The 251,367-nt window shown below is 36.4% G+C and overlaps 17 protein-coding genes and 1 long non-coding RNA gene across 20 annotated transcripts; 16 read left to right on the forward strand and 2 right to left on the reverse strand.

Moving 5' to 3' along the window:
• The first annotated feature begins 1,913 nt into the window (after positions 1 to 1,913).
• Positions 1,914 to 4,130, forward strand: LOC146163734 (GPI-anchor transamidase component PIGS-like). Its single transcript, XM_083381701.1, has one exon. It carries the CDS (start codon positions 1,944 to 1,946, stop codon positions 3,567 to 3,569), a length of 1,626 nt encoding a protein of 541 aa, XP_083237827.1. The 5' UTR covers positions 1,914 to 1,943; the 3' UTR covers positions 3,570 to 4,130.
• A 17-nt stretch (positions 4,131 to 4,147) lies between these two features.
• LOC146163735 (uncharacterized) lies at positions 4,148 to 8,688 on the forward strand. The gene is made up of 8 exons (XM_083381702.1): positions 4,148 to 4,221; positions 4,715 to 4,866; positions 5,236 to 5,399; positions 5,752 to 5,861; positions 6,189 to 6,274; positions 6,349 to 6,477; positions 6,786 to 6,893; positions 7,601 to 8,688. Exons 1-8 carry the CDS (start codon positions 4,156 to 4,158, stop codon positions 8,019 to 8,021), a joined length of 1,236 nt encoding a protein of 411 aa, XP_083237828.1. The 5' UTR covers positions 4,148 to 4,155; the 3' UTR covers positions 8,022 to 8,688.
• Positions 8,689 to 11,351: 2,663 nt separating this feature from the next.
• Positions 11,352 to 25,624, forward strand: LOC146163736 (solute carrier organic anion transporter family member 2A1-like). The gene is made up of 10 exons (XM_083382025.1): positions 11,352 to 12,126; positions 12,889 to 12,987; positions 13,326 to 13,466; positions 15,056 to 15,189; positions 16,902 to 17,058; positions 20,204 to 20,368; positions 22,727 to 22,919; positions 23,825 to 23,993; positions 24,323 to 24,554; positions 24,959 to 25,624. The coding sequence occupies exons 1-10, from the start codon at positions 11,373 to 11,375 to the stop codon at positions 25,240 to 25,242; spliced, it is 2,328 nt and encodes a 775-aa protein (XP_083238151.1). The 5' UTR covers positions 11,352 to 11,372; the 3' UTR covers positions 25,243 to 25,624.
• A 13,800-nt stretch (positions 25,625 to 39,424) lies between these two features.
• LOC146163737 (alpha-1,3-mannosyl-glycoprotein 4-beta-N-acetylglucosaminyltransferase A-like) lies at positions 39,425 to 48,722 on the forward strand. Its single transcript, XM_083381027.1, has 10 exons — positions 39,425 to 39,560; positions 40,162 to 40,332; positions 41,064 to 41,183; positions 41,467 to 41,681; positions 41,772 to 42,005; positions 42,077 to 42,196; positions 42,409 to 42,572; positions 44,610 to 44,710; positions 46,614 to 46,804; positions 47,533 to 48,722. Exons 1-10 carry the CDS (start codon positions 39,504 to 39,506, stop codon positions 47,726 to 47,728), a joined length of 1,569 nt encoding a protein of 522 aa, XP_083237153.1. The 5' UTR covers positions 39,425 to 39,503; the 3' UTR covers positions 47,729 to 48,722.
• Positions 48,670 to 50,863, reverse strand: LOC146163738 (uncharacterized). Its single transcript, XM_083381029.1, has 6 exons — positions 50,708 to 50,863; positions 50,509 to 50,602; positions 50,266 to 50,408; positions 49,957 to 50,145; positions 49,715 to 49,860; positions 48,670 to 49,514 (listed from the first exon to the last, which is right to left on the reverse strand). The coding sequence occupies exons 1-6, from the start codon at positions 50,780 to 50,782 to the stop codon at positions 49,412 to 49,414; spliced, it is 750 nt and encodes a 249-aa protein (XP_083237155.1). The 5' UTR covers positions 50,783 to 50,863; the 3' UTR covers positions 48,670 to 49,411.
• A 1,861-nt stretch (positions 50,864 to 52,724) lies between these two features.
• LOC146163739 (deleted in lung and esophageal cancer protein 1-like) lies at positions 52,725 to 100,511 on the forward strand. The gene is made up of 35 exons (XM_083383265.1): positions 52,725 to 52,854; positions 52,985 to 53,125; positions 53,869 to 53,931; positions 54,145 to 54,241; positions 54,519 to 54,629; positions 54,746 to 54,855; positions 55,179 to 55,378; positions 55,544 to 55,666; positions 56,066 to 56,150; positions 56,859 to 56,946; positions 57,271 to 57,444; positions 57,527 to 57,660; positions 58,100 to 58,283; positions 58,968 to 59,133; positions 59,836 to 60,040; positions 60,626 to 60,853; positions 62,006 to 62,178; positions 62,966 to 63,195; positions 63,715 to 63,838; positions 64,387 to 64,561; positions 66,279 to 66,482; positions 67,191 to 67,336; positions 67,820 to 67,943; positions 68,685 to 68,811; positions 69,536 to 69,694; positions 70,438 to 70,605; positions 71,041 to 71,216; positions 71,781 to 71,922; positions 72,460 to 72,605; positions 73,316 to 73,471; positions 73,812 to 73,976; positions 96,570 to 96,678; positions 98,555 to 98,782; positions 99,820 to 99,925; positions 100,292 to 100,511. The coding sequence occupies exons 1-35, from the start codon at positions 52,735 to 52,737 to the stop codon at positions 100,404 to 100,406; spliced, it is 5,202 nt and encodes a 1,733-aa protein (XP_083239391.1). The 5' UTR covers positions 52,725 to 52,734; the 3' UTR covers positions 100,407 to 100,511.
• Positions 75,910 to 78,630, forward strand: LOC146163740 (uncharacterized). Its single transcript, XM_083382627.1, has one exon. The coding sequence runs from the start codon at positions 75,923 to 75,925 to the stop codon at positions 77,987 to 77,989; it is 2,067 nt and encodes a 688-aa protein (XP_083238753.1). The 5' UTR covers positions 75,910 to 75,922; the 3' UTR covers positions 77,990 to 78,630.
• On the forward strand, positions 84,883 to 88,768 carry LOC146163741 (uncharacterized). 2 transcript variants are annotated; one of them, XR_014494615.1, is made up of 3 exons: positions 84,883 to 85,380; positions 85,836 to 87,912; positions 87,960 to 88,768. XR_014494615.1 is itself a non-coding variant. In XM_083383266.1 (2 exons), the coding sequence occupies exons 1-2, from the start codon at positions 84,986 to 84,988 to the stop codon at positions 87,832 to 87,834; spliced, it is 2,394 nt and encodes a 797-aa protein (XP_083239392.1). In that variant the 5' UTR covers positions 84,883 to 84,985; the 3' UTR covers positions 87,835 to 88,768. The 2 variants fall into 2 exon arrangements, 1 of the variants encoding a protein (XP_083239392.1); XM_083383266.1 differs by having other exon boundaries at positions 85,836 to 88,768.
• A 1,594-nt stretch (positions 100,512 to 102,105) lies between the features above and the next one.
• Positions 102,106 to 141,267, forward strand: LOC146163742 (transmembrane protease serine 9-like). The gene is made up of 33 exons (XM_083380581.1): positions 102,106 to 102,246; positions 102,538 to 102,665; positions 103,362 to 103,451; positions 103,591 to 103,723; positions 104,469 to 104,579; positions 105,032 to 105,093; positions 105,211 to 105,365; positions 106,131 to 106,232; positions 124,297 to 124,451; positions 124,562 to 124,707; positions 129,841 to 129,856; positions 130,072 to 130,199; positions 130,542 to 130,631; positions 130,809 to 130,941; positions 131,584 to 131,694; positions 132,152 to 132,213; positions 132,553 to 132,704; positions 133,216 to 133,326; positions 133,859 to 134,010; positions 134,528 to 134,673; positions 135,253 to 135,400; positions 135,617 to 135,640; positions 135,710 to 135,837; positions 135,914 to 136,003; positions 136,155 to 136,287; positions 136,822 to 136,932; positions 137,018 to 137,079; positions 137,606 to 137,757; positions 138,505 to 138,615; positions 138,832 to 138,983; positions 139,673 to 139,815; positions 140,295 to 140,442; positions 141,104 to 141,267. Exons 1-33 carry the CDS (start codon positions 102,180 to 102,182, stop codon positions 141,256 to 141,258), a joined length of 3,807 nt encoding a protein of 1,268 aa, XP_083236707.1. The 5' UTR covers positions 102,106 to 102,179; the 3' UTR covers positions 141,259 to 141,267.
• On the forward strand, positions 110,830 to 117,885 carry LOC146163743 (chymotrypsin-like protease CTRL-1). Its single transcript, XM_083382934.1, has 8 exons — positions 110,830 to 110,954; positions 111,138 to 111,199; positions 111,539 to 111,711; positions 112,435 to 112,539; positions 113,167 to 113,312; positions 113,554 to 113,699; positions 117,406 to 117,550; positions 117,752 to 117,885. The coding sequence occupies exons 1-8, from the start codon at positions 110,945 to 110,947 to the stop codon at positions 117,865 to 117,867; spliced, it is 903 nt and encodes a 300-aa protein (XP_083239060.1). The 5' UTR covers positions 110,830 to 110,944; the 3' UTR covers positions 117,868 to 117,885.
• A 797-nt stretch (positions 141,268 to 142,064) lies between the features above and the next one.
• Positions 142,065 to 148,191, forward strand: LOC146163744 (bone morphogenetic protein 1-like). Its single transcript, XM_083382935.1, has 5 exons — positions 142,065 to 142,213; positions 142,359 to 142,448; positions 146,407 to 146,539; positions 147,140 to 147,253; positions 148,018 to 148,191. Exons 2-5 carry the CDS (start codon positions 142,365 to 142,367, stop codon positions 148,125 to 148,127), a joined length of 441 nt encoding a protein of 146 aa, XP_083239061.1. The 5' UTR covers positions 142,065 to 142,213; positions 142,359 to 142,364; the 3' UTR covers positions 148,128 to 148,191.
• On the reverse strand, positions 142,915 to 145,134 carry LOC146163745 (uncharacterized). Of its 2 annotated transcripts, none has more exons than XR_014494597.1 (4): positions 145,012 to 145,134; positions 144,838 to 144,905; positions 144,480 to 144,566; positions 142,915 to 143,548 (listed from the first exon to the last, which is right to left on the reverse strand). It is a non-coding gene; the product is annotated as an uncharacterized LOC146163745 (long non-coding RNA). The 2 variants fall into 2 exon arrangements; XR_014494598.1 differs by having other exon boundaries at positions 144,830 to 144,905.
• A 441-nt stretch (positions 148,192 to 148,632) lies between the features above and the next one.
• On the forward strand, positions 148,633 to 151,976 carry LOC146163746 (plasma kallikrein-like; the record flags this gene model as incomplete). Its single annotated transcript, XM_083380582.1, has 6 exons — positions 148,633 to 148,829; positions 149,603 to 149,704; positions 150,117 to 150,262; positions 150,450 to 150,601; positions 151,157 to 151,301; positions 151,843 to 151,976. Coding segments are annotated over 6 exons (876 nt in total), but the record flags the coding sequence as incomplete, so codon positions are not given.
• A 5,464-nt stretch (positions 151,977 to 157,440) lies between these two features.
• LOC146163747 (transmembrane protease serine 9-like) lies at positions 157,441 to 207,516 on the forward strand. The gene is made up of 31 exons (XM_083380583.1): positions 157,441 to 157,554; positions 157,762 to 157,889; positions 158,607 to 158,696; positions 158,871 to 159,003; positions 159,635 to 159,745; positions 160,210 to 160,271; positions 160,831 to 160,982; positions 161,359 to 161,469; positions 161,975 to 162,126; positions 191,643 to 191,788; positions 192,365 to 192,512; positions 192,728 to 192,751; positions 192,821 to 192,948; positions 193,025 to 193,114; positions 193,270 to 193,402; positions 193,938 to 194,048; positions 194,134 to 194,195; positions 194,843 to 194,994; positions 195,360 to 195,470; positions 195,696 to 195,798; positions 196,523 to 196,629; positions 197,932 to 198,045; positions 200,047 to 200,153; positions 200,239 to 200,300; positions 201,433 to 201,584; positions 202,258 to 202,368; positions 202,583 to 202,734; positions 203,414 to 203,556; positions 204,055 to 204,202; positions 204,864 to 204,986; positions 207,314 to 207,516. Exons 1-31 carry the CDS (start codon positions 157,500 to 157,502, stop codon positions 207,514 to 207,516), a joined length of 3,624 nt encoding a protein of 1,207 aa, XP_083236709.1. The 5' UTR covers positions 157,441 to 157,499.
• On the forward strand, positions 162,525 to 164,792 carry LOC146163748 (CUB and peptidase domain-containing protein 1-like). Its single transcript, XM_083382634.1, has 6 exons — positions 162,525 to 162,656; positions 163,238 to 163,385; positions 163,733 to 163,756; positions 163,826 to 163,953; positions 164,030 to 164,119; positions 164,688 to 164,792. The coding sequence occupies exons 1-6, from the start codon at positions 162,525 to 162,527 to the stop codon at positions 164,790 to 164,792; spliced, it is 627 nt and encodes a 208-aa protein (XP_083238760.1).
• On the forward strand, positions 166,116 to 172,505 carry LOC146163749 (chymotrypsinogen A-like). Its single transcript, XM_083382635.1, has 7 exons — positions 166,116 to 166,300; positions 167,044 to 167,154; positions 167,369 to 167,520; positions 168,200 to 168,342; positions 168,830 to 168,977; positions 169,639 to 169,761; positions 172,303 to 172,505. The coding sequence occupies exons 1-7, from the start codon at positions 166,116 to 166,118 to the stop codon at positions 172,503 to 172,505; spliced, it is 1,065 nt and encodes a 354-aa protein (XP_083238761.1).
• Positions 207,517 to 210,818: 3,302 nt separating the features above from the next.
• Positions 210,819 to 214,027, forward strand: LOC146163750 (transmembrane protease serine 3-like). Its single transcript, XM_083380584.1, has 5 exons — positions 210,819 to 210,824; positions 211,675 to 211,764; positions 212,942 to 213,096; positions 213,360 to 213,461; positions 213,874 to 214,027. The coding sequence occupies exons 1-5, from the start codon at positions 210,819 to 210,821 to the stop codon at positions 214,025 to 214,027; spliced, it is 507 nt and encodes a 168-aa protein (XP_083236710.1).
• Positions 214,028 to 230,074: 16,047 nt separating this feature from the next.
• On the forward strand, positions 230,075 to 247,944 carry LOC146163751 (ovochymase-like). Its single transcript, XM_083382931.1, has 26 exons — positions 230,075 to 230,160; positions 232,047 to 232,174; positions 232,487 to 232,576; positions 232,752 to 232,884; positions 233,526 to 233,636; positions 234,096 to 234,157; positions 234,512 to 234,663; positions 235,192 to 235,302; positions 235,844 to 235,995; positions 236,381 to 236,526; positions 237,105 to 237,252; positions 237,590 to 237,613; positions 237,683 to 237,810; positions 237,887 to 237,976; positions 238,142 to 238,274; positions 238,548 to 238,658; positions 238,743 to 238,804; positions 239,924 to 240,075; positions 240,819 to 240,929; positions 241,144 to 241,295; positions 241,985 to 242,127; positions 242,617 to 242,764; positions 243,425 to 243,547; positions 246,077 to 246,271; positions 246,680 to 246,751; positions 247,358 to 247,944. Exons 1-26 carry the CDS (start codon positions 230,106 to 230,108, stop codon positions 247,450 to 247,452), a joined length of 3,027 nt encoding a protein of 1,008 aa, XP_083239057.1. The 5' UTR covers positions 230,075 to 230,105; the 3' UTR covers positions 247,453 to 247,944.
• The last annotated feature ends 3,423 nt before the right edge of the window (positions 247,945 to 251,367 follow it).

The raw sequence follows: 251,367 nt of genomic DNA on the forward strand, positions 1-251,367 counted from the left end.
CCTTCTTACCATAATTGCGTATAATCTGTTTTACAATATATTTTGTTGCCGCTACCACTTTGCACAGCCAGGTGGCCTCAAGTAATTTCAGCTATTTATACCATTCGGTCAGTCCACCAAACCTATAATATTATTAAATTGCTAATATTTTGAAATTTTTGCTTATGTAGCCTACGTATCTCGATACTGCAATGTTATCATAATTAGAATAGAAACAAATATAGTAAAGAAACGGTTTCGCCATTTGTAAAACGTTTGAGCTGCAATATTTAGTTGTTTAACACAAAATAATTTAATCCTAGATGCCTGAAATGAAGTGTAAGGGTTTATCTATTTTCAGTGCCATTTTGTTATAGCCCTAATATCCTCGCGAGATAATAAACTATTTAAAAATGGTTCTTATAAGCTGCGGTTACTTTAGAAGAGATCGGTCACAAACACTCTCACGGGTGAGTTGTGGTCAAGCTTTTGTTAAAAGTCGCATACAAAATCAATAGATGCGTTTCAAAAGACAAACACCAACCAAACCTTTAAAAGAAGATAAAAAATGTATGCTATTTTGTATTTCGTGAATACAGTTCATGTGATTTTGGTGCAGCCATTTAGCTGTGGAACAGTTTCAGTTATACATAAAAAAATAAAATCGGACCTAAAACAAATTTTATATTTCATTTGAAACTATTATTATAAAACTGGAGTAACCTAAACCTTTGTTCAGCGTAAAGCTATTAAAAGTGTATAAATATACCAGAATTTCTACGCTAAAGTGCTTATGTCATGCTTAACTGCACACTTCAAGAAACGGCGCCGGTTGAACGCTAACCCGTTTGTGTGTTTATGTTCTCGTTCTTTGTTGTTCATCGAACGCCACCTTAACGTTGGCGCCAGTGTAGTGTTTCCCAATCAGAACTTATGAGCATGGTCACATGCGTGACTTAGATACAGCACAAGCATAAATCTTGACTTTCCTTATCGGTGCTGCTGTGCTTTTATAGACCCTGCACGGCCGCAATCGTCTGGAATCCTAAACGGCAATACATTAATAAAAAAAATTATAAACTTTTTTGTTTACAAACAGAATCCGTTATTTAGTCAAATAATATGCTTAAAAAACAGCTTTACTACTGTATTGTACAACTTTTTGCTCTACAATATATGCCACAAATGCAATTTTTATTGTAACACTGAAATTTCTTGCTAAATTATGTCACTGACGTAGTTTTGGGCTAGTCTGTAATCTGTGGCCAGGTGCACATTTAAATGTTTTTCTAAACATACATTGGTGTGCACACCTGAGCTGCGCACTTGAATTTAATACAGAAAATTTGGTTCTGTACACCCAAAGTCTCGTTGTGAAGTGGCATCAAATGCAGACTGGGCAAAGAATAAAGGCTAAACGTCTTTGGCAGGAAGGCATTGGAATTGAATCAGGCCCAACACATATTTTGTCTATTGCTTTTAAAATGGAATGTTGCTCTTCCTAATGTATTTAGTTAAATAGTAAAATATTTGGCATTACAATTAACTACTCATCCACTAACATTTGATTGCCCCCCAATTATTTCACCAATGTGATTTGAATGGGTACTAAAGGATATATATATAAGTTTTAAATATCATCTGTGGCGGTGTTTCTTAAATATATTTTTGTTTCAGAACTCATTATCAATTCACATTTTGTGTAAACATTTTGGTTGCACATATCAGGGGTTGCTTATTTTTGCAAGCACTTTATAACCGCACTAGAGTTCAGATACAGAACAGAATTAATGTGCTATACAATTGTAAAATAGAAATGGTGCACGCTTTTAAGCCTTTTAATCTACAACATAAGCTGTTGCTAAACGCTTCATTTTTTTATTGGTAATGAAGTTATGATATGACATAAATATATTTTTATTGTACAGGGCTAACAATAGTAGTCTGAACTTGGCACTTTGAAAATGGATGCAGTAAGGGCAAGGTCATTTTTAAGTAATGACTTCAACAGCAAGAAATCACAAACATTGGCGGCACTTTGCATGGGTTTCTTTATGATTTGCATTGGTATTCCTATTTGGTGGAAAACTACTGTAGTGTACAGGGCTCCGCTGCCATTTGATGAGATATCCGCTCTCAATATGGACAACGCTGTTGACATTAAAGTAAGGATTGAAGTTGAGTGTGACAAGAATGATGATGGTTGCTCAAAAATATTGGAAGATTTTACAGGAAAATTAAGGAGTCACTTAAGCCAAACAAATGCGAACCCTAAAAATCATGTTACTTTTACCTATGAAATATTTGAACTTGGTGGTCTTGAAGGACTTGAAAAGGGTAATGTAATAAAGGTCCGACTTTTAATCGACCCAACCAAACCAGGTGGTATTGTTGTATCAAATAAAGGAATTATCACTTGTTTTTTCCACAACGCAAACAAAATTGATATAAATGCTGGTTATGTAGCTGATACTATAAAATTTAAATTGGTCAACGAACGTTTGGTTGAACAGATGGCGGAAAATATATACAGGTCTGATCAAAAAGAAAGGCACAATATTGATTTAATAAAAATGGTTCAAACCAATCCGAAATTTGAGCTCCTGTTCTCTCTGATTAACCCAGAACCAGATGTCCAGTTGGCTACTTGGGATATGGAATCTTTCACAAGGGAATATCTTGATCCAATGCTCGAAAAACTTAAGCCAGTTTATAATTTTCATGTGGGCTCCCAGATTTTGTACTTTACAAAAATTCCATATCGTCCAAAACTACAACAGGATGCAGATAACAATGTTTTGTATCGCTATTTAACTTCGCAACAACTTTCACTGGCAATAAATCCGATCGAAGGGCGACTTGGTTCCCAGGTGTCAACTGACCCTACTTTAAACTTTGTGGTCTATGTCACAGAGAAAAAATTTAAACCCCTTTTTATCAAAAAAGATGATGGTCAGTTGTCAAAAACAAATGCATTTTTGGTACCCAGATGGGGTTCCATGCAGCTTTACAATCTTGGAAACAACAGCAAGCCAAAAGAAGTTGCACAAATCGACCCAGCCAAGATAATGCTCCCCTTTGTTGCACATCTAAGGGTTTTGTTAGGTCTACACAATATTGAACAATTAAACTCGCAAGTTGTTTTAGAGCTTCCTAGTCAAGACGGAATTGCTGATTGGGAACTCAACTATCTTATGAGATTGCGTACAGTTGAGAACATTGCTACTGCAACACATACCCTTAACTCATTATCGCAACTTCTTAATGAAATAAGCAATATTGTGATCAATGATAATATTGCAACTGAAGTATATGCTGCAGTCAAGTCCATTGTAAGTGCCAAAAAGCACTTGGCTAATGGAAATCTTCTAACTGCATTGTCAGATTCCAAAAAGGCATTTGTGTCTTCTGAAACTGCATTTTTTGATCCAACATTGTTGGAATTGCTGTATTTTCCTGAGGATCAGAAGTTTGCCATTTATATTCCCTTGTTTTTACCAATTAGTTTGCCTATTTTAGTTTCTTTAATTCAGGCAATCAAGCGTATTAGAAAGGGTGATTTTGATAAAGAAAAAGACAAAAGTGACTAGTACGTCTACCGTGGGGCTTGTTTTAAAGTATCTTTTTCACTGTATTTACTGTTTAGTGTGTCTTGCTAAGCAAAATTGTTATGTTGGATAATAAGGATTTCAAATCTGGTATAAATCTATGTGATTGACACCCAGTATAGTTTTAGAAATAGCTCAAATGAACATTATTTTAATTTTTTTTGAAACAATAATATTATTCGGTAAATAAGATAAACAATAAATATTTTGCTTTTAATTTATGTTTTGGAATTCTGAAAGTCTGTTATTGTAGTCAAGTTTCTAGTTCCTACAAAAATAGTAACACTTATATTTAGTAATCGGACTTCATATTCTTTATTCCTAATTTAAGATTGGAAACCTACTATCGTGGAATAGCTAGTTACACGTTCCCTATTTATGAGTTTTGTTATTTTAATTACGTATAAATTAAATTTCTTTTTATCTAAGAAAATTAGAGTTTTTTTTCTCTACAGCGTTGTATTTTTGACTCTTTTTGTAGTTCGATTTTTGTTTTGTTGAATACAAAATAGATTTTACTTACCATATTTGTTATGCAAAGTTTGTTGTTGTCAGTAATGTTAAGGTAATGATTTGTAAAGTGTGTAAGAATGGAGACCTTATTGAAGATTCCCAGGGCCATGAAACCAACTTGGTAAGATAACACTATTTTCTGAAATTTAAATGACTTCAATCACTTATTATGGATTCAGATTGGTAAAAGTCAAATACTGTTTGTTGTTTAAATATTTGGAGTCACATTTAGTATCATCTTAGCATAATTAATATCATCTTTAGAAGCACAATTTTTTAATTTTTATTTAATGCTAAAATGTATTATCGTGTACAAAATTTCATAAATAAGGGTATTTGGGGTTTAACAGTTTTATCTTTTAACAGAATATTATTCCCGAATAAATTAAGTTGCATGTGGTATTGTCCTGCTTGTCAAGCCTTTTTAAGGGGGGAATACGTGTTACTCTTGGGGATAGTGCCTTTTAGTTTGTCAAAGAGCATGTAAAAGTATATTCAGTTCCAGAATCTTTCTAGTTTCTTTACATTATAAACAAATAGTGAATAAATTCTGCTTCTTGATAAAAGTGGTATAAACGTATGTATGTTTGTAAACATATGTGCTTTTTTACAAGGTATGTGTTAGTTGTGGAAGCATTGATCAAGATTCAAGTTCCTTCAACAGTCAAATAGTTGCAGAAAGTGATCCTGTTGGACGTGGAAATGCAACTAGTGTAACACTCCTGGAATCAAAATACAGGTTTAACTGCCAGATTGCTGGAGCCAGGTGAGCAACAAAACTAGTTGTTTTTTAACAGTTTTTTATACAAGACTATTCAGTTAAAGCCTTTGTTTGCAGTGATTCAGTTGCCTTAACGACTTTAACATTTAATTGTAACTTTTCATGAGAAATGTAAGGTTAAATTTAATTTTGTTGCCTATTTTATGTAAATAAGATTTAGTAAAATTTAATTGAATTATTAAAAACAGAAAAAATCATAATTTTTGATTAATTGGACACCACAATTTATAATAACTTACTTATAATATACATAATAACTTACTTATAATATAATATTCATAATAACTTACTTATTATAATGCTATTGCCAAATAAAGCTAAATTATTTTTACTATTAATGAGTGATTTTAACAGTTTCTCACAACGTTGTACAAAGTATCATGCTGCAATTGAAAGAGCTTGTGAGCAGATTACAAGTAACCACAAAACCATTTCACAAAGTGCAATTGAAATATTTGACTCCTTGGCAAGAAAACTTACGCTAAACAAAAAGGACCGGTTCAAGAAACAATTTGCAGGTGTCAACATTTAATCTTTTTTTGCTCATATTACTGTACCGAATAAAAGATAATAGTATAATATACTTTTATCTTCTTTATCAAATTTGCTCCCAGGTCACAAAAATTCAGTTTCATGCTGACAATAGTGTACAAAATTGCTGTTTGGGAAATAATATTTAATATTTTTAGACTTGCATCGATATAGAAGTTACTGTTATTTAATGTTGAATTCAATTATAATTAACATGTAAAATTACAAATGTTATAAAATAAGTATTTTTCTGGTTGAGTTTAGAATGTAGAGAATAACGCCACAATGTAACATATTCAATCCATCTCCTATATTACATAAATTGTTCATTGTTTGCAGCCAGTTGTCTTTACGTCGCTTTGCAGCAGCACAACATTATGGTTACGTTGGATTGTGTTGGAAAAGCAATGCAGACACCAATGCTTGGAATTGTTAAGATGGCTGCAATGGTAAGCCTTAGTTTTTGCTTTAACTACCCAGTGATTTATAATGTATTGTCAATTGTTGTTGTTTTTATTTTATAACATGACTTAAATATATTCCCTTAAAATATTGCATCTTCTTTTTAACAATCAGCAGTTTGTTTGTCTTTTCTTAATGTATGTAATAATAGCCAATAATAAAAGTCATTCTACTTTAATTAAAAATTTCAAAAATGGACAATTTATAAATTTAAAGGGCAAGTTGAAATAAATAAATAAATAAATTTAGGCAACTTTCACTAAAAACAATTTTGAAAAAAGAAATAATTTTGGTTTGTTTTTTCGGTTCACCAGCTTAAGAAAGAAGTAAACTTCCAGCCAGCACAAGTTAAAAATGTCATGGAGACATCCATATCTTCTCTGAACACAATGAAAAACAGGTGGGAACACCGTAATTACAAGGACTTTGGCATGTAAAGCCTATTTTGAAGTGAGAACTATTTTATTTTTGTAGGCCCGAACTTGTATCGAAAGCAATGAAAGTCGTTTACCTGTTTGAAAAGATGAATGTTATTTCTGGCAGAAGTAGGGAAGGGATTGGGTACTTAGCCGCTTATGTTGCCACAATATCAAATGAAAAACAGTAAGTAAAATTAAATGCTCTTTGGTGTAAACTAATTATATGTTCTTCTGTAATAATTATTAACTAATTCAGTAGTGTTGTAAATTGCAGTTTGCGCTATAGCTTGTTTTGGACTTGGGTTTGTGCTGCAGAGACAAGGTCAAAACTGAGATTTGATTATAACTGTGTAAAAAAATAAGACGCGGTTGTTGCTATATCAATTAAAAAAAACGCTTGTTTCTTTCTTGATAATTACGATAGTTGTACAACAACAACTCCATACAACTGCTCAGTTTTCCAAACTGTAATTTAATCAAAAATTTTTTTAGTTTGCCCCGTTGCACTAAACCTTCCGAATTCTGCAAATTGAACGAAATCAAAGTGTTCAAAAAAGACATGATGTCGTTTCGACAGCGCCTGTTTCTTCTTGTTAAGAGGTACGCCATGTAAAATAGTATAGTTGTATATTTGTTTGTTTTTCAAAACTGTATGTATTTGTTTGTTTACCACTGGCTGAACGCTCCCTTTACCATTGAGATACATTGATCGGTTTACCGATAGTATCGACTATATCCACTCCTACATAACATTTTTTGCAGATGTTTTACTATAAAATTAGCAACCATTTTATTACAAACCAATTCCCAATGTTTAAAGTTTCTGAAATTTGTTAGTCTTTATTTCTATGGCTGAATAATTTAGGAATTTTTCGGTTTGATGTTTTTAGCATCCAGTATACAAACTAAATTTGTATATGATGAACTGAGCGTAATTTGAACTATAGATTAAATTAATTAAAATTTTACAATAAATAAATAAAATAAATCGGTTATTGGTTGGCTTAAACTAAAAAAAACGATTATCTTTATTACGAAAAATGGGTATGAATCGATCTCATATGTATAACGTTTTCAATTATAATTTTAATGCTTTTTTTACGAATATTAGTTGAGGTAGACCGCGGCCAGATTTTAGCACGCCAGATTTACGTCTTCTGTGCGAACGAATAGTAATATGTTGTATCCTGTGCGCCGCAGTCTTCGACATAGCGTTCAGATTCTTACACACAAACAAGCTCATTATAAAGTTATTCTTCAAAATGCTCGTGTACACATTCGAATCGTTTTTGTCTTGCCTTACGCAGGCTGCCTTGGATTACCGCGTCCCAGGTTCGAATCACCCAGTACCACTGCTACATCGACGATCTTCTCACGCACGCCGACGCCCTCTTCGCCCTGCCGCCGGAGGAGGCGCCCAAGAGAGGCGAGCGTGCGTCAGAGGCGGCGAGGGAGTTCCCCGCGCACGAGTGTATGCAGCGGCTGGAGAAGGACCTGGACGAGAACCGAATGACTGAGAGCGAGTACCTGGACGTTCCCGCTTCGTACGCTAAGCGAAGGAAGGTGGAAGACGACCGTCCGCCGTCCAAGACCTACCCCGAGGCGTCGCTCTCGGAAACCCTGGACGAAAATGACCTGCCCGACTCCGAGCTGGGCGAGTATTTGCGAAGCAACGACGAAATCGACAGCGTTCTAAAAATACAATCCTTAATTGCAAAGGATAGCTGAAGCATTTTATATTGTAGGGACGAACTATATAAGGTCATTCTGCTGGCATTTAAACTACAACCGAGGATGCTGCGAAAAATGATGATTATCGTAAATAACATTATTCAACATTTCGCTTTACGCTTCCACTACAAAAAGTGTGCATACATTTGCGGCTGCTTGCCTTCTGATTTCATTTGCTCAGGAAGTTTCTCAAATTTGTCTTTTATTTGAAGCGTAATCCGTTGATTGTTCCAGTACTTTGATAATGCCAGTCAGTTGTCAGCATCATATTCTTATTACCCCACTATCAAGCTCTTAGTTTATCGCACAGCAATTGTTTGCTTAATATCCTTGCAAAGATACTTCATCTATAGATTTTTTTCTACAGAGTTTAGCTCTTTAACAGCCATTTCGGGATTTATACTACCTTTGAAATAAAAAAAATACATTATGACATTCACTATATCCGCAGAGCGTGTATATCGTAAACCTTTTCGTGGAGATTTACGAAGCATTTTTGTTTCAGTTGTTACTCATTGCGTATGAACGCGTTGATTTTTTACACGTTTGATTTCTTCAGCTGTTATTACGTTTGTTTGTTTTACACTTAAGTTTCGTTAAATGTCTTTCGTTGTTGTGCCACTTTGTTTCGCACTGTGTTACTTATGCGTGGACGATACATACACTGCCGTTTACACGCACAAAAAACATTTGTCGTTGAGCAAATTTAAACGAGCAGAAACAAGCATCTCGATTTTTGCGCATGTAAATGTTGAAACGAATGTCGATTCGTTGAAAAGTCTTAAATTGCTAATGAGTGCGTCAATTTCATGGGTGACCTGTTTCAATTCGCAGGCAGAAATTTAGTCAAAACATAACCTCATGGAAACAATGAGAAACTCAAAATTAAACGTTTCAAGCGGTAAAAATCTTACTGCAACTAAAAATTTCATTATTAACTCCTGAAGGAACATATCCATCACAAGTGTATGGAAAGGTGTTTAAGATTGATTTTGACTCGACCCAATTTATTCCTTGCAAAAATCACCGGATTTTTGTTGCTTTTCTAATTCTCCAGTTGGGTCTTAAGTACGGCCTGAATATTTGACAGGCTGGTGTTTAATTTAAGAAAAACCGATAGCTCTTGTTATACTTGCAAAAACTCCGCGATCTGCAGCCTATATTCAAAAGAGCCGGAAATATTTTACATAAAAGTATTATGTACAGTGTGTGTATTAAAGTGCTTCGACAAACAGGTAGGCTAGATCACCCAACTGATAAAGTAGGCTACTACTGTAGTAAAAGCGCTACCTGTTGTTTTGTCAGTGTTTGCAATTCTAAAATTAAAAAAAAGACAGTTGTTCTATTGCTTTTAAAAGTAAAATATGCAATGACACATGTTGCCAAGTTTAATGTTTTGTAACTTTTAGTTGTATGTGATAAAATTTGCTTCATATTCTGCCAAATTTTAAAGCTTCTACGAAAATCTCGACTATATTTGTTCAACAATATTTGCGCATTTTATTGTCACGCCACACCAATGGACCTACAATCACCCGAGCGACCAGTAAGGCTGTGAGCATACGTTGGTGATGGATTAAATAGGCTGTTCAGGCTTCCGTTCTTTTAGTTTTGGCTGCTTGACTCCGCGAAGTTGCCACCAACTGGCTTGTTGACGTTTTTTGTTGGCCGACTGCGACAGTTGCAGCCAGCAATAGTTCAGCACGTGTTTTTGACACGTTTCTGGTACTTCTGTCCCGCAGCCGTAATACTACCAAAACAACTGTATTAATGGACTGTTATTCGCTAGTTAACCTTTCTATCTTGGGGTTAGGAGTAAAGCAAAATATAAGTGATTGATTACGCAGTCCGCTGTTAGATATGTGAGCTCAAATTATAGAAGGAAGGCAACTGTAGAGAGCGATATCCCTACTGGATTTCAAAGTGAGGACATTTAAATAGCTGAAAACTTAAATAAGTTAAATGAGTTGATGATATATTGTTGAATAAATAAACTTTTAAAATAGAAAGTATTTCTTAACAAACAACATTAGTAGACTAGTCATTGTATGACTTTAGGATCACTTCAGATGACATCATTGAGCTGAAGTTATACAGGACAAGAAATATCAGCAATAGCGGATGAGTTGTTTTGTAGGTTATACTTTTTCACTCAACAAAAAAGTGTTCAAGTTTCGGATTATTAAAGCTATGTCAAAATATTGTTAATTTCACGAAATTAACAGTTTTAAAAACGGCGCGAATAAGAATTAGTTCGTCTTGCAGCGGCAGCCCCAGTTGTTTCCATTATTGGCGTTAGCTATTACAAAAACGCTAAATGCTATATTTTAAATATATGAAACCCTTTATCTATAGATTAGTATCGTTTTATTATGTTCAAAAACGCATAACAATCTCAGATTCAAAAACACGTCAGCATATTAGTGGGTGTACTAATGGATATGTTTTTCAACATTGTTTTGGTCCATAGCTGAGTACAGTCAGGCGCCTATTTGTTTAGGTCGACAGTTTTCATTAATTTTCTAGCTGGTAGCGTATGGAACTCGGGGTATGCGGAAATGCCCAGCGCGCAATGTTGCCTGGATTTAAGTTTGTTTACGTTTACGAAATAATAACCAATTGGCAAATGGAATGTCTACCTTACTGTACGTGCTTTTTGTTTAGAAGGGAACTAACTCTAGCGTTGTTTAACGGCAAAACTATTTTAGTTATAGACTTTTGTTTAATAATTTGTGTGTTTTTAGACTTCGATAAAAAGCTTAAATATAATACTGTGATTTTGGAAAAGCTTGTATGTTACACGAGAGCAAGTTTTGGTGCTTTATGAATGGGAAGCTTTCTTTAGTTGAATTGCTGTTAATTTTATAATGTTGGAGCATTGTCAAAGCATGTCTGAACAATGTTAGCTTGTCTTTGCGTATGTAGGCATACACGTTTATAAACGCGACTACCTTCATGAGTGAAAAAATAATATTGCTTTCTTTGTGTTTTTACAAAACTCTATTACGAATTTGTCAAAAGACAAGCCGTGTGTGTCACTGTAGGTAACATTTCATGTCCTGATTACTGCCGATACTCTTTTACACGTATTGGTGTTTATATTTATGCAGGAAATGCCCTGCGCTCGAGTTATCTTATATTTAGTGAGTATAGGACACAAGTTTCGCTCCGAATGTTGTAGGTAAGTCGACAGTCGTGCATCGGTTTATGTAGGCCAGTCGTGCTTGGCCATATGCGCCAGCATAAACAAACTAAAATCATATGACGTTTTTTATTGTTAACCAGATTGAAGTTCTTGTTAGTCTTACTAATGTAGTCTAATTTCCATCGGTCTCCAAAGCGGTCACAATGAATCCGGCCGATCCGCTATTACATGGGGAACACCGGCGAAACCCGCCCACTTACTACAGCACCGAGGGCAGGCTACCTGACAGGCGCGACAGAGGACAGAGTCTCACAGAGCGAAGAGACAGAGGATTGAGTGGCACCGAAAGAAGAGACAGGGGCCATAGCGTCACATTGATGCTTACTCCAAGCCCGAGGCCTCGACAGGACTCGATGATGGAGCGCGGCAGGGCCAGGACTGTGTCCTCCATCGCACCGATGCCTACCTCGTGCTACACGATCAACATGTTCCTTTTCTTCCTCACCTGCTTCCAGCTAATGAACCTACTGACGCTGACGTACACCGACAGCGTGCTCAACTTCATTTCGAAGCGCTTCCACATTCCCAACACGATGGCGTCGTTCATTCCGAGCGGCTACCAGATCGGCAACATGATCGTCATCATCCCGGTTTCGTTCTGGGGCAGCAAGTTCAACAGACCGCGCGTAATCGCCTGTGGAGTGCTGCTCATGGTCGTTGGCCTGGCCTGCTGTGTGCTGCCGCACTTCATCCTGCCCACCCCGCACATAGGAAACGGCACGGCAAAGGATATTTGCGTCGCACCCGTGAGGACTAACCTGACTGCTTCCCGCAAGCACCACCACGCGTCCTACGTTTCGCTGAGCGGCTTTCAGAATGACATCATGGCCTCTTCCACCAGTGTGCCGTGCAACGCGAACGCCACCACCTACAACCCGGCCGTGCTGCTTATTATCGGTAGGTAAAACTACGTAACGTTCTGGTTGAGGTGATATCAGAAAGATTGTATTGAAAAAAATGTGTAAAATTCCTGGTATAATAAAGCAGATATAGTTTGATCTTTAACCTACTCCATTTTCGACCTTCTAAATCAGTGGTCGGCAAACTTTTCTAAATGCTCTTTTTAGAGCTATTGAAGGACAACTAGGTGAAACGAATGACGTTACAAAGTTACGTCATAAAACCATTAATCTTAAACAGTTTTGCGTGTAGTGCGAAAAATGTTTTTTTAAGTATATTTTTTTGAAGGTGCATAGCACGATGACCCTATATAAGCTATAGCCTTAGATTAATAACTATAATGCTTTTTTTTTTTTTTTTTTTTTTTTTTTTTTTGCTTCGGAAGTTTAACGCCTAAGAACAAACCTTTGTTTTTTTAACAACAATCCAATCGATGGTGTGATCGCTTTTCTCGGTTTACAAAATGTTTTAGGCGTTGCAAAGTAAATAAATGCATGTAATCCTTCGCCGCATATTTGATTGAGCATGTATACTGGTAATTTGTCGTTGGAGTTGCAACTTATTGTTACTAGTATAGGCTACTGTTGGCTTATCCATTAATATATGTAAATATAGCCGTTTGCGAATCGGTGGTGTGGTCGTTTATAAAAAAAATACTTCAAATGGAATTTCACTGACCTTTGAAGTCTGCGTCAATACGTGGGCCAGATCTGAATCATTATTTCACCACCTAAACTTTGCACTTTGTTCGGAATGTAGGCCACGCTCTTATTGGAGCAGGTTCGGCTCCGCTATGGCCGTTGGGTGTTTCCTATCTCGATGATCATGTTGTGCTGAGGAAGCTTCCAGTGTACTTGGGTATGTATAATAGGTGAAACGTTTTTGTTGCCAATATGAGTATAAAATGCTAGTTTGCTTGATCCAAATAAGCCACGTCTGATAAGACTCTGGTAGATTTAGGGTGATATTTTCTTAGAAACTTGCGAAACGGATTTATTGTGTTTGTTAACGGCATTCGACGAATCCACCAACTAATTCTTTATGTTAAAGTAAAACAATCAATTTCCGGTCCATTAAACTAAAACTAAAGGGTATCAAAAAAACGTGCCAAGATCTTCGGAAAAAGTAGGTCATTTGCTTAAAAAAAAGCACTATATTTTGAATAGGGCAATTTCCTAATTATTATATTAAAACAGGAATTTTTATCGGAACGACGTTGACCGGTCCCGTGTTCGGTTTTCTGCTGGGCAGTGTGACGTCATCCATTTACGTCACGTTAAGTAACGCACAAAATGTTGAGCCGAACAACCCACAGTGGATTGGAGCCTGGTGGCTTGGTACGTGTTGTTTGAGATCTATTTTAGAAACTCGCGCCAAGTTTCGCAGGAACATGAGTTGGCAAAATGGATTACGTAACAAATATAGCAAAGGCTTGAGTTGCAAATGCATATACACTACAGTCGATATAAGTATTGTATTATACTCATGACATTACATGCACCTAATGTATAAAAACTATTTGCTATTTTCTTGATAATAACATTAACCCATGTGTATTTGTGTTATATATCTAACAAAAGTTTTTTGGATATTTATATATTTAATGGAGCGGTTAGAAAATTGGTAGGGGTTAGAAATTGGTTTAGGGTTTAAATTATTAAGGGATGTACTTAGGGATGTTAGCGATGTACTTAGGAATGGGGTTTGGTGTTATACGTAAAAAGTTGTTATGGACATTTAGGTCTTATTCCGATTGATTTTGAGCTTAATTCGATTTAAACGTTATTTCTACTTTTAGATATTAGTCCTATTTTGGTCTTATTCCAAACTTCTTATATGTTGTTTTCATTTCAGTTTTATGGTCTGAGTCCGTTGCCAGGTGATAAACATTCGCTGCTTACAATTACAAGAGAGATTTGGACTTAAAATCAATGCGTAACATTACACCAGGCTGCGTAGCTTAACCCTAGCAAAGCGTTTTATATTGAAGATTGTGTCACATAAAAAAAATATTTAAATCTTCTTTATTAAGACTTTTTGTGAGGTGAAGAAGTTTTAATAGTAAGAAAACGACACGAACCCTCTCCAACTGCAAAACTGCTTTGCACATTTATTGGCAGGTTAAACCTTTTTTGCATTGACACCCAACCGAGGCAGGCGCAAGTGAATTTTACGGTTTCCTTTAAATTGTTTGAAAACAGCGCCCCGAAAGTGCACTCTGATTGCAACAAAATTCGCAGAAAAAGGTCGGTTGTGCCAGAGAGTACGATATTTGCCAGCCAGCTGGTGCCATTAACAAGCTTTTAACCCTTTTCGCTAGCCGGGTAACATCATTAACAAACTTTTCAGCTGATGTCACAGCTTTTCTGTGGACCTTTACTAGACTAGAGATTAGTACACTCGATAAACTTTTCTTCAGCTGGTTAGAATTTGTGATTTAATCTGTAAAAGTAAATCTATTGGACTCGGTGCTAGTTCAACAGTTAAATACATTGTTAATTTTAAAATCCGTAGGCCTACTGAAAAAGTATTATTCTAACTGGACATGTTGTTTAGAAAAAAATCGTGATCGTGTATCACTTTGACTAATTATACAAACAGTATGTACGTCGCCTAATTAAAACTCGTCGAGATAACTTTTTCACAAGTGCGATACAACTAAACTAATTAATTGTATGGATGGACAACGTCAATAGGAATTTCGTTAATAATTTATTTAACATTTTGTTTTGTTGGTGCCGCGCAAATCACAGGTGTCATGTAAAACTTTTTTTAAATCACCAAAGTTTGTTCATGTTTCAATTATGTTGCCGTAAGAGCCGGGGTGTATTGATAAATACCAAGGTTATATCAACAGCATGCAACGTCAATGCGCGGTGCACCACTTCCTTCCCTCCAAAATAACCAGCAGGATGTTTATTTTCAGGCTACCTGATTGCTGGCTTAATCCTGGTTCTTCTTCTGTTCCCTTTTGCTTTTTATCCCGCCTTTCTGCCGGTTTCCGCTCAAAAACTTGCCGAAATCGCCGAGATTGAAGTTCTTATTGATCGGCGAGCCATGGTAACCTATTGTTTTTACTATAGGATTTAATAGTCCGGATTATTTTTGATGAATAAAACATAGTCGGCAACTAAAGCTTGTTTCCCTGGGTCAGTTTTGTAATGACTCAAGTTTATGCAGTTACTTAAGTCACTCTTTTCAAATGACGTGACTTGACTGAAGTGTTTGGGTCAAAATACCTTTAATTGACCTAAATCTATTGAAGTAATGACTTGACTTAGACTTTGAGTCAACTTGGGTTAAAAAAATCCATTGAATAAAATGATTTGGGTTAAAATTAAGTGTTTTAATTTATAAATTGTTTTGATTTGGGTTATATTTCGACTGTTCGACCTAAAACAATGTTTACTGTATGTTACATTTTTGTTGTTTTTTATTTGAGTTATTGTTTATAATCTGTCGATTCTATCAATTTAAATTCTTTAACGTTATATTTTTATATCAATGAAATGACTTAATGGCTTGTTGTTTTACGGAATTGACTAGTTGTTTTTTCCAAAGATTTAGCTTGATCTGAAGTAAATTCACAAATCACTTGATTGGGACTTAAGTCATTTCAAACTTCTTTATAACACTGCCCTGGACACATGTAGGCCCGCGAAAAGTGTCGTATACGTTAACCTATATTTCAAACATTTGCAAAACCGAGACTAGTGTTATAATAAATCCAGTCAAATATTCTAAAGACTTAATCGTGTACGAGCTGTTTTTTTAATCAGGATGTCTTTGCGAATATTTTTAAACAATTTTGTTGAAAAGTTTCCTAATTTTGTATATGTAAAATAGTATCATATCTTTATTGTTAGTATTTTTGTATTTGCTTTGCGGAATATTGCTCATGATGATGGATTAGGTATTTTCAATACTTTTCGGAGCCAATTTTATAAATATCTCTTACACATTTAACGACCAATAACAATCCATGTCTTGAAGTCTACGTGACCTATTGTTCTATCCTAATGTATAGTGCCTGATTAATAACTTTCGCGGTGTCAAATACTTGATTAATGTACAAGTGTACGTGCAAGGTACTCGTCGCACTTTCAATCGAAGTACGCCTTCTTAGCACCTGTCGGTCTTAACTCTTATTTCTCATAATAAAATATGTACTAACGGTTTTACGTAAGGAGGTAAATCTTAAACCATAAAAACTAAAACATTGAACTAATTTTGTTTATTTCAAGTTAGGTTTAAAGGGCTTTGAGCTTATTTCGGAGCCCTTGAAAACCGCAATGCTTTTTCAAATTTAGTAGGTCGTGTTTCTATTTTTTATAGGTTATGTGCACACTTAAAGGTTCGTTAAATATTTTTCTTTACGTTGTTTTTATGACAATTTTAATGACTGTTTTGCAATAGTTATTTGGTCGAAACCGAGATCCGCTGTCAGTTATCTGCTATAGACTCCCATTTTTAAACTAGGTCAGAAAGTAAAACAAAACTAATTTGAGTGTGAGACAATAAACTATAAATAAATTTTAACGATGTCCAAAAAACAAAAGAGAACGATTAAAAAATAACTATGTACGTTTTACGAAGAAAAATATGCATTTCTGTTTATCTTAAAAAAATGAAATGATTGCTGGAAATTGTTACTATACAATAAATCTTAGGATTAAAGTAAATATTCAATCCGAAAAAGAGGAGGTCCGTACGGCAGCTTAGCTTTGCCCCTATATCGTCGACTCTGTATTCAATAAAACTTGTTGTTGTAGTCGCGAACCCAGTCGATGATGGAGCAAAGCGCCCAAGCGGAAGTTGAAAGTGGTTTGTCGCAATCGGAGACGAGCAGCGTCGCCGGGTGCGCTGGATCCAGGAGGTTACGAGAGTGCGACGATACGGTGCTAGCCCGGGTGCTTGCTGAACTTGCAGGTGAGTTTTTCGAAACATGTTTCCTTCAAGTTGGGCCTGTGTATTTGTTAAGTTTTACAAACCAAGTCTTTGCACAACCCTTACTCAAGGGTCTGCATTTACTATTTGATACGAGAACTTGTTGCGCTGGTGAAACTTTTTGTCGGCAGGATTGTTTGCGTAGCGTATAACGCTGTATAGAAAACTATGATCGGTGTTTATTGGTTTAACAACGCCTAAAACTATAGACGGCAACACGAGCTGCGGGAACATAGGCTTCTCATTGGTAGCGTCCTTAGCAGGGATAAAAGTAAAATGATTTTCTAACCGAAAATCGTGAAAATTTCAAGATGGCGTCACAAAGTTTTGTCATAGCAATATGTTTAAAATAAGTAACCTCACAAGGAAACGTGAGCTTGTTGTTCAATATATTGCACAAAAATGCAACTAATATATTAGATGAGTGGTTCCCAACCTTTTTTGCTACATTCCTCCCTTTGCTCATTTTTGAACTCTTCGTTCCATCCCATAAGACGAAAAACAAATATAACGCAAAAAATTGTGGCAATTTGAAATATCAATTTATTTTACATTACAACTCATTGGGAAATTTGCTCTTGTTTGCGCCCTAAAAGTAGTTGTATACGCGGCAACGCAAGTCATCCTCAACACCAAGTTTATATTTGGTTTGCTCTTAATCTGTTCCAAGTGAACCGACTCTAAATTATAATGGACCGTGTTCATCTTGGTTATATTGTAGTTTAGTTTTATAAAGTATAACTAACTATTTACCATATAATGTGCTTATTCGGCAAGAATTAGAATTTGTACCAACAGTCTAAATCAGTGGTTCTCAACCTTTTTTAGCTTACGGACCGCTAAAATTTCAAAAAAAGTTTTGCGGACCGATGGACCTTCAAAAATCAAAATCAACTCAAAATGTAATTACGACAAAAGTATATGCAACTTAAAGCAAATAAGGGAAACGTCAAAAAAGCAATTTGCTTCGGTCTTTTTGATATCACAGGCGTTTTACGTACAACACTTGCACCATTGTGACAAACATTCCTAAGTAGACTATTAACGTTATGTTGCGCCACAAAGCAGTTATTTTAAGGGCAACATGTTAATTTTGTAATTTAAAGGTGCTCCATAGATATCCAACCTACAATGAGGAATTTATAAACTCAAACTGTTGATTGATTTCGATTGCTCATGTGTGTCATCGTGAATAATGTGAGAACCACTGATTAGAACAAAAAATGTAATTTAAATAGGTCAGTTATTGTCCCGTTTTCATTCCTAATAAGGATATGTGAAACAGAAAAAGATAGTTGAAAAAACACTGGCCTAGCCCATGAGGCAAATAAATATTGACATGCCTATATTTTACATGATAGGAAGTTATCTGTGGCCAACATAATGGACATCCCTAACGTATATACAAAAATATTCTAAACACATTTCCAACGTAATTTTTTTTACTGTATTTATGAAATTCCTCCCCTGAACTCATAAAATTCCTCCCTAGGGAGAAATTCCTCCCCGGTTGGGAACCACTGTATTAGATTAAGTACATTTAAGAAGTTTGCGAAATATTCTGGTAAAAAAAAACTTTTTTTGTTTTTTACTGGTCCGGCGTTAAACGCCATTCCGGACCGTTAAGGACCGTTCCGGCTAACTTTTTTAGAGTAATTATTTTGTAGTAGTAAATATATTTTTTTTTTGTAGTAGTAAATTATTTTTGTTATAAAAAAAACAGAAGAAGTTTTAATTAATTCGAAGATGCAAATTGGTCAGCCAGGGTAAAAAGTTTCAATTGTCTAATTTAGGAACATATAACTAGTTGTAGCTAAGCTAGGCTCACAGATACAAAATGAAAAATATTCTCCGGTCACTATGGTTTATTATACTTCAAAGTTCAGTTCTTTTTTACATTTTCCCATATTTTTGCAAATTTCTAGGAAATTTGTATTTGCTGATTATTACTATATTTTTTAACAAATTGAACACGCAGTCCAACACTCTAATTGCTGGATGCAGGTTTGCCAGTTAGAGAGACTTGTTGTCAAACTCCTTAAATTTACCTTACTACAGTTATACCTACTCCCACAGTTAGTTTCCCCGTGTACTAACGAGTAGGGAAGGGGTCGGCAGCCTTTTGTACTCAGTGTGCCAGTTTATGAATACTGTCAAAATATCAACAACTCGCGTGCCAAGCATTTTTCTATATTTAGTTTTGCACTGGCAACCAAGGCTACAGTTTCTGCTTTATCAGTTTTAAAATTTTGTCGTGCGCATGCGCACACGCCGGATTCAAGTCCAGGGTCCGACTCTGCAGCTTTGTGATCTGACATATAATTTACTTATAGTAACGACAGAAGTAAGCAACTTAAAAGCAAATAACTGAAACCAATGTAATGAGCAATTTGCTGCAGTATTTTTGATATCATACGTGTTTTACGTGGTTCGATTGAAGTTTTCACATACAAGTGGTCTTAAACTTTAAGACTTAAACGACCTGTAGCCTAATTTTAAACAGTTTGGCACAACTCTTGCAGCATTGTGACGTACAATAAAGTCCATTAACTCTATGTTACGTCACAATGCTGTAAATTACGGAACTGGCGAAGTTCTAAATTTAATGAACAAGCAGGAAGCAGCCTTCAACGTCTTGCATTTTGCAAGTAATATATAAAATTGTAATATATTTGACGGACAGGGAAAGTTGACGCGGACCGGCGGTTGAGAACCACTGATGTAGAATGCCCTACATTAACCCAGTGAATGTCACGCCACTTTTGGGGTATTGTGACGTTTACGAACGGTTAGTCGTAAACAACAAGTTTAACGCACACAAAAAATATTGTTAAATACAGCAGTTAAGACACATATTCGTGACACGAACTGGAAATGTGATCAACCATTTAGTTAACGCTAGTGTTAGTGATGTAATAATAATGTTAATAATGTGGGAGTGATGTAATGGTTGTACTTTCGTAAGGTGATATAACATGAGCGCTGTCAATTGGCGTGCCATGAAAAATCATCTCACAAGTGGCACGCGTGCCAGGGATTGCCGACCCCTGGAGTAGGGTCTAACAAAAACGGGGAACGCCATCCCGAAAACCCAAAGTTTCTGCAATGTTGTTTAATATTTGCGCAGAGATGGTATGTGCGGTAAAGCGCACTCTTGCCACTACACTTGTCCCGACGGCGATTATCGCCTACATAGCGATGGCCAACCTTCTGTCCGGAGTATCAACTTTTGGGTCGACCTATCTGCAAAGGTCTTTCAACGTCATGAGGACCACTTCAGATATGCTAATTGGTAAATAATTTAAAGAGCATAAGCCTATATTAAATAATAAATAATATATAGAAAAGCACACATATATATATATATATATATATATATATATTAATATAACAGAAGATTTGTCTGTCTGTCTGTAAAATGTTCGCAGGACCGGCGAATCCCCGTCGTGTTCTTGCCTCTCCCCGGGCGCGCGCGTGACATATCGTAAACCTCTTAACGCAACCGCGCAAAACCTTTTTGCAAGCGCAATTACCTGCGCTGACTTGAAAAATCAAATTTTCAACGGGTTACGGGTTTGTCTGACGTTGGACGCAACTTAATTTGGCGTTTAGTGCAGACGTAACAAGCACTGTATACTACACATACTTTAAAAAAACATTAAGAAACCTACAAAGTTTATAATTTTTTGTTTAGTAGCTTTTTATAGTTTTCTAACCACGTAAAAGATAGTCCAAGTTTAACGTATCCGCGCAAAATTTTTTTTAAGCGCAATTACCTGCCTGGACAAAGAAAATCGAATTAAGTATATTGCCTTTGCTTAACCACGTAAATTTCCTTAATAAAGTAAGATTTTAATGTTTCCAACTAAAGACGATTATGTTCAGGAACTTGTTCATGTCTGTTACCGCGTAAAATTTAGATTAAAAGATGTTTGACGTGTTTAGCCGTTGGGTATTTAGTCCTGGCAGCGGTTTTAATAATAGCCAATTTTTAGTTTTAGGCGAGATTTTATGTTTGACGTGCTTAGCCGTTGGGTATTTAGTCCTTACAGCGGTTTTAATAGTAGCCAATTTTTAGTTTTAGGCGAGATTTTACTTGCGTTCGAAGAAGTATGGTACCGGGATTACGTAAAAAGCACATCACATGTTATAATTCATGTTAACGAACGTATGCAATTATCTAAGTAAAGACTTAAGTTTAACAATACCAAATTTAGGCAGAGTTCGCAAAATGTCGAGTTTGTTGTCGCAGTTTGAACAGTAAGCAATTTATATTTTTCAACGGGTTAAGGGTTTGTCTGACGTTGGACGCACCTTCATTTGGCGTTTAGTGCAAAGGTTTAGCAATTTTCACTTTTATAAACATACTTTGAATAAACATCAGTATACCTACACGGTATCGTACAAGAAACCTTCCCAACAATATTGTGACAGTGATTGAGGCCTAAGCTTAATGGCACGTTGCAATATGTGGTTTGATGTTAAATGTATTTTTTTAAATTATCAGCTATAACATGTGGCCTCAGAAAGAAGATTATACAATGCTGGTAACACGTGATTAGTAATTAAATGGTCAGAGCGCGTTCGCGCCTTACCTTTAGTGACTTATTTTAGACACAAAACCGCTTTTTATACGTTAATTTTACACTGTCTTAACAAAATGCATAAATTAATGGGAATTTACGGAGACCAAGAATTAGATCTCTAGAGCCACGCAAATAAGTCACTTAATAAAACACGACGTTTATTAATGCCGCTTTCACACAGGCTGTGGGGTGTTACTCTGAATGTGGGGAAACATTAGGTTAACCTTTTTTCAGACACACGAAATGACATGATTTGAAACACTTCACATTATTTAAAATTTCTATTTAGTGACACGCAGTGCAAACGTTTAGGAATAAGCAAATTTGTTATGACATTACAAAAATATGTTTGCATTTATGCCTCTTCCTAAGTTCTTACGCTATCCGTAACATTACTTTTTGGGTATATTCTGATTACCACATTTATCTTCCATATCCATGGTATATATAACATGGGACCAGCAGTTTTTCCAGACAAAATTCAGGTAGACTTCGTACATTACGGTGATTGTTGTGGTGTAATTACCTTTTAACCAGTTAAAATAAGTGGTATATATTCTATTTAACCTGGGCAACGCCGGGTATTTCGTCTAGTATATTATATAATATATATATAATGAAAAGTGCACCTCATAGCTAATACTAATAGTGGAGTAGCATGAAGTTTATGTACAAGGCAACATGCAAAAGTACGTCTGCTAAAATCGATTTACGTTTTGTGTCAGGCTACTGTAAAGCTTAAGCTCAACAAGATAAATCCAAATGCGACATTTTTCTATTAATTAAAAGCAATAAAAACGCTTTACAATTCTGTACAATTTTAAGCAACTTAACTCAATTAAGCAAAAAGCAACTTAACTGAATTTAAGCCAAAAGCAAAAGTATTAAATACTTCACCTGAATTTTGAATGACTGTTCGTGAGTGTACTTTTATACGGTATTTTTTCGATGTTAAAAATTGTTTCTTTTTGATTACCGAGACCGACACTGTTTTAAAAAAAGATTGCAATTAGCCTATTTTTTCGTAATGCGAAGTATCGGGCACTTTTACAAACATCCACCAGGTGGAGTATGCATTCCGCTTGGCATCTTGGGAACGTTCGGCGGCGGCTACATCATGAAGAAGTACGACTTCGACATCCGCCAGACCCTCATCTACACTGTGACCTTGTCAGCCATTGCTGCCGCCTTTCTAACCTTTCTTTTTGCGTTCGGATGCGAGGGGCAACACGTGGCTGGTATTACCTTGCCTTACAGGTGAAAAGAATAAAATAAGGGGTTGGTGCAGACATTCGCATTTCTCTTGGGTTTATCTTCCCCTGACAACTTGTTTGTCAGTACCTTATCGCAAGCAGGGCTGCGGAGTCGGCTAAAATAATCCGAGTCCGACTCCCGAGTCTGACTCCGGTCAAATGTGCGATTCCGTCGAGTCCCGAGTCCGGCCCTTACTCTACAGCCTGTTTTCCGCCAATTTACTTAACTAAAATAACGTGGATATTCAGAAATTCACTTATAGGGGTGTCGTATAATTCATTCACTCACAATACATGGTGGAAAATATTCCATATGCTATTCCACCTTTACAATTTCCAGTTGGCGGCCATGTCAGTTTTAAAATTTGGTACTGAGCATGCGCATGTCGGACTCGGGACTCGGGTAGTTATACGTGGTTTTACTCAATTCCTGAGTGCCGAGTCAGACTCCAGCAAAACAAACCGACTCCTTAAGTCCCGAGTCCCGACTCCGACTCCGACTCCGCAGCCCTGATCGCAAGTATTAAAGGCGGCACGGCGAACGTTTAAACGTTTCGCATAACAGTTAAGTATATAGTACAAAAATAATAAATCTCTAGCGTATTTAACTGTGGTTGTAGAAAGGCAATTCGTATTTCACGAATTGCTTAGCTCTTTCAAAAGTGTCTTTCTCTTTCAATTCACGATTTCAAAGATGTATTGTCTTTAAGGCAGTTCCGCTTATTTTGTAGATCGACACGGGGAGACAAATGTTTCAAAATAGCCGGTACTACACATTTTGGGTGGGGTGATTGACCAATGTTTATTTAAATATATAAAACTGTTTTGCTGGTGATTATTAAAAATAAGCCTAGTTTCGCCGATACCAAGACCGGTAAATATTTCTTTAATTTAATATTTTTCGCACAGTGACAGCAATTGGATCAACATAACTGACACGTGCAATGTGGATTGCCGATGTCCGAAAGGTCAGTTCATGATGGTTTGCGGATCGGACCGAATCAACTACCTTTCTCCGTGCTACGCCGGTTGCCAAACTTCGACAACTTTAGACTCAAACCCGTTTAAAAAGAAGGCGGTAGGTATATCTAATTTTACGAGTTTAAATTTATCACATGGTTGTTTATATGGGATGTTAAAAAACAAGCGCTTAAATTAAAACTCAAAATGAAGCTCCACCTTAAATCTATGGGCATATTTAGTCGATTCTATGAGCCCCTAACAATTAATGTTGGTGACGAATTAATAATTTGAAATGTTTTACCGATTTCGGTTATACCAAAAAGGATTCCCAAATGGGGAAAACCTATTGAGGGTTGAAACACTACAATCGCATGTTAAAAAACAAAAAGCGACCCTGAAACGCCGTTGTTTAACACAAAAAATTCGAACTTACCCCAAATCCAGGTCTACAAGGACTGTTCGTGCGTGCGCGACAACCACAAGAGAGCGGTTAGCGGGGCTTGTCGGACTTCTCACTGCACCGGGATGTTGGCTGCTTTCATGATAATGGCAGGCCTCGGTGTTATGTGCCTCTGCTTCTGCCAGGCGCCCGTTTATGTTGTACTTCTCCGCGTTCTCGAGTCCAAGGACAAGGCGCTGGGAATCGGGCTCATGGCTTTCCTGTCGAGACTGCTGGGTACGTTTGCACTATAAGCTATACGACGTTCGTGAAGCGAAAGAAATGTTTTAAACGCCAGCATCTTTGCCTTTGTTGTCTGATTGAACATATGCGTTATACGTTTAATATTGGTCTTGCAAAGCTAATTAATTCTAACAGTAGGCTATGTAACGACTTCAAGAATAACCGGGTTACCACACAACTTTATGACAAATATTCGAAGACATTTAAAGACTTTCGAAAGAAAATTAGTAGTTTTTTGTAAGGCCTAAATATTCTTTTTTTGTAAGGCCTGAAAAACACTTGTGGTAACCGTTTAGCACAAACATCCCATTGGCAGACGTGTACTAAATGGGGCGTGTGGGGCGACAAATTAAACCTTACACCGTTATGAGTCTGTGATGTATTTTCCACTTTTATAGGCTACATTCCCGGACCGATATGGTTCGGGCTGATCCTCGACCGAAGCTGTATCTACTGGGGCACGAAGTGTCTCGGCAAGGCATCGTGCCTATTGTACGGCAACACCGGGCTGCGGTACAGCTACATCGGTCTGTGTGTGGCCTGCGCCATCGCCTACTTTGCCGTTTTCGTGTGCTCCTTCGTTTGGATGGAGTACCACAAGGATAAGTACGAGAAAGAGATTCCAGTTCCCCAGCACGACCAGCAAAATTCCGAGCAGGACAACACCGATTGGTGGAGATGATTTTTGGTGCGACTTATCACGTAGCCGTTATGCCTCTATTTCAACGTTGTACTATGACGATTTATGATTAAGGCTGTTGTAGGTTCTCGATGAATTTTAATTTTTTCAAAAAGGCTACTGAGGCTACATTGAGGTCGCATTTCGCTACGCGTTTTGATGATGTTGGAAAGCTAACTGAACCTCGTTGTTTTATTCACGGCTTACACTTCGTGTCCTTTGTTTTATTTCGCAGTTTTTTTCGAATGCTTTTTTTATCGCTGGCGTCAAACTTGCGTGGTTTCTGTACAAAACTCTCATATTTCTTTCTTGGTACGACCATCCGGATTCGAGTTTTAGAAAGGATGAGTAATTATTTAGAGAAAAGCTTTTATTTTTATTTGCCTCCTTACCACCCAACGTTATTTTTATGTTGTTGTTGATGCTGTATATTTAACTTGTGTTTTGAATATACCTGTATACGTTTTACAATCTGCCATTTGTTGAGGCATTTTGAGGTCGGGGGCATAATGCTAGTCTGCCATTTGTTGCCATGTTTAAACTGGTTAATATAAATCGAAGTTAAATGTTTTGCCAAATTAAACTATATAAGCCACAAATTTAACCAGGGGTTTCAAAAATATGTAATTATTCGCGTGGTTTGTTAAGGCTTATAGCAGGGGTGGCCAACCAGTCAGACAACAATAGACGCATTTATCACTTGGTTAACCGCAAAGAGCCACACCTCACACATGGAAAGAAAAGAATAGCCTATCACTATATTTCTTGCTCACTTCCATAAAGCGATCGCAACGAAACGTGAAAAAAGTGCCTTTATTCGGTTATATGGACAAATATTTAATTTAGAAGGAGACTCGGCGCATTGGTTGAAAAAATGCACATTTATCGATATAATGTCATTTATCAAGATGATTCGAACAAATAACCTGTGAATCATTGACTCACGGTTTTATGGCTGTTTTGCGAAGTGCAAAAATCACACTTTTTGCGTTTATCATGTTTTAAAAGTGCTACTAACATCTAACAATACTTGGCCTTTAGGCAAACAGCCTGAGTTTGACCAAACAAATAAAAATATCTTTGCCTAACGAAATCGACACATTCAAACATATCAGAATTGTGCAACATGGACGTAAGAGCCGCACAAAACTTGGTGAAGAGCGCGTATTGGCCACTCCTTCTTTACAGAATGGTCATTGCATCGTGAGTATCTAAGTTCTATTTAAAATAAAAGTTTTCTACTTCAAATAGTTAAATGCGTCTTGACCGGGATCCCGGACGAATAGCGACTGTTGGAAAGGCGACCGCCAGTAGAGCGACTTCACGATAACCATTCATTAAAAGCAGCGACTGTCAATAAAGCGACTGTCTGGTCTGAATGTAATATGCTGGCAAGGTCGCAGACTTATGTTTTAGTTGTTGGTGTTAGGGTTAGGGAACTACAATTAGATTTAAAAAAACAACAGAATGTCTATTTTGGTTTAAACTGAGGGCTTAGTACGAAGTGTTTAGTGTGCGTTCGCCTGGCCAGTTTTTTGTTGTTGGATTTAACGGGATTTTGGCTAAAATTGTTAGATGAACAGTAGAAAAAGTAGGCCAATAGTGATGTCGCTGTTGTGGCTGTCGCTGTTTTAAATAAAACGCTACCGTGAGGTCGCTGGTCGCGTTTTTAAGTGTCGCTATTCGGAGCCCAAGTCGTTTTGACCATAGTTGTCGACAATCAGTTAGACCAGCGTTTTCCAAACTTTTCTAGAAATTTTGCCTGGTCGACCCTTGACCCCTGTTTCTTGTAGTACACTAGTGCAGTCACGATTCTTTGGACTCTAACAACTTTCTAACCAATACGAACGATTCGCTGATAGCAGGTAGTACAGCATAACATATGCTTTATGATAAGACACACGAGACATCATGAAGCACACAATATTATCGAGTAATAAATCATAACGAAAGACTGGTAATTATGACAGATAATAATGTTCCAAACATAGACTAATATTTAAAAACATTCTTTAAAGCCTAATGTTTAAAAACTTGAAGACTAATTCTCGTTGAGGACCGTCTGAAAAGCTGTAGCCTACGGACACTATAGTTCAGTGGTTCCCAAACTGTGGTACGCGTACCACCAGTGGTACGCGAGAGTCTTTCAGGTGGTACGTGACTAACTTTAGCATACATGTAAATTTGCGAAAACCTTCAACTTTTAAAACTTTTAGATTGGGTAATTTGTCATGTCGTTTTAGTAATTTTGGTTTTGTACATTTATGACGTAACACTTATCTGTTCGAGATAATAAAACGCTAATTGTTAGCTGGTTTAATCAGGGTTGCCAGTTTGGATTTTTTAAAGCCAAATTTGAAAATATAGGCTTTTTTTAAACCTCTTGGGATTTTTTCTTTTAAAAAAAAATCCAAATGAAATTTGGCTTTTTCAGGCCTTTTTTTTGTTTAATTCCAAAATTTCATGAGTTTTATGTTAAGAAGAGATCAAACTATCACAACAAGAGAAAAATTGCCACAAAAAAATGTACAAAAGAGATAAAATACCAATAAAATTTTACAAAATGCGCCAAAAAATTGGCACAATACGAGAAATTCAATGTACAAGCATGATCATTTATTGTATTTTTATTAATTTAGGGAAAAACATAGGCTTGTTAGAGTTTGTAGTAGTTTTGGCTTTTTTTGGCTTTTTTTTTAGGTGAGTTTGGCTTTTTTTATTTTTTCCACTGGCAACCCTGGGTTTAATATGTATATAATGTACTAATAATGAATCCAACTGATAGCAACAGTGTAGTATTGTCCTCTGTATATTGGTATTTAAATCATATTATTATTGAACTACTATAATTTCTTCTAAAATAGAGGAATAGCGAGAGAACTAAATTTTGTTAAAATTTAGGAACATGTCTAAATGAAAGTACAGTCAGGGTCACATAAAGTACGGGTTTATAGCTATTGAACACAATGGAGAAGCTCTTTCACAATGTGTGTTTGTATAAAAATGTTATCATGCTTTAACCGAGTGATCAAACTAGTAATTTTCGTCAAAACATCTGCCCTTAATACTCGGTTGTTTAAACGTCTTTGTGAGAATCTCAGTTCCAATTACACCTGTTTGCTCTATTACACGGAGGTGCGCTGGCTCTAACATCCATCGCATTAAAACTATTTGCTGTATTTTGTATAATTTATGGCTTTTATGTCTTCATGACATTTGTTAAACTTTAATACAGCCACATACTCATTTTCTTATCTATTTGCTAAAATAGTTATAGTTTGAGATATTCTAGTCAGTTGTAACTTAGGTGGTACGTGAATACTGTGCAAAAGCTCAAAATGGTACGCGAGAAAAAAAGTTTGGGAATCACTGCAGTATAGTTGGACCGCGGACCCCAATTTGGAAACCGCTGGTTTAGACGTTTTAACAATTGGACTCTTAAAGTGATTCTAAAAGTTTAGAATAGAATTTAGATACCAGTACAATTATAAACATAGGCTCAAGACGATACTGTCTTTGAAAAAAAAAAAACGTTTAATAAAACAAAAATGACGAACAAAATGTTGGCCACATCCACTAAAAAAGTTTTACTATGGTGGTTAGCTTCTCCAAATGTTTCAGGAAAAGCTTAAGTCTAGCCGCTATGTTATGCTTAACCGATACGTGACGTTAGTTTACCCTAACTTTTTATCACATTTAGTCATAGCGAAAAGCCGCATGTACGCGGAAGAGGGGGAAATCGGTTTATGACGCACGACACGGAAAGTCATAGGGCGTACAACATGCTTCTTTAACTCTGCTGTAAAAACGTGTTTGCTTTTAGGGCTTATGTTCGCTACAACAATCTGCCACAATGGCACAGGCTGATAATTTAAAAGGGAATATTATTGTTCATTAGTTAACTGTGTTTACTTGCAACTGACCGCGCAGAGTGCAACATTATAGCACAACCTTCGAAAGTAAATAGGATCTTTGTTAATTCAGCTATCAGGTTGCAGAAATACTTGCCATTCTTAGCACGACAATTTTAAAGTCTATTAAATTTCATAATGCAAGCAAAATAGCGTAAACAGTTGAGTCATCAGCCAAAGCAAAGGAAAAGAAGCTTTTGCGTTTGATGTATTTTGAGTCAAAACAGTCCTATAGAAAGTATACGTTGCATAAACACATTACAGATTGATTTGTAGTGGCTTTGATCCAATTCCTACAGATGTATACGTTTTGACTAAGATAATTTTATTAGGACTAGGTAGTATCATTGTTGTAATTGCGTACTATAACTGCAGAAAGATATCAAACCGCGCATTCGAAATTTATTTCGAAAGAAGCATTGCCAAGTATCTCACTAACATAAAAAACAGGATTTTTTAAGCCTTGAGCTATGACACTTGTTTGTTATCCGCGGGTCATAAGGCACAGAACAATTACAAACGAGATGCCTAATGCAATAAGGTTGAAAACCGCCGAAATTGTTGTGGTTTACTTTTGGTTTTCTTGCCTTGTGTTTTTTTGAGGGGGCTATAGTCCATATTGTGCTGTAAACACACATTTTTGGCTTTGCTAGGTAATGCGGACAGGCAGGGCCGGATTTAGACCATGAGAGGCCCTAGGACTAGGCTATTCCATTTGTGAGGCCTCTCCCTAATTTTGAGCTCAGAATTTCTCTCTAAACAGCATTAAAAAAAAAATATGAGTGCATTAAACTCTTCGTTCTTTTTACGCTCTTCGAGTGGAAATTTTTAATTAAAAGCGGTTCAAAAAATTATGATAAGATTATTGCTTGATCTAAACCAGGGGTCGGCAGCCTTTTTGTAGTCGCGGGCCAAACCAAACTTAGAAAGGTCTCTGCGGGCCGCACAAAATGATAACTGAGAATTGTGTTATTAAAATGTTAGAACAACTGTCAATCAGGCGGGCCTCGGATATTTTTTGCACTTAAACGTGTTTAATTACATTTAAGGAGGCAGTGAAGTGTTAGCTCAAATCGCGAAAAAAAGCGTTTGTTTGTTTTTTATACTTTTTCCCATTTTGCGCTACATTGAAAAGGCAGCATCAAGACGTAAACAACCTGCAAATATAATGAACATTCTTCAAATTTTTGCAATAACGTTGTTATAATAGTCAGAAAGTATGTATAATAGACTTGTGTCGAATTTGTCAAAGAAGCGGTGGGCCGGATGAATTACATCGGCGGGCAGGATCCGGCCCGCGGGCCGTAGGTTGCCGACCGCTGATCTAAACGCAGGTTAGCAATACCTTATAAAAAGATAAGTCTATAACATTGGTAAATTTCAATCAGCAACATGTCAACTACGGATACTGTTTTTGCAGAGAAGACTACGGTACTTTAACATAGAAGCTTTCAGTAAAATGCGCGTAATAATTGCCTTTATTATAATACAATTAACGACGTAGTAATGACTTTTTACAACGTGGTTGAAACCAGTTGTGTATAGAATTTTCTACTCTGAAAAGCTTTATATAATACATTTTAGGTAGGGTTTAAACTTTTCAAGTTTTTAAAAGAATTGCAAACTTCGAAACCGAACTTCGAGGACCCTGGACGTTGAGGCCCTAGGCTTCAGCCTGCGCCTAGCCTATTGGTAAATCCGGCCCTGTGGGCTTGAGTTAATTTGTTTGCAATCCATTGTTAATTCGATATAAGGGCGCTCTCGTTGACGCCTTTTTCTGACTCTGTATAGAGAGCGAGCATCCGTTTTTGTTATTTTAACGTGTTCGTTTTATGTGTTATTAAAAAAGTCCATGTAAAAACGTTTTGGTACATTTCCGTTTCCTTTTCCCGTGCAACCTGCGCGTTGATTGACCAGTTAATCCCTAATGGCACGCCTTACTGGCGAGATGTGTATTTACTGCGCTGCAAGATATTTTATTGAGAGCGAGCTATATGCTGAATTTTTTGATTGTTGAATATATGTAAAAGCGACCTGACAGTATGCACTTTGAAATGCAATGGCGGTTTGATTTAGTGGAGTTTAGATAGCACGATGGCCAATGTCTCCCCTTTTGAAATATACAACTCGAGCTCGTGTTTCAATGCTTACAAAACGTATTAGTAGGCTACGTGAGTCAACAATGCAAGGTTTATTGTGAGCCCCGTTAAAAGAATGCTTGTGAAACTTGACATTTGTGATTTCAACGATTAGAACGAACAGTAACCCTTAACAATGTGGAATATCTACAATGAGACAAAATATATTTATTACGGTAAATAATATTTGAATCACAAAAATCGATACTTACACTGTCCGCATTTGCGAAATAATCAATATTTACGTCGTCGAACGGAACGCACCCGACTCAAAAATATATATACAGAACGACGACTGCTTAGTTTCGACGAAAAATTCATGTACTTACACGACCACATCAGGAAACAATTCTAAATCATTTTTTTGTTGTTACCAGCATACGCTTCAAAAGATTACAAAGTTACAGACCAGGGTGACCAGCCTTTTGACGGCCAAAGACTAGGAATTTCTCCTTTTTAGAATGCGTTTGGCTGTATATTTTTTTATTTGTCCTTTTGGCGTTTTTTGACCTTAGAAATAAATTAGCAATACATGCAGGCATTTCTAGTAAAAAATATTACCATTTTATTAGGCTACTGTAATTTCTGCTAAAAGTGTGTGCGCTGGATTGCAGAAGCAAGTTCGGGGTATGGGTGGAAATTTTAGATTTCTAACGTAAACATTAAATGCTGTTTAGGGACCATGAATTCGAAGGACATATGTTGCATATTGCACCTAAAGTATAAGCTTTTATATTGAATAATAACAGCCTACCCCGATTGATATTTACTACAAGCGATGACCCTTTTTGCACTATCGAGCCCAGCGCAATTTTGTTTACGCAACGTTAATATAAAAAAAAAAAAAACGGCGGGCCCGTGCAACTTGCACCATATGGTCTGGACAAAACCTGTTCATTCTGTGTAGGCTACAGTTTGTCCGGCTCTATCACTCATGTTGTCAGTTAACTTCCTGCCGCGTGTGCAATTTCGTTCGTCGAATGCCTGTCGATGTATTATACAAAACCAGCTTCTTAGTAGGCTACTGTTCACTTATGGAGTTGTGTACGTTTACGGAGGTAAAATTATTGAACGTAAGTGTCCTAAACATGTAAGTACTGATTTGCCGTTTGTCATTCGTCTTAATTAGTATTTCATTGTGGTTTGCACCCACAGTTTCAAATCTCGGTGGTAGATTTTAGAAATTGACTAAGCAGTAGATTCTCATATTATAGACTGTAGGTATGACCATAGAGCACTAATACTAGAGAGGTAACTGATTGTTCACTCAAGCGTGAAATCAATCATAACTTTTCTTGTTTAGCAAAAAATACATATTTTTTAAAACAATAAGGTAATAAACAACTTTATTCTTTGGAATAAAGTTTTAGTTTTGCAAAAATTAAACAAATAAAGAATCGCGACACCTTTTTATTCGACCAGCCTCTGCAGATTGGTCACGCTTGGATGAAGCGTTGCCACGTGACCATTTTTACTTGATTTTGCTGGTAATTGCATAGGACGTTTTAAAATTTTCTCAAAGTTTTCTCTAATAAATAAAAAGCAACCCCCGGTAATTATTTTTTTGGATACAAAACATACCTTAAGATGAATACAGAAGAAGTAACGTGCCTAGAGAAGGAAATTGACCTGATTGTCATCGAAATTGATCAAGAGATTGGGGCTAACAGTGCAAAATGTTTAGGTCATCCTGGTGCTACCACAACTGATGTATCACCTCAAGAAGTGGAAAAAATTTATTCTATAGCTGCAAAAATGGCTAAAAATGTAATGATAGATGTACCAGACGTATGTACTGATGTCCGCAGATTGTATATCCAATCAACTATAGAGGAATTTATACTTAACCCCAAACCAGAATTGCTGTACAAAAAATATGCGCAAGTTTGCAAAAATGCATGCGACTTTCTAGGAATGCAACAAGTTGTTGCAGCTCAGTTCTTGATCAAAATCTTCGATGCCATTATTGTAAATCAAGAAGAAAAGGCAAAGCACGCGGTGGCAGGTGTTACTACACGTGAAACAGGTAAAGTTGTATGGTTTTTTGCACATGTGTTATTATCTGTAGATGCTAAAATTGTACAAATTTATTTCAGAAATTTTGGAGTATGTTGGTAGATACGTAATGCGAAAAGCTTTTGTTAAATATGGAAAAGCAGTCCCTGATCTTCTGAATGGATTTTGCCAAGATGCACCTCAGGGAGTGTTTTCCATGTCAATGCAAAAACCTGGATGTATGTTACTCTACCCTTCTACCAGAATGTTAGGACTACTTTTGAGAGTCTACTACTTGCACAATAGAGAAATAGCTAATAAAGTGAAAGATATTAATTTTTTTAACATTTATAAACAACTGAACAGTGACCCATTTTACAATCGATTTGTTGAAACACAAAGTACCAAATTCGACACTTGTCAAACAAAAACAGAGGAAGTAGTAAGATATATAATGCATCTTTTTATTAAAGTCCTTGGACATAATTTTGCTAAACACTTACTTCAAAAGTACACGAAACAGTCAGCAAAACTTACACGTGGCTTAAGAGGGGACCTTAAAGTTCCCAAAAAATAAAGCATTTGTTTCAACATTGTACGTTTTATGTGTTAGTAACTCGAATATAATAAATGCAGCAATATTTTATTTATTTTCTAATCTCTGGTGTTTGGGAAGAGGTTCATCACATACTGATGTCCAAGCATTGAGTTTACCATAAGTAGTGTTCCCACCCTTGATTTTTTTAACACACTTGCGTTGCGAAAGCGCAGATACTCCATATCCAACTTGGGAAATGTCAGGGTTGGTATTGCGCCGCATGTAAGCCCTCTACAAAAAATTGCATCGTTTATTATATATTTTAATTGTACACACAATTACCTACCAAATTTCCAAAAAAAGCTTCAAGAACATCTTGAGTCAACATGCACAAGCACACATAATCCATTCCATTGCATAACAACCTTTTAGTCAAAAAAATAATATTTTTTGTAGTAAAAAATAGACCCTCAAGAGTAGGTTTGGCCAAAATTCTCTTGTGTTCCCCAGGATGTTTGTTATTAACTTCATCCTACAAAAAGTACCTAATGTTATTAGAAGTACTGTATCATTATACTCAATAACTAAGTGGAGTACAAACTTTCCAATCTAATAGATATTTTAAAAAAACGTCTTGGAGCCAAACAAGTCTGGAATCTGCAACTGTACGGATTGGATCCCTTGCATTGCATGTCACTATTTGAAACCACCTGTAAAAAAACATTTAATAATACTGTCAACCACAAATCATTACACAAAGTAAATACTCACTTGTCAAATAGTAAAACAAATTCTGATGTTCCTTCGGATATTTTAACATCCTGAAGAAGTGCCTGGCCAACTGACCAACTCAAAACCTCTTTAGCAAATGAAACTCGCATCTAAAAGGATACAACCTCTTTAGCGCAACATAAATAAAATTAAAATTGATCTTCAGCCTAATTTTAAAAACAAACCTTATTATAAGAATTTAAATTCATATTTGTTTCTGATAGTTTAGTTTTATGCAAAGGGCGACTCTTTTCAATTTTGTGTAGCAATTGTATATGTGTCCACAGTATGTCATGTCCATTTTTGTGCATATACTTTCTCCCACCTGCTTTTGAGGCATACAGCGAGTTGCGTGCAGTCTAAACAAAAATAGTTGTATTTTAGCTGCAATTTAACATACTCATTGCTTTTGGCATTTGTTACATACCTTTAGGAGATGGCTTGTATCACTGCAAAGAAGTATTGGCTCATCATTGTAGGGATTTGGAGCTGAATATATGCTATTGTGTTCAGGTTGTCGTCCACTAATCAATTCAAAAAATTTCCGGTTAATGCTTGCCCCATCTGCTACTACTGCATGAACATGAACATTTTCTTTTTCACATATTCCAACTGCTTCCCAAAACATTGACACTAGTTGGAATGCTGGAGTTGTTGTTGTAGGCCACCAAGAAAGTGGCATTGAAATTTCCTTTTTAAAAGAGCGCACATAGAACACTAAATAATAATAAAAAACATGTTATTCACTAATTCATAATGACAAAAAAATATTCTAAATATTTACTGCAGATATGTGATGCTATAGTTTCTTCACAAGCTCTGTGACCATAATCTGTAAATCCAACCAATTTTCCATACTGGTAAACCAAATTTTCCTTTACTGCATGCCAAAATGAGTAAAAATTAGCTTTTTAAGATTTAAAAAACTCAAAACTTAGAAAAGTACTTTTCATTTCATCAATAGTAATGAATGCATCAACAGGTCTAGATAGCTTTGCTAGTTCCAAAAATATTTGTTTGTTTATACCAGCTGAACCCGTTCCAGAGATCCTAAAATAATAAACCAATTATGGTATCTACTATACAGTTTAATTTTTGAAAAAATACCTATAATGGCGTAAAGTCTTTGCTGATGGAAGTACAAGTACTCCAGTCGTTGATAGATGTCTGTACGCAGCTGGAGATCGAGCATAAAGTTCAATTGCCCATCTGATAACATCAGGGTGATATCGATGACCATTTATTGTTCGGTTTGCATTGTTGTGTTGGTTTTCAAAAAACATTTTTTGCCATGCATTCATTTCTCTCACTTCTTTTTTAATTAAGTCCTAACAAATCATTTAACGTTTGATTTCATGCTTTTATAAATCTTAATGATACAGATCATTTTAGGAAACACAGAAGTGTTTTACCCCTATATCAGCATGAAGATCTTCAGTCACTACTACACCATTCTCGTAACTTTCATCTGGCACATCTGTTTTTGTTGCATATTTGCGGTTATATGCTGTCTTTACATCATACCTCATACAGTTAATGCAGTTTTCCCCGAATTTTACTACATAAATACATTCTAAAAATATTTACAGTGTAAGAAGAACACAACAAATGTTTTACCGTAAACATCACAGTTTGGAGATCTAATAATCTTTTCTGATGCCAAGTGGTTTTCTTCCCACCATTGAAGTACTTGTATAGATGTATTTTTTGTTGCCTGATTTACACCTTTGCATATGCTCATTTCTTCAAGCTTAACTGTACAAGTTGTAACATTGTTGTTTGCAAATAAGTGTCATTCAAAACTTTAGTTATTTTAAGATAATACGCTGTTAAATGTCATACCCAGGAAAGAATTTAGGGTGGAATATTTAATGTCCAGCTTGGGAGAAACCAATCTCCACCCATGATATGCAATCCAATTTACTTCAATTGATGGTGATATACAGACACTGAACAAAATCATTAAAATAAATTAAGTATGCGGTGAAGTAATATACAATTACAAATTCAGTGGACCTCACAAACCTAACACTGGGATGAATGTAAGTTTTTTCATGAAGTTCAATAAAAAAACATTCCTGTCGTGTTGTAAAAGACCATTTACCTAAAATAATACTGCAAATAAACTTATATATTTGGGAGGTTTAAATTTACCTACCTCTAAATGCTTTTCCAATTTTTTTGCTTGCTAATTCTAAGTCATTTAAATTGGAGTGCCTAATCTTAGCTGAAGAAGGCTGTCTGTCTGTTGGTGGTTTTCTGGCTGACTAAGATTAATAAAAAATTAAAAGTTATAGACTACAACATTCAGATGCACTTACAAAATATATTTCGTTATAAAACTTACCTTTTCTTTATTGCAATGAGATTTTGTAGGCAGGAGCAATGTTGGAAGTGCTCCAATCGCTAATCGTTTTCTTGTTGCATGTGCAATAATTTTCTCTTTTTCAAAATGGGCTTCACAAATCGCCGCCCTGAATATATTATCATTTTCTTAAAACGAGCACTTATATACAGAAAAAACAGCAACCTACGTTTCCTTATGTAACATGTGTTTAATTTTGTCATTTTGGCAAGGATCTCTAAACTGCAAAATGAAATGACGCAAGCTTGTCCTGTGCGCTTTTTCCTCTTCATGTTTTGCCAAATCTGGTCTTCCTATGGCAAACAAAGACCTAACAAACTTTGATCGGTTTGTATAATTACACCCCGGAATGCAACAGTGTGTCATGTTCCTTTTTTTATCCACTGCTGTATCAAGCGACATTGGAAATAGTCGAATCTTACCCGGTTCATCCAAGCGTGACCGATCTGCCGATATTTACGAGTGTCGCCTCTAGTATCTAAGTGCTCTATGGTATGACCAAGTTATGTTTGATTACGATCGGCTGGCTTTGTTTTAAAACCTCATGATCGAGCACCTCGATAGTAAGTCACGGGAACAAACCCGAAACCAGGGAGACGAACTGAACCCGAACCGGAATTTTATGGACCGGCTTTGAGCCAATTTTTCCTCAACCGTAACTCAACGTGAACCGTTTTTCTTAAGATTTTAAGAAGCCGACTCGGACTAAAACCGAATATTTTGAAATAACCTCAACCTTAACCGAACCCGAACCTTTCAAAAAAGCAGTTCACTTTAACATGACGCTATAACCGTATCGTATTTTAGTCAAGTTATGCTATTTTCGTAATTAATGAAAAAAACAATATTCAGTGAATAAAACATTCCGGGTACGGTATTGAAGATTAAATTTTCACCAACTTCAAAGCCAGCGATTAGGTTAAATTTGTTACGTCATGATTCGCTTCATTAGGCCACATTGTTTATTTAGTTTAAATGTCTTTGCCCAGTCATAACACAACAGTAGGCGCTCGTCTAGAACCCTACCACAATGCACATTATTCGGGTTAGCGCTTGAGACAGGGTTGGTTAATGAATACAATAACACTAGACCCATCCAAACGCTAACTTTTTAACTGTGTTTGGACTCTATAGACCAGCGCCATAACGTTTACTGAAAATAACTTTATTTATTCTCAATATATTTGACAAAATGACTAAGTCCAAGTCAAGTCATTTGTCCAAAAGACTTGGGTCAAGCCAAGTCATTTTTGTCGAAAGACTAGAGTTAAGTCACTTAAAATCAGTGACTTTAGTCAGGTCAATTACTTAAGTCATTACAACACTGCAACGCAAGTCATCAATTTAAATTTCCATAAGTATGTGCGACAGATGCTGTAAAGACATGACACATATTTATCACATAACTCAGTGGATCAATATAATAAAACATATTGCTACCTTAAGCTAGTACACTATTGTGGGGATTTTTGTTTGGTTATTGCTCATACTTCGTGGAGTATACCAGATTTATGTTTATTTTTATGTTAATGGCTCATCTCGAAGTGGACTTTGTCTAAAATTATCTTGATTGCGACTTTGATGACTCTGATTATTTGTAACGCTTAATATTTTGCCCAGTTCCAATAAAATTTTAGTGCATTTGCATAAATCATCAGTGTGATTAAGTGCATATTTTATCTTTCACCTTGTTTTATGAGACTGATCATAAAGGCATATCATTTATTTAATCTTAAATGCGAAATTGATTAAATATATTAATTTTTTTTAGGGTTTTGAAATAAAGTTTGCTTAGGTGTTGGGGAGCTTTTTTATCATTAGTTTAAAATGAAATTTTTTTTTTAGTAAATTACCTTTTAAAGTAAAAAAATCTCTGCTAGCTCAAAAAATGGAACCTGTGTTGATCACAAAACGACAAATGCACAAGCCATATAATACTACTAGCAAACCTAGTCACAAATACAGTTTTATGTCACATAAGATAATACCCAGTACAAAGTATATACTTAGGAGCATAATGGTTGAAGTTTGTAGTAAGACGTAAAAAGAATATCAAAGCCCATACAGAAGTAGGTATCATTTTGAACGTTTCGAATAACTCTATTCAGTGTTGTTTTTAAGGTGTTTTGGGGGACCGAAACGGTCTCCCAAATTTCTCCAGCGGTTTCCCAAACTTTGGACTTGCAACTTTTTGGTATTTAAATGAAACACTCGCGGTCTCTTAAAACTACTTAGCGGTCACCCAAACCAAACCTTAAAAAAAACCCTGACTCTATTCATTTTCAACATCCAAATTATATACTGTTTAAAGAAGTTTTAGGACATAAAATCATCAAAGTGATGACCTTATATCTTTTTTTTACTTTTTAACATTTTCTATTGGTTAAATGTCAGTAGCTTTTTGTTGTACTGTTTACATTTACTTTATGCGTCCAAATAACCACATTCTGTCAACATTCTAGAAATTTCTAAGGCCCAATTTTTAAGTGATTTGTACAAACATCTGGTAATGTAAAAAACAACTTAGATTGTATTCATCTTCTTTTATGGGATTTGCTTCGATCGTGGTGTTTCATCAGATGGCAGCGATTTCACAGATGAAGGTATGCCTTTTAATAATACTTTAGCTTGGAGTAAAATATTCTGAAGATTCCCTGTTGATATTAGTAGGAAAATGTTTGAGCATAGGAAGCTATTTTTAATATAAGTTTTAAATTTGTGTTCTTCAGGCATACCTTTCAGGGACCTTCATATTGAGAAAAAAAATGCCTTTGCCAATGGGGGTAACTAGCACTGATCAGGAAATAAATAACACTTGTCAAATGTATCAGCAAAATTTCTCGTCCCACCCTGTTTTCTTTAGTGATTGGACCAGCCTTTTTATTTCATTTCGTTTCAATAGTTCTTTACTAACCATTGAATACGAAGGACTTTTTACCCTTTCTCATGCCCTTGTAAAATTCTGATGTTGCAAAAGCGTGTATTGTTAGTGATTTAGGCAAATCTTAATCTTAAAACCTTGCCAGTTGCATTTGGTTTTCCAACATAATGATGGCCATAGAGTGTAAATAATGATAGGACACATAGAAGCATTTTTTTATAACAAATAATTTAATTGCCTCATAATGGTAACTTTGGGTATGAAACATTTGTAATATTTTAAGATTTAAAACAAACCCTTAATTTTCCAATATTTTTATTCAGTTGATATTTCTTGGATTGTGTTCGTTAACTTTGGTATCATTGGTGATTAACACAAACATTGCATTCACTGTACGAGAAGCTGTAAAACCCAATAAACTTGCTATGGTTGTCCATGATGAGGTGCAGCATGTTTTCAGTCAGTTCAAAGGACTACACAAAGATTTCAATCTGGTTTGTGTTCTTGAATTTGTAACCCATCTTTAGAACTTGCAAATAGTTTTTCAGTTCATACAAAATTTTATATTTGTTTGCAAAAAGTAAAAAAAACAACAATAGAGTTATGTTGACTTTACAATGGAAGGTGGTTTGCTATAATATAAATTAAGAGTTACACACCTAGTTGGAAGTCTATACCACTGGTCAGCAAACTGTGGGCTGCGGCCTAAATGTGTAGCTTTTTATCAATTTTTGGTGGGCTGAGAGCTATTTAAAATTAGTTCAGTTTTATGATGTTCTGTGACTAGGAGTTTTTATGTTTGCTCATTGTTGCACTACAGTGAGACCACCATGTCATACCTCCGGGCCTAAACTATACATTTAGCTAAATTTAACTGTCTAACAACCTTTTTTTTGCTTTAGTAAAACTTTTATCTGTTTTAAAGAAATTTCTTTCGCCAAAGGCTCTATGCTACTTTGACATGCTGTGTCTTGTGACTCATAAACTCTATCCAATTTGGGGTTAAATTGAACTGTAACAGCAATTGTTGTGATGTCATTGTGGTTTCATCAAGGGTGCCTTCTTCAATAGCTCTTATAGGAATATTTTGGGCCTAGACAAAAAAGTTTGCTGATCACTGGTCCACAATATTGATAAATATGTTTGATTTTCAAACTAACTTGAATGTTATTCAGCTGTTACATGCGAAACCTAAAAATGGATTTATTATTTACATACTCTACAGAGTTTTATGAATAAAAGCCTTCCTGCTGGTGCCACTTATAGATCGTTTGATAAAACAAAACATTCTGGTTCATATCCACAAAAATTGGACAACATGGATGAAAGTCCATTTCTATTTCATGTAAGTATTGAGGGGGAATTGGTCATGTTTTGATTCAAAGGGTTATTGGGCTTTAAAATCTTAATATATTCCATCTATTATGCAAAGATTCATTAGTTATGCAATAGCAATACATGGATATGCAATTGTATTTAATTCTGTTTTGAACCATTTTGTATTTTTTTTCCACTTGTTCGGCCCATAAAGAATTATCAGAGGACACAACTTTAAAAAAACATCAATATATAAAACAACATTTTAAGCTTTGATGAACAAAATTTTCCACAATTGTTTTGCTTTGCAGAAAAACTTTACACCCAGTTTTGTTCTTGGAGAAGGGCGAAGGAAACCTGTTAATATAGTGATTGGTATACCCTCTGTTAAACGAGAAGCTGCTGACTATTTAATTGAAACACTACAAAGCCTTTTCAGCCAAGTATATCCTGTGAATGAGGACCAAATTGCAATTGTCGTTTTTATTGCAGAGAGTGACAGAAATTACACCGAACATCGGTTACAGTAGGTGTTTAACAACATGTACTATATGAAACAATGTCGTGTATATTTTGTTGCTTTGTTTTTTAATTGACTTTTAAAAATTATTACCAGAAAACTGTACAAAGCATTTACTAGTGAAGTTGATAGCGGTTTATTGCAAGCGATTACTCCTCCTGAAAACTTTTATCCTGCGTTTGATGCTCTTCCTGAAACACTTGGGGACTCGCAAGATCGAACAAAATGGAGATCAAAAGAGGTTCTGGATACAGCCTATCTCATGTTCATATGCAGAAACATGGCTAAATATTACCTAATGTTGGAAGATGATGTTCTTGCCTTGAAAGGGTAGATAAAAGCTGTTTGCAAATTTATATTCCAATGCTTTACTGTCGTTAATTGAGACTGTTTTTTGGAAGGTATTTTGAGTCAGTGAAAAGTTTTTCCACAGTCAAAGAAAACGATGACTATGTTTTTCTCTCATTGTCTATGTTTAATTCCATTGGAAAACTTTTTCGTTCTTCCACCATTCCCAAATGGTTAGTAGAAAATACTGCGTAGTGATATTATTTTTGTGTCTTTTTACTTTGTTAGTAATTTTTTTGTGTTCTGTTTCTCACAAAGATTAACTGTGCTTATTTTAAAATCAAGAATAAAAATTACTTATTTTAAAATCAAGAATAAAAACACCAATACTGATGGAATCGTCTAAACTCTTGAGCTAGGCCCTTTTTATGTCACTTTTCTACAGGACTTCATATCTCATGACTTTCTTTGGAGAAAAGCCAATTGATTGGCTCATGTTTGATTATATACGCTTGGTTTCTTGTAACCCAAGTATGAATGTGGATACTTGTGACAGAGTAGTGGCGGAAATGAGACCACAGTATCGATTGGGATTATTTCAGCATATTGGTAAGACAACAATATTTTCTATTATAATTATATTGATGAAGGAAGCAGCCAATCTATCAATCTCCAATGCAGTGGTTCTCAACCTTTTTTCTTTAGTGGCCCATTTTCGTTGCACAAAAATTCTGTGGTTCAATAAATTTTATGAAAAGAAGGTTAGGAATAAAATGGACACCACCCATGAAAAAAATTCTCATTATTGATTAACATAAAAATGCTTTCCATTAGATCACTAAATTTACATCCTCATTTTACATGGAATTGCATAGCTTAAGGTCTACGACCTTCTTAACTGATTTGCTTTGGCGTCCTGGTGCTCCATCAAAGGTTGCCATTGCGCCAAACGTAATCTCACTCATGAAAAGTTACAATTTTAAAGGGTTCCTTTTATATTCCGGTTTATATCATTGGGCATGCTGTTTTATAAAGATAAGGCAACATACAACACCCATGTAATAAAAAATTGTGGAGTTACAGCCTAATGTTGGTATGGCCAATAAACTCGCTTGTTAAGTCTTCAAGCATGTCACAAGGAAAAAAGGTGAACCCTGCTCTAGTCTATGACTTTGTCAGCAAGATTTATGTTGTCACAATTGCCTATTGAGAATAAATAATCGTATTTGGAAAGTTTTTTGTTTAGCGACAGACATTTCTTTATTATGAGCATAGTAGATTGCCACTATCTTGTCATTTTTTTGCCAGAACAAATGGGCATAAACTTTACTAGAAGAACAATTTGTTAGGACGAAATTTATGTCTAAGCAAAAAATCATTTTATCAATGGACATTAATGTTGTTGGTGTTATAAGTAAGCATTTTGAAAGTTTGGTGCCTATGGTTACAATGTAGGATTCTATCATACAATGCGCAAAGTATGCTACAGGATTCAAGATCAACTTTAGGCCAATATTAAGCAAGTATACACCACAGCATAATTGCTAGGTAACGGTAACACAGTACTGGCAGTGGTCTCTTTGTATTCCTGGCAATATAATGTTTTGACTGCTTCAACAGATCAGTTTGTAGAAGTAAAACTAAAACACAACTATGTCTGATGAACCCACTGAATTTGTGAAACTGCACTTATTTATATGGGCATAAAAGTTTGATCAACAACCTGGTGTGAATATTATGTTTTATGTTTTGTTTTTTTGCGGTTATGCAAAACGATTTAAACAACTTCTTCAAATGGAAGTAGTTAAGAAAAGTTAATTATTTGTAAGATTATCTTTCGATAACATTATACATGTTAGTAAATGGCTTTGCGATTAGTTGCTGTTTTGTCACTAAGGCGCATATTTTGAATAATCCCTACAAAAAATAAAAGTCAAATAATTAAATAAAAAAATCATTAGGATTCAATATTCGGGATTCATTATTCTAGATTAGAAACCTACTATTCTAGAATACCTTGGGATTCTACTTTAAGCATCCCTAGTGTTACGATTATTGCAGCATCTGTACTTTACGCTTTGAATGAGGTAAAACACAATTTTGTCTATAGCATACAAAACATGTGATAAAAATGTGCTTATAGAGAATAGTTTTGTGCGGTGTAACTATCATTTCATAAAAAGGAATACCCTAAAATGCTCACAACAGTTAAACTTCAACCACTTTTTGAGAGAACAATTTTAATGCAGACAGCCTAACTCAGTAGATAAAAAAGTGGTGCACAATTGCATTTCTTAAGAGTAAGAAGTTTTAAATTAGTGGTGTGAATTGTGTATTTTGTTATTCTGTACACATTAACACAAAAGAAAAAACCTCAAACTACAGAGAAAAATACCCTGGGTCTTAACCCAGGTGCAAACAAGAGACAAAATATAGCGGTTTGGTTTCATGTTAGCTCAAGGTGCATGATCCTATTACATTGAGAAACTTTACAGCTTTGCACCTGTATAGCTCAATTTGTGTAGTGACTGTTTCGGCAAGCCTTTCGGGAGACATCGGGTGCATACTTAAATGATACAGCATTTTGTCCTTAAACATGCAAATATGTTCCTTGGTGAGATCAGTCTTTTATCTTGTTTAATTAAGGTAAAAGGTCCTCATTAACTGGAAAGGCTCAGTTGATTGAAGACCAAAAGTTTTCCTTTCAATCGCCACTTTCAAATCCTCATCATAATGTAGATGCCCAGGTTTGTAAACAATACTTGCTTGTTGATATCCACAGTTGTGCCACGTTTAAGTTTAAACAAACAAGGGTTTTGATTTGGCCTAATTATTATTGGCTAAAACTTTAAATAGATCAAACAGCACCATCATCATAAAGTATATGATTTAACCCAGTGTTTCTCAACGTTTTTTACTTGGGGGCGCACCTAGAGACATATGAAAACGTGGTGGCGCACCTTGCGAGTGCGAAATTTGTGAGGTGTACCGGTATTTGTTTTAAATTGCTTGCAATTTTTCATTATATAGGCTTTTTAGTTGCAAATTTTTAAAGGGACTCCAGCCTTTAGACCAAAATTGGAACAATATTAACTTCGGAATAAAAGACAGTTAGGAATAAGGCGTAAATAGGACTAATACCTAATAGTCTTAATAATGACGAAATGGAAATCAGACCTAAATGGCCCAAATAAGGCCTATACAACCTTTTGTTTAATCCCAAATCCAACCCATAACTATTACTAACTTTTCTAATATTTTCTACCCTAACCAAATTGCTAACATCACCCATAAGCCAAAACAGGTGCAAAAAACCGTGACAAAATAGCGGCGCCCAATTATCGACAGCAAACGGCCAATTTCAGACAGGTGGCCCCCAATCATCCTATACCCTTTCCCTACAGCAGTGCTTCTCAACCTTTTTTCGCAGCGACCCAAATTATAAGCGTAAGTATGACAATTAAGCTTTGGCGACCAAATTGTTTTATCTTGTAAGCAAAATAAAAACTATAGCTTCTTGTAAGCGAACAAAAAATATGCATTAGCATAAAAAATTTCGAATTTTAAAAAATATTTTAAGACATTATTTGTATTGCTTCCTTAATTTCCAAATTGAAAAATCTTTCTCAGAACCAATCTTAGTTGATATAAACATGTGAGCTACTGCGGTCGGCGACTCAACCAAATCAAACAACCCTTAGGTTGAGAAGCACTGCCCTACAGTCTTAGGCTTTATTTTGTTTATTTAAGTCTTATTCAGATTAATTTTGGACTTATTTCGACATGTTTAGGCCTTATCTAAACTATTTAAGATATTATTCTGTTGTGGTTATTACTGGAAATTTGGCGTTATTATGTTGGTGGTCTTATTACTATGGTATCATAGATTATCTGATTTAGATATTGCTGCTTTGTAATTCTTATTATGTTTTCTACTTTAAGTACTGTGAAATTAATGAGCTAAGCTTAATACAAAAGTAAAAAATATATATATACGTTTTATTTATTAATTTTTTTTCATTTTGCTAGCGGCGCACCTGTTACCTTCCATGGCGCACCAGTGCGCCACACTGGTTGAGAAGCGCTGATTTAACCAATAAGAAGTATAGTTGATAAATATTTTCCTCCAACTAATACTTTTAAGAGTATATTTAAAATTTATAGTTCTGGGTTTTAATAGTGTGATTAGATTTTGACTAATATTACTTTTTGAATCAATGCCGCAAACTGTGTTTTATGTTTTTGCCAACTATTACCTAATACCAATATTGATTTTGTTATATACCCATCGTAATAATTTAAATGAATTATCTTTATCTACCTGTTTAATCATGCAACTCTATGAACAAATATATGAAAGTTAAAAAAAAAGGTCAAATATGAAAGTTAAAAAATTAGCAGCCAATCTATCTAGAAATTTGTTTGCTTTAAGAAAACACTATATAATGTTCCAAATTTATTAATACTGAAATACAAGTACAAGCGGCATATTAGTCTATCTGAAATTTTAATTATTATTATGAACCAAATGTTAAATTAAAACAGAATTTGCTCTAGGCTTTACTGCAACCTAATATTATTATGACAGTATTCCTGTTTTTAAAAAAGATTTTTTATAAACTGCAGCAATGCTATAGCCTGCTTTTATAGGTTAGCACAACTTTTAAAGCAGAGGATAACAGCAACGCTGAACTACTTTACAAAGACAGTGGAGGCATGAACAGCCACTTTCTTGTTTCTCAATCTTCTTTAAATGACCATCTTTCCATTCAATTTGAAAAGTTAGTTGATGTTGAAAAGATTCTTGTTAAAACCGGAAATGGATTTACGGATAAAAGAAGGTATGAAATATTTTTGTTTAATTTTTGGTTATTTGAATTAAAATTTGATCAAAACTTGTATGGTAAACTTTTTATGTGTTTTTTATTTTATTGTCAGAAGCATTTTAATACAATTGATATCCTACTGATTTTATGCAAGCCATTTGATAGAACTTTAATATAATAAAACATCACTGAAACTTAGTATACCAGATGGCTTCAGAACAGCTAATACATGGGTGTCCAACAAGCGGCTGGCATGCGACCTAGTAAAAAATGGGACACAAGCCCTCCCAAAAAAATACTAAAATTGTTATTTAGCCAATTGCCAAAAAAGCTCAATTTGTTATTTAGCCAATTGCCATTGTTAGTTCACAATATACTTTTGATATAGTAACATTATACTGTCTGGAGGCTAGCATTCACATAATATTATATAGCTTGGTGTGAAGAAACAAAAGTCAGCTCACCGAGAGACACTTTGATGTAGTGGTGCGCATTTCTACTAGATATTTTTGTTTCAAGTTTAAATAAACGTTCTTATTTTTGGTAAAAAAGCGATTTTATGATTAAAAAGAACCGGTTCGGTTACGAAACTTTGGCACGGGAAGAAGTTATAAGATAAAAATTGGCACGCCGGCATGTTTGAGTTGGACACGCCTGAGCTAATACTTTTATGGCTTACCAGTCTAATGGATTTGTAGATAGTACATCATATCTTAGCAACTATTTATATATTGTGTTTCTAGGTATTGCAAATCTTGTGCAGTTTTAGAGACTCAAGCTAACCACACTTCAAGTTATTTTCTATGCACCAGTGCAGATTCTCAAGGAAACCTTGAATGCCATCCACAGCATAAAATCTCCGGTTTTAGGATTCGCAACAAAGTTGCAATGGAATCACCGGTTTGGTTTCATGTGTTGTTTGTTAAAACTAGGTATTAGCTTTAAGACTACTTTATCATTTTTTTGTTATGGTGTATCCTTCTCACCAATCATGTATTATCTAGATCAAATGTTGCCATTTATTAATCTTACTTTAGGAAAACTGACAACGTGTTTAAAGTGTTTAGTTTTGCAAACAGGTTGCAGTATTTTAGTATGTTTTGTTTTTACAGATTAAGCTCACATGCATTGGTTTAGATGTTCATAGTCATTTTCTTTTAAATATGTAACTAGGCCCTTTATTTTTTAGCATACATTTACATGTGTAAAACATATGATCATAGTGTTGTAATTTTTTGCTGTAAAACATAGTATTTCATGTTTTTTATAGTTAATTGTGCTGAAGACTCGTGTTTCGTTGTTTTTTAAGTGTGATGCTAATTTATATTGGTAAAAGCTCAAAATACTGCTAAGTTTATGTTCATCTAAAAACTGTGAAAAATTTGGGCCTTTGTTTGTTAAGTAAGGTTTTGTAGCAGAGAAGTGTCTATTTTCCACAGTTATGCCTGCATTTTTTTTAAAGTCAGTGTTTTTTAGTCTTTGCAACTTATGGTTAACCTGTAATCTAAAAGGATAACAGGAGTACTGACAAAACCTTTTTATGTGCTGAATTCCTGTTGTCAAATTGTTATTGTGCGTACTAAACGTTACGTTGTACACCTGTGCTGTGTTATACAACACCTTTTTTATCGGCTGAATTCCTGTAGTCTAATTGTTACTGTCGATACGAAATGTTTTGCACATTCCAGTTTTCAAGACAGTTCACCCAAACAGCATTTGTACTGTTGCTATGTGATTTAAATTTAGTGAAACTTGTTTGTTATATTTGTGCATTTCAATGTTTACATGCAAATACTCCTTTTAGGGTTAATGGTTGCAATCTCTATATACATTTTATTTTAATTTTTGATTTGTTGTATTCTGTGATACCATAGTCAGTGCAATGTGAAAGTTTATATTTGAATTACATTCCTCATAAAATAACATAATAATTTATGCTGTTCATTATTTTATATGAAGGATGGCCACTCAATACTTTTTAGTTACACAAAAGTAGAAAATTAAATCCAGTTTTAGTTTATAGTTTAGCTATAAGCTTTAAGTACACCTTAAAATAAACAAGTTTCTTTTTGCCTTCTACAAACCACGATAAGGTGTACGGCGATATTGTTATTACAACAAACAACAAAGCAGTGTGTAAAAATGATTAGATATTGTGATCTCTATGATATTGCAATACAAACTGCTATAGAATTAAATTACAAAATATCAACAACACTATTCTGCATGTCCCTTACAGCAGGGGTAGCCAACACGTCTATATATGTGTTACATCATTACAGTAGCAGTTGCAAACAAGTGGAACGTTAAAATGACTAATTTTTGTCTGAACAAGCCTAATAAAGCATTTGTTGATGTAACCAATTAACCTCCATCGCTGGCTTGGAATGTAATTAACGCTTAAAATGTTTAATAGGTGGTTTGTGTGACTTTTTACCGAACCAATTGATTGAGAGTCTCTAAAAAATATTTCAGTCGATCCTAATCAAACATAAGTTGGCTACACCTGCCATACATAAACATCAATAATTGTTCTCCTAATATACATAACATAGTTAACAGAACTTTTAAAAAGTGATAATTGAATTGTTCTTATGTGATAAAAATTCTAGAGTGTTGTGGTCAGGCAATTGTACATGATTCGCTTTGAAATAACTCGGGATGATCATCACCTGTTAATGGAATGCCATCCAAGTACTCAAGGTTGGGGAATCTTGAAAAAGTCCTGAAAACAAAGAGACATGTCGCTTTCACTACAACATTAATTTTTCCGCTGTTGTTGTATGTGTCTTTGAAAACAAGTTTTCGCCAAAATTGTAGGTGTTACTTGATTTAACTAAACACTATACTAAATAACTGTACTGTGATTTTCAAGTATTTTGGAACAAATAAAAATGAAATAAATATATAATGTCAATTTCAAACCTGCTTCGATAATCAGCTGTAAACTGAATTGGATTCAGTGACAAATGTAAAGTTTTAAGATTTGTAAACCGTTCAGCACCTTCTAGTGTGGATATTTTGTTTTCACTAAGGTTCAAATGTAAAACTTCAGACGCGTTCGGAAGATTCTAAACATTGCAAACCAAATAATAAGAATAAATTATGCAACAAACAACTATTAAAAAAAATAAATAACAAACCCTAAAAGGACAAAATAAACAAACCTTAAAAGTCTTGAAGTGGTTCTTTCCCAAGTTGAGCATGTGGCACTTAGGTAGGTTAACAGATTTTAAATTACTCAGAGAATTGTCAAATAGATGTAGTTGAACACAGTTCTTCAGCAATCGAAGAACTCGTGTAAAATTCTTAACCTGATAATCATGACCGAGATCTTGATACGAAAAGTTTACAATCTGCAATTATGTATAACATTTTTTTTTGATTATTTTTTTAATACAATATATATGTATTTTTATTTAGCAAATGTCCAATATAAAAATTGATGAGCATAAAATAGTTTCATAATTTTTAACCTTTGCTTCAGACCAATTCTCTTTTTTGTTTTTATAATCATGTCTGATTTTTGGTTTTCCATGTTTCCTTCCTTTTTCAGCATCACTGTCACTGCTACTTGAACTGCTGCTGCTACTACTGCTGCTACTAGATATATCAGGACCTAAACACAAATATGCTTAGATAAGTATCAAAAAGGTAAACTTGGCACTATAGCTTGGTTTGTTGTTATCAAACATACTATCCATATTCTGCTTTTTTACCCTTGCGAATTCGAGGAGAATGCAGCTCATTTCCTTTGATTTTGTTTTTATGAAGCTGGTGCCATATTGCAAATCTAAAATGATTTCCAGGAAGCTGTATAAAAAATACTTTTTATCATACCACATGTTGTATTTGCCTTGGGATGGAACATTTCTGTACAGTGTTTAACCAAAATATTGAAATTACAATAAATCTTACCTTATCTGGAGGAATAAATGATGAACTGTCTGTTGGCTGTGTTACTACTAATGCTGGGGTAGTTGCAGTTTTCATTGTATATTTACGAAAATCACTAAAGTAAAGTCAGAAATTAAATTTGTTTAATGTTAGGTAACTGTAAAATATATGTGCTAATTAGTAAAAGTCGATAGACTACACAGGATGGCAGTATTACATATCCCGCTTTTATCAAAAGTTTTATGTAATATTAACTATCATGTTTTTAACAGTACCATATAAAATATGGAGTCTGCAGAGGAGGCCTTGCCAATTAAAAAAAATACTGTTCACACAAGAGCAAACTATTTGAAAGTTTGTTGTTCACCTGTTTTATACCTCTCATACCAAAAAATTGGTTATATTAACAATTTTGTTTTGTAAGTGTAGTCAAGTTAAGTCAACAACAACCGGGCCATTGTTACCTGTATTGACATTGTTAAACAGCTTTCTGTTTAATTTAAAAACAATATCTTAAGTCTGGTGTTATACTTCTAATGACCTATTTTAATGGCGTAATACCTGCAATGATAAATTAATATCTGTTTGGTTTCCTTAGCGTCAGATTCTAGTCTCAACTTTGTGCTTGTTCAATAATTATCAACACGCATTACACCATAGCGTAGTAAATATGCTTGGTAGGCCATATTTTAAGTTGATAAGATAGTCCTAAGATAAAAGCACTTGGGGTTTTACGCATTGATAAAAACAGTGGCATTTTACCTTTCGTTATTATATAACCAAATACCTTTCTCTTAAAGCTACTGTTTCAATAACAAAGATGGCGTCCATTGTTGGTATAGCAACATGTCTAAATATTTGATAATATACGGCATTTATAAAAAGTAAGGGAGTTAAGTAAAAAAAAAACTGTTCGATGTTGCCAAATGTACTTTGAAGTAATATAATATTTGATTTAATTCAAATATATTGTTTTTATTGAAGATTTGGTATTTTCGGCACGGCCGATTACCAGCGTTTCCAATATCAACTACAGAAGCTTGTCGTAAGGAGTTGGAACGTCAGAAACTTAAGGTAAATATTAGTAATAGAATTAATACCGTTTAAAATCGTTTTTAGCTTGAAAAGTTAGGTAATGTGTAAAAAATTAAGTTTAGTATAGTACATTGGTAAGCAAATTTCGGTTTCCGACATTTTTTGTGGTTTACTTCTAAAATTATCCAAATTTATAGAGAGGTAATATACAAAAAAAAATGCATGTTTGGCGCTGGTCTAGAATCCTACCACAACAAACATTATTTGGGTTAGGGCGCGGGTTAGCGTTTGGGTTAGGGTGGGTCAAGTAATAGTATTAAATAAAGAATATTATAATACTTCACCCACCCACACCCAAACGCTAACTCGCACCCTAACTCAAATTCTGTGCCTTGATTTCATAACTGTGGTAGGATTCTAGACCAGCGCCATAATACGTACTCTGGCATGCATAGTTGCATAAAACCAATAACATTTTTTCCACTATATGCTACTCTTTGTTAAATTACTGAAATTGAAATTTAGCTCACAACCCAAAATGTTTAGGCCTACCTTACTTTGCGGTAGTAAGAGGTTCTTTAAAATGAATTAAATTTACGACAAACATCTCTATTTTTATAATCATATTTGACATTCCAATTTCGCACAACAGACATATTTAATGATAAATGTTTTGTTTATTAAACCTAAAGAAGTTTAGGCATGTTAACTTAACTTTTTAACTGTCTCAAAGTCTGTTATAAATGCCATTTACTTGTTTTTCTGGGACAACTTTCAAAATATATTTTGAATAATGTACATATACAACACTAATTTTAAAGTGTAAAAGCATGAAATTTATTACCTTCAAATTCGTAATTTACAACGCCAGACGTACACAACCTGTTGTTTATTTGCAACCACATTGAATTTGTTTTTTATTTCTGTTACTATATTATGGAAACTTTATTAATAGTTGTTCTTTCTACATCTCTTCAGCTGTTTAGACTACTTTGAACGAACTTAAAACCACCATGGAAGCTGCTATTCATGAGGTGATGCCTCCTGGAACACCAAAGCGACTACTTTCCCCTGACATATCACAACATGAACCACCTATGTTTATTCCCAGGCCTTCTTCTGAACGCTCTCAGGTGTGACCAGAAACTTTACAAGTTCTACATCTGTTTTAATTGTTAATTTGATGCTTATCTGAAACCTTAAAGTTCGATTAAAAATAGTGTTCAATATTTTCATTATTTTACTAGTAGTTTTTTATTCAAGGATGTATCCCACATCTTGGCAAGCGTCTTCAAAGACCTCTACACAAGGGATGTCATGTCCAAAGAAACGGTACAAAATCTAACAAGGTCAAGTGAGGGAAGCACTCAATTCCACAAAAAGTGTATGAAGCAATTAGCAAAGGTTATATTATAATTTTTGGCAAAATAGATTTCCATAGATTGCAAACTTTAGATATTGCATGGGTAATACAGCTTGAAATTTCAATCCTGTAATGAGTTTACTGCTAAAATTTGTTAGCTGTAATAAATGTATTTCTAATTTGGCCTGAGGATAATAAGTACTATATTTTAAATTGTAAGTGATGCTAAAATATTGCAGTTTTAATAATTTTTTTAGCTGGTATCTTTTTATGATGAATATCCATGTAGCATCTCATAGCGTGATTGCGAGAGGCCAAACTTTTTTTTAGATATTTGTGAAACCCATGTTGTTTTATAACCTTTCTTGATTAGGTCAAGAGCATGATGATTGCTGGGGGTGTAATGTCAAAAAATAAAAACTTGAGTCCAACTCCGGCCAAAAAAATAAACCCGAGTCTGATTCGAAGGAGAATGTGCGATTTCGTGAAGTCCACAGTCCAGCCCTAACTCTACAGCCTGTATTCCGCCAATTTACGTAACTAAAATAACATGAAGATTCATCAATCAACATAGGGGTGTCGTATAATTAATTCACTCACAATACATGGTTGGAAAATATTCCACCATATGCTATTCCACCTTTACAATTTCCGGTTGGCAGCCATAACAGTTTTAAAAATTGGTACTACACATGCGCATGTCGCACTCGGGACTTGGTTTTTAGTTTTTTTTTACATGGTCTTACCTGACAGCCCTTTAAGAGTTATCAAAATCTCTTTTTAGGTACATGCAGATCATGAGTCAAAACTTCAGGAATACAACGACGTAGAGAAACACATTATTCAGGTTGATTTTCCAAGTCATTTTAACATTCACAAATTATAATAATTTTTTGAATGGCAATATTTTACATTTTTTCTTTGTTTTTCATACCAAAGTATGTAATAGACAATGTGTGCCTGTTGTTGGCTTGATGCTAAAGATTTATATATTTCACTTTGTTTTCTACCTTAATGGGTCTGTCTGGCTAAATCTTACTAACCATCATTTTGCTAATAGGCCAGAGCTCGAGCTGCCACTGCTGACGAGAAAGCAATGTCCCATGTTGCTGGTGATATCGGGTCAGATGAATACGGACGACTTGGATTACCACCAGGTTATATTATTGCATAAATTTTCTTAAATGTTCAATTTTTTTAAATACTGCAATCTTTTTTTTTAATTACAACCATGTTTAAGTTTAGTTAATCTACAAACAATGTAAATTTGCCTATCACCACAAAGCTACTATCTATAACACTTTATGATGTATGTTTTATAATTTTTTATGTTTGTTGTTAGTGTTTAAACTTTTTATTCTAAACACTTGGCTAAAATTAAAAAAAAAATGTTAATATGTAAAGCAAGCATTATATTATTATTATTCATTACAGTTCAATCTCATTTTCGCTGGTGTGTTGAAGAAGAAAAGTTAAAGTCTCACCAATTAATCATCCCAAGTAAAATTTTTACAGAGGATCATCAACTTTTAAATGGACCAAAAAGTAAGAAAAACGTGGTAGCCACAATATTGTTACTGTAGTAAATATATTTTTTAAATATTTAAAGATAAGTAGTAGTTTGAATTGCTTTTCTAAAAATATTTTGTGTGTTTTTTCAGAATCACACCAACCACATTTTGCACTCCATACCATATCGTCATCGCTTCACTTTTCCAAAGAAAAGCTTGATGATGGTTATTATGACGATGATGAAGTTGAACCATTAAAGGTAGGACTTGTAAATTTACATTTAGGAAAACTTTATTAAAACGCAAATTTTTACGAAACTAATAGTTTGTTGTATTTAAATTGAAATCTTTGTGACAATATTTCTAGCCGAAAGCTTTTAGTTTGGTAGTTTTCATTTGGTAACATTTTGGTAAAGTTTATGTCTCAGTATGGCCGAGGTCATAAGTATGACTATTATTGCAGGCTAGATTTTTATAGCCTTCCTTACAGTGTATTATGTGTTTTTGGTTAGCCTTTTTTAAGCTACAGTACGACTTTTTAAAGAATTTGAAAGATCTCCAATTAAAAAGGGCTTTATTTTAGGAGGTGCAGTTTATCTCTCAAGATGATGACGGATCATTAACAACGTTGTCCAGTAATTCAGTGGATCTGATAAGTGTGCCACCGCGCAGTTCCATTAAACCCAAGCCAAAGGGTCAAACAGCAAAGAACAGGTGGCGGGAGAATATGAGCCATGAAACAAGAATCGTGGACAGAGCACTTCTGGCTCGACTAGAAGAAAGGTAACTAAAAGAATAAATAAAGGTATGCTGCGGTATTTGTCCTGTAATTACGGTATTAAATCTTGTGAGCTTTAATTTGACCTTTGTTCTGGTTTACCTATATATATTTCTGTCTATACTTTCTAAGTTAGCCTACAATGTCCTAAAATATTTTTTGTTTTAAAGACACAATTTTCTGAAGAACCCCAGGTTTCTTCCTATGAGTGAACCAAAAGCTTCTAAGCTTTTAACTAAACAGCAACCAAAGAAGATGGTCCTAAAAGCAGGAAGAGAAGTTGCTGAGGAAGTGTAAGTTTATTTGTAATTTGAAGAAGTTTTATTGTAGTTTTTTTCTACTTACGAATTACGCAATAAAATTAATAGGGGCCTCACAACCTTGTCTTGTGAGGTAATATGATTTTTTAAGAATTTCAACCTCGTTATATTGTTAAATGTGCTTTGTTGAATAAATCTTTATCAATTATTAAGTGAACTCGAGAAAATATTTTTACAATAACATGTTATCTTTTTAGTTTTGTATTTTTTCCAAAATTTTTACTCAGTAAACAGTAAATTTTCAATTAGGTCCCAGGTTCTACCCCTTCCCCTAGTCTAAATCATTTTACTGCTGATGAACTAATTTTCCAATCTTTTTGTTGTTGATCGCTGTATGTGTCACGGTAAAGTATGTATAGAGTTTGTGTACAGGGCTGCTAATGAAGAAGTGCAAGTGTTTTCTTCTATTCCCGGAACTGTCAAATTCACAGAATGGACCGTTGGTCGCGTATACGAGGTTAGATTTTCGTCACGAACTGTTAAAGGAATGCTGGTCTATTTGAAGGTTTATTTATTGGCCCGTTTCAGGAAACCTCACTTATTTGGTCTGTTTTTCAAAGAATCAGTGAAGGTTGTTATTGGCCTAACGAATGTGAAGCACAAGTCATTGAATAAAAAAATCTAATTATTTTATACTTAAAGCGGATTGCGGACCGCATAAAATGTTCACACGGGCCCCATGATGGCCGCGGGCCGTGTGCTTAAGGCCCCTGCTCTAGAACAACAGGTGTTTTTAGGAATAGTTGTGCCATGTTATGACCTAACTTTGTGACCTCATTCTTAAAAAAATGTCATGCCTCCCTAACATTAAAAAAAACTCTCCTGGTAAATAGTGAAACAGCTGATTGCCAAGTTAGACAGATGGTCACGAGGAGATTCATAATCGTTAGCTCGACTATTCTGGGTTCGTTGCTCTACCGATTGGGCTACGTAGGGAGTAATCGGAGAAACATGCATGGTATCCCTGCCTGCTGCGTCTTGTAATCGTAAAAAGACAACTCATTTAAATGGATTTATGGTCAGTTCACTATCGGTAACTGATTCGAGAATGATTTTGGAAATCCGGTGTTGTAATGGTACGGATCTGGTAGCGTTAGCCATTGATCCAAGTTAAGATGCACAGGTATATTACGTTCAAGTAACTGAATCTTGTTTTTCTTCGCAGGCAACTTTGGCATTGCGGAACACAAGCACGGTCAGTCGCCAGCTAAGAGTCCTTCCTCCCAAATCGCCTTTCTTTTCGCTTGGTTTAGGTAGTGTTCAATATCTTTAACAATATATAAAAGGGCATATCTTTATGGAAACCAAAACTATTGGCAGCAGGTTTCTGCTTGTCGGTCACTATTCCGCTGACGCGTATATGAACAATAAACCAAAAGTTTAAAAACCTGAGTAAAAGCAGGATCAGACATTTTTTTCAAGGAATATATATTTCACCTATTCTTGCATCGTCAAGTCCTATCAGTAAAGTAAAATACATACACATAGCAAAGTAATAATAAAACTGTGTGTATCGTTAACAAGGTTTGATTTTAACCGTTGTAGTGAAGATAACATGTAGGAATATTTTAATACAGGGAAGTATCCTGGATCAGATGGTTTCGTAGCCCCTGGTATGAGTGCGCAATACTGCATCCGCTTTATGCCCGATTCACTCTCTGACTATTTTGACGAAGTTGAAATCGTCTCACAATCTGTCAGCCCCCTAGTGGTAAAAATACAGGCTAGAAGGGAGCCACCTATTCTGACAAGTGAGGAACTTAACATAGCGTAGTAATAGTGTGTAGGTTGATATAACGAAAACCAACTATTTTTGTATTCGTTCGGTCGCAGTGCCCGAAAATGTGAAATGCGGTTATTGCTTGGTCGGTGGTATAAAGATGACTGAACTCACACTAAAGAACATGGGTGGAAATGGAAGGTTTTGCATTCTCAAAAAGTCGTCCTGGCCGGCTGCAAACTTCAAGGTAAAGTCACGTTTGAAATTTTGAGTTTAATTTCAAATACACAGTTGTTTTAATTATGACCATAAATCAACAGAATTATATGCACATATCCGTCTTCAATTACTTATCATGTTGCGCCGTTGTTTCTGTTAGGTTACATTTGTGCCACATTTTAGCACTATTTTTTTTGAAGTCGTGGTAAAATACCAAACTCCTAATAAGAATCTCGCTGTAAAATATATTATTGTAAAATTTTTACATTTATATTTATCGGAAACGCTTTATGTATGGTGAACGTTCGTGCTTTTATTTGCTTCAAGAATTTTTATACAGTCCTCTTTGAACAAAATCCTTTCTACTTGTTACTGTAATACCACAAACAAACTTCGACAATCAGCAGTCGGCAAACGAGACAATATTGCCTCATGTTAAACAGGCCGGACAATGTTTTTACTTCTAGACTCTCGTGAACCCGGGCTGTTTGGACCTGGGCACTTTCCAGATCCGTCCTTCCGTGTTCGAGGTGTTGGCCGGTCAGTCGGTCACCATCGAGCTGTTCTTTTCACCCAGCGGTACCGATCGCTACAGGGAGGAGCTGGTAATCATATGCGACAACTGTCAGGTCAAGCACTTCACCATCGAAGGTGCGTACCGTTTGCATACTTCATTGATCAAAACTATAGATAAATAATAATCTATAGAATTGTCATGCCACTGCGGCCAAAGTTTAAATCCAAGTTAAGTCACTGGCAAATAAATAAGCAAAGTTCTAAACGAATCGAAAAACAGTTAAAGGTCATCGTAGAAAGTCAAGTTATTGACCATACCTAAAACTGACAATTTTTTTACAAGCATTACGCAATGCTTCACAACTAAATGCACAGCAAGAAAACTTATTCTGGTAGTTAACATAGTCAATCTTAGCCTACCAATTTTGATTTCCATTTAATTTGCATCAATGACTAAATATCAAAATATCAAGGCGAATGCATTACCTTTGGTGTTTTGCAAGTAAGCCAGGCAGAGGCGTAGCCAGGGTATTTTTAGCCCGGGGGCAAATATAAAATTGACACCCCCTCCTCCATGTTTAATAACAATTTCTACTACATTAAGATAATTAAAATATACCTTACTTTATAAGACAAAACAATCCAAATTTTAATAGAACATTGTATTTAAAACAGCAGCCTCATTTTGGCATTTTTGAGCCTCGTTTTAGCGCCCTGTATCTTGACACCCGGGGAAATATGTACCCCACCACCTCACCCTTGGCTACGCCTCTGAATCCAGGCTATTAAAACGTTTACAGTTGTTTCTGTACCGTTTAGGTGAGGGCCAGTCTGCGGCAGTCGAGCTGGTCAGCGTTTCTGATGGCGGAGAAGAAGAGCCGAAAGTCGGAGAGGTTGTCGATCTTACTGCCGATCACCTTGTGCGTTTCCCTCCCCTCAACCCGCACTCCTTCTATATGCGACAAATCATCGTACACAACTCAACGTAAGGAATGACAGTCCTCGAAATAGGACGCGTATAGTTTTTTGTTGGTCGGTTGTTAACAAAGAAATTAGATTTTCCGGGCTGCAGTTGAACTGTAGGCGTATCTGTAATGCAGTCGATCTACTGAATCACGCGAAAAAATTCAACCCTGGGAAGTATTTGAATCGTTAGAGCTGTATTGAACCCTTAGCATATATAAATGCTTTCTCCAGGTTTATTTTCATAATTTTAATTAGGACAAAAATCTGTTTGCATTTTCAGAAAAACTAGTCCCAATAAAAACAAGAATAAATGTAGTACTAAAATATTGAAATAAAATTAAAATCGATAAGAGTAGACCCTATTCAATGTCAGACGCCGTTGTAAGACCCCTTTTACGACTTACCCAACGTAAACAATGTTTTCAAATAAGCACATTTCTTAGAACTAGGCTTAAGCAAGCATGACATATCTGGAACATATATTTCCTTTAATTATTTAAATTACCAACTTACTATTAGTCAGCTTGTATCTTTTGATTTATGTTTAGACAAGTTGTGGTCGATTTGTTTCTTGCTTTTTGTCATTTTTTTCAAACAAACTCGAAGTAAGCTCTCACTTCTACCTAAAAAAGCCTAGTTCAAGCCTTATGTGATTCTTTTTACCTTATGATTTGTTTTATGGCCTTAAAAACGATTTTACATTTCTCGTTTTCGTTCGTAGCAACGTGGAAATGCCGTTCACTTGGCACATACTCAAACCGAACCTCACCCCAGCCCTGGAAGCGATCTCGGGCGGAAAGGACAGCAAGTGGGAAAAGTTTGATTTCTATCCGGACAACGAGTCGTCCTTCTACGTCGAACCAAGGGTGGGAGTGCTGCAGCCCAACGGTATTCACGAATTCGTCGCAACCTTTGCCCCACAACAGGTGTGAATTGCCTTCAGTGTGTGCTGTAATATGCACTCGCGTTTTTACGGCGTGTTAATGACCTTTATGGTATACATATTTGCCTCGTAAATTTTGTTATAGTGCAAGGCGGCGCCTGCCCCGGTGTTTTATTACGCACGTTTTACCTTACCGATGCTAAATATTCGCTTTATATGTCATGCTGTTGTTTGGCACTGATATGCAATTTTTTATTTTCCATGATTTGCCTATTCATCTTTCTCCATATAAGCAGGCACTATTATTTATATACCTACTGTTATACTTGGAAACAGTTCATGACTGATTTCCTCTTCAAATATATGTGATTCAAAGGACTCGTGGAGTTCTACTATTTGTTTCTATTTTTGTTTTGCAACCGTTACATTTTTGCTGATTTGTTTGATTTTTTATTTTATTTTGCAAACGCCCATTCCAAGCTTTACCAAAATTAGTAAGTTTTATCGGTTCGCGTTGCAGAAAAAATTTATCGGTACGCATTGTAGCGCCCAAAGGTGTTTTACCACCAACGCGACTAGAGTACATACGTTCAACTTTAAGTCAATCAAAGTTTTTCACCGCCAACAGGTTGGCGAATTTCACAACGTCTTTCATCTGGTCCTGAGCAACATTCCCGACCCGAAACGCGACGTGGCCAAGCAAAAGTCCCCCTTTGTCAAGTCCGCAGCTCCACCTTCTGTGAACGGAGCTCCTACCACGCACCACGCCCAATCGCCTTTGGACAAGCAGCAGCAACAGCAGCAAGGTTGCGATGAGTCTGCCCCGCGTCTGTCTAGATCTGGGTCCACGGTACAGGTGTGTTACGTAGCTATGTGGTATACTGTGATCCACTGCTCCAACTTAAAAGGTAAAAACCCCTGGACCCGTTCGCCCCTCTTATCAGGTTTTGTTACTACGTATTTTGTCGTGAATTCAATTAATAGGTGTCAAACAGAAGTACAGACAAGGTATTTACTTTCTGTTGTGGCAAAGTTAGATTTCTCCTTATACCCACGATTCACAGTTTTATTTCCTAGCAAATTGTATTAAATAAAAAGTGACTGACAAAAAGTTTAATCACGGATTTACAAAGTAGTACTTCGACCAACTTATAACACGCTAAATGCAGTGTTTGCATGACTAACATCGGTAAATCACATACCGACATTCCTCGTTCAGTGCTAAATGTACAAGATAGAATGTTACACTTCGGTTTAAAAAAAATTTGCAACACGAAATGTTATTTAATGAAATCCCGATAAAAATCGCACCGACCGCCATAACGGCGCAGTTGGAGGGTTGTGTCTCTATTTATTGACTACTATTTTTTAATAAATTTCACTTTCAAGGCAGAAATTGCTGCATTATATGCCAAATCACGGCTAAAAAAACTATATTGTTGTAGTATAGCAGCGGTCGGCAAACTTTTTTTGTTGTGACCCAAAGTAATCTTTTTAGAGCTACTGAAGGCCCATTACGTTAAACCACTACGAAACAGTTGCGGATTGAGGATATTTAATTTGAAGGTTAAATATTACACGGCGCCTTGATGCCCAAAACAGTTTTATGTCATAACATTCTATAAAAGAAAGGTTATACGCGCGAAGCTCGAAATTTTTTTAGTTTATTTATAGTTAAAGTTGACAAAAAATATAGTTCGGCTCTCAGGGCCACATTTGGCACGTAGGGCTTTCCAAGCTGAGCCAATTTAAATATTCTATACCGCACCAACTTTTAAAATAAAGTGCAATCAATGTACGGCTATCACGGGGCCCACAACTACATTATAACACTAAACTATTCAAAAGTAACTCGCGGCTCAATAAAAATGGCTCTGCAGTTCACATTTGGGCCGCGGCCCACAGTTTGCCGACCATTGTAGTATAGGATCGGCCACTGCGAAGACATGTAGATTGTTGTAAACGTTGTGAAGCGCATATTTCTGATATTTATCCTTCCTTGAAATAGTCTGCTTCGTCCACGCGAGCTCCTCCCCTGCGCGAGGTCATTGCCCTCGAGGTAGAGGTCAAAGGTCACAGCGTGCCGTACTCGGTCGTGGTGCACCCTCCAGCGGTCGTTGTACCCGGGAACCTGCTCGTGGGCGCCACCGCGCGGCGACCGATGCGCATGGCCAACTACAGGTGAGCTGTAAAGAGGTTTTCGCCTGACACCTTTGTTTGCTGTCACGGTGTTAAAAATTACGTGTGCTAATTGACCTTCAAAATGACGCTCGTAAATCCTGCTATATGTACCAGTTTACCTTTATCCAAGTTTAAACAGCCTTTTGCGAGATATAGGCTGACTTTGAAAAAGGATAGCTCAAATAGCGCCAAATTATTTTGGTCTTGTTGAATAATAGCATATTTTTATCTAAACAATTGTGCCTTAAGACCATAAAGAAAGGAATGCTGTGTGTCGCCTTAGACATGTAAAATTTTTTGCTATTTCTTTTTTGCAGAATCGCTTGCGCACTATAAACATTTATTCCCGAGCGTAGTAAAACATACTAGAGTCGTGCGTCATTTCGTCTCTGTCTTGTTTTAATATATAACCGCCGTATGGTAAAGGCAAAGATAATATATTTTACGTGCCGCTCTACACGTGAATTTGATTTGACGTTTGCGCTCTTTTAAGCTATGCTTTTACAGCGATTACCATAGCCACTTATATCAAACTCTTTGGTTACATAAGTGTGTTCTACAATTTTTTCCTTTTAATCTCGTAAATTTCCTATCTGATAAAAACGTTCCTCATGAAAACTTACAATGGACATAACTAGTAAAACGATCTTCACAAAACGTTTTTAAAAGATTTCGAACGTGTTTGTTGAGGATTTTAACGCTTTTGAATGCTCTGCCAAACACAGCTGTTCTATTAAATTTAAATATTTACCCTATTTACAGCGCTTTAAATATTACCCTATTACAGCATGGCCCCGATCGAATTTCAGTGGAGTAGCGAAACCAACCCCAACATCGTTGAGGTCGAGCCCCCTATGGGGCTAATTAACCCCGGTGACGTGGCCGAACTCGAGGTGACGATCACCGGATCCAAACCCGGCCCCCTTTCCTGTCTGCTCGAGTGCAAGATCGAACACCAGGCGGAGCCATTGAGCATGCAAGTTACGGCCAGCATCGGCGGGCCTAATGTTGTGATGGGTAGGCTGAACTTTTTTTTAACATACCTTTTTTATAATAAAACGACCAAAGGCAAAAAAACTAATCAGAAACAAACAAAGAGTTCGAGAACGAACAAAATAAGTTACTGCAGACATATACCCACCCCACGCCAAGCCGGCATGGGGCGTCGAAGTCATTATGCGTGCATTGTTAGGGTAGTGACAAACCAAAAAAAAACAAGAAAGGTAAAGAATAACCGCAAGTTTAAATTGCTATAAAGTAAAACTACCCAATGCCAAACAGGCATGGGGCGGCGAGATTTTTATGTATGGATTGTTAGGGTTGTGAGCGCCGCACTTAGAATATGGAAAATGGTAAAGCATGTACTAATTGTAATTACTGAAATACTAGCGTTGCTTTATCGTAACTATCAAGATTTTACCCAGTAGTGCAACGTTTCTAAATATTAGAAATTAAAAACCGCTGTTTAAAGGCCTTTCAAATTTAATTCAATTTTGTTCCGCATTCGTGTTTAAAACTTAAATTTTTTGTATGCAGACAATATGTCCATCAATTTTGGTCTGATAAAAGTCGGCTCGTCTGCTTGCGAGAAGCTGTTCGTAAGAAATACGACCCAGCTGAACGCGCAGTGGACGCTTTCCAGGACTGATCAACGAGAGAGGTAGCCTTATAAAAAAGTTAACGGCATTTCTACCATCTTTGGTTTTGAACTAAATACCGAAACATGTTCCCGAACGTTTCTTTAACCGCTTTTAAAATTAAGTTCGACAAATAATAACAGAATGAAATTCGATTCAATGCAGCATAGATCAAGAAATAATACTGCTATTATTTTTACTGTTATATTCTGATCTTAACCCGTTCCAATACTGCCAGTAGTTCTTTCATCCATGTCATAAAATCAAAAAGAACCACAAAGGGGTAAAATTGATCTAAACACAAAAGTTGAAAAAGACCTAAAACAACACCTTGTAGTTGTATAAAAGACGCACACACATATGTGTTTAATACTGCGATGACTTTCGATGTACTTGTGGTTGTATTGCTGTTTTAGATCTCCTTGTAGTTGTTTTTTGTCTTTTTTAACCTTAGTGGTTCTAATGAATCAGCATAGACCATGAATTAAAGAGGTTTGCATACGTAAAAGTGTTATTATCAAAATACAATAACGACCAACAGCGTTTTTTTTTCAACTGTTTACTTTTGCAGCGGCGACCTTTATATGTGGCCATCCAGTGGCACGCTTCCGCCTCTCGGTCAGCAAGAAGTCAAGATTCATTTCAGACCAACTTTTGCCATGACCTTGAACACTGTGTTTAACCTTGACGTGGTTGGAGGCCTGGGTTCGTCCATAACCGTGAAAGGAGACGTCCAAACGCAACAGGTTTGTCACATATGGCTAGCTGGTATTTGTGGCAAGATTGATAATACCACCTGACACTACGTGTCTAAATCGCTTTTTTTAATTTTGTTCTTGCTAACTTTCTTGTACAATAAAGTGACCAATATGGGTTGGGCCAACAAACCGTTTTGATGTTATTATTTTGCCGCTTTCTTGGTGTCAATTTTTCTAAATATTTATTTAGTGTGGATTTTTTTCACTAATTGCGTTAAATAAGCGATAAGTTTTCTTTCCACATACACTCAATTTATTTGTATATACATGTACGTAAAATTATTTACAAGATGTGTTTGTACTGTATATTACGTTTCATGTGTAAGTTGTTCTCGTGTAAAGGCGGACTGCTCACATGTTCCTTGCGTGTAAGACCTTTTCGGAAACCGAATATCTCTTATTTCCCAATCTTTAATACAGCACATTTTACGCCACTGGAATAACGACATCTTTTTTAATTGTTCGTATAAACTGGAAAATACATTTAAAACGAACCGCAAGTATTATGTAAAGTAAATTAGACGTGTTATTCAAATTTTTTCTAGCCTGCCCTGCCTGCATTATTGATCGACAGATTCGGTGAGTCTGCGATGGCTTTCGGTGTACTAATGATACGTAAGTGGTAATCGTTGGTAGGGATGTTCAAAGTAGAATATCGAATCCTTGTCCCATCTGGATTCGAATCCAATTCTGCCGTTTATTTCGGGTAATTGGAACCGATATAATTTAATGTTTTACCGCGGATTGTTGCGCCTAATTGCACAAACGCGTGTGGTAAGTTGGCCTGTCGCTGCGGCGACCAATTTACAGGGCTTGCTTTAGATGTAACCTGGTAGTGCCGTGTCAGCGTTTTTTCGGGCGACCAATTACCGCGTCTCGCGATAACGTTCGTCTATAATTAGGTGTAAATCAAGCGTTATTGGGCGAGCGATCAACGTGTAATGTCTGGTGTGGAGTTCGCAATTTCCCTAAAGGCGTTAAGTTGCAAAAATAACATTACGTTGTAAAATGTTCTGGCCGTCCACAAAATGCGCTATAGGGTTACTTAAGGTCAACTTTAGGCCAATATTCAGCGAGGTTATGCAGTTATGCGCAGTGTAATTGTCAAGAATTCGTTAAGTCAATAGTAACTTTGTATTCTTTGCAGTACAATATTTGACTGCATAACAGATCACGTTAGTAAAAAAATAAGCTCTAAGACCCAACAATGCTTAGAAAAACAGGACCGAATAGCTTAAAACTTCTGTGTGCAGTGTTGCATTGTACTCACTATTGGCAAAAATATAAGTTTTGGTAACAAACTGGACAGTTGACATATTATAGTCTACACAACTGCTTCAAATGGCAGTTGTTAATAATGTGAAACATATGGGAGATTTTTTTTATTATAATGTACACATGTTAGAAAATTGTTTGGGCGATTTATTGCTGTGATTGTCGGCCCTGTAGGGTAGATTAAGATTAATCCCTTCCCAAACAAAATCGAGGTTAAATAATTTAATAAAAATATACTGGTATTCGCTATTCTGGATTCGTTATTCTAGATTCGAAACCTATTATTCTAGAATACCTTGGGATTCTACTTTGAACATCCCTAATCGTTGGTCAAAAGGCAGCTTCAGAAGGGCCAGATCACAGTTAAAAACACACATATGTGTGTGCAACTGTTCATGTTTCATTGTTATTCAAAACTGACAAATTGCAGGTTTGTTTCGCCGAGTGCACGCTGGTTCTAAAGGAGACCTTCGTCTCGGTGCCGAAGCTGGTCATTGCGACCATCATCAACCAGACCCTGTTCCCGACCGAATTCGAGTTCAGGGCGCCCCTGGGCGAGCAGTCGCCATTTTGTGACGTCACCATTTACCCCGAACGAGGGGTGCTCAGGCCGCGAGAGGAGAAGGCAATTCAGGTTAGCGACGTTATCCATAAACTTTTGATTACTATTTACGGAGTATAATTTCGGTCTTCTGTTTTTTCTGTTTTATAGGTAGAGTGACAAGCTAGCCAGAAAACTTACAGACATTATGTCATTATCCGTTTATAATTTAAATTTTGTTTACTGTAGAAATCCGATACCTAATTGCGTTAAACGAGACCCATTTATTATCTTGAAAAATACGAATAAAATATAGAAGCATAGATATTTTAACGGTTTACCAGAGTCGTAATAGTTTTTTTTTAAACTGGGGTCCATGGACCCCTTGGGGGTCCGTCAACTAGTTTTAGGGGGGTCTATGAAGACCAAATTGTTCAATAATTTTTTAAAAGAAAAAGAGTTCAATTAAAAATTAAACATTTTACCACTGAATATATTTAGACTCGATTTCACTTTCGCATTTTTTGAACCGAAATCAGGATGTTTTTGAAGTCTGTTTGTATTGTGACGTAAATTTATAAAGTTTTTAAAAAAATTGTCTACCGTGGTTCACGCGAAGGCAAAAAAAAATTGAGGGATCCGCGGTTAAAAAAGTTTAAGAACCCCTGATTAACATGTTATGTACAATGGTTATATAAGACGTAATCGCGCTGTCTGTATCCATATTTCCTTTCACGAAGAACCATATATTATCCTAAAAAGTCGTTAAACTGCCCTGTTATAACCTTTTTGCGACCGCAGGTTACCTTTGCAAGTCACACCACCGGCGAGGTTACCCAGGTGTACATCCCGTGCAAGATCGAGGGAATGAAAAACCCGATCGTTCTTGGCTTCTACGCGTCGATAAACGATCTGTCGGTGGACTTTGCTACACCTGGAACAGAGGGGTGGGTCAAATTACATGCTTACCATTGACGTCTTGTTTCTTACAAATCAAAACACTGGGACATGTAGGAAACTGGGAGCCTTTAAAACCGAAATTAAGATTTTTCAATCATTGAGATTTTCATGGAAGCAAGCCAGGCTAATAAATTAAGCCAACGTTGAGATTCGAACTCACGACGTCGGTAATACTGTCAGTACGACTTCTTTAAGGGTAGCTCACAGTTGTTCACACCTGTGTAAGAATGTTTAAGTAACATGCAAAAAATTACTAGCGTTTTATTTTATAAACGCAATACAAGAACTAATTACGACGAAACTGTCGATTTACAACTACCGATGATTTATATATAACCCTACCTTGTCGTCCCATACTTTGACGAACAGTTCATTTCAACTAGAAAGTTTGACGAACAGTTCATTTCAACTAGATTTTTGTAAATTTCGATAAATATTTTTTCTATTTATCGGTACGTTTTCGTTTACAGCAAGGATCTGAGAGTTCAGTTCGACGGTTCTTTGAAGGTTGGCAGCACATCGACTTCCAAAGTGGTCATCACCAACCTAACTGCGATTAGAGCCCCCTGGTCGGCTGAGGTTGCTAACTTTCCGGTAAGTCTACTTAAATTTCCTTTTTTTTATTACACCAGCATGTAAAAATGTGATTTGTTAGAGCGCAAACTTAGCCTTGAAGGGCAATTACGGTAAGGCAAGACATTTTTGCTAAAATATCGGGAAAACGTTTTACCACTTATAGGGTAAACAAACAGTTCGATTCTTGCCTCGTTATACGTTTAAAATCACCTTTAATTAACATTTTTGGTGCATTTTATTAGACCTAATAAAAAACCTAACAAACAGCGTCCCCTAATTTTAGGGTCCTACTGGGTTTATTAACCTTTACCAAATATGCAAGCAAAGGGTAAACTTACAAAAACATGTGCTTGTCCTTTTTTAATTTTACGATCTCACTATACCAGGATTCTTAAACTGAAGTCCATGGACTCCTTGGTGGTACGTCAACTAGTTTCAGGGGGTCCATGAAGCCTTAATAGAAATATTAGTGTATAATCATTCTTTTTCAAAGAAAAGTGTTGAATTAAAATTAAACATTTTTTAGCCTGAATGTATATTTAGATTCCATTGGACTTTCATCTTTTTCTGACCGGAAACGGCAGATTTTTGAAGTCTATTTGTATTGTGACATATAATTATGACGTCATCTCTAAAAATGCTTGCCTACACTGGTCCACGCGAAGCAAAAATATTATTTAGGGGTCAAAAAAAGTGAACCTCTGCGCTGTACCGTGTATATGTTGCTTAAGTTTAGTTTTCTTACGTTATAATCTCTAGTGCAACACGCCGCAAGTGAAGCAACACACGATGGATTTTAAAAGCTACAGGACGCGTAGGATGCTGTTGGGGAGAACCCCTAACCTGGCCGACCCGCTCTCGAAGACTGCCCGACAAGCTTTCGCTGGTGAGTTAGTGGCCTTTTTTGTTGTTGCAAAACTTATCTGATGTCCCCATTGGCAAGTAGTTCATGAAAGCTGCTTTTCCGCGTGCCAACCTTTAACCCCTTGCATAACCGTGTTTCAATACCAGTATTGAGAAATGTGTACGCTAGGTATAATTCGAAATAAACTCAGTTTGAGCAGAACCTACTAAATAACGCGATGGCTTTTCCAGGTGGATTTATATCTTAACAATATAGAAAAGCACACACACCGAACAAAGTGTTAGTATGGCATTTCAAAATCGGAACATCCATCCTGACCCTATGTTATACAGCAGTGTTTCCCAACCGAGTGCCGTCGCACCCTGAGTTGCTCATTCTAACGTTCAAGGGTGCCGATAGATGTTTCAAATTATTTTGGATTCCAAGTTTTGTTTTATTAATAAGCTTCTTAATGCAATTTCTTGTGTACGATTGGAGTGCATCAAATCAAGAAAGGTAATTTCAACCTTGTAAACGGTGGATGTGTGCTGTTTCAATTTCGTTTATTGTGACGTTACAGTGAACCACTTAGCGAAAATACCAGTAAGACTGCCGCAAACTGTTTATAATTCCTGTAGGATGCCGCAAGCCAAACAAGGTTGGAAGCCATTGTTGTACAGTAACTCCATAATCAACCCTAAAGATCAATTTCAATAAAATGGTTCAATAATTCCTTATCAACCCTAATCAAAATTAACTTACTTAGATCACGCGAAGCTTATGTTGGACGCCGGGAAGGGCGCTGCCTTCCTTGTGAGTCCTGAGCGCGGATTCCTGGAACCCTACCAAGCTCAGGAGATTAGCGTAACAGCTTACACCGACATGTGGGGCAAGTACGTCGACAACCTCTCCTGTCGCATCGAAGGTGAGTGTTTTTGCAAAGTAGTAGTGAGAATCCGTGTTTTGTCGTATGTGGAGTATTTTTTGCGATTTGTATAGTTCAGACTTGCTGAGAGTGTTGCATTAAAACTATGAGGCTTGCTGGAAAACAACGAATTGTTTCTATACTAAATACGCCTTTAACTACGTTTGAGGTAGTAACACCAGCTGAAGTAAGGGAAAGTACAAAATACCGTGTGTTAACAAGTAAAACTCATAGTTAAAAACATGAGTAAAAACAGGATCAGACGTTTTGTTTAAAGGAAAATATATTTCGCCAAAGTGGCATCATCAGTTCCTGTAAGAGTACAAATAAATAAAATATGTGTTAAAAACCTTTTAACCACAGCGTTAGCGATAAATGAAAAGTCTTCGCAATGTGTATCTTATATTTTGCTGGTGTTTTTATTACAATATAAAATTACGTGTTTTTTACTATCACCTATCTCAGCGTACATTCTAAAGCGGTAGTCGTTATCGATGCGTGCAGTGGAAGACAATAAGAACGTGGTATAATATACATGCTATATTTTTGTGATAAAAAGTTACTGCTGTTTTAATAAAACCGCTGCTGAGTAAGTCTAGCTGTCTTTCGGGAGTCTTACTGTTCTTTGAACTATTTTATTATTAATATTTTTTTGTTAACTTCTTCTATTGTCATTTGCTTCTAGAAAGTGCAGCGCCAAATTATAAGTTGTGCAATTTTTACGAAACCGCTTTTTTGCGCAGGTTTAGACGTCAAGATGATACCGATAGAGCTGGAGGTAGTGGGCTGTCCCTTGTCGTACCAAGTTGCCAGCCAACCGGAAAAGGACGCAGTTGTACGCTTCGGTACACACCTCGACGGTGGAGCCCCCGTTGCACGAAAGCTGCGGATCAACAATTCAAGCTCATGTGGTAAGGAGGTTGAAAGAATATGAAGTAATTTTGTTTCTACTCTCCACTCACCAAGGTAAACAGCTTGAGGCTTCATAATTTCAAGATAAGCCGGTAATAACGTTGGTTAACAATTATAGTTACCATATGAGCTATTTTTAAGTAATAAACAACCCCCAAACTTCAGTTTACCTTACCGCGGATAACTGTTGCCACTTTTGCAAGTTTACAATGTTATGCACCAGTATGGTTTATACCCAGGCCTGTGGATAAAAGGGGCACGTTACATAATTTTTTGTGGCAAACCGAATATAAGTTTAGTTCCATTTTGGGGGTTTAGAACGGTCATTCGCAGTTTATTGTGTGAGCCCTACGATCAATTTGTAAATAACCTTATGGCCCCAAATACTGAGCATCGTGGACCACCACGTTATACGAATGTCTCTTTGCTTTTAGACATCCGCTTGGACTTTCGCACGTACAACTATCCCGAACTCGACGACAAGAAAATAGTCGACCTCAACATTTGGTTCGGCGACATATTTCCGCTGCAGGTCGCCAAAGGGCACTCGCGAAGCCGTGTGAATGTCTACAGTTCGCACAATAACGTTGCCCGAAAAGCACAAAAAGAGGTAATACGATTTTGGGTTAAGGCCATAGCGGGGAAAGCCTTAGACCAGAAAATATAATGCCTCAAAAATAATGAATAGATTTTAGGGACCCGACTGAAATTTTCGTTATTTACCGAAATGAGTATTTTACTGAAATGTCACTAAAAATGGATCTAGAACAACACAATCAACTTAAAACATGTAGGAAAATGTCATTTGATAGAATGGTCCCTAATCGTATACAAATAGTTGTATCAAAAAGCTTTCCAATTGAGCAAAAATCAGTTTCCTGAAAAAAATGTCCAAATACCTGTCGGCACCCTTTAGCGTAAGAAATGGCACACCAGGGCGCCGCGGCAACCCTGTTGAGAACCACTACCTTAGACTTAGAACCAGGTTTAAATATTCCCTTTTTAGTTTCCATATTTTCTCCTTTCTGATACTATTATGACAACAAAAAATATTTATTCACCACATTGCTTCATTTAGAAAGCTTCTTTTTTATAATCAATAGGCTAATATTTTTCTTGTTCAAATACTATGTTTAATTCGTGTCTTGCGTAATACTCTCGACTTTACGAACAGGCTCATTCCGGTTCAAGAGGTGAATCGACCTCTGGTTTGTCACAAGAGCTTTCGAAGCTGGTAACCGTTCAAATCGAACCCCACCTCGGTCAGAAATCGGAGCGTCCGTTTCGCATGGATCCTGCCCAAATGATTGTGCCTGGTAGGTTTACTTAAAAGTTTCCCTGGTCAGCATTGATTTGCCGTTTCCTGTTTTAAATGGTGATGAAAACTCTATAATCGTAGTAAGACTATCAAACCCACGCGGAAGAAGGTATCATTTTCAACGTTTCGAATAACTCTTTATTTATTTTTAACGTCAAAAAAAAGTTATTCAAACATTCTAAATGATACCTACTTCTGTATGGGCTTTGATATTTTTACTACAACCTCCGACTATTATGTTGAAAATGAATAAAGAGTTATTCGAAACGTTCAAAATGATACACACTTCTGTTTACGTCCATTATGCTCCTAAGTATTTATAGCGTTTCAGTTGAAGGCATTTAAAAAAAAAAAACTGACAATCTCTATGGATTATTTCCATGGTAATATTGTAGTTAAGTTAGTCGCTTGCTGCAAAGTGAATAACCCAAAAAATATTTACGATAATTATGTGGTTCGACGCACACTCACATCCCATTAACCCTTAAAATGCCAGTTTATGTTGGCAACTTCAACGCCCAATCATCTTTCACAGCGCACGGTCACGTGATGGTGACGTCAGTGTTCCAGCCGATGATTGACAGGCCGAGCGAGGGCAGGAATGGCAAGGAATGGCGTGCCTTCACACGCGGTTTTATGACTCTCGACGATCCGAACGCAAAAAGTTGGAGCGAGGAAAAGGTAGGGAAATCCCCTTTGAAAAAAAAGGCAAATCGCAAATGTTATTTTAATATTATCAACTCGAAACCCTGATGCAACATTGCGCTGTCATAATGACGCCTTTTAAAGTTTGCGGGTACTTCAAACATATTATAAGCTGAAACTAGGAAGCTGTCCGACATATTTGTAAAATCGTGGTTCGCTGCAAAACGTAACATTTAAAATAATAGAAAAAATTGAAATTCTATAAGACAAACGTTTCTGCTTTTCCGAAGCATGTATTACGTCGCTGTTATTCAACGTTTCTAGCATAGCTCTAAGAGTTACAGTCGTAATCCTTTTTGACTTTACCCAACAATTGGGTTAAAGACCACAGAAAAGTTTTGTGTTGTACTTATCGTTACTCTTAACGTCTCGATTTGTGTGCTTTCATATATGTTATCCTGATACCTAAATTGGGTGTTTAACTTATCACCTGGCAAACTTTGCTTCCACGGAATAATGGAGGACCATAGTGTTAAAGCAAATAAAAATACGGTTATTATTACTCATATCAATTACCTACTGTACCCAAGCTGACAAGCAATTTATTTATTAGATAGTACGAAGTATGTGCTACTGCTACCCAATAAAGGAGTAAGATGTTGCGCGGACCTCTCGAAACTTCCCCCAACCTCCTTTATTCCGCGGACACCAGTTTTACAAAAAAATAAAATACACTTTCCCCTTAGTTGACTCGGGTGGACGGCTTATTGAAAGAACCACTCCGACTCGAGCTGACCGCCTTCGTCCAAGCCGGGATGCTGCGGATCGAGACGATCGAGGATGATGACGAGGGATCCCACTTCCACCTTCCTCTCAGTGACGTCATCAACAAGGACACCATGGTGAGGCGAGAGCATAATCTTTGCTCGTACCTTAAACCTTCTGTTGTCTGAATCTAAAGTTCTTTAAACTGTCCAGTTTTTTATTATATTTAAAAAATACTAATTATTTGAAATATCATAAGGCTTTTTTAAATGTTTTGCCCAAAATGTGTGGAAAAAGTCACTTTAGTCATTTTAAGGTAAAGTTACAATCGACTAGAAAGGTTTTCATTATAGCCCAAAACTAGATTTTATTTTGTTACCTTTTTTTATTTACTAATTTAAAAATGTGAATTTTTTACACGATTCTGTCTATATTAATATGCACTTGGAAACGCCAAGCATTTTTTTTATCGTATAGGAGTTCCGCGAAAGTGTCCAGATCCAAGCGCTTACTCTGAGCAATCCGACGGAGACCTCCCTTTCCTTCAACCTCCTCCTCAACCACCCCTTCTTCTTTCCATCCTCTACCGGGAAGTCTCGCTCGCTCCCAAGAAACCTCCTCAAGCCGCAATCGAACCTAAAGGTACGAATCCACGCACGCTTCAGTTGCACTAAAGTACTTGTTTCGAATACTGCGCTGGGCTTATTGTTCAGTGAACTTGAACCTGCAATTGCGTCAAAAAAACAACAAACTAACTTACATATGTTGTTTAAAAGTTTAGTAGCCTACGGTTTGTTCTGTGGTACACGGCAGCAGCCTACTTCGAATGACTCAGCGATGCATTAAACATTCACAGGATACAGTAGGCAACTGTGCAATGGTTGTTGTCGACCAACGCCTACGTAGTCGTTAGAGTGACTGTGCTAATTGGGCCAAGGTTGTGAGTTGAAGCCTCACTGAAGCCTACAGTCATGACTAGGCAACTGATTTCAGTACTAGCTTGTCTAAAGGCATCCAGTACGTTTTAACATTTAACTTATGTTTTCAAGGAATATTAGGACTGATGCTTTTCGCAGGTGAAAGATTTCAATTGTCGCATTGACGTATAGTTTGACTTTTATTGAGTGTGTTAGATGAATAAAATTTCTACACTTTAGAGTCAGTATTGACAAAACGATCGCGGTAATTGTTGTACAGAGTTCTCAAGGTAGAACAGAATTGTTGTGCAATCCTTTTAGGTGTTCTGCAATAGATGTATTTTGCTAGAGCTACCATATTTTCATCGCCCAGAGTATAAAAACACAATGTAAATAGAGTATTACTTTTCAAAAATTACCCCTTTTTGAATATTTATACCCATATAAAGCAAAAGTAACAACAAAAAGTACATAGAAACTAGTCTAATTTGTATGGCAGATTCACGCCCTCTTATTTAAAGGTTCCAAAATTTTCAATAGGAAACCTTGATAGGGTCTCATGCCGAAAAGTCATATGAAAAAAAGTATTAAAAAATGCAAAATGCAAAAAATAGGACATTTGAACCTTTTCCAGTGTCCTTAAACTGCATTTTACAGGGTTTTGTTGACTGGGTTTTGTTTGACAGGAATACAGGTTGGAGTGGTTCACCATAAACGGTTGATTTGACAGGCTGACGTAGAAAGCAATTGTAGAATCCTGTATTTAGTTGGAAACCTTGTTTCCTTCAAACTATATCGGTTAAAAATAGTTGGGTATCAATTAGTTGTGATTATAATAAACTACATCCGTCTCTGTGAGGCAGTATGTCTTGCAGCTAAATATACCGCAATTTGTGCCAAATCAAGACGTATGACATTTATTGCGTTCCGTTCAAAACTCCTCGGCTATTCAACTTTCCATGCTCGCCTACGAGTGGCAGTGTAGGCCAACCATTTTTCCATCTAAGGTCGCAATACCACGCATACGCATACTGGTTGTCACACTGTTGTGATTAAGCCCAGAAGAAACAAACTACAGTGCACTCCCAGGTAGCGCTGTGAATCACAGACCTGACACAAAGCGCCGAGTCATAGGTGGATTACTTTTAGGTCGGGACAGGGTCAATCAGTGAAACGGGAACACCTGGTCGTACGTCACCGATTGGAACTTTCGCCAAACGCCATTTGTAACTTTGTGTTGCTCATGGCGTGTGCTGGTTGCTTTTTATCGGTCGGATAGTTGCGAATTAGCTTTCCCAGAACGAGTTTTAGCTTAGATTTAATAGTTTATATCAGTAGTTATATTTGAAAGGTATTCAGTAAAATGTTTCCTAAAATGGTGATATTTGTTTGTATTTAAAAAAAAAAGGGTTGTATTATTTGAAATTTGAAACCATCTGTTTGTCTATTACTGCTCGGGGTCGCGTTTGTAAACAAGTAATACTCAAGTGAATTGCAAGATCATACGCTGGATAAATATACTATATTATTTTGACACAAGCGTCGGGTTCTGCAATTCAGTCGAGTTTTTAAACTTGGTATTTTACTTTTATTTTTATTAAATGCTTCTCATGTAAAGACTTGCATTTGGCTGCTTTGTAGAAATACACCCAAAAAAATTTAGCGAAGATAATGTCAATCGTAAGTTGCGCTGTGCTGCTGCTGACTGTTACGTTAACATTGGCTTGCCCGGAGAAATGCAAGTGCGCCGATCGTACTGTGGATTGCAGCGGCCAAAACCTCTCCTCGTTTCCCTCCTCCGTTCCCCTTACGACCATCGAGCTGAATCTGCGTAACAACAACATCTCGGAAATCAGCTCCGAGCAAGTTGGTCTTCTGGTCGACTTGGAAATTCTCGATCTCGGTTACAACAAGTTTGCCATGCTCGAATCTTTCCTCTTCGAGAGCTCGAAAATTCGGATTTTACGGCTCGACCACAACGTCTTGCAGTTCGACATCAACCAGGTCGGATACATTCTCGACGGAATGGATTACCTGAGCTACCTGGACCTTTCCGACAACCTGCTCTTTGAGGAAGTGGCGTACGGTTGCTTTTCCTATCTCCACAGCCTAACCTATCTGGACCTTAGCAACAACCCGATCACCGGTTTGCGCGCCGGGGCTTTACCGGACAGCTTGGAAAACCTCAATTGTAGCTCGACCTGGATAAATCGAGTCACCAGCAGCGCCTTTTCCAAAACCGTGAAGTTGTTGAGCCTGGACCTCAGCAACACGCTCCTGCCAAGTCCGACCAAATCGCTCCAATATAGGAACCTGAAGGAACTTAAGGAGTTGCGATTAGGCTCAATCAACATTCAGAGTCTCCCCGACGATGTTTTCCGTGGTGTGTCGTCTCTTGAGCGACTTCAAATCACGGGAACCAGCATCCGGCTGCTGCCGGACACGCTCTTCGACTACACTCCTAACCTTGTCACTTTGGATCTTTCCAACAATTTCCTTTACTTGTTCGACGCGAACCTCGAAAAGCACCTCTCGCTTAAGACGATTAACCTGGACGGCAACGCCTTGTCGCAGATCGACGGCGCGAAGCTGCCCAACATCACCGCCTTGTCTCTCGCCTCGAACAACTTCACAGGTTTCCCCAAGGACGCGGTTACCGCGCTGCAGACTTTGAAGAACTTGAATCTGAGCTCGAATCAGATTAGCACAGTCACGACAGGCGGGGTTTCGCCAAGCGTCGAAATGCTCAACCTGTCGTCCAACCCCCTCGTTTCGATCGCGTCCGACGCCTTCGTGTCGTATGCGCGCTTGACCTCTCTGGACCTGACCGGCACGAACCTGACCGCCAGAGCGTCGGCGCAAGTGAGCAACGGCCGGCTGCAAGTGATAGCCGACTGCGACTGTGAGCTGGCTCAGAGCGACGTTGACACGTCGGGCATCAGATGCAGTAGGCCCTCGTCGGCTAGCATTCCTATCGAGGAGTTTGCTCGCGGGTGTGACGCCGCCACCACAGTTGGCTCAAAAGGCGGCGCTATCGGCGGAAGCGACAGCGCTGTCATCGTTGCAGTGGTCGTCTTGCTGGTTCTGCTCGTGCTGCTCGCCGTGCTTGTCATCTTCGTGGCGCGTCGCGGCGGCAAAGAAGCGGTGGCGTCATTTTTCCGTAAGCGAGGCGAGAGCTCGGTCGCCATCACTGCTCCCAGCCAGATGGACGCCAACGTGTACCAGGACCCGAGCCTGGCGAGGTCCTTGTCTACCGGAACCGAGCACGTGTACGGCACCATAGAACCGGCACCCTACGTCATGGCCACAGGCGGCGCCAGAGACACTCCCGCCTATGCTATGGCGTCGTCTGAAGCCACCACCCAGTATTTTATGGCTAACGCGCCGGCCGTGGAGTACGCTGCTGCCAATGACCTGAGCCCAACTGAAGTTGGCCAGTACGCGACAGCTGGTGAATCGGCACCGTCTGTGGTAACCAAGGCCAAGGCTGGAAACGAATACCAGCTGCCCAGCAAAACAGCGTCGATGTGCAACCCGTACATTATGCCCGAGACTTTCCCCACGGAAAATGCGGTGGCGCCAATGTCGCCCAGATCCGACGCCAATCCGTACCTGGCCCCGATGCCCGACGCCTACGCCCAGACCGCTGTGTCCAACTACATAGACCTCAATCAGCTTTCCAGCGCCGCTGAACACGTATACGAAGCCGGGAGCGTGCGCAACGAATACGAGATGTGAGCCCGAACGTTCGCTCGAGTTTGCGACATTTCATGAAGAATGTCCTGACCGAAGTGAAACCTATAGGTTATGACCGAAGAAAAAGGTCGCACTAAAGCATAGAATTACGCGCGTCGCAACTAAACGGATTTATTTCGGACGATGCGCAGACAACCCACTTTTTGTTCCGATACATAAAACTGTGTGAAAAACTACTATTGAAAACGTATCATTCTGTACATGTTTTATATTGGTTGGAATTCTTTGCGCTTTGCACGCTATCATATTCAACCAACAGTATTGTGTAATTTTAACTTGCTGTGTAAAACTTGCAACTAAATGTCGTGTAATATCGACATGTTTAATAGTTGCGCTATTAATTTCGAAATTGCTCGTTGACTGTATTTATAAATCAAATGTTATGCCAATCTAACGTTCAGGTGGATTACTTATTTAAACAGATTTAAAAAATAGTTTGTTAATCTTTAAAATCGCATAATCCGTATGTCTATAATTGTATCGGTGTGGGTATAATTGTGTATAATAGTATCGGTGTGGCGTTTTTTGTTTGATGAGAGTACATATTTCCATTTGTAAGGAAGTTACATTCGTGTTGAAATTATAAATCAACAGTTTCTTTATATTGAATTGCAAAGCCAAAAAGGTCGAGTAGATAGACATCTTAATTAAGACGTAAAGTCGTAAAGTCTTAATTAAGACGTAAAGCTACATTACAGATCCGTGCATAGTGTACCCAACAGTTGCTTTATGTCAGTATTAGATATTTTGGGTTGTTAGTTTTTTTTTTTTTTTCATTAAAGAGGATTACCTTTTTATCAAAGAAATTACCTTTTTAAACTTCGTGCCGCTGAAGTGGAAACATGTTTTTCGGCGAAAAACGTCCCTTGCGCCATATCACGAATGACGCAATCTTTTGTAATGCCACTTCAATTATATGCAAGCCCGAAGGTCGCACGTTTTTCTCGAAAGTCGTGCTTTCGGCCAAAGTACAGCAGCATTGAATTATAAGTCATTTGCTTCAAAATAGACCGAAGAGAAGTCTACTAAAACGACTACAGCATAAATCGTGATTTGGTACTTTTTGCAAAACATAAAATAGGAATTCTTTTAGAGCCGTTCCTTGGAAAAGTTCATTGACACCAACAGAAAGTAGCTCTAAGCCAAGTTGCCCGTATATGTGCTGTTTATCAACGGACCGAAATGGGATTTTCTGTGTCGCATAATTCAGAAGTGAAGGATCAAAATGCGTTTGCAGAAGCAGAAAAAGACGCTTCAGAATCCCTAAACGAGAGCGAAAGGGCCCGCTGTTCGACCAACGCTCATGCAATTAGGTTTACGGTAGGTGTGGCTGTGCTGATAGCCACCACGGCAGTTGCGCTACATATAACCGGGGACGGAAGCGCAATCAAGATTTTTCTCCCTGCTGTTTGCGCCACGTTGTTGTTTGCAGCCGTCGTACTTTTCACCTGCCGTTCAAAAGCCTGGACGAAAGCGTCGAGCGACGATTTTGAGGGAAAGTGCCTCGAAAAAGACGATGCCAATGACGACGATGCACGTTCAGTCGTGGTCACCTGGGAATCCAATTTGCCTGACAAAAGAAGTAGAGGAGGAAAACTTGTCCAAAAGGGTGGAAAAGGCGCGAGTACGAGCAAACCTGTTTAGGAATAGCCTCGACTCGTATAAGCCGTTTATTTTTTGAAAAAACGTTGTTTGTTAACTTAAAGAGAAGTGTAACAGCGAAATGGTTTAATTTATAAAAAGTTCAACATTTTTGCAGCACCTTATATCACGTGTGTTGTATTGTTATGGCAAGTTTAGCCGTTTTTCCTACACGGATATTTTGGCAAGGTATACTGACTGTCAGTGTTTTATTAACTTTAGTTTCCGAACTAACATTGAATTTAAACGCATTGGTGTAGTTTTTTTTCAGTTTCTTGTACTTGTATATTCATGAAGCGTACTGTTCGATTTTTGTTCTCGGATTGGTTTCAATCTAGTCTTGTAGTACTTTCATCCGGCGAGAATATTTTGGCAGCCATAGAAGTTTAAATGTATTAGTGTGGTTATCCTGCTGTACATTTTCGTGTCTTGCAAATCTCGTTGCATCATACTCCCCCAGACTGTATTTTTGGCTATTATAACTAGATGAATATTTTTATCGCGCTGCTGCCAATCATAATTCTGTTTTAAGTATATCTTGGCCCATTTTGATAAAAATTGTCTTATCCCGAACGCGACGTGCGTCTAATCGCACCTTCGAAAATAAATGTTTTGGCAACTTTAACAATATATCGTTTATTTTTGCTTTTCGTGAATCAAAGGCATCCTTGTTTAAATGTATTAGTGTGGTTATCCTGCTGTACATTTTCGTGTCTTGCAAATCTCGTTGCTTTCGCCAAATAAATCTGCAATTAAAAATGTCTTTTGATTTGTTCTATTCCCGGAGATGACTTGTCCTTTTTGCTGTATAACGTTTTGCGTGACGTTTTGAATCATCTATATGAGCGGCCAATTAACAGGGATCACGATTGCACTTTTCATGACTTACGCTGGGTTGTGCGAGGGTTGCAAACTGCACAGTGCAACACGTTTCGTTAGCAAATAGCTACTTGAGCTTGGGGGAATTACATCATTAGTCAAAATAGGGATGAATCGGGCATTATTAGTCAAAATAGGGATGAATCTATTCCACGCCGCAACTGCCCTGTCGAACTGCTTTTTGACAGACCAAAATAAAATATGTTTTTGCGCCTTGTTTTATTAGTAGGGCCGAAGTATGACGTAGGTTCATTTTCTCCTACAAATGATATTTCTTAAACATATAAAAAAGGGGGTTTTGTTTAGATATTGGCAAATATTATATCGAAAGTTTTAAATACTTTTGTTGCCTATAATAGTAAACTAAACACAGTAAACCTGTGCGAGGTTGATCGCTTAGGTTGTATACGCACGCTTAAACGCAATTTGAATGCAATGCTTCGTGCACGCGTGGCCTATACTGTTCCCCCGAAGAACCCTTCGCGGAACTTTGAAATACCGGCATAGATGGCTGCGTTTACTTAACCGCGAGTTTCCGCCGTAAGCTTTCAGTTGTTCTTTCGAATTTTACCCGAAAGATAGGCGATTTCATCAGGGTACAGAATTATGGATAATACGTTAGAGACCGTCGAAAGCGGCGAATCCAAGAGCAAAAAGTGCAAGATCATGGGCAAACGCGTGTGCTCGACGCGTCTTCGCTTCGTGGCAGTGCTGGTCTGCCTCACAGTTGCCAGCCTCACTCCGTTCATGGTGACCCATAACCCCCTGATGCTGCTGGTCATTCTACCGGTGATGGTGGCCGGTATCGTTTTGATGACCGCTGCACTTTGCCCGGCAGTTCGCCCGGAATCGAACACCTACCATCTTCGCAACTGGTCGTCGCCCTGTCGCTTAAGGAACCACGGCCCTCTGCTACCCGGCCCTGATTTTTGTTACGTGGTAAAGGAACCTGAGGGTCTAAGTACGGAAAATGTTTCTCGCAAAGCTCCAACGATAACTCCCTGCGCCAAGCTGGGCGTACCGGCGGACTTGGATCGCGCCAAACTCGGAATTACAACTGTGCCACTGGACTACGACCAAGGGCTGAGATATCCCTCTGTGAAACTGATTCACGAGTCGGCCAAACACGACCACCTGCCTTCGGTTGTGTAGACTACCTTGGTTTGATATTGCCGCCTTGTGTGGTCATATTTCGTTGTTTTCATGCTATCCTGCGTGAGACAATATCAACCGTGACGTTACCTCTGATAGTGAATTAAGTCTATGCATTGTGTAGGGTGGTTGTCATTATTTAGTGGAATCCATGCGGTAAGGTACCTAAAACGTGTGTGTTTTGATTGTATGCTTAGTTGGCCTTCTGTTTACTCAGAAGACTGATATTAGCAAACTTTGTCTCGTTTACAACAACGGTTATTCCCCAAAATACTTCGTAACGTTTCTTGGCGGGTTTAGGCTTTTTCGTGTTTGTTTCTGCTTCGCCTTTTTATTCGTGCTTGACATTCAGCAAGATATTAAATTTCACAAGGTCTCAGTTTTCTGGTTATGCATTATGACCTCTACCACAAAATTGTTTTATATTATACTTGTTTCTGTTTTTTTACAGTTTTCACATTTTCGTAGGCGGTTAGCAAAGATTGTTTTTACGTGTAATGTTACAAAATATATTGTTTCGGAAAAGTATAGAAGCTCATTTGTGCTTTAGTAATTTGAAGGGTATAATACCACCGCAAAACTATTGCAGTGCTTTTATATAGTTGTATAAAATATCGCGCAATGTGCAAAAAATGTCGCACTCGGAAAATGTGACTGCTTTGAATTACAAACGCAGAAAAAATTGCCCGACAATGACAAAAGTAAACTCACTATGTTAATTGCATTAAGCTGTGAGTCGAAAAACTTGGTTCATAGATAAAGAGCGAAAACATGACATTAAAAGCAGTGTTTTATTCCGATACCGATAGCCGATATTTTGGACTAAAAGTATCTCAAATCCCATCTAATGTGACGCCACTACTAAGCTCAAACAAGCAAAATAGATGAAGTTAGAACAATAAAACCTACTTTTATTCCAGCTTTTTAGGTCACGCTTTGCTTTAGTGTTAAGAAGTTCAGTTAAATCTAGTTTTAACCTATACTATTTAAAAAAATTATCGTTCCGTTTAATTGCAAATTATGTCTGAAAATGTTATATTAATTTAATGTCGGATCGGCACCGATACCACCCTAGTACCGGCGATTACAGTTACTACCACTTAGCATCTGATTTTCGCTGCGTTCTAAAATTAGAAGGCGGTTTTCTCCGAACCAGTGGTTCCTACACCTTGTGTTATGTTGCACCACTGTCCGGTGAGAGATCTTGCAACATTTTGTATGTTTGCACAATAATGTGGTACTATCACTAAAATAAATTCAAACAAGCCCTCTTAAATGCACACGATCTTTTGCATTTTGCATCAATGATGGAATGACGCCTTACTGTGTATAAAGCGTATCACGAAAATGTTATTTTAGTAGTGTGCTACAAGCTGATTTTGTTTGAGAACCGCTACACGCGGCTCAAGGAGCAAAGCAAGCGTAATTGTGAACTTAATTTATGTTTGAAAACACTTTTTGTCCAAAGAAAAACAAATAGGAACATACGAGTAGAACACACAGTAACTCAATTGGCTTCGAATGAATTCATAAATTTTGATATATTGTTTTAGTCATTTGTCTATCCTGCTTGTTTATAACTTAACGTTTTAGGCGCATTTGCATTTTACCCTGACCATATCAAGACCATTAACTATTGGATCGGTTCAGGGACGTATACAGAAATCTAAAAAAGGAGGGTGTTCCAAATGGAATTACCCCAATTTTCGTCTGAAGTTAATGACGTCATAAAATAGGGAAAGACTCTAATCGAGAAGAGCCATCTAACGTCCAGTGAAAGCGAACCATTAAACGCAAAGTGAACACGTGTGTCGTTGACACTCGCTAGGCGCCAGCTGCGAAAAAAATACTTCAATCCACCGGGCTATATGCTAAATTACGAGCACGCCTTTTGCCACCTGCAATACAAAGTTGAACCCTGACAAAAACAATATTAGCACTTACGAAAAAAGGGTCCCGAATTGGTTTCAGACCCACAAAACCCACCCTGGATAGGCCAAAGGATTGTGATATTTTGTTCCTACAATTCCAAACCTCTTTTAATATATCTATTTAAATGCGTTAAAACCTGTTGCCTATCTTACTTTTTTGCGATTATATTACGCTATTACATACATTAATAGGGTTGGCAATCGTAGCCGAACATCTATAAACCTTCGTTTGGGGCCTCGTGTTTCATATAGACTCGACATATATACAACAATTTGCCGCGGATATGACGTCATTGCTTCCTCATCGCGCGTAAAAATGTTTGTAGTTTGCGGTTAGAACCTATCGAACCATACTTCCTGTTTGTAATCCCTATTACAATGAGGTATTTGCTCTTGTATTGCGTTTTTAAACCTCAGTGAAGCAGTGTCCTAAGTGTTTTTATCTGTGGGTCAAAATGTGCATGACGGCTACCTTTTTTTTAAGTTTTCAGGCAGTATTTTTATTAGAACCTGTTGGATGGTCACCTGATGTCATGCTTTCTACTTAGACTTTCTATTGTTCTCATCGTCGTATAAATTCCCAAATGATTTCCCCATTCGTTTGCAATTCTGTTGTACCGGAGGTGTGTGTTACATTATAAGTGTGCTGGCGTGTCCTGTGCACATCAACGTCATAGCACCCTATGACTCACATCGTAGAGAGACGCTGTAAGTAAGGCTTTGTAATTTTCCCTGGATCTCAGAACAATTTGCGTCAGCTGTATTCGCTTACTGTTATCTCGTAACCAGTGGTATAGTGGTCTTGCGTTATTAACGATTTGTAATTGGTGGCATGATAATTTGTGATCATACTTATGTGCCATCGGCTATTTGGTTTTTAGTACGAAATCGCCGCGCTGTCAGAAGTCAGAACTGTTTTAGGTAGCTGTTGTTTATTGCTTATAAATTAAAAATGAGTCGACATGCGTATATGGAAATGAAAATATATATTTTTTGCCGAGTTGCTATGTCATGCCCTCGATAAAGATTTCCGGTACGGGTTAGCGAAACGTCGGTACATTTATTAAAAATTATTGTCGAAAGAAAAACTGTACAATTGATACAAAGCCTGGCAGCAGCAATATATTCATGTATATATTTATTTAGACAAAATTTGTTATTCTGTATATGTTGGTGCTGTTAGGTGCCAGGATAGATATAAATAGCTAACATCATAGTAGAAAGTTGCTTGGTTGTATTTACTTTATCAATTTCTGAATTTTTTTAGCATAATGTCGACAATTTGTCAGTTACCGTGGACGCCCTGACTGGCGTGTTTATAATACTATCATCTCGGCCGAAGTCACAGGAAGTTATCGACGTCAGTACCGCAATAATGACGACATTCATCTATCAATGGACGTTTTTTGTGTGCTGTTTGTATTTGGTGTGTACAACAGAAGTTAAAGCTTTGCCCGACAACTCGACAAATTTGCCTCCAGAAACTACACCCAGCCTAGTAGAGAGCCCATCTTCAGTTCTATCGGTCGCCAACGTTTCTGTAGCTGTAAACTTGACTGTGGAACCGGTTGTCGCTTCCACGGCTGGTGCTGTGTTAAAGGTTACATCCTCGACAAAACAAAGCACCACAAAACCGACCTTGGCACCGGCAAAATGCCCATCCAGGTGCAAATGCGTTTCCATCTGGGTTTACTGCAACAACTCCGGACTGACGGATGTCGAAGGGGAATTTCCAATCGGCACCAGGGCGGCTTTACTCAACCACAACAAGTAAGCATGCACCTTAAAATAAATTGCACTTTAAATAACAAATTCGTAAAATAGAATAGAAGAACTGCAAGGTTTGAGCGGTTTCAAAATATTCCTATTTTAAAAATTATTTTAATGTCCAAGTAGTATTAAATCAACAAAAAATGCAAAAAATCCCTAAACAAATTAAAATCCTTTGAAATCATTTGCGTTTACATTTCTATGTATATTGTTGTGTATTTACCAATGCTGTTGAAATACAAGACGTTTCGCACGTTCTTAGAATGTTTTTTTAAATATATGTTTACAGCGAAAACGTAATACCTTCCAAGTCATACATTCAATTTTGTAACAAAATTTGTTTTCAGCCTTACACACGTTCCACCGTTCCTATACTTTTTATGAATGCAACATCGCACGTTTTTTTTCAGTTTTACTTGTTCACAAGTTTACGAAATTTATTCTTTACACTTTAGGTTAACTGGACTTCCAAAATCAACTTTTCAAAAAGTCGCGGATTCTCTGGTTTACATTGACTTCTCTTACAATCAACTTGCTACGCTGAAACTCGACATTTTATTCTACGCAACGAAGCTGCTTGCTTTGGATTTGCGCCATAACCAGATCGTCATGACCATTGGCAGACTTCTGTTTATACCAAGTTTTTCCAATCTAAAGGATTTGGAATACCTGAATCTTGCGCATAACAAACTACTCTTTACCACAACGCAAACTTTCCAATCCTTGTCAAAGCTGAGGACACTTATTTTAGATAACAACCAGCTGAGGTCTTCGTCTTTGCTCGACTACCGATTCGCTGTGAGTCTCCAGTACCTTTCACTGGCTGGAAATAAGTTTCAAGAATTGAAGTTTCATATAGAGACCACGGCAACGAGACTTGACGTCCGTGATAACTTGTTCGCTTTCAACGACACGTCCCAGCCCTTTCTTTTATTAAAGTCCTTATTGGATCTTAAAATCGGACATCCTGGTGTGGAGTATTTTCCGAAAACCTTCACTGGTTTAAGTTCTCTGAAGGAAATTTACTTTGAAAAGCTCTCGCAGGCGGTATTGGATAACAAAATCTTAGCACCGATCATACCCTCGCTTAAAAACTTTACGGTAATCGGAGGAAATGTTTCCACCATTTCGTTGTTCAACTTTAGAAGTTTAGCTAACGTTAACTTGTTTAACCTCAGTCGCCTTGAAACGCTGCAATTGAGAAGTATGCCCATTGGTGACCTTCCGAAAATAAAGCTGGGCAATGTTACCAGTTTAAAGTATGTCAAGTTTGTAAGACTTGGTTTCACAACCTTCAAGGTAGATTCCCAGTTTCCAGCTGGCGTGAAAAATCTCTCACTGAACAGCAACAAGCTGAAATCTTTGAGTGCAAACAACCTCGATGGTTTTTCAAACTTGCATCACGTGGATCTGGGATATAACCGGATAGCCAACGTAGACAACCAAACTTTTTTCGGCCTTGCTTATATTCAAGTTGTTATCCTTTCTGGTAACTTACTTGACAGGATTGACTCCTTTTTTCTAGAAAGTCCCACGCTTAAACGCCTTGATTTATCGCGCAATTTCATAAGCTTCATATCTTCGAAGGCATTTGCCAAACTTCCGGCAATCGAAGCGATCGACTTGTCCCACAACGAAATTCAAAGCTTGCCCAGAATTAGTCTCTCCTCTATTGCCGCTCCCCAGCTAGTTGTCCAGGGAAACACCTGGAACTGCACCTGTGAGTTATACAGGCAAGTCAAGGAATCGAACAACTATAGCGTGTTTTGCAACTCCGATTTGGCAACCATGGACTGCTTTGTTTGCTCAAGCCCATCAAACCTATTCAACAAAGCACTGAGCAGTCTTGAAAGCGTCTGCAAAACGAAGCCTCGTCCAACGCCAACCCCAACCCCTTTAAATACCAATTTTGTTATACCCCTGGTTTGTGTTTTAAGCGTGTTGATAATAATCATTTTCGCAATTCTAGTATGGAGGTTTAGGTGTAAGCAACCAAGAAAGGCAACTGTCAGGGCGCCGCAGCTGGTGTTCAAACAAGATGCCACCTACGAGGCTGTGCTGTACACCGCCCCACCACTAAAGGCAGGTCACGCCGCCAACACTCGTCTGACAAACCCGTATGTTTTCGGAAATGAAGCTGATGACAAAGCGAATGCGGAAATGCACAACGCCTACGTTCTTGCGAGTGAAACGCACCAAGGCAAGCTTCAAAGTGGCGACGATTCCAGTTTACCCGGGAACCTTTACATCACTGCAAACGACGCCAAGACAGAGAATGTCATAGATCAAAAGATACCCCACGATCCATATTCGGTGGCCAAAGACCCTGCTAATAGCACTGGACAACCCATGGCTGCGCAGAATCCGTACGTAATGGCCAGTACCAAGGCGGATAATCCATACGAACTGCCCATAGCACAACCCAAGGTGGAATACTTGACGTTTGATGGGTAAAGGGACATGACATGCCATTTGAAACACACATTTCTGTAAACGCACCTCGAACGTAAAACAAAGTAATTATAAAATTAACTGGATGCTATTTAAGAGGATGCTATTTATACTCTATTAAAGCTAACCTTCCAAGACATGTCCTTCTTCATAAATAAGTTTTTTCTAAAGAAGCACTTTATGTTATTTTCAAACTTTACCAAAATCCTTTTTTTATTTTTCATTATTTGTATTTCGGATGACATTCAATATTCTAGGAACACAATCTAAGTTTTATTTTCGAACTTGTAGAATGACACTATCATCCATATTTTATAGTGAATCAACTCACCTTACTTGTGTTTGATACGTTAAGTGTTAACAATGAATAAAGAGATATTCGAACAAGATGCTGCCCACTTCCATATGAGCTTTGCTTTAGAACTACGTAAAGTGTTTTACTAAATGTTTTTTGCAGTTGGAATATTGTAAGACTTAGATTAGTCACTTATATAATCTATTACAATGTTGTAGTTGTTTACCGGAGGGCGCCACACGGAAGTTTTGTTATTACTTATTAAATTGTGGTTTGTCACAAAAGGCAATTCCTTATTCGAACGACCTGTGTTTTGTATTTTCTCTGTGGTGCGTCACGGAATTTCAACTTTGGAAGCTATTCGATTTTTATTTGTTTTGCGCAATTTCTTACGCCACGGTACACTGTTAGTGGTATATTATCACTGTTTTCTCTTATAAATAGTTACTTTTTAGTTTTTAATTAATAATTATTGTTGCTTCCATAAAAAACGTACTATTAATGTATATTTCAAATAAATGTTGATTAATCCAGCGACTGTACTTAATTTAGTATTAATAACTCTTATTTACCCAAAAATAATTTTCTTATGTTGCTTTTTATAATCATATCGAGTACGTTTTCTTCAATAAAATAATTTCATAATGATTTTTTGCTTATATTGTCTGTAGTATTTGTTAGCAATTTTTGTATACCAAGTTTCTAAACTTCTATGTAATATTTCAACAACAGTAGCATACATGCGTAAGACGCAGCCAATCCAGACAAGAAATATCGGGTCCAAACCTCTTATATCACTTCCGGTAATCACCAATACAACGCGACGATCTATTACGTGTTTTGGGGCATCGTCATTGGCTGAGTTCGCCTCACACTTGTGAGAATGTGATAGAACATTACGGCGTTGCACTCCAAAAGATTGCTGCAGAGCAACTTGTTCCGTAGCAACTATTCTTTGATACAATTGATAAATTATCGTTTTTTAACTGTTTTACTGGCAATTGCATATTGCTCTCAATTCAAATTTCAAGGGTTTCTTGTTTTATTAAAAATGACTGCTGTTTATAAAACGGCGTTTTTTCCTATATTTCAAAGGCGAAAAACGTACACAGTTACAGAACAAAAGTTTATCTTTCCGAGTTACGGTAACAAACTGGTGATAACACCCGTACTTTATCATTATTTGTAGAAAGTATCAAACTAATGATTTGAAAAAATATACAGGGTAAACAGTGCTAAAAGTTTAAATTATATAAACCCCGGCAAGCAAACATGGTTTACTCGTTAAGTTCGATTCCTCCAGGCAAACCCGGGCTGACATTTTTCGTCCGGCACTTGCGGTACAAAAATATTGAAGCAAGTACAATTAGCACAAAGCCCGCGCCACATCCAACGGCAAGGCCAATGTACATGATTACACGATGCTCACTTTTCTTCGTTTCCCGTTCGGTCATCTTAGTTGATTGCGAAGTATTTTCTGCAGTAAAAAACTTTTCTGTCCTAACTACAACACGTATATTGGGTGATGGTCTAGTGCTGGAAAGTGGATTTACACTAGATGGCATTTTTTGTTCGGATAAAATGCAGGTCACTTTAGACTTTGGAGGTTCAACTTGATTTGCACCATTAGCAGGACAAAGGCACGCGCTTTGGTTTTTAACTCGAAACGCCAGGCTGCATTGTAGTACCAGTCGTACATTTTGCCTCACCACCTCACTTTCAGCGTCGCAGTTCCACGGATTAAAGCTGACGTCGACTCTGAGTGATGGCGATGTAATAGCCAGTAAACTGCTGGCCTTTTGAATCTTGTTTCTGGACAGATTTAATTGACGTAAAGAAGGAAACAGCTCCGCGCCGACCGACGGTAGAACACTTAAATCGTTTCCTTGTATATTTAATTCCTTTAGCTCTGTGTATTTTTGCAAAGTTGGAGGAATTTCGCGCAATTTGTTGTGCGACAAGTCTAATGCTTCCAGGCTTAGCGGGTTCATTCCGCAGTTGTCGAAAGAAAGGATGGTCGCCAAATTGTTGTAGCTGAGATCGATGCTCTTTATTTTTGGCGTCGTGACAAAGAAGTAGCGCTTTATGGCGGAAATATTGTTATGACTCAGGTTGATGTGAGTTACCGTTATGCCAAATGGTGGCGCCAAAAACGGACAGACACCTTCGTTGATGCAAACACCTGCTCCTCGGTTTGCTGCCAAGGCGCTTTGACTGACGTGCACGTTTTTAATCTTAAACTTACGATCGATCGTAACGTTACGACCAAATGGTTCGTCAAGATTCCGACAATTGATTACGGTAAAGTTTACCAGAGTCGATGGCGTGTTGAGGATTCTCACTATCGGTAAGTTTTCCAGCCAAATGCTCTCTGCATTCGGCGGAAGGGCAAGATTTCGAACATCTTGCCCGTCAATCAACTTTAGAGCTTTGAGATTGACTTTTGCCGCGAAAGCTTCTCCTAAAAAGCGAAAGGTAAACGTAAAGTTAAAAATTTCGAGGTTCTCTAAATTTGGGACGTTGTCCAGATCGAGAATTACTGATTTCATGTCAGCACTACCGAAACGAAGTGTTTTCAACGTGGTGGAGTTAAAGAAACCCACAAAAAATATTAGGTTGTTGCGTATATCTAGGTAATCGATTTGCGGAAACTGAGAACTGACTTCGAAGGCGGGTAGGCTTATCTTGTTTGAATTCAGGGTTAACGTTCGAAGTGCAGGTAATACTCCTAGTTGTTTTGTGTCGTTTAGCGCATTGTAATCGAGATACAAGTCGGTAAGAAGATCCATTCCGGTGAAATTATCGTGGTCGTCATGCAACTGATTACTTCTTAAAGAAAGTCCTCTCAGGCGCCCGGATAAACTTCCCAGGCTCGGCTTGGCGACAAATAAGTTGTGACTTAAATCAATATATTGCAGCCTTTTGAAGTGATCGAAAATTCGGGCGGGTATTTCGCTCAGAAGATTCTTCGAAAGATCGAGGTTGGTCAACTTGTTTGCAGTCCAGTTGGGAAATAACGATGACGAGATATATCGAAATCTAAAAATCAAAAATCAAAAAACAAATACTTTCCCGTATAATCGCCATTCTTAATTTGCGTAATTTATTTTGGAGTTATGAGACGTATATGTCATAGGATTTTTGTAACCGATCAGTAGCCGTTATTTAAATGCCCCAACACGTCAATATTTTAAGTTATTCAACGTAATACTAACGATACCACGTATTTCTATTCTGTAAAAGCATCTCACCTATTGTTGGCAAGTAGCAAAGTATCGACAATGTCGAAGGAACCCACATCCGGGATCGTTACGTTGCGTCGGTCGCTGCAATCTAAAACGTTCTGCCACAATCGACATTCATCGCAAGCAACTGCTAACTTGCTTCGCAGCGGAATTTTTGAAATGGGTAGCTGGGGGATTTCGAATTGCGCCAATATTCCAACGACTTGTAACGCTATTAAAATCTGCCGCATTTTCGGTTTTAATATCTGTCAACGCTGATAACACGAATACGAAAGCAACTGGCGTTCTGGCCTTTTATAGCAGTGTGTCGTGATATTACATACAACCGGTAGGCGAACTAGCATCCTGTGCGTCCGTCTGGAGTCGTTGAAATTTAGATTTGTGATAGACTTAATAAGCTCTTTTCCCTGTTAAACTGTTGAACCGTCTACTTTCTTTTTACAAGTGTCACGTTTTTCAGGGGTGGTTGTATTTGCATTTAAACATATTGCATTTGCATGCAAAATTTAATATATAATTGCTAGTTAATTACTCTACTCCCAAACTACATTTCAAATCAGACTCTTCATACTTGGCGTCTAAGTAACCAAAACATGAATACCTTTTGTTTGAAAACTCTATAGATTTGCCTGGTAAAAAATATGACCGAAGTCTAATAATAAAACAACTTTCTTTCGTCTTTAAATCATGAAAAACATTTTATCATAGTATTCCGACACTACTGGTTAGAACTATATCCTATAATAGATGTGTTTTATACATTATTCTGCTATCAAGACTTTCCTAAATTAAATTATATTTTTGTCAACATTTTAGGCTTTAGAAAGTGTACAAGTATCCAACTTTAGGTACAATATCAGGTAAAAGCACAAACAGGAAAATGCACTATGACGAAAACACAGAACACAAAAAAGGTAAAAACAACAAAAACACTATAAAACTGCATACTGTTGATCGATAATTTCACGCTTAAGTGATGGTACGTGAAATGCGTTTCGTTGACCAGGCGGGGTCTCGGTATTAGCTGTGCGACATCGCCCTCCAGACGCTAAATCTCTTTAGCGTCGTTCTCGTAAATCCACTTGTGGTTGCCCGGTTCGTCTTCATCGTCGTCGTCCGTCGTGTTCATGTAAGTTGGCTGCGCTTCAAACACGCTCTGCATCAAGTCGCCAAACGCCATGGTCGTACGCGGCTTGCTGTTCGGCCGCGACGTCCTTACTTCCAGGTACCCATCGCCGTCGGTGGTTCCCCTCAACTCGGCCACCCTGGGTGCGACCTCGGCCCCGGGAATCGACTGGCCCGCCGGTGCGACGATGTAGTCACCGTCGTATACGCTACCGCCTTTGCCTTCAGTTGCAGTTTTGGTGTTTGTCTTATCAGTCTTTATAGCGTGATGCGAGTCCGACCGGCTTCCTATTGAGCCTTTGTTGCCTTCTGGTATCGACTGACCCGCGGGCATGACAATGTAGTCGCCGTCGTAAATGCTTGCGCCCTTTTCGCCGATTGCCGGTGCGGTGTCCACTGCTGTGTCGTCATATTCAGGCTGGGGTGGCGCCGACAGCTCCGGATGCTGAGAGTTTATGGCCTTATCGCTTATGGTTTTCCCGCCTTTTATTTCATCGTTTCGGGTTTCCATGTACGGCGATATCCTGTCGTTGCCTTCGAACGGCGGGTTCACGTTTTCGATTTCCTGCTTTCTCCTTCTCGGGAAAATTGACTTGGGTCGATGTGAGGGTATGATGCTGGCCCTTCTGAACTTCCGGTGTGTTTTTCGGTAGACCACAAAGCACACGAGTAGCGCGATAAGCAAGAATGCGAAAGCAGACGAAACGCCGACGATGATGTACGTTTGCTCCTGGTTCTGGGCTCCCTGGACGCTCGTTGTGAAGATTGCTGTACCGTTGGTTGGCTTATATGTGTTGGTGGCAGTGTCAAGCTCAGTAGTTGGGTCGGACGTGAAAGTCGTCGCTGTAGTTACCTGGCTTAGATCGTCGCAAGTGATGTTGCCAATTAACCGTCCTGCGACTCTTTGGGGACTCTGGCATATGACGCACGGCGTCACAGAGATACCTGAGCTACTTGCGCAAATGAACGAAATCGCCTTGGGTAGGGCACGAAAGGAATTGATGTCGGGGCAGTTGCACGACCACGGGTTCGAGCTGGAGACCACCTTCAGCGACGGCGAACTCGCGTTGATAAACGCCGTGAAGTTGCTGATCAAATTTGCGGAGAGATCGAGGACGGTGAGCGCCCGAAGACCCAGTAGATAGCTCGGATCGATGAGTATGATGCGGTTGCCGGCGAGGTTTAGGTGTGTCGGTTTGTCAGCTGACAAATCTGCCACGATGACGGTTTCAATCAGGTTGAAAGACGCGTCGATGTGTGTCAATCTTCCGTTTAATCGAAAACGGGACAGGCTAAAGACCGTCAGTTTGTTATAGCTGATAGTAAGGTTCGTCAAGGAAGCTAAATACTGGACCTGCGCAGTTGTTATATCGGCGATTGCATTACCCTTGAGATCCAAAGTTTTCACATTATCCATATTGTGTGGAATGTAACGACTGGCTTCAAATTGCGTTAAATTGGCGTACTGGACTATTACTGTGGTAATAGTTGGGCCCTTAAACAGAGCGCCGCTTTTACTGGAAAAGTCCGTCACTACCGAATTTGCAAGATTTACCGTTTCTAGCAAAGGCAGGTTCGAAAAATACGAGAAACTAATCGATAGTAGAGGACAGTTGGCAATTCTCACCGACTTGATACTAACCGGAAGACCAGGGAAAGTTTTAAAATGCTGAAGATTATCCAAATCTAGCGTGGCCAGGCTGGCAGGGAGAGTTATCTTGGTCAAAGTGGAACTGTTGGTAATATGCAGGGATGTTAGCTTATCCGCCAAGGTGTAGATATTCGGGTAGGTGGCGGTTCCAAGGTTCTTCAGCTCGAGGGATGTGAGAGAAGAACAGCCGAGCAAAATTTGAGTGTCCATCACTAAAGCAGGCTGCCCCAAAATCAGCGTTTTCAGTTGACTTAACCTGCTGAAAGGCGACGATATGGAGGAAAACAGTCCGCCGCTCACGTCAAGGTAAATGAGGCCTGCAGGCAGCTCGATGATTTTTGAAGCCAGCTTGTTGTCGTTCAAAGTGAGCTGCATGATTGATGTCAATGACGCGATTGCCGTCGGCACGGCCGTCAACTGGTTGTTATCCAAGAACAAGCTTACCAGTTTCGTGAACTGGAAAAAGTCCGCGTCGATGCTCGCCAACTGGTTGTACCGGAGGGATAGCCTAACCAACAAAGGGAGTGTCGTAAAGACTTTTTTGGGAAGAGTTTCCAATTGGTTGTTGCTCAGGTCTAGATTGAAGAGTCTCGTCATTTCGTTGAAAGCACCTTCAGATATTGCTTTCATCCCGTTGTTTGAAAGATCGATCGATGATAGATTAAACGACTTCCATGCTGCCAAACTTTCGAGTGTTGTAATTCTGAAAATGCACCAGGTGACATCAATTTAGCAAAATTAGTAAATTTGTTAAGCCAAGTTTAATTTTTTTTAGCGTTACCCGTCTATACGTTGTTTAAAATACTCTTACGTTTTTTAATGTGTTTGGGTTTATTAGTTTCATGTGGGGCAACGAAGTTTGCTAAAACGGTTACAGCTTATTTTACATTAGGGCACAGCTGGATTAAATCACACTGTTACGGACCCTATACCACACATTGTGACTTGAACGCAAAAACCAAAGGCGATTACAGTGTCAAACCACGACAACCACCCTACCTAATTATTTTTTTATTAGCCTGGTTCAAGGGTGGGGTGTTTTTCAACTAAATCCTTACTTGTTGTGATTCAGTAGAAGCGTGGTTTGCCCGGTTGCGTTAGGCACCGGGACGCTTGTGAAGACGTTCCAACTACAGTCGGCGATTGACAAGATGTAGCGACAAGCTTGGTCTGTCCGAGGCACAAACACTGTCCATGGTCGGTAGATCCCCACTGTTGGAACTGGCAAAGCGCCGAAGGCAAATTTCGACGCAATTAGCAAAAGCACTGCTATATTTATCATCTTTGTTAACGGTCTGCGTTAAAAGAAAAATGAATTTAGGTTTTTACCTTCAATTGTACTTAAGTTTATTATCCACTTATTTACTGCAAACTGAAACATTAGAAAACCTCTCACTTGGAAGCGCTTCTTAACCTTTAATGGGTTGTGAGCCTCTTCTATGGGCCCTCGATAAAATTTGTGCTCTACCTGGGGGGTGAAAACCCTGCTTTTCTATTTTTCATGCATTTTTTACTTACCACAACCCCTAAGCAGTTTTCATAAACCCAAAACAGAAATATACTGTTATTGCTACAAACTTTCAACCACATTGTTTCGATTATATATATTCAATTTTAACTAAGCCAGCAATTCCACCTCCTAAAGTGAAAAGTGGACAGGATTTTACTAAATAAACTATCGCCTATTTCTTACTTTCCAAACAACAAACAAGAAACGTATAGTGTCCTGCTATCAAGCTGTGAGGATAGCTTAGATTTCTTACAGGATGAATTACACGTAATCTAACGATGTCGTGAGCCCATAGGAAATGATACGTCAGTGCATTGGTTGGAAGGTTGTTTGTTAAACAAGAAAATATTGTTCTATTACGCCAATATGACTAATTCGGCGACTCTAGGAGTTACGTGGGCGTGTTGTGCACTAAATTTAAGAAACTGGCGTAACGACAATTGCGTATGCCGAACCTGTTCAAACCAAAATGACAAATATCATATGATATTGTTTATTTATAGTCAATTTATTTTTAAATTCCTGACAACTATTGTATTTTTCGTTCAATTTTAGTTGCGTTTCATGGTGTGTTGTCAGGCAAACTGTATATAGCCAGTTTAACACACATGGAATAATTTGAAAGTTTTAATGCGTCAATTGTTTTTATTTCATGATTGATTTTATTTCTATGCAGTTTTTTTACAGTATGTAATGAGGAGATTAGTCAGCCTTCCGTGAGCATTTGTGGAACTTAAAATCGATTGCTTTACGATAATTTTGATTTTCTTACGTGATTTCTAAGCATAGACTAAAAAGCAAAGATCTTCTGAACTCAACAGTAAAAAAGGTCACCCTATCGATAGACTGTATTGGTTTTCGCCTGTGTATTCTAAAACCGCCTTGCATGACAGTTGTTACTGATTTCTGTAGGTGCACATCGGCTTTCATGTCAACAAAGACACGCTGATGACGATCGAAACCCTAAAGCACGGTGGTGAGTCGGGCAGCAACGCGACGCTTGAACAAGCTGAATCATTGGGTGAGCATCAGCCCGCGTCAGTGATTTAGTTATTTGTTGGTCTCAAATTTCTCAACCTTGTTTAGCAGCGACCCAAGTACTAAGCGTAAGTTCAACTGCGAAGCTTTGGCCAACCAATTCTCTTCACTGAAATTTTGTGTGCTTTTAATTTGCGCTGTGTAAGTTACCACAAATACCACTATGATCATAGACTCAATAAATCCCCCAAAAATTAATCTAGTCCATGTTTTTGAATTGCTTCCGCAATTTCTCAAATTTAGAAATCTTGCGCTCATAATCAATCTTAATAAACCTTAGCATGTGTACTACTGCAGTCGGCGATCCAACCGAATCAAACGGCGACCCATGTTTGGGTCGCGAATCATAGGTCAGGAAACACTGCCCTATCGCAACTTTTCCATGTTCGCCACCACAAAACCCAATTTTGATGTTTGGACTGAATCTCAGCCCTGCAAATCAAGCGTGGTAATTACCCATGTTTAAAGTACCACTTCGAATGTTGTGTTTATTATAACGAAAGCAACTTTAGCATTTTTAGCCAAAGATCGGTCAGATCATGGTTTCTCAACCGTGGCCCTCGGCCCCCCTGGGGCGCCACGGAGCGGTGATTGGGGGGCTACGGGCAAAACTCTCAACCTAAGTCATGGTATTACAAAACTTCTTCAGTTTATATGGATTAATTAAAAACGATATAATTTATTCGTTTTATTGCGGAAAATTCGGATTAACGCAACCTATCGCTGTGACGAAACAATCACTGTGCTGCAGCTTCAAATGCAGCCATATATGCGGCGTTGACGTTTTTTCCGGCGACTAATTACTGGTCGATAACCTTCGCCGTCAAATGCAGTTGGGCGAGCAACTAACGTGTAATGACAGGTACAGACATTTCCTTAAACGGCGTTAAGTTGCAAAAGAAGCATTCCATTTTAAAACGAGAAGTAGAACAAGTGAAAACACGTTAAGTACAAAGCTAGGCATTTTTATGAGCAGGAGGGCCACGAGAGTTAAGAGCCTATCAAAGGGGGCCACGAAGCATAAAAGGTTGAGAACCACTGGGTTAGATGTTTTAAGAAAATCGCAGCGGTATTATTTGTCAAAAGTAGTTTTTGACATGTCAGCCCAGCAATTGTAAAAACCCTTTAAGACAAGTGTAATTCCATTGCGGTTTGTGTCTAACATAATCTTAAAGCGCCAACATTTTTTTTTGCTTGTTTAACGTATTTTGCACTTCGAGCCCCGGACTCTGGGCGCTTTGAGCTTCATCATGCTGTTGTTTTGCGCATTACCCAGTGATGATAAACGCCTTGATATATGCCATAGATTTTCAATACAGAGATATAATGGCTAAAATTGCGGATAAAATGTTGCGAGTCTGATCTTTGGTATAGTTTACACCGCAAGACGAAAAGTATAGTCAATTATAAATTGCGTGCTGGCGTAAATACTGTATTACCTGTTCGTCATCACGGGCTGACGATCTATGTACTTATGGTTGTACAGCTTGTGATGTTTCAGTTTTCTTGTTTAGCAAGCTACGCCGTTGTATAATATAACTGTATGCGGTATTTTGGAAAGATTCTGGTGCTGGGGCAGAGCGAGAGAGAAACGTGAACGCCTGGTTTATATGTAAATGTATACATTTACATGGTAAACTATTTTTTGTTGTTATTTGTCCGTACATTGCGCGTTAACACAGTTTAGCAGCGCGTCCTCTTGATTTTTTCTATTGAAAATTTTTTTATTTCAATATTTGTACAACTCAGGCCCTTACCGCAGCGCATAAACTCACCAGTATAGAATTACTTGATGATATATCAATCAAACCCTAATCGAGTATCCTAACAGTAAACCGAAACTCCGTCTGTTCCTGTAGGTTCGTGCAAGCTGCTTTACCGCGACGAGCTGGTGGTCCGCTACAGCAACGGTGTGTCGCAGAACCACGCGCTCGCCGCCTCGGTTCCGTGCCCGGCCTTCCGCGTTTCCGCCGAGCACCTCGACTTCGGAACCTGCTTCGTCGGGCAGCGCCAGTCGCGCCAGGTTTGCGTCCACAACCCGAGCGCCTCCGACACTTGGTGGAAGGTCCAGTGCACAGGTAACACCAGTGTTGTGATAACTTACGTCAATGACTTGACTTAGTGCACTTTTGTCATTGGGACAAATGACATGGGTTAAAATAAATTGCTTTCATTATTCAAAATGGTTTTCATTATTTATCTTAATCTTTGTCCATAAAACAATTTGCTTGCTGTATGTTGCATTTATGTTATTTGTTACTTGAGTTATTGCTCATAATCAAAGGAGTTTGCCAGTTTTAAAATGGTTCAATGTTTTATTTTTGTGGCAAGGCCTTGTGACATAAAGTTGACTTGCTCTAAATATGACTGACTTGCTATTTCAAAATGGCTTGTTTTCAACACTGGGTAACGCGCGTATATGGAGCGGGTATGATGTGTGAAGATTAAGAGCTGATACCCGACGCCAAAGTGGTAGTTTTGGTACTTCTACGTTACTAGGGTGTTATCGGTGTCTATCCAATTGCAAATTAATACAAAAATTAAAGCCAAGATTTGCTGTCAAACGCGGCTATTCTGCTTGAAAGGTAAATTTATCCACAAAAAAATAGGTGAACTACTTTAGCTAACTGATTTTTTAAACACTTAAGATAATTTTTGCCTGATAACGCCCTAAAAAGTTTTAGCTTTTTTAATTTGTACTATTTTGCTTGTTTTAGTATAGAAACAAAAAAAAAACATATGTACTTTAAACACTCCCATATGTACTTTGAACACTATTTTTGGTAGTATTTGATTGGCTTTTAGTTTATATTTTCTAAAAAAATTAGAATTCTAAAAAATCAACAAAAACTTATATATGAATCTATGACTTAAATCGGAAAGAAATACCCTGTTATGCAAAAATGTTAAAAATCAAACATTTTTGTTACTTTTGCTGTCGAGGCTCAATAATCAAGTAAAGGGAATAGTGACAACCTAAAGATATCAAATACTGAATTATATGTTATTTAAAAAAAAGAAATTTAGTTAATTTACGAGATATTTTTACAAAGTGTACGTTGGGCGTATCTTACACACACAGGTTTCATGTTATTTATATAACTCTGTATAGCTTTGCCACCAGTGGGCAGTGGAGAGTTCAGCATCGAGCCTGAATCCGGTTTCCTGGAGGCCTTTGTGACGCATCATGCACGTAACAAAGCATTCATTACGGTCTTCTTTACTCCGTTGTAAGTATTAGTTGCAGCTGTTTTGAGTTTATGTATTATTTGAGGTTGCATTTACAAAGACTTCGAAAGTAATAAGAGACTCCGTTAAGAAACTTACTGTTCTGAGTGGCGTAACATGGATATTTATTTGGCAGTTGGTTTGTTTCACTTTTATGCTCTCTTCAAGGCTCTCATCACATACCCAAATCTATGTAATACACATTTCTTAGTTATAACTTACCCTAACTTTGTAAACAAAGCAAGCATTTTATCATCAAAAAAGTAGCCAACCCCAAGCACTGACAAAATCTCTGATATGATGTGTTAGACGTAAGTTTACCCAAATGTGTTTCCAGTTAAAAATGCTTGTACTTTGTTTTCCGTTAGGAGGGAAACTACAAGCGAGGCTATGTTCCAGTTTAGCGGACACCTTGGGGAAGAAAGTCACGTGATAAAAGTCACCGGAACAGGATCTTATGACGGAAAATACGAGCTAAAGTAAAATCCACCCTTCTTTTCACGATGCTGTGTTTTTTATGCCCTTTTTTTTACCTTTTTAATAGATTTTATATAATGCATTTTTGGTGTACAAAAAGGTTAACGCCATTTTCGCCGCATTGAAGTTTCAGAATTCTACGTTTCTGCTTGTGTAATAAACAGAAAAAAAACAGAACTTTGTGGAATATTCCTAAAAACATTGAGGCATTAGTTGCTAATATAATTTAGGTATATATTAAACTGCATATAACTTACAAAAATACAAGTTAAGTCGATTTGAGACTAAATTAAAAACGAGAAGACGGTAATATACCCCCGAAGGGAACATTTGATGTTACACAATTTGAAAAGTTATGCTTGACTTATTGATATCAATTAATAACCATTACGTCTTTTAGTGTAGTTTCATTTAAATCCTTAAATCTCAAGGTCTGTTACCATTTAAATAGGGTAGGCTATTTTCATTATTAAAATTCAAGTCGTTCCTTATAGGAGCGTGTAAATGTAGAAAAACATTGCCTTAATGTAAATAGCCTTTATTGTGTGGTTTTAAAAACCATTCGAAGCGCACACAAATTTGCGTTGTGATGTGATTAAAAACCACTCATTAATCGATGCAACATGCCTATAATATTTTTTTTATTGAAAATAGATTTCATGACCTCCTCATCTAATTTGCGTGGAATGGTTGTAGTAGAGTGGTGGAATGGTTGTATTAGAGTGTTGGTGGAATGGTTGTAGTAAATGGTGGAATCAAAAGCATCCCAAATCGGTCTGCGTGTGTTGGGTTTAACAAATGCATTAAACAATTTTTCTTTTAATATTATGGACAACTTTTAGCAAAATGTTTTTTTTTTAAGTTCTGTTACTTATATTGATGTGCGTTAACTGGGTTCACATAAACTCATCCGTTTAGGCAAACAACAAAAGAAACAACTAGAATGATATTTCAAATTACGATATTTTAATTTACGTGTGTGTAAGTTGTTAAAATCGCTTTTTCATTATATGCAATTAGTTCGGTGCTGGGCGTGGTACAGTAAAAATATATCTTGGAAAAAAAAAAGATAGTTTATTGTCCCAAATTATCCTGACAAAATATATAAACGTACCTACTCTATTAATGCTACTGTGAATATTAAAATCTATGCAATTTACAATTTTGTCTTCCCTGGCAAACTTGCTACAATAAATGCTAAATATGTCAAATATCTCAGTACGCAGTTTTTACTCAGTTCGTATTATCTGTTTTTTTTTAAATAATGTTAGGCAAAATCAAGAGCAAAGAGTTGTAAGAGAAATAAAGCGAGAAAGAAGCAATTGGGAACTGTGATTTGTGTCCAAACTTATTGAATATAATTCCGACCATCAAATGATGCTTATTTTCAAGCGGTATATGTGGACGTATGTTTCATGTTTCGAAGCAACCCATATCACTGTAATAATAGTTGGTAATGTGATATTTAGATCAATTGTTCGCGAAGGTATGTTTTAACACCGTAGGTGTGAACGAACAAGACACTCATAGAATAGCTCTTTGTGTCTGCGTCGTTGTCGACAATCGGCATAAAGTGTGTTCGGTGTTTCATAGCAAATTATTCAGCGGTTTTAAATACCTTTCGTCATATTAGAAAATAGGCTAAAAAGGAGATTTAAATCAGCGTACAAAGAGATAAGTTAACGTTTGTGTTTTTGTGTTTGTTAGCGTTCCAAAGTTTGAAAGCACATTGGAACTGCTACTATATAAGTAGGTCTTATATCCTTGTGTATTTGTGCAATGCTGTTTTTCGTTCTGGTCATTTTGGGCCAAGTGTGTTATGCAAGATCACAAAACTTTTCTGAAGGTAAGATGTCGAAATTTGAATTCAGTTTATTAATGACAAATCTACTTAAATAGAATTTCTTCCTATAACCTACGCTAGTAACCGCCGAAAATAGCCTATATTTCACAAATTCGTAAAAAAAGTAGGCAACCAAACAAAAATCATGACAGTCCATGTTGAGATATTTTGCATCTAAATTGACGTTGCACCATAAAACTATTTTGATGTAGGACATTACGCACACGATATTTATAAATTAATCTAGTAACATCTTCATGTGGACATGGATTATTTTGTTGTATTTTTTGTCAGCATCCTTCAATATTTGCAACCAAACGTTGATCAGCAACGAAACAGGATTTTTGACAAGTCCAAATTATCCTAACGTTTACCCAGAGAGCGTCGTTTGTACTACCACAATCTTCATGCCACAAACTAAGGTAGGCACAGTTTATAAACCTTTTATATTTAAACTTGAAATTCACGTGACACACTACCCATCCCTGGTAATCAATTAGTTACCATATTGTAAACCCAAAGAGTCATATATTGCTAAAAAAACAATCATTTGTAACAAAACAAACCTCTTTTTGAGCCAAGTGTTTTATATGCTACTACTGTGGTATTGATTTTCTCGGGCTTGTGGTAAAAGAGTAAAATAACTACCAGTAATCCATTTATTTAAAACCACGTGTTTTAATTTTCGAACTGCTAAACAGTGTTTCTCAACCGGCGGACAGAGGCGCCTTGGTGTGCCATTTCTAATGCTCAAGGGTGCCGATAGATATTTAAGAATTTTTAAGAATCTAATTTTCGCTCAATTAGTAAGATTTTTGATACAACTATTTGTGTACTATTAGAGACCATTATCAAATGATATTTTTCTTTATGTTTTAAATTGATTGTATTGTTCCAGTTCCATTTATAGTGAAATTTCAGTAAAATACCCAAGGAAAATTTCAGTTGGGGTGCCGAAATTATACTTATTACTTTTGACGAGTGCCGTAAGCCATAAAAGGTTAAAAATCACTGTGCTAAACAAATATTCATATAATTTTACAAATTGTTAAAGGTAAAACAGAAAGAAAATACCCTTGATATAGGCTTGAAACTACTCATACGTTAATGTTTTGCAGGTGTTGCAGATACACTTTTTAGATTTTGATTTAGAAGAAAAAGCTAGTTGTGCTTTTGACAGTTTACAGATTTTCGACGGCGTTGTGAAGGTAAGCTTTTGAATTCTAATTAAATGTTTTCGTTCAGAAACGATCCGAAAATTCGTCCATGTTGCTTACCGCTACAACCTATTTTAATTTCTACAAAAAATATTTTCTGTATAATGTTCATAATACAAGTTGTATTCAGTTTGGTCAAAGAGATTTCTGCGGCAACCTCAGCCCGAGGAACTTTTCTGCTTCTAGCTCCAACGTTACCTTCATTTTCAAATCAGACTCGAGCGAAGCAAAGGCTGGATTTCTGATAGAATGGAAAACAATAGGTAAGTTTGCAAGTTTTTCCAATATAGTATATTTTGCACAGTTAAGCATAGGGGTCACCAAACGTTTTTTGTACAGGGCCGGATAACCCTAAGCGGTCGCGTGTCGGAGATTTTTTTAAATGTATTTTTTTCTGTAATAAGGGAAAAAACACCCTGTTTGTATTATAAATAGACTGCATGCGAGACAGACCACATACTATTCATTTAATTACCGAAAATAATATGGTGCTTACCTATATTGCCATATGCCGTGTTGTAAGGGATTATCGAGATATAATTGTATCAAACGAATAATGTCCTGCATTTCTTTTAATGTTATTAATGCCGCATGTTGAACACATCTGCAAGGAGTGTATCAACGCTTTAGGTTCCGATGGTTGACGTGTCACCGATGACGCAGGCTAGATTGTATGCTAAAGGGAAAATCATTGATAGCAACCTAACGGAAAACACGTTTGTGCTATTCAATACTTATGATAGTCAAACAACAAAAAAATACTTCTCAAATCGAAGCTATTTGGGCGGTTGTTATTATAGGCAATGCAGATGTCCTCAGCCTATTTGGATATTTGTGTTGTTTTGGATATTTGTGTTGTACCGTTTATGAGTGCGTTTTTGCGTGTTGACTTGCGTACATTTAACTTTTTTGGCAAAATATAATAACTATCATTTAACCAAATGTTTATTATTGTAAAATTTAAATATTGACATAGCCTTCATTACTTACTTTTATACTAAATCACAGACAGGTGTCAGAGTGACAAATTTACTTGCTGGGATGGACAGTGTATCTCACAAACTCTTGCATGTAATGAAGCCAAGGATTGCAACGATTCCAGTGACGAAATCTTATGCAGTGAGTGTTTCAGAAAGATTCAGCATTTTCAAAATTTAAAACTACAGAAACCTGAGCCTCTGTTAATCGATGGTTAGGAGGTCCTCGGCCTTTTACATGCTTATCGCAAGACCAATTCTTTTTGGTGGATATTTGATCCAAATACTTTAGAGTTTAGCTTAATCGTTCGGTAAAAAGATATTCAATAAATACGAAGAGGCGTAAACTTTTTTAGTAAAAAGAGACGTAAACTCATTACAACCTTAGTATGTCGTCGACCCACAAATAAAATAACGTATAAGTGTGGCTTAATACCAAAAAAAACTTACTTTGTAATCGTTTTATTGGTTTTCAAGCATCGGATAAAAAGTGTTATCATAAGCCTTTAATTGTACTGTACAAATATTAAAAAAAGTTATAAACAGTTATACTTTGCCACTTCATTATATCGAAACTTTTTGTTTTTCTTTCAGGCCATGTGTCGACCAGTTCAAGTCAATGTGGCAAAAATGACATAGCACCAGCTTTTACCTGGGTAAGAAGCGTTGTACGATGTTTTATGTTGTCTGTTAACTACTAAAATTTACAACGTTACACAATACACAACGTTAACGATAGAGATTGTATTAGATGCCTAACTGATGCATCGCAGGACCTTCGCATCGCTGGTGGCAGCGAAGCCGTTCCCGGCTCATGGCCGTGGATGGCAGTTCTAACCAACAGCACTCACGCCAACGTGCTTTGCGGAGCGTCCGTTATTTCCGAAAACTGGGTCCTGACCGCGGCGCATTGCTTGAACGAATCAACGTAAGTGCGCCTAATTGTCTAGAATAGATCGACTGTAGTAGGCTAAAGCGGTTTTTCTTAATTCTAGTTTCGTTACCCCTGACAATAACCTATTTGATATCTCTTACTCATTTTTCAGGTTACAACATGCAATCAACTCATAAATAAGAAAAACGACACTGAACTAATCATTTTAAATAAGTCAATTAACATTCAAAATCATAAGTGACCCAAGTCAAGTCCCAATCAAATCATTGTTGTAGCAAGTCAGATTCAATTTCATTAGCATCAAGAATGTTTTACTGAAACGGATGAACTTAGTCTTTCTCTCGCAATATTTCACCTAACCTAACAACAACCAAAATAAAACAGATATGAAGAATAATGTTTGACGAGATTAAAGTGAAATAAATAACCACATTTTAACAAAATTATTTTAGATTAAAGCGCTTGAGTGTAATTTAAGTCATGGGCCAAATTGACTTTCGTCCGAGTAAATCATTTCACGATTACGTGAAAGTCATTGACTTAAGTCATTACAACCCTTGACTGGATATTACTTTTTGCTATTTATCGGCAAAAAAACGTCTCATATCATTGTTATATTTACCTCACTATAGAATTGTCACATTATCCCTTGTATCTAAGTACCGACAGGTTTAAAATCACTTCTGTAGAACAAAAGAACCATTGAGAATTTTTTATTTTTGACAATAAAATGACATTAGGAAAAGACTGCAATCGCAGTTCTTTTTGGCGCGCTGTTCAGATAATTATTTGGTGCAGAATTCACAACTTGCGAGTATTCACTGGGAGGCACACAATGCTGGGAGAAGATGGAACGGAATCCCTGGCATTGCAAATTGTTATACACCCAAGTTATGACAGGTATATAAAAACGTTTAATAATTTACGAAGTGGTATTTTACGAAACGTATATAGCGCGTTTTTTGTTTTTTGTAACCCATATATTGTTTGTTTAAGTAAGATTTTATAGAATAAAAATACAATTTATTAAAAACAACTCCAATTTAAGTGTTGCTATTATTTAATTCATTGATATTCCTCAAAAAGATGAGACGAAGTTAGCACCTGTAATTATGAAAGGTTGTGAGTTAAAATGAGAAATTTCTTGTTGTCCGAACAGTGTTCTTGGTTTGAACGATATCGCCGTAGTTCGGTTGGATGAAGCCCTAAATTTTACGTCGGCAACACGCCCGATATGCGTTCCGGACAGCTCCACAACCTTTGAGGTGTCCACAGGAGTTCAATGTGTGATCGCTGGGTGGGGACGTGTCGGTAAGCACAGAATGCTACATGGATATATCTTTGTAAAATATGAAGTTTAGTCTCCTAAAATGCTTGTATACTTAGCTCCTCTCTGTTGCATATGGTAAAGTAGTAGACGACTTATGCGTAACGTAGCGTGCAGTATGTAGTAAAAACTGATTGTAGGAATTAAAAATGACAAGTTGGGTAAAAACAATAATTCCTGTCAAAACTTACAAAGCATCCATATGACAGTACTTAAAAGTAAGAATAACAGCACTGTAAATGTATAGCCTATTACAAATTCTGCTTGTTTAGCTTCGGATTTTGGTACGTCCTTTGAGCTACTTCAGGTTCGAGTCCCGATTGTGGATCAGGAAGTTTGTAACGCATCACGCAATGGTAGTTTGGATCAGACACATATTTGTGCCGGAGATGTGGAGAAAGGTGGAATAGGACCTTGTCAGGTTTGTATTTTATTATTGTTATATTTTTGTACCATCTCCCGAATTAAAACTAACTATATAAAGCATTACTTACCTTAAGATTTAGCACGGCTTAGGCACTTTTCAAATAGTGAAACAAGTAAATAGTTCACTACAAGTATATTTGAACTTAAAACAAGAAAGTTTTTTAATAACTATTTACTGTATTGATCTTAAAATAAGAGCAAAATATTTATTTCAAATGAAATGAACCAATTATATAAAGATTAGCAAGGATATAGGGGTTGGTATATCTTTATAGTTAAACCAGTAGAAGTTTCAATGAAGATTTTCATTACAATTAACTCCTAAATTATTTATCTACTTACTATAACAAGAAGAATTGTGAACGCAAAAACATTCAAAAATTCGAAATTTCTGTTTTCGAATGTTTCAACAATAGCTCATGCCATCATCAGTATGAAATGAGTTGAAAATAATAACCGACAAGAAGCGAAAAACGTACAAAATAAGTCAGATGATTTCGAACACAGAAAACAACGTTGACTTTATCCCATGTTTTGACTTTAATGTTTTAATAAGAATGTTCGAAAAACCTATTTTGCGTTATTAACCCTTATTTATTCCTTGTTTACTGTTTCGGGTAACACCTTTTCCCTTTAGGGAGATTTTGGAGCTCCTCTTATGTGCTTAATTGACGAAAGTACTTGGTACGTCATCGGTGTTGCGTCACGTGACGACGGCTGTGGTCTGACAGGAAGTCCAACAGTTTACACAAAAGCGTCAGCGTTCGATCAATGGATTGCTTCAGGTATTGGGTTGGGCTTATCGTTACAGGAGTTACATTTTAACAGTTATATAAGCACTGTATATTACATGGAATTTTAACTGAAAATTGTCTAGATTGTCGAAAACACTTTTTTATCTTGGAAAGCTAAAAAGGTCGAGTAGATCGACAACATCTTGATTAAGACGTTTCGAGACGAACTTGTATAATTTTCAGTTAATGTGAATTAAGATGATGCAAGTTCGTATCGAAACGTCTTAATTAAGATGCTTTCGATCTACTCGACCTTTTTGGCTTTGCAATGTATTATCAAGCTACATTACAGATCCGTGCATAGTGTACCAAACTTTTTTATCTATTTTTCAAGTCTCAAGCAGCAATTACATGGATATAAATGACTAATAGTATAGATATATTTTGTTTTTGTATATAGCGTCATCTTGTCACGGCTTGATGGCCAGAGAGTTTATTGACTGCTATATTCTATATGTTTGCTTCGTAAAACAGTCTGAGATACCTTTAAAAAACTTGAAAATTAAGAAACGTTTGGCTTTTAGTGATGCGCGTAGCTTTCGTTCAGTAACATCAGTTGATATTGGAACGACAACGTCAACGAGCACCACCAGTACCACCAGTACCACCACAAGCACAACTACAAGCACAACAACCACGACAACGACCAGCTCCACTACTACCAGTGCTTCAACTACCACAGAGACCACTACAGCCACGACGCCAGGTAGATTTTATTATTTGAACCTCGACTATGTGATTTTATTAATAATTTGAAATTGGAATGTCCGATACTTGACATTTTATTCTGATACCCCTGCCCGATATTTTCGGTCCTGATACAACCCTAGTTTCGGACGAGTACCCCCACCTACCACTTGGCATCGAGTATCGGCTGTGATCTGATATTATCGCAGTGGTTCTCAACCTTTTTTTACTCGCGGACCGGTCAAATTTCACAATAAATTTTGCGGACCGGTGGACCTTAAAAAATCAAAGATGTAATTATGACAAAAGTATGCAACTAAAAGTCTTCTTAGCTTTTACATACATCTGGTCTTAAATTTCAAGACTTAAATGAGCTGCAGCCTACCCAAACAGTTGGGCACAACACTTGCAGCATTGTTGACGTATGATAAAATAGACCTGCATTAACTCTATGTTACGTCACAATGCTGCAAATTACGGAAAAGGCGAAATTCTTAATTTAATAGACAAGCCTTTAACATGTTGTATTTTGCAATTGAGATATAAAATTGTAATATATTTGGCGGACCGGAAGAAAAGTTGACGCGGACCGGTGACCGGCACGGACCGGTGACCTTGAGAACCACTGTATTATCGGACATTCTTAATTAGGAATATTTTTTAAAACCAAAGTCTAATCGATTCACAGCTCATTTTTTAATACGTGGAGGAGTATAATATTAGCATTGAAATGTGTTTTTAAACTTAACAAGAAATTACGGAAATTAAAATATAAAATTTTATGATGTTGCTGCTTTAATTAATTTTAAAAGTTTTTGACTCACCCAACTTCCGATTTTTGATTTAATGCAATTTTACTGAACAGCTTCTGTTTGTGGGAGAAACGAGTTAATAACCTGGAGTCCAGGGGCAATAACCTCTCCAGGTTACCCCGGGAATTATACTTCTTCAACGGATTGTCAATGGACCATTCAAGTCCCCGCAAATCAGGTTAATTTTACCTTATTTGATTCTTGGACTAAGTTTTTGCTCATAATGGTTAAAGGTCTAAGTTGGATATTAAAACACATATACGTAATAAGAATATCAAAGCCCATACAGAAGTAGGTATCATTTTGAACGTTTCGAATAACTCTTTATTCATTTTCAACATCTCTGTATGGGCTTTGATATTCTTATTACATCTTACTACAACCTCCAACCATTATGCTCCAAAACACATATAGAAGGTAACATTCTTGAACATAAGAAGGGAACATTTTGAACGGTTTGAATCGTTTTCGAGACTATAAGGTTTGTTTATTAATTTATTGTTGGTAGCGACTTCGCTAATATAATTTGGCCAATTTATTGCACTGAACTTTTAGGCTTTACAAACAGATATCCTAACAATCAAACGTTGCAGGTCATCGAGGTTACGGTTCTTCACGTTGATCTGGAGGATGACTCTTTTTGTCGATTCGATTACCTCGAGATTTACGACGGCGATATTTTGGTATGTTAAACAGAAAAACTATATAATTTTTTTAGAATAGAAAACATAGACCAAGTATAGGAAAGATGATAGAATACGGCATTTGATTCGAATTTACAACATTATCAATTTCGGATATACGTTGCCGTTGCCTACTAAATTCTGACTGTATACGTGGACTAATTTATTTTTGTCAGTAGTTGATCCATCCTATAGTAGTTTTAGGTATCTACATACTGTGCCGGTGGTTTGACTTGACTGTGAGACAGGATCAAATGAAAATTAAGTCGATGGCGAACCTAGTGACGAAATTCAATCAGGACAAATTTGCATAGATTTTACTAAAGTTTGGTTAAACAAAATCGCTTAACTTAACTTTTGTTGTGCTTAAAATATCCCATAGCGGCCATACGTATTTCATTGTCGTACGTACGATTTGGCTTAAGCAGAATCAGTTACTTTTTCTAAGATGGAGGAATACTTTTAATCCAAGCAGGACAAACTTGGTGTCTCAAAATAACCAAGTAAAAACTTTCAGTACACGAGTAAGCGATTTTGCGGAGAGAACGTTCCAAGACCTTTTGCGGCTTACAGCACCGAGGTCAGGGTGGTTTTTCATTCTGATTTATTCTACGAAAAGACTGGATTCAAGTTGACGTGGGTGTTTGAAGGTTAGAGTCATTTTGTCTTAATTCGCAATTTGTTTGACTCGCAAAGGTAATAGTTGTAATATTTGTGTTGATGTGTACTACACTCCTGTTTAACATACTCTATAAGTTAAGAGTTGTTTTACTGGCATCCAGAAAGATGTCAAAGTTATGAGTTTGCCTGCTGGGATGGCCCTTGTATTTCCCTCGATGCACAGTGCGATGGTGTCAAGGATTGTTCGGACGATAGCGATGAGATGGAATGCTGTAAGTTGTAAAGGATTTTATCAACTTAAAGTAAACATGCATTCTTAAGATTAAAGTGCCTAAAAACTCGCCGTCTCAAACTAATGTAGATTGGCTGTAGTTGTTTTTTAATTGTTTTTTAGATAATCACCATCAAAACCAAAGTTAATATGTATTTTAAATAACCACAAAACATGTTTTTAGCACAACATTCAGAGTCCGACGACGAGTGCGGAAAAACTGTAACTGCTCCAGCTTTTACTTGGGTAACAGAAAATCTGAATAAATTTTGTGTATTTTTTCTGACTTATAAACAAGTTTAAATGCTTAGTGGTTAAAAAATAAACGGAAAGACTTACCACATTGTTAAAAGTTCGGGTCAAAATGGATTACCTGGAATTTAGTTTATACCTTTACTTGTCAAAATTATAAACTCACGATTATCATGTCAAGTAGAACATTTGGTTGATGAAATAGATAAAATATTTATTGCAACAATGTAACTCGATGTGTGTATTGACGTATAGTAATTAAACATCAAAGGCACTTTCAGTTGTTTTTCTCGGTAAAGGCTAACGTCAACCAATTTGTAAATGTCGTTAAAGGATCCGAGAATAGTTGGCGGAAGCGGGGCAGGTCACGGGTCGTGGCCTTGGCACGCGGCAATCTCCAACGCAACAGTATCTAATCGTTCTAATGCCGTTCCGTTTTGCGGAGGAAGCATCGTCGCTCAAAAGTGGATTTTAACTTCTGCTCAGTGCGTAGAAGATTACCTCACGTAAGTCACGCTTATTCGATTCATAATTGTGGACCATACCTCGTAGCGCAGTTATCCTGTATGACTTTACAATAAAAATTATAGGTGTTCAATTTAAAGGGTATTTGGTCAATTGCAGTAGGCTGCACTAAGAACGTGCGACACCCAAATCACAACCGCTAATGTCGCCCTAAATATTTAACACTTATAAAAACATTTCAATTGACTGATTTAATCATATAAAATATAAATAGTAACGTTCTTCTGAAACAGCGGACATCAAACTAAGGACTGTGTTTTCCGCTTCCCGCATATTTTAAGCTAAAAAAATGTTTTTAATATTAAAAAGTGTTTGTTAGGTACCATGATCAAACGAATTTCGATAAATATAAAACATTACTTTTGAATAAAATTTAAAAAAAATTGTAAAACTGTACGTATTGGCTCGACTCCCTAAAGATCATGTCGATTCATTCGACCTATATGGCCTTGCTACTGATAACCAAGTTAAATATTTTCATACTCAAGTTAAATATTGAGTACAAACGACAGCTTTGTAAACTTGTTATATTAAATGTTATCTTCGTCAGTTAATATTTCGGTTAATAAATAAGTTTGTCATAAAACTGTCTATCCAGTTGCGATATTAAGCGTTATACGGACTACAATGAAAACAAATTGGTGAGCATAGTGTCTAAACCCAATTTTTAACCATTACATAGAACGTTGTTTTGATATTTTTAGGTCTCCGTCTGATCTGCGTGTGGATGTGGGAAAATCAAGTTTCAATATTTCCGGCGAGCAATATTCTACGGTTTCCCTTATTCGAATACATGATTTCTACAACAAGTAACTACTCAATAAAAGATGCATACACATACCTGTATGGCTATGTGTACAACAACTGTCATCCAGCCCTTCTAAAGTTGCTTTCGGGCCAACTATAACGGCTTACGTATCTCTAGTACACGAAAGCCATCGCAGATTTACCGAATCTGTCGATCAGTGATGCAAGCAAGGCGGGTTAGAAAAATTAGCCGGCAGTGACGAACTCATGGCCACCGGCCATACCATGACGGATATTAAGCATTGACATAAGGTTCCTCTCCGAGCCTGTGTTGCTCAGTTGGTGGAGCGACGGTAGCGCTATGGCCGGAAGTCATGAGTTCGAACCTCACAGTAGGCTAGTTCTTTTTCGAGCCTGCCTTGCTTCAATCATTGATCGACAGATTCGGTGAGGCTGCGATGGCTTTTGGTGTAGTAACAAGTAAGTATTTACAGAAATTGCCTGAAGTAACTATTTATAGGGATAAGTTGGATTAACTGACCCCGAAACGAAAAAATATATACTAAAAATCAAATTAATTTTTTTTTAATATAATAATCAGACTAAATATATTGTCGTTGTCGATATAATGAGATTACTTTTCAATAAACTTTAATTTTCGCAAAGTTTATATATTGTCATTTTCACAGTGAACTTATCTTGAATGACATTGCTTTGTTGAAGTTATCCGAGCAGCTTAATTTTACATCAACTGTACGCAAAGTTTGTCTGCCTCCATCAACGTTTCAACTGATCACGAACCAAACAGCCATAGCCACCGGATTTGGAGAATTGGGTTAGTTATGAAAAAAATACAATTAAATAAACCTAACAATTTTGTAATTGCTTTGAAAGATTTTTCAAATATTTGTTTCATATTTTTAATGTTCCGCAAGTTAAATAAGTTTGAGAATCACTGTTATGTTAGTATACAAAAATTGATCCGAACAACATATATTTGTTAATACTTGCTTAATCGTAAAAACGTCCCTGTCTAGACCGCATTGCAAGAACCCCTAAAAAAAGTTTGCTTACAGTCGAGAACGGCAACTTCCCAGCAACTCTCCAACAAGTTAGAGTCCACCTAGTGTCAAGAAATGAATGCGCCATTTTATATCCGTCGTCGATCAATTCTCAACTATGCGCCGGAAATTTAAAACATGGTGCAGCGGACACGTGTAGGGTAAGGGTCAGACTATTTTGTTGTCACTTGTTTGCTTTCGAGTACAACATCTTGTTGGATATACAGTGTTGTAAACAAGTCATTTTGAAATGACTTAGGTCCCAGTCAAGTCATTTGCAAAATAACTTAAGTCTAAGTGAAATCATATTAAAAATAACTTAAGTCCAAGTCAAGTCTTTTTGAATAAATACCAAGTCAAGTCCCAGTCAAGTCACAATTAAAGCCAGGCAATTCCAAGCCAAATCCTTGTTATAAAAATACATGTTAGCTTTTAAAAACTCGTCCGATTATTATGAGCAATGCCATTATAGAGGTAAAGCAAATTGTTTTATGTGCAAAAATAGGCTAAACTAGACGGGGATACGGTTGTTGTATATTTTGTCAGGGGGTATATTTTCAGGGCTTAGTGTTTATTTTGCAATTTTTATATTATTGTAATTTTTTTTTTTTTTTGATTTTATTTTATTTTTTTTTTTCAATTTTTTTTTTTTAATATTCATTTTTATTTTTTTTTGTTTTGTTTACTGTTTATTTTATTTTTTTTTATTTTATGCTTTTTATTTTTTAATATTTTGTATTTTGCATAGTGTATTTTAAATTATATATTTTATATTTTGTATTTTATTTTCCTTAACTTGTTTCTGCAAGCAAAAACAGATATGGGCCGAAAATTTGCCAACTTAACTTATGGCTTTGAAGCGAAAGGGGTTCAAATATGGCGTAGATTTTGGGAAATGATCGAAACATATATTTGATAAATTGAATTTACGTAGATATAATGCGTATGGCCATTTTATTACATTTTGACCAGCTTACGTGTTTAAAAAGCAAATACTGTCATTCTCTTAAAGACTTAAAATGGTTTAACGCCTACGGTTTGCTATACTTTTGCAAACTTTTACTCGGTAAATTTTACCATGGCTTGGTCCGAGCAATCACTGTTAAAACAGGCTTAAATCTGTAGTTTCAATAAATATGAAAAACAATATTATGTGCCTAATACGCAAACTATTAAGTCGGAAGTTTTGCTAGTTGTTTAGGCCTGATGTTGGTATGTTGGTTGGAGCAACATGCACTACAGGTGAGATGCGTACACTGCCATTTCGCATTTAAATTTACTTCGGTAAATACCAGGCGCGGATCTAGGATTTCAGTTTGGGGAGGGCCATGGATTTTTTTCAGATATGACGTTACAAAAGTATGCCATTGCGTGACGTCATAATTCAAGTAAAAATAACATCGACTTGACGAATAAACTAACTCCTGTAAAATAACGCGAAAAACAGACCTTTTGAAAGCACGAAAAAGTAATAAGGTTAGCCTCTAACAGTGGGCCGGTTTCCTAGTTTGACCCGGTATGAAGAATATCGCTGAAAGACGCTACCATGTCTATTGTCTACACATCTTGCTTTTTCCCGAAAAGGCGAGAGCAACCGCACATGCCACCGAAAAGCGCCGAGGCCACGTCGCAATAAAACCATAGCGTTGTCTGCTGCGGTCAGCTGTGGTTCTTTCATGACACTTCTCTCAATTTTTAAGTTACTGTAGTTGGTTTTTGCCAAATAAGGTTGCTGAAATGAGCAAAACTTTGTGCAAAGTTAATCCTAACATTGGATAGGTTATTCAAATCCTTACACAAGGGTCGGCAACCTTTGTGTAGTAGTCGCGGGCCAAAACCAAACTCAAAAAGGTCTCTGCGGGCCGCACAACATATGTTAAATGATATTTTGTGTTATTACAACTTTATAACAATTGTGAATCAGGTGGGCCTCGGATTTTTTTGCACTTTTAAAACGTGTTTATAATTACTTTTAAGGAGGCAGTAAAGCCTTGGCGCAAATTCGCTGAAAAAAGCGTATACTTGGTTTAAAATTCGAGTCCACACGTCGTCATCCCCCTACTACTATTAAAAAAGTGTAATAAAACTACTTTGAGAAAAGGCGATAAATTTTATAGTTAATCTATTTTAGTGTTTGTTAACCATTCGGGGCACACCTGGCGAGCGAAGCGAGTGCGATTTTTTTGGTATACCGGTATTTCTTTTAAATTTCTTGTTTTTGTTACATTTAAAAAAAAATGGTTAAAAATATTTGTCTATTTTGTTTGAATACGTTTTCCGTTTGTCCGTGACGCACTTGGCAGCTTTTCACGGCGAAACAGTGAAGAAGCGCTGATCTAGTTCAAAAAGAGCATCAAAACGTAAACACACTGGATGTATAAAGATCATTAGCGCGAAGCGCGAAATTTTTCGCATTTACACACTTAAAACAGTCAAAAAGTATTTAAAATGGACTCGTGTCTAATTAGTCAAAGAGGCGGCGGGCCGGATGAAGTATATTTGAAGGCTGGTTCTGATACAGATTTGCATTAACAACAAAAAAGCTTTTAATTGTACTTGGATTTAAGTTAGTTATTATACAGTCGAGGTCAGCGTACGGTCACTTAAGCCGTCTCTGCAAATCTGAAAAACGCCGCTTTGCGCGAGTGCGCGAAACGAATTTTAAATTTTTTTTGAAATATTCATTATATGGCGCCATAAGCTCGTACACCACTACAAAGCTTAAAAATATGTCTTATTTTGGCGAAAATAGGCCATACTTCCTAAGGAACCGGGAAAATAAAGCGAAAATAAGCCCTGGTAAATACACCTTATTGACACTTAATTATTAGGCGAGGCTTATCGCGAATAATAAAATTATTAGGCGAGGCTTTATCGCGAATAACGCTGACGCCGCATTTAAAGCAAGCATTATAAATGAGTCACGGATATTCTGCTTTCAACATGCCTACTCGCAATGCTTCTCTGCGTTACTTGTACGATGGGTGAAAGTAATTCAAATTCATTACCTCTTTGTGTATTACCACGACAATACGATTTGGAGAATATTTGAAAAAATCGTATTTGGAGAATATTTGCTATTTGCACCTGTTTCGTATGTTACTCCAATCCAACTTCGTATGTTACTCCAATCCAACATATCAACAAACAATTTTAAGTTGTGTAGGCCTGGTGTTGATATGTTGGATTGGAGTTGCCACCAGATTTCGCATTTAAATTTGCGGCGGTAAAATATGTTGCTTCTTAAGAGCATTAAGTAATTTTAATAAAGAGAAGCCTCTTTTTCAAATGCAAGTCGCACGCGCCCAGTGTTGGACGAGCCACTTCGCACAATGAAAGTCTCACGTGCGGGACAATAAAGCGCAGTAGGCGTCAAGTCGCTTTGTCACTCCACAAGCTGGACAAAGCAAGCGAATATGAACGAATTCTGTATGGAAGTTTTTCTGCTGCTAGATGGCAGTCGTTAGCTACAGAGAGCTAAAACGCAATATTTCAGGTTTTTGCCCCCCAGTCAAAGGCACCTAGGGGTGCAGCCTCATAAACCTCGACATTGCACCCTCATACAAGCTGCGGACAAAAATCGGTCTGAAACATTTTAGGGAAAAACAAGATATGTCCCGAAAATAAATTTTCGGCCCATATAATAACCCAATTTTACGACAATGGCTAATAAAAACACTTAATTTCAACCTAAGACAGACTTCAGTCAAGTCAAGTCATTTGTACAAAAGACTTAAGTCAAGTCAAGTCAAGTCATTTGAAAACAGTGCCTTAAGTGCACTTAAGTCAAGTCATTAAGTCAAGTCATTGACTTAAGTCATTACAACACTGTGCATATCCCGACAATCCGATATGTTTGTGATATAGAGGGACAAGGGTGGCCCGCTTGTCCTGCTCGTCAACGAAAGTGCTTGGTTTCAAATTGGCATATCCTCGATTCAATTGAAGTGCGGAAGTCCGCAATTGCCAAGTCTTTACACAAATGTGGCGACGTTTGCGGACTGGATCTACGGTACGTCACACAGCAGTATTTAAATTTGTGCCTTTTCTGCATTACGAAGCTGTTATTATGCACGTGCAATTTGTTTTATATTTTCAATGTTTGTTTAAACAAAATCGATTTTGTCGAAGACTTGCCAAAATACTTTATTTGAACGTAATTTTATCATAAAAGTGTTTTTTTTTTTACTTACTTTGCTTTTTGTTTCTGCAGAGATCATCAATACACCGGAAGTTCCGGCAACTTGTAAATCGACGAAACCTGCAGCACTTTACATTTTAATATTTTTATCTTTGTGGATTCGTTTCCTGTTTTCTAATGTATCCTAGCGCGCATATAAATAATAAGCGTAATAGTGAATTTACAATGCGTTTGTATGTCAACAGGGTAGCAGATATTGGTCGAAGCAAGTCAGGCTTATTTTGCAATATTTTGTTGTTCTAAGTTGTCTAATTTATTGAAAATCGTAGAAACCTTTTCAACCATTTGTTTTAAATAATTCTAAGTGTATCCTTTTTATAGATCGATTTTCCTAATTAAATGTTTTAGTACAAGTTTCCCATTAACTGCAAAATCCGTTTAACCAATACAACTCATGATTGACCAAACGAAAAAAGGCTTGGAAGGCTGATTTAAATTATGGTGCATCTATTTTCAAGACTACTATAAAATGTGGAAACATAGCGCTTTTCTAAAAAAATAAATGTATACGGATGTGCTTTATTTACTGGCCATAAAAAAAATATTACGCACATCGCACAGGGAAGTGAATCAGACTCGGGAACTCATATTCAACAGTCAACATTGCTGTTACAAAGTAACAGAAAATGCGTTCAAACAGTTGTCGAATCATTGCAACTGTTAATGTAGGATCATTAAATTGAGGCCATATTTCGTAATACTGCGTTAATGTGTAAGTTCTTAAGTAGCCTGTAATTCGACTTTCAGGCCGCAATGATTGCGATTTTCTTGTTTATAACATGTTTTCAACAACATTTTGTTGAAGGTAAGAAATAATGTTTCAGAACGGTGTGTAACCGTATTTGTTTGTATATAACATTTCTATATTTAAAATTGATGTTGGATGATTTTCTAACCTAGTTGTAAGGCATTTTACAGCTTATTGTAAGATGTAAGACACTTTAGGATTTATTTCAAAAACATGACTGAGTTGCCGGTTTGTGAGGTTTTACGCATGTTTCAAAGTACGACCATAAAAACACCCAAAATGCTTTTATTGACCCTGTCTTGTAGGTAAAATTTTCAACGTTTGCAAACATCCTGTTCTAACTGGTGATTCTGGTGAATTGGCATCACCCGGATATCCATCCAAATACGGCAATAACCTGAACTGTACGTCTACAATAAAAGCACAACCTAACAAGGTAAGCAGTTAAATTGTGCCCGTTCGAGAGTATTTAAACTGTGATGCGTAAAGGTCTGTATGTCACCATCTTGTAGCACAGCGATTAAATATATAGTGTCCGTCGTACGAAAGCCATGTGCCGAAGTCCAATTTTCCATTTCATTTACATGGAGCTGATCAATTAAAGCAGTGGTCTCCAACCTTTTTAATAAGCGACCCCAATTTAAATAAAATGAAATCAGAAATTACATTGCGACCCCATATTTTCAGATAGGTACACAAATATTTTAAATAATACTGAAACTAAGTAACACTAAGAAATATGCGTGAACTATACGTAAATTCCAGGTAACTGTTGCTATGTGCACCAAAATGATTTATTTTAGAAAGTTTTATTTAAATTGATTTTAAATTTAGCACACGAACAAACACAAAAATTTCAATTTGTTTCAATAGTAAATTGCATTTAGTGTGGTGGTTGCGCCTGCGTAGAATCGATTTACGATGTTTCGTTCTTAATATTCTCATTAACCGGGATTTCGGTGAACAAAGCCACGTGACGAAAGAGTAGTTAATTCACAAAATTGGACAGAGTGTAAGTTCAAAGTCCAAAAGTAGATACTCATTTGCTGAAATCTTTGTAACCTACCAGCTCTTAAGAGTTAAAACACCTATTTTTATGTCGAATAAACACAAGCTTATTTTTGCTATGTAGTCAGTCACGTTTATTAGTTTGACGTCATTGTTAAGAAAACAAAATAAATAAATCGTTCTAAAACAGCAGAAATTTGGTGAGATATGGCGACCCCGTAAAAATTTTAGGCGACCCCGTTCGGGTTGGAGACCACTGAATTAAAGCATCTTTAACATGGAATCGTTTTGCCGCTTTGGCGACGACGGACCTTTGTATTGTTTGGGGCTTTGTTCATTGCATGATGTATCTGTTAAGACATATAAAAACTTTTTTTCTTACTCGGAAATTAGGCTACGAGTTACATGAACGATTGTTAACCTATAAATTGAACTACAGGTCCCTTTGAAAATAAAACCTTTTTAGGTGGTGTAACTTTATTCAGCTTTGTTATTTGTCCGCAACTCGTTTTTCTTGACATTCAGTTTATTTCTAATACAGACTATTGAAGTTACCTTTATCCACTTAAACATCCGTTCGGGTGGAAGCTGTCATCAAGACAAGTTGTTGGTATATGACGGAAACATATTGGTAAGCACGCTGTGATACGGCCCAAGCTGTACAAAACAAATTACATTTCCGTATTAAACATTGTCCGTTTCCATCATAAATAAAAATCTGGTTCCTAAAATATAAGCCTATCCGTAAAATGCATTGTCATGACTTTAATATGATTTTTAATTTATACTGCATAAAATTTAAATAAAAGTTATCTGTTTCTTGTAGTTCACAGGTAAGCCAATATGTGGCCATTATAAACCGGCAAATCTTGTGGCCAGTCACGGTGATGTAACTGTAACGTTTCAATCTGATTTTCATCACTCCAAAACTGGATTTCTCTTACAATGGACCCAGCTTTGGAGTAAGCAAAAATGTTTCTAACCCCCCTACCTTTTAAAAACTAGTCTAAAGTTTTTGGCGGGCCTATATTCGGTTTAACGAAAGCTAATGCAGTTTTGGAAGCGCGTTTCCATTAAAAACATAAATTATCCGGTTATTGTGATATGGTATAACTTTAGTTAAAACAAGACCAAGTTCATGGGATTCTTAACAAACAACTCGGCGTATAACTATATTTAATCGCAAGATGAATACGCATGATATTTTTACAGATGTCCTACATATTAAACTTAATAGACTTTTCATTTCTATTATTTCATTTCTATTTTCATGTTGATAAATGTATAGACTCTTAAAAAAACGAATTCAGTCTTCTCTAATGCCAGTGTACTTTTTCGCATAATATTGTATCATGAGCTCTTCAAATTATAAAATATTATATGAGCGTAACCAACACTATATGTTTTTTTACACATCGCGCAAATTTTGTAGGCTACATGGTTACCACTGAGCAGGCATACAGCTGTGGAGTCAATGACCCGCACAGCTTGTTTGCCAAAATTCATCTCGCTCATAATGCCATTATATAAAAGCAAAGTGCTCATGTTTTGTATTTGTCCGATTCGTCATGCGTTTCTGTAACCATATTTTTATCAATATATAAACAAATATACACAAATATATCCGCGATTCGCGAAGTTAGACCAAATTCAGTTGCATATTAGCTGACGAGTTTACTCGAAAGCAGCAAGTGAAGATAATTTGCATTAGAGCACCACGTAGGAACCGAACTTCGTGACGACGTGAGATGTACATATTTTCATTTCCAACCAAACCACTATCTGGATTCGCCCCTGTTTATAGCAATGATCGTTGGTAGCTCTGTCTAAAGAAAAAGGCCCAACATTTAACAAGTTATGCTCATTGCTCATGAATTATGCAGGGGCGTTAAACGTGTGGAATTATTTGAGCGTTTAGCGCGTCTTTGTTCAATATTTAATTGCGTAAACATTACTAAATTTCGTAAAACCAACAATTTTCTCGAAAGAATTTAGCCTAATGGCGTTTGGCGCCAGAGGATATTAATTCATGGTGAAATTACGCTCGAAAGAGATTGAAAAAAACAGAAAAATGTTCAAAACGGAAACCTGCAAGTTTAAAATTGCAAAAAAGTTTGCATTAACGCATGTCTAAAAATTTATTTGAAAAAAAATAAAGTTTGTTTAATAACACGGTGTGTTGGAACAGTTGCATGGGATAATTGTATTTGACACTCTAGTCCAGACCTGGGCAACATACCAAGCAGTTTATTCCGGCCCGCGGCTTATTTTCAATAAAATACATAGGCTAAGCGAAAACCACGGCAAGTTTAACAGATCTTGTCAAGACTCCGCCAAATTCGATTTTTAGCCTGTTCTAAATGCTAAAACGGAAATTCTTTTCGCGCTTCGCGCGAATCTCTTCTGTGTTGCTCGTGTGTTCCACGCGATTTTTTAGCAACTCCACAGACAAATAGCGTCCTCTGCTCAGTGGCACTCTCTCCAACGAAAGTATAACAAACTTAGCCTAATATTTAAAATATATATAAATATTAGGCTAAGTTTGTTAAACTTTGTAACACATCGGTAACATATAGGTAAGTTTTTCGTACGAAATTTTCACGTATTTTAATCTTAAGTTTTGGGTCAACGCGCGCCACAACTTAATAAACGCTAATATATCAAGCAATGTACATTTTTAGTCGGTGCTCAATGCTTCACGTACCATTTAAATCTAAATTAAAGTTTGCATTTTCAAACAAACACAGTCGCAAATTTTTTGCACAATTCTAAACGTAATAACAAATTGGTTGATTATTTGTTTTACACCGTCAGAGTATGACGTCATATTGCATGTATTTTAGATCCTATATTTGACCTGGCCCGCCACAATATTTTAGGTTTCTCATGCGGCCCGCGGCTAAAAATAATTGCCCACCCCTGCTCTAGTTTATAATTTTAAATATATAGTTTTAGCCATATTTTTGGTTTTTGAGATGAATGGGCTCTTTATATTCCCTCCGACTTCAGTGTAGCCTTCTTTTATTAAAAAAAGAAAATGCAATTTATAAAACTCACTAGTTTTTCATTGTAACCCTTTAAAATTTAAATCTTATACATCTGTATGTTTATGAGGACCTGCCAAAAACTACATGTCAGCCTGGACTTAATATTTAAATAGGATTTTATCAATAGTACTTTAACGTTCCGTCAACTTTTTTATTTATTATTATTTTTTTTTAGGTACATGTGGACCTTCATTCTTTGCTTGTTCTGATGGAAGTTGCATTGTAGAAGATAAAAAGTGTGACGGTGTGAGAGATTGCGAAGATGATAGTGACGAAACTCAGTGCGGTAAAAAGCCTCAAACAATAAGTTACTTTTTTATCCGGGTTCAAAAGTGTTTTGTTTTTAAACGCAGCGATGCGCATTAAGCAACAAACGATGAAGAACAACAATTCTTCTTTAGAACTTTTTACGATTAAACTATATTAAAGCTATTTTGATAAATTCTTTCAGCACATCACACAACCAGTAACAAAGAATGCGGTAAGCAAGCCGTTGCACCAAACTTCACGCCGTTCGTAAGCAAATCTTAGTTATTATATTTTGTCTTAGGATATAGTTCTTGTTTTGCGATGGTTGTTCAAACCACTTTAGATTCTGTTTAATAAAATGGCAAAGAATAATTTCACGCAAAGTTGGTAAATATTTGGGAAATAATTTTCCGATATCACAGAAATGATTTTTTTAAACCCTATTACTAAACAAAGAAATGTTTTTTTACTTTGCGCAAATCTTTTGTGTCTACCCGGTAAAACATCAAGTGCGAATGAAGTTTGGCTTAATAAATTTTTTTGCGAAATATGTGCGTTACTTCTCAGGCGCACTAGACACTTATATATAATGTTCCGTAATAATTCAAGAAGACGTGACAAGCCGTGACTTTGTGTGTGTTTGCCTACAATTGTTCAGAGCCGATAGTGTTGAGAATTGGGAAAATATTTCATTCTATAACACAATGAATCAAACCGCTGTTTTTTGTCGCGGACTCAAAGATTCAAGTTTGCAGAACCCTACAATAAACCAGTAACCGTTCGAGGCGAAACCACAGGTTTTAAAGTTTCTATTAATCCCTCATTTGCAACCATTCACTATTAACATGGCAACAATACCTCCCTCAGTGAATAAAATAATTTTCCTCATACATTCAGGATCTAAGGATAGTTGGCGGAAACCAGGCTGAAGTGGGATCGTGGCCTTGGCAAGCACTGTTGGTGGACATTAATGGTGTATTTATTTGTGGTGCGTCAATTATCCAGGACAGCTGGGTGGTTACGGCAGCTCATTGTACCGAGAGCAGTCGGTAAGAATTAATATACGAATGTATCTTATGCTTTTCCAAATTTAAATAGAACTTTTTTAACTAACACAATACCGTGACAAAGATATGTGACTTGTGCAACCTACTTTTTTAGTCAGTTGCTTATTGCTGTCGGCCTACACCGGTTTAGTCAAAAGTCGGGTTACACGGTTCATCGAGTAGCCCAAGTTGTGCAACACGAGCACTACTCAAGGTAAGAAAAAACTCTGTGTTGTAATCAACCTTAAATAACTGTAACCGATTAGAAAAAAGCAAACATCATCAAATATAAACTAATAAAAGTAAATCCAAATAAAGTGCAATACCTCGCTATACACGCATCTACTAAAGAGGTGTCAAAAAAAAGTTGAAATATAACCTATATCTTATATGTGGCTGCTAAGCATATTAATATACTGTATCCCAACAATATTTAGTGTTTTTAACATGTTTCAACAGTAAGACATTGGTCAACGACATTTCACTCCTTCGTTTGGAACATCTGATAAGTTTTTCGACGACTGTTCGCCCAGTCTGCTTGCCCAATGTCGACCAAATATTGCATTATAAAGACGTTTCTCCTGGAACTTATTGTGTTGCCTCTGGTTGGGGAAGTTTGTGTAAGAACGGTTTTTATCTTGTCATGGTTAAACACAAAACGTTGTTGAAACACGCGTTAGGTTTATTCTGTAAACCATACACGAACGTATTAAATTAATCGCAGCTGAGGAAAGAGAGTATCCAGATTCCTTGCAGCAAGTTCAGCTTCCCATAATTGAAAACAAGATATGTAAAGGAGTGTACAAAAACTTTCACAAAGGCCACATTTGTGCTGGTAACTTTAACGAAGGTGGAATTGATACTTGCCAGGTAATGAGTCCAAAGACGAAATCTGCTAAAAATTGCGATACGGACTTTTGTACGTTTGGCAAAAAGGGGTACATGTAGCAATTCTATTGTAAAAAACAAAGGTTTGCATAACAGCATATACCATAGGGCAGTGGTCTCCAACCTTTTTATGAACCGACCCAAAATTACATACTATATGAAATGAGCATCTACATGTGATCCCAGTTTGTTTTCTCATGAGTAATTTTTAAATCTATAGGTAACAACACAAGCGATTAAATATTATGCTTAAAGTATATAAAATTTCAGATAATTGTGGCTACACTGTACCATATGAAAAGTTAAATAAACACATGGATGTGAAGTTAACAAATGAAAGAATTTTTTAATTTTTTCAAGAGTATCCATATATCCATACGTAAGCGCAATGAAATCACTAAAACTATAGTAATTATTATTGATGAGTGATGGCGACCACAAAAAAGGATTAGGCAACTCCAGAAGAGGTCGCGACCCATAGGTCGACGTCATTGCCTAAAAGCTTTGAACTTAACTAATTTTATTAGGGTGACTCCGGAGGGCCTTTGGTTTGTCTCCTCAACGAAACGTCATGGTACTTAGTGGGAGTGACGTCATATGGTGATGGTTGTGCGCGAAAAAGGCTGCCAGGAGTCTACACCAGAGTATCCAGATATGCAAATTGGATAACATCAAGTAATAAATTAATACTAGACTGTATGTTGATCGGAAATAGGAAAGTACAACGAAAACTACACATAGACCAGAGACCGGCGACTGGTCATCCTTACTTAGGACAGGTTGTAGTTTTAGTTAGCGTGACACGCTACAAGTATGACGACATATAACGGTTATGGACGTGCAGTTTTTATATTGTGTTTAATCCTGTTTTAGTCTGTTTTCTGTTTTGCGGATTAGTTCACTTATTTTTGCCCAGTTACGGGCTTTTCATTTATTTTTTCCTAATTTCTACGGATCACCCTGCTGTAGCTGAAACACCAAACAGCTTTGAGGCTTTTTTATTTTATAACTGGAAAGTTTCGGTAGAAATAATAACAAATTGTGTTTGTACAAAAAATAGAGTTGAATTATCATTCTAACGAGTTTAAATTATAATCACTTATTTTGTTTTTTTACAGAGATAACTCCCTAAAAGACGACTCTTACCATTATTGCCTAATTGTTCAGCTGCAACTCAAAAAAATGGATAACTGAAAATTTACTGCAGTTAAAAAGTCTTTCAAATATGTTTTTTGCGGTTACGCAGTTTGGTGTAATTAGACAAAATATAATAATTGTATAAATAAAATTACTAATGTGCAGTGTTATAAACAAGTCATTTTGAAATAACTTAAGTCTTTGTCAATAATCACAAGTCAAGTCCCAGTCAAGTCATGATCATAGAAATTCAATTCCAAGACAAGATCTTGTTATAAAAAATAGCCTTTAAACTACTAAAATTGGTAAACCAACTTGATCAAGATGTATAACCCAATTTTATAAAAAAAGGCTTAATAAAAACACCTTATTTTAACCTTATTTAAAGTCATTTGTCCGAATAACTCAAGTCAAGTCGAGTCATTTGAAAATAATGACTTCAGAGTAGGGCTACCATATTTATAGCACCCAAAAGAGGACATTTTTTGCCTGCAGGTAAAACAAAAGTAGAATTGTGAAGTTTGAGAAGGAAAACGAGAATACTTCTGGCGTAGCTCATCAGTAGCCAAGCAGAGTTTTCCTCTTCAGCATTATAATTTATAGCTTATTATTCTTTATTGTTGTCAAAATTTAAAGAATAATAAAAAAATGAAAGCATCTGCTCAAAACCACCTATATGTTATAGACCAGTGGTTCTTAACTTTTTTTCAGCCGCCCCCACCCCCTCTACGAAAAGCAGTCGGCATTTTCAATAAAATATCACTCAGACAATTTGAAAATAGTACAGTTTGTCGCCGGTCGCGCGAAGCGCGAAAAAAAACACGTTTAATTGGTTGAATTGGCGCTAAAATGTAAATTCATGAGGCTTTTAGCATTGGGCAACAATATGCTCGTGCACGAGCTGATTTTAACAAACGTGTTGTGAGGACATTTACTACACAGTTGTAAGGCTGTGATGTCGAACAAATAAAAATGTCAAGCACAAAAATTAAACATTGCGTTATGATGTTTTAAAAGATGTGACGACACACAATACAACGGCAGTATTGCAACAACATTATCGATTCGCGCCAAAAAGTTGAGTCACCCTGTTGCTATAGCCCATTATCCAATTATACAAAATAGGCCTATGGATAAAAAGAGTTCGAACGGTGGATGAATTTTATCGTTTATCTATAAGTTAGCAAAATTGTAATTAAATAGGGCCGTTATACCAAATAGGGTCGTTATAGCAATGGCACCCAAAGAGACTTTGTGGTTAAAAAAGTTAACATAAGTAAAAAACAGAAGATTGGCGCGAAGCGCGAAATTCTTTTGCCGTTTTAATGTTAAAGGTATCAAAAACACGAGTTTGTACAGCGCTACCGGAGTGGTGTACAACCTAACGAAACCATTAGAATCATTTGAAAAAATGTAAATATTAACTTAGAGCTAGCGCTCCCCCCCCCAAGAATTGCTTGGAGCCCCCGTAAATGGGGGCGGGGCGGTTAAGAACCGCTGCTAAAACTAGATAAAAGACTAGACATGCTTTTGTGAGAAATAAGAACATAGCCTACCATACAGTAACACTAATAGTAGGCTATGCCTACAAAACCCACACCTTTGCTTTATTAATGGGCCTTTTTAAATGTGAGGTTCTGTTGCCTTTTTATGGACGCAATGTTTGCAATAACAATCAATAAGGTAGGGCCGGTAGGGAAATTTGTTTGAAAACCTGTTTTAAACCAGCAATTCAGCATGTTTCCTGGCTACAGTATATTTTTAGAAATAAATACAACGTCTCGCCTAGAAGTATGGTTAAAAGTATAAGCAACTAACTCGAAATGCGAAAAAAGAGGACATTTGGACATATCTTAGTGTCCTCGGAGGACCATTCATTTTTCTTGAAAAAAAAAGGACAAATCCTCCTAAAAGAGAAAATACGGTAGGCCTAATTAAGTGCACTTAAGTCTGCCTTTTACGACTGTTCCACTGAAAAGCATTTTCTCCGAAACCATAAACTCGACAAAGACGAACGACACTACGTTTAACGGCCCGGACAAACATTTCCCGCATTTCCCCCAATCTATATTTGTATCACTGGAAGGTGTACAATTGTACATGACAAAGCACATTAGAAAACAGAAGGAGTGGACTTCGGCGGGGGTTGTATGCCAGCTCAGTAAACAAACATTGGGCGACAAGCTACAGGTACAATTGGACCTTTTGTGACTTTTTCAAGGCATTTAACAATTGCCCGACGCTTTGTTGGGTTCAGTCGGAGTGTTGTCAGCGAGCTACGAACTACTGCGAGACCGGGCGATTATATTAGGTTGCTTAAAGTTTTTTTTAAATGAAACATGGCGTTTTTCAGAAAGACAAATAAAGAACATGAGTAAAGGTTAAAACGTTTGATGTAGTTCGCTATATAAATGCGCTTTTAAAATGTTGTTTGGGTATCCAGGGCACACGTTTTGAGAAAGTCTGGACTAATATTGACATAAAGGAAAGAATAGATGTCAACCCTAAGTTTGCTGGAAATTACCTAAGGAACAAATGATCGACCACTGACGGTTTTCAAATTAAAATTTAATGCAAAAAAGACGTTTACTAAGGATGAGCTGCAACACGGTGCTTTTCAAACCCCTGAATGGGTTTTAAAACCACCTACCGAACCCTTAACTACTGACCCCTTTTACTCCACATAGCAACAGGCGTTATAAGGACTGTATTTAAATGGGGTAAAAATGTGTTGATGGCACGTTCATTGGTCGTAATTATTGTAACAAATTCTCTAATTGCACTATGTGGGATCGGCGTAAACAAAGTTACGACAAATTCGAGTAGCCTACACTAGTGGTTTCCAACCTGGGGGTCGCCTAAAACGTTTGTGGGTTTGCCATAACTTACCCCATTCCCACTGTTTTAGTACGATTTATCTATTTCTTTGCAATGACGTCACACTAACAAACGTGACTGAGTGCATAAATATTCACTCCTTCGTTTCATACTTCGTTATTCGATAACACTTTCTACTCGTCGGAAATCTTTTATACGTGTTGTGAGAAAAGTCTAACAGATCGTACAGCTGTCAGGCTTTTGTTCTGACCATCACCTGATACCCAGTAACCATTTCTGTACGACACAATACGTTCGAAGAAGACAGCCTTTAAAAGTCAATATTTCTCTAGCGTTGTAGGTGCGACGCAAATCAGAGACAAACGAGTAGGCAACAACGGACATCTTCACATTGAGTTAGCAGATTAAAGGTCAATTTTACGTGACAGTGAATATTTATAGATAAGCTATCGGAGTTGTTTTATATTGTTGTCCCGAATATTACCAAGTAGCGCTTTTACTTCGTGCAATAGGAAAGCCAGAGTCTAAACAGGGGACAGCACACAATCAAGAAAACGAGCAGGGCTGTGTGTACAAATCAGTGTTGTAAATACGTCATTTTGAAATGACTTAATTCCCAGTTAAGTCATTTGTAAAATACATAAAGTTTAAGTTAGGTCTTTGGATAAAGAACAAGTCACGTCCCAGTCCAGGTTATCAGTTGCGCAAGTCAAGTCCCAGTCAAGTCATAATTAGAACAAGGCAACTTCAAGTCACGTCCTTTTGATAAAGATAAAATGTTAAACCATTAGAATTTTTAAACTAGTATGATTATGAGCCATGAGTGAACTAATAAATAATTGTTAAATGTAAATTTCCATTGGCAAAACAAACATTCGTGTCAGTCAAACCAATAAAGCGTTTAAAAGGAAATCAAATTGTGACGCCAAAAACGAAATGCAGAAAGGAGCGATCCTTTTTGGCATTGAGATTCTAAGCTATGCGATATATTAATTCACTGATTCAGTTTTGTCGTTTTTTCTAAAGATATATATGTGTAGTTTATGGCGCAAGCATATTTTATTTTTAGTAGGTAAGCCAGAATACATTTAGGAGTGCAAAATGGCGACGATTCTGGCATTTCTGATTATTGGATCACAGCTGTTGGCAACGCAAGGTAGGGTAATAAAACGCCGGCAATTATATAAAATGGGTATAAAAATTCATTCTTTTTATTACGATGAACTAACATGTTTTAAACCGAAAGTGTCACAGTTAATGAACTATTATAGGCCAAATAATTTATTTTTTTTTAAATTCTATATTTGTGATAGATATAATCTGCAAAAGTTATTGCACTGGGATGATCTTAACGTGACCTCATATTTTTAGCTGTATTTGATATATGCGCGGAGACAATTCTTAGTGATGCCAGTGGCAACGTTTCTTCGCCTAATTACCCTTCAGATTACGGGAACAATCTCAATTGCTCCGTTACCATTACAACTACGTCAGACAAGGTAGGCTATATCGTTCTTTTTGTGTTTTTCGCTATCTGGGCAGCTTTATCAGGCGGAGTAATACTATCCCTAGGGAATTGTCTGGGGATAAGACATAATTTTAAGCGAGCAGTGTATCATAGGTTAACCAGACCAGAAGAACTGGGAAAATTGTGGGTTACGTACATACATTTTTCAAGCTTGAATGGTTTATTATTATCTATAGCCGTGGTTCTCTATCTTTTAAGTCCATCGGCTTTCCGTTTAGGTTTGCTTTTCCGTTTAGGTGTTCTATAGCAACAATAAAGGTAATATTGCAAGTGTTGCAAGTAAAATTTCTTAACATTTTTTTATGTTCTGTAGGTCCTCTCGGTAACTTTTGATGCAATAGACATGGAATCTCATAATACTTGTTTAAACGATTTTCTTAACGTGTACGATGGCACGACTTTGGTAAGCAATTTGTTTTGTTTCTCGGTAATTTTAGAATTTTAGACAAATTAGATGTACTGAAAAAAAAAACAATAAAAATATTTTTTTCATAAACCGAAATGCGGTTTTTGTGCATGCTCCGCTAACGATAAATATACATATATACTGTGAGACAAAGTCTTAATTATTAATTTTCAGTACACCGGCAAATCATTTTGTGGGGCGCATCTGCCGCAAAGCTTCGTATCTCACAATTCGCAAGTCGCCTTGACATTTCGCAGCAATCCAACCACAACAGCGTCTGGATTTCTCGTATCTTGGACCGCAATAGGTTGGTATTGACAAACTAACGGCTTTTTGAGCCTAATCAAGATTAATAACAGTTGCTTTGATGTTCTGCTATTAGTTAACTCAAACGAAACATGCGTCGTGTATACCTAACTATAAATTTGAAACAGTAAATTGAACCGTATATAGATTTGCACCTGGAAAGAGCAAACGGATGTCGCACTGGCCAACGATAACGACTCCGTATAAATAGAAAAGCGAGTTACCTCGCTAGTCTATTAGTACCACTTGATAAACAATCTGATTACAAGTCCGACTGGATTCCATAATTTTTGGCCGCAAAAGATTCGCGTTACAAACAATATATACTCCAAAAAGGACCATTTTTCATTGTTATTTTACTACACAAGCAATATTTTACACCAAATAGCGTCACTGGCTAGGTTTTGGAAAACCATTTTATGTCAAAGTTCTTCGGCGATAAGTCGTTGGAATGCAATCGGTATTGCAAGCAAGGCATTAGTCGCATGGAAATAGTAAAAATAGTATCAATTTTTGATATGCTTTAAATGTCAACACCTAGGTTGCCCAAAAACATATTTTACATGCATATATTTTACTTTTGTCTCTTAAGACAATAGCTTTGTATAGTAAGGGCTTGGTGTGTGTATAATGCTTTACTTAGACAGATGTGCTGACACCGATTTCACCTGCTGGGACGGCGTTTGTATTCCTACAAGTCAACATTGTGACGGAACAAAGCAATGTGCTGACGACAGCGACGAAATAGAGTGCGGTAAGTTATGTTATGAGTCTTATGACTTACACATAACAAATGTAACACAATGCCACATTGCGCTGAAAATAATTTGACCAGGCCAGTACTGCTTAGTTGTTTTTACCTGGTGCAACATTTAGTTTCCTGGTAATAAATACCCCTTTATTGTTTTTTAATGTCATATTATAAAGTAATTCTAATTTTTATCAGTTTTATACAAACCATGTTTACTGCATACAAGCTGTCAAATAAGTTGTATTCATAAATCTTAATAAGAATGATGTGCTCCAGTTAAACTTGTTTTATAAATAGATAAACTATAAGCCTTCAAGGTTCCACTAGCCCCAGTTGATGAACCACCCGACTAGAAAAGTCTGTTAACAGAAGCGTTCGCGCTAATTTTTTAATACGTAACATTATTTTATAGATGATATTAATACAGGTAACGAAAACAAGCGTTACTTTTTTATCATAGCTCAAACTGCTTCGAGCAACTCAGATTGCGGAAAACTGGCTGTTGCTCCATCTTTTTTATGGGTAAGCTTTAATAGCTTTAACATGGCAATATTTGGTTGGGCTTATTGCAAGAATATTATACGTGTCATCCTTGCCATTTATTTTAAATGGCATTGTACCATTTTTAAGAGGTCATATTATACATCCTAACTCTTTGTCTCGTGTGTAGACTATACTACATTAAAATCCAGCACACCGACACGTAATTAGCAAATTCTTGTTCTTGAATATCGCAGACAAACGAAACTTCAGATTTGTAACCCAAAATCTTCTTTATTGTATCGCCGTGATAATACTTATAAGTGCTGTAAGTATTAAGTTTTGGCGATATTCCCCTGATAAAAGAATTGTTTATCGCAGGACAACAGAATTGTGGGCGGACAAAATGCGCAAGCCGGTTATTGGCCTTGGCAAGTTCGTCTTACAATCACGATAGATGGTAGCACCTACCATTGTGGTGGTTCAATCATCAGTGACTTATGGATTGTGACAGCAGCCCATTGCACTTACGGGTAATTTTTAACGAATACGATTTAAGGTATATTAAAATACTATCCAATTCAGGGGCAGCCAACACGTCGATTGTGATTGCGTCGAATATGTGTTACGTCTTAAAATAGCTGTCGCACACAAGTGGAACATTTAAATGACCAATTGTTGTCAAGACAAGCCTAATAAGGCGTTCTTTGGCGTAACAAATTAACCTTAATCACTGGTGGAATGCAATTAACGCTCGAAATTTTTAATGAAGGTTTTTGTTACTATTTAGCAAACCAATCGATGGCGAGTCTCTAAAAATTATTTCAGTGGATCGCAATCAAACATAGGTTGGCTACATCTGCCCCTGCATACATCAATGTTCATAAAAACTATCGTTTCAAAGGTAGTTTGGAAATTTCCAAACAATAAAAATTTCGTTTCTTGAATATACCGTATGTACCCACTGCATTGATAACCATCTACTGCATTTGACCTAGAGCTGAATGTGAACAACACACTACGAACAATTTTTTTTAATTTTAGGGCAACCTCAGTTCTCGTGACAGCAGGAACAATCGATGTCTCTGACACAAGCAATGCCCAGGAAATAAAAGTGTCGCAATCCGGCATTATTAACCACCCAGACTACAACTCGTAAGTTATATACTTACATGGTTTATAGAGAAAAAATGTCACAAATAAGACGAAAAATGTATTATACGGTATCGGCTTGACTATCTATTGCGCTGAGCTAAATGCAATATTTCGTTGGACAAAATATATGTAGTTATATTTTAGCATATGATAGGGCCTACAGCTTGGTTTTAAGTTATCTGTGTGACCATCATGGCCTTCTTTTCAGGGGTTTTTACCTTTATATTTATCTCTGGAGCCCTTTGTAGATATTAGTAATTTCTCCATTGACCAGATAGTGAATGTTCCTGTGAATCAGATAACCAATATCAGCTTTAGTGTTGCTCAGCTCAAAAGTAAGATTTCACGAAAAAATGATGTTGTCTCTCTAGTAGGCTACCCCCAGTAAAAAATCATTCAGCTAAATTGAAAAAAGAACCTTGCTTCAAACACTTCAACAACGAAAACTGAAATGGCATAGAAAATTGCAGTCAAAAAAATGAAATTTAAGTATAGGGCCTAACATTGCCTAAATACATATTTCTTTGAACAGTTCTATTTTACTGAATGACGTTGCCTTACTTCGTTTGGATACTGCCATTACGTTTTCTACGACTGTTCGTCCAATCTGCATTCCAACTGACACAGCCGAGTTTGATATCCAAGCTGGAACTGTTTGTATTGCAACTGGTTTTGGGGCTTTAGGTAAGAAGAATTAAGTCAACAAATAAAAATGGCTCTAGATTTTATCATTCAAATAAAGTTGTGGAAGATACGAATGCAAAATGTTTGACCCATCATACCATCCGTTTTACCGTGTAGTAGAGCAGGGTTTTCCAAACTGTGGTCCGTGTGGTCCGTGGCGATATGACAAGAAATTAAAAAGTCACACATATACGTTGTACAGTATAGGCTACGTACCTTTTTAATAATGGCCGCAGTTATTCTTAGTTGTTGCGCGAACATTAGTGAGTAAGGTTGTTGTGAGGCATAGATAGAGCAAACAGGTAATATAAAGAATGATAATTTTTGTTATTGTAAGAAGCAAAAAACAACCGCATCGCAAACTAAATTTAAAATAACCTGCAAGTTGCATAGGCTACAATAAATAAGTTGTGCTTACTGTTGATTACAACAATAATCATAAACGCGTGGTTTTGTATTGCTGGATAACTATATATTTATTTTATATAACATATTTTTAAACTTTTTAACTCTTTAGGTTTTGAAAACTCCATGTCCAGCACGCTGCAGCAAGTCCGTCTGCCTATTGTCAATCAAACCGGCTGCAAAACCGCCTACCCTCACTTGGTGGGCAGCAACATTTGCGCCGGAAACTTGGCCAAAGGTGGCGTCGACACTTGCCAGGTATTTCATCTACCGCACATTACAACAACATATAAAACGCAGGGATAAATAAGCAAATGGTTGGACTGACAGGTATACCAGAACTGTACAACGCGTTTTAGTGGTCTATGGTAGGCCTTGGCAAGTACACACAGGGTTTAAAAATAGTATACAATCTATTAAAAAACAAAAAAACACGCGAGAATGTCTGAACACGGCCGACAGCTGATGGTGCCAGCAAAATGATGAAGTTCAAGTAGTTTAAAACAGGTTTTTAACTTGACCATAAAACAAAAAAAAAGCAATAAATCATCCGTAAACTGAGTTTCAAATTCTTGAAATGTTATCTAACTTATACGCAAGGCTCGTAAATACAGTGAGTTGAATGACTAATTCAACCAATGGGTAAATAACATTGGTCTTTATACATAGGCAATATGCACTCTTTTGTTCAGAACTCCATCAATCGACTCCAATTCCATGACACGGTTTGTCGTTCTTTGTTGTAGATAAAATCACGTACTATTATCGCTTGCGGTCTACCTGTAACACCCGACAATGCCTATAGTTGCCGAGAAACAAGCCTAATATTTGTCGCAGGGGGACTCGGGTGGACCTCTTGTGTGTTTTGTGAACGAGGAAAGTTGGTATTTGATCGGAATCACGTCTTACGGGTTCGAATGCGCAAGACCCAACAATCCTGGTGTCTACTCTAGGGTGGCAAAGTTCAGCTCATGGATTAGTCAAAGTAAACTTATATACTTTATGCTTGTTTGGAATTCTGCAACACTTCTTTGAATTTAAAAGTGTCCTTAAACCGACACCGTATACCAAGTTTTGACTATATAAATTTTAATACAAATGTGTATAAAAAAATGCAATAACAACTTTTTACATTGACGTATTTTAAAACGAAAGTTTCATGCTGTTTTAAACAAATAAAAGCGTTACATTTGTTTCGCAGAAATGTCCACCAGCAGAACTACAGGTAAGTGTTATTTTAACAAGTAAAAAATCAAAAAATTACCGAATTTTGTTACGTCTTATCAAATTTTAGTTGATTACGATATTTGTACCGCATCCACCATCACTGCTGCAACTGGAACAATTTCGTCTCCAAACTATCCATCAAACTACGCAATTAACCTAGATTGCTCTGTGGACATTACTACGACATCTGATAAGGTAAGAAAAATAATAAAAATCTCAAACACTTTGTTTTCTTGTTACCTGTTACGATTATAAGTGCGTAACTACTAAGGTGCTTGCAATGAGGTTTACCGACTTCGTCTTGGAAAGTCACAACACGTGTAGCTTCGATTCACTGCGAGTTTATGACGGGACCACGCTGGTAAGTTAAATCTCTAAATACATATATATATTCAACAAACCATTTATTTCACTTTGTTTTGCTTTCACTGGTTAATTAGCAATCAACGTTTTTCGATTTATTTCTCAACTGTATATTATATTGCTTCATAGTTTGCATATTTAATTTGCAGTACGCAAGCCGGGCGTTTTGTGGGACGTATTCGCCGCGTAATTTTACTTCCCACAACTCGTTGGTAAGGCTACATTTTGTGAGTGATTTTGACGCCACCTTTGAAGGATTCTCGATCAGTTGGACAGCTCAAGGTTCGTAAACCACTTTACAGTAAATTTAATGTTTTCAAAACGAACAAATACGTGCTAACGAATGTTAATTTACTTAGGGGTTTCTCTTTATTACGCTTGCTGTTCACAAGTGTGAGCTACTAAATATAACTATTTTAAACAATAATTTAAATTTACTCTGTACATGAGTTGATTTTTTCATTCATAAATGACATCAAAGAATAACGAAAACTATAAATAGAGGAATCAGGTGGCACTGTATAAAGACAAATTGTATTAGATTCTCGACAAGCTTTCGCACAACCGTCCTTCATCAGGTCAAAATACTTTCCACCTGATTCCTCTATTTAGAATTAGACAAATACGGCCATATACAAAGAAAACTATAAAGAAAGTCTTACTGTTCTAAACTTATATTTGGTATTCCTGATAATATTTTACGCTTAAAAAGTTTGACTAAGTGATTGCCTAAAATGCTAAAGCAGTTTTCCTGCTTTTGTTGCATGGTAACATATTAATTAATTATCAACAACATTTAATTTGTCACTTTAACAGCCAGATGTGCTGACACCGAGTTCACTTGCTGGAACGGCGTTTGTATACCAGTCAGCCAGCATTGTGACGGAACAAAGCAATGTACCGATGACAGTGACGAAATAGAATGCGGTTCGTTGTTCGAATAATTTTCACAGAAAGCAAGGCGATTGCTATTTCCGATGCAAGCAATAGTAATGCGTATTTTATTTCACAGTTCAAAGTGCAACGAGCAATGACGTGTGTGGAAAAGTGGCGACGGCTCCTAGTTTCTTGTGGGTAAGTTATTTATAGTCGTGGTCCAAAATAGTGTAAGATTATAGTCTAAAACAGTGGTTCATAACAAGGAGGGGTGGGATGAACGACCGGTTATTTCTCTAAGAGGCACAAGCACTACAAGAATGATTTTTTCAAAAATAAATTGCGTCTCTGAAATTTTTGGCAAAATACTTTTGTAATATCCGATAGAATGCATGAAGCATAAGACCATTGCAAAGCGGGGGCAAGATAAATGTGAATATTAAAACCGCAGTCCTTAAAGCCAAAGTATTTTCCAGTTTGTGACAATCCTTTGAACTTCGAAATCCTTCGAACGTTTACCTGTAGAACCTAGAAGAAATGCATGAATTGTCACCTGCTTAAAAAAGGTTATGCACCGCAATCCACTCCGGTCGTACCAGTTTAAACTTTTTTTTAAACACTGTCAAAAAATTTACCAGACCTGACGTCACACTTTTTGCTATCCTCATTGCCTTTTCACGCCTTGTTTGCAATGTGACAAGGCGTTTCGAAATACTGCTTTCAGGATCACAGGATTGTCGGTGGTCAAAATGCACAAGCGGGCGCCTGGCCTTGGCAAGTGCGACTTTCTGTTTCGGAAGGCGGAAGCACCTATTTGTGTGGTGGCTCGATCATTAACAGCCAGTGGGTGGCGACGGCGGCGCATTGTACGTATGGGTGAGTGCTATCTGGTATTTTAAAACGCTATAAATATATCCATAAGTAGCCTACTAATACCGCTATTGATAATCGTCAGTAAAAAAGGGCACATTGTTGTTTGTATGACTTAAGGCAATGACTTGACTTGACTTAAATCGTTACGGTAAAATGACTTAACTTGAATTCAAGAGTCAAATGAATTTGATTGAAATTGGATGGTTTAATTAACATTTGATTATATAAATAACCTATTTATCTAATTTTTTGCACGTCAACCGATTACCATGTTTCTAAATGTTTTTTTTTGTTTTTTTATGTTGAGTTAATGCTCTTAGTCGCACAATTTTTCAAATTTAAGGGTTTTGTTGTTGTGTACTTTTATTTCAGTGATTTGACTTGCTCTAATAATGACTTGACTTTGACTTGACTTGGGCAACGGGTGACTTGGACCCGGGCTGGACTTAATTTTTTGAAAGACTTGATTTGGACTTAGGTTATTTCACGAATCACTTGACTTGGACTAAAGTTATTTTAAAATGACTTGTTTTCAGCACTGAACAAGGGTGACATTTATTGGGATTTATCTGTTCCAACATTTTTCTTAAAAATCTTCGGTTGGCAAAAGAAGTAATTAAAAAGGTTTAAGTTCAACGGATCATTGATACTTACTTTGTGTACCGTGGTACGCAAGCCTTTTAACTGTATGAAAAACCGCTGACATGCGAAACATTATCCAAATGAAGACATATAAAAAACATTTCGCAGTGCAACCGGTGTTGTCGTGGAGGCAGGCATAATCTACACCTCGCAAATATCGGGGGTCCAGGAAATTACAGTTGCACAATCCGGCATCTTCAACCATCCGGATTATGTGAGGTAAAACAATTATTGAGGAGTCCTTATTATTACTATTACCAGGAAATTATTGTATATTGCTTTTAAAACATACACTATGCATATGTGGCAAAGCATGTAATGTTTTTACTGTTAAAAAAATACTTTATTTAACCAGTGTAATGACAAAGTGTCAGCTAAACAGGGTTGGGTCATGTGGGTCGAAAAACGAATGTGTATAGAATTTTTACGTTTCAGCACTTCCAATGACGACGACGTAGCCTTGTTGCGCCTTGACACGCCTTTGACTTTTTCCGAAAGTGTCAGGCCTGTATGCTTACCTACAGACACCACAGAATTCGACATTCCAACCGGAACAATTTGCGTCGCAACTGGGTTTGGTGCTCTTGGTAAGTATTCTAAGATAGAAATAAAAGACTGACAACTTCAGACTAATGTCGTGTTTGCAATAACTAAACATCTCTAGCCTTCAATATTCCCACAATATAGTTTTCCGGTGTTTAGTTTTAGTACAAAAAACAGTTATGTCTTTCTCTAAAAAAAGCAATCACGTTTAACCATACTTATATCCATCTGTTTAGTTAAATATTACCTGTTAGTGTAGGTAGTCGATTTTGTGGCTTAAATATATAGAATGTGAAAAGCAAGCTTCAGTTTACAGATCTCAAGTGGCCATCGACACATGACCCCCCCCCCCCAAATATTTTTTTCGGGTTCCGCGTAAATCTGGATAACCAAGTTTTAACAATTTAAACAATATAAAGGCAATGTTTCGCCCAGTGTGAATTGATGATATCTTTGTAATTAGCTTTTATATTAAAAGTAACATCTCTCCAACCTAAAAAAGGACTATGTAGTGTTTTAAGATTACTTTTTATGACGTTACGTTTAGATGTAACTTTGTGAGTTCACGTTATGACGCAACGTGTGACCTCACCTCTAAAAATATGTCCATGACCCCATAACAAAAATCCTAGATCTGCGCCTGGCCACGGTAGGCTATACGGGGCGCAAAACGTTTTTCTATTTGGGATCGATAGTCATTAGTCTCAATCGTATATCATGTGATATTTCTCAGCGTACAGCAACTCTGTGAGCACGTACTTGCAACAAGTGCGACTTCCTATTGTCAGTCAAACCAGCTGCCAAGTCGCTTATTCGCAACTAAAATCCAGCAACATTTGCGCCGGACATGAGAAGGGTGGTGTGGATAGTTGCCAGGTAAGTCGCACATTTATAATGTTGTTTTTGAGTCCGTATCACACTTGGCGCGACTATTATGTGTTTGCAAATATTTTAAATTGACCCTATTGCGATGATGCAACTAAATTAATTGTCATTTTCACTTAAGAGGCAGTATTTACTGATAAATTCATCTTGGATAACAGTCTTTCTACCATCGTGGCAAAAACAGTGTTAACATGTCCATTATTTGTCAAATGCTAACAATATTATGTTTTACTTCCCTGCCATTCTTTACACTTCCAAAAAAATTATATTAAATCATGCTGTCTATAAATTATTATCTGTACAACAAATTGGATAATGAAATTTATACCGGGTATATTTTGCGAGTAAGAACGTTTTGTTGTTGAATGTAACATTTTTATGGAAGTTGTAAAGTGGTTTGGATATTTGAAAGATATGATCATTCTGGCCTCTTGCAAAGACAATCCAATTTGTCCTAATCGTTTACTTAGGGAGATTCCGGCGGACCGCTTGTTTGCTTGATCAACGAAAATACTTGGTATTTGATCGGAATTACGTCTTACGGGTTCCAATGCGCAAGACCAAACTTTCCCGGCGTATACGCGAGAGTTTCCAAGTATAACACCTGGATAACGCAAAGTAAGCTATAAACTAATATCCTTGTGACTTAAACAAACATCTATGATATGCTTCTTTTATATTTCTTTTTTTATGTGTTTTCGTATAACGTTTTACATTATAAGCTCTATAAGTCTAAAGTGTATACAAGATACATTATTAAATTATATTGGCATGTGGCTCTTCACCCGATTTTATGTGGCTCTTAAGTTGTATTTGCGGTTTTTTGATCTATATTGTCCAATTTGTTTGTTTAATTTCTCGATTATTACAGGCCCTGACTGAGATTCCATCACTTTTTAAGTCTTTATTGCAAAAATTGCATATACTGACGGCATTTATTTAATATATTTACCTGTGAATAACAATTAAAGTTAACTTAGCCTGCTTAATATTGTTAGTGTGCATCAATTACAATAAATCTAGCTGGGCAAAGGTACGTGAGTGAGGAATAAACGAGGATATATTAAATTTATGTCCATATGTAAAGTAAGAAATGCGGCTCTTGGTTTCTTAGTTAGTCCGCTGCTCTTAATGAATTACCAGTCGTATTATCGTTAGCAAATTTACACACATACTTTTTTAGCCATATAGTGTTTAAATTAAAGGGTTATCATAAAGGCAACTCTGTATGTATTAAAAAAATCCAAAGTCTATTGCAACTGAAATTCTGCGAATACAGCAATTGAAGCAAACGGGGGCACATTAACGACGGCGACAACTACTACAACCGCAGCTACAACAACTAGAATCACAACCGCGACCACAACGACGACAACCACCACCACAACAACAGCGCCGCAAAGTAAACACATGTTCATTGCAGCCTTTCAATAGTATTGTAACTTTGCAAAAAATGATTACCGCGCGATCAGTATAACATATCGCCAAAGTACAGTACGTAGCTCATTGCGTTTTAAGAAAAATATTATACATACATAGCCAGGGGGGCCTGAGGGGCCATGCCCCCCAAAAAAAATATTTATAAATATTTTACTCTTAATAATTTGATTTGTAGCATTTATGAGCAGTACCACAACAGCCCATCACAGGCATGCCACACCTTCGATTGTCATGCATTGTGACGTCAAAAACGATGTGGTTAATATAACGTTTGCTATACAATAATGTAGTTTTACTAAATTTAAGACAGTTTTTGCTATGTCACTGTTTTTTAGTATTGCGTTAACACTCAGTCATTTGCTGCTCGATATGGTTTGCTAGCATTGTTATTGGTGTACTTCACGGCAGTATTGATACAATTACAAAAGCTAAACAAAAAAAATCCAACTTTTGTGCCCCCCCCCCCAAAAAAAAAGATTTTTTTCTGGCTACGCCACTGCATATATATACGCTTATAGCAACTTTTGTTCTATTTAAGGTAAGGAGATCAATTTAAGAAACGTTTTAACTGACGAAAATCACCTAAATTGAAAAGATTGATTTTTCTAAGATAAATACTTTTCCGGGTAACTTCGTCCGTGTTTACTCAAAACTCATATTTTCATCGTTTACTCAAAACTCATATTTCATTCATCAATCACCTAAAGTTGTGGCAAGCGAAGTTTATGTAATGGTTTAATATATTTAGATTTCAGTAATAATTAAAAATTCCTCTTGTAGGTAATAACGCTCTAAAATTTTCCAAACCGATTGTTCTTTTTATATATTTCCAGCTTGTGGGGAAACAAACTTAACCGGTGCTTCGGGGGTTGTACAATCCCCCGGCTACCCTGAGAACTACCCACTATCAACTACTTGTGTGTGGAGTATTACAACAAACGCTGACAAGGTCAGAATATTTTCTTCATAAGTCAGTTGACTTTTCCTAACAAGCGAAATTTAAAAAGATAAAAATGGTTTCTAACAGATTTTAAGTATCATACGGTCGTACAAACAACTTTACATTCTCTATCTTTATCGGAATTACCCTGTAGGTGATAATGATTACATTCGCGGCTATTGATCTGGAAGTTCACGACTCATGCAGTTACGATTACATCAAGGTCTATGATGGAGATGAGTTGGTAAGTGGTTTGTATGTTACAACCTTTCTTTTAAGTGAAGTCACCATCAGTATGCAGTGCTATTCTATCCGATTAATGACATAGAAATCAACTAAGAAACATACAATAATCACCTAACATTTTTTGGATGACTATCCAAACCTATACCTACACTGTCATTCGATTAAACACCAAAATTAAACACCTGAAAGGGGCGAAATGTCAGCACGTTTAAAATTAAACATGTTTAAATTTCAGGTGTTTAGACGTTTTGCCGTTTATTTGGTCAGGTGTTTAGGGCTAGTATGCAGTGTTTCCAAATCAATTCCACAAAAATTTCATTGGGTAAACCATTTTATTGCGCGAAAAAGGTGAAAAACAACACAAAAAGCTCAACACAGTGAAAGTTTTAAAAAATGTAAAACTTGGAAAAGAAAACTATACACTAAAAATTGAAGTGCTTATATTAAAAAGGAAAAGAAGTAGGAAAACGGAAAACTTACATAATACACAAAATAACATGTTGGAAATGGATACAATGAAAGTGTTAATGCAAACAAAAATATATATGCAACAAAAAATCAAAAAGTAAATAAAAACAACAAAAAAGATATATATTTTTTAATATTTATAATTTCTATACTTGGCAAATTTTCACGGTGGGGTCTTTAGTGGGTTGTTTAAAATCATATTGAGTTATAGTATAAATATCGCTTGTTAAATACAATGAAGGTGTTTATGCAAACAAAATTGCGTATGTGATAAAAGTAAAAAAACAGATAAAGAATATATTTTACAAAGTTGAACCCTTTTTTATAAAATTTATTATTGCTATGCTTGGCAAATTTTCAAGGTGGGGCCTTAAGTAGGTGGTTTAAAAATATATAAACACAGAGCAACTTAAAGTTAATTGATAACTTAAATCCTGTGCATATTAACGAGCTTGAATATCAATGAAATATAACTTAACAATTTGTTCAAAAATGTTGTTCTTCCGCTAAGTCTAATTTAACAGCCATTCCATCCATTAATATACAAATGCAGAAATGCTGCTGTGATGTACAAAGGTTTGCCCAATAAAGGCCTTAAAGAGCTTTTCTTGACGAGTTGAGCATGGCTGCCTAGAAAATAAAATTTAGATCAATATAATATACTGCAAATCTGCAATAATTAAATTATACACTGTCACTGAACAACTTTTTTTTTATTTGCCTAACATAGTAAAATTTTCAAGTTACCATCCAGAACCACTACATGTAATGTCACAAAAACATGTTTTAGTCTGTCACTAATCACCACAAAACATATTATTAAGACATGTACTAATTTGTAGCATTAGGAAATGTATAATAATTATTTATGTTACACTGTAACTCAAGGGCGGGCAACTTCTCCGGTTTGCGGGTCAGATATGGAAAAATGAAGTACTTGGCAGGCCGGATTAAGTACTGCTAAATCTTGCATGTTTTGTCGCATAATGGCGGCTAATGTTGTACTCTTTAAACACGGCCACACTTTCATTGCACATTAATTGCTTCCCGAAGAATAAACTAAGTGCAGAACTTAGTAAACCGAAAATCAGTTTGTTTGGATTTTGAAGTTATAAGATAACAATATTTCGCTACTAAAATCATCATAAGTATAATGATTTTAGTTGCGAAATGTGGATCATTTAAGGCCGGAAACTGTCTACGGGCCACTTAAAATCCCGTATGTTGCTCCCGCCCCTGCTGTAACTGAATGACCGTGCAATGATTGCGAAACAAGTTCATTTTTATTGTAATTGATATCTTCATAACCGACTAAAATTTAAAAAAAGGTTCACCCTACTTTGAAAACAAATTAAATCATTATTTCACACAAAAAGTTAATATGTGTGCCAGATTATTGTATTGGCCATTATGTGCTATTGAAATTTGTGCTTAAACTAGTAATACACAATCTAACCCCCAAAAGTTGCCCATTACTGGGACATTCAGACCAGACACTATACACAACACATATAAATTAAATGTATTTTCCACAAATTTAAAAAAAATTGAGTTTGTTTACCTTGTGATCCATATTCTTTTGTTGATTTCCACTTGCACTTTGTCACAGACTTTTATTTTCCCATCTTGCACTTTGCAGTTAAAATTGCTGGAAATAAATAAAATTATGTAAACTATATAATTTATTAAAGGGCCAGTAGCATTCCAAAAGACTACAGATTAAATTTTACTGCTGGAACAATATGTAACATATTTTTTTACATATTCTATGATGAAAGGTTCTAAGCAAAAACTTATATATTAGCCAATTGCGAAAGGCAATAGTTTTCCTCGCTGGCCGCTACATATGAAATAAAAGCCAAATGCGAATAAATTATTTTCATGTAAAACATGTAAGTAAAATGAAATTACATTTTAACCTTAGTGATCGTCCGTGAAGTTGTTTTTGAAGTCGAAAAGAGCAATTTGTTTGCTGTCATTGATTTCCCTGAAACAAAGCAGTGTAATTAAGTATCTTTAATAATAATAAATTGTTAAAAGCATACTTGATTGTTTAACAGAAAAATTAAATTTCTATTTAAAAGCATACAAACCTTAAATGTTTCATCTAAGTTAATCCTTTAATGTGTACAAAGTGTAAAGCCACGAATCATCATGAAATAGTATTTTACAACTTTCATTGCTTTTGGATATATGAATGAAATACCTATAATTCTGAAACAAAATACCCAATTCAGTCACTTCATTTTCCAAGACAAGGCTTTTGTAACATACATTTCAGATTCTCAACCTGACAGTCTTGCACAGCTAATAAAACATTATTACTACACATTTATCAAAAGTATATTAAAGTATATATGTCACCAGTATACACATTAGTATTTGTTTAACATAAATGTTAGTAACTCGAAAGCCAAATATACGCAAAACCGGCTTTAACAGTAATGTATAACTTGTAAAAGTTCTAAGTATTTTCTCTGTTTGAGGTTTCAATATCCCGCGTTCGTCACAGGCCAGTGCGTTATTCAGCGGACCGAATCAATTTCAAATTAACTATGACTTTATTTATTGAATGAAATTTATATGTACACATAAAATTGTATTAAAACAAAACATAATTACTATAGTTAGTTAAAATATATCGTAAATCAAACACTTAATAAAGAATACTTACTGTTCGTCATATGTCAAACCAGATCTTGAAAAATATATAAGCTTCATTGCGATACAGCTTTCCCTAGAATAAATCCGTGCCGTAGATTGTTTTCATCGCGCGTTTTTTTATTGCTGGCGCAATTTAAGTAGGTCATGGCGGCACAAGACCGCACAGCCTCGCTTTGTACTTTGGTACAAAGCTATAGGCAAGCTACATTAATGAAATCAAATATTGGATTAAATGACACGTTGAGCACACTAACCCGTATATTATTATTTCCACATTTACAAAAATAAAATAATGCCAAATAGGCCGAACAGATGTTAAGTTAGGAAACCATGTCTTAAGTCAGTTTGTTTATTGTGATCTGTCACGGCCATATATGCTAACTTGTTAAATATTTGACGAAATCGATAGACGCAATCGCACATAAAACAACCGTTCAGTGCTTTAAAATAACAATACCTCTCTCAACAACATATCATCACATCAACATAAATGGCTTAAGCTATTGCTTTGCAAGAATGCATCGAATTAAACACGTCTAACAATCAACGTGTTAAAATATCAAGTGTTTAATCGTCAACATGTTTAAAATCGTTAATTGTGCTTAAAATATCCCAATATTCGTTGTTAAACACGTCAAAATATCAGGTGTTTAGCATAAAATCGTTCAGATGTTTAGAATTTAAACATCAAAATTCAAATTAAATACAAAGGTGTTTAAATTAGGTGTTTAAGTGTTTAGAATTTAAACGTGCTTAGACCGTTTTGGTGTTTAAATTTAAACACCGTTCTGACAGTGTATGCTAATTCTTGCTTCAAATTTCAGTACACTGGACAAGCATTCTGTGGAACCCAAAAGCCAAAAACGTTTGCCGCTGTCTCAACGACTGTTAGAATTGAATTCATTTCCGATTCATCTAGCTCCGGAACCGGTTTTGAAATACAGTGGAACACTATCGGTAATAATTTTAAAGCTAAAATCGATAAGTTTGTGACAGATAAGGCTAATAATATTAATCATATTTTATTTGGAGTGAGTTATGGTGCTGATTTCCTGCATTTAATATCAAACGATTCGTGCCAATTTTTGCACGTTGCACAAATCTGTGTTTGCAGTTTAACAATAGCTCCGTGTGACCCTGGGACTCTAATACATTTTTGTCAAATTGCTATATTATGCAGTTGTCTATGTCTTTCCATTGCACTCTATCATTAGTTCTATTTATTTGAAGACAACAACTATTTTTCGCTTTCGGTCTTAACCTAAAAACTGTCTTTATCAATATGCCCAATTTTTTAAAGGCGTTTTTTACCTCCAATCCACGTCAATTGTTTAGTGCCTGTGAACTATATTTGGAGATATTTTCTTTGCAAAGCACTGCGTTACCGAGTCATAGTATTGCGTCATTCAGTAAAGCCATTCTTTCAAAAAGCCTTGAAAATACGTATGGCCGCCGTTAAAAAAAGACCGGTTGCGACCATATGTTGTGCAAAACCGCAAATATGCTCTATGGTTACACGATGGTAAAATTTTTCAGTTAATGCAAATTGAAATTTAGATCGATGCATCGCCACTGAATTTACGTGTTGGAACGGAACGTGCATTCCCTTAAGCAACCGCTGCGATGGTGTTCGACATTGTATCGCCGATGACAGCGACGAGATTGAATGTGGTGAGTTTATAAGATCTCTGAAAGTAAGCAGAGTTGCACAGTCGATTAAAAACAAACCGAGTCCCGAAACCGACTAAAGCCAAGTTTTCTACTCCATCGGGTTGCGAGTCCGGCTCGTACTACAGCCTCTATGTCACCCACACACGTGATTAAAATAATCTACTTATATGGGTATATTTGCTGTTTGCCACCAACTCATTGGGGAATCATCCACCCACAATACGTGGAAAATATACCACCATATGCTATTACACTTTTACAATTTACAGTTTGCGGCCTTATCGGTTTGGCATAATGGTACTTATCGGTTTCGAAAATGGAGTATGCGCGCGTCGAACTCGAGTAGTCTTACTCGATTACCCTGTCCTACAGCGTCGAGTTCCGGGTATAAATCCGACTTAGAATCCCTGGTCCGAGCATCTCCAATTAATTTATGCCCGTGATCCATTATGTGCATCATGTGGAACCCCATCAGATTTCAGGAATGGCATGTTCTGTCATCTACATGTAAAATGCCGTAAGGCAAAACTGTTTCGAATTACCATTTGCTCTACTGACTAGCAACAAGTGTTTAATCAGTGTTCTACGGGTTACTCGAACAAAATATACATTATTGCAAGTATTAGTTGAAAATATACCCCGAAACGTCACTTCTAGTTGAGAAGCACCGAGTTAATTTATTAAGCGACGCTCCAAATTGCGTAAACTACATTGGTCCAACCTTTGAAATCTTTACAACGTTTGAACTGCCTATTTTGTTGCAGAGCAGATACCGTCGAGCAACGATCAATGTGGAAAAGTCTACGCACCTCCGACATTTACATGGGTACATCCGTTGATGTTAAATTTGTTAAAATTAAATTTAGTAAATTAAAAATAAAAATATTTAACTATATGGGTATTAAAGGTTGTTTATTCAATAAGTGACGGTATGTTATATAGTCACTAAATTGGTTCTGTACCTAAAATTCAATGAAAAGCAGAAAATTGTCTAAGTTTTATTTTGATTTTGGGCTCAGAGTACAACAACTAATCAATAAAAAAATTTGCATTTCTGAATTCCTAAGAGTTAAAAACTTGCAATATGCTTTCTAATAAGTATGTTTTAACCATGTGTTAGCAATGCAAAAGCAGAATTATATTAAAGTAAAGAGTTGATTTTTTGTACGATAGTCTATGTCGACTTTATTTCATGATCGAGCTTGCAAGCAATTGGTTGAAGACGTATCCCGAGCAATGTGAAAATAAGAAAAAACTCTTCTTGTTCAGGACAACCGCATAGTAGGCGGCAACGATTATATTAAAGTAAAGAGTTGATTTTTTGTACGATAGTCTATGTCGACTTTATTTCATGATCGAGCTTGCAAGCAATTGGTTGAAAATGTATCCCCGAAAATACGACAAAAACTCTTCTTGTTCAGGACAACCGCATAGTGGGCGGCAACGAGGCTGCCGTGGACTCGTGGCCCTGGCAAGTTTCGATCTCCAGCACACTTGGTGGAAACCCCAGTTGCGGAGGAACAGTCATCGGCAACGAGTGGATACTAACTGCTGCACATTGCCTGCAATCGTTTGTGTAAGTTAAGAAGCGTTTTTTTGTTTGCCTAGAAAAGACTTCGGTTTCCAATAGGTAATTGCTGTTTCAATATGTATGTTCACAGCATTGTTGGGTGGAATGCGAACAGGAAAAGAACAATCTTTATATTTTAAAATATCACGGTTTGTTCGTTATATTTGTAGTGGTGGTGTTCAGCAAATTCCGTTATTACGCAAGATGTTTAAAATTATTTTTTGTCAACACGCCCAAAACGGTCAGACAAAAACAGGTGTTTATGAATCACAGCCGTTAAAACGACGTGGCTAACTTCGTGGGCAGTCGAAAATACTTTTCCGGTCTAGCTAAAATTATTTTTTGATAAGTTTTAAATAATCACACCATAAAAGATTTAACGTATATAATATATATATTTATAAGCGAAAACGCCTTGGTATAGAAAACAATAATGAATAATAAATTGAATGATATATATAACTTGTAATTTTGATATGATAAGTATGTTCAATAAAACTTTACTTTTAAAAAAGGCTTTTTTACCAAGTATCACCATTGTTGTATTTGCAATAGCCTACTATTTTTTAATCAATATTGTTCTGCATGTTCTTACGAAATAGCTTTCCATATTGCCGTGTATTTATTTGTTAAGGATTTAAAGTAGAATAGGTCACCAGGTAAAAAACGCAACAATCTATTAACCCGTTCTTAAGATGGTTTATATCAATTGACTTTAGAAAAATCTTCGAGAAACAAATATTAACCCAAACTGTTCAAAATTATTTATTTTATTACAGAGCAAGTGGAACATTTATATCAGCAGGGAGAAATTCGCTCAACGAAGTCGCTCCACAAACTTCAATTGCCCACGAGATTCACATTCACGAGTCCTACACTAGGTAAAATATTTTATTGTTTTGCTTATGTCTTTTATTGAGGCTTTTCGGATCAATTTTGGTCTTATAATATTTCAACTTTGTTGAACAAAAATAAAAAAATTAAGAAGTAAAAAGGTATATTTTATGTTTTATCTAAGATTTAAAGTATAGTATTATCACAACGAACTAAAAAATGATGTCCGGGAATATAAAACACCTTGCGCAAAACAATTGCTATTATACCCCAACGTGCATTTATTAAAGAAGAGGTTAAATAGTAAAAAATATGGGTTATGAGCTCGTGTCCAATTTGTATTAGAGATCGCCAGCTCGATTATTTACATTGGTGGGTCGGATCCGGCATGTGGGCTTTAGGTTGCCGACCCCAGAAGAATGCCAAACAATCGTTTTATTTTATGCCTTTGCTTTTTAGCTTTGAACTCGGCTTCGATATTGCATTGGTAAGGCTGGCGACACCACTGGTGTTTAACGAACAAGTTCGCCCCATATGTCTCCCAACATCTGCATCACAAATCGACGGAATTGCATTTGGAGTTGCCACTGGGTGGGGAAGTTTAAGTAAGTGTTTCAGAATCCGATTTTTTTTATGTACTTAATAAGGATATTTCCGGCACATCTTTAAAATTATTTTTTTTTCAGCAAATCTTTAAAAACTTATTTCCAGCAAATCTCTGACAAAGGCTGTACCAATTTTGCTGCAAAAATGTTGAGCATTAAAAGCAATTAAACCCTTTAAACAATTTAGAGCAATTCGGACCAACGCCCAACAAACTTCACCAAGTACGACTCCCGATCCTTACCAATACTGAGTGCGAGGCGACGTTGCAAAATGCCACCATTCTTTCGTCACAAGTGTGCGCCGGTGACGTAACAAACGGAGGAATCGATACTTGCCGGGTAGAATTTATTTTTTAGTAACTGAAATGGCAGCGCATCTTTTAGTGCAGACCAGGAAAGAGGTGATGCTTATAAAGCAAAATGGTAAAGATAAAGTAAAAAAAGATTTGGTGATATTAAGCTCGCTTTACAGTACTATAAATTTAGTAATACTTCATACGAGGATCAGTAACCATATCACAAATGTCCGTCGTCCTTGTACAAAAATATCCATGAATTTTAGTGGGCTACCCTTGCTTTTTGACAACGAGTTGTTTACTGTCCTCTGGTAAAGTTGTTTTAAGCCGTACTTAGCGACAAAATGTAGGCAATCACAATTAAGCAACTATAGCACTGAAATTTTAAAAGGTGTACTAAACCTTACAGCTATCGCTACTAATAAATAAAGCTGATGAATTCAAACGGCAAATGACTCAGGATGTCAGGATGTTGCCAATAAATTAAAAAAACGTATCAATTCGCGAAGCATACCGAAGATAAGGAAATCCGATATAGACCATGGGGCGTAATATATCCCTTTCTTTTATACATTTTTTAACCAAATTGCTTACAAAGGGCGACTCAGGAGGACCCCTCGCTGTTCTTGTGGATGAAAGTTCTTGGACACAGGTTGGCATCACATCGTACGGTTACGGGTGCGCCGGTGTCGGAGCTCCCGGAATCTACACAAGGGTTTCTTCCTATACAGTTTGGATCAACGGTAAGTGCAGACTTGGCGAACACAACACCTCGTTTTAGGGTGTTGACAGTTTTTCACAAATCTTTGTTTTTACTAGCAGTGGTAAACGCCAGAACAAACTGTCCAATGACTAGGAAGTTTTAAACAGGTTAATATACAAATAAGTTGAGAAATTCGTTTTTGCGCAGCGCAGCTTTTTAAAGTTGATAGCAGTGCTGTAAACAAGTCTTTTCAAACTGACTAAAGTCCCAGTCAAGTCAGTTGTAAAATTACTCATTGGTAAACTAGCTCGATTACGGGCAATAAAACAACTAAACTATAACAAAAAAACACATATATAGCAAGAAAATTGTTTTATGTAGAAAAATTGGTGTATATAGCGAAAACTTTTTATTTTAACCCAAGTCAGTTGTCCGAAAGACTTAAGTCAAGTCAAGTCATTTGAAAACAGTGACTTAAGTACACTTAAGTCAAGTCAATGACTTTAGTCATTATAACACTGGTTAATAGATAAACCAATGTGTATCAAGTAAACTGAAGTATGTGAAATTGTGTTTCTCAGGAATAATGTCGGAAGCCACCACAACAACCTCTACCACCACTGTATCAACAGTTAGCAGTTCTTCAACTCGGTCGGAGGGATTTCTTCTTTTTGGTGTCTTTTCGTCGTTAATAGTCGCTTTTGTACATTTATGAAGCACTTTTCTCTCGTAATTTTTTCGTTTTCATGTTTTTGCCAAGTTCCATTTTTTCTAATTTATTCTGTCAGCTACTGCGACATATTGCGCTTCTCAGATATTTATGATGACAACCATGCAATTTATTTATACTGTGAGTATTGCATTTCGGATAATATGCCTTAATCGTCACATTGCTGTGGCAGGCATCTTTTTTTTAATTTTATCGCGCCCACATATAGGAAATGTCGTTACATTGTTTTCTGTATTTAAAAGTATAAGATACCTTATTGCGCCTCGTCGGCAAACTTCAAATGATAACCTTTATTTCTTGATCACGCCGACCATAAAAATAATGATTTTTATGATTTCATTTTTTGACACAAGCGGAAATTATATACTGCCAATCACCAAAACTATTATGAATAATACGTATTTAATGAAAATAAATTAGGCAGACAATTCACAAAAAGTTTTTGGTCATGTTTGTTTTTACTTTTATGACGACACTTGACATCAGGAAAGCGACTTATTAAATGTTGCATGATAGATGTCCTCAGGTTAATCATGTTTAAAGTTTTGCCTTATATATATATATATTGCATTTGTCAGCTTGTTGTGAATGATTTATGTAGTTTTAAACAATATTTAGACACTTAATAAAATGTAAAATGGCTGTGAGGCTGGAGATGGAGATGGGCAAATAGCAAATATTCTCCAATTTTTTTTCATATATTCTCTAAAAAACGTTTTTTCATATATTCTCTAAATCGTATTTCATTTTATTGTCGCGGTAATACACAAAGAGGTAAGGCCGTGAATAAACTTTCATCCACCGTGCAATTAACTCAGGGAAGCATTGCGAGTAGGGATGTTCAAAGCAGAATATCGGCGACACATTTATAATGCTTGCTTTAAATGCGGTGTCAGCGTTTTTTGGGCGACCAATTACTTCGCGATAAGCTTCGCCTAATAATCAAGTGTCAATAGGGTGTTATTGGGTGAGCGAGCGTCTAGCGCTGGGGTGGGCATTTAGTTTGTTACCGCAGGACGCATGAGAAACATAAAATGTTGTGGTAGAGGGTGACTTGACGCGGGGGGCGGTGGAGAATTTTTTTTGTAAATATGAAATATTTAGTCGCTGTAAACAAAAACCATTAAATTTTATAATGATTTTGAATGTATAGTCTAAATCAAGTTTTAAGAGAAGGGTTACATTTGCTTTTTGAGTCCGCACCCTTAGTCACCTCTAATTAGGGACAAAAAACAATGACGTCATCGTTTTAGTCCTATACAGGTATCTACTCCTATCTAGCGGCAGAAAAACTTCAACAGAGAATGCGTTCATATAACTTGCCTTATTCAGCTCGCAAAGCGACGGCGGTTGGGATCCTGCTGCGCTTTATTATCCCACACGTGCAACGTTCATTGTGCGAAGGGGCTGTCTTACTAACAGTGGGCGCGTGCGACTTGCTTTTTAGAAAGAGGTTTCTCTTAGCAAAATAACTTATTGCTCTTACTAAACAGCATATTTCACTGTCTCAAATTTAAATGCGAAACCTTAGGGCAGTGTAACCTCTCCGTTTGCACCTGTTTCGTATCTTACTTCAATCAAACATATCAACACCAGCCCTGCACGACTTAAAATTGTACAAGGGCGCAGTGAGCAAAATACTCAAGGTTATTGCAGTTTTATAGCGAAGACGTTACACAGTCACGTCATAACATGGTGCCTTACAAAAATAAGTCTTAAAAACACTGTGTTTATTTGATCTAGATTGGCAAAATGTTTGATTTAAAAGGTGGCGTATTTGGCACATTAAAGAGTTTTTCGTATTGCTCCAAACAACAAATTTAAAGTCTGTTTAAACAGTGATTGCTCGGGCAAAGACATGGTAGAAATTTCCCGAGTAAAAGTTGGCAAAAGTATAGGAAACCATAGGCGTTAAACCATTTTAAGAGAATGATAACGTTTTTTTTGTACGTGTTACCTGGCCAGAATGTAATAACATGGCCGTACGCATTATCTAAGTCAATTCTATTTGTCTAATATATGCTTCGATCATTCCCCAATATTACGCAATTGATGAACCCCTTTCGCACCAATGCTATAAGTTAAATGGGGATGTTTTCGGCCCATATCTGTTTTTGCTTGCAGAAACAAGTTAAGGAAAAAAAATATATACCAAATATACAATACAAAATATAACATAGTAAAAATTAAAAAATAAAGTAATAAAAAATATTAAAAATTGAAATTTAATAAAATTAAAATTGAAAAATTAAAAATTGAAAACAAAAAATAAACACCAAGCCCTGAAAATATACCCCCCGACAAAACATACAACAACCGCACCCCCGTCTAGCGATGTAGACATGGGTCTTCACCCCTAGGGGCCTCTGACTGGGGAGCAAAAAACCTAAAATATCGTGACGTCATCGTTTTAGCTCTTTTTAGCTATCTACTCCTACCTAGCGGCAGAAAGACTTAATTGTCCCGCGCGTGCAACGCTGCGCTTCATTGTCCCGCGCGTGCAACGTTCATTGTTCGAAGTGGCTGCGTTAGTAAAACTGGGCGCGTGCGACTTGCATTTAGGAAAGAGGCTTTACTTAGTAAAATAACTTACTACTCTTACAAAACAACATATTTTACTGCCGCAAATATAAATGCGAAATCTGGTGGCAGTGTACGCCTCTCTGTTTGCACCTGTTGCGCATATTACTCTAATCAAACATATCAACACCAGGCCTAAACAAATTAAAATTGTACCAGGGCCGCAGCAAGCAAAACATAAAGCTGAATGCGGACCAAGCCAGGGTAAAATATTACCGAGTAAAATTGGCAAAAGCATAGCAAACTATAGGCGTTAAATAATTTTAAGAGAATTATTATATTTGCTTTTTAAACAAGTTACCTCGTCAAAATTCAATAACATGGCCGCACTCATTATCTACGTAAATTCTATTTATCAAATATATTTCTCGATCATTTCCCAAATACCTTGCCGTATTTTTATTTGTTATCGCGGTATTACATGAAAAGGCAAGGCCAGTATAAAATAAAGTTTCATCCATCGTAAAGCAGCGAGGCATTGCTAGAAACTTCATTTATATGACGTTCCTGAATTATGTCGCCAGATTGAATCATAAGTTAAAAAATCCTGAAAATTTTCTTGAAGGTAAAGCTTTCAATGCCAGTTTGTCACTGTCTCTGGGATTAGAATTTTTGTTTTGAAGCGGCAAAAATAAAATATAAAACAATAAAATATTTTGATTACAGACGATTCTAAAATTAATTTTGCATAGTCTTTACCAAACTAACGAAAAAGAAAATTAAACCCTGGCAACTACCCCTTTCGTATCTAAGACATAATTTCAGGCGGGTGATTTTCGGCCAATATCTGTTTTTGCTTGCAGAAACAAGTTAAGGAAATAAAAGAATAAGCAACGTTTATACTAAACCACAAACCAAAGTCAAATTAATAATATTTAAAAGCAACCCTGATAAGTAACACTATTTATAACGGACCACAATCCCCCCTCCTCCTAAAGGAAAAAAATGAAAAAAAAAAATTATAAATATACACTAAACCCTGAAAATATACCCCCCGATAAAATATACAACAACCGCACCCCCGTCTAGTTTGATTTTGTTGTGGATCGCAAAAAAACGTTAATAAATTTAAAGGGATCGCAGATTAAAAATTTGGGAAGCCCTGCTATAGCCTATACTTGTGTACAATCCTCGCATGGCGAAGTTTAATCACAAAATTCCACATGCAGGTTGACCCTGATGGCCTGATACCGATATTGCTATTTTCGGTACTGTTTATATCAGTGGTTCTCAAACTGGGGTCCGCGAGACAATTTTCTGGGACCGCGAAGCACCTAACAAAAAAATCAACACGACGCTCCTGAAGAAGATAATTTTTTGTGCAATAAAATGTTCAGGCAGCTTACGTTTCCAAACCAAGCTGAGCAGTTTTTCATTTACGTTATTGCACGCTTAAGTTAAATTGTGCATTGTGACGTCATAGTGTTGCGTTGTGCTAGTAAGAATTACGTTTTTACAGCTTGCTGCGCTGCCACTGTGGGCACGGTTTTAAAACTGTTCGTGATTGCTATACTCAAATAAAGTGATTCGTTAATTAGAGGTTAACATAACTGATAGCAAAGAAGCAAGTGCACCCGTCTAATTGATACAATTAAAAACAACGTGTTATTTTGAGTTTATTTGTGTATATTTTTAAGGACCGTGAGCAATTAAACAAAATGCTGGGGGACCGTTGCATAATTTTTTAACAAATGTTTAAGAACCACTGGTTTATATGGTCCTGTAAAATCGAAAAAAGTTAATTGGTCTTTTGGAAAAATATTTACTGCTTTGTTTCATACTTTGTTATTCGATACTTTCTACTCGTGGGAAATCCATAATACCTGTTGTGAGAAAAGTCTAACAGATCGTATCGCTTTTTGTTTTGACCATCACCTGATATCCAGTAACTATTTCTGTCTGACAAAATGCGTTCGAAGGTCAGCCTTTAAAAGTCAATATTTCTCTAGCGTTGTAGGTGCGACGCAAATCAAAGGCAAACGAGTAGGCAACAACGGACATCTTCACATTGAGTTAGCAGATTAATGATCAATTTTACGTGACAGTAAATATTTATAGATAAGCTATCGAAGTTGTTTTATATTGTTGTCCCGAATATTACCAAGTAGCGCTTTTACTTCGTGCAATAGGAATGCCAGAGTCTAAACAGGGGACAACACACAATCAAGAAAACGAGCAAGGCTGTGTGTACAAATCAGTGTTGTAAACACGCCATTTTGAAATGACTCAAGTCCCAGTTAAGTCCAGGTCATCAGTTGCGCAAGTCAAGTCCCAGTCAAGACATAATTAGAGCAAGGCAACTTCAAGTCACGTCGTTTTGATAAAGATAAAATGTTAAACCATTAGAATTTTTAAATTCGTACGATTATGGGCAATGACTGAACTACAAAATAAGAAAAACGCAACTTATAGCAAGCAAATTGTTTTATGTGCAAAAATTTAGATAAACATACTTAAACAAAACACTTTATTTCAACCAAATTTATTTGTCCAAAAGACTTAAGTCGTGTCAAGTCATTTTGTCCAAATGACTTAAGTCAATAAAGTCAAGTCATTTGAAAACAGTGAATTAAGTGCACTTAAGTCAAAGTCATTACAACACTGGTAAAAATAGTACGATGACGTAAATCGCAAGGAAGCAAGGTGGTTGGTCCATTTCACTTGCCATTGGTAAATGTAAATTTCCATTGGAAAACAAACATTCGTGTCAGTCAAACCATTAAAGCGTTTAAAAGAAAATCAAATTGTGACGCCAAAAACGAAATGCAGAAAGGAGCGATCCTTTTTGGCATTGATATTCTAAGCTATACGATATATTAATTCACTGATTCAGTTTTGTCGTTTTTTCTAAAGATATATATGTGTAGTTTATGGCGCAAGCATATTTTATTTTTAGTAGGTAAGCCAGAATACATTAAGGAGTGCAAAATGGCGACGATTCTGGCATTTCTGATTATTGGATCACAGCTGTTGGCAACGCAAGGTAGGGTAATAAAACGCCGGCAAAATGGGTATAAAAATTTATTATTTTAGTTACGATGAATTAATATGTTTTAAACCGAAAATGTCACAGTAAATGAACTACTATAGGCCAAACAATTTATTTTTCTTTAAGTTCTATATTTGTGATAGATATAATCTGCAAAAGTTATTGCAATAGGATGATCTTAACGTGACCTCATATTTTTAGCTGTATTTGATATATGCGCCGAGACAATTCTTAGTGATGCCAGTGGCAACGTTTCTTCGCCTAATTACCCTTCAGATTACGGGAACAATCTCAATTGCTCCGTTACCATTACAACTACGTCAGACAAGGTAGGCTATATCGTTCTTTTTGTGTTTTTCGCTATCTGGGCAGCTTTATCAGGCGGAGTAATACTATCCCTAGGGAATTGTCTGGGGATAAGACATAATTTTAAGCGAGCAGTGTATCATAGGTTAACCAGACCAGAAGAACTAGGAAAATTGTGGGTTACGTATATACATTTTTCAAGCTTGAATGGTTTATGATTTTCTATAGCCGTGGTTCTTTATCTTTTAAGTCCATCGGCTTTCCGTTTAGGTGTTCGATAAATTCTATAGCAGCAATAAAGGTAATATTACAAGTGTTGCAAGTAAAATTTCTCAAGATTCAAGCAAAACCACAAAGGTTGTAAAAGAGATCCAAAAACTAAAAAAATATAAAAAAATAAAATAAAAATATTCAAAAGTTTAAAAAGCCATATTAAACTTTTGAATAGTTTTATTGTATTTTATTTATATATAATTTTGGTGTTTCCTTGTGTTTGTAGTATATTAGCAGAACTGACGATGCTTTTTGCGTAACTATAGTATTCTGCTTTTGTTGAATAAAGTTGTTTTTGGATCTCTTTTACAACCTTTGTGGTTTTGCTTGAATCTTACGATATGGAGAAGAGATCAACAACTAGCAATGTTGGAGCAGGCTTAGATCCCAAAATTAACAAAAATAGTAATAATGTTATTATTATTTCATCAAATCAAATTTCTCAACATTGTTTTTATGTTCTGTAGGTCCTCTCGGTAAATTTTGATGCATTTGACATGGAATCTCATAATACTTGTTTAAACGATTTTCTTAACGTGTACGATGGCACGACTTTGGTAAGCAATTTGTTTTGTTTCTCGGTAATTTTAGAATTTTAGATAAATTGGATGTACTAAAAAAACACTAAAAAATATTTTTTCATAAACCGAAATGCAGTTTTTGTGCATGCTCCGCTAACGATAAATATACATATATACTGTGAGACAAAAGTCTTAATTATTAATTTTCAGTACACTGGTAAATCATTTTGTGGGGCGCATCTGCCGCAAAGCTTCGTATCTCACAATTCGCAAGTCGCCTTGACATTTCGCAGCAATCCAACCACAACAGCGTCTGGATTTCTTGTATCTTGGACCGCAATAGGTTGGTATTGACAAACTAGCGGCATTTTGAGCTTAATCAAGATTGATAACAGTTGGCTCAAACGAAACATGCGTCGTGTATACCTAACTATAAATTTTAAACAGTAAATTGAACCGTATATAGATTTGCACCTGGAAAGAGCAAACGGATGTCGCACTGGCCAACGATAACGACTCCGTATCAATAGAAAATCGAGTTATCTCGTTAGTCTATTAGTACCATTTGACAAGCAGTTTGATTACAAGCCCGACTGGATTCCATAATTTTGCCGACTGGATTCCATAAAAAAACAATATATACGCCAAAGAGGGCGTATATATTTTATTTTTCATTGTAATTTTACTATACAAGCAATATTTTACACCAAATAGCGTCACTGGCTAGGTTTTGGAAAACCATTTTATGTCAAAGATCTTTGGCGGTAAGTCGCTGGAATGCAATCGGTATTGCAAGCAAGGCATTAGTCGCATTAAAATAGTAAAAAATAGTAAATATCAATTTTTGATAGGCTTTAAATGTCAACACCTAGGTTGCCCAAAAACATATTTTACATGCATATATTTTACTTTTGTCTCTTAAGACAATAGCTTTGTATAGTAAGGGCTTGGTGTGTGTATAATGCTTTTCTTAGACAGATGTGCTGACACCGATTTCACCTGCTGGGACGGCGTTTGTATTCCTGCAAGTCAACATTGTGACGGAACAAAGCAATGTGCTGACGACAGCGACGAAATAGAGTGCGGTAAGTTATGTTATGAATCTTATGACTTAAACATAACAAATGTAACACAATGCCACATTGCTCAAAAATAAAAATAATTTGACCAGGCCACTAATGCTTAGTTGTTTTTACCTGGGGCAACATTTAGTTTCCTGGTAATAAATACCCCTTTATTGTTTTTTTAATGTCATATTATAAAGTAATTCTAATTTTTATTAGTTTTATACAAACCATGTTTACTGCATACAAGCTGTCAAATAAGTTGTATTCATTAATCTTAATAAGAATGATGTGCTCCAGTTAAACTTGTTTTATCAATAGATAAACTATAAGCCTTCAAGGTTCCACTAGCCCCAGTTGATGAACCACCCGACTAGAAAAGTCTATTATCAGAAGCGTTCGCGCTAATTTTTAATACGTAACATTATTTTATACATGATATAAATACAGGTAAAGAAAATAATCATTACTTTTTTTTATCATAGCTCAAACTGCTTCGAGCAACTCAGATTGCGGAAAACTGGCTGTTGCTCCATCTTTTTTATGGGTAAGCTTTAATCATTTAATGGCTTTAACATGGCAATATTTGGTTGGGCTTATTAGGCCTACAAGATTATTATAGGCCTAGGCAGTGTTTTTTTAAGGTGTTTTGTGGACCGAAACGGTCCCCTAAATTTCTCCAGCGGTTTCCTAAAAAATAATAAATAATTCGTTTAAGCAAATATGGCCATTTTTAGGTATTTAAATGAAACACTTGCAGTCTCTTAAAACTACTTAGCGGTCACCCAAACCAAACCTTAAAAAAAAACCTGGACCTACGTGTCATCCTTACCATTTATTTTAAATGGCATTGTACCATTTTTAAGAGGTCATATTATACATCCTAACTCTTTGTCTCGTGTGTAGACTATACTTCATCAAAAGCCAGCACACCGATACTTAATTAGTAAATTCTTGTTCTTGAATATCTCAGACAAAAAAAACTTCAGATTTTAGCTTGTAACCCAATATCTTCTTTATTGTATTCCATAATAATACTTATAATAAGTGCTGTAAGTATTACGTTTTGGCGATATTCCCCTGAGAAAAAGAATTGTTCATCGCAGGACAACAGAATTGTGGGCGGACAAAACGCGCAAGCCGGTTATTGGCCTTGGCAAGTTCGTCTTACAATCACGATAGATGGTAGCACCTACTATTGTGGTGGTTCAATCATCAGTGACTTATGGATTGTGACAGCAGCCCATTGCACTTACGGGTAATTTTAAACGAATGCGATTTAAGGTATATTAAAATAGCATACAATTCAGGGGCAGCCAGCACGTGATCGCGTCGAATATAAATATAACCTCAATCACTGGTGTTACTATTTAGTAAACCAATCGATGGCGAGTCTGTAAAAATTATTTCAGTGGATCGCAATCAAACATAGGTTGGCTACATCTGCCCCTGCATACATCAATGTTCATAAAAACTATCGTTTCAAAAGTAATTTGGAAATTTCCAACAATGGAAATTTCGTTTCTTGAATATACAGTATACATCCACTGCATTGATAAGCATATACTACATTTGAGATAAAACTGAATGTGAACAACCCACTATAAACACACTTGGATTTTTTTTAATTTTAGGGCAACCTCAGTTCTCGTGACAGCAGGAACAATCGATGTTTCTGACACAAGCAATGCCCAGGAAATAAAAGTGTCGCAATCCGGCATTATTAACCACCCAGACTACAACTCGTAAGTTATATACTTACATGGTTTATAGAGAAAAAAATGTCACAAATGAGACGAAAAACGTATTAAACGATATCGGCTTAACTATCTATTGCGCTGAGCTAAATGTAATGTTTCGTTGGACAAACTATATGTAGTTATATTTTAGCATATGATAGGGCCTATAGCTTGGTTTTAAGTTATCTGTGTGACCATCATGGCCTTCTTTTCAGGGGTTTTTACCTTTATATTTATCTCTGGAGCCCTTTGTAGATATTAGTAACTTTCTACCTTGACCAGATAGTGACTGTTCCTGTGAATCAGATAATCAATATCAACTTCATTGTTGCTCATCACAAAAGTAAGATTTCACGAAAAAATGATTTTCACGAAAAAATGAATTGTCTCTATAGTAGGCTACCTTAATAACACTTCAACAACGAAAACTGAAATGGCAAAATTGCTGTCAAAAAAGTTCAAATTTAAATATAGGGCCTAACATTGCCTAAATACATATTTTTTTAAACAGTTCTATTTTTCTGAATGACGTTGCCTTACTTCGTTTGGATACTGCCATTACGTTTTCTACGACTGTTCGTCCAATCTGCATTCCAACTGACACAGCCGAGTTTGACATCCCAGCTGAAACCGTTTGTATTGCAACTGGTTTTGGGGCTTTAGGTAAGAAGATTTAAGATAACAAATAAAAATGGCTCTATATTTTATCATTCAAATAAAGCAGTGGAAGATACGTTTGCAAAATGTTTGACCCATCATACCATCCGTTTTAGCGTGTAGTAGAGTGTGGATACTATCTGCTTTAAATGACTGTTTGTATTAGAGCAAATAGGTAATATAAAGAATGATAAGTTTTGTTATTGTAAGAAGCAAAAAACAACCGCATCGCAAACTAAATTTAAAATAACCTGCAAGTTGCATAGGCTACAATAAATAAGTTGTGCTTACTGTTGATTACAACAACAATCATAAACGCGTGGTTTTGTATTGCTGGATAACTACATATTTATTTTATATAACAAATTTTTAAACTTTTTAACTGTTTAGGTTTTGAAAACTCCATGTCCAGCACGCTGCAGCAAGTCCGTCTGCCTATTGTCAATCAAACCAGCTGCAAAACCGCCTACCCTCACTTGGTGAGCAGCAATATTTGCGCCGGAAACTTGGCCAAAGGTGCCGTCGACACTTGCCAGGTATTTCAATTACCGGACATTACAACAACATATAAAACGCAGGGATAAATAAGCAAATGGTTGGACTGACAGGTATACCAGAACTGTACAACGCGTTTCAGTGGTCTATGGTAGGCCTTGGCGAGTACACACAGGGTTTAAAAATAGTATATAATCTATTAAAAAACAAAAAAAAACACGCGAGAATGTCTGAACACGGCCGAAAGCTGATGGTGCCAGCAAAATGATGAAGTTCAATTTCAAAACATGTTTTTAACTTGACCATAAAACAATAAAAAAGCAATAAATCATCCGTAAACTGAGTTTCAAATTCTTGAATTGTTATCAAACTTATACGCAAGGCTCGTAAATACAGTGAGTTGAATGACTAATTCAACCAATGGGTAAATAACATTGGTCTTTATACATAGGCAATATACACTCTTTTGTTCAGAATCCATCAATCGACTCCAATTCCATGACACGGTTTGTCGTTCTTTGTTGTAGATAAAATCACGTACTATTATCGCTTGCGGTCTACCTGTAACACCCGACAATGTCTAGCTATAGTTGCCGAGAAACAAGCCTAATATTTGTCGCAGGGGGACTCGGGTGGACCTCTTGTGTGTTTTGTGAACGAGAAAGGTTGGTCTTTGATCGGAATCACGTCTCACGGGTTCGAATGCGCAAGATCCAACAATCCTGGTGTCTACTCTAGGGTGGCAAAGTTCAGCTCATGGATTAGTCAAAGTAAACTTATATACTTTATGCTTGTTTGGAATTCTGCAACACTTCCTTGAATTTTAACGTTTCCTTAAATTGAAACAAATGTGATTTTGCCGTTTAAAATATAGGCCCTGTATTATTAACCCGTTCCAAATGACCTATTCGGATAAACTCTTTGGAGATACTGATACTGTACATATTTATAAAACATAATTTTAGATATACCGACACCGTATACCAAGTTTTGACTATATAAATTTTATTACAATTGTGAGTAAAAAAATACAATAACATTTTTTTACATTGACGTATTTTATAACGAAAGTTTTATGCTGTTTTAAACAAATAAAAGCGTTACATCTGTTTTGCAGAAATGTCCACCAGCAGAACTACAGGTAAGTGTTATTTTAACAAGTGAAAAATCTTAAAATTACCGAATTTTATTACGTCTTATCAAATTTTAGTTGATTACGATATTTGTACCGCATCCACCATCACTGCCGCAACTGGAACAATTTCGTCTCCAAACTATCCATCAAACTACACAACTAACCTAAATTGCTCTGTGGACATTACTACGACATCTGATAAGGTAAGAAAAATAATAAAAATCTCAAACACTTTGTTTTCTTGTTACCTGTTACGATTATAAGTGCGTAACTACCAAGGTGCTTGCAATGAGGTTTACCGACTTCGTCTTGGAAAGTGACGACGAGTGTTCCTATGATTCACTGCAAGTCTATGACGGTACCACGCTAGTAAGTTAAATCTAAAAAAATATTCTATATATATTCAACGAACCATTTCTTTTTACTTTGTTTCGCTTTCACTTATAATTTAAAATTACCTTTTTTGATTCACTTCACAACTGTTAGTCAATTATATTTACACTATACTTAATTTGCGTATTTAATTTGCAGTACGCAAGCCGGGCGTTTTGTGGGACGTATTCGCCGCGTAATTTTACTTCCCACAACTCGTTGGTAAGGCTACATTTTGTGAGTGATTCGAGCGTCATCTCTAAAGGATTCTCGATCAGTTGGACAGCTCAAGGTTCGTAAACCACTTTACAGTAAATTTAATGTTTTGAAAAAGAACATTGCTGTTCACAAGTGTTAGCTTCTAATTATAACTATTTTAAACAATAATTTAAATTTACTGTGTGCAGAAGTTGATTTTTTCATTCATAAATGATGTCAAAGAATAACGAAAACTATAAAGAAAGTCTTACTGTTCTAAACTTATATTTGGTATTCCTGACAATATTTTACGCTTTGCAGGGTAACATAATAATTATCAACAACATTTAATTCGTCACTTTAACAGCCAGATGTGCTGACACCGAGTTCACTTGCTGGAACGGCGTTTGTATTCCAGTCAGCCATCATTGTGACGGAACAAAGCAATGTACCGACGACAGTGACGAAATAGAATGTGGTTCGTTGTTCGAATTATTTTCACAGAAAGCAGGGCGATTGCTATTTCCGATGCAAGCAATAGTAATGCGTATTTTATTTCACAGTTCAAAGTGCAACGAGCAATGACGTGTGTGGAAAAGTGGCGACGGCTCCTAGTTTCTTGTGGGTAAGTTGTTTATAGTCGTGGTCCAAAATAGCAGTGGTGTAATGACTTAAGTCATTGACTTGACTTAAGTGCAGTCACTGTTTTCATATGACTTGACTTGACTTTAGTCTTTTGACTAAAATGACTTGACTTGACTTAAGTCTTTTGACTAAAATGACTTGACTTGACTTAAGTCTTTTGACTAAAATGACTTGACTTTACTTAAGTCTTTTCGACAAATGACTTGACTTGGACTTAAGTCATTATGTCAAATAACTTGGGATTAAATTAAGTGTTTTTCATTAAAATTTATTTTAATTTTTGCACATTAAACACTTTAAGTGCTGTATATTGCGTTTGTTTTAGTTTTTTAGTTAAATTGTTGCTTATGATCGGACAATTTTACCAATTTCAATAGTTTAACAATTTACTTTTATGTCAATGACATGACTTGAAATTGACTTGCTCTCATAATGACTTGACTGGGACTTGACTTGGGCAACCGATGACTTGGACTGGGACTTGACTTGTTATTTTCGCAAAAGACTTGACTTGGACTTAAGTTATTTCAAAATGACTTGTTTACAACACTGCAAAATAGTGTAAGATTAGTCTAAAACAGTGGTGCATCACAGGGGTGGGGGGGAACGACCAGTTATTTCTCTAAGAGGCACAAGCACTACAACAATGTTTGTTTTTTTGATTTTTTTTATGATGTTCGCTACTGTCAGGCTTTCTTCTGTCCTACATGTTTTTTACAAAAACTGAACTTGGAGAACTTTACCTTACTCGCTGTGCTACCTTACAAAAATGAATTGCGTCTCTGAAATTTTTAGCAAAATACTTTTGTAATATCTGATAGAATGCATAAAGCATAGGGCCGTTGCAAAGCGGGGGCGAGATAGATATAAATATTAAAACCGGAGTCCTTAAAGCCCAAGTATTTTCCAGTTTGTTACAATCCTTTGAACTTTGAAATCCTTCAAACGTTTACCTGTAGAACCTAAAAGAAATGCAAGAATTGTCACCTGCTTAAACATTTTCAAAGGTTGTGTACTAAAACCCACTCCGGTCGTACCGGTTTAAACTTTTTTTTACACACTGTCAAACAATTTTCCAGATCTGACGTCACACTTTTTGCTATCCTCATTGCCTTTTCACCCTTTTTTTTCTCATTGCCTTTTTTTTTCAATGTGCCAAGGCCTTTCGAAATACTACTTTCAGGATCACAGGATTGTCGGTGGTCAGAATGCACAAGCGGGCGCCTGGCCTTGGCAAGTGCGACTTTCTGTTTCGGACGGCGGAAGCACCTATTTGTGTGGTGGCTCGATCATTAACAGCCAGTGGGTGGCGACAGCGGCGCATTGTACGCATGGGTGAGTGCTATCTGGTATTTTAAAACGGTATAAATATATCCATAAGTAGCCTACTAATACCGCTATTGATGATCGTCAGTAAAAAATGGCACAGTGTTGTTTGTAGGACTTAAGGCCATGACTTGACTTGACTTAAATCGTTACGGTAAAATGGCTTAACTTGGATTTAGCAGTCAAATGAATTTGTTTGAAATACATTTTATTATGTAAATAACCTATTTATCTCAACTTTTGCACGTAAACCGATTACCACGTTTCTAAATGTTATTTTTTTGTCTTTTTTAGGTTGAGTTAAGGCTCTTAGTCGCACAATTTTCCAATTTTAAGGGTTTTGTTGTATACTTTTATATCAGTGATTTGACTTGCTCTAATACTGACTTGACTGGGACTTGACTTGGTCAACTGATGACTTGGACCCGGGTTGGACTTAATTTTTTGAAAGACTTGATTTGGACTTAAGTTATTTCACAAATCACTTGACTTGAACTCAAGTATTTTAAAATGACTTGTTTTCAGCACTAAACGAGGGTGACATTTATTGGGATTTATCTGTTCCAACATTTTTCTTAAAAACCTTTGGTTAGCAAAATAAGTAATAAAAAGGTAGGCTATTAACTTGAAGTTCAACGGATCATTGATACTTACCTTGTGTACCGTGGTACACAAGCCTTTTAACTGTATGAAAAACCGCTGACATGTGCGAAACATTATCCAAATGAAAACATATGAAAAATATTTCGCAGTGCAACCGGTGTTGTCGTGGAGGCAGGCATAATCTACACCTCGCAAATATCGGGGGTCCAGGAAATTACAGTTGCACAATCCGGCATCTTTAACCATCCGGATTATGTGAGGTAAAACAATAATTGAGGAGTCCTTATTATTAATATTACCAGGAAATTATTGTATTTTGCTTTTTAAACATACACTGTGCATATGTGGCAGAACAGTAATGTTTTTACTTTTAAAAAATACTTTATTTAACCAGTGTAATGACAAAGTGTCAGCTATACAGGGTTGGGTCATGTGGTTCGAAACACGAATGTGTATAGCATTTTTACGTTTCAGCACTTACAATGACGACGACGTAGCCTTGTTGCGCCTTGACACGCCTTTGACTTTTTCCGAAAGTGTCAGGCCTGTATGCTTACCTACAGACACCACAGAATTCGACATTCCAACCGGAACAATTTGCGTCGCAACTGGGTTTGGTGCTCTTGGTAAGTACTCAAACATTGCATTAGAAGTTTGACAACTTCACTCTAATGTCGTATTATAATAACTAAACATCTCTAGCCTTCAATTTTTCCACAATACAATTTTCCGGTGTTAAGTTTTAGTATAAAAAAACAGTTATGTCTTTCTCTAAAAAAAGCAATCACGTTCAACCACACTTATATCCATCGGTTTAGTTAAATATTACCTGTTAGTGTACTGTAGGTAGTCGATTTTATGGCTTAAATATATAGAATGTGAAAAGCAAGCTTCAGTTCACAGATCTTAAGTGGCCATCGGCACATGGCCCCCAAAAATACATTTCGCGTGAATCTTGATAACCAAGTTTTAACAATTTAAACAATATAAAGGCAATTTTTCGCCTAGTGTGAATTGATAACATCTTTGTTAGCTTTTATATTAAAAGTAGCTTAACACCTATCCAACCTAAAAAATGTAGCGTTTTAAGATTACTTTTTATTACGTTACGTTTAAATGTAACCCTTTTGTGAGATCACGGTATGACGCAACGTTTGACCTCACCTCTTAAAATATGTCCATGCCCCCATAACAAATATCCCAGATATGCGCCTGGCCACGGTAGGCAATACGGGGCGCAAAACGTTTTTCTATTTGGGATCGATAGTCATTAGTCTCAATCGTATATCATGTGATGTTTCTCAGCGTACAGCAGCTCTGTGAGCACGTACTTGCAACAAGTGCGACTTCCTATTGTCAGTCAAACCAGCTGCCAAGTCGCTTATTCGCAACTACAAACCAGCAACATTTGCGCCGGACATGAGAAGGGTGGTGTGGATAGTTGCCAGGTAAGTCGCACGTTTATAATGTTGGTTTAGAGTCCGTATCACACTTCGCGCGACTATTATGTGTTTGCAAATATTTTAAATTGACCCTATTGCGATGATGCAACTAAATTAATTGTCATTTTCACTTTAAGAAGTGTGCAGTATTTACTGATAAATTCATTTTGGATAACAGTCTTTCTACCATCGTGGCACAAACAATGTTAATATGTCCATTATTTGTCAAATGCTAACAATATTATATTTTACTTCCCTGCCATTCTTTACACTTCCCAAAAAATATAATAAAATAAAATCATGCTGTCTATTAATTATTATCTGTACAACAAATTATATAATGCAATTACACCGGGTATATTTTGCGAGTAAGAACGTTTTGTTGCTGAATGTGACATTTTTATGGAAGTTGTAAAGTTTATGGATATTTGAAATATATGATCATTCTGGCCTCTTGCAAAGGCAATCCAATTTATCCTAATCGTTTACTTAGGGAGATTCCGGCGGACCGCTGGTTTGCTTGATCAACGAAAATACTTGGTATTTAATCGGAATTACGTCTTACGGGTTCGAATGCGCAAGACCAAACTTTCCCGGGGTATACGCGAGAGTTTCCAAGTATAACACCTGGATAACGCAAAGTAAGCTATAAACTAATATCCTTGTGATTTAAACAAACATCTATGATATGTTTCTTTTATATTTCTTTTTTTATGTTTTTCATATAACGTTTTACATTATAAGCTCTATAAGTCTAAAGTGTATACAAGATACATTATTAAATTATATTGGCATGTGGCTCTTTGCCCGATTTTATGGGGCTCTTATGTTGTATTTGCGGTTTTTTGATCTATATTGTCCAATTTGTTTGTTTAATTTCTCGATTATTACAGGCCCTGACTGAGATTCCATCACTTTTTAAGTCTTTATTGCAAAAATGCAGATACTGACGGCATTTATTTAATATATCTACCTGTGAATAACAATTAAAGTTAACTTAGCCTGCTTAATATTGTTAGTGTGCATCATTTGCAATAAATCTAGCTGGGCAAAGGTACGTGAGTGAGGAATAAACGAGGATATATTAAATTTATGTCCATATGTAAAGTAAGAAATGCGGCTCTTGGTTTCTTACTTAGTCGGCTGCTCTTAATGAATTATCAGTCCTATTATCGTTAGTAAATTCACACACTTAATTATTTAGCCATATAGGGTTTAAATTAACAAGGGTTGTCATAAAGGCGACTCTGTATGTATTAAAAAAATCCAAAGTCTATTGCAACTGAAATTCTACGAATACAGCAATTGAAGCAAACGGGGGTACATCAACGACGACGACAACTACTACAACCGAAGCTACAACAACTACAATCACAACTGCAACCACAACGACGACAACTACCACCACAACATCAGCGCCGCCAAGTAAACACTTGTTCATTGCAGCCTTTCTATAGTATTGTAGCTTTGGGGCCTGAGGGGCCATGCCCCCCAAAATTTATAAATGTTTTATTCTTAATAATTTGTTTTGCAGCATTTATGAGCAGTACCACACAAACTTGGACAACTAGATTTATTTTAGCTTTTCAAAATTAGATTAGAATTAAAATTAGAGCATTTTAGTTTTTCCAAATTAGATTAAAATTAGAATTAGATCGTTTTGAGTTTTTTCAAATTAGATAAGAATTAGAATTACCGAATTCTCAAAAAATCAAATTTCAACTAGAATTGCATTTAGTTTTTACAACCAATTTAATTTAATCACAATTTATTCTTATAAGAACGTGAATGGCAAATATGTGTGTGTCAATTTGTATGCATTTTTATGCTTTTCAGCCTGTAAAAATTACATACAAGTCGTTCTAACCAGAAAATTTTAATTGAAATTCTGTGTTTGAACTGACAGACTAAAAATGCCGTTCGACAAAGTAGCATTTTTGGTAAAATCCAAAATAGATTAGAACTAGCATAAGAGCGAACAAGCAATTCACAAATTAGATTAGAAGTAAAATTAGCCGCATTTTGCTCTAATTCATTGAATTAGAAAACTAGAATTATCTAGTTGTCCAAGTCTGGTACCACAACAGTCGATCACAGGCATGCCACACCTTCGATTGTCATGCATTGTTACGTCACAAACGATTTAGTTAATATAACGTTTGCTATACAATAATGCAGTTTCATTACTTTTAGACAGTTTTTGCTATTTCACTGTTTTTTTTAGTATTGCGTTAACACTCAGTCAGTTGCTGCTCGAAATGGTTTGCTAGCATTGTTATTTGTGTTCGTTACGGCAGTATTAATACAATTACAAAAGCTAAACAAAAAATTCCAACTTTTGCCCCCCCCCAAAAATATTGGGGCATATATACTTTAATACAGCGGTTCTTAACCTATGGGTAAATACCCACATGTGGGTAATTTCAGGATAGCTGGTGGGTAATCAGCTGAACCAGAATATTTATAATTATAGATGTAACAAACAATTTCACAGCTGTTAGTGGTAAAAAATTTGACTACCCAAAAAAGCACAGTGAAGTTTTATCATTTTTAGAATTGTTAAAAAAAAAATTGTTTCGTCATAGTGATCATTTTTGTCGCTCGGTTTACGCGTTTTATTTTTATGTGACGCAATAGTAAGATTTTTCTTGTATCCGCTAGCCTAGCTATTTTTTCATAATCAGTTCAGTTACAACTGCTTTATAAGTAAGCTTGATGGCTGCGTTGCTGTTGGTGTTTATTTTTAAAGGTATTCTTAGTGAAATTGTTTGGAGTAGTATAGCTGAGCGCACATTTAGAGTGTTGATACGAGCGAGCTAAGTTGTGTTGAATAACGCTGGTATACAATTTTAGTATGGCAAAATATATGAAATTAGATTTTGGGTAATGGGACTTTGATCTGGAAAGAAATGGGTAATAAGGGAAAAAAGGTTAAGAACCCCTGGTGTAGGCTAATAGAAAATTAAATATCGCTGTTCTAAAGGGTTGTAAAATATCTTTCTGAAAGGTCTCTGTGGGCCGCACAAAATGTTAACTAAGAATTGTGTTATTTAAATGTTAAGATAACTGTTAATGAGGCGGGCCTCGGATTTTTTTCATCCATACCACTAATTAAAAGTGTAACAAAGCTACTTTGAGAAAACGCGATAACCTTAATAGATTTTTAATTCCGGGCGCACCTGGGGAGCGAAGCGAGCGCGATTTTTTGGGGGTATAGAGGCATTTATTTTAAATTTATTGCTAAGTTTTATTACATTGCTGAAAAAATTCAAAAATTGTTAAGAAATATATGTCTAATATTTTTGAATACGTTTTCCGTTTGTCCGCGACGCACTTGGCAGCCTTCCACGGCGTAACGGTAAAGAAGCGCTGATCTAGATCTAGTCCAAAGACAGCATCAAAACGTAAACAAACTGCAGATAGAAAAAACTTTCGCGTTAAGCGCGAAACATTTTTGCCTGTACTAAGTTAAAATAGTGAAAAAGTATTTGAAATGGACTCGTGTCTAGTTGTTAAAGAAGCGGCGGGCCGAATCCGGCCCGTGGGCCGTAGGTTGGCGACCCCTGCTTTAAATATACAAACATTTTGCCGCGTATAAAATGGTGAAACGCAACAGCAACCAACAACTTTACATAAGAAAGCCATTTATTTCGTAACAATGTTCGGGAAACTACTACAAGTTTGCAGTACGGAAGTTGCCATTCAAGGTTAAAAGTTACCTACAGTGCTGTTTGTTACTATTTTTATGTGAACTTTTTTTTTACAAAATTTTGCCATAAGTACATTCATATAACGCTCCCATATGTGCGTTCAACGCTCCCCAAATGAGAAAAAGACCCAAAACGCCCCCTTGTAACTCGCCAACGCCCACAAGGGGGCGGTACCGCCCACGTTGGGATCCCCTGGTTTAACACATAGTCAGTTTATGTATAATAGAGGCATTGTAAAATAATTGTTTTGACGTAGCGTTTTATTGTGACGCGGCTCCGACTGTGAGCAACGGAGGATCGGTTACACCAACTTTACCGGCTTCACCTGGCTACGCTGGCAACACGCAGGTAACAGTAGTGTGTGTCAGTGGATTCGTCTCAACAGCTGGTTCCAATACGGCAGAATGTACTGCCACAAATACCTGGACACCAGCGTCGTTGATCTGTACAGGTAACTAATTGCTACATTGCAAGAAAACGTATTAAAGAGAACCTGGATAAATTAAATTTAGACGAAAGAAACCCTCGATTGTCCTGTATTAATTTTGCACCTTTAAAATAAAGTTACTTTGAGAAGACGCGTCAAACTTACGTTCGGACTGAAAATCAAAATTCATTGATGCTGGACATAATCGCCGGTTTTATTCTACGCAGTATTTAGGTAAAACCCAACCTAAATTCAAGTTGATTTTAACGCAAGTGAAAAGACGCCCAACGTAGCAATAATTACTCAAAATAAGCGTATTCCTTGCTGTTTGACAAACATTCTGCTAACGCTTGTCTAAGTGCTTTAAAGAATTTTCGATAATATATTACCATTTCAAAAGTACATTTGTTTTACCTATGACAACAACAACAGCAACAACAACAACAACAACAACAACAGCAACAACAACTGCAACAACAACGGCAGCAGCAACAACAACAACAGAAGGGCTTCCTGTAGTCGGTGGAGTCGCTGGGACAGCTACGCAAAACCCAAACAATACGACTGGTGTGTATATTTACATTGTTTGTTACATTTTTTTTGCATTTGGTGGTGTTGCTTCAGTTACAGAACTACAAAATGTTAGATGTTTGGAAAAACAAACCATTAAGTGATACTTTATTTGCATGTAATTGTAAAGTATTGCCTTACCACTTAACGTATTGCCTTACCACTTAACCGCGAATAACGTACTGTGAAAACAAGTTACAGCTATTTCGGTTGTGCATGACACATTGAGAACAACTTTTTTTAAGTCTTTGCTTATTGCCCAAATCCAAAGCACAGATTGTAATTTTTTAACTTGGCGAGCTATGCTATTCAACAAATATAGGGCGTTATAGCTATGTAAATGTTACTTATTTGATTTTGGTTCATTTAGCACCACAGATAGTCAAAAATGTGCACAAAGCTAAATAAATCGTTTTGATCCAAATTTAATTTCTCTTCAGTCACAACTAGCTATAAATTTAAACTTTACCTTCCTTACTAACTCAGTTGAAACTTAATACTTCACCCTCGCTGGATAGTAAAACAAATCGAGCTGTGAGCGCGATAGAATATATGTTAGCAACGTTTTACCTGTCTATTTTAAGGTACTTTATTATTTATACTAATTCAATAACTTATATTTACAGCAACAGCCAACAACTTGCATGGATATAGCACCCAGATGAACACATTACGTTTGTTTATTGTTTTAACGATAATCTTGATAGTGTTTTTAGACTAAAGAGCATTTGCCGAGTCCTGTAAATTTTTTCCCAACGTTTTTACTAGTTTTGAAATGCTGTTAGCTAAATTGATCATTTAGTCAGCCATGTTTTGTTTAAGTTAAATGTGTTTGTTGCGTGTTGTAAAAATGCATGTTTAGCCAACACATGCTTGTAAATGGCATGTTTTCTTCTCTTGTCAAAACTGCATTTTATTTTGAGTGATTTTTGTTCAGTGCACATTTAATGTGTGAGTCGTTAATGCATGTTTGTACAGTATACTGTTGAAACAAGTGAACAACACTGAAGATATATAAATGTATAACCTTTTCCTATGTTTTAAACATGACAAAGTCGCATGAAAAACGTGTTTTTGAGTATACTTGTTTTGCTTATCTTAACTGACCAAACCTGCTATGTCATCCGCAGCACCAACGATTGGTAATAGTGCACAAGGTGAGATGCCCAATATATGGCTACACATCTAGTTTAGCATGAGTCGAAATACGAAAAGAAACAACTTTACTAGGGCATGTCAACGTTGTTATAAATATATTATGGTGCAAATGCATCTTGGAAGCATTAACGAGTTATTTGGAAGCATAAAGGCTGGTTCACACTAGGCGCGTTAACGTCTAGCATTAGCGTCTGGCGTCTAACAGCTAACGTCGTCCAGTTCACACATAACGCGTTGCCGGCGATGACGGCAATTTTCCTCGCTTCTAACCGAAAGCGTCAAAGTTAAAATATTTCAACTTTTCCGCAACCGAAAGTGTTTTTTAAAAACGTTTTACGTTAACGCTAGACGCGTCTAGGATGAACCAGCCTTAAGGTGATATAAATGAGCTTGTGGAAGAATGTGCTATTTTTCCAGTTTCGCAAAAACGCCACCTAATCTAATCGAAAAGTATAGTTAATCACTTTTTTTATTAAATTGTACATTATTGAGTTCAATATTCAATATTTACGAACAGTGGTTGGCCAGCTTAGCAGCTCTGTCCTAGATTATTGTCTGATGCCGATGCCCGACGCCAATGGGTAGTAGCATATTGGTAACTCTATCAATTACTACAGTACCGTATTACCATTTTAGAATAAAGCGAATTACTTTTATCTTCGGTGCCTTTCACTTATACCGTTTTTTACGCTATTTTTTCAAACTTTTTTGTTATTTACAACAAGCGAACCTGTAGCACCATCTGCGGCGATAATACAAGTATCGCCTCCTCAAGTAAACAGCTCTCCTGGCGACGATAAAAAACGCCACCTAATCGTATAGAAAAGTATAGTTAATCACTTTGTCAGCAAATTTCACATTACTAAGGTCAGCGTTCAATACTCTGTCCTAGAATATCGAATGCCAATGGTAGACTGCAAGGTAGTATCGGTAGTAGTTTAAATACTAGGCTGGTTTCGATGTTGATTCAATACTAAATCGATATAGTTATTTTCAGTTACACTGTTTTCCTTGAAGGACATTTGGCATTGGTCGGATTGCCCATACTTGGCTTAAAGTATCTGGTATTGGTATCTTAAAAAAATACTGGGCAACCCTATATACACAATCCACTGATTAGTTCTTTCAAGTTAATTTATAAATAAGACAGAGTTTAAATCAATTATCTTAAATCGTTGAGTTAGTGTCCTGTTATCACCTGACCTTAATTAGACATGTTACCAAAAGTAAGTGTGACATTATCCAAAAAGAAAACTCTAATCGTAAAGGAATATTCTGATAGGTTAGATTTTGATAACGCAATACTGCTGTTATAGTTTAATGGGGTAATTAGGTGGCACTATATAAAAACAAAATAAAAAAATAAATATAGCTTAATGGTGCACGTCACACCTATAAATATGGAATTCCTTTAACGTTTTTGTCTGGCATGTGATTAAAGTAATTCAGATCAGCACCGATCAACTAAACTTGACATTACACAATAGGGTGAACAAACAAATATATTACACCAAGCTGCATTACATGAATCGATTTGATTGTACTTGCTCCTATAAAAAAGGCACTCTGTCAACACGTAAAGAGCAACTTGGTCCTACACGATATTTTTGGCCTTTTTACGTCTACACTGTATCTAACTTAGTTAAGACATATAAGTAAAGCTGTTTGAGTAAACTTACGCCAATGAAATATATTGTCAATAAAGAAAACCAAAGTAAAGTTGGTCATTAATGCAGGGTATTACTTGCACACTACACAACTCAGCTATATTTAATCCAATCCTCAAGATAAACTCTGACATATCGCATCCTTACGCTACCCCTACCTCTATACTGTAGACCAGGGGTGGGTAACATGCGGCCCTTTTCCATTAAAATACCCTAGCACAGCTAGCAGTTCAGGTCAGACACAATTTAATTTGTTTCCAGATAGGTTTTCTATAGAAACACCCTACGCGTAGATTTACCGAATTCGCGACTTCATTTCAGCAAGTTACTGGATTAATAATTTTTAACCTTGTGTCCGACAACACTTAGTTTTAAACTTTACCTTACTTTCCTAACCAACCAAATTAAAACTTAACACTTCGCCCTCGCTGGATAGCACTATAAACTATAAGCGTCGATAGCATACATGTTAGCAACGTTTACTAGCCTTTTTTGATGTATTTTATTATTTATGCTAATTCATTAATTTATATTTACAGCAACGGCCAACAATCTGCACGGATATGGTACTCAGATGAACATATTACGTTGTTTATTGTTTTAACGATACTTTTGATACTGTTTTAGACTAATCACTAAAGAGACTTTGCCGAATCATGAGTGTAAGCATTGTAAACATTTTCCTAACGTTTTTTCTACTTTCAGGCATCTGTTAGCTAAATCAATCATTTCGTCAGCTATTTTATATCTAAATTGAATGTGTTCATTGCGTGTGGTGAAGAAATGAGTGTTCAAATAACACGTGCGTTTAAATGGACTGTTTTGTTTCTTTATTTGCAGTAAAATTGAGTTAAATTTCGATTGATTTTTGTTTACTGCCCATTTAATGTGTAATACATTGATACATGTTATTAGATTATGCTGCACAAATGTACAAGATATGTTAATATGTAACTTTGTCAAAATTTTTAAACAAGGCAAAGTCGTATTAAACTTGCTTTGAAGTACACTAGTTTTGCTTTTACTCACTGGCCAAACTGCCCTGGCGTTTTTCAAACAATTGGCAATCGCAGCACAAATGATTGGTAATAGTGCACAGGGTTATGGGCAACATTTCATATGACTATACTCATCTAGTTTGTAATGGTTTAATATAATTTTCCAAACCGTTTTTTTTTTATATATATATCCAGCTTGCGGGGAAACAAACTTAACCGGTGCTTCGGGGGTTGTACAATCCCCCGGCTACCCTGGGAACTAGAATATTTTCTTCATAAGTCAGTTGATTTTTTCTAACAAGCGAAATTTAAAAATATAAAATTGGTTTCTAACAGATTTTAAGTATCATACGGTCGTACAAACAACTTTACATTCTCTATCTTTATCGGAATTACTCTGTAGGTGATAACGATTACATTCGCGACTATTGATCTGGAAGTTCACGACTCATGCGGATACGATTACATCAAGGTCTATGGTGGAGATAAGTTGGTAAGTGGTTTGTATGTTACAACGTTTCTTTTAAGTGAAGTCACCGCCTGTATGCAGTGCTATTCTATTCGATTAATGACATAGAAATCAACTAAGAAACATAAAATAAACACCTAACATGTTTTGGACGTCTATCTAAACCTATACCCATGCTAATTCTTGCTTTCGAATTTGAGTACACTGGACAAGCATTCTGTGGAACCCAAAAGCCAAAAACGTTTGCCGCTGTCTCAACGACTGTTAGAATTGAATGTCTTTCCGATTCATCTAGCTCCGGAACTGGTTTTGAAATACAGTGGAACACTATTGGTACTAATTAAAAATTCGGTGATAATTCTAAAGCTAAAATCGATAAATTATGTCAAATAAGGCTAATAATATTAATCATAATTTATTTAGAGCAGTGGTTCTCAAAAAAATTTTTACGCAATGGTCCCACCAATTTTTTTTAAATTGCTCACGATCCTTAGAAAAAATAAACATATAAACACAAAATAACACGTTGTTTTTAATGGTATCAAAATGGGACGGTTGCACTTGCTTCCTTGCTATCTGCTCGGCTATATTACCCTTAACGCAGGGGTGTTCAAATGATTTCTGCCATGATCCAACAGAGCCAAAGCTGACAACATGATGATCCACCAAATAGGAATAGTAAACATATTGGACACGCTTTAATTTTGATGGTGCTTTATTTATGTAAACGCGATAACTAATATTTAATCTCGTGTAGTGTTTGTTAACCTTTCTAAGTCAGGGCGCGATTTTTTTTAGGTATACCTGCATTTCTTTTAAATTTCTTTCAAGTTTTTACTACATTGTCAGAAATACAAAATGTTAAAAAATATATATGTCCAATATTTTTGAATAAGTTTTCCATTAACGGTAACGAAGCGCTGATCTAGTTCAAAAGACCGCATCAAAACGTAAACAAGCCGGGCGTAGAGAGATGATTCGCGCGAAGCTGGAAATTTTTTCGCACTTACGTATTTAAAATAGTCAAAAAGTATTTGAAATTGTCTCGAGTTTGTGGTATCGGATCGGCACAGATACCAACCTAGTATCGGACCAGTACCGATACTATCACTTAGTATCGGTTATGGGCTCCGGTCTGATATTTTAGGATATTCCTAGTCGACATAAGACAAAACCTCTTCTTGTTTAGGACAACCGCATAGTGGGCGGCAACGAGGCTGCTGTGGACTCGTGGCCTTGGCAAGTTTCGATCTCCAATACACAAAGTGGAAACCCCAGTTGCGGAGGAACAGTCATCGGCAACGAGTGGATACTAAGTGCTGCACATTGCCTGCAATCGTTTGTGTAAGTTAAGAAGCGTTTTTTTGTTTGCCTAAAAAGACGGTGTTTTTTTTTATCAATATTGTTCTGCATGTTCTTACGAAATAGCTTGCCATATTGCCGTGTATATTTATTTGTTAAGGATTTAAAGTGGAGTAGATCACCATGTAAAAAACGCAACCTATTAACCCGTTCTTAAGATGGTTTATATCAATTGACTTAAGAAAAATCTTCGAGAAACACATGTGGCCCCAACTGTTCAAAATTATTTATTTCATTACAGAGCAAGTGGAACATTTATATCAGCAGGGAGAAATTCGCTCAACGAAGTCGCTCCACAAACTTCAATTGCCCACGAGATTCACATTCACGAGTCCTACACTAGGTAAAATATTTTATTGTTTTGTTTATGTCTTTTATTGGGGCCTTTCGGATCAATTTTGGTCTTATAATATATCAACTTTGTTGAACAAAAATACAAAAATTAAGAAGTAAAAAGGTATATTTTATGTTTTATCTAAGATTTAAAGTAGTACTATCACAACGAGCTAAAATGATGTCCGGGAATATAAAAACACCTTGCGCAAAACAATTGCTATATACGCCGCAACGTGCATTTATTAAAGAAGAGGTTAAATAGTAAAAAATATGGGTTATTGGCTTGTGCCCAATTTGTATTAGAGATCGCCAGCTCGATTATTTACATTGGTGGGTCGGATCCGGCATGTGGGCTTTAGGTTGCCGACCCCAGAATAATGCCAAACAATCGTTTCATTTTATGCCTTTGCTTTTTAGCTTTGAACTCGGCTTCGATATTGCATTGGTAAGGCTGGCGACACCACTGGTGTTTAACGAACAAGTTCGCCCCATATGTCTCCCAACATCTGCATCACAAATCGACGGAATTGCATTTGGAGTTGCCACTGGGTGGGGAAGTTTGAGTAAGTGTTTCAGAATCCGATTTTTTTTATATACTTAATAAGGATATTTCCGCCAAATCTTTTAAATTATTTTTTTTTCAGCAAATCTTTAAAAACTTATTTCCAGCAAATCTCTGACAAAGGCTGTTCCAATTTTGCTGCAAAAATGTTGAGCATTAAAAGCAATTAAACCCTTTAAACAATTTAGAGCAATTCGGACCGACGCCCACCAAACTTCAACAAGTACGACTCCCGATCCTTACCAATACTGAGTGCGCGGCGACGTTGCAAAATGCCACCATTCTTTCGTCACAAGTGTGCGCCGGTGACGTAACAAACGGAGGAATCGATACTTGCCGGGTAGAATTTATTTTTTAGTAACTGAAATGGCAGCGCGTCTTTTAGTGCAGACCAGGTAAGAGGTGATGCTTATAAAGCAAAATGGTAAAGATAAAGTAAAAAAAGATTTGGTGATATTAAGCTCGCTTTACAGTACTATAAATTTAGTAATACTTCATACGAGGATCAGTAACCATATCACAAATGTCCGTCGTCCTTGTACAAAAATATCCATGAATTTTAGTTTGCTACCCTTGCTTTTTGACAACGAGTTGTTTATTGTCCTCTCGTAAAGTTGTTTTAAGCCGTACTTAGCGACAAAATGTAGGCAATCACAATTAAGCAACTATAGCACTGAAATTTTAAAAGGTGTACTAAACCTTACAGCTATCGCTACTAATAAATAAAGCTGATGAATTCAAACAGCAAATGACTCAGGATGTCAGGATGTTGCCAATAAATTTAAAAAACGTATCAATTCGCGAAGCATACCGAAGATAAGGAAATCCGATATAGACCATGGGGCGTAATATATCCCTTTCTTTTATACATTTTTTAACCAAATTGCTTACAAAGGGCGACTCAGGAGGACCCCTCGCTGTTCTTGTGGATGAAAGTTCTTGGACACAGGTTGGCATCACATCGTACGGTTACGGGTGCGCCGGTGTCGGAGCTCCCGGAATCTACACAAGGGTTTCTTCCTATACAGGTTGGATCAACGGTAAGTGCAGACTTGGCGAACACAACACCTCGTTTTAGGGTGTTGACAGTTTTTCACAAATCTTTGTTTTTACTAGCAGTGGTAAACGCCAGAACAAACTGTCCAATGACTAGGAAGTTTTAAACAGGTTAATATACAAATAAGTTGAGAAATTCGTTTTTGCGCAGCGCAGCTTTTTAAAGTTGATAGCAGGGCTGTAAACAAGTCTTTTCAAACTGACTAAAGTCCCAGTCAAGTCATTCGTAAAATAACTTAAGTCCAAGTCAAGTCATTCGTAAAATTACTCATTGGTAAACTAGCTCGATTACGGGCAATAAAACAACTAAACTATAACAAAAAAACACAACATATAGCAAGAAAATTGTTTTATGTAGAAAAATTGGTGTATATAGCGAAATCTTTTTATTTTAACCCAAGTCAGTTGTCCGAAAGACTTAAGTCAAGTCAAGTCATTTGAAAACAGTGACTTAAGTACACTTAAGTCAAGTCAATGACTTTAGTCATTATAACACTGGTTAATAGATAAACCAATGTGTATCAAGTAAACTGAAGTATGTGAAACTGTGTTTCTCAGGAATAATGTCGGAAGCCACCACAACCACCTCTACCACCACTGCATCAACAGTTAGCAGTTCTTCAACTCGGTCGCAGGGATTTCTTCTTTTTGGTGTCTTTTCGTCATTAATAGTCGCTTTTGTACATTCATGAAGCACTTTTCTCTCGTAACTTTTTCGTTTTCATGTTTTTGCCAAGTTCCATTTTTTCTAATTTATTCTTTTATTTATACTGTGAGTATTGCATTTCGGATAATATGCCTTAATCGTCACATTGCTGTGGCAGGCATCTTTTTTTTAATTTTATTGCGCCCACATATAGGAAATGTCGTTACATTGTTTTCTGTATTTAAAAGTATAAGATACCTTATTGCGCCTCGTCGGCAAACTTCAAATGATAACCTTTATTTCTTGATCACGCCGACCATGGTTCCTAAAATAATGATTTTTATGAATTAATTTTTTGACACAAGCGGAAATTATATACTGCCAATCACCAATACTATTATGAATAATACGTATTTAATGAAAATAAATTAGGCAGACAATTCACAAAAAGTTTTTGGTCATGTTTGTTTTTACTTTTATGACGACACTTGACATCAGGAAAGCGACTTATTAAATGTTGCATGATAGATGTCCTCAGGTTAATCATGTTTAAAGTTTTGCCTTATATATATATATATTGCATTTGTCAGCTTGTTGTGAATGATTTATGTAGTTTTAAACAATATTTAGACACTTAATAAAATGTAAAATGGCTGTGAGGCTGGAGATGGAGATGGGCAAATAGCAAATATTCTCCAATTTTTTTTCATATATTCTCTAAAAAACGTTTTTTCATATATTCTCTAAATCGTATTTCATTTTATTGTCGCGGTAATACACAAAGAGGTAAGGCCGTGAATAAACTTTCATCCACCGTGCAATTAACTCAGGGAAGCATTGCGAGTAGGGATGTTCAAAGCAGAATATCGGCGACACATTTATAATGCTTGCTTTAAATGCGGTGTCAGCGTTTTTTCGGGCGACCAATTACTTCGCGATAAGCTTCGCCTAATAATCAAGTGTCAATAGGGTGTTATTGGGTGAGCGAGCGTCTAGCGCTGGGGTGGGCATTTAGTTTGTTACCGCAGGACGCATGAGAAACATAAAATGTTGTGGTAGAGGGTGACTTGACGCGGGGGGCGGTGGAGAATTTTTTTTGTAAATATGAAATATTTAGTCGCTGTAAACAAAAACCATTAAATTTTATAATGATTTTGAATGTATAGTCTAAATCAAGTTTTAAGAGAAGGGTTACATTTGCTTTTTGAGTCCGCACCCTTAGTCACCTCTAATTAGGGACAAAAAACAATGACGTCATCGTTTTAGTCCTATACAGGTATCTACTCCTATCTAGCGGCAGAAAAACTTCAACAGAGAATGCGTTCATATAACTTGCCTTATTCAGCTCGCAAAGCGACGGCGGTTGGGATCCTGCTGCGCTTTATTATCCCACACGTGCAACGTTCATTGTGCGAAGGGGCTGTCTTACTAACAGTGGGCGCGTGCGACTTGCTTTTTAGAAAGAGGTTTCTCTTAGCAAAATAACTTATTGCTCTTACTAAACAGCATATTTCACTGTCTCAAATTTAAATGCGAAACCTTAGGGCAGTGTAACCTCTCCGTTTGCACCTGTTTCGTATCTTACTTCAATCAAACATATCAACACCAGGCCTGCACGACTTAAAATTGTACAAGGGCGCAGTGAGCAAAATACTCAAGGTTATTGCAGTTTTATAGCGAAGACGTTACACAGTCACGTCATAACATGGTGCCTTACAAAAATAAGTCTTAAAAACACTGTGTTTATTTGGTCTAGATTGGCAAAATGTTTGATTTAAAAGGTGGCGTATTTGGCACATTAAAGAGTTTTTCGTATTGCTCCAAACAACAAATTTAAAGTCTGTTTAAACAGTGATTGCTCGGGCAAAGACATGGTAGAAATTTCCCGAGTAAAAGTTGGCAAAAGTATAGGAAACCATAGGCGTTAAACCATTTTAAGAGAATGATAACGTTTTTTTTGTACGTGTTACCTGGCCAGAATGTAATAACATGGCCGTACGCATTATCTAAGTCAATTCTATTTGTCTAATATATGCTTCGATCATTCCCCAATATTACGCAATTTATGAACCCCTTTCGCACCAATGCTATAAGTTAAATGGGGATGTTTTCGGCCCATATCTGTTTTTGCTTGCAGAAACAAGTTAAGGAAAAAAAATATATACCAAATATACAATACAAAATATAACATAGTAAAAATTAAAAAATAAAGTAATAAAAAATATTAAAAATTGAAATTTAAAAAAATTAAAATTGAAAAATTAAAAATTGAAAACAAAAAATAAACACCAAGCCCTGAAAATATACCCCCCGACAAAACATACAACAACCGCACCCCCGTCTATCGATGTAGACATGAGTCTTCACCCCTAGGGGCCTCTGACTGGGGAGCAAAAAACCTAAAATATCGTGACGTCATCGTTTTAGCTCTTTTTAGCTATCTACTCCTACCTAGCGGCAGAAAGACTTAATTGTCCCGCGCGTGCAACGCTGCGCTTCATTGTCCCGCGCGTGCAACGTTCATTGTTCGAAGTGGCTGCGTTAGTAAAACTGGGCGCGTGCGACTTGCATTTACGAAAGAGGTTTTACTTAGTAAAATAACTTACTACTCTTACAAAACAACATATTTTACTGCCGCAAATATAAATGCGAAATCTGGTGGCAGTGTACGCCTCTCTGTTTGCACCTGTTGCGCATATTACTCTAATCAAACATATCAACACCAGGCCTAAACAAATTAAAATTGTACCAGGGCCGCAGCAAGCAAAACATAAAGCTGAATGCGGACCAAGCCAGGGTAAAATATTACCGAGTAAAATTGGCAAAAGCATAGCAAACTATAGGCGTTAAATAATTTTAAGAGAATTATTATATTTGCTTTTTAAACAAGTTACCTCGTCAAAATTCAATAACATGGCCGCACTCATTATCTACGTAAATTCTATTTATCAAATATATTTCTCGATCATTTCCCAAATACCTTGCCGTATTTTTATTTGTTATCGCGGTATTACATGAAAAGGCAAGGCCAGTATAAAATAAAGTTTCATTCATCGTAAAGCAGGGAGGCATTGCTAGAAACTTCATTTATATGACGTTCCTGAATTATGTCGCCAGATTGAATCATAAGTTAAAAAATCCTGAAAATTTTCTTGAAGGTAAAGCTTTCAATGCCAGTTTGTCACTGTCTCTGAGATTAGAATTTTTGTTTTGAAACGGCAAAAATAAAATATAAAACAATAAAATATTTTGATTACAGACGATTCTAAAATTAATTTTGCATAGTCTTTACCAAACTAACGAAAAAGAAAATTAAACCCTGGCAACTACCCCTTTCGTATCTAAGACATAATTTCAGGCGGGTGATTTTCGGCCAATATCTGTTTTTGCTTGCAGAAACAAGTTAAGGAAGTAAAAGAATAGACAACGTTTATACTAAAACACAAACCAAAGTTAAATTAATAATATTTAAAAGCAACCCTGATAAGTAACACTATTTATAACGGTCCACAATCCCCCCTCCCCCTAAAAGAAAAAAATGAAAACAAAAATTATAAATATACACTAAACCCTGAAAATATACCCCCCGATTAAATATGCAACAACCGCACCCCCGTCTAGTTTGATTTTGTTGTGGATCGCAAAAAAACGTTAATAAATTTAAAGGGATCGCAGATTAAAAAGTTTGGGAAGCCCTGCTATAGCCGATACTTGTGTACAATCCTCGCATGGCGAAGTTTAATCGCAAAATTCCACATGCAGGTTGACCCTGATACCGATATTGCTATTTTCGGTACTGTTTATATCAGTGGTTCTCAAACTGGGGTCCGCGAGACAATTTTCTGGGACCGCGAAGCACCTAACAAAAAAATCAACACGACGCTCTTGAAGAAAATACTTTTTTGTGCAATTAAATGTTCAGGCAGCTTACTTTTCCAAACCAAGCTGAGCAGTTTTTCATTTACGTTATTGCAAGCTCAAGTTAAATTGTGCATTGTGACGTCATAGTGTTGCGTTGTGCTAGTAAGAATTACGTTTTCACAGCTTGCTGCGCTGCCACTGTGGGCACGGTTTTAAAACTGTTCGTGATTGCTATACTCAAATAAAGTGATTCGTTAATTAGAGGTTAACATAACTGATAGCAAAGAAGCAAGTGCACCCGTCTAATTGATACAATTAAAAACAACGTGTTATTTTGAGTTTATTTGTGTATATTTTTAAGGACCGTGAGCAATTAAAAAAAATGCTGGGGGACCGTTGCGTAATTTTTACACAAAAGTTTAAGAACCACTGGTTTATATGGTCCTGTAAAATCGAAAAAAGTTAATTGGTCTTTCGGAAAAATATTTACTGCTTTGTTTCATACTTTGTTATTCGATACTTTCTACTCGTCGGAAATCCATAATACCTGTTGTGAGAAAAGTCTAACAGATCGTATTGCTTTTTGTTTTGACCATCACCTGATATCCAGTAACTATTTCTGTCTGACAAAATGCGTTCGAATGTCAGCCTTTAAAAGTCAATATTTCTCTAGCGTTGTAGGTGCGACGCAAATCAAAGGCAAACGAGTAGGCAACAACGGACATCTTCACATTGAGTTAGCAGATTAATGATCAATTTTACATGACAGTAAACATTTATAGATAAGCTATCGGAGTTGTTTTATATTGTTGTCCCGAATATTACCAAGTAGCGCTTTTACTACGTGCAATAGGAATGCCAGAGTCTAAACCGGGGACAACACACAATCAAGAAAACGAGCAAGGCTGTGTGTACAAATCAGTGTTGTAAACACGCCATTTTGAAATGACTTAAGTCCCAGTTAAGTCCAGGTCATCAGTTGCGCAAGTCAAGTCCCAGTCAAGTCATAATTAGAGCAAGGCAACTTCAAGTCACGTCGTTTTGATAAAGATAAAATGTTAAACCATTAGAATATTTAAATTCGTACGATTATGAGCAATGACTGAACTACAAAATAAGAAAAACGCAACATATAGTAAGCAAATTGTTTTATGTGCAAAAATTTAGATAAACATACTTAAACAAAACACTTTATTTCAACCAAATATATTTGTCCAAAAGACTTAAGTCGTGTCAAGTCATTTTGTCCAAATGACTTAAGTCAATAAAGTCAAGTCATTTGAAAACAGTGAATTAAGTGCACTTAAGTCAAAGTCATTACAACACTGGTAAAAATAGTACGATGACGTAAATCGCAAGGAAGCAAGGTGGTCGGTCCATTTCACTTGCCATTGTTAAATGTAAATTTCCATTGGAAAACAAACATTCGTGTCAGTCAAACCATTAAAGCGTTTAAAAGGAAATCAAATTGTGACGCCAAAAACGAAATGCAGAAAGGAGCGATCCTTTTTGGCATTGAGATTCTAAGCTATACGATATATCAATTCACTGATTCAGTTTTGTCGTTTTTTCTAAAGATATATATGTGTAGTTTATGGCGCAAGCATATTTTATTTTTAGTAGGTAAGCCAGAATACATTAAGGAGTGCAAAATGGCGACGATTCTGGCATTTCTGATTATTGGATCACAGCTGTTGGCAACGCAAGGTAGGGTAATAAAACGCCGGCAAAATGGGTATAAAAATTTATTATTTTAGTTACGATGAATTAATATGTTTTAAACCGAAAATGTCACAGTAAATGAACTACTATAGGCCAAATAATTTATTTTTCTTTAAATTCTATATTTGTGATAAATATAATTTTCAAAAGTTATTGCAATGGGATGATCTTAACGTGACCTCATATTTTTAGCTGTATTTGATATATGCGCGGAGACAATTCTTAGTGATGCCAGTGGCAACGTTTCTTCGCCTAATTACCCTTCAGATTACGGGAACAATCTTAATTGCTCCGTTAACATTACAACTACGTCAGACAAGGTAGGCCATATCGTTCTTTTTGTGTTTTTCGCCAACTGGGCAGCTTTATCAGGTGGAACAACACTATCCTTAGGTAATTGTCTGGGGATAAGACATAATCTTAAGCGAGCAGCGTATCATGGGATAACCAGACCAGAAGAACTAAGAAAATTGTGGGTTACGTACATACATTTTTCAAGCTTGAATGGTTTATTATTTTCTATAGCCGTGGTTCTTTATCTTTTAAGTCCATCGGCTTTCCGTTTAGGTGTTCGATAAATTCTATAGCAACAATAAAGGTAATATTGCAAGTGTTGCAAGTAAAATTTCTTAACATTTTTTTATGTTCTGCAGGTCCTCTCGGTAACTTTTGATGCATTTGACATGGAATCTCATAATACTTGTTTAAACGATTTTCTTAACGTGTACGATGGCACGACTTTGGTAAGCAATTTGTTTTGTTTCTCGGTAATTTTTGAATTTTAAATAAATTGCATGTACTAAAAAAACAATAAAAAATATTTTTTCATAAACCGAAATGCAGTTGTTGTGCATGCTCCGCTAACGATAAATATACATATATACTGTGAGACAAAGTCTTAATTATTAATTTTCAGTACACTGGTAAATCATTTTGTGGGGCGCATCTGCCGCAAAGCTTCGTATCTCACAATTCGAAAGTCGCCTTGACTTTTCGCAGCAATCCAACCACAACAGCGTCTGGATTTCTTGTATCTTGGACCGCAATAGGTTGGTATTGACAAACATAGCGGCATTTTGAGCTTAATCAAGATTGATAACAGTTGGCCTTGATGTTCTGCTATTATAGTAAACTAAAATGAAACATGCGTCGTGTATACCCAACTATAAATTGAACCGTATATAGATTTGCACCTGGAAAGAGCAAACGGATGTCGCACTGGCCAACGATAACGACTCCGTATCAATAGAAAATCGAGTTATCTCGTTAGTCTATTAGTACCACGTGACAAGCAGTCTGATTACAAGCCCGACTGGATTCCATAATTTTGCCGACTGGATTCCATAAAAAAACAATATATACGCCAAAGAGGGCGTATATATTTTATTTTTCATTGTAATTTTACTATACAAGCAATATTTTACACCAAATAGCGTCACTGGCTAGGTTTTGGAAAACCATTTTATGTCAAAGATCTTTGGCGGTAAGTCGCTGGAATGCAATCGGTATTGCAAGCAAGGCATTAGTCGCATTAAAATAGTAAAAATAGTAAATATCAATTTTTGATATGCTTTAAATGTCAACACCTAGGTTGCCCAAAAACATATTTTACATGCATATAGTTTACTTTTGTCACTTAAGACAATAGGTTTGTATAGTAAGGGCTTGGTGTGTGTATAACGCTTTTCTTAGACAGATGTGCTGACACCGATTTCACCTGCTGGGACGGCGTTTGTATTCCTGCAAGTCAACATTGTGACGGAACAAAGCAATGTGCTGACGACAGCGACGAAATAGAGTGCGGTAAGTTATGTTATGAGTCTTATGACTTAAACATAACAAATGTAACACAATGCCACATTGTGCAAAAACGAAAATAAGTTTGACCAGGCCAGTGATTCTTAGTTGTTTTTACCTTGTGCAACATTTAGTTTCCTGGTAATAAATACCCCTTTATTGTTTTTTTTTTGTCATATTATAAAGTAGCCTAATTCTAATTTTTTTCAGTTTTATACAAACCATGTTTGCTGCATACAAGCTGTCAAATAAGTTGTATTCATAAATCTTAATAAGAATGATGTGCTCCAGTTAACTTGTTTTATCAATAGATAAACTATAAGCCTTCAAGGTTCCACTAGCCCCAGTTGATGAACCACCCGACTAGAAAAGTCTATTAACAGAAGCGTTTGCGCTAATTTTTAATACGTGACATTATTTTATACATGATATAAATACAGGTAAAGAAAATAATCATTACTTTTTTTATCATAGCTCAAACTGCTTCGAGCAACTCAGATTGCGGAAAACTGGCTGTTGCTCCATCTTTTTTATGGGTAAGCTTTAATCATTTAATGGCTTTAACATGGCAATATTTGGTTGGGCTTATTAGGCCTACAAGATTATTATAGGCCTACGCAGTATTTTTTTTTAAGGTGTTTTGTGGACCGAAACGGTCCCCTAAATTTCTCCAGCGGTTTCCCAAAAAATAATAAATATTTCGTTTAAGCAAATATGGCCACTTTTAGGTATTTAAGTGAAACACTTGCAGTCTCTTAAAACTACTTAGCGGTCACCCAAACCAAACCTTAAAAAAAAAACTGGACCTACGTGTCATCCTTACCATTTATTTTAAATGGCATTGTACCATTTTTAAGAGGTCATATTATACATCCTAACTCTTTGTCTCGTGTGTAGACTATGCTACATCAAAAGCCAGCACACCGATACTTGATTAGCAAATTCTTGTTCTTGAATATCTCAGACAAAAAAAACTTTAGATTTTAGCTTGTAACCCAATATCTTCTTTATTGTATCGCCGTAATAATACTTATAAGTGCTGTAAGTATTACGTTTTGGTGATATTCCCCTGAGAAAAAGAATTGTTCATCCCAGGACAACAGAATTGTGGGCGGACAAAACGCGCAAGCCGGTTATTGGCCTTGGCAAGTTCGTCTTACAATCGCGATAGATGGTAGCACCTTCCATTGTGGTGGTTCAATCATCAGTGACTTATGGATTGTGACAGCAGCCCATTGCACTCACGGGTAATTTTAAACGAATGTGATTTAAGGTATATTAAAATAGCATACAATTCAGGGGCAGCCAACACGTGATCGCGTCGAATATGTGTTACAGTAGCTGTCGCACACAAGTGGAACATTTAAATGACCAATTGTTGACAAGACAAGCCTAATAAGGCGTTCTTTGGTGTAACAAATTAACCTCAATCACTGGTTTGGAATGCAATTAACGCTCGAAATGTTTAATGAAGGTTTTTGTTACTATTTAGTAAACCAAACGATCGCGAGTCTCTAAAAATTATTTCAGTGTATCGCAATCAAACATAGGTTGGCTACATCTGCCCCTGCATACATCAATGTTCATAAAAACTATCGTTTCAAAAGTAATTTGGAAATTTCCAACAATGGAGATTTCGTTTCTTGAATATACAGTATACACCCACTGCATTGATAAGCATATACTACATTTGAGATAAAACTGAATGTGAACAACCCACTATAAACATACTTGGATTTTTTTTAATTTTAGGGCAACCTTAGTTCTCGTGACAGCAGGAACAATCGATGTTTCTGACACAAGCAATGCCCAGGAAATAAAAGTGTCGCAATCTGGCATTATTACCCACCCAGACTACAACTCGTAAGTTATATACTTACATGGTTTATAGAGAAAAAAATGTCACAAATGAGACGAAAAACGTATTAAACGATATCGGCTTGACTATCTATTGCGCTGAGCTAAATGTAATGTTTCGTTGGACAAAATATATGTAGTTATATTTTAGCATATGATAGGGCCTATAGCTTGGTTTTAAGTTATCTGTGTGACCATCATGGCCTTCTTTTCAGGGTTTTTCACCTTTATAATTATCTCTGGAGCCCTTTGTAGATATTAGTAATTTCTCCATTGACCAGATAGTGAAATGTAACTTTCTTCCTTGACCAGATAGTGACTGTTCCTGTGAATCAGATAACCAATATCAGCTTTAGTGTTGCTCAGCTCAAAAGTAAGGTTTCACGAAAAAAAGATATTGTCTTTATAGTAGGCTACCCCCAGTAAAAAATCACTCAGCTAAATAAAAAAAAAGAACCTTGCTTCAAACACTTCAACAACGAAAACTGAAATGGCATAGAAAATTGCAATCAAAAAAATTAAATTTAAGTATAGGGCCTAATATTGCCAAAATACATATTTCTTTGAACAGTTCTATTTTACTGAATGACGTTGCCTTACTTCGTTTGGATACTGCCATTACGTTTTCTACGACTGTTCGTCCAATCTGCATTCCAACTGACACAGCCGAGTTTGACATCCCAGCTGGAACCGTTTGTATTGCAACTGGTTTTGGGGCTTTAGGTAAGAAGATTTAAGTCAACAAATAAAAATGGCTCTAGATTTTATCATTCAAATAAAGCAGTGGAAGATACGAATGCAAAATGTTTGACCCATCATACCATCTGTTTTACCGTGTAGTAGAGTGTGGATACTATCTGCTTTAAATGACTGTTTATATTAGAGCAAACAGGTAATATAAAGAATGATAAGTTTTGTTATTGTAAGAAGCAAAAAACAACCGCATCGCAAACTAAATTTAAAATAACCTGCAAGTTGCATAGGCTACAATAAATAAGTTGTGCTTACTGTTGATTACAACAATAATCATAAACGCGTGGTTTTGTATTGCTGGATAACTATATATTTATTTTGTATAACATATGTTTTAAACTTATTAACTCTTTAGGTTTTGAAAACTCCATGCCCAGCACGCTGCAGCAAGTCCGCCTGCCTATTGTCAATCAAACCAGCTGCAAAACCGCGTACCCTCACTTGGTGAGCAGCAACATTTGCGCCGGAAACTTGGCCAAAGGTGGCGTCGACACTTGCCAGGTATTTCAATTATCGCACATTACAACAACATATAAAACGCAGGGATAAATAAGCAAATGGTTGGACTGACAGGTATACCAGAACTGTGCAACGCGTTTCAGTGGTCTATGGTAGGCCTTGGCAAGTACACACAGGGTTTAAAAATAGTATATAATCTATTAAAAAACAAAAAAACACGCGAGAATGTCTGAACACGGCCGACAGCTGATGGTGCCAGCAAAATGATGAAGTTCAAGTTCAAAACATGTTTTTAACTTGACCATAAAACAATAAAAAAGCAATAAATCATCCGTAAACTGAGTTTCAAATTCTTGAAATGTTATCTAACTTATACGCAAGGCTCGTAAATACAGTGAGTTGAATGACTAATTCAACCAAAGGGTAAATAACATTGGTCTTTATACATAGGCAATATACACTCTTTTGTTCAGAACTCCATCAATCGACTCCAATTCCATGACACGGTTTGTCGTTCTTTGTTGTAGATAAAATCACGTACTATTATCGCTTGCGGTCTACCTGTAACACCCGACAATGCCTACAGTTGCCGAGAAACAAGCCTAATATTTGTCGCAGGGGGACTCGGGTGGACCTCTTGTGTGTTTTGTGAACGAGGAAAGTTGGTATTTGATCGGAATCACGTCTTACGGGTTCGAATGCGCAAGACCCAACAATCCTGGTGTCTACTCTAGGGTGGCAAAGTTCAGCTCATGGATTAGTCAAAGTAAACTTATATACTTTATGCTTGTTTGGAATTCTGCAACACTTCTTTGAATTTAAAAGTTTCCCTAAACCGACACCGTATACCAAGTTTTGACTATATAAATTTTAATACAATTGTGTATAAAAAAATACAATAACAACTTTTACATTGACGTATTTTATAACGAAAGTTTCATGCTGTTTTAAACAAATAAAAGCGTTACATTTGTTTCGCAGAAATGTCCACCAGCAGAACTACAGGTAAGTGTTATTTTAATAAGTGAAAAATCTAAAAATTACCGAATTTTATTACGTCTTATCAAATTTTAGTTGATTACGATATTTGTACCGCATCCACCATCACTGCCGCAACTGGAACAATTTCGTCTCCAAACTATCCATCAAACTACGCAATTAACCTAGATTGCTCTGTGGACATTACTACGACATCTGATAAGGTAAGAAAAATAATAAAAATCTCAAACACTTTGTTTTCTTGTTACCTGTTACGATTATAAGTGCGTAACTACTAAGGTTCTTGCAATGAGGTTTACCGACTTCGTCTTGGAAAGTCACAACACGTGTAGCTTCGATTCACTGCGAGTTTATGACGGTACCACGCTGGTAAGTTAAATCTCTAAATACATATATATATATATTCAACAAACCATTTATTTCACTTTGTTTTGCTTTCACTGGTTAATTAGCAATCAACGTTTTTCGATTTATTTCACAACTGTGTGTTATATTGCTTCATAGTTTGCATACTTAATTTGCAGTACGCAAGCAGGGCGTTTTGTGGGACGTATTCGCCGCGTAATTTTACTTCCCACAACTCGTTGGTAAGGCTACATTTTGTGAGTGATTTTGACGCCACCTTTGAAGGATTCTCGATCAGTTGGACAGCTCAAGGTTCGTAAACCACTTTACAGTAAATTTAATGTTTTCAAAACGAACAAATACGTGCTAACGAATGTTAATTTACTTAGGGGTTACTTTTTATTACGCTTGCTGTTCACAAGTGTGAGCTACTAAATATAACTATTTTAAACAATAATTTAAATTTACTCTGTACATGAGTTGATTTTTTTCATTCATAAATGATATCAAAGAATAACGAAAACTATAAATAGAGGAATCAGGTGGCACTGTATAAAGACAAATTGTATTAGATTCTCGACAAGCTTTCGCACAACCGTCCTTCATCAGGTCAAAGTACTTTCCACCTGATTCCTCTATTTAGAAGGAGACAAATACGGCCATATACAAACAAAACTATAAAGAAAGTCTTACTGTTCTAAACTTATATTTGGTATTCCTGATAATATTTTACGCTTAAAAAGTTTGACTAAGCGATTTCCTAAAATGCTAAAGCAGTTTTTCTGCTTTTGTTGCAGGATAACATATTTATTAATTATCAACAACATTTAATTTGTCACTTTAACAGCCAGATGTGCTGACACCGAGTTCACTTGCTGGAACGGCGTTTGTATTCCAGTCAGCCAGCATTGTGACGGAACAAAGCAATGTACCGACGACAGTGACGAAATAGAATGCGGTTCGTTGTTCGAATAATTTTCACAGAAAGCAAGGCGATTGCTATTTCCGATGCAAGCAATAGTAATGCGTATTTTATTTCACAGTTCAAAGTGCAACGAGCAATGACGTGTGTGGAAAAGTTGCGACTGCTCCCAGTTTTTTATGGGTAAGTTATTTATAGTCGTGGTCCAAAATAGTGTAAGATTAGTCTAAAACAGTGGTGCATCACAGGGGGGGAACGACCAGTTATTTCTCTAAGAGGCACAAGCACTACAGCAATGTTTTTGTTTTGAACTTTTTCATGATGTTCGCTGCTGTCAAGCTTTGTTCTGTCCTACATGTTTTTTACAAAAACAGCATTTGGAGAACTTTACCTTACTCGGTGTGCTACCTTACAAAAATGAATTGCGTCTCTGAAATTTTTGGCAAAATACTTTTGTAATATCTGATAGAATGCATAAAGCATAGGGCCATTGCAAAGCGGGGGCGAGATAGATATAAATATTAAAACCGGAGCCCTTAAACCCCAAGTATTTTCCAGTTTGTGACAATCCTTTGAACTTCGAAACCCTTCAAACGTTTACCTGTAGAACCTAGAAGAAATGCATTAATTGTCACCTGCTTAAACATTTTCAAAGGTTGTGCACCAAAATCCACTCCGGTCGTACCATATTATACTTTTTTTTACACACTGTCAAACAATTTACCAGATCTGACGTCACACTTTTTGCTATCCTCATTGCCTTTTCACCCTTTTTTTTTCTCATTGCCTTTTTTTCAATGTGCCAAGGCCTTTCGAAATACTGCTTTCAGGATCACAGGATTGTCGGTGGTCAAAATGCACTAGCAGGCGCCTGGCCCTGGCAGGTGAGACTTTCTGTTTCAGAAGGCGGAAGCACCTATTTGTGTGGTGGCTCGATCATTAACAGCCAGTGGGTGGCGACGGCGGCGCATTGTACGCATGGGTGAGTGCTATCAAACATTTTAAAACGCCGTAAATATATCCATAAGTACTAGTAAAGCTATTGATAATCGCAAATGCCAAAGGGGACAGTATGGTAAAGACTTAAGTTAATTGACTTGACTAGTCGTTACGGTGAAATGACTTGAGATGGATTTGTGTTATTAAAGTGTTATTAACATTTGTTTTAAAAATAAGCTATTTATCTCAATTTTTGTACGTACAACGATTATATTTCGTTCTTTTTTGTTAGTTCTGGGTTGAGTTAATGCTCTTAATTGTACAATTTTTCAATTTGAAGGGATTGAAAACCGTTGACATGGGAAACATTATGCAAATAAAAAGAATTAAAAGAAAAATATTTCGCAGTGCAACCGGTGTTGTCGTGAAGGCAGGCATGATCTACACCTCTCAAATATCGGGAGTCCAACAAGTTACGGTTGCTCAATCCGGCATCTTTAACCATCCGGATTATGTGAGGTAAAGAAATAATTGAGGAATAAAAAAAATATTACTATTACCAGGGAACTATTGTATTTTGCTTTTCAAACATACACTATGCATACGTGGCAAACATATATTTTTTTTACTGTAAAATAAATGAAAAAATACTTTAATAAACCAGTGTAATGACGAAGCGTCAGCTATACAGGGTTGGGTAATGGGGGTCGAAACACGAATGTGTATAGCATTTTTACGTTTCAGCACTTCCAATGACGACGACGTAGCCTTGTTGCGCCTACAGACACCACAGAATTCGACATTCCAACCGGAACAATTTGCGTCGCAACTGGGTTTGGTACTCTTGGTAAGTATTCAAACATTGCATTAGAAGTCTGACAACTTCACTCTAATGTCGTATTTATAATAACTAAACATCTCTAGCCTTCAATTTTTCCACAATATAATTTTCCGGTGTTAAGTTTTAGTATAAAAAACAGTTATGTCTTTCTCTAAAAAAAGCAATCACGTTCAACCACACTTATATCCATCGGTTTAGTTAAATATTACCTGTTAGTGTACTGTAGGTAGTCGATTTTGTGGCTTAAATATATAGAATGTGAAAAGCAAGCTTCAGTTCACAGATCTTAAGTGGCCATCGGCACATGGCCCCAAAAAATATTTTTTTCGGGTAACGCGTGAATCTTGATAACCAAGTTTTAACAATTTAAACAATATAAAGGCAATTTTTCGCCTAGTGTGAATTGATAATATCTTTGTTAGCTTTTATATTAACAGTTGCTTAACACCTATCCAACCTAAAAAATGTAGTGTTTCAAGATTACTTTGTATGACGTTACGTTTAAATGTAACCCTTTTGTGAGTTCACGGTATGACGCAACGTGTGACCTCACCTTTAAAAATATGTCCATGCCCCCATAACAAAAATCCTAGATTCGCGCCTGGCCACGGTAGGCAATACGGGGCGCAAAACGTTTTTCTATTTGGGATCGATAGTCATTAGTCTCAATTGTATATCATGTGATGTTTCTCAGCGTACAGCAACTCTGTGAGCACGTACTTGCAACAAGTGCGACTTCCTATTGTCAGTCAAACCAGCTGCCAAGTCGCTTATTCGCAACTACAAACCAGCAACATTTGCGCCGGACATGAGAAGGGTGGTGTGGATAGTTGCCAGGTAAGTCGTACATTTATAATGTTGTTTTTGAGTCCGTATCACACTTCGCGCGACTATTATGTGTTTTCAAATATTTTAAATTGACCCTATTGCGATGATGCAACTAAATTAATTGTCATTTTCACTTTAAGAGGTGGGCAGTATTTGCTGATAATTTCATCTTGGATAACAGTCTTTCTACCATCGTGGCACAAACAGTGTTAACATGTCCATTATTTGTGAAATGCTAACAATATTATATTTTACTTTCCTGCCATTCTTTACTCTTCCAAAAAAATTATATTAAAGTAAAATCATGCTGTCTATAAATTATTATCTGTACAGCAAATTGGATAATGCAATTTATACCGGGTATATTTTGCGAGTAAGAACGTTTTGTTGTTGAATGTAACATTTTTATGGAAGTTGTAAAGTTGTATGGATATTTGAAAGATATGATCATTCTGGCCTCTTGCAAAGGCAATCCAATTTATCCTAATCGTTTACTCAGGGAGATTCCGGCGGACCGCTGGTTTGCTTGATCAACGAAAATACTTGGTATTTGATCGGAATTACGTCTTACGGGTTCGAATGTGCAAGACCAAACTTTCCCGGGGTATACGCGAGAGTTTCCAAGTATAACACCTGGATAACGCAAAGTAAGCTATAAACTAATATCCTTGTGACTTTCAAAAAACATCTATGATACGTTTCTTTTTTATTTTATTTATTTGTTTTCGTATAACGTTTTACATTACAAGCTCTATAAGTCTAAAGTGTATACAAGATACATTATTAACTTATATTGGCATGTGGCTCTTTACCCGATTTTATGTGGCTCTTATGTTGTATTTGCGTTTTTTTGTTGATCTATAATGTCCAATTTAATTTCTCGATTATTACAGGCCCTGACTGAGATTCCATCACTTTTTAAGTCTTTATTGCAAAAATACAGATACTGACGGCATTTATTTAATAAATCTACCTGTGAATAACAATTAACGTCAACGTAGCCTGCTTAATATTGTTAGTGTGCATCATTTGCAATAAATCTAGCTGGGCAAAGGTACGTGAGTGAGGAATAAACGAGGATGTATTAAATTTATGTCCATATGTAAAGTAAGAAATGTGGCTCTTGGTTTCTTACTTAGTCGGCTGCTCTTAATGAATTATCAGTCCTATTATCGTTAGCAAATTTACACACTTAATTATTTAGCCATATAGGGTTCAAATTAACAAGGGTTGTCATAAAGGCGACTCTGTATGTATTAAAAAAATCCAAAGTCTATTGCAACTGAAATTCTACGAATACAGCAATTGAAGCAAACGGGGGTACATTAACGACGACGACAATTACTACAACCGAAGCTACAACAACTGCAATCCCAACTGCAACCACAACGACGACAACTACCACCACAACATCAGCGCCGCCAAGTAAACACATGTTCATTGCAGCCTTTCAATAGTATTGTAGCTTTGGGGCCTGAGGGGCCATGCCCCCCAAAAATTTATAAATGTTTTACTCTTAATAATTTGTTTTGTAGCATTTATGAGCAGTACCACAACAGTCGATCACAGGCATGCCACACCTTCGATTGTCATGCATTGTTACGTCACAAACGATTTAGTTAATATAACGTTTGCTATACAATAATGCAGTTTCATTACTTTTAGACAGTTTTTGCTATTTCACTGTTTTTTTTAGTATTGCGTTAACACTCAGTCAGTTGCTGCTCGAAATGGTTTGCTAGCATTGTTATTTGTGTTCGTTACGGCAGTATTAATACAATTACAAAAGCTAAACAAAAAATTCCAACTTTTGCCCCCCCAAAAAAAATTTTGGGCATATATACTTTAATACAGCGGTTCTTAACCTATGGGTAAATACCCACATGTGGGTAATTTCAGGATAGCTGGTGGGTAATCAGCTGAACCAGAATATTTATAATTATAGATGTAACAAACAATTTTACAGCTGTAAGTGGTAAAAAATTTGACTACCCAAAAAAGCACAGTGAAATTTTATCATTTTTAGAATTGTTAAAAAAAAAAAAATTGTTTCGTCATAGTGATCATTTTTGTCGCTCGGTTTACGCGTTTTATTTTTATGTGACGCAATAGTAAGATTTTTCTTGTATCCGCTAGCCTAGCTATTTTTTCATAATCAGTTCAGTTACAACTGCTTTATAAGTAAGCTTGATGGCTGCGTTGCTGTTGGTGTTTATTTTTAAAGGTATTCTTAGTGAAATTGTTTGGAGTAGTATAGCTGAGCGCACATTTAGAGTGTTGATACGAGCGAGCTAAGTTTTGTTGAATAACGCTGGTATACATTTTTAGTATGGCAAAATATATGAAATTAGATTTTGGGTAATGGGACTTTGATCTGGAAAGAAATGGGTAATAAGGGAAAAAAGGTTAAGAACCCCTGGTGTAGGCTAATAGAAAATTAAAAATCGCTGTTCTAAAGGGTTGTAATATATCTTTCTGAAAGGTCTCTGTGGGCCGCACAAAATGTTAACTAAGAATTGTGTTATTTAAATGACACAAAAAAAGTTGTGTTATTTTTTAGTTGATTACGATATTTGTACCGCATCCACCATCACTGCCGCAACTGGAACTATTTCGTCTCCAAACTATCCATCAAACTACTCAACTAACCTAAATTGCTCTGTGGACATTACTACGACATCTGATAAGGTAAGAAAAATAATAAAAATCTCAAACACTTTGTTTTCTTGTTACCTGTTACGATTATAAGTGCGTAACTACTAAGGTTCTTGCAATGAGGTTTACCGACTTCGTCTTGGAAAGTCACGACGAGTGTTCCTATGATTCACTGCAAGTCTATGACGGGACCACGCTAGTAAGTTAAATCTAAAAAAATATTCTTTATATATTCAACGAACCATTTCTTTTTACTTTGTTTCGCTTTCACTTATAATTTAAAATTACCTTTTTTGATTCACTTCACAACTGTTAGTCAATTATATTTACACTATACTTAGTTTGCGTATTTAATTTGCAGTACGCAAGCCGGGCGTTTTGTGGGACGTATTCGCCGCGTAATTTTACATCCCACAACTCGTTGGTAAGGCTACATTTTGTGAGTAATTCGAGCGTCACCTTTAAAGGATTCTCGATCAGTTGGACAGCTCAAGGTTCGTAAACCACTTTACAGTAAATTTAATGTTTTGAAAAAGAACATTGCTGTTCACAAGTGTTAGCTTCTAAATATAACTATTTTAAACAATAATTTAAATTTACTGTGTGCAGAAGTTGATTTTTTCATTCATAAATGATGTCAAAGAATAACGAAAACTATAAAGAAAGTCTTACTGTTCTAAACTTATATTTGGTATTCCTGACAATATTTTACGCTTTGCAGGGTAACATAATAATTATCAACAACATTTAATTCGTCACTTTAACAGCCAGATGTGCTGACACCGAATTCACTTGCTGGAACGGCGTTTGTATTCCTGTCAGCCAGCATTGTGACGGAACAAAGCAATGTACCGACGACAGTGACGAAATAGAATGTGGTTCGTTGTTCGAATTATTTTCACCGAAAGCAGGGCGATTGCTATTTCCGATGCAAGCAATAGTAATGCGTATTTTATTTCACAGTTCAAAGTGCAACGAGCAATGACGTGTGTGGAAAAGTGGCGACTGCTCCCAGTTTCTTGTGGGTAAGTTATTTATAGTCGTGGTCCAAAATAGCAGTGGTGTAATGACTTAAGTCATTGACTTGACTTAAATCCACTTAAGTCACTGTTTTCATATGACTTGACTTGACTTAAGTCTTTTGACCAAAATGCCTTGACTTGACTTAAGTCTTTTCGACAAATGACTTGACTTGGACTTAAGTCATTATGTCAAATAACTTGGGATTAAATTAAGTGTTTTTCATTAAAATTTATTTTAATTTTTGCACATTAAACACTTTAAGTGCTGTATATTGCGTTTGTGTTAGTTTTTTAGTTAAATTGTTGCTTATGATCGGACAATTTTACCAATTTCAATAGTTTAACAATTTACTTTTATGTCAATGACATGACTTGAAATTGACTTGCTCTCATAGTGACTTGACTGGGACTTGACTTGGGCAACCGATGGCTTGGACTGGGACTTGACTTGTTATTTTCGCAAAAGACTTGACTTGGACTTAAGTTATTTCAAAATGACTTGTTTACAACACTGCAAAATAGTGTAAGATTAGTCTAAAACAGTGGTGCATCACAGGGGGGGAACGACCAGTTATTTCTCTAAGAGGCACAAGCACTACAACAATGTTGTTTTTTTGAATTTTTTTATGATGTTCGCTACTGTCAGGCTTTCTTTAGTCCTACATGTTTTTCACAAAACTGAACTTGGAGAACTTTACCTTACTCGCTGTGCTACCTTACAAAAATGAATTGCGTCTCTGAAATTTTTGGCAAAATACTTTTGTAATATCTGATAGAATGCATAAAGCATAGGGCCATTGCAAAGCGGGGGCGAGATAAATGTGAATATTAAAACCGGAGTCCTTAAAGCCCCAGTATTTTCCAGTTTGTGACAATCCTTTGAACTTTGAAATCCTTCAAACGTTTACCTGTAGAACCTAAAAGAAATGCAAGAATTGTCATAAAACATTTTCAAAGGTTGTGTACTAAAATCCACTCCGGTCGTACCGGTTTAAACTTTTTTTTACACACTGTCAAATATTTTTCCAGATCTGACGTCACACTTTTTGCTATCCTCATTGCCTTTTCACCCTTTTTATTTCTCATTGCCTTTTTTTTTTCAATGTGCCAAGGCCTTTCGAAATACTACTTTCAGGATCACAGGATTGTCGGTGGTCAGAATGCACAAGCGGGCGCCTGGCCTTGGCAAGTGCGACTTTCTGTTTCGGAAGGCGGAAGCACCTATTTGTGTGGTGGCTCGATCATTAACAGCCAGTGGGTGGCGACAGCGGCGCATTGTACGCATGGGTGAGTGCTATCTGGTATTTTAAAACGGTATAAATATATCCATAAGTAGCCTACTAATACCGCTATTGATGATCGTCAGTAAAAAATGGCACAGTGTTGTTTGTAGGACTTAAGGCCATGACTTGACTTGACTTAAATCGTTACGGTAAAATGGCTTAACTTGGATTTAAGAGTCAAATGAATTTGTTTGAAATACATTTTATTATGTAAATAACCTATTTATCTCAACTTTTGCACGTAAACCGATTACCACGTTTCTAAATGTTTTTTTTTTTGTTTTTTTAGGTTGAGTTAAGGCTCTTAGTCTCACAATTTTCCAATTTTAAGGGTTTTGTTGTATACTTTTATATCAGTGATTTGACTTGCTCTAATACTGACTTGACTGGGACTTGACTTGGTCAACTGATGACTTGGACCCGGGTTGGACTTTTATGACTTGTTTTCAGCACTAAACGAGGGTGACATTTATTGGGATTTATCTGTTCCAACATTTTTCTTAAAAACCTTTGGTTAGCAAAATAAGTAATAAAAAGGTAGGCTATTAACTTGAAGTTCAACGGATCATTGATACTTACCTCGTGTACCGTGGTACACAAGCCTTTTAACTGTATGAAAAACCGCTGACATGTGCGAAACATTATCCAAATAAAAAGATATGAAAAATATTTCGCAGTGCAACCGGTGTTGTCGTGGAGGCAGGCATAATCTACACCTTGCAAATATCGGGGGTCCAGGAAATTACAGTTGCACAATCCGGCATCTTTAACCATCCGGATTATGTGAGGTAAAACAATAATTGAGGAGTCCTTATTATTATTATTACCAGGAAATTATTGTATTTTGCTTTTTAAACATACACTGTGCATATGTGGCAAAACAGTAATGTTTTTACTTTTAAAAAATACTTTATTTAACCAGTGTAATGACAAAGTGTCAGCTATACAGGGTTGGGTCATGTGGTTCGAAACACGAATGTGTATAGCATTTTTACGTTTCAGCACTTCCAATGACGATGACGTAGCCTTGTTGCGCCTTGACACGCCTTTGAATTTTTCCGAAAGTGTCAGGCCTGTTTGCTTACCTACAGACACCACAGAATTCGACATTCCAACCGGAACAATTTGCGTCGCAACTGGGTTTGGTGCTCTTGGTAAGTATTCAAACATTGCATTAGAAGTCTGACAACTTCACTCTAATGTCGTATTATAATAACTAAACATCTCTAGCCTTCAATTTTTCCACAATATAATTTTCCGGTGTTAAGTTTTAGTATAAAAAAACAGTTATGTCTTTCTCTAAAAAAAGCAATCACGTTCAACCACACTTATATCCATCGGTTTAGTTAAATATTACCTGTTAGTGTACTGTAGGTAGTCGATTTTGTGGCTTAAATATATAGAATGTGAAAAGCAAGCTTCAGTTCACAGATCTTAAGTGGCCATCGGCACATGGCCCCCAAAAATATATTTCGCGTGAATCTTGATAACCAAGTTTTAACAATTTAAACAATATAAAGGCAATTTTTCGCCTAGTGTGAATTGATAACATCTTTGTTAGCTTTTATATTAAAAGTAGCTTAACACCTATCCAACCTAAAAAATGTAGTGTTTTAAGATTACTTTTTATGACGTTACGTTTAAATGTAACCCTTTTGTGAGATCACGGTATGACGCAACGTTTGACCTCACCTCTTAAAATATGTCCATGCCCCCATAACAAATATCCTAGATCCGCGCCTGGCCACGGTAGGCAATACGGGGCGCAAAACGTTTTTCTATTTGGGATCGATAGTCATTAGTCTCAATCGTATATCATGTGATGTTTCTCAGCGTACAGCAACTCTGTGAGCACGTACTTGCAACAAGTGCGACTTCCTATTGTCAGTCAAACCAGCTGCCAAGTCGCTTATTCGCAACTACAAACTAGCAACATTTGCGCCGGACATGAGAAGGGTGGTGTGGATAGTTGCCAGGTAAGTCGCACGTTTATAATGTTGGTTTAGAGTCCGTATCACACTTCGCGCGACTATTATGTGTTTGCAAATATTTTAAATTGACCCTATTGCGATGATGCAACTAAATTAATTGTCATTTTCACTTTAAGAGGTGTGCAGTATTTACTGATAAATTCATTTTGGATAACAGTCTTTCTACCATCGTGGCACAAACAATGTTAATATGTCCATTATTTGTCAAATGCTAACAATATTATATTTTACTTCCCTGCCATTCTTTACACTTCCCAAAAAAATATAATAAAATAAAATCATGCTGTCTATAAATTATTATCTGTACAACAAATTATATAATGCAATTACACCGGGTATATTTTGCGAGTAAGAACGTTTTGTTGCTGAATGTGACATTTTTTTTTTTTTTATAGGAAGTTGTAAAGTTTATGGATATTTGAAATATATGATCATTCTGGCCTCTTGCAAAGGCAATCCAATTTATCCTAATCGTTTACTTAGGGAGATTCCGGCGGACCGCTGGTTTGCTTGATCAACGAAAATACTTGGTATTTAATCGGAATTACGTCTTACGGGTTCGAATGCGCAAGACCAAACTTTCCCGGGGTATACGCGAGAGTTTCCAAGTATAACACCTGGATAACGCAAAGTAAGCTATAAACTAATATCCTTGTGATTTAAACAAACATCTATGATATGTTTCTTTTATATTTCTTTTTTTATGTTTTTCATATAACGTTTTACATTATAAGCTCTATAAGTCTAAAGTGTATACAAGATACATTATTAAATTATATTGGCATGTGGCTCTTTGCCCGATTTTATGGGGCTCTTATGTTGTATTTGCGGTTTTTTGATCTATATTGTCCAATTTGTTTGTTTAATTTCTCGATTATTACAGGCCCTGACTGAGATTCCATCACTTTTTAAGTCTTTATTGCAAAAATGCAGATACTGACGGCATTTATTTAATATATCTACCTGTGAATAACAATTAAAGTTAACTTAGCCTGCTTAATATTGTTAGTGTGCATCAATTACAATAAATCTAGCTGGGCAAAGGTACGTGAGTGAGGAATAAACGAGGATATATTAAATTTATGTCCATATGTAAAGTAAGAAATGCGGCTCTTGGTTTCTTACTTAGTCGGCTGCTCTTAATGAATTATCAGTCCTATTATCGTTAGTAAATTTACACACTTAATTATTTAGCCATATAGGGTTCAAATTAACAAGGGTTGTCATAAAGGCGACTCTGTATGTAGTAAAAAAATCCAAAGTCTATTGCAACTGAAATTCTACGAATACAGCAATTGAAGCAAACGGGGGTACATCAACGACGACGACAACTACTACAACCGAAGCTACAACAACTACAATCACAACTGCAACCACAACGACGACAACTACCACCACAACATCAGCGCCGCCAAGTAAACACTTGTTCATTGCAGCCTTTCTATAATATTGTAGCTTTGGGGCCTGAGGGGCCATGCCCCCCAAAATTTATAAATGTTTTATTCTTAATAATTTGTTTTGCGGCATTTATGAGCAGTACCACACAAACTTGGACAACTAGATTTATTTTAGCTTTTCAAAATTAGATTAGAATTAAAATTAGAGCATTTTAGTTTTTCCAAATTAGATTAAAATTAGAATTAGATCGTTTTGAATTTTTTCAAATTAGATTAGAATTAGAATTACCGAGTTCTCAAAAAATCAAATTTGAACTAGAATTTGAACTAGAATTACATTTAGTTTTTACAACCAATTTAATTTAATCACAATTTATTCTTATAAGAACGTGAATGGCAAATATGTGTGTGTTAATTTGTATGCATTTTTATGCTTTTCAGCCTGTAAAAATTACATACAAGTCGTTCTAACCAGAAAATTTTAATTGAAATTCTGTGTTTGAACTGACAGACTAAAAATGCCGTTGGACAAAGTAGCATTTTTGGTAAAATCCAAATTAGATTAGAACTAGCATAAGAGCGAACAAGCAATTCATAAGAGCGAACAAGCAAAACAAATTAGATTAGAAGTAAAATTAGCCGCATTTTGCTCTAATTCATTGAATTAGAAAACTAGAATTATCTAGTTGTCCAAGTCTGGTACCACAACAGTCGATCACAGGCATGCCACACCTTCGATTGTCATGCATTGTTACGTCACAAACGATTTAGTTAACATAACGTTTGCTATACATTAATGCAGTTTCATTACTTTTAGACAGTTTTTGCTATTTCACTGTTTTTTTTAGTATTGCGTTAACACTCAGTCAGTTGCTGCTCGAAATGGTTTGCTAGTATTGTTATTTGTGTTCGTTACGGCAGTATTAATACAATTACAAAAGCTAAACAAAAAATTCCAACTTTTGCCCCCCCCCAAAAAATTTTGGGCATATATACTTTAATACAGCGGTTCTTAACCTATGGGTAAATACCCACATGTGGGTAATTTCAGGATAGCTGGTGGGTAATCAGCTGAACCAGAATATTTATAATTATAGATGTAACAAACAATTTCACAGCTGTAAGTGGTAAAAAATTTGACTACCCAAAAAAGCACAGTGAAGTTTTATCATTTTTAGAATTGTTAAAAAAAAATTGTTTCGTCATAGTGATCATTTTTGTCGCTCGGTTTACGCGTTTTATTTTTATGTGACGCAATAGTAAGATGGGACTTTGATCTGGAAAGAAATGGGTAATAAGGGAAAAAAGGTTAAGAACCCCTGGTGTAGGCTAATAGAAAATTAAATATCGCTGTTCTAAAGGGTTGTAAAATATCTTTCTGAAAGGTCTCTGTGGGCCGCACAAAATGTTAACTAAGAATTGTGTTATTTAAATGTTAAGATAACTGTTAATGAGGCGGGCCTCGGATTTTTTTCATCCATACCACTAATTAAAAGTGTAACAAAGCTACTTTGAGAAAACGCGATAACCTTAATAGATTTTTAATTCCGGGCGCACCTGGGGAGCGAAGCGAGCGCGATTTTTTGGGGGTATAGAGGCATTTATTTTAAATTTATTGCTAAGTTTTATTGCATTGCTGAAAAAATTCAAAAATTGTTAAGAAATATATGTCTAATATTTTTGAATACGTTTTCCGTTTGTCCGCGACGCACTTGGCAGCCTTCCACGGCGTAACGGTAAAGAAGCGCTGATCTAGATCTAGTCCAAAGACAGCATCAAAACGTAAACAAACTGCAGATAGAAAAAACTTTCGCGTGAAGCGCGAAACATTTTTGCCTGTACTAAGTTAAAATAGTGAAAAAGTATTTGAAATGGACTCGTGTCTAGTTGTTAAAGAAGCGGCGGGCCGAATCCGGCCCGTGGGCCGTAGGTTGGCGACCCCTGCTTTAAATATACAAACATTTTGCCGCGTATAAAATGGTGAAACGCAACAGCAACCAACAACTTTACATAAGAAAGCCATTTATTACGTAACAATGTTCGGGAAACTACTACAAGTTTGCAGTACGGAAGTTGCCATTCAAGGTTAAAAGTTACCTACAGTGCTGTTTGTTACTATTTTTATGTGAACTTTTTTTTTATAAAATTTTGCCATAAGTACATTCATATAACGCTCCCATATGTGCGTTCAACGCTCCCCAAATGAGAAAAAGACCCAAAACGCCCCCTTGTAACTCGCCAACGCCCACAAGGGGGCGGTACCGAACCACGTTGGGATCCCCTGGTTTAACACATAGTCAGTTTATGTATAATAGAGGCATTGTAAAATAATTGTTTTGACGTAGCGTTTTATTGTGACGCGGCTCCGACTGTGAGCAACGGAGGATCGGTTACACCAACTTTACCGGCTTCACCTGGCTACGCTGGCAACACGCAGGTAACAGTAGTGTGTGTCAGCGGATTCGTCTTAACAGCTGGTTCCAATACGGCAGAATGTACTGCCACAAATACCTGGACACCAGCGTCGTTGATCTGTACAGGTAACTAATTGCTACATTGCAAGAAAACGTATTAAAGAGAACCTGGATAAATTAAATTTAGACGAAAGAAACCCTCGATTGTCCTGTATTAATTTTGCACCTTTAAAATAAAGTTACTTTGAGAAGACGCGTCAAACTTACGTTCGGACTGAAAATCAAAATTATTTTATGCTGGACATAATCGCCGGTTTTATTCTACGCAGTATTTAGGTAAAACCCAACCCAAAATCCAGTTGATTTTAACGCAAGTGAAAATGCGCCCAACGTAGCAATAATTACTCAAAATAAGCGTATTCCTTGCTGTTTGACAAACATTCTGCTAACGCTTGTCTAAGTGCTTTAAAGAATTTTCGATAATATATTACCATTTCAAAAGTACATTTGTTTTACCTATGACAACAACAACAGCAACAACAACAACAACAACAACAACAACAGCAACAACAACAGCAACAACAACGGCAGCAGCAACAACAACAACAGAAGGGCTTCCTGCAGTCGGTGGAGTCGCTGGGACAGCTACGCAAAACCCAAACAATACGACTGGTGTGTATATTTACATTGTTTGTTACATTTTTTTTGCATTTGGTGGTGTTGCTTCAGTTACAGAACTACAAAATGTTAGATGTTTGGAAAAACAAACCATTAAGTGATACTTTATTTGCATGTAATTGTAAAGTTTTGCCTTACCACTTAACTGCGAATAACGTACTGTGAAAACAAGTTACAGCTATTTCGGTTGTGCATGACACATTGAGAATAACTTTTTTTAAGTCTTTGCTTATTGCCCAAATCCAAAGCACAGATTGTAATTTTTTAACTTGGCGAGCTATGCTATTCAACAAATATAGGGCGTTATAGCTATGTAAATGTTACTTATTTGATTTTGGTTCATTTAGCACCACAGATAGTCAAAAATGTGCACAAAGCTAAATAAATCGTTTTGATCCAAATTTAATTTCTCTTCAGTCACAACTAGCTATAAATTTAAACTTTACCTTCCTTACTAACTCAGTTGAAACTTAATACTTCACCCTTGCTGGATAGTAAAACAAATCGAGCTGTGAGCGCGATAGAATATATGTTAGCAACGTTTTACCTGTTTATTTTAAGGTACTTTATTATTTATACTAATTCAATAACTTATATTTACAGCAACAGCCAACAACTTGCATGGATATAGCACCCAGATGAACACATTACGTTTGTTTATTGTTTTAACGATAATCTTGATAGTGTTTTTAGACTAAAGAGCATTTGCCGAGTCCTGTAAATTTTTTCCCAACGTTTTTACTAGTTTTGAAAAGCTGTTAGCTAAATTGATCATTTAGTCAGCCATGTTTTGTTTAAGTTAAATGTGTTTGTTGCGTGTTGTAAAAATGCATGTTTAGCCAACACATGCTTGTAAATGGCATGTTTTCTTCTCTTGTCAAAACTGCATTTTATTTTGAGTGATTTTTGTTCAGTGCACATTTAATGTGTGAGTCGTTAATGCATGTTTGTACAGTATACTGTTGAAACAAGTGAACAACACTGAAGATATATAAATGTATAACCTTTTCCTATGTTTTAAACATGACAAAGTCGCATGAAAAACGTGTTTTTGAGTATACTTGTTTTGCTTATCTTAACTGACCAAACCTGCTATGTCATTCGCAGCACCAACGATTGGTAATAGTGCACAAGGTGAGATGCCCAATATATGGCTACACATCTAGTTTAGCATGAGTCGAAATACGAAACGAAACAACTTTACTAAGGCATGTCAATGTTGTTATAAATATATTATGGTGCAAATGCATCTTGGAAGCATTAACGAGTTATTTGGAAGCATAAAGGCTGGTTCACACTAGGCGTGTTAACGTCTAGTATTAGCGTCTGGCGTCTAACAGCTAACGTCGTCCAGTTCACACATAACGCGTTGCCGGCGTCAACGGCAATTTTCCTCGCTTCTAACCGAAAGCGTCAAAGTTAAAATATTTCAACTTTTCCGCAACCGAAAGTGTTTTTTGAAAACGTTTTACGTTAACGCTAGACGCGTTTGGTCGGATTGCCCATACTTGGCTTGAAGTATCTGGTATTGGTATCTTAAAAAATACTGGGCAACCCTATATACACAATCCACTGATTAGTTCTTTCAAGTTAATTTATAAATAAGACAGAGTTTAAATCAATTATCTTAAATCGTTGAGTTAGTATCCTGTTATCACCTGACCTTAATTAGACATATTACCAAAAGTAATTGTGACATTATCCAAAAAGAAAACTCTAATCGTAAAGGAATATTCTGATAGGTTAGATTTGGATAACGCAATACTGCTGTTATAGTTTAATGGGGTAATTAGGTGGCACTATATAAAAACAAAATAAAAAAATAAATATAGCTTAATGGTGCACGTCAAACCTATAAATATGGAATTCCTTTAACGTTTTGTCTGGCATGTGATTAAAGTAATTCAGATCTGCACCGATCAACTATAAACTTGACATTACACAATAAAATAAACAAATATATTACACCAAGCTGCATTACATGAATCGATTTGATTGTACTTGCTCCTATAAAAAAGGCACTCTGTCAACACGTAAAGAGCAACTTGGTCCTACACGATATTTTTGGCCTTTTTACGTCTACACTGTATCTAACTTAGTTAAGACATATAAGTAAAGCTGTTTGACTAAACTTACGCCAATGAAATATATTGTCAATTGGTCATCAATGCAGGGTATTACTTGCACACTACACAACTCAGCTATATTAAATCCAATCCTCAAGATAAACTCTGATATATCGCATCCTTACGCTACCCCTACCTCTATACTGTAGACCAGGGGTGGGTAACATGCGGCCCTTTTCCATTAAAATACCCTAGCACAGCTAGCAGTTCAGGTCAGACACAATTTAATTTGTTTCCAGATAGGTTTTGTATAGAAACACCCTACGCGTAGACTTTACAGAATTCGCGACTTCATTTCAGCAAGTTACTGGATTATTTATTTTTAACCTTGTGTCCGACAACACTTAGCTTTAAACTTTACCTTACTTTCCTAACCAACCAAATTAAAACTTAACACTTCGCCCTCGCTGGATAGCACTATAAACTAGAAGCGTCGATAGCATACATGTTAGCAACGTTTACTAGCCTCTTTTGATGTATTCTATTATTTATGCTAATTCATTAATTTATATTTACAGCAACGGCCAATCTGCACGGATATGGTACTCAGATGAACATATTACGTTGTTTATTATTTTAACGATACTTTTGATACTGTTTTAGACTAATCACTAAAGAGACTTTGCCGAATCATGAGTGTAAGCAGTATAAACATTTTCCTAACGTTTTTTTCTACTTTTAAGCATCTGTTAGCTAAATCAATCATTTCGTCAGCTATTTTATATCTAAATTGAATGTGTTCATTGCGTGTGGTGAAAAATAAGTGCTCAAATAACACGTGCGTTTAAATGGACTGTTTTGTTTCTTTATTTGCAGTAAAATTGAGTTAAATTTCGATTGATTTTTGTTTACACCCCATTTAATGTGCAATACATTGATACATGTTATTACATTATGCTGCACAAATGTACAACGTTGTAGATATGTTAATGTGTAACCTTGTCAAAATTTTTAAACAAGGCAAAGTCGTATTAAACTTGCTTTGAAGTACACTAGTTTTGCTTTTACTCACTGGCAAAACTGCCCAGGCGTTTTTCAAACAATTCGCAATCGCAGCACAAATGATTGGTAATAGTCCACAGAGTTATGGGTAACATTTCATATGACTATACTCTTCTAGTTTGTAATGGTTTAATATATTTAGATTTCAGTAATAATTAAAAATTCCCCTTGTATGTAATAACGCTCTAAAATTTTCCAAACCGTTTTTTTTATATATATATCCAGCTTGTGGGGAAACAAACTTAACCGGTGCTTCGGGGGTTGTACAATCCCCCGGCTACCCTGGGAACTACCCTCTATCAACTAATTGTGTGTGGAATATTACAACAAACGCTGACAAGGTCAGAATATTTTTTTCATAAGTCAGTTGATTTTTTCTAACAAGGGAAATTTAAAAAGATAAAAATGGTTTCTAACAGATTTTAAGTATCATACGGTCGTACAAACAACTTTACATTCTCTATCTTTATCGGAATTACTCTGTAGGTGATAACGATTACATTCGCGACTATTGATCTGGAAGTTCACGACTCATGCGGATACGATTACATCAAGGTCTATGGTGGAGATGAGTTGGTAAGTGGTTTGTATGTTACAACGTTTCTTTTAAGTGAAGTCACCGCCTGTATGCAGTGCTATTCTATTCGATTAATGACATAGAAATCAACTAAGAAACATAAAATAATCACCTAACATGTTTTGGACGTCTATCTTAGACCTATACCTATGCTAATTCTTGCTTTCAAATTTCAGTACACTGGACAAGCATTCTGTGGAACCCAAAAGCCAAAAACGTTTGCCGCTGTCTCAACGACTGTTAGAATTGAATGTCTTTGCGATTCATCTAGCTCCGGAACCGGTTTTGAAATACAGTGGAACACTATTGGTAATAATTAAAAATTGGGTGATAATTCTAAAGCTAAAATCGATAAATTATGTCAAATAAGGCTAATAATATTAATCATAATTTATTTAGAGCAGTGTTTTTCAAACTTTAAAAAATAAATTTTACGCAACGGTCCCCCCAATTTTTTTAAAATTGCTCACGGTCCTTAGAAAAAATAAACATATAAAAACACAAAATAACACATTGTTTTTAATGGTATCAAAATGGGACGGGTGCACTTGCTTCCTTGCTATCAGCTCGGCTATATTACCCTTAACGCAGGGGTGTTCAAATGATTTCTGCCATGATCCAACACAGCCAAACCTGACAACATGATGATCCACCAAATGGGAATAGTAAACATATTGGACACGCTTTAATTGTTATGGTGCTTTATTTATGTAAAGGCGATAACTAATATTTAATCTCGTGTAGTGTTTGTTAACCTTTCTAAGTCAGGGCGCGATTTTTTTTAGGTATACCTGCATTTCTTTTAAATTTCTTTTAAGTTTTTATTACATTGTCAGAAATACAAAATGTTAAAAAATATATATGTCCAATATTTTTGAATAAGTTTTCCATTAACGGTAACGAAGCGCTGATCTAGTTCAAAAGACCGCATCAAAACGTAAACAAGCCGGGCGTAGAGAGATGATTCGCGCGAAGCTGGAAATTTTTTCGTACTTACGGAGTTAAAATAGTCAAAAGGTATTTGAAATTGGCTCGAGTTTGTGGTATCGGATCGGCACAGATACCAACCTAGTATCGGACCAGTACCGATACTATCACTTAGGATCGGTTATCGGCTCCGGTCTGATATTTTAGGATATTCCTAGTCGACATAAGACAAAAACTCTTCTTGTTTAGGATAACCGCATAGTAGGCGGCAACGAGGCTGCTGTGGACTCATGGTCTTGGCAAGTTTCGATCTCCAACACACTTGGTGGAAACCCCAGTTGCGGAGGAACAGTCATCGGCAAAGAGTGGATACTAAGTGCTGCACATTGCCTGCAATCGTTTGTGTAAGTTAAGAAGCGTTTTTTTGTTTGCCTAAAAAGACTTCGGTGTTTTTTTTTTATCAATATTGTTCTGCATGTTCTTACGAAATAGCTTGCCATATTGCCGTGTATATTTATTTGTTAAGAATTTAAAGTGGAGTAGATCACCATGTAAAAAACGCAACCTATTAACCCGTTCTTAAGATGGTTTATATCAATTGACTTAAGAAAAATCTTCGAGAAACACATGTGGTCCCAACTGTTCAATATTATTTATTTCATTACAGAGCAAGTGGAACATTTATATCAGCAGGGAGAAATTCGCTCAACGAAGTCGCTCCACAAACTTCAATTGCCCACGAGATTCACATTCACGAGTCCTACACTAGGTAAAATATTTTGTTGTTTTGTTTATGTCTTTTATTGAGGCCTTTCGAATCAATTTTGATCTTAAAATATATCAACTTTGTTGAATAAAAATACAAAAATTAAGAAGTAAAAAAGGTATATTTTATGTTTTATCTAAGATTTAAAGTATAGTACTATCACAACGAACTAAAATGATGTCCGGGAATATAAAACACCTTGCGCAAAACAATTGCTATGTACGCCGCAACGTGCATTTATTAAAGAAGAGGTAAAATAGTAAAAAATGTGGGTTATGGGCTCGTGCCCAATTTGTATTAGAGATCGCCAGCTCGATTATTTACATAGGGGGGTCGGATCAGGCATGTGGGCTTTACGTTGCCGACCCCAGAATAATGCCAAACAATCGTTTCATTTTATGCCTTTGCTTTTTAGCTTTGAACTCGGCTTCGATATTGCATTGGCAAGGCTGGCGACACCACTGGTGTTTAACGAACAAGTTCGCCCCATATGTCTTCCGACATCTGCATTACAATTCGAGGGAATTGCATTTGGAGTTGCAACTGGGTGGGGAAGTTTAAGTAAGTGATTCAGAATCCAAAATTTGTCGAACAGCTGCTAAACAGTATGACAGCTATAGAGTAGGACAAGTCTGAAATGGCTTTGTTATAATGTTTGCCCACTTTGAAGCGCCGAAAAAGAAGGCCACAACATTTTTTAAACATTATAGGGAGATCAATGTTATATAGTGAATAAGGATATTTCCAGGACATCTGAAAATTAAAAACACGACTAAGGGGAAAATAAAACAAGCACTAAGGAGGAAAAATAAAACAAGCATGTTGATGACAAAGGATGTATCTATTTTTGTTGCAAAATTTTTAAGCATTAAAAGCAATTAAACCTTTTAAACAATTTAGAGCAATCCGGACCGACGCCCACCAAACTTTACCAAGTTCGACTCCCGATCCTTACCAATACTAAGTGCGCGGCGACGTTTCAAAATGCCACCATTCTTTTGTCACAAGTGTGCGCCGGTGACGTAACAAACGGAGGAATCGATACTTGCCGGGTAGAATTTATTTTTAGTAACTGAAATGGCAGCGTGTCTTTTAGTGCAGACCAGGTAAAAGGTGATGCTTATAAAGCAAAACGGTAAAGATAAAGTAAAAAAGGAACACTATATACGGATCTGTTCATAAGTTTAATGGTGAAATAATGTTCGTAAGTTTTAATGGTATAACGGCCCAAATGAGTGATATCACTGATGAAAAATAGCGGCCCAAGTGAGTGATATCACTGATGATGGCATGAGCATTTGCCGAAAGGTTTGAACAATAAAGCATGTCGCTTTTTATGTCCATTTGGGCCGTTATTTTCACCATTCAAGTTAAAAAGATTTGTTAATATTAATCTCGCTGTACAGTACTATAAATTTACTAATATTTCATACGAGGATCAGTAACCATATCACAAATGTCCGTCGTCTTTGCACAAAAATATCCATAAATTTTAGTGGGCTACCCTTGCTTTTTGACAACGAGTTGTTTAAAGTTTTCTGGTAAAGTTGTTTTAAGCCGTACTTAGCGACAAAATGTAGGCAATCACAATTAAGCAACTATAGCGCTGAAATTTTAAAAGGTGTACCGGTACTAAACCTTACAGCTATCGCTACTAATTAATAAAGCTGATGAATTCAAACAGCAAATGACTCAGGATGTCAGGATTGTTGACAGGATGTTGAATAAATTAAAAAAACGTATCAATTCGCGAAGCATACCGAAGATAAGGAATCAATATGCTACTTAGGCTAGCTTCGAATTAGCAGTTAATCTGAACTAGGAAAGTAAACTACAAATACATACAGGTGGCAGAATATTTCTCACTAACCCCTAAAACGCCTCCTGGGGAAATTTACCCCACGTTAAGAAAGGCTGATATAGACCATGGGGCGTAATATATCCCTTTCTTTTATACATTTTTTAACGAAATTGCTTACAAAGGGCGACTCCGGAGGACCTCTCGCTATTCTTGTGGATGAAAGTTCTTGGACACAGGTTGGCATCACATCGTACGGTTACGGGTGTGCCGGAGCTCCCGGAATCTACAAGGGTTTCTTCCTATACAGGTTAGATCAACGGTAAGTGCAGACTTGGCAAACACAACACCTCGTTTTAGGGTGTTGACAGTTTTTCACAAATCTTTGTTTTTACTAGCAGTGGTAAACGCCAGAACAAACTGTCCAATGACTAGGAAGTTTTAAACAGGTTAATATACAAATAAGTTGAGAAATTCGTTTTTGCGCAGCGCAGCTTTTTAAAGTTGATAGCAGTGCTGTAAACAAGTCTTTTCAAACTGACTAAAGTCCCAGTCAAGTCATTCGTAAAATAACTTAAGTCCAAGTCAAGTCAGTTGTAAAATTACTCTGGTCCTAGTCAAGTATTTTTTACTAAATCACAAGTCAAGCCCTAGTCATAAAGCATACGTTAAACTGCTAAAATTGGTAAACTAGCTCGATTACGGGCAATAAAACAACTAAACTATAACAAAAAACGCAACATATAGCAAGGAAATTGCTTTATGTAGAAAAATTGGTGTATATATAGCGAAAACATTTTATTTTAACCCAAGTCAGTTGTCCGAAAGACTTAAGTCAAGTCAAGTAATTTGCCCAAAAGACTTAAGTCAAGTCATTTGAAAACAGTGACTTAAGTACACTTAAGTACACTTAAGTCAAGTCAATGACTTTAGTCATTATAACACTGGTTAATAGATAAACCAATGTGTATCAAGTAAACTGAAGTATGTGAAATTGTGTTTCTCAGGAATAATGTCGACCATTACCACCACTGTATCAACAGTTGCAGTTCTTCAACTCGGTCGCAGGGATTTCTTCTTTTTGGTGTCTTTTCGCCGTTAATAGTCGCTTTTGTACATTCATGAAGCACTTTTCTCTCGTAACTTTTTCGTTTTTTATGTTTTTTGCCAAGTTCCATTTTTTCTAATTTATTCTGTCAGCTACTGCGACATATTGCGCTTCTCAGATATTTATGATGACAACCATGCAATTTATTTATACTGTGAGTATTGCATTTCGGATAACATGCCTTAATCTTCACTATTGCTGTGGCAGGCATCTTTTTTTTAATTTTATCGCGCCCACATATAGGAAATGTCGTTACATTGTTTTCTGTATTTAAAAGTATAAGATACCTTATTGCGCATCGTCGGCAAACTTCAAATGATAACCTTTATTTCTTGATCACGCCGCCCATGGTTCCTAAAATAATGATTTTTATGAATTAATTTTTTGACACAAGCGGGAATTATATACTGCCAATCACCAATACTATTATGAATAATACGTATTTAATGAAAATAAATTAGGCAGACAATTCACAAAAAATTTTTGGTCATGTTTGTTTTTACTTTTATGACGACACTTGACATCAGGAAAGCGACTTATTAAATGTTGCATGATAGATGTCCTCAGGTTAATCATGTTTAAAGTTTTGCCTTATTTATACATATATACATGATTAACCTTTATATATATATATATATATATTGCATTTGTCAGCTTGTTGTGAATGATTTATGTAGTTTTAAACAATATTTAGACACTTAAAATGTAAAATGGCTGTGAGGCTGGAGATGGAGATGGGCAAATAGCAAATATTCTCCAAATACGTTTTTTTCAAATATTCTCTAAATCGTATTTCATTTTATTGTCGCGGTAATACACAAAGAGGTAAGGCCGTGAATAAAATTTCATCCACCGTGCAATTAACTCAGGAAAGCATTGCGAGTAGGGATGTTCAAAGCCGAATATCGGCGACACATTTACAATGCTTGCTTTTAAATTCGACGTCGGCGATTTTTCGGGCGACCAATTACGTCGCGATAAGCTTCGCCTAATAATCAAGTGTCAATAGGGTGTTATTGGGTGAGCGAGCGTCTAGCGCTGGGGTGGGCATTTAGTTTGTTACCGCAGGACGCATGAGAAACATAAAATGTTGTGGTAGAGGGTGACTTGACGCGGGGGCGGTGGAGAATTTTTTTTGTAAATATGAAATATTTAGTTGCTGTGAACAAAAACCATTAAATTTTATAATGATTTTGAATGTATAGTCTAAATCAAGTTTTAAGAGAAGGGTTACATTTGCTTTTTGAGTCCGCACCCTTAGTCACCTCTAATTAGGGACAAAAAACAATGACGTCATCGTTTTAGTCCTATACAGGTATCTACTCCTATCTAGCGGCAGAAAAACTTCAACAGAGAATGCGTTCATATTACTTGCTTTATTCAGCTCGCAAAGCGACGGCGGCTGGGATCCTGCTGCGCTTTATTATCCCACACGTGCAACGTTCATTGTGCGAAGGGGCTGTCTTACTAACAGTGGGCGCGTGCGACTTTTTAGAAAGAGGTTTCTCTTAGCAAAATAACTTATTGCTCTTACTAAACAGCATATTTCACTGTCTCAAATTTAAATGCGAAACCTTAGGGCAGTGTAACCTCCCCGTTTGCACCTGTTTCGTATCTTACTTCAATCAAACATATCAACACCAGCCCTGCACGACTTAAAATTGTACAAGGGCGCAGCGAGCAAAATACTTACGACGTTACACAGTCTCGTCATAACGCGGTGCCTTACAAAAATAAGTCTTGAGAACACTGCGTTTATTTGGTCTAAATTGGCAAAATGTTCGATTTAAAAGGTTGCGTATTAGGCACTTTAAAAAGGTTTTCATATTTCTCGAAACAACAGATTTAAAGTTTGTTTAAACGGTGATTGCTCGGACAGAGACATGGTAGAAATTCCCCGAGTAAAAGTTGGCAAAAGTATAGGAAACCATAGGCGTTGAACCATTTTAAGAGAATGATAATGTTGTCTTTTTGAACATGTTACCTGGCCAGAATGTAATAACATGGCCGTATGCATTATCTAGGTCAGTTATATTTATCTAATACAGAGGTTCTCAAAGGGAGCCACTCGGCTCACTTTGGGGGGAATTTTAAATTTTGGGGAGGAAATTTGTTCCAGGGAGGAATTGGGGAGGAAAAGTGGATGAAAATGGCCCACTTTTTTATTTGAAATTTATGGGAACGTTACTCAATTACTATATTTAGAGCAATGATACTATATAACCTATATATGGTATCATTGCTTAGAGTAGCCTATATATGTAAAGACAACTATTCTGCTTTAACTGTGTTAACTTACGTCATAATAGACTCTGTTTGGTTACAAGATCGATTGTTTCGTCACAGTGAGTAAAGTTCACTAGCACCAGAGGTGTCCGTTTTATCCTGTTTGTTAGTTTTAGCATTGTTGTATGTAAAAGTTAAGTAAAGAAAGGGTGAAACATAAAGTTAGCCAGGTCCGGTATATATTTTAAATTCGGCAAAAGTCCAAACAAATGCTCAAAAGCGACTTTTACCAATTAATTCATTTAAAAAAACTTTTGTAACAAACTTGCCCATTCTGGTTTTATGTTTAATTAAGGCATGAAGTGGAAAAGAATTTTCAAATGAATGTAAAATCATTTTTTCAAATGTAATATCAGCATAACATGTCAATTGCAGTCCTTGGATTTTAGGCAAATCAATTTTAAAATATAAATAGAATTTATCAGCGTCGTTCATCCTTTATGTCACATTTGGGCGCACAAACGTTTGACGTACACAACAATGTTTGTTTATCATTACACCAACATGAAAAAATTATTTGCAAGGATTTGGATTTATTTAAACTTTGAATTTAAACTGGAAAAATTAATTATACAAAAACTGCAGAAGGTTTCGCTTGCAATGGTAGAATATAATGGACAGTTATAAAAGGAATTTAGTCTTTTAAAATATTGCCGCAATTTTTTGTGGTGCCAGACATTTCGTTAAGCACTAACAGGTTTAACGACGAAACCTAATAGAAATCAGCCCCTGTAATAAACAAGTCCTAACGAAACAGAACCTACCTAACGAGTAGGATTGGGTCTGTGTTCTTGTTTTAAAAGAAATAAATCAGTTTGCCGCTATTTTACAAGTGGAACATGCACTAAGTGCACTAAAAATAACTACAAAGCAAAAACATTTCCCATTTACCCAAAATACACTCTTCAAAGAAATATTACATTCTCTAATACCAGGATTACTATAACGTAAAAGCTTAACAAAATTTACGTTAAAATTCCAAAATTGGACAAGATCAATTGTAAGTGTGTAGTAGTAGGCTACAACTTTAGAACATTGTATACAGCTTTTGGGACTATTCGATAGCCATTATAGGTCAAAAGGAAAACGTTGCGGAGGCTGTCATGCGCCAATACCTGACAAAGAGGCACTGCGATGTAGCAGCGAAACAGATTACGCCAAAGCGGTGTATTCCACTTTAAAACTTAAGAAGACAGTATGCCAATACATTTATACACACAAAACTTAAACGTCGCTCTGTCCATCGGGTGTTATATGCAATTATATGTAATTTGTTTAATATGTGTTTCCATGAGCGTTTAGATTTCGCAGTATAACGAGTTCTTCGAAATGTACAACGCCACCTTAAACTTGTGTGCGCGATCTAATTTATGTTTGAATAAAAAAACACGAAATACTGTAAGAAACGGTCTAACGAATTTTAGACTAATTTTACAGTTTCCGTGAGAAATTATGGTTAAAGGGGCAGAAAAATTATTTTTTAAGTGGCACAAAAAAAGTTCAGAGATATTATAATGTTTTTAAGTTTTTAAGGAACTGCTGGCTGCTGTTGTCACGCGGTGCGCAAACAAGCAGCTTAGGTTAGGTGTTTTTGCGCAAAGCGCGAAAATGTTTGTGGAAATACTGCCAATAAATTATGACCCAATTAATGCACCACCAATGAAAATAAGGCCCTTAAGGCGACAACCAGTTTATTCAGCGACCAAAAGGAAAGTTTGTGTGACCACTATTTTCCAATATCGAGAGCTAGATTTTGGGGCAGATGTTGGCCAGCAGCCAGTTTATTGTTGCGATGCTCTTAGTATTAGGCAATCCCCAATGACGTGATATAGGCTCGTTTTTCACAGCACTGATATTGTTCTGACGGGCCCAAGTCGCATTTGTACATTGCTGAGCTGAAACGCCCCACACCGTTTCTTAACCGGTTAAGTCAACCCATGAAGCTCTAGGTCTGGTGTGGCAAACCACTCAGATACCAAGAACAGCATTTGTTACTTGGTTAACCGCTAAGAGCTTCACCTTACACACATCGAACGAGAAGAATAGCATTTCACCCCATCTCTTACTTACTCCCACAATGTGATCGCAGAAAGCGAGAAAAAAGTGTCTTAATTTCGTTAAATAGACAAAATCTTAATTTAGAAGGAGAGGCGACGAATTGAATGAAAAAATACACATTTATCGATATATTGTGGTTTATCAATATTATTTGGGCATCTTGTTTGCGTAAAATTTGTTTTAAAAGTGTTACTAAAAAATATAAAGACCTTTAGGCAAATAGTCTGAGTGGTAACCGACAAAATTCCATAAGTTAACCAAACGAAATCCAAACTTTTTAAAAAAGTGTGCAACATAAACGTAAGAACCGCACATAACTGGATGAAGAGCCGAATGCGGCTCGCGAGCCACGTGTTGATCACCCCTGAAAGTAGTGACATTTGATGAAACTTTACAAACTCATCTCTATGTAAACCTTTCCAACAAAACAAAAAATAACAATATGTTAATAATAAATATTTTTTTAGTCACAATTTATTTATTCATTTCATTAAAACTCACCGAGAAACGCCGGCAGTTAGCAGTTTTGCGTAATTCAGTGGGGTTTTATTGTGTAATTCAGTGGAGTTGCAAAACAGTATAGACTTTCTTGTCTCAGTCAAAATCAGTCACTATAGGTTCTAGTTTATAAAAGAGAAATATATTTCGCCAATCACGGCATCATCAGTCTCTAAAAAACGAATACAAAATAATGTTAACACGTAAACCAGGTGGTAGAATTTAAAAATAATAGGAAAATAATCATAAAACCTAGAGCAACAAACTACGCGACCAGGTTAAAAATATAAAAATATAGAAGATAAAAGTTATAGGTATAGGGCTATAGAAAACCGGACCATCCTGTTACCCAAGTCTAGGGAAAAACAACAATCAGCTGTGTTGGTAAAGCGAAAAGAAAAGAAAAAAGGAAAAAAGGGGGTGGCAAGAGGTGACAACAAAGACGATAAGGCAAACGGTAGAGGCCCATTGCAACTAAAATAAAAGATAAAACAATGCAAAATAAAAAGCAAAACCAAGGAGACAAATAGTTATTTAATACCGGGTAAAACCATTTTTTGTATATTAATACTGGCATGAACTTTATTGTGCCATTTATCTTCTGCTATATCCAACAGATAATACGGAGGTTGGGCAACAAATTGAACGTAAAACACTCGGGAAGCAACGGTTTGTTTAATAAATAAATTTTATGATACATAACATAATGGTGTTGCAAAGCAGCCTTGTCCGAGTTGCCGTCGGACTTAAACGAGTTCCAAACCGAGCGGTGGGCCGTCCAACGCGCAGAAAACTTATTTTTCGTTTGGCCAACATACTGTTCTTTACAAAGACGACATGTGGCGATATAAATACCATAGTTACGACAAGAAAGAGACTCGTTAAGTCTAAATGAACCATGCTTGGTCTTTATCAAAGAGGTATATTTAACCATACTGGAATGTTTCCCAAAATTACCACAAAGTGCGCAATGCCCACACGGATACGAACCAGGTTTAGTGCGTGTAATATATTCATTAGGCCCATGGGCGAGCCGTCTGTAAAGTGTTAATATGTTGGATAGTCGGTCTTTTGTAGGCCACTGTCACATTGGGTTTCAACAACCGTTCCTTTGGTGACGGTTTGAGCAGGTCTGTGAAGCTCGTAGCCCGTCGTCTAGTCGACTAAACGAAGAGGAGACCGACTTCAACAGGAGCCTACTCAACTTAAAGAACAAAGCTTGCAGGTCAGGTTTTCCTAAACCGATGACGGAAGACATTATTAATATGGCCGCCAAATGGACCGAAAGATTCCCAGCCAAAATCCGACAGAACAACGCTGCGCAAAAGGTCGTCTGGGCTACGAGCTTCACAGACCTGCTCAAACCGTCACCAAAGGAACGTTTTACCGCGGATTGTTGCACCTAATTGCACAAACGCGTGTGGTAAGTTGGCCTGTCGCCGCGGCAACCAATTTACAGTGCTTGCTTTAAATGTAACCTTGTAGTGCACTGTCAGCGTTTTTTCGGGCGACCAATTACCGCGTCTCGCGATAACGTTCATCTAATAATTAAGTGTCAATCAAGCGTTATTGGGCGAGCGATCAACGTGTAGTTTCTGGTGTGGAGTTTGCAATTTCCCTAAATGCGTTAAGTTGCAAAAGTAACATAGCGTTGCAAAACGTGCTGGCCGTCCACAAAATGCGCTATGGGGTTACTTAAGGTCAACTTTAGGCCAATATTCAGGGAAGTTATGCAGTTATGCACCACGTAATTGTCAAGAATTCGTTATGTCAATAATAACTTTGTATTCTTTGCAGTACATCATATGACTGCATAGCAGATCATGTTAGTCTAAAAAGAAGCAATAATACTTAATAATGCTTTCAAAATCAGGACCGAATTGCCTAAGACTTTTATGTGCAGTGTTGCATTTGCTCACTTTTGGCAAAAATATAAGTTTTGGACACAACCTGGGCAGTTGACATATTACAGTTTACAGAACGGCTTAAGATGACAGAACTTTGTTAAGAATGTTAAACATATGAGAGAGTTTTTTTATTATAATGTTCACATATTAGAAAATTGTTTGAGCTATTTTTTGCTGTGATTGTGGGCCCTGTAGGGTAGATTAAGATTAATCCCTTCCCCAAACAAAATCGAGGATAAATAATTTAATAAAAATATACTAGGATTCGCTATTCTGGATTCGTTATTCTAGATTCGAAACCTATTATTCTAGAATACCTTGGGATTGTACTTTGAACATCCCTACTAACGTGCATTAGGGCGAGGAGATATATTCTTTTTCAAATATTCGGTTTGCATCAGTGGAGTTGTTGTGTAGCAGTCACGCACAGCCGAACATGGAATTCACTGTGCCATAAAAAGCCGATGTTTCGCTTGACTAAAATGTTTGGCTCCCGCTCCACCATCGGACATTCTCCTTTAGAGAATGAAATGAGGAACTGTTCTGTGGAAGAAAAACTTCGTATTTGTCAGCCATAACTCGCCAGTGGCGTAGCCAGCCGAAAATTCTGTTGGGGGGGGGGCAAAAAGTTGGAATTTTTTGTTTAGCTTTTACCATTGTGTTAACTGCCGCAACGAACACAAATAACAATGCTAGCAAACCGTTTCGAGCAGCAACTGACTGAGTGTTAACGCAATACTCAAAAAACAGTCAATGAGCAAAAACTGTCTGAAAGTAGTAAAAGTACATTAATGTGTAGTAAATGTTATATTAACTACATCGTTTGTGACGTAACAGTGCATGAGAATTGAAGGTGTTGCATGCCTGTGATCAAATGTTGTGGTACTGCTTAAAAATGCTAAAAAACACATTATTAAGAGTGAAATATTTATGAATTTTTGAGGGGGGCCATGGCCCCTCAGGCCCCCCTGGCTACGCCTATGTAACTCGCCTGTATGCTGATTGAATTTATGTTAATTGGGTATCGTATTTTCAACTATGGCAGCATAAAGATTTACGATTTGCTAAAAACTCAGTTTAATTCTAGCGAATGTATTTTGCTGTAGAATACGTTTTGTTTGTCCTTATTATTTAAATTCCAAGTTGGCCTAAACCAGCGATTTAGTCTGTATGTAAACGTTATCTGTTGTCGTTATTGTCTTTAGTTATGCTTTATTAGTATTCGATCATATAGCGTGTTTTACATGTCTCTTGTGACATCATAAAGCATATATTATGCTGTATACGTGTTATCAGCGAATCGTTCACATTAGTTCAAAAGTTGTTGCATTAAGACTGCACTATAGTGTACTGTAAGAAACATTGGTCAACTGACCCTTGAATTTTAATAGGGCCGCGAAATGTCAAAATAATTGCAACGGGTTCACCAGACAATGTTTTTGAAAAACAGTTTGGGAACCGCTGGTCTAAACAGAAGCAATTTCTGTTCTTAAATCTAATTCGCACGAAAGATTTTCTAGTTATATTCAAACATAAAAAACTTTGTTTGCAAAAGTTAGAACGTATAGTCATACAAAAACTATGTAAACGATAAGACAGTGCTTTTAAACCTTCAGTTTAAAAGAAGCGTTTGCACTTTTTTGTTTCGGAAAATTTCCACCTGCATGTGGACCATTTTCATCCGCACGACCTTAGTCTTCCGCATTACATTTTGTTTCACAAGTGCGTATACCATCCCACGGGTTAAAATGCACTGCGCTGAGACATAAAAGGCAGGTTTAGTCATTGGCGAAAAACAAATGGTAGAACGAAAATTCGCAGACGATGTGCAGATTCAAATTTTATTAGAACAATTGTATTTAAGGAAGAAGCAGTCTCATTTTGGCATTTGTAAGCCTCATTTTGGCACCCCTATATCTTGGCGCCCGGGGGTAAATCTGCCCAACCGGCCCCGTAGCTAGGCCTCTGCCTTGGGTTATAGTGCGGCATTCAACCACAACCCCACCTGTTCAATTAACGCTATAATCAAATGGGCGAGGTTGGTTATGTGTTACCGTAAATCAGCCAGGCGTTATTTAGATGAAAACATGCTTAAATGAGGTTGTTGTGTAGCAGTCGAGCACAGGCCAACTTGTACTTTACGGTAACAAAGAAGAATAGCATATTGTTTATGGGCTTGTCGAGGCATATATTTTCCTCTCGCTCGACCCTCATGATATTTTGTTTCTTCCAGCAAAGAATGAAATGAGGAAATGTTCTGTGGAAGACAAGCTTCATATTTGCCAACCCTAACCCGCCTGTATATTGATTGAGTTGTAGTTAAATTTAATTCCGTAACTTCAGCTAAGACAGGAATAAATTTACGATTTTGTGTAAACTCGGTTTAAATATACCGAACGTAGGAGACGGGGATGCAAAAGTTTTTTTGTAAAATGTGCGCAAAAATGTGCATGCAAAAATTATATCGGAAATTACAATGCTCGCCAAAATTGTTTTTAAAGGTGTCTTCAATTTTTCCCCATTCAAAGAATTTTTTTTTTAATAAGAATTTAACCTAAACCAGTCCTCTTCAACCGGTGTGCACGGGGTGCACCAAAATATGCATTGGGTGCACCAGTACGAAAAGTAAGGTTGTAAAGGGGTGGAAAGTTTCCGGGAATTTTAAGGGACCCGGGAATAATGGGAATATTGGGAATTTTCAAATTTGGCATTTATTATGTTTAAAACCTTTGTTTAATATTTCATCAACCAAAAAAAAATATTAAAAACCTATCTGGGCATTTCTAGACGAGTAGATGGAGATGCTAATCGGCAGCAACTAGTACAACGACTTTGTAACTTACAAAACAACAAATGTTAAAGATTTAGCTACCGTAAGCTGGGGATATTTTGGCCCGGACCGGTCGGTGTTGTTTTTGTTTGTGAAAAAAACAGATTGGTGATGATTACGGCCATTTTTATTTTGATCTAAAAAAATTGTTTTGACTTTATTTTTTATTAAATTTTGATTTTATTTTGTCTTAACGAAATTGCTTATTTGTAGAGGCCACAGTTCTTCCTTGAATTGATGCCAATTATCCAAACATGATATTTTGTCGATTTCAGACCCAAACGTAATATTTTGTCGAAAAAGTCGTTGTTTTATGAATTATAAAAAAAAAGTGGGTCGTGTTTTTGGCGATAGATTTAGCTTGCTTAGGCATTTTTGTATTACAGAATGTCTGTAGGCTATTCCTAAAATCCAAACGGTTGATCTTCGAAAAGACAACGTTTATGAATAGAAAGTGTTTTACAAGAATTATATAAATACGTAACAATAAATAAAAAATGGACAATTTGCAATAAAAGTTACTGCTGATCCAAGTGGGCATTGTGACATATTTCTTGCTTTTATGGGTTAATATGGTTTAATTGTGTCGCAGTTCCTGATTTACAATGCCGCCACAACATTTTTTACAAAAATTTCTCTCAAGAAACCCAAAAACTTTCTTAAAAGCCATAATGTGACAAATTTTGACGTTATTGAAAATGTTGACTTTATTGTAAATTTTGACTTTATTTTGACCTATAAACTTCTTGTAAACAGTCCCCTAGGTGCTGAAAACAACTTTATTCTTTGATTCGTGGACAGATGAGGTCCTTAAAAAATTTTGACTTTATTGACTTTTGCGGGCCCTAGTGATGATTCATTTTTGCACTTAAATAAACTAAATCATGTGTTTGTATGTTTTAAGTATTTTAGTTATACATAGTACTTTTAATCTAAACAGTATAAGGCCATTATTTTCCTGTTTCAATATCAAACTAAGATTGTTTTAAAAGTTTCCGAAAATTTCCTAAAATTCCCGTTAAATCCCAAAATTTCCATGGAAAGTTTCGGCTCTGAAAATTTCCGGGAATTTTGAAACCCTAACGAAAAGGTATACAAGGGTGCATCACAAACCTTTAATGTACCAGTAATATTAACCTTTTAAATTTTTTTAATGCTGTTATATGACATGAAATAGTACTTGCAAGCAGCCTGCAGCCATATCGAGCTCTCACCGACAGTGTGTAAAACTTCGCCAGCTCCGCTCGGTTAATTGACATGGTGATATTGATATGCATAATGATATTTCATATCGCTTTTTACCTCAGTTGAACTTTTACGTAAACAGGGTACATAAGTTCGTCACAACCACTTTAAGGGTTCACCAAACCAAAAACGGTTGAAGAGCACTGACCTAAACAACTATGTTTAAATCAGAATTCTGGATTTCAAATGAATGCAGAATAAACCAGTATTGTAGTGACTTAAGTCACTGATTTCAAATGGCTTGACTTGACTTTTGGACGAATGACTTTCGTTAAAATAAATTGTTTTCATGAAGCAATTATTTATAAATTTATTTTCGGACATATCTTATTTTTGCTCGATTTGTTTTATGTTTTTTTAAGGGGGGGTTTGTTTTAGATCGTTTTTTGTCTAGAGTTTTACAGTAAAACTATATTTCGGAGAGACTTCAAATATTCAGACACGATGGAGGCTTATATGTAGACGACGTTTTAAGAGTTTTGAAGTTTATTTACTTAGGGGCCTTCAGCTGGGGGTAAAAATTGCAAACAAATTTTTAGGTCATCGTAAAATTGATTTTGGTTCTGTACTTCTATTTGGCGGTCGCAATATTTCCTAAAAAGGATATGGTTAAAACGGAACCGGCTATACCGACTGTATCGCGTTAAACCGCGATAAAGAGAAACAGATTCCGCCAGAGAGGTACACTGCTTTGGAACTCCAGACTCGAGTATGGCAATACTTACAGCCGATACCTAAACGTCTTTCCTGCCATCGGCTGTTATATGCAATTATGAAAACTGTCCATTATGATTTTAAAAAGCCTTCAGATTTGTGTATTTTTATTTTTATTATTAATGCACTAGGCCAGGGGTCGGCAACCTTTTTCTAGTCGCGGGCCAAAACCAAACTTAATCTTAAAAAGGTCTTTGCGGGCCACACAAAATGATAATTACGAATTGTGTTATTAAAATGTTAGAACAACTGTGAATCAGGCAGGCCATGGATATTTTTGCACTTAAAAACGTGTTTAATTATTACATTTTACAGAGGCAGTAATATGTTGATGCAAAGAGAATGAAAAGTGTAATAAAACTACTTTGAGGGAACGCGATAACATTAAAGTTAATGTATAGCTCAGCGTTTTTTAATTGTTTCAAGTCGAAGCGCAGCTGGCGAGCGCAATTTTTTAGGTATACCGGTATTTCTTTAAAATTGTTTGCAAGTTTTCATTACATTGCCGATAATAGAAAAATTAAAAAAAATATATATCCAATATTTGTTAATACTTTTTTCCTTTTTACGCTACGCACTTGGCAGCCTTCCACAGCGCAACAGTGAAGAATCGCTGATCTAGCTGAAAAGGCAGCATCAAAACGTAAACAAACCGGACGTAGAACAAACATTCGCGCGAAGCGCGAAAATTTTTCGCAATTCCGTAGTTCAAATAGTCAAAAAGTATGTGAAATAGACTCGTGTCTAATTTGTCAAAGAGGCGGCGGGCCAGATGAAATACATCGGCGGGCCGGATCCGGCCTATTTTTCGTCTGACGTTATTGAATAATGACGTCATAAAACAGTAACAGTATGACGTCATAGAATGGTGATTGCAAGACGGAAGAAAAAACACTACTCAGAAACAGCCAAATACGTCCTGCAAAAGCGACCACGTGCGTCATCGACAATTCTGTCAGGCGCCACCTGCGAAATCACTGTGTGCAATCGTTAACTTCAGGCAAAGCGCAGTTTTCAAGTTCCATGAACGCAACGAGCGCTAAATTACAAGCACGTCTTTTACCACATGCAATACTAAACGAAGATCGTTTTTTCCGGATGTTATTATGCCACGACTAGCGCAACATCTGCGCCGAGCTGTGTGAAAGTCAGCTAAATTACAAGCTGCGGTTGAGGGGAAATAAGTTGTGTCCATTGCACACTTAGCACGTGGTCTTAGAGTAATTTTGCGTTAACCATCATTACTTAAAAATGGAGACTTTGAAACGCGCACGACAGTCACCATTACACCTTCTTTTTAGAATCTGCTTCAGTTAAACAAATGTCGATGTTACACCAACATCGGATATTAGCGCAGTGACCAAATAGCGAGGAACATACTGCGTATAACTCGACGTTTTTTAGCGAAAAAAAAAGAAAGAAGGTTTGACTTAGCGTTGTCAATTGTCGAATACACACTTGCTAATCAGTCAACCTAAACAAATAATGAAAGAGAAAAACTTGCAGCGTTTACGGTCGACCAAACAAAAGACTAAAAACGGCGTTTTGCGCTCGATTTTGGCTTCGCATTAGATTAAGACGCGTGACCCAATTACTTGAAAAGCACGCCGCTTCGAACAGTTTATTACGATGACAACGAACAAAAAACGATAATAGCACTTACAAAAAGGGGTAAGAACTCTCGCCCCCCTGGATGCGCCACTGGGGGAAATGGATAATGTACAATATTTTCAAACTATATTATTAATACATATTTCACTTATAAATAATACTAATTATCGCATTGAAATTACAGGAGGGGGGCAAGTGCCCTCCCCCCTTGCCCCCGGTGCGGGCGACCATGCTTGTAGCCCTAGTATGATTTAGCTCGTTTTAAGGGAATCGTTGCGCAATTCTGTAAGATTTTCCAAATTTAACATTGTATCTCATGCGGCCCTTTGTAACAAACTTGCCCATTCTGGTTAGAATGTTTAATTAAGGCAATGAGTGGAAAATGATTTTTAAATGTAAAATCATTTTTTCAAATGTAATACCAGCATGTCAATCGCAGTCTTGCGATTTTAGGAAAATTAATTTTTGAAATAAAAATACAATTGATCAGCGTCATTCATCCATTATTTTCTAAAAGATATATATGTGTAGTTTATGGCGAAACCATATTTTATTTTTAGTGGGTAAGCCAGAATAAATTTAGGAGTGCAAAATGGCGACGATTCTGGCATTTCTGACTATTGGATCACAGCTATTGGCAACGCAAGGTAGGGTAATAAAACGCCGGCACTTGTATAAAATGGGTATAAAAATTCATTCTTTTATTTACGGTGAACTAAAAAACATGTTTTAAACCGAAAATTTCACAGTTAATGAACTACGTTCATGAGGGGCTACTTTGAACAGCACTCTAACTTTGAACACTAATTTAAAAAATTCATTGCACCATACATTAAGGTCTGTAAATTACACAATATAAATCGTTTTTTCCTGAAAATTTCCTGAAATAGACTTCAATACCCGCTCTTTCCGAATATTTTAAAACAAGATTTTTATGTTGACAGTAAGGACTTCTCTTTTACTAGAACTGCATCACGACTTTTATCAACATTTGGTACTTTGTAAGTAGTCTGGAAACTTCTAGTTGGATCTCGGAAAGTAAAAGGGGTTTTAATCTATTTTTTTCAGTGAAATGCTAAGAATTGTATTAGCACACGAAAGATAATTCAAAACTGGGTTTATGTTGAGAATACCGTTCATTATCTAAAAATTACTAAAGTGGGTCATCTTTTTATTTTGTTGTGTCTAACTTTGAACAGTGTTCAACGTAGACCCACTTAGTTTTTTGGCGACATCAATACGTGTTTAGTGCTGTTCAAAGTAGCCTATGCGTGTTGTTGTTGCATTAAAGTATCATTGATAAATAATGTCCTACTTTAGAATCGTTATACCTTAGTGGTACTTTCGTTGACCATGCAAATGATATACATACTAAAGTTAAATTTTTTTTTCAACATAAAAATACATCCATTAATTCATCATATTTTATGAACTAGATTATTGATAAGCACTGTAAAACATAGTTCGTGCATACTAACGATTACTTCAATCACGAAACTATGCAGCCTATTCGAGTCAAATATTTTCAACAGCGATGGGGCCGGTTCAGAAAAAGTCTATGTCTTTAGAGAAAGCAAGCAAAATGCACAACATTCCTTTGGGAACGTTGAGCAACAAACATACTGGTACTACCGGCCATCTAACAGTTTTTAGCAAAGTGGAAGAAGATGCGTTCGTTGAACACATCCAAATCGTTGAAAATGGGGTTTTGGACGTGAGAATTATAGAGGGTCAAATTTCCCTTGAAAGGTGATATAAATGGAAGGTGCCAAGGTTTCTACCTTAGCAAAGTATGGTAAAGGTTGGCGATGGCCACACTGTGTCGACGAGGTTGACTATGATTGGGATAAAGTAGCACAACATAGTAGATACCAGCATAAACAAACGCGGATTTTTCGGACTTCCTGATCCTAAATGAGTGGGGCCCTAAATATTGTGTTTGCATAAGCAATTGTTTTAGTTGTTCGTTGTTCTTTTAGATGTATAGTTATTGAACTTTTGTTAAATAAAAATATTTATTTTTCTATGAACGCGGTGTCTTTTTGTGTGTGTGTGGGGGGGAGATTTGATTTTTTATAAAGTGCGGCCCTTCTTACTTAAAGGCAATTATTTCACTAAGCCTGTTTTAAATACCCAAGTTTTTTTACTAATAATGCTATGTGAAGTGTTAACTTTGAACAGAGCTTGTCAATTAAGCCCTAAAGTGCTTGTAATACGTAGTGTTCAAAGTTAGAATACCCCTTACATAACTTTGAACACATAGAAATGTGGCGGGAAATCACCCAAAATTAGATATTTTAAACAAGAAAAAAATACCATTTGAAATATCTATAAACAGCCCCAATTTTGACCAAATTTCAGATAATTAGCATAAAAAGTAAAAAAAAAAATACAGAAAAATAACTTCAAAAAGTGTTCAAAGTAGCTATAGGCTATAAGCCAAATAATTTATTTAAATTATATATTTGTGATAGATATAATTTTCAAAAGTTATTACACTGGGATGATCTTAACGTGACCTCCTATTTTTTAGCTGTATTTGATATATGCGCGGAGACAATTCTTAGTGATGCCAGTGGCAACGTTTCTTCGCCTAATTACCCTTCAGATTACGGGAACAATCTCAATTGCTCCGTTAACATTACAACTACGTCGGACAAGGTAGGCTATATCGTTCTTTTTTGTGTTTTTCGCCATCTGGGCAGCTTTATCAGGTAATCGTCTGTGGATAAGACATAATCTTAAGCGAGCAGCGTATCCGTGGTTAACCAGACCAGAAGAACTAGGAAAATTGTGGGTTACGTACATACATTTTTCAAGCTTGAATGGTTTTATTATCTATAGCCGTGGTTCTTTATCTTTTAAGTCCATCGGCTTTCCGTTTAGGTGTTCGATAAATTCTATAGCAACAACAAAGGTAATATTGCAAGTGTTGCAAGTAAAATTTCTCAACGTTGTTTTTATTTTCTGTAGGTCCTCTCGGTAACTTTTGATGCATTTGACATGGAATATCATAATACTTGTTTAAACGATTTTCTTAACGTGTACGATGGCACGAATTTGGTAAGCAATTTGTTTTGTTTCTTGGTAATTTTAGAATTTTAGATAAATTGGATGTACTGAAATAAAACAATAAAAACTATTTTTTCATAAAGCAAAATGCAGTTTTTGTGCATGCTCCGCTAACGATAAATATACATATATACTGTGAGACAAAGTCGTAATTATTAATTTTCAGTACACCGGTAAATCATTTTGTGGGGCGCATCTGCCGCAAAGCTTCGTATCTCACATTTCAAAAGTCGCCTTGACTTTTCGCAGCAATCCAACCACAACAGCGTCTGGATTTCTTGTATCTTGGACCGCAATAGGTTGGTATTGACAAACTAGCGGCTTTTTGAGCTTAATCAAGATTGATAACAGTTGGCCTTGATGTTCTGCTATTATAGTAAACTCAAACGAAACATGCGTCGTGTATACCTAACTATGAATTTGAAACAGTAAATTGTACTGTATATAGATTTGTACCTGGAAAGACCGGATGTCGCACTGGCCAACGACAACGACTCCGTATCAATAGAAAATCGAGTTACCTTGCTAGTCTATTAGTACCACTTGACAAGCAGTCTGATTACAAGTCCGACTGGATTCCATAATTTTTGGCCGCATAAGATTCGCGTTACAAACAACATATACTCCAAAAAGGACCATTTTTCATTGTAATTTTACTATACAAGCAATATTTTACACCAAATAGCGTCACTGGCTAGGTTTTGGAAAACCATTTTATGTCAAAGTTCTTCGGCGATAAGTCGTTGGAATGCAATCGGTATTGCAAGCAAGGCATTAGTCGCATGGAAATAGTAAAAATAGTATCAATTTTTGATATGCTTTAAATGTCAACACCTAGGTTGCCCAAAAACATATTTTACATGCATATAGTTTACTTTTGTCACTTAAGACAATAGGTTTGTATAGTAAGGGCTTGATGTATGTATAACGCTTTTCTTAGACAGATGTGCTGACACCGATTTCACCTGCTGGGACGGCGTTTGTATTCCTGTAAGTCAACATTGTGACGGAACAAAGCAATGTGCTGACGACAGCGACGAAATAGAGTGCGGTAAGTTATGTTATGAGTCTTATGACTTAAACATAACAAATGTAACACAATGCCACATTGCGCAAAACTGAAAATAATTTGACCAGGCCACTAATGCTTAGTTGTTTTTACCTGGGGCAACATTTAGTTTCCTGGTAATAAATACCCCTTTATTGTTTCTTTAATGTCATATTATAAAGTAATTCTAATTTTTATCAGTTTTATACAAACCATGTTTTCTGCATACAAGCTGTCAAATAAGTTGTATTCATAAATCTTAATAAGAATGATGTGCTCTAGTTAAACTTGTTTTATTAATAGATAAACTATAAGCCTTTAAGGTTCCACTAGCCCCAGTTAATGAACCACCCGACTAGAAAAGATTATTAACAGAAGCGTTTGCGCTAATTAATACGTAACATTATTTTATAGATGATATTAATACAGGTAACGAAAATAAGCGTTACTTTTTTATCATAGCTCAAACTGCTTCGAGCAACTCAGATTGCGGAAAACTGGCTGTTGCTCCATCGTTTTTATGGGTAAGCTTTATTTAATGGCTTTAACATGGCAATATTTGATTCGGCTTATTACAAGATTATTATAGGCCTAAGTGTCATCCTTACCATTTATTTTAAATGGCATTGTACCATTTTTAAGAGGTCATATTATACATCCTAACTCTTTTTCTCGTGTGTAGACTATACTACATCAAAAGCCAGCACACCGACACTTAATTAGCAAATTCTTGTTCTTGAATATCTCAGACAAAAAAACTTCAGATTTTAGCTTGTAACCCAATATCTTCTTTATTGTATCGCCGTAATAATACTTATAAGTGCTGTAAGTATTACGTTTTGGCGATATTCTCCTGATAAAATAATTTTACATTGTAGGACAACAGAATTGTGGGCGGACAAAACGCGCAAGCCGGTTATTGGCCTTGGCAAGTTCGTCTTACAATCACGATAGATGGTAGCACCTACCATTGTGGTGGTTCAATCATCAGTGACTTATGGATTGCGACAGCAGCCCATTGCACTTACGGGTAATTTTAAACGAATACGATTTAAGCTATATTAAAATACCATACAATTCAGGGGCAGCCAACACGTCGATCGCGATCGCGTCGAATATGTGTTACATATGTGTTTGTCTTACAGTAGCTGTCGCACACAAGTGGAATTTAAATGACCAATTGTTGTCAAGACAAGCCTAATAAGGCGTTTTTGGTGTAACAAATTAACCTCAATCACTGGTGGAATGCAATTAACGCTCGAAATGTTTTATGAAGGTTTTTGTTACTATTTAGTAAACCAATCGATGGCGAGTTTCTAAAAATTATTTCAGTGGATCTCAATCAAACATAGGTTGGCTACATCTGCCCCTGCATACATCAATGTTCATAAATACTATCGTTTCAAAAGTAATTTGGAAATTTCCAACAATGGAAATTTCGTTTCTTGAATATACAGTATACTATACACCCACTGCATTGATAAGCATATATTACATTTGAGATGAAGCTTAATGAGAACAACACACTATAAACATACTTGAATTTGTTTAATTTTAGGGCAACCTCAGTTCTCGTGACAGCAGGAACAATCGACGTCTCTGACACAAGCAATGCCCAGGAAATAAAAGTGTCGCAATCCGGCATTATTAACCAACCAGACTACAACTCGTAAGTTATTTACTTACATGGTTTATAGAGAAAAAAATGTCACAAATGAGACGAAAAACGTAGTAAACGATATCGGCTTAACTATCTATTGCGCTGAGCTAAATGTAATGTTTCGTTGGACAAACTATATGTAGTTATATTTTAGCATATGATAGGGCCTATAGCTTGGTTTTAAGTTATCTGTGTGACCATCATGGCCTTCTTTTCAGGGTTTTTTACCTTTATATTTATCTCTGGAGCCCTTTGTAGATATTAGTAACTTTCTACCTTGACCAGATAGTGACTGTTCCTGTGAATCAGATAATCAATCAACTTCATTGTTGCTCATCACAGAAGTAAGATTTCACGAAAAAATGATGTTGTCTCTATAGTAGGCTACCTTAATCCCCCAGTAAAAAATCCCTTAGCCAAATTGAAAAAAGAAACTTGCTTCAAACACTTTAACAACGAAAACTGAAATGGCATAGAAAATTGCTGTCAAAAAAGTTCAAATTTAAATATAGGGCCTAATATTGCCTAAATACATATTTTTTTTAAACAGTTCTATTTTACTGAATGACGTTGCCTTACTTCGTTTGGATACTGCCATTACGTTTTCTACGACTGTTCGTCCAATCTGCATTCCAACTGACACAGCCGAGTTTGACATCCCAGCTGAAACCGTTTGTATTGCAACTGGTTTTGGGGCTTTAGGTAAGAAGAATTAAGATAACAAATAAAAATGGCTCTAGATTTTATCATTCAAATAAAGCAGTGGAAGATACGTTTGCAAAATGTTTGACCCATCATACCATCCGTTTTAGCGTGTAGTAGAGTGTGGATACTATCTGCTTTAAATGACTGTTTATATTAGAGCAAATAGGTAATATAAAGAATGATAATTTTTGTTATTGTAAGAAGCAAAAAACATCCGCATCGCAAACTAAATTTAAAATAACCTGCAAGTTGGATAGGCTACAATAAATAAGTTGTGCTTACTGTTGATTACAACAATAATCATAAACGCGTGGTTTTGTATTGCTGGATAACTATATATTTATTTTGTATAACATATGTTTTAAACTTATTAACTCTTTAGGTTTTGAAAACTCCATGTCCAGCTCGCTGCAGCAAGTCCGCCTGCCTATTGTCAATCAAACCAGCTGCAAAACCGCCTACCCTCACTTGGTGGGCAGCAACATTTGCGCCGGAAACTTGGCCAAAGGTGGCGTCGACACTTGCCAGGTATTTCAATTATCGCACATTACAACATCATATAAAACGCAGGGATAAATAAGCAAATATTGGACTGACAGGTATACCAGAAATGTACAACGCGTTTCAGTGGTCTATGGTAGGCCTTGGCAAGTACACACAGGGTTTAAAAATAGTATACAATCTAATAAAAAACAAAAAAAAACACGCGAGAATGTCTGAACACGGCCGACAGCTGATGGTGCCAGCAAAATGATGAAGTTCAACTTCAAAACATGTTTTTCACTTGACCATAAAACAATAAAAAAGCAATAAATCATCCGTAAACTGAGTTTCAAATTCTTGAAATGTTATCAAACTTATACGCAATGCTCGTAAACACAGTGAGTTGAATGACTAATTCAACCAATGAGTAAATAACATTGGTCTTTATACATAGGCAATATACACTCTTTTGTTCAGAACTCCATCAATCGACTCCAATTCCATGACACGGTTTGTCGTTCTTTGTTGTAGATAAAATCACGTACTATTATCGCTTGCGGTCTACCTGCAAACACCCGACAATGCCTATAGTTGCCTAGAAACAAGCCTAATATTTGTCGCAGGGGGACTCGGGTGGACCTCTTGTGTGTTTTGTGAACGAGAAAAGTTGGTCTTTGATCGGAATCACGTCTCACGGGTTCGAATGCGCAAGATCCAACAATCCTGGTGTCTACTCTAGGGTGGCAAAGTTCAGCTCATGGATTAGTCAAAGTAAACTTATATACTTTATGCTTGTTTGGAATTCCTTGAATTTAAACGTTTCCTTAAATTAAAACAAATGTGATTTTGCAGTTTAAAATATAGGCCCTGTATGGTTAACCTGTTCCAAATGACCTATTCGGATAAACTCTTTGGAGATACTGATACTGTACATATTTATAAAAATATAATTTTAGATATACCGACACCGTATACCAAGTTTTGACTATATACAATTTATTACAATTGTAAGTAAAAAAATACAATAACATTTTTTTACATTGACGTATTTTATAACGTAAGTTTCATGCTGTTTTAAACAAATAAAAGCGTTACATCTGTTTCGCAGAAATGTCCACCAGCAGAACTACAGGTAAGTGTTATTTTAACAAGTGAAAAATCTTAAAATTACCGAATTTTATTACGTCTTATCAAATTTTAGTTGATTACGATATTTGTACCGCATCCACCATCACTGCTGCAACTGGAACAATTTCGTCTCCAAACTATCCATCAAACTACGCAATTAACCTAAATTGCTGTGTGGACATTACTACGACATCTGATAAGGTAAGAAAAATAATAAAAATCTCAAACACTTTGTTTTCTTGTTACCTGTTACGATTATAAGTGCGTAACTACTAAGGTTCTTGCAATGAGGTTTACCGACTTCGTCTTGGAAAGTCACGACGAGTGTTCCTATGATTCACTCCAAGTCTATGACGGGACCACGCTAGTAAGTTAAATCTAAAAAAAGATTCTATATATATTCAACGAACCATTTCTTTTTACTTTGTTTCGCTTTCACTTATAATTTAAAATTACCTTTTTTGATTCACTTCACAACTGTTAGTCAATTATATTTACACTATACTTCGTAGTTTGCGTATTTAATTTGCAGTACGCAAGCCGGGCGTTTTGTGGGACGTATTCGCCGCGTAATTTTACTTCCCACAACTCGTTGGTAAGGCTACATTTTGTGAGTGATTCGAACGTCATCTCTAAAGGATTCTCGATCAGTTGGACAGCTCAAGGTTCGTAAACCACTTTACAGTAAATTTTATGTTTTGAAAAAGAACATTGCTGTTTACAAGTGTTAGCTTCTAAATATAACTATTTTAAACAATAATTTAAATTTACTGTGTGCAGAAGTTGATTTTTTCATTCATAAATGATGTCAAAGAATAACGAAAACTATAAAGAAAGTCTTACTGTTCTAAACTTATATTTGGTATTCCTGACAATATTTTACGCTTTGCAGGGTAACATAATAATTATCAACAACATTTAATTCGTCACTTTAACAGCCAGATGTGCTGACACCGAGTTCACTTGCTGGAACGGCGTTTGTATTCCAGTCAGCCAGCATTGTGACGGAACAAAGCAATGTACCGACGACAGTGACGAAATAGAATGCGGTTCGTTGTTCGAATTATTTTCACAGAAAGCAGGGCGATTGCTTTTCCGATGCTTGCAATAGTAATGCGTATTTTATTTTACAGTTCAAAGTGCAACGAGCAATGACGTGTGTGGAAAAGTGGCGACTGCTCCCAGTTTCTTGTGGGTAAGTTATTTATAGTCGTGGTCCAAAATAGCAGTGGTGTAATGACTTAAGTCATTGACTTGACTTAAGTGCACTTAAGTGCACTTAAGTCACTGTTTTCATATGACTTGACTTGACTTAAGTCTTTTGACCAAAATGACTTGACTTGATTTAAATCTTTTCGAAAAATGACTTGACTTGGACTTAAGTCATTATGTCAAATAACTTGGAATTAAATTAAGTGTTTTTCATTAAAATTTATTTTAATTTTTGCACATTAAACACTTTAAGTGCTGTATATTGCTGCTTACGATCGGACAATTTTACCAATTTCAATAGTTTAACAATTTACTTTTATGTCAATGACATGACTTGAAATTGACTTGCTCTCATAATGACTTGACTGGGACTTGACTTGGGCAACCGATGACTTGGACTGGGACTTGACTTGTTATTTTCGCAAAAGACTTGACTTGGACTTAAGTTATTTCAAAATGACTTGTTTACAACACTGCAAAATAGTGTAAGATTAGTCTAAAACAGTGGTGCATCACAGGGGAGGAACGACCAGTTATTTCTCTAAGAGGCACAAGCACTACAACAATGTTTGTTTTTTTGAATTTTTTTATGATGTTCGCTACTGTCAGGCTTTCTTCTGTCCTACATGTTTTTCACAAAAACTGAACTTGGAGAACTTTACCTTACTCGCTGTGCTACCTTACAAAAATGAATTGCGTCTCTGAAATTTTTGGCAAAATACTTTTGTAATATCTGATAGAATGCATAAAGCATAGGGCCATTGCAAAGCGGGGGCGAGATAGATATAAATATTAAAACCGGAGTCCTTAAAGCCCAAGTATTTTCCAGTTTGTGACAATCCTTTGAACTTCGAAATCCTTCAAACGTTTACCTGTAGAACCTAAAAGAAATGCAAGAATTGTCACCTGCTTAAACATTTTCAAAGGTTGTGTACTAAAATCCACTCCGGTCGTACCGGTTTAAACTTCTTTTTACACACTGTCAAACAATTTTCCAGATCTGACGTCACACTTTTTGCTATCCTCATTGCCTTTTCACCCTTTTTTTTCTCATTGCCTTTTTTTTTCAATGTGCCAAGGCCTTTCGAAATACTACTTTCAGGATCACAGGATTGTCGGTGGTCAGAATGCACAAGCGGGCGCCTGGCCTTGGCAAGTGCGACTTTCTGTTTCAAAAGGCGGAAGCACCTATTTGTGTGGTGGCTCGATCATTAACAGCCAGTGGGTGGCGACAGCGGCGCATTGTACGCATCGGTGAGTGCTATCTGGTATTTTAAAACGGTATAAATATATCCATAAGTAGCCTACTAATACCGCTATTGATGATCGTCAGTAAAAAATGGCACAGTGTTGTTTGTAGGACTTAAGGCCATGACTTGACTTGACTTAAATCGTTACGGTAAAATGGCTTAACTTGGATTTAGCAGTCAAATGAATTTGTTTGAAATACATTTTATTATGTAAATAACCTATTTATCTCAACTTTTGCACGTAAACCGATTACCACGTTTCTAAATGTTATTTTTTTGTTTTTTTTAGATTGAGTTAAGGCTCTTAGTCGCACAATTTTCCAAATTTAAAGGTTTTGTTGTATACTTTTATATCAGTGATTTGACTTGCTCTAATACTGACTTGACTGGGACTTGACTTGGTCAACTGATGACTTGGACCCGGGTTGGACTTAATTTTTTGAAAGACTTGATTTGGACTTAAGTTATTTCACAAATCACTTGACTTGGACTCAAGTATTTTAAAATGACTTGTTTTCAGCACTAAACGAGGGTGACATTTATTGGGATTTATCTGTTCCAACATTTTTCTTAAAAACCTTTGGTTAGCAAAATAAGTAATAAAAAGGTAGGCTATTAACTTGAAGTTCAACGGATCATTGATACTTACCTTGTGTACCGTGGTACACAAGCCTTTTAACTTTATGAAAAACCGCTGACATGTGCGAAACAGTATCCAAATGAAAACATATGAAAAATATTTCGCAGTGCAACCGGTGTTGTCGTGGAGGCAGGCATAATCTACACCTCGCAAATATCGGGGGTCCAGGAAATTACAGTTGCACAATCCGGCATCTTTAACCATCCGGATTATGTGAGGTAAAACAATAATTGAGGAGTCCTTATTATTACTATTACCAGGAAATTATTGTATTTTGCTTTTTAAACATACACTGTGCATATGTGGCAAAACAGTAATGTTTTTACTTTTAAAAAATACTTTATTTAACCAGTGTAATGACAAAGTGTCAGCTATACAGGGTTGAGTCATGTGGTTCGAAACACGAATGTGTATAGCATTTTTACGTTTCAGCACTTCCAATGACGACGACGTAGCCTTGTTGCGCCTTGACACGCCTTTGAATTTTTCCGAAAGTGTCAGGCCTGTATGCTTACCTACAGACACTACAGAATTCGACATTCCAACCGGAACAATTTGCGTCGCAACTGGGTTTGGTGCTCTTGGTAAGTATTCTAAGATAGAAATAAAATACTGACAACTTCACACTAATGTCGTATTTATAATAACTAAACATCTCTTAGCCTTCAATATTTCCACAATATAGTTTTCCGGTGTTAAGTTTTAGTATAAAAAACAGTTATGTCTTTCTCTAAAAAAAGCAATCACGTTCAACCACACTTATATCCATCGGTTTAGTTAAATATTACCTGTTAGTGTGCTGTAGGTAGTCGGTTTTGTGGCTTAAACATATAGAATGTGAAAAGCAAGCTTCAGTTCACAGATCTTAAATGGCCATCGGCACATGGCCCACAAAAATATTTTTTTCGGGTAACGCGTGAATCTTGATAACCAAGTTTCAACAATTTAAACAATATAAAGGCAATTTTTCGCCTAGTATTGATAATATCTTTGTTAGCTTTTATATTAAATGTATAGCTTAACACCTATCCAACCTAAAAAATGTAGTGTTTTAAGATTACTTTTTATGACGTACGTTTAAATGTAACCCTTTTGTGAGTTCACGGTATGACGAAACGTTTGACCTCACCTCTAAAAATATGTCCATGCCCCCATAACAAAAATCCTAGATATGATGCGCCTGGCCACGGTAGGCTATACGGGGCGCAAAACGTTTTTCTATTTGGGATCGATAGTCATTAGTCTCAATCGTATATTATGTGATATTTCTCAGCGTACAGCAACTCTGTGAGCACGTACTTGCAACAAGTGCGACTTCCTATTGTCAGTCAAACCAGCTGCCAAGTCGCTTATTCGCAACTACAAACCAGCAACATTTGCGCCGGACATGAAAAGGGTGGTGTGGATAGTTGCCAGGTAAGTCGCAGGTTTATAATGTTGTTTTTGAGTCCGTATCACACTTCGCGCGACTATTATGTGTTTGCAAATATTTTAAATTGACCCTATTGCGATGATGCAACTAAATTAATTGTCATTTTCACTTAAGAGGTGTGCAGTATTTACTGATAAATTCATTTTGGATAACAGTCTTTCTACCATCGTGGCACAAACAGTGTTAATATGTCCATTATTTGTCAAATGCTAACAATATTATATTTTACTTCCCTGCCATTCTTTACACTTCCCAAAAAAATATAATAAAATAAAATCATGCTGTCTATAAATTATTATCTGTACAACAAATTGGATAATGCAATTTATACCGGGTATATTTTGCGAGTAAGAACGTTTTGTTGTTGAATGTAACATTTTTATGGAAGTTGTAAAGTTGTATGGATATTTGAAAGATATGATCATTCTGGCCTCTTGCAAAGACAATCCAATTTATCCTAATCGTTTACTTAGGGAGATTCCGGCGGACCGCTTGTTTGCTTGATCAACGAAAATACTTGGTATTTAATCGGAATTACGTCTTACGGGTTCGAATGCGCAAGACCAAACTTTCCCGGGGTATACGCGAGAGTTTCCAAGTATAACACCTGGATAACGCAAAGTAAGATATAAACTAATATCCTTGTGATTTAAACAAACATCTATGATATGTTTCTTTTATATTTCTTTTTTTATGTTTTCATATAACGTTTTACATTATAAGCTCTATAAGTCTAAAGTGTATACAAGATACATTATTAAATTATATTGGCATGTGGCTCTTTGCCCGATTTTATGGGGCTTTTATGTTGTATTTGCGGTTTTTTGATCTATATTGTCCAATTTGTTTGTTTAATTTCTCGATTATTACAGGCCCTGACTGAGATTCCATCACTTTTTAAGTCTTTATTGCAAAAATGCAGATACTGACGGCATTTATTTAATATATCTACCTGTGAATAACAATTAAAGTTAACTTAGCCTGCTTAATATTGTTAGTGTGCATCAATTACAATAAATCTAGCTGGGCAAAGGTACGTGAGTGAGGAATAAACGAGGACATATTAAATTTATGTCCATATGTAAAGTAAGAAATGCGGCTCTTGGTTTCTTACTTAGTCGGCTGCTCTTAATGAATTATCAGTCCTATTATCGTTAGTAAATTTACACACTTAATTATTTAGCCATATAGGGTTCAAATTAACAAGGGTTGTCATAAAGGCGACTCTGTATGTATTAAAAAAATCCAAAGTCTATTGCAACTGAAATTCTACGAATACAGCAATTGAAGCAAACGGGGGTACATCAACGACGACGACAACTACTACAACCGAAGCTACAACAACTACAATCACAACTGCAACCACAACGACGACAACTACCACCACAACATCAGCGCCGCCAAGTAAACACTTGTTCATTGCAGCCTTTCAATAGTATTGTAGCTTTGGGGCCTGAGGGGCCATGCCCCTCAAAATTTATAAATGTTTTATTCTTAATAATTTGTTTTGCAGCATTTATGAGCAGTACCACACAAACTTGGACAACTAGATTTATTTTAGCTTTTCAAAATTAGATTAGAATTAAAATTAGAGCATTTTAGTTTTTCCAAATTAGATTAAAATTAGAATTAGATCGTTTTGAGTTTTTTCAAATTAGATTAGAATTAGAATTACCGAATTCTCAAAAAATCAAATTTCAACTAGAATTTGAACTAGAATTACATTTAGTTTTTACAACCAATTTAATTTAATCACAATTTATTCTTATAAGAACGTGAATGGCAAATATGTGTGTGTTAATTTGTATGCATTTTTATGCTTTTCAGCCTGTAAAAATTACATACAAGTCGTTCTAACCGGAAAATTTTAATTGAAATTCTGTGTTTGAACTGACAGACTAAAAATGCCGTTGGACAAAGTAGCATTTTTGGTAAAATCCAAATTAGATTAGAACTAGCATAAGAGCGAACAAGCAATTCACAAATTAGATTAGAAGTAAAATTAGCCGCATTTTTTTTAGATTTATCTAGTTGTCCAAGTCTGGTACCACAACAGTCGATCACAGGCATGCCACACCTTCGATTGTCATGCATTGTTACGTCACAAACGATTTAGTAATATAACGTTTGCTATACATTAATGCAGTTTCATTACTTTTAGACAGTTTTTGCTATTTCACTGTTTTTGTAGTATTGCGTTAACACTCAGTCAGTTGCTGCTCGAAATGGTTTGCTAGTATTGTTATTTGTGTTCGTTACGGCAGTATTAATACAATTACAAAAGCTAAACAAAAAATTCCAACTTTTGCCTCCCCAAAAAAAAATTGGGGCATATATATTTTAATACAGCGGTTCTTAACCTATGGGTAAATACCCACATGTGGGTAATTTCAGGATAGCTGGTGGGTAATCAGCTGAACCAGAATATTTATAATTATAGATGTAACAAACAATTTCACAGCTGTAAGTGGTAAAAAATTTGACTACCCAAAAAAGCACAGTGAAGTTTTATCATTTTTAGAATTGTTAAAAAAAAAATGTTTCGCCATAGTGATCATTTTTGTCGCTCGGTTTACGCGTTTTATTTTTATGTGACGCAATAGTAAGATTTTTCTTGTATCCGCTAGCCTAGCTATTTTTTCATAATCAGTTCAGCTACAACTGCTTTATAAGTAAGCTTGATGGCTGCGTTGCTGTTGGTGTTTATTTTTAAAGGTATTCTTAGTGAAATTGTTTGGAGTAGTATAGCTGAGCGCACATTTAGAGTGTTGATACGAGCGAGCTAAGTTTTGTTGAATAACGCTGGTATACATTTTTAGTATGGCAAAATATATGAAATTAGATTTTGGGTAATGGGACTTTGATCTGGAAAGAAATGGGTAATAAGGGAAAAAAGGTTAAGAACCCCTGGTGTAGGCTAATAGAAAATTAAAAATCGCTTGTTCTAAAGGTTTGTAAAATATCTTTCTGAAATGTCTCTGTGGGCCGCACAAAATGTTAACTAAGAATTGTGTTATTTAAATGTTAAGATAACGGTTAATCAGGCGGGCCTCGGATTTTTTTCATCCATATCACTAATTAAAAGTGTAACAAAGCTACTTTGAGAAAACGCGATAACCTTAATAGATTTTTAATTCCGGGCGCACCTGGGGAGCGAAGCGAGCGCGATTTTTTGGGGGTATAGAGGCATTTATTTTAAATTTATTGCTAAGTTTTATTACATTGCTGAAAAAATTCAAAAATTGTTAAGAAATATATGTCTAATATTTTTGAATACGTTTTCCGTTTGTCCGCGACGCACTTGGCAGCCTTCCACGGCGTAACGGTAAAGAAGCGCTGATCTAGATCTAGTCCAAAGACAGAATCAAAACGTAAACAAACTGCAGATAGAAAAAACTTTCGCGTTAAGCGCGAAACATTTTTGCCTGTACTAAGTTAAAATAGTGAAAAAGTATTTGAAATGGACTCGTGTCTAGTTGTTAAAGAAGCGGCGGGCCGAATCCGGCCCGTGGGCCGTAGGTTGGCGACCCCTGCTTTAAATATACAAACATTTTGCCGCGTATAAAATGGTGAAACGCAACAGCAACCAACAACTTTACATAAGAAAGCCATTTATTACGTAACAATGTTCGGGAAACTACTACAAGTTTGCAGTACGGAAGTTGCCATTCAAGGTTAAAAGTTACCTACAGTGCTGTTTGTTACTATTTTTATGTGAACTTTTTTTTTATAAAATTTTGCCATAAGTACATTCATATAACGCTCCCATATGTGCGTTCAACGCTCCCCAAATGAGAAAAAGACCCAAAACGCCCCCTTGTAACTCGCCAACGCCCACAAGGGGGCGGTACCGCCCACGTTGGGATCCCCTGGTTTAACACATAGTCAGTTTATGTATAATAGAGGCATTGTAAAATAATTGTTTTGACGTAGCGTTTTATTGTGACGCGGCTCCGACTGTGAGCAACGGAGGATCGGTTACACCAACTTTACCGGCTTCACCTGGCTACGCTGGCAACACGCAGGTAACAGTAGTGTGTGTCAGTGGATTCGTCTCAACAGCTGGTTCCAATACGGCAGAATGTACTGCCACAAATACCTGGACACCAGCGTCGTTGATCTGTACAGGTAACTAATTGCTACATTGCAAGAAAACGTATTAAAGAGAACCTGGATAAATTAAATTTAGACGAAAGATACCCTCGATTGTCCTGTATTGATTTTGCACCTTTAAAATAAAGTTACTTTGAGAAGACGCGTCAAACTTACGTTCGGACTGAAAATCAAAATTATTTTATGCTGGACATAATCGCCGGTTTTATTCTACGCAGTATTTAGGTAAAACCCAACCCAAAATCCAGTTGATTTTAACGCAAGTGAAAATGCGCCCAACGTAGCAATAATTACTCAAAATAAGCGTATTCCTTGCTGTTTGACAAACATTTTGCTAACGCTTGTCTAAGTGCTTTAAAGAATTTTCGATAATATATTACCATTTCAAAAGTACATTTGTTTTACCTATGACAACAACAACAGCAACAACAACAACAACAACAACAACAACAACAACAAAAAGGACAGCTACGCAAAACCCAAACAATACGACTGGTGTGTATATTTACATTGTTTGTTACATTTTTTTTGCATTTGGTGGTGTTGCTTCAGTTACAGAACTACAAAATGTTAGATGTTTGGAAAAACAAACCATTAAGTGATACTTTATTTGCATGTAATTGTAAAGTATTGCCTTACCACTTAACTGCGAATAACGTACTGTGAAAACAAGTTACAGCTATTTCGGTTGTGCATGACACATTGAGAACAACTTTTTTTAAGTCTTTGCTTATTGCCCAAATCCAAAGCACAGATTGTAATTTTTTAACTTGGCGAGCTATGCTATTCAACAAATATAGGGCGTTATAGCTATGTAAATGTTACTTATTTGATTTTGGTTCATTTAGCACCACAGATAGTCAAAAATGTGCACAAAGTATAAATCGTTTTGATCCAAATTTAATTTCTCTTCAGTCACAACTAGCTATAAATTTAAACTTTACCTTCCTTACTAACTCAGTTGAAACTTAATAGTTCACCCTCGCTGGATAGTAAAACAAATCGAGCTGTGAGCGCGATAGAATATATGTTAGCAACGTTTTACCTGTCTATTTTAAGGTACTTTATTATTTATACTAATTCAATAACTTATATTTACAGCAACAGCCAACAACTTGCATGGATATAGCACCCAGATGAACACATTACGTTTGTTTATTGTTTTAACGATAATCTTGATAGTGTTTTTAGACTAAAGAGCATTTGCCGAGTCCTGTAAATTTTTTCCCAAAGTTTTTACTAGTTTTGAAATGCTGTTAGCTAAATTGATCATTTAGTCAGCCATTTTTTGTTTAAGTTAAATGTGTTTGTTGCGTGTTGTAAAAATGCATGTTTAGCCAACACATGCTTGTAAATGGCATGTTTTCTTCTCTTGTCAAAACTGCATTTTATTTTGAGTGATTTTTGTTCAGTGCACATTTAATGTGTGAGTCGTTAATGCATGTTTGTACAGTATACTGTTGAAACAAGTGAACAACACTGAAGATATATAAATGTATAACCTTTTCCTATGTTTTAAACATGACAAAGTCGCATGAAAAACGTGTTTTTGAGTATACTTGTTTTGCTTATCTTAACTGACCAAACCTGCTATGTCATCCGCAGCACCAACGATTGGTAATAGTGCACAAGGTGAGATGCCCAATATATGGCTACACATCTAGTTTAGCATGAGTCGAAATACGAAAAGAAACAACTTTACTAGGGCATGTCAACGTTGTTATAAATATATTATGGTGCAAATGCATCTTGGAAGCATTAACGAGTTATTTGGAAGCATAAAGGCTGGTTCACACTAGGCGCGTTTACGTCTAGCATTAGCGTCTGGCGTCTAACAGCTAACGTCGTCCAGTTCACACATAACGCGTTGCCGGCGATGACGGCAATTTTCCTCGCTTCTAACCGAAAGCGTCAAAGTTAAAATATTTCAACTTTTCCGCAACCGAAAGTGTTTTTTAAAAACGTTTTACCGTAACGCTAGACGCGTCAAGGATGAACCAGCCTTAAGGTGAGATAAATGAGCTTGTGGGAGAATGTGCTATTTTTCCAGTTTCGCAAAAACGCCACCTAATCTAATCGAAAAGTATAGTTAATCACTTTTTTTATTAAATTGTACATTATTGAGTTCAATATTCAATACTTACGAACAGTGGTTGGCCAGCTTAGCAGCTCTGTCCTAGATTATTATCTGATACCGATGCCCGACGCCAATGGGTAGTAGCATATTGGTAACTCCATCAATTACTACAGTACCGTATTACCATTTTAGAATAAAGCGAATTACTTTTATCTTCAGTGCCTTTCACTTATACCGTTTTTTACGCTATTTTTTCAAACTTTTTTGTTATTTACAACAAGCGAACCTGTAGCACCATCTGCGGCGGTAATACAAGTATCGCCTCCTCAAGTAAACAGCTCTCCTGGCGACGATAAAAAACGCCACCTAATCGTATAGAAAAGTATAGTTAATCACTTTGTCAGCAAATTTTACATTACTAAGGTCAGCGTTCAATACGCTGTCCTAGAATATCGGATGCCAATGGTAGACTGCAAGGTAGTATCGGTAGTAGTTCAAATACTAGACTGGCTTCGATGTCGATTCGATAATAAATCGATATAGTTATTTTCAGTTACACTGTTTTCCTTGAAGGACATTTGGCATTGGTCGGATTGCCCATACTTGGCTTAAAGTATCTGGTATTGGTATCTTAAAAAAATACTGGGCAACCCTATATACACAATCCACTGATTAGTTCTTTCAAGTTAATTTTATAAATAAGACAGAGTTTAAATCAATTATCTTAAATCGTTGAGTTAGTGTCCTGTTATCACCTGACCTTAATTAGACATGTTACCAAAAGTAAGTGTGACATTATCCAAAAAGAAAACTCTAATCGTAAAGGAATATTCTGATAGGTTAGATTTTGATAACGCAATACTGCTGTTATAGTTTAATGGGGTAATTAGGTGGCACTATATAAAAACAAAATAAAAAAATAAATATAGCTTAATGGTGCACGTCACACCTATAAATATGGAATTCCTTTAACGTTTTTGTCTGGCATGTGATTAAAGTAATTCAGATCAGCACCGATCAACTAAACTTGACATTACACAATAGGGTGAACAAACAAATATATTACACCAAGCTGCATTACATGAATCGATTTGATTTTACTTGCTCCTATAAAAAAGGCACTCTGTCAACACGTAAAGAGCAACTTGGTCCTACACGATATTTTTGGCCTTTTTACGTCTACACTGTATCTAACTTAGTTAAGACATATAAGTAAAGCTGTTTGAGTAAACTTACGCCAATGAAATATATTGTCAATAAAGAAAACCAAAGTAAAGTTGGTCATCAATGCAGGGTATTACTTGCACACTACACAACTCAGCTATATTTAATCCAATCCTCAAGATAAACTCTGACATATCGCATCCTTACGCTACCCCTACCTCTATACTGTAGACCAGGGGTGGGTAACATGCGGCCCTTTTCCATTAAAATACCCTAGCACAGCTAGCAGTTCAGGTCAGACACAATTTAATTTGTTTCCAGATAGGTTTTGTATAGAAACACCCTACGCGTAGACTTTACAGAATTCGCGACTTCATTTCAGCAAGTTACTGGATTATTTATTTTTAACCTTGTGTCCGACAACACTTAGCTTTAAACTTTACCTTACTTTCCTAACCAACCAAATTAAAACTTAACACTTTGCCCTCGCTGGATAGCACTATAAACTAGAAGCGTCGATAGCATACATGTTAGCAACGTTTACTAGCCTCTTTTGATGTATTTTATTATTTATGCTAATTCATTAATTTATATTTACAGCAACGGCCAATCTGCACGGATATGGTACTCAGATGAACATATTACGTTGTTTATGTTTTTAACGATACTTTTGATACTGTTTTAGGCTAATCACTAAAGAGACTTTGCCGAATCATGAGTGTAAGCAGTATAAACATTTTCCTAACGTTTTTTTCTACTTTTAAGCATCTGTTAGCTAAATCAATCATTTCGTCAGCTATTTTATATCTAAATTGAACGTGTTCATTGCGTGTGGTGAAAAAATGAGTGTTGAAATAACACGTGCGTTTAAATGGACTGTTTTGTTTCTTTATTTGCAGTAAAATTGAGTTAAATTTCGATTGATTTTTGTTTACTGCCCATTTAATGTGCAATACATTGATACATGTTATTACATTATGCTGCACAAATGTACAACGTTGTAGATATGTTAATGTGTAACCTTGTCAAAATTTTTAAACAAGGCAAAGTCGTATTAAACTTGCTTTGAAGTACACTAGTTTTGCTTTTACTCACTGGCAAAACTGCCCAGGCGTTTTTCAAACAATTGGCAATCGCAGCACAAATGATTGGTAATAGTCCACAGATTTATGGGTACCATTTCATATGACTATACTCTTCTAGTTTGTAATGGTTTAATATATTTAGATTTCAGTAATAATTAAAAATTCCCCTTGTATGTAATAACGCTCTAAAATTTTCCAAACCGTTTTTTTTATATATATATATCCAGCTTGTGAAGAAACAAACTTAACCGGTGCTTCGGGGGTTGTACAATCCCCCGGCTACCCTGGGAACTACCCACTATCAACTAATTGTGTGTGGAATATTACAACAAACGCTGACAAGGTCAGAATATTTTTTTCATAAGTCAGTTGATTTTTTCTAACAAGGGAAATTTAAAAATATAAAAATGGTTTCTAACATAATTTAAGTATCATACGGTCGTACAAACAACTTTACATTCTCTATCTTTATCGGAATTACTCTATAGGTGATAACGATTACATTCGCGACTATTGATCTGGAAGTTCACGACTCATGCGGATACGATTACATCAAGGTCTATGGTGGAGATGAGTTGGTAAGTGGTTTGTATGTTACAACGTTTCTTTTAAGTGAAGTCACCGCCTGTATGCAGTGCTATTCTATTCGATTAATGACATAGAAATCAACTAAGAAACATAAAATAATCACCTAACATGTTTTGGACGTCTATCTAGACCTATACCTTTGCTAATTCTTCCTTTAAATTTCAGTACACTGGACAAGCATTCTGTGGAACCCAAAA

Source organism: Ascidiella aspersa, chromosome 2 (assembly GCF_963924565.1).
Source record: "Ascidiella aspersa chromosome 2, kaAscAspe10.2, whole genome shotgun sequence".
Taxonomy (NCBI): domain Eukaryota; kingdom Metazoa; phylum Chordata; class Ascidiacea; order Phlebobranchia; family Ascidiidae; genus Ascidiella; species Ascidiella aspersa.

Bases quoted from the DNA above. Each gene is read 5' to 3' on its own strand.
- LOC146163734 (XM_083381701.1), top strand. From the start codon at position 1,944: ATGGATGCAGTAAGGGCAAGGTCATTTTTAAGTAATGACTTCAACAGC.
- LOC146163735 (XM_083381702.1), top strand. From the start codon at position 4,156: ATGATTTGTAAAGTGTGTAAGAATGGAGACCTTATTGAAGATTCCCAG. The intron at 5,862-6,188 runs GTAAGCCTTAGT...TCGGTTCACCAG, and splicing joins TTGTTAAGATGGCTGCAATG to CTTAAGAAAGAAGTAAACTT. The intron at 6,275-6,348 runs GTGGGAACACCG...TTATTTTTGTAG, and splicing joins CTGAACACAATGAAAAACAG to GCCCGAACTTGTATCGAAAG.
- LOC146163736 (XM_083382025.1), top strand. From the start codon at position 11,373: ATGAATCCGGCCGATCCGCTATTACATGGGGAACACCGGCGAAACCCG. The intron at 13,467-15,055 runs GTACGTGTTGTT...GTTTATTTTCAG, and splicing joins GATTGGAGCCTGGTGGCTTG to GCTACCTGATTGCTGGCTTA. The intron at 20,369-22,726 runs GTAAATAATTTA...AACATCCACCAG, and splicing joins CACTTCAGATATGCTAATTG to GTGGAGTATGCATTCCGCTT.
- LOC146163737 (XM_083381027.1), top strand. From the start codon at position 39,504: ATGGGATTTGCTTCGATCGTGGTGTTTCATCAGATGGCAGCGATTTCA. The intron at 42,197-42,408 runs GTTAGTAGAAAA...ACTTTTCTACAG, and splicing joins TCTTCCACCATTCCCAAATG to GACTTCATATCTCATGACTT. The intron at 42,573-44,609 runs GTAAGACAACAA...TGTTTAATTAAG, and splicing joins GGGATTATTTCAGCATATTG to GTAAAAGGTCCTCATTAACT.
- LOC146163738 (XM_083381029.1), bottom strand. From the start codon at position 50,782: ATGAAAACTGCAACTACCCCAGCATTAGTAGTAACACAGCCAACAGAC. The intron at 50,146-50,265 runs GTTAAAAATTAT...ACATAATTGCAG, and splicing joins AGAATTGGTCTGAAGCAAAG to ATTGTAAACTTTTCGTATCA. The intron at 49,515-49,714 runs GTTTGAAATTGA...CTTTGTTTTCAG, and splicing joins ACAGCTGATTATCGAAGCAG to GACTTTTTCAAGATTCCCCA.
- LOC146163739 (XM_083383265.1), top strand. From the start codon at position 52,735: ATGGAAGCTGCTATTCATGAGGTGATGCCTCCTGGAACACCAAAGCGA. The intron at 55,667-56,065 runs GTAAGTTTATTT...GTTTGTGTACAG, and splicing joins AGAGAAGTTGCTGAGGAAGT to GGCTGCTAATGAAGAAGTGC. The intron at 73,472-73,811 runs GTGAGGCGAGAG...TTTATCGTATAG, and splicing joins TCATCAACAAGGACACCATG to GAGTTCCGCGAAAGTGTCCA.
- LOC146163740 (XM_083382627.1), top strand. From the start codon at position 75,923: ATGTCAATCGTAAGTTGCGCTGTGCTGCTGCTGACTGTTACGTTAACA.
- LOC146163741 (XM_083383266.1), top strand. From the start codon at position 84,986: ATGACGACATTCATCTATCAATGGACGTTTTTTGTGTGCTGTTTGTAT. The intron at 85,381-85,835 runs GTAAGCATGCAC...TTTACACTTTAG, and splicing joins GCTTTACTCAACCACAACAA to GTTAACTGGACTTCCAAAAT.
- LOC146163742 (XM_083380581.1), top strand. From the start codon at position 102,180: ATGCTGTTTTTCGTTCTGGTCATTTTGGGCCAAGTGTGTTATGCAAGA. The intron at 134,011-134,527 runs GTAAGAAGAATT...TTAACTCTTTAG, and splicing joins AACTGGTTTTGGGGCTTTAG to GTTTTGAAAACTCCATGTCC. The intron at 140,443-141,103 runs GTAAGCTATAAA...CTGCGAATACAG, and splicing joins TAACACCTGGATAACGCAAA to CAATTGAAGCAAACGGGGGC.
- LOC146163743 (XM_083382934.1), top strand. The intron at 112,540-113,166 runs GTAACTACTCAA...TCATTTTCACAG, and splicing joins ATACATGATTTCTACAACAA to TGAACTTATCTTGAATGACA. The intron at 113,313-113,553 runs GTTAGTTATGAA...GTTTGCTTACAG, and splicing joins CACCGGATTTGGAGAATTGG to TCGAGAACGGCAACTTCCCA.
- LOC146163744 (XM_083382935.1), top strand. From the start codon at position 142,365: ATGATTACATTCGCGGCTATTGATCTGGAAGTTCACGACTCATGCAGT. The intron at 142,449-146,406 runs GTAAGTGGTTTG...TTCAAATTTCAG, and splicing joins TCTATGATGGAGATGAGTTG to TACACTGGACAAGCATTCTG. The intron at 147,254-148,017 runs GTGAGTTTATAA...ATTTTGTTGCAG, and splicing joins CAGCGACGAGATTGAATGTG to AGCAGATACCGTCGAGCAAC.
- LOC146163747 (XM_083380583.1), top strand. From the start codon at position 157,500: ATGGCGACGATTCTGGCATTTCTGATTATTGGATCACAGCTGTTGGCA. The intron at 192,752-192,820 runs GTAAGTGTTATT...ATCAAATTTTAG, and splicing joins GTCCACCAGCAGAACTACAG to TTGATTACGATATTTGTACC. The intron at 202,735-203,413 runs GTAAGTATTCAA...GATGTTTCTCAG, and splicing joins AACTGGGTTTGGTGCTCTTG to CGTACAGCAACTCTGTGAGC.
- LOC146163748 (XM_083382634.1), top strand. From the start codon at position 162,525: ATGTCCAGCACGCTGCAGCAAGTCCGTCTGCCTATTGTCAATCAAACC. The intron at 162,657-163,237 runs GTATTTCAATTA...TATTTGTCGCAG, and splicing joins GTGCCGTCGACACTTGCCAG to GGGGACTCGGGTGGACCTCT. The intron at 163,757-163,825 runs GTAAGTGTTATT...ATCAAATTTTAG, and splicing joins GTCCACCAGCAGAACTACAG to TTGATTACGATATTTGTACC.
- LOC146163749 (XM_083382635.1), top strand. From the start codon at position 166,116: ATGTGCCAAGGCCTTTCGAAATACTACTTTCAGGATCACAGGATTGTC. The intron at 167,155-167,368 runs GTAAAACAATAA...TTTACGTTTCAG, and splicing joins AACCATCCGGATTATGTGAG to CACTTACAATGACGACGACG. The intron at 168,343-168,829 runs GTAAGTCGCACG...TCGTTTACTTAG, and splicing joins GTGGTGTGGATAGTTGCCAG to GGAGATTCCGGCGGACCGCT.
- LOC146163750 (XM_083380584.1), top strand. The intron at 211,765-212,941 runs GTAAGTGGTTTG...CTTCTTGTTTAG, and splicing joins TCTATGGTGGAGATGAGTTG to GATAACCGCATAGTAGGCGG. The intron at 213,097-213,359 runs GTAAGTTAAGAA...ATTTCATTACAG, and splicing joins CATTGCCTGCAATCGTTTGT to AGCAAGTGGAACATTTATAT.
- LOC146163751 (XM_083382931.1), top strand. From the start codon at position 230,106: ATGGCGACGATTCTGGCATTTCTGACTATTGGATCACAGCTATTGGCA. The intron at 241,296-241,984 runs GTAAGTATTCTA...GATATTTCTCAG, and splicing joins AACTGGGTTTGGTGCTCTTG to CGTACAGCAACTCTGTGAGC. The intron at 246,752-247,357 runs GTGTGTATATTT...TTATATTTACAG, and splicing joins AAACCCAAACAATACGACTG to CAACAGCCAACAACTTGCAT.